Source organism: Anser cygnoides, chromosome 25 (assembly GCF_040182565.1).
Source record: "Anser cygnoides isolate HZ-2024a breed goose chromosome 25, Taihu_goose_T2T_genome, whole genome shotgun sequence".
NCBI classification, from domain to species: domain Eukaryota; kingdom Metazoa; phylum Chordata; class Aves; order Anseriformes; family Anatidae; genus Anser; species Anser cygnoides.
Window position 1 is genome coordinate 2228762 of NC_089897.1, and position 226074 is coordinate 2454835.

The 226074-nt window shown below is 52.1% G+C and overlaps 3 protein-coding genes and 2 long non-coding RNA genes across 16 annotated transcripts; 3 read left to right on the forward strand and 2 right to left on the reverse strand.

Annotated features, from left to right (window-relative positions):
- Positions 1–7303: 7303 nt before the first annotated feature.
- LOC106046179 (receptor-type tyrosine-protein phosphatase V-like) lies at positions 7304–46959 on the forward strand. Of its 6 annotated transcripts, none has more exons than XM_066982871.1 (40): positions 7304–7435; positions 12774–12853; positions 13903–14026; positions 16277–16543; positions 17250–17519; positions 18045–18311; positions 19987–20259; positions 20886–21146; positions 21615–21887; positions 22449–22718; positions 23380–23649; positions 24093–24365; positions 24658–24930; positions 25361–25630; positions 25972–26244; positions 27044–27316; positions 27671–27943; positions 28633–28902; positions 29470–29748; positions 29975–30109; positions 30216–30426; positions 33096–33163; positions 33355–33478; positions 33778–33825; positions 34274–34367; positions 35249–35339; positions 35628–35704; positions 36516–36650; positions 37174–37296; positions 37716–37876; positions 38505–38640; positions 39200–39279; positions 39890–39977; positions 40458–40548; positions 41214–41290; positions 41615–41749; positions 42271–42393; positions 42899–43056; positions 43954–44089; positions 46456–46959. In XM_066982871.1, the coding sequence occupies exons 1-40, from the start codon at positions 7402–7404 to the stop codon at positions 46513–46515; spliced, it is 6924 nt and encodes a 2307-aa protein (XP_066838972.1). In that variant the 5' UTR covers positions 7304–7401; the 3' UTR covers positions 46516–46959. The 6 variants fall into 6 exon arrangements, with proteins under 6 accessions (XP_066838972.1, XP_066838975.1, XP_066838977.1 ...); XM_066982872.1 differs by having other exon boundaries at positions 7311–7435; positions 13963–14026; XM_066982874.1 differs by lacking the exon at positions 16277–16543.
- A 4241-nt stretch (positions 46960–51200) lies between these two features.
- Positions 51201–54969, reverse strand: LOC125183599 (uncharacterized). The gene is made up of 3 exons (XR_007165881.2): positions 54181–54969; positions 51467–51625; positions 51201–51340 (listed from the first exon to the last, which is right to left on the reverse strand). It is a non-coding gene; the product is annotated as an uncharacterized lncRNA (long non-coding RNA).
- On the forward strand, positions 53002–191006 carry LGR6 (leucine rich repeat containing G protein-coupled receptor 6). 2 transcript variants are annotated; one of them, XM_048071011.2, is made up of 18 exons: positions 53003–54182; positions 105422–105493; positions 116416–116487; positions 126268–126339; positions 143910–144125; positions 153364–153435; positions 167889–167957; positions 169470–169541; positions 170367–170438; positions 171554–171622; positions 172609–172680; positions 175525–175590; positions 177781–177852; positions 179376–179447; positions 180185–180310; positions 182427–182587; positions 187988–188068; positions 188462–191006. In XM_048071011.2, the coding sequence occupies exons 1-18, from the start codon at positions 53989–53991 to the stop codon at positions 189697–189699; spliced, it is 2868 nt and encodes a 955-aa protein (XP_047926968.1). In that variant the 5' UTR covers positions 53003–53988; the 3' UTR covers positions 189700–191006. The 2 variants fall into 2 exon arrangements, with proteins under 2 accessions (XP_066838978.1, XP_047926968.1); XM_066982877.1 differs by lacking the exon at positions 143910–144125 and having other exon boundaries at positions 53002–54182.
- On the reverse strand, positions 144132–146556 carry LOC106045894 (uncharacterized). Its single transcript, XR_001212979.3, has 3 exons — positions 146009–146556; positions 144835–145005; positions 144132–144398 (listed from the first exon to the last, which is right to left on the reverse strand). It is a non-coding gene; the product is annotated as an uncharacterized lncRNA (long non-coding RNA).
- Positions 191007–202150: 11144 nt separating the features above from the next.
- Positions 202151–225810, forward strand: KLHL12 (kelch like family member 12). 6 transcript variants are annotated; one of them, XM_066982892.1, is made up of 12 exons: positions 202151–202217; positions 202467–202664; positions 208293–208446; positions 209225–209442; positions 212316–212465; positions 214266–214380; positions 216675–216781; positions 217747–217942; positions 219139–219297; positions 220512–220610; positions 223717–223903; positions 224211–225810. In XM_066982892.1, exons 2-12 carry the CDS (start codon positions 202479–202481, stop codon positions 224335–224337), a joined length of 1698 nt encoding a protein of 565 aa, XP_066838993.1. In that variant the 5' UTR covers positions 202151–202217; positions 202467–202478; the 3' UTR covers positions 224338–225810. The 6 variants fall into 6 exon arrangements, with proteins under 6 accessions (XP_066838993.1, XP_066838992.1, XP_066838996.1 ...); XM_066982891.1 differs by having other exon boundaries at positions 202202–202262; XM_066982890.1 differs by lacking the exon at positions 202151–202217 and having other exon boundaries at positions 202374–202664.
- Positions 225811–226074: the final 264 nt, after the last annotated feature.

Consider the following 226074-nt stretch of genomic DNA (forward strand, 5'->3'; position numbering starts at 1 on the left):
CTCTTCCTGGAGGAAAAAAAAAAAAAAAACAAAACCTCCCTCTGCTCCAGCTCCCTCTGCGTGAGCGCATTCCCAAGGACAGCCCCGGGCACCCAGCACCGCGGCGTGCAAACCTCTCGCTGCCGGTGGGGCTGGGGGGCATGGAGCTGCCCCAAACCCTGCCCGGGACCCTCGGCATCCCCCCGCCAGGGAGCTGCTCCCGGGGACGGAGGGCTGGAGGCACGGATGCACGACCTTGCTCTGCTGCCAGCCGGTGCAGAGTTTGCTCCTGCCGCTGCCCGGCTCCTGCTGGAAGCACTTCGTCAGTCGCTGCTCAGTTTTTTCAAGGCATCTGCTGCCAAACTTGCCAGCCCCTGCCTGCTGCGTCTCCTCAAGGAGAAGGAAGAGGATGGTTTATCACCTGGATTTATTGCCTAGCCGGGTTTTTTCTTTGAATGACTGCTGAGCAGAGCCACTTTCTGTTTGCGGAGTTAGCTGCTGTCCTACATCTGCTGTGAACGAGCTGAGCTTGGCTCCAGCTTTGCATGCAGGCAGAGGCAAAGCAGGCGGACCACGAGCCCCAGCAGACCCAGAGCCGGTGCCACGGGGGGGCTGCGTGGGCACAGGAGCAGCCCCCAGGAAAGTGTCCTCCTGGTGTGAAGGTGCTTTACAGCAGCGTGCTTTATTCCCCTCCCCAAGCTCTCACCATTGCCTCCCAGTGCTTTTGGAGAGGCAGCCCAGCAGCCTTCCCGTGCCTCAGTTTCCCCCAGGGAGCGAGCTGCCTGCCCCTCACAGGAGGCTTGGCCCGGAGGCAACCAGCAGCAGCTTGCCCGAGGCCACGATGCCCACGCGTCTTCTCGGGAGGCTCTAGCCCACAGCAACAGCCTGCAAAACACCGCGAGGCGCGTGGGAAGGAAGAAAACTCCCAAAACAAGAAAAAAAACAACCCGCGACTCTCCATCCCCAGAGCACGTGGGACAAAGCGGTGCCCCTTGAAGGAAGGCACAGAGCAATCTAAAATTCCTGCAGTGCTCAGATCCGGGCACCTGCGCCCCTCGGGGACCTCGGCACGAGCCCGGCCGGGGGCTGCTCCCCACGCTGCCTCCTCCTGCTCTGGGCTGTGGGTTTCTGCTGCTGGGGGGGGGCACGGAGCGTGGTGACCTCTCGCCGGGTGCAGGGGCCGTTATCAATAACAGGAAACGAACTTGTCAGGAGGGGCAGGAGGGAGAGAGAGACCCAGAAAGAAAGGAAGCGGTTAGAAAGCAGTCACTTCCATTTTTTGCTGCGAGACGGCCCGCGCCCACGCGCCGCTGGGCTCGGGGGGGGCAGAGCCGGCTTTCCACGGCTTTATCTGGCCTGGGATCGGCAGCGAGCTCTTCACAAAGAGCTCACAGATCCTCTCCCAGCCTGTGATAACAGCTAGAGAGGAGAGAGTAAACCAGGGGCGGTTAAAAATATCCTCCTGGCAGCCAACGTGCAGAGCAGAAATCGGTGCAGCGAGTCAAGCAGAGTCTGCCTCTGTCGCGTTGTCCTGGCCGTGAGCTGGGCTTGTCCCAAAGGCCGGTGGCGTGGGGTGAGGCTGACCCAAGAGCAGGGATCCTCCAGCTCCCAGCTGCTCCTGCTGGGCAGGAGGCACCTCTCCTCCACGCAGATGCTTGCACAGCTCGCCCCAGTGGCCTCTTCCTCTTTTCTTGGTCGAACCTTAAAGCCAGGGTTTGTTGGATTTTTTTAATGAAGGCCGTGTTTTCCACATCTTTCCGTGCTGTTTTCTTGTTCTCTTTTAGGGTGTGGGGAGGTCAGCACTGGTGAGGCTGCACCTGGGGTGCTGGGTCCAGCTCTGGGCTCCCCAGTACAGCAGAGACATGGGCACAGGAGAGAGCCCACTGAAAGGCCGCGAAGGTGCTGGAGGAGCATCTTTGCTTGGATAAAAGACTCAGAGAGCTGGGGCTGCTCAGCCTGGAGGGGAGGAGGCTCAGGGGCAGCTCCCCAAGGGCTGCACGTTCCTGCAGGGAGGGGACGAGGGGACGGAGCCAGGCTCTTGTCAGCGGTGCCCAGGGCCAGGCCCAGAGGCGCTGGGCACAACCTGGAGCCCAGGAGGCTCCCCTCCTTGTCCCAAATCCCACCGAGACACTCCCGTCTTGTAGGGCACATCCTACGGGCAGGCCCTGCATCCAGACAGCCAGGACCAAGCGAGCTAAACGAGCACATGCAAACAAAACCAACCCCGTGAATTCCAGTCCTCGATCCCGCGCTTTGGCGCTGGGGTGCCAGCACCCGAGCCGGGCTGGTGGTGCCCTGAAACACATCGATCTGCTCCCAGATGAGGTCCCCGAGTCCCTGCAGGAGCCGAGCCCCGCGCTGGCAGCGGTGGATGCGCTCTCCCAGCTCGCCGAGGGTGTGCTGGTGCAGGCAGAGGGCAGCAATGCAGAGAAGGCACCGACCGCGGAGCACAGCTCCTCCGGCAGGGCCACGCACGCGTGCCGCTACGTGGGCCTGCCTGCTCCCCAAAGCTGCTCCGTGTGCTGTTTTCTGGCCTCAGGACGTGAGGGTGCCCTGCAGGCACCCCCCTCCCCCACAGTCCCCTCGGACTCGCTGCACCCACGCAGCCGCGGGAGCACCCGGCGCACGGCTGGCGGTGTCGGGGGTTCCTCCCTGCTCGCTGAGGCTGGAAGCCACAAATGCTTGGATCTGGAGGAAAAACATAAAAAAAATGCAAGCTTTTTAGGTTCTTTTCTTATGTTGTCAGGGCCAAGGTGGGTCCCCAGCTGCAGGAGGCACGGCACGGGCCGGTGACAGAGGATGGAGCCGTGGGGATTTCAGCCCTGGAGGAGAAATCGAGGCAGCTGCTGGTGGCACGAAAGCCCCTGGGGCAGCCCACGCATTTTGCCCCTGAAAACTTTTTGCCTTGATGGCACTGGATGAGCTGCAGCAGCAGGCGGCAGGCCTCTCAATCACCCAGAGCTACCAAAAAGCTGGGGCCCAGGGCTCAAGCCGGGGGCTGGCAGCGAGGCTCTGCGTGTGTTAACCCCAACTGGGGGCTGGCACCGCTGCAGGTCAAGGCCGTGGTCCCTGCACCGTGCCCCTCTTCTGGTCCCCCGGTGCATCCCTCTGCCCCCTCTGCCTTACGGGGGATGCTGGTGGGTGGGTGAGAGGGGGGGAACCCAGGGCTCACCAGGCGAGCACCCACAGGGCTGGCAGAGGGGTCGGGCATAACACCATGGAATGATTTGGGCACAAAGGGACCTTAAAAGATTTAATTCCAGCCTCGTGGCACCTCTCCATCCACCCCTCTCCTCAGCAGTGGTGGGAGAGGGACGCAGCCCCCGCAGGGATGAGGTTGCCGTCCTGCTCGGTGGGCACTGTGCCTTGCAGGGGGCTTCTCCTGCTCCTCCACAGCCCCACAGCAGCTCTGCCTGCCCCCCTGCAGGTCTCCTGAGCCCCTCCCGAGGTGGAGAGTCCCCAGCGAGGCTGCCTCAGCTGGGCCGCTCCGCTTTGGGGATTGGAGACCCGCAGGGACCCGCATCCCACCGTGCTGCCTGGGTCCGGACCCACGGGTGCTTGTGGGAGCCCTGCGGACAAATCCGGGGCAGAAAAATGCAGCAATGTCTGCATGTTTCTCCATTCCAGCAACGGCCTTGTTTATGTTTCCTTCGGGGTCAGGGATGGCGGAGCGTGCACAGGCCAGAGGAGGTCCAGATGTCTCCTGTCTCCCACGAGGAGCCGGGGCTGCTCTGAGCAGTGGCGGCCGCCCCGCGTGTCAGCGTCCCCTGCGCCTGCCTCCTCCCGGTGGGTCACAGTCCCCGGGCGCCCACACTCCCAGGCTGACTTTCAGGCCAGACTCTCTGCCAACAGCCTTTTTCTTTTCTTTTTTTTTTTTTTCCTTCCTTTTTTTTTTTTTTTAAATAATGCTCAGCAACGGAGGGGAAAGAGGATGTTTGTCAATGGAGCACATATCTGTGCCTTTCCCTTGGGGCCTGGTGGGCTGGTGCCGTGCCCAGGGCAGTGAACAGCTGAGGAAGAGGTGGGTGGGGATGAAGGAGCCGGGCAGGGGGCTCAGGGCTGGGGCTGAGGGGTGGCAGCATTCAGGCAGGGCACCCTTACCTGCAGCACAGCAGCCAGCAGGCACTGGGGGGTGAAGGGATGGACCCAAGGCAGGAAGGACACCAAAATTACACGGGGCTCTGCTCAGGACCCCATCACACATCCCTGCCTCTGCCGCTAACCTCGCAGCCCCAAGGGCAGCTGGAGCTGGCCCAGGAGGAGCAGGGGTGGTGGAGATGGAGGGGCTCAGAGCTCCTGGGGACCAGCAGCAGCATGATGATCCACGGGGGCAGCGCAGCACCGAGCCCCTCCTGCACCCTGCAGAGCAGCGCTAAACCCTCGCTCTCATCCCCTCGGCACATCCCCAGGGTCTCACAAACATCCCCCATGGTTGGGGTTCATAAGCAAGTGGTGCTCATAAACCGTGCTTTCATCCCAGAGGGGAGAGAACAACGCCGTGTGCTGCTGCAGGACTCCGGTAAGGGTCCCGCTGCTCCTGGAGCCGATCCTTCCCGACCTCTTTCCCTGCCAGACGTCCCCCAGCAGGGACTTGCCTCCCCGCTGAGGGTCTGCTGCGGGACGAGTCCTCTGCCCTAGTGGAGCTGGAAGAGCTGCTCAGAAAACAGGAAAACATTTGACCAGGAAAACGCAGTGAGACGTTCCCTTATTCTGCAATGTTTGTTGTTTTAGGCTCTCCCCACCAAGCGGCTCGAGGCGAGCAGCTGCCTGCCTGGTGCCCCCGAGACCTGGGTCAGTCCCAGACCCCCCCCAGCCAGCCCAGCTCGGCCTCACCAACCACGGCAGAAGCAGGACAGCGTGGCGTCGTGGCCCAGATGCCAAGCTCGCTGCTAATGAGAGGCCAGGGGTGACAAGGAGGCTCGGAACAGCACTCTGACACCCCGTGCCGGCATCCCGCCCGCTCTCCGCCCTCCCCTCCGGCAGCGGAGCCGCTCCGCTTCCCCACGCGCGGATGGTAAACTGAGGCAGGGCAGGGTGTCTCCGCTCAGAGGTGAAAATAGCTACTGCCAGAGCTTTGGATGTGGCCGGGCTCTCCACACCGTGCCCCCACCCAAGGCAGGTTGGTCACCTCCATGGGCACATTGCGGGGAGCCACTGGGCAGGCAGGGCTGGGCTCCGTGTGGCTCCGCGAGAGCCTGGGGGTGCTCCAGTCCTCCTGAGTCAAGCAGCAGGAGCTCGGGCTGAGGGGATAGAGACTTCTCGGGGCTCTGGAGGAAAATATCCAGCAGACAGTGGTGGAGGAACCGACTGGGCATCATCCCCCTGCGACCGCCTCACCCCTGCTCCAGAATTGCAGCACCCACCGGGTCAGGCAAAGCTGCCAGCAAACCCTTAACAACTGCCAGCTGCGAGCCCGGCACCGTGTCCAAGAAATATCCCACGAAACAGCTTCTGGGAGGGAGAAAGCAAAGTGCCTCTGCCCGCTGGGATGGGTAAAAGCAGCCTGGGGACCAGCCCGGCTGGAGCCGTGCCAGCCCCAAATGTGCGCCTGGCTGGGGAGGGGGTCTCAGGGATGGGGGTGCAGCAGGACATGGGGTGGGGATCCCCGTGAGGAAGCAGAGCTGCCAGCCTTTGGGGGCTGGAAGCGGAGAGCAGCAGGCGCTGCTGGCAGCCAGAGAGATGGCTCGTGTTGTGTTTGGCTCTGGGTGCTGCCAGGGAGAAGCCAAGGAGCTGCAGAGGGAACTGCTGCCAAAGCAGCAGCCGTGCAGCGGGGAGGGAGCACCCCTGGGTGCTGCACAGGGACACGGCACCGCCGCGGTGCAGGGTGAGCCGCGGACAGGCGGTGCTCCCCCATCGCATAAGGACCAGCTCAGCCCTTGCACAGCCCCATCCTGCACCCGTCTCCATGCTCTGGGAGCCTCCGAGGTGACCCTGCTACGGGGATGGGTGCGAAACGGAGCCCGCTGGGGTCCGGCACTTTGTGGGGTGGGCTGGTTGGGAGCTCGGTGCGGTGGCGGCGATGCTGGCAGGGGGACGAGCAGGAGGGAAAGCAGCCAGGAAACAAGACGGGACCTTGCCCTGCCTTCGCCGCGAGCTGCCAGGCAAGCCTCCTGCCTGCGGGCATGGAGGATGGGGAGGTCTTGTGTTTACTCCTCCAAAAAAAGAGACCTTTCTCCCCGAAAACAAACCCTTTTGTGTGCAAATGCAGCCGTCTGGCAGGTTTGTTCGTGTGCAGGAAACTTTGAACCAAAGGGCCGGGGCTGGTTTCATTTTGAGGTGAGTTTTTCAGTTCGCGGTGGTATTTGGAAACTGAGCTGCTTTCCAAATTTGGAGCCTGTGTTTTTGCAAGCTGCCGAGCATGGCCGCGGTGTCCAAGGCTTCCTCGTGTCCCTCCCGTGCGGGCAGGCTGGTTTGGACGGAGCCACTGTCGCCGTCCCTCTGCCTTTTCTCTGCAGAGCTTTGCCAAGCTTTGGGTGAGGGAGCTACCGACAGGAAAGGGTGCCTGTAGGGGGAGGGCTCAGCCCCCGTGCTCCAGCTGAAACAGCCCTGGGGGGACAGGGAAGGGGCAGAGGCAGACGAGGCAAAGCCCCCCTCGTGCACCGCACAGCGGATGCAGGAACTCGCTGCTCCCACGTGGGGCTCAGCCAGGCTGATCCTGCCAGCAGCCCAAGAGCCCAGAAACATGAGCAACATGAGCAACGTGAGCTCCAGGCCTCGTTTTCAGCTGGGGCCATAGGAGAAGGGTGTCCTCACGCTCATCTTCTCCTGCTGCATCCATCGAGATGGGCAATGCTCCCAGCTCCTGGTTTTCCTCTGCTCACCAGGGTGGGGACCCCACTGCCCTCCTGGATGTGCTCTCAGCATGCCCTGCACCTCCGGGGCCAACATACCGACCGCTCTCCCTCCACCTCCCCCTTCTAGGGGGGCTACGAGGCAGCAGGGGCTCTCCCCGCGGGCCGGTGCCCAGCCTGATGGCACTCAGGGCGGTGAAGACACGCTAACCACGGCCCGCAGATATCCTCAGGGCTGGAGTCTGGATGCCTGCACTGCTCCATCACGGCCTCGGGGCTCTGCCTGTCCCTCTGCAGTAACGGCATGAAGGGACACTTGCTTCCTCCAAAGGTCCCACGGTGCAGTGCCCCCAGCGCCCACACTGGTGCGACAGCCTGCAGCACGCACGCTGCCCCACCACCCCGGGGTGCGGACCCCTGAGTCATGGGGCCACCACCAGGGCCACCTCCATCCAGCTGATCCCTCCTCCGTGGCATCCTGCAGGCGCTGGCAGAGGCGCTGGGCGAGCCCAGGCGGGCCTTTCCCCGGACCAGCCCAGGCTTGAGCGTCAGGGCTGCGCACAAGCGGGAGTAAACAGCAAGCGTGAGCGCGCGGAGCCACCGCCGCGCGCGCCAGGCTCGCGGGGACGGGATGCGGACCGTGCCAGGGATGGCCACCAGCAAAGGTACCAGTCCCGCTCCGTTCCCCCTCTCCTTTGCCAGAAGTGAATGCGTCGGGATGCGTGCGGTGGGGAAAGGAGCATGGATGCTCCTGTGCTTTGGCACGGCGCGGGCAAACCCTGACCCGCAGAGCTGGGGTGGGCTGCAGGGGATGGGGCAGGATCCATGCGTGTGTACCATCCTGGGGAACTCCTGTTCCATCCTGGGGAATTCCTGTCCTGCCCTGGGGATCTCATGCCTTGGTTTCACCGCACGGCGAGGTGCGGGCGGGCACCAGGAGCTGCTTCCAGTGCTGCCAGCAGCGCCTTCCTGGTCCTGTGAGTGGGGGTCCTGGCAGCACCAGGCTCCTTCGTGCTCTGCGTCTGCCCTCAGATTTGCGTCCCAGGGTGGGAGCAGAGCCCTGTGGGGCTATTGGCGAAGGTTTGGGAGCTTTAGGGGGCTGACCAGGTGCTGCCCTAGTGCTGCTTGCAGCAGGAGTGTGGCACGCAGTCTCCAGGCTGCTCTGAGCCTTCCCCGCGTGGTGTCTCTCACCCCAGCCAGGGGAAGGGGACTTCTGAGCCTGCTCAGCCCCAGGGGAGTCACCCACACCCCGGGAGGGCAGAGCAGGTCTACCCGGCTCCTCCAGCTTGCTGGGCGTGCTCTGAGTCACCCGCAGCCCTGCTCTTCCCAGCTCTGCAGGCGCCTGGGTGACGCCCGCGGGCATCCCAGGTGCTGCCGCGGGGTCTCATCGGTCACTGGCAGCAAGCGGGGGGAACGCGGAGCATCGCCTTGCTCGGGGGGTCACTCCTCTCCTTGCCTTCCCACAGCCTGGCCAGCATCCGCGTGTGGCTCTGGGTACAGCTGTGCCCTGCACGTCCCTGCTGCCTGCCTGCTCTCCTCCCCTCTGCGGGATGGGAAGAGCTCCAGGGCTGGCAGTTGTGGGGCGGGAGACAAGCGGCAGCACTGGCAGGGCTCAGCGTGGAAATGATTAAACACCTGCGGGGGATAGGAGCAAGAGCATCCCAGTGCTCTGCAGCTCAGGGTCCAAGCCCTGCGGCGTGTGAACCTCGCAGAGAGAGGGGTCCCAGCGGCACCTGCACCCCCCAAGGGCTCCGTCCCTGGGAGCAGCCGGTTCCCCTCGTTCCTCCCTCGCATCCCCAGGCAGCGCTCGGTGTCTTGGAGGTGGCAGCCGGGGAGAAATCATGGCCTGGGGCAGCCCGCAGTGCTGGTAGGCACAAGGGGAGGCAGGAACCAGGGAGACAGGGATCAGAGGGATGCTGCAGCCAGGCTGAGGCAGGACAGGAGCCCCAAAGCTGCTCCCAGCTTGATCGTGGTGGCACCAGTGTCCCATATAACTGGGCCATTACATGACACGTCGTCACAGGGTGCCAGAATGGCTGCTAGGCATCCTGCCCAGGGCGTGATGGCAGAGCTCACAGGGAGCTCACAGAGGGTTCCTCCGTGCTGTGACAGCTTCGCTCGTGGCGTGATGCTGGGCAGTGATGTGCAGGGACCCTCCTTTGCCCATGCCCAGCCTCGGGGGTTTTCTCACCATGCACAGACCCTGTGGCACCAGTGCATCCTTACGCACGTGCTCTGCTGCACACCTCCACACTCATCCTCACTCCAGCTGCTGCTCCCACGTCTCCAGAGAGGCTGGGGGTGAGCTCCGCTCTGCTCTGAGTCTGGCACGGCACAGGGGGGCTGCCAGGAGCATCTTCAGACCAGGTCCTTGCCACTGCACTGCCGCTGCTGTCCCTCTGCACAAGCAAGCGAGCTTTCCAGTGCTGGGCGTCCCCCCCATCCCCCTGCTCCTTGCGGTAGCCCTTTGCTGCTTCACGGAAAATGTGATGACTCGGCAGCCCCTGAGTTTCCAGGCCTGCTTCCAGCTGCTGGGTGGAGAAACCTTCTGCAGTTGTTTTTGGGTCTGGAACAGTTGAAGGCTTCGCTGTCGGGGGGACCGGCCGGGGGCTCTGGCATCCCCAGCTGACAGCGGGCTCTCTCTGCGCCCTCGCCTGCGGTGGCACGATGGCACCGGGGTGGCCACGTGGAGGGCAGTGCTGGCATGTAATGAGCGGCTTTTTCCACCCAGCATGGGTGGCTGCTGAGCCCCACGGCGCCGGGGATGGGGCCTGGGTTTGGCTCCCGGCAGAGTTTCGGGCCAGTTTCCACCGCAGGCACAACCCAAAGCCCCCAAGCTCGGCCCTGGCTCGCTGCGTCCCTGGGTTTAAGTCGATGGGGCTGGCGAGGACGTGTCCCCAAGGCCAGCGGGCTGCCAGCTCCGCTCACCCTGTGCGGGGCCACCAGCACCACGCAGAGGCTGGGGAAGCCACGGGGCAGCCGCTAGGTCTGGAGGCTCGTCCCCACGGCGCGGGCAGCAAGGCACAGTGCTGCAGGCATCCCTGCTCTGCTCCCCAGCCTGGAGGCCAGGACAGGCCCGTTGGTTCCCAAACAAGCCAATACCCAGAGAAACCACCTTGGGGGTGGAGTTGTGTCCCCCCCCCAGGGGGCTGTGGCAGCAGTTGTTGTTTTCCAACAAGCACCTGAGATGCCACCTCCCCCATCTCCCTTACAGCTCCGTCCCACCGAGCTGGGGGCAGCTGGGTGTCCCCGCTCGCTGTCCCCACTGCTGGACCCTCTTTCCTGTCAGAAACCGAGGTCTGGGCCCCAGCTCTGTGGCAGGCAAATGGTATCACTTGCGCCAAGGAGTTCCTCAGCCCGCAGCCCTCCGGTGTGCCCAGCCTCACCAGTGAGATGTGGGCACCTGGCTGGGCTCTGGCACCGTGCTGCTGCACGGGACGCAGGTGCTGGTGGGCAGGGAAAGATTTTCAGCCCAGGGATGGATGCAGGGAGGACCAGCCCTCAAATCCGTGCCAAACTGCAAATGCTGACATATTCCCTCTGAACTCGCAGTCCCCAGCAACATCCAGCCCTGCAGCTCGCCCTCGTAGGGCGCAGGACAGAGAGGGCTGGGACACCAAACCTGGGGACCTAGGGAAGGCTCCCAGCCCCACAGGGAGCACTGGGCAGGGCAGACTCAGCCTGGCTGGCATTTCCCATGGCTCCACGTGAAGGGGTTCATCCTCCAGCTGGCCTGGAGCAACACGGTGTGCTTTGAAGCTCAATGAGCTCCACCTCCAGTCTGTAGCCTGGGAAAATCTCCTGTCCGTGCCACAGCAGGGGACGCTGCCTCCTGTCACCTGTCCCAGACATCGGGGGATGCGAAATCTCTTCCCAGGGTTTCCCTGAGCCCTTTGTCCCCAGCCATGAGGTGGGGTCATCCCTCCTCAAGCCCCCATGGCAGGGCAGGTGGGGAGCTCCACCAAAAGCTTCTTTGCAAATGCACCAGGGGCCCGGCCAGCCGTAACCTCCAGGCTCCCGCCCGGGGCCCCCTGGTAATCCTGGCAAACCCTCACTGCAGTGGGGAGCTCCAGCCTCCTCCCAGCTGGCTGCAGCCACTGGAAAGGGGCCTTGGGAAACAGTCCCCAGCCCACTGGAGACAGCAGCAGCCAGCCCCGAACCCCCTCTGCCCCAGTCCAGCCAAGCGTCTTGGAGATGCCAACTGCGGTACCCAGGAGCATCTGCCTTGTACTCAGCCGCTGCCAGGTTTCCTTCGCATAGCCCTGCCTGCAGGTTTTGGGATGGTCTCTGGGTGTTGCCATGCTGCAGGGAGCAGGATTTGCCCAGTGGGGACCCCAGGCCTGGGGATGACCGCTGTGAGCAGGCTTGGATGGCCCTGGAGGGACTGGGAGCTGCCCCTGGGGCTTCTCCTCCTCCCGAAGGGGGTCTGGGCCTCTGGCTGTGACCACGGAGCAGGACTCCTGGCACTCCTGGCACTGGTCCCATTCAGCCGGGACCTGGGGAGCACAGAGGGAAAGGGACCTGCATGCTTTGTCCCCGTTCCCAGCTGTCTGCATCAGCCTGGGGGCTTTCAGTAGGTTTGGGGATGGACCCGGGGCTGGAGATGGGTCCTAGTCCAGGGAATCGCCACCTGCTTTGTTCTCAGCTACTTGCAGGGGCTTTCCCACATCTTTGCCCAAGCTTTGGGGGTTGATCTGGCTCTCGCAGGTTCCACCTGACAAAACTCCGAGTCTCTAGGGGTGGGAATTCTCTGTCCTGGGGCCAGCTGGGGGACGTGTCCCCATGGGACCCCATCCTGAGGGCCCAGTGGCTGACAGCGACCGGCACAGCTTGAATAGCCCCCACTGGTGGCCACGCTGGCTACCGGGACAGACTCCCACGGCCACACAGACTGTGCCGGCCTCCGGGATGGATGCATCCCTGAACCTCTTCCAGCGCTGTCCCAGATCTCCAGCGCTGATGTGAAGCCAATGGCATCTCCGCTCTGAATCAGGGCCTGGCACCCAGCCACGCACCGCACAGCCCAGCACCACACAAAGCCCCGTGCACGGCTGGGGCACAGCGTGCTGCCCGTAACAGTGCTGCAAAGCATGGCTCCGACAGCCCACGAGCAGACAGGGCACAGCTCAGAGCCAGACAGTCCCTCAGGAGGGCAAAGCACGGACCGGGCATCTTCACATCCCTCTCACTGTGTGCACCCCCCAGATCCCACCCGCCTGCTCCTGCTCAGGGCATCGCACGGAGGCAAGCATCACCCAGCTCACCCAGCACAGCCAAAGTTCCCCTGCCCCATCAGCTCCCCGCACAGAAATCCATGCGTAAACAGCTACAGGATGCACAAACGTGCTTTGCACAGAGATGTCCAGCACCCGGACCCACGCGTGTGCCAAAGTCCCCTCCAGCATCCGAGCCCAGCCGCCAGAGGCTGCGGGTGCCCTCCATCCCTCCGTCCCTCCCCTTGCTGGGGGCTGGTTTGGGCACTCCCTTCCAGCGCAGAGCCGCCATCTGCCCTGTCCTGTCTCCTCCCCTCTCCTCCCCTCTCTGCACCAACTCCCACAACTCTGCACAACTCCTTCTGATGGCCAGGCACTGCTCCAGGCGTGCAGAGACCCAGGCACGGCGAGAGCCCCTGCTCCGAGCCCCCCGGCCAGCCGCTGCCTGGCCGCAGCACACACGCGCTCACACGAGGACGACAGCAGAGCCACCGCAGAGGGACACAGATCCACAGGAACAATAGCAAATGCTCACAGCGAGAGGCACACACACACACCCTGCGCTTCTCCCAGCCTGGAGGCTCTGCTCCTGCCCAGGGACGGCTGGCAGCGCTGATGTGCGACGTGCCGGCACGCATCGCCTGTCCCCACTGATGCCATCCTGTCCCCTGAGCCTGGGGGGCATGTGGGGATGCAGCCCCTCGCTGCCACGGGAGAAGGGGCTGACTGGGGACAGCCGCTGCTGAGAAGCCCCCCAACCCACCCAGCTTGACATCCCTTTAATTTGCAGCCACCCTGGTCCCGATGAGACCACCGCTTCTGCCACTGCTCGTCCTGTGGGTGCCATGGCTCCTGGGAACCCTGGCAGAGGTAAGCCCTTGTTTCTTGAACCCCCCCCCCGTTTGTCCATGCAGGCTCCTGGCTCCAGGCTTGCTGGCAGCAAGGGGCTTGCATAGTCCTACCCCGCTGAGGAATGACGACATGTTTCTGGGCTGCCTCTTCCAGCCGTGCAGCTGCACCAAATTAGCGACGTTTGCAATTACGAGCTGGTTCTTTCCTCTGCTCCCCCCCCCCCCCCTCGCCGTGCCCTCTCCCTGTGCCTGGGACCAGAGCGCGGTCCTGCTGCCATGGCTGCGTGGCTGCTGGCCCCAGGAGCTGGGGCTGCCTGCTCAAACCGGGGGTCCCCGGCCCCTTCGCCCCCCTCCGCGCACACCCAAAGCACCGCAGGCAGGGGGGGAGGACAGAAATGAGTCAGCCAGCAGAGCCAAGGGGGAAATAGCTAAAGAAAGATGATTGCTCCTCCGCGGCTTGTTGCGGGACAGGGAGTGGGCAGAGATATTTCCTTTAATGTGGAGGGAACTAGCCTCAACCTAAAGCAGGGCACACCCTGCTTGCTAGCAGCCTGTGGGGAGACGGGTGTCCTGCCAGCGTGCTCAGCACCCGCCGTGGTCAGAAGGGTGCTGGGTGCTCTGGTCCTCGCGGGCCAAGCCCTCGCCTTGCAGCCTGCAGGGGATGGCAGCTGGGCTGAGGTCTGGGGTCCCTCCGACCCCCCCATCATCACAGGGAGGGATGTGGGGGCAGTGAGATGGCCAGGGCCTGCCCAGAGCTCACTCGCTACCCAGACCTGCCCCTTGTACTCTGGCTGTTTTGGTGGGGTGTCCTCACCCTGTTTGCGTGGCACTGTGTAGGTCTGCAGTCCCAGGACCCATGCAAAAAGCCAGGGCAGCTCACGAGCTATGTCCCCTGAGTCTGTCTCCCTGCCTTGGCTGGGGGGGACGGTGCGATAAGTGTGCTCTCCTGGGAAGTGGGGGGGGTCACAAAATTCTGTGGGGTCATTGCCCCAAATGCTGTGGCTGGGTGGGACCCGAGCCTGGCCAGCCTGAGCCCTGCCCCGACACCACGCACTTCTACTCGTGCAGGGTCTCAGCTCTGGCCACCCCACCTTGGCCGTGTCTCACCGGTCTCCTTCTGTCCCCCAGGGGGAGGGATGCAATCGGACAGCGCAGGCTGGGGCGGAGGGACAGGATGCACCCAGCGACAGAGGTAAGCCGAAGCAAAGGGGTCCCCAGGCTGCGGAGGGTGGTCTTGGTGCCCAGGAGCAGGGAGATGAGTAGATGCCTTGGAGTTTGGAGTAGCTTTGTAAATTCGCTGCTTTAGACTTATTGTGGGCTGCAGATCATGACCAGGGAAGGGGAGGGAGCCAGCCCCATCCCCTTCCAGCAACCAGCCTCATGGCAGCCACAGTTCTTGCAGCAGAGATGAGCTTCAGGGGGGCAGCGAGAGAGATGGACGAGGCTCCGAGCTCCCTCCTCCCCACAGAGCATCAGCAGCAGGGGCACAGCCGTGGGTGCCCTGCACGGAGCCCCTGCAGCCGCCCAGGCAGGATGGTGCTCCCTGCTGTGTGCTCACAGCCAGCACGGTCCCTGCACAGCAAAAACTCTCCCAGGTGACCTGCAGGCACTGGTAGGGGCATGGGATGGACCGGGACGTGGCCCTCGGTGGTGTGGTTCTCGTCTACGGGGTGCGGGGTGTGAGTGGTGTTGTGATCACAGCCTCGGGGCTGGAGGATGTGCCCAGCGTGTGTTAGGTGTGGGGTGTTTGCACTGCAGAGGTGAAAAAGACAACTGCCGAGATGAAGGCAGGCAATTCAGGCTGTCAGAAACCTGAGCCAAGCAGACAAACATGGGTGGAGAACTCATACCTTCATGAGATGACAGGGATCCCGCAGTGAAAAGCCGGCCCTGCGCGACCCCTGTGCAGGGTGCGATCCCTGTGGCTGTCCCAGGGAGGAACCAGCCCTGCCCTCAGCTCCCCAGCCGCATCCCGCTGGCCCTTCCCAGCAGCCTGCTCCCAGGTCTGTGCTAAAACTGCTCAGGGCATGTGCTCGAGGGCCTTTCCCAAGGAGCTGGCCCTGGCTACGTGCTGCCCTTGTGGCCGTCTGGTTTTCCCATGTGCACCCATCCGCTGCGTGAAGCTCTCCTCGGTGTGGTGGCAGGCACCAAATGCATTTCCTGCATTTCATTGCATGAAGTGGAAATTGCTTGCAGTTCTGAGAGCTTCACACCTCCCTAGCTTTGTAGGAAGGGCACACACTGCACCTGAGCAGTCCCAAAGGTGCTCTTGCCCCCGGGGCTCACCCTACACCGCTCTTTGCTGAGTAAAGGCAGCCCCAAGCAGCTCTCTGTGACAATAGCTGCGCTTGTTTAGAGCTTTTGTGCCCTGCCAGATCACAAGTAAGCCTGTTACAACATGTTGCACATCATAAATTTTAAGTGCTAATTCTCACACAAATGCCTTATTAGCACTCAAGCTGCTCTGATGCTTCCCAAAGGCTGAAAGCCATAGAGAGCTCGTCACTTGAAGCAAAGCTGGGGACGGGGAGTGCGCGGCAATCTGCTAGCAGAGGCACGGAGAGGCAGAGACGGAGCGTGGCGGGGTCCTGCTGCCAGCTTGGCCCCGACAGACAGGTTCTGTCCAGCTCCTGTTTGTGCAGGTGGCTCCTGAGCAGCTCTGAGGGCGGGGATCCGATGGCAGTTTTGGCCACCGACCCAACAATTAGCCAAAGCCCCGTGTGCCACTTCCTTGTCCCCAGAAGCACTCATCTGGACGCCACAGCACCGGTCCTGCCGCCGCGGCGTGCTGATTGTGCTGCTGCGGCAGGACCGAGGTGGGGACACACCTGGGCAGGGCACCGAGAAAATCCACGTCCCCTCCCCGTACACAGCACCCTGCTCTGCCCAAACCCATGTCCCCTCCCCACCCGCAGCATCCTGCTCTGCCCCTGACATCTCGGTGCTGAGCAGGACAAAGAATAGAAGGGGCCGCTGAACGGCTAGCACTGCCAGCTTTCAGTGCCCAGCACTGGTGACTCCCACTGGGCACTGGTCCATGCGGGATTGGTTTGTCCCCAGCTTTGGGTCTGGTTCACCTGGGTGCTGCGGAGACCTGGGCTGGTTTCTTGGCTCTCTCAGCCCAGGTTCAGTTCAGCTCCACCTCAGCTGAGGTCTCAGGGCAGGAGCCTGCCCCTCTGCTCTATCCAGCCTGCTCACACTGGCCATGATTTTGCTTCTGCAAGCTGGGCCCAAAGCACTTCAACATCAACCAAGAAAATCCTGTAAGGTGAGGAGCAGTGCATTATGCCTACTCAGGGCAACTTTTCTGCTACAAATGTGGGGCTGTCTGATCAAAACAAGTGATGGCATGAAGCCTTTGGAGTCCTTTTGCAATGGAAGAGATGCTCAGGACCTCTTTCACGTGGTGCACGGGGTTTTCCATACCTTCTTGCTTCTGCAGGGATGTTCCTGAACCTCAGTGTGAGCGACCGCGGCCGGTCGGACTCCCTCCTTCTCTCCTGGGATGAGCCGGAGGGGGGTGCCGAGGGATATTTGCTCGCCCTCTCCTCCCTGGGTTCGGGCACACTGCTACAGAATGGATCTGCGGGACCCAACACCACCAGTTTCTGGTTCCACGGGCTGACCCCTGGCACATACTATGAGATCGAGGTGACAGCCACACTTGCCTGCATGGACACCGCCAGGGAGACGGTCACAGCGCAGACGAGTAAGGGGTTTGCTTGGGACTGCAGACTCAAAGGGTCTGCGTGCTCCCGCCGGTGATCGCCCTGCTGTTTTGGAGGGTGTGAAGCACAGGGCTGTCCTGTGAATCCATGGGGAGGTTGGGCACATCCTCACAGCTGCAAGGATTAGGATTCTTCCCTGATCCCCAGGGCCCAGGGGGTCGCTCCCGAATCCATGTGGAGAGTTGGTCCTACCCCCGCACTTTGAAGTTCAGGCCATGTCTCCTGGGATAACACAGCTAGTGATGGAGCGAGCTGTGATGAGGACTCTGCAGAGAGCTGAGGGCTTGCAAGAAGTCATGCCTGGAGGTTTAGGAAGAGCGATGAGGAAGCAGCATCTGCTCCAAGATTTGGGGACATCTCTGCCAGTCATTGTCAGTCAGTGAGCCTTGTCCTAGGCCCTCCCTGGCTCACACCAAGGAGCTTGGGGAGGACGGGGATAACGGCAGCATCTCTGGAAGGTCATTGAGTAAATCAAGTGCAGGTGAAGGGAGAAAAACTGTGAAAGGACAGCAGGGCTGAAGGGAAGGGCTCGGCCAGAAGGGATGGTTTCAGACAGCTCTGTTTGGTTTCAGACAGCATCTGTCTGATGGTTTCAGACAGCTCTGAGGGTAGGTCTGTCCCACCAGCTCCTGAGCAAGCTGGCAGTGAGACAACCAGCCAAATCCATCCATGCTACATCTGATGCAGGTCCCTCACCCGTCCGCAACCTGAGCCTGAGCAGCAGTGGGAGCTGGGCCGCGCTGCACGCCTCCTGGGAGCACGCCAGCGGGCAGCGGGACGGCTACCACCTTGCCCTCTACCACGGCGACTCCCAGACGCTCGTGAGAAATGTGTCTGTCCTGCCAAACGCCTCCACCTTCCTGTTCGACGGGTTGCTGGCCGGCAGCGAGTACGCCCTGAAGGTCAGCACGCTGGCTGGACCCAGCCAGGCCAGCACCAGTATCCACCAGTGGACAGGTAGGGAGGGACTGGTTTGGCAGGATGGGTGTAGCACATGTGCTGGTTGGGCTGGCCGAGAGGGGGAATTGGATTCCAGGCTCAGGATGGGCATCTTGTGTAGGGTGGGGAACAGCCGGGAGCTTTTTGCATCGCTGCTGTGTGCTGAGGGAGGCAGAAAGGGCCACCAGAGCCACCAGTGTGGCAGGACCTTACATATCCGTCCTGCCTCACAGGACCCCACAGCTTGGGTTTCTCTGCTCTGTGGCACCACGGGAGAAGGGCAGCCTTAGGAAAAGGCTTTGGCTGGTGGGAGCTGCAGGGACATTGCATTATCCGGGCTGCTGCAGGCTCAAAATGTCCAGAGGGAGCTCAGGAGCCCCACAGCCCACCTGGGAGGGGACACGGGAGAGACAACCCTCAGCAGACCCCTGCCAGACCCAGAGGGCAGCTGTGGTTGTAGAAGACCTTGGTGGGGGGGTGAGAAGGGTCGTGGGAGCCCCCAGCCCTCCTGTGCACTGCCGAATCTCACTGCTTTCCCCCCAGCACCCTCCATCCCCACCCAGCTGAGGCTCAGCCCTGGCTCCAGCACCAGCCTCTTGGCCTCCTGGGCAGACGCTGGGGGTGCCGCCTGGCTGCACCTCGTGCTCCGCAACCTCCTCACGCAGACGGTGACCAAGACCCTGTCGGCCAAGAGAGGTCTCACCAGCTACACCTTCCAGCACCTCCACCCCGGCACCCAGTACTGGCTGGGGCTGAGCGCTGTGGCCGGGCCCTACACCGTGGAGGGGCCCAACGCCACGGCCTGGACATGTGAGTAATGGCGGCCTTGCCTCCTTGCCTCCGGTCCAGCTGCTGAATGTGGAGGTCTCCTGCCACAGCACTTTGTGCAGAGGGCAGTTCTTCTGCTTGGATCCGGTCTAAAGCCACCCCAGGACCCAGCTCTGGGGCCCTGTGGTGGCAGATAATGGGACAGGGGGCCCATGGGGCTGGGAATGTTTGGCAACACGTGAAGCTGGAACAAGCCTTAGGAAGCCCCAGGGAAACACAAACACCCAGTGCAGGGGAACCACGGGCAGAAAGAGGCCTGCAGTCAGGCAGTGACAGAGGCCAGGGACCGCACTGGGATCATAGTGTCCCTGAGGAGGACCATGGAAGGGCCAGAGCCTCGGGAGATCCCACTGGTGGGCAGTGCAACTGGGGCCAGGCTCCTGTGTGCTGTGGGGCTGTCCGACGGCACCCGAGGAATCAGTGGGCAGGGGACAGCTCTTTAACTGATTCGAGCCAGAGATTTCTGGAGGGGAATGGATCTTTGGTCCCCTTTCATTGCCGTCACGAGCATGTTTTGGTAGCACCTGATAAACTTACCCTGATGGATGCTCCTAATGAGTCGGGTGCTGTACAAACAGAGCCACAGAAGCCAACTCTGGTAGATCAAGACTCTGAGGGTAGTGCTCCCAGACCCCAGCCAGTTCCCTCATCACCCCCCTGCCTGCACCTTCTGACCTCAGGTGACGGCCCCAAGAGAAATGGCTCCCCCCACAGCCCTCGTTTGCTGCCATCGCCATGTCCATAGCACTGGGAACAGGTCTGGCCCCATATTCGCTCTCCCAGACCTTCCCAGGAAACCACAGGGAAAATGGAGAGAGCGATCCAAGGCCTGGACAGTGCAATGACTCCTGAAAATGAGTTCACGCCGAACGCCAGGCAAGCGCTGGCCCTCTCTAGTGACGAGCAGATTAGGAAAATGCCAAACTGCAGGCTTGGGACTGTTGTGCCCAGCGGCTCGTCCTGGCCCCGTGTCGCTCACTGCCAGGCACACGTGTAAGGATGGGGTGTCACCAGACTGCAGGCCTCCAGCTCTGCCAGTCCGGGAAGCCAGAGCCTGCTCACTGCTGACTCTGCAGCTGGGATTTTGGAAGATCTCCACAACCCCAGCTGTTTTTTTTTCTGCTCTGGAGCGAGCCTGACTCAGTCCCTGCAGTCGCTGTCTGCAGCTCTGACCTACCCGGCTGCACGGACGTCCCAGTGCCAGACGAACAAGCCAGGGCGGCCGGCCAGTTCGATCCAGGCCAGTTCCTGGGAATATCAGCAAGCTCATACGAGTGGAGATGAAGGGGCCCTTTAGGAATTTCACAGTGGGGCTGCCAGCTTCATCTGAGCTCCGCTAGACCAGGAATGGTTGCACTGGGGAGTGGAAACAGCATGCTCTAAAACGATGTCTAAGGCTGGATGTAATCCTGCAGATAAGGAAGTAGGGAGAGAGGCTCCAGGGTACATGGGGAGATCTTAGGGTCTTGCATGGCACCTGCTCACACTATTGCTTTTCCCTTTTGACCGAGCAGTACAGGACTGTATGCCCTGTATGCTGGTGTGCCCAACACCTTGGTGCTGACAGTCCTGAGTTACAGCCAAGACAGCGAGCCCTGGGCATGGGGTTCAGAGCACGCCATAACCTTGACCAACACCACATTCCCCTCCCTTCCAGACCCCCTGAGCCCCACCAACGTGACCCTGAGCAATGCGGAGGAGCAGAGCTCCTTGCAGGCCCACTGGAGCACCCCAGCGGGAGAAAGGGACTTCTACCTGGTGACGCTGCGGGAGGCAGAGGACAGCACTCCAGCCAGGAACATCTCCGTCGGGGGAGACAGCAGTCACGTCACTTTCCACGGGCTGAGCCCTGGGAAGCAATACTCTGTCCAGGTGACAGCGGTGGCTGGCCCCTACCGGGCTTCTGCCCACAGCGCAGCAGCCTGGACACGTAAGCAGAAAGCCAAAGCGCGTTTTTTCTGGGTTATTTTTGGTGCCCTGCAGAGGGGCTGAGCTCTTGCATGCGGGAGGCTGGTGGGCCTGCAGTGGGGATTGAAGTGGGGGCAAAAATGGGGCTGTGAGTAAGGTGGCAGCTGGCCTCAGGAGCCCCAAAATCTGCTGCACCGTGGTTCCTCCTGAGGAGTGAGTCGAAAATCTATGGCCAGACCTGTGCTGGGTAGTGGCAGGCACTAACCCAACCTGATCCTTCTCGTAACCCATGGGGCTGGTGTTCAAGAGAGCTTCTGTCCTCTGCTCACAGCAGCTGGTTCGCTGGGGGTAAATCACCACCAGTCCATCCAGGGCAGCATCTCCCCTGTCCCAGTCCCTCCTGCGTGACTCACGGAGCCATGGTCAGCACTCAGACACCTGCCCCAGGACTGCCACCCCAGGGAAAATGACCGGAGCCTTAAACAGTGGTGGTGATGGAGCTCTCACTCAGCCCCTAGAGCTGAGAGCAGTAAAAGGCTCTCTCTGCAGCCCCAGCTGCCTGTATTTGGTGGGGAGACTGCTGCAGCTGGCTGCCTGATGCACTGCCCCACGCAGCGACGTGTGTGACGTTGTCCCTGTCCCTTGCAGAGCCACTGGCACCGTCGGGCGTGAGCCTGTCCAGCCAGGGCAGCCCCTACAGCCTGCTAGCCAGCTGGGAGGAGGCAATGGGAGAGGGCTACCTGCTGGCCCTTGGCCCTGTGGAGCACCCGGGGGAGAACAGCTCACTGCTCAGAGGTGTCACCAACTTCACCTATGAGGGCCTGCGCCCTGGGACCCTCTACACCTTTGAGGTCAGCACTGTGGCTGGCCCCTACACATCTGCACCCCGGCGCATCACCAACTGGACACGTGAGTCTCACCATGGCCGGCCCTGGGATTCCCACTAGGTCCTGTCCTTTCCCTTCTTGTTGTGCCTCAGGGGACGTCATAGCATGGGACTTTTGAAAATTCACCCAATAAAAAGCCCCTCCTCAGCCCCGCTTTGGTGGCACTGCTCAGGCTGGATCTGCCCTGAACCACCTCTCTGCTGCCCTGCTCCACACCACCTCGCCCACCCCTGCCCCCAGCACCAGGGCAGCCCTCTCCTACCATGCCACTTTGGATTCTGTGCTGGTTCAGTCTCTGGGCATGTTCCCCCCGCTGCCAAACTAGCCTGTGGGTGTCAGCGGGGCTGATGGTGGCCTGCTCAGACCCCACAGGTGGCCAGAGGACCCTGGTGTGGGTGCTCCTAGCAAAGGGAAAAGCATCCTGGGCTGCACCTCTGCCTGGTGACCCCAGTCCAGGCGCAGCTGTGACTTTAGCCCTTACCTGTCCTAGATCCTTTGCCCCCGGAGCAGCTGACCCTCAGCAATCGGGGCCACAGCACCTCTCTGCAAGCCTCCTGGAGAGCAGCTCCTGCTGGCAACACTGGCTACACAGGCACCCTCCGGGAAACCAAATCCCAGGAGCAGGTCGGGAACGTGTCTGTGGGGAACAACTGGACAAACGTCACCTTTGAGGACCTGGTCCCCGGGCGACAGTATACACTGGAGATGGCTGCTCTGGCTGGGCCTTACAGATCCAGCGTGCGATCAGCGACGGAATGGACTTGTGAGTGCACAACGCCCACCCCAGCCCTCCTGCAGGCTGCAACCAGGGCCTGGCCAGAGAGAGCAGAGAGCTTGTGGCATGGAAGCAAGGCAGAACGTGGACCGTGTATAGCAGGGACGCAGGGGCAGGGCTAGACAGACAAAGGACGAGTGGAAGAACAAGCAGAGCCATTTTCAGCCAGGTTGGCAGCGAAAGGGTCCTCAGCGCAGGAGAGACCCATCACAGAATGGGAAAACGTTACCAAATGCCACCCAGCAGGCAGGGTGGGGATGCGCTCCCACGTCTGTTGTAGGGCAGATTATTATTTATAAGTTCAGACTATTTGGGGTTTGATTTGCCAGGGCTGGTGACCAAAGCCCACTGGGCACAAGCATCTGAGGGTGCCCAGGATGAGTGCGTGCTGGCAGAGGGCCCTTTTTGTGGTCAGCTGTTGTATTCCCAACTCCTTTCTGATGTTGTCCCCCGAAACAAAAAGGCTGTAACTCATCCTGGGGCAGATCCTGTGCCAGCACATCGCCTGCACCACGACTGCCGCTCACTGCTTGCTGTCTCCTCTCTCAGATCCACTGGCTCCATCCGGCGTGACCCTGACCAACACCCGGCGCCCGCTGGGACTCTCAGCCTTCTGGGACAAGGCTGCCGGCGACGTGGACCAGTTCCACCTCCAGCTCTACAGCAAGAGCCATCCGATGCAGAGGAACATCTCCGTGGGGCCAAACACCCACAACTTCACCTTCCTGGGGCTGTCCCCCGGAGTTCAGTACTTCCTGAAGGTGACGGTCCTTGCTGGCCCGTACAGGTCCTCATCACACTTTGCCACCGAGTGGACATGTGAGTGAAGAGTGGTCCCGACCTCCTGCAGGGATAGGGCATCCTGGTGTTGCCCGCAGGGCTCGCAGTGACATGGACGTGCCCAGGCCACCTCTGGAAGGAGGCTCCAGTGAGATATCTATGATCCATGCTCCTGGGAATGGGAGCGTGTGTCATGACCTAGGTGCTGTGTGCTGGCTTCTGGGCCCCCAAAAATGCTTTTTCCCAGCTCAGGCTTTCCCCAGTCATGCCAAACCTTCTACTTGGAGCATGCATTATGTCAAGGCTGGCCTCAGACTGTCAGGAGAGGGATGCAAGAGGGGGCACAGAGACCACTCTGGGCTTGCTGCTGCCTTTCCACGGAACAGGGCACGGTCCTGGGCAACCTGCTTGGGCAGGGGGTTGGACCAGGTGTCCTTCAGAGGTCCCTTCCACCTGAACCATTCTGTGGTGCTGTGTGAGCAGCCCACGGGGGAGCAGAGTGCTCTCTTCTGTGCCTCCCGCTAGCAGCACCCTGGGGACGTGCATGGGCAGGTTGCACAGGGTGCCAGCAAGGGGAGAGCTGGCAGTCAGCTGTCCACACTTCTCCTTTAGCCCTGTGCGGAGGTGTGGGCTGGGTCTTGACCTCTCCATCTGCTTTCCTTCACCAGCTCACAGACTTCCACGCTGTTTTTCCTCCTAGATCCCCTGTCTCTGGCTAACGTGAGCGCACAGCCTGGCCGGAGTCCCCAGGAGCTGCACGTGAGCTGGGTGGAGTCAGGCGGTGGCAGAGACCACTTGGTACAGCTCTCGGTGGCTGAGTCCCTGTCCATCATCAGGAACGTGTCTGTCCCCCGTGGAGTCACCCATCTTGACCTGGAGGGGCTGGTGCCAGGGTCCCGATATCGGGTGGAGATCATTTCGCAGGCTGGGCCTCACCGCACCTCCTCTCAGACTGCCATCGGCTACACAGGTAGGGAGGCAGCCCCTCTGCGTGTCCCAGCCCCTCTGCATGTCCCAGCCCTGGCAGCCAGCCTGGCAAGGGGCTGGGGGCCAAAGGGAGCCCCAGGGCTGTCCTGCAGGAGGATCCTGTGCCCACGTCCCCGCAGCACCACTGGTGCCCGTCTTCTGCTCAGGATGCTGGGAGCCGCGCTCATTCTGGGCCCAGGGGTTCAATGGGGCACACGGGGAGCCTGCCCCACACGCTGGGACAGGGACTCTGGGGCCACGGTGGTGACGTGTTATCACCTGGGACAGAGGGAGCAGCTTGTACCTGGGAGCAACCTGCTGCTCTCAGCACTTTTTAGGCAGCATTTTCGGTGCTCGCAGTCCTGCAGCTCCCAGCTTCGTCCCCAAATGAGAGTCAGTCCTGTGCATCCCAGGTTTGTCCCCTGTAACGCCGTTTCTCTCCCGCAGTCCCACTACCTCCTCTCTCCCTGTCAGCAAGCCCTGTCAGCACTGCCTGGGCTCTGGCTGTGCACTGGGAGACCCCTCCTGGGCAGAGGGATGGATACCTGCTCAGCGTGCACGAGGAGGGCTCGTCCTCACCAGCAAGGAACCTGGAAGCAGGGAAAGACAGCACCAACATCACCCTGGGATGGCTGGCACCAGGGACTTGCTACCTTGTTGGGATCTGGGCAGTAGCCGGCCCCTACCGCTCCCTCCCCAGGAACACCTCTGGGTGCACAGGTGAGCATCCTCAGCACCCTCAGGTGACGCAGGTAGGGGAGCTGCAAGGAGCCTCAGGTGGGATGGGATCTGTGTTTGGAGGAGGACTGGAGGGCACCGTGGCCTTTTTCTTGATGTTGCTGGCCTGTGGTCATCGCCAGTCTCTTGCAGCCTTCTCGCACCAAGGGGCACAGGGCACTTGCTGGGCTGTTGTGCTGGCTGCCCGGGGAAAGTAAGGCCTCTCTGGGGATTTTGTTGCATGTTCAGGACTGCAACAACTCGTTCCAACTTGTATATTTGTCTTTCCTTGCAGTTCCTGCTGCTCCAACAAACCTGAGCCTTACCAACCCAGGCAGCTCCTCGGAGCTTCATGCATGGTGGAACAAGCCCCCCGGCAGGAGGGACCACTACCGTGCTGTTCTGTACAGCCTCACCACCCGGAGCAGGGAGCGGGTCCAGACCTTGAGTCAGGACGCCCAGAACGTCACCTGGACTCACCTGGAGGCAGGCAGCAAGTTTGCTGTGCAGGTCTTTGCTGTGAAAGGCTTCTTTGAAGCCTCCTCCACCAACGTCACCCAATGGACATGTGAGTCTGAGCGGCTGGGTTGAGCACAGGGCTCTCCACTGTGCCCCGCAGCCCCCCTCTGAGCCCTGCAGAGTGCCCACCACCACCTTCCCCATCCCAACCCCTCCCTGCTGTGCACGTTCGTCCTTCCTTTCTGCTAGCTGTCCTCACATCTCCCCTGCGTGGAGCCAGACCCCCATCCCCACCAGGGAATGGCTCTGGGCATCTCCCCTCCTTGTCCAGCTACAATCCCCAGGGATTTTGTGCTTGGAGCCCTGCGCACTGACTGCCCATTTGCCCCCATTCTTCTCTCTGGGAGGATCTCTGGTGGCCACCCTGCCCCCTGCTTGATGCATGAGCACCCCCCCGGCCAGGCAGCCAGCTCCCAGCACCGTGGCACACAGCAGGGGGTGACCCTCTCCCTTTTTTTTTTTTTTTTTTTTGTTTTCAGATCCCTTGGCCCCTGCCAACTTCACCCTGAGCAGCCCCTCTGCCTCGGCACTGCGGGCATCCTGGGCAGCCACAGGGCACGGAGCAGAGGGCTACGTGGTGGAGCTCCATGACACTGCCTCCAGCAGTCGTGCTGGGCACACAGTGCTGGCTGGGGATGCCAGGAGTCACACCTTCAAAAACCTGAACCCCGGCACCCGCTACAGCGTGGCGGTGAGAGCCACGGCTGGGCCCTACCACACCAGCACCCCAAACCTCACCCACTGCACACGTGAGTATGATGCTCTCCTTGCAGCCAGGTGTCCTCCACCAGATCTCCTTCCTTCCCAGTTCAAGTCAGAGGCCATACTGGTCCAGACAGATCCTGCCTTCCTCTCCCATCCACACAATCCCCATGGCCTGGCCACCCACACCCAAGTAGCCATCCACATGCAGCCCTAGGGAGGAGGAAATCCCTTGAGGCAGCTGCCAGAGAGCCAAGAGCAAAGCCACCCTTCGGGACCTTGCAGAGGTCCAACTCCTGTAGCACCTGGGGCTTGGCACGGAGATGGAGCATCTCCCTTCCTTCAGCCCAGACATGGCTCCTGCCAATAACCTGTATTTTCTCCCCAGGCCCGCTGCCCCCCGTTTCTGTGCACTTTCTGAGCATGGGGCACCCCGACAGGCTCAGCGCGTCCTGGGGAACCGCGGCCGGGGGACGAGACGGCTACATGTTGACCCTGTACCACACCAGGCTGGGCACCGTGGCAGCTACGGCCTCAGCTGGGAGAGACACCCACAACTTCACCTTCACGGGCCTGGCCCCAGGATGCCAGTACTCCCTGGAGGCCAGTGCCACGGCTGGACCATACCAGGCAGCAGCACCCAACATCAGTGGCTGGACACGTGAGTGCCCAGAGGAGCGTCTCCTGCAGAGGGGTGGGAGAGGCTGCACTGGGCAGCCCTGGAGAGGTCTGGGAGGTTTACGGGGGATCTGGTGCCTTTGGAGGTGTGTGTACCCACGTGCATGGGCACGCTGCTACCCTCCTAGGCACATGGATTTTGTGCCTATGAACTTTGCAGGCTTGCACAAGTACACGCTGGTGACATGCAGGGTTGCCCAGCTGTGCCCACATGGGGAAATCCCCCTGCCCAAGCAGCCCCATCTCCCTGTATACCCAAGCATTTGCACCCTTGTTGAGTCTCCTCCAGCAGGTAGAAAACACATTACCATAAAGGTCTGTGAATCAGAGCGGTAGAAGAGGGTCATCCAGCTCTTTCTCCCAGCAGAACAGGTCTCTGCTCTGGAGATGAACGAGCCCAACCCCTCTGCCCACCCAGAGGGATTTTAGGGCTGCATGAGGTTTAGACAAGCCCTCTGCCAGTTCTGTGTGCTGGAGGGTGTGTGCATACACCTGTGGCAAGGTCTGGCAGCTGGGCACGGGGAGGAGAGTGAGAGTAGGATGTGGATGAAGAAGGGCTGGTGAGTGAGTGACCACAAAGGGTGAGAAGTTAGGTGAGGTGGGAAGGTAAAGGTGAGGTGGGAAGGGGATGGAGAAGAAAAGTCAGGAGTGGGAGCATGCTGGAGTGGCCCTGCATATCCAGACCTTAGGGAGCACCGATCCTGCCCCACAGTGTCCCACCAAGCATCTCTTTCTTTCTGCCTGGCCTCCGGTCCCTAATACCAGGTCTGATGACTCCCCAGGCCCGCTGCCCCCGGCTGCCGTGCGCTTGCTGAGCACGGGGCACCCCGACAGGCTGAGCGCGTCCTGGGAAGCCGCGGCCGGGGAGCGAGACGGCTACACCCTGACCCTGCACCACGCCAGGCTGGGCGCCGTGGCAGCTACGGCCTCAGCTGGGAGAGACACCCACAACTTCACCTTCACGGGCCTGGCCCCAGGAAGCAAGTATGTGCTGGAGGTGGTCTCCGTAGCTGGGCCCTACCGGACACCTGCAGGGAATGTCAGCAACTGGACGTGTGAGTAGTGGGGTTTGAGGGTGATTTTGTGCCTTGCTGGGTGCAGGTGTAGCCTGTGTAGGATTGTAGCAAAGGGTACGGGTGTTCAGCTCCCACCTCCAGCTGGCTGGGTGCACCCTCCTCGCCCGTCTCGGTGGCTTGCTGCAGCTGGGACAAGGCTGTCTCTGTTCAGCCAGGCACCACTTGAAGCTTGCAGAAGCTGCTTTGAGCTGCCTCCAGGCTGGTGGGTGCAGCCGTCCAGCCGAGACAAAGAGCCCTGTCTTGCATGGTGCATCCCTTCCGATGACACTGCCAGTGACTGAGCAATGTCCTCGGACCCTTCACTGATACATGATGCTCATCCTGTCTCTCTAGATCCCCTGGCACCCCAAAACGTGTACATGACGAACCAAGGGTATCCCAACAGGCTGAGCGTGTCCTGGAGAGCTGAACCCCACGGACAAGACGGTTACAGGCTCCTCCTGTATCACTCTGGGTCGGGTATTTTGGCAGCCAACACATCTGTTGGGAAAGGCACCAGCAAATTCACCTTTTCTGGCCTAGCTCCGGGACACAAATACCTGCTGGAAGTGGTGTCCATGGCAGGGCCCTACGCAGCCTCCGCAGAGAACATCAGCGACTGGACGAGTAAGTGGTGGGAGCTGGGGGTCGTGCGTGATGCTCAGCCCTCCCCAGCTGGGCAGGCTCAGCTCCTGCAGAGGGAAGGGGCAGGGATGGGGCCAGGAATGTTGTCTGGAAGCTGGTATGGCTCTAGCAGTGGGATCTTGGTCTGGGTGAGCCAGTGGAGGGGAGAGCAGGCAATACGGCTGCCCTTTGGTACCTCACCATCCCCACTGCCTTTCTCCCAGGCACTCAGAAAATTCCTGGCATGGGAAATATGGGGAAGCCAGGCTTTTTTTTTTTTTTTTTTTTTTTCAGGAATGTGGAAATTGCAGATAAGCACAATAAGCCTTTTCATGTGCTTATCCCCACAGTCCCTGCACTTTGCTTGGGAAATCCAGAGGTCTCTGCTCCCATGCTCAGCCAGCCCCTTGCGGGGTATTGGGAGTCACATGCAGAGCCCTTCAGGCAGGTCTCTGATGCAACTTGCTAATTAGCGAGAGGAAGAAGCCGTCTCCTCATGCTCATCACTCTGCTTGTCCTCCCATTGCCATTTAAAAGCCGTTTCTGGTAGTGGCAGCCAGCAGCTGCAGGAGTGTTATCACTGAGCACATGAAGTTTCCCTGCATATTCCCCATCTTCTGCTTGTACCTCTACAAATGGAAGAGAGGGCCTGGCATCCCAGTAACTTTCCCCCGGTGTGGTTTTCCTTGCAGTCCCCTCTGTTCCCAAAAAACTCTCTGCGGTGGCAGAAGGGAACAGCACGATGCTCATCTCCTGGGACAGTGTCCCTGGCCAGCAGGACGACTGCCAGCTGTGGCTGCGGGACCCCAGGAACGGCTCTCTGCCCTCACGGCACACTCTCGCCAAAGGACAAGTCCAGCACCTCTTGCAGGGGCTGGTGCCAGGGAGGAACTACTCCATCTCCTTGAGCTGCGTGGCTGGGCCCTACTGGAGCAGCACCAAGCTCTTGGCAGTGCCAATGGGTGGGTATGCACTGCCTTGGGTCTAGGAGGGCTGAGAAATGGCTGGGGGGGCTTGAGGCTGAATCAGCCCTTGGGGTTCAGCAGCAGGGTGCAAGTTTTCCTGGTGCGAGATACAGGAGAGCAGCAAGGTGACCCCTCCAGAAGCCATCAGCTCCCTAAACCCCACCACTTCCCATGATCCGGTGGCCTGGCTACTGGTAGAGCAAAGCAGACTCTGCAGAGAGCTCCATTAAACTGCTTCTCTTAAAAGCCATCTCCTGCTCAGGTCCTGACCCACTCACCTTGTCCTGTGGCCCTTGGCACAGAAGTTTCCTGAGCCACAGATGTCATAGAATCATATCCCGAGTTGGACCCACAAGGATCATCCAGTACAACTCCTGGGTCCCCAAAGGACCACCCAAAAAATCAGACCATGTGTCTGAGAGCATTATCCAAACACTTTGAGCTCTCCTGTTGACCCTGGGACTGGCAGTACAAGACTGTGATGGTGACACATGGGCTGGGGCTGGGATTTCTCTGGCCCAGTACGTTAAGGGCCTGCCATAGCCAGGGCTGTCTCCTTCGCAGAGCCAAACCCAGTGGAGGATGTGCAATGCCTACCGGAGTCCAGGAGCCTTTTTCTGAACTGGACCAGCTCTCCAGGAGACGTGGAGGCTTATGAGGTGGTGACAGAGAGACTCTTTGACAGACCCCCCACCTCCAAGTACATCGTGAGCGTTCCTACGAGCATGGCCAGGCTGGAGGGGCTGGGCCCAGACTCTTCTTACCGAATCACGGTCAGCACAGTGGGCATGAATGCCGTGAGGAGCCGGGCTGTGCTTCTGCTCTGCAACACAACAGTGGAGGGTGAGTGCCCTTCTTTCCCACAGCCTTGCCACAGACCCCGGGAGAGGACAGTGAGTGTTGCTGATTAGACCTGGGGACTTCTTCAGACATCTCTGAGCTTTGCGTGCCCCACACTGGTCAGGGGCAGGGCTCTGGGTGGTGATGCTGAGAGCCATCACGTGCTGAGCAATGGGTCCGTGGGAGCTAGGGCACACTAACAGGCTGTGCTTGCTGGTTCCCCTTCCAGCCCTGCCACCACCCCTGCGAGCAGACGTCTTCCAGGTAGAGGCCAGCTCCACAGTCATCATTTCATCTGACCTGTTCAGCGAGGAGAATGGCCAAATCGAGTACTATGGTGTCGTCGCTACCACTAATGATTCACGTAAGTGCTCCTGTGCATTCGGAGCTGCAGTGGCTCCCCAGAGGGCAGCGGGTCCCCTGCACACCACGTCCATGCTACCTCTGTCCTCTTGCATGTTCCCCTTCAGTGCTGAGGCCCACCCAGAAAACTATGTCCAGCACGTGGTATGACCACTACTACGGGACGGAGGACTCCTACCTGGCTGTGCTAATCCCCAATCCCTTCCACCCGAGCTCCAGGAGGTCCCCTGAAACCTGGCGAGTGCCAGTGGGAACAGAGGAGTGTGGCCAGTCCAGGGCAACATGCAACGGGAAGCTGAAAGCCAACGAGCAGTACAGGTGAGAGATGCCAGCCTCCCTGCTGAGAGGCTGCAGGACAGAAGGGACCCCACGAGTCCCCTGCAAGGTGCCAGCAGCGCCCTCGCTCTCACCTCACCCTCGTACTCTGCAAACCCCCAAGAGCAGAGCCCGGGGTTTGCTCGGCCAAGCAGCATTTGAGGGATGCAAGGGCTGATGTATCAGAGGATGTTGGTGGAAGTGGGCAAGGAGAGGGAGAGCAGAAACCAAAGTCGAGGCTGACAAGGGCTGTGTAGGTTGTCTTGGGAGCTGGACGGTTGTCCACCTCTAGGCTAAGACTGGAAATGGGTGCTGTTACTTGGATATGACTCAGAGCCACACGCACACGGGGAGTGGGGACGTTAGTTCAAATGGTGCCTACGCAGCCGGGGTCCCAAAGGTTGAGGGTTGCAAGTGCACAGCCTTAGGTTCAAATTCCTCACAAGACATACACACACACAGATCACAAGGTCCATAAATTCACAATCTTATTCGACAGTAAATAAAATACAGCAACATGAATGTACTAGCATACATACTTTATTGTAGGGCTCCTTTAAAATATTTGCTGGTAAAACAAGATTTCTTCTATGAACAAAGAATCCTTTCTTTAGTCAGTCCATTGTTAATAGGGGCCATATTTCCAGGCAGTCCTGACAAAGGGTCCTCCAGAATCTAGAAGATTGTCCCTCTCCAATTTAAAGGAACATATAACAAGGATGGCTGAATAATAATAGAAGTCTCAGAGCTTTGGGAAAAGAGAGACGAATAACTTGAGAGAGTGTGTGCATGACAAGAGAGCCTCACATTCTCATATGGGTAAAATGCGGAGGCTTAGATCTGCCCTTAAGTTTGGGGTGAGTGGAGTCCAGGTCCCTGGTGCCAGGTTTGGACCTGCTGGCTCTCCTGCCTTTCTTGTTTTCTTCTGCTTCTCTTTCTAATTCTGTTATGTGCAGGCTCCACGCTTACACACACACAAAAAAAAAACAAATAAACAAAAAAAAAAACTTAAACTGGAGCCATTTGAGATGTACACGTGTTACCAAACAGGGACTCAAGCGCCCTGTTTGGGCCAGCTCTGGCAAAGAATAAAGGTCGCTGTCAGCACAGGGCTGAGTCAGGTGGGTGGCAGAGGAGAACAAAAGGGATTTTCAAGAGAGCCATTCCCTTGGAAATCCCACCCACAGCAGGATGTCAAGAGCTAACAGCTGTTCTCAGCTCTCCTGAGGCAACGTATTATCATGCCTGGCAGGATAATTGAATGATCCTGCATTCCCATCCCGTGCCCATGCAGGTGTTGAGGTATTGCATCCCAGAGCAGGCATGGGCTAGCATCCAATTGACTGAGAAGGTTTGAGATTGATTGCCCATCTATTTTTCCTTCTTGCTATTGTTCCTGCCCACTCACCCTCAGGCATGGCTCAGCAAACCTTGCTGCTTAACCCCTGCAGCCTCGGGTCTGGCTTTCTGCTCCAGCCAGCACTGCTGTGCGTCTGAGGGCTGCCAGGGCACTGGCTCAGACCAAGATCTGCCAGACTCCGTCTCCTAGCTGCCAGCAGCCTCGAGGGTAGTTTAACAACAGCACAAACACAGCAGGAGACCCCTCTGCCCCCCAAACACTGTCCCAGCCTGTGTGTATCTCCACCTTCACGCTGCCCAGTTGCCATTTTCCCTCCAGCATCCACTTTCGGTAAGGGAGCAGCTCTGTTACGGTGTCATTACACCACCTACTGTCACTGAGTAACATGTACTTATCACCACTTTCATTTTGGCTTCCCTAAATAACGTATATCCTCCCTATTGTTTTACCAGTTAATCATTAGCAGTGTGGTGAAAAGCAGGTACCCCTGACAGCCCGTTTCTGCTCTGTAATCCAACCCTTCTTTCCTATCTTTCAGTGAGTTATTTATCCACAAACCCCTATCTCATACCACAGCATCTGCGGGCCCAGTTTCCAGAGATCTTTGCTCCCAGAAGCCAGGTCTGGGATGCTGCCAGAGGGAGCTCACCCTGGACTCTGCAAACCCTAGGCTGCTAAAATCCAAAGCTATGTTTGGAAGCCCTACCTTGCATTTAGGGTACCAGAGGACCTGCTCTTCCATGTTACGCACTAGGAGGAGAAGGAATTCAGCTCTGCAGGGTGCTGTGAGGCTTGGTGTGTGCACTGCTCGGAGGAGGAGGATGTAGGGCAGATCTCCACAGGGAGCAGGAGGCCCCAGCCAGCTCCGTGCTCTGTATGGTCTGGGTCGGGGCTCAGCCCCACCAGCCGAGGTGCCCCTGTTTCAAAGTCACCAGGCTCATCTCTCCCAGGAATTAATGGGCTGGCGTGAGCTGAGACGGTGACTCAGCCCACCTCCATCCTCCCAGCCTGCTGCTGACTTTCCCTCTTTCTACCCAGTAAGCGAGCACAGCTCGCTGCCTGTCTGCAGGTAGTGCCTTGGAGGAGAGCTGTTCCCCATTTGCACTTTCTGACATTTTCTGACATTCTCCCAAGTGTAACAGACTTGTCCGCGAGGCAGAGAAGGGAGGAAAGACCACTTCAATACATCCCCTAAATCCCATTAAATCCCATCCCGGAAAACCAGCCTCTTCCAACACAGAGGCAGCTGGCCCTTACCCTTGGCTCTGCCTGCTGCTGGCTGCCCCTGATGCATGACTCCGCTTTGCCCTAGGTTCAGCATCGCTGCCTTCACCAAGTACGACCCAGTGGCCCCTGCAGTGTCGTTCACCACATTTTCAGGTAAGATGGGTACATTATCTCACAGCTGCTCTGTCCTCTTCCCTACCTGGCTATGCAGGTTGGAGAGAATTAACAACCAGCTAATGGCAAGCAAGAGGGAGCTCATGGGCTGTAGTAAATGTAATAAACAGAGTAAATGTAGTCATTCACTGGCTCCTACTTCTGTCAATTTTTCCTCTTTTTGATTCCAGCTGCTCAAGGTGTGGATGCAACTCCGCTCCCAATGCCAGTAATAGCTGGAATCGTCGTGGGATTTCTCTTGACACTCACAGTCATTTTTGCTCTGGTCTACTGGAGGCAGCTCAGGGCAAGGAGGTGAGGATGAGCCATCTCTTACCCAGCGGGCACAGGCTGGGAATCTCAGCAAAACCCAGCCTTAAATGCCAAGCCAGGAGGAAGAGCAGTGAGAGGGTGTAAAAGGAGCTTTGGGGAAACCAGGACACACAGCAGCTGGAGCTGTGCCTGAGAGATAGAAAGCAAAAGCAGCAGGCAGAGGGGAGCTGATGTGAGCCTCCTGCTCACAGGTGCTCTGAGAGCCAGCAGCACACAGTACGCGTGCAGCATCAGTCCCTGCACTGCAGGGAAGAGTAACAACTCCCATGTTTTGCTTCCAGAGCACAGAAGAACAGCCTGCCCCAGGAAATGGTGACCTACAGCTTGAGGTGAGTGCTGCTGGCTGGACTCTTCCCTCTCTGCTTGCAAGGCAGGTGCCAGAGCCCTTCACCTACCTCCTTTCTCATGCTTTGACTCAGGAAAAAACAAGCTATGTGTCCTCTCCTTCCCACTACTTTTTAAAGCCTAGGCTTTCCCATGTCCATCATTTATTGCCCACCTCCATTCCAAGCCAATGCAAGTGGAAACGTATTGTCACCTCCTCTGCATGGCTTCTGCAGTAGGAGAATATCCTCACCAACCTGAAATCCCTCCTAGTGTCTTAGCAATGCTCTTGGACTGGTTTCTCTGGGCAGTGCTGTGGGCTATAAACCACCCCTGTGTGTGCATCCAGGTACCGCAGGTCTCGAGGCTGGGCTGTCTCTCTGGCTGCGTGGCTGGCCTGCCAGACCTCCCAAAAGCTAAGGCAAGTTTTCCTCTGGACTTCATTTCATGCAGAAATGTCCACCGGCCAATTCCCATACAGAACTTCAAGCAGTACTATGAGATGAAGACAGCAAGTGGTAACCACGCTTTTTTCCAGGAGTTTGAGGTGAGCTGAGACTCCTGCTAGAGACGGGACTTAATTTCCCCCCTAGATAGCTCTTTCAAATCCAGCCTGGCTCAAAAGAAGATGTCGTGTCCCAGCTGTTGGGTGCAGATGCAGGGACAGTAAGCCGCCTCCCTGGCCGCTCAGCTGGGCAGTCCTGGAAGCCAGAGGCTGGATGGACCAAGCGATCAGGCAATTCCCTTGCTCAAAACGTGGTCTGTTCAAGTTGTGGTAGAAATACATGTTGTCTGTGACATGAGGTGAACGAGCACAGCCCATAGCTGCTGGTGTGCAAAGCTAAGGGCCCCCGACCTGGGCTGGAGGCAAGGAAGTGGAGCAGTATTGCAACGAGATCCACCTGGGCGGTTTGGGAAAAGAGCCTGCAGCCAGAAGGATTTTGAGGGGCACTGTCAGAGCCACAGGATCAGGCTGTGAAATTCATTTCAGGCTAGCTTCCCTAATGCCAATGCCTGCGGGCTCTGAGTTGCTCTGCAGGCAGCACCTTTGAAAATCCCATCAGCGATTTCAAGGCCTCTTCAGATCACCCTTCCCTGTCCTTCTGAGCAAGGGCTCGGGCAGAAACAGCAGACGATGTTTCATTTCCTCAGCACGAGATTCTCAGAGCTTCTCAGCAGATTTCTGACTTCTGGGTGGGCTTTTTACTCCATGCCTGTTCCTGGGCTTGTTTTCTGAACACCGTGCTGTTGGAAAAGGCACTGGGAAAAGCCACCAATGGCTTGAAATACACAGGCTATCCTGGGTAAATCGTAAAGCAGTTCCCTCATGAAACACCAGGCAGAGCCGTTGGCCAGGGCAGGCACCTGGGTTGGCCAGGAGCAACCTGGAGGCCACTGGTTGTGCTTAGCTTCTCCCTCATCCCACAGGAGCTGAAGGAAGTTGGGAAGGAGCAGCCGAAGGTGGAAGCCGAGCTGACAGCCAACGTCTCCAAGAACAGATACCCGCACGTGCTGCCCTGTAAGTGCTGCCTCCTGCCCCCAGCTCACAGGGGTGAGCTCTGCTCAGGGATGGGTCCCAGATGGACACCACGGGGAGACTGTGCATGTCCCAGGGCGTTGATGAGCGCCCTGATACCTGCTCCCTGGGGAGGAGGGAGACCGGCAGAGCACAGAGCCTTGCTGCTGGCTGCATACATGGGGCTGGAGGAGCTACGGGGACTTCTCGTGATGTGTAACCCGGATGAAATTGCAGCCGCGTCTTGGGGAAGGGCTGCCTGGGGTCCCACATGTGTGTGGTCTCTTTCAGATGATCATTCTCGGGTCAAGTTGAGCCAGCTGGGGGAGGATCCGCACTCGGACTACATCAATGCCAACTTCATACCTGTGAGTGCCCGCTTGCCTTCCCCACATAGAGACACGGCCTCAGGGCACCATCAGAGAACCCAGCCCGGACTGAGGCTGTGAGGGCCGGTGGACAGGAGCCACTGGAACCACAGTTGGCAGACTGGCAAGGTGCTGGGGTCGGGCAGAGATTCGTGGTTGCCCTCTAGCAGAGGTTGATGGCAATCATTTGATGGCAAAGCGCTGTGAACGCAGAGGAGTGAGTGTGGGGAGACTGGCAAGGCTTTCTTCTTTCTTCTCGAGCGCTGTCCTCTTTCCATCCTCTCCCAGCTTACTGCCCCGTCTGTCTGTCTGCTCTTTCTCCTTCTGCTCTGTGCAGCTGCATTTGAACAACCCCGGAGCTGTGCCAGCATCCCCCATCCGGGAGCTTTCCCCAGGTAACAGGCAGGGCACGCAGCATGCTGTGTGAATCCGCGGGGCATGCGTGTGCCAGCGGGACAAAGGCAAAGAAGTCTGGGACCTCGCATGCTCACCCTACCACTGGCTGAAGAGCTCACAGAAGGCCCAGATTTGTCTGTCCCTGGTTAGGCTGAACGAGGAACTGCTTGGAGGGAAGCGGGGGGTCACGTCCCTATTCCAAAGAAGTAGAGCACGTGCTGGGCAGCACGTTTCCTGTGCAGTCAGCTTCTTCCGAAGCTTCTGCTGAAGTCAGCTGCCCAGGAAGCTGTGCTCACACGGGCTGAGGGCATCTCTCCATCTACAACAAAGGCAGATTAAGGACTGACTCGGTCCCAGGGCAGGATCCACCGGCCTTGGGAAACTTGCTGACTCCTCCTCTCCGGCTCTTGTTCAGGGCTACACATCCCAGCAGGAGTTCATTGCCACCCAGGGGCCCCTGAAAAAAACAATAGATGACTTCTGGAGGCTGGTGTGGGAGCAGAACGTCTGCAACATCATCATGCTGACGGTGTGCATGGAGAACGGGCGGGTAGGTGTGTGCCTCCGCACTCGGCTGAGCCCGCATCCGTCTGCAGGAGCTGAGCCCAGGGCTGGGTCTGGGGGCTCTGAGGGTCCCTGCACACGTGGGGCCCTGGGGTGAGCACGGGCCTGCAGCTTCTCCAAAAGGCAGCTTGGGTGGAAGAGGAGGATGTATGCAGCTCTGCATTAGCTTGGTGGAGGAATGGGCAGAAGTAGAGCTTAGCTGGGACCCAGCCCACCTCACCCAGGTAGTTCAGCAGCATCTGAAGTTATTGCTTCAGGATGAGATGCCTCATACAGACCTGCTCCATTCCCCGTGGGTGATGAGACCTGCACAGGTCATTTCTTCAGCAGGAGCCAACGGGAGGTGGGGGAGAGCAGTGCAAAGCTCCCGGTGTGAAAAGGACCCCCCTGCTGGCTCCGACAGATCTGCCCCAGCTCCCCACACATCTCCAGATGCTCCCAGGGAGATGCGAGGTCACCCCCGCGGGCAGGCTAGGCCTCGCTGTGACCCTGTCCTACCTGTGCCCTAGGTCCTCTGTGATCATTACTGGCCATCCGAATCTGCCCCGATCTCCTACGGGCAGGTGCGGGTCCACCTGCTGGCACAGAGCAGCTCTGACGAGTGGACCATGCGCGAGTTCAAGCTGTGGCACGTGAGTAAGGACCCGGGGCCCCGTCGAGGGCTGTGGGTCTGCATGGGATGCAGCAGGATTTCTCCTCAGTGGTAGTGGCAGAATTTCCTTTCTGTGCCAGTAGCGGGGTTCAAAGAAGACCCAGCCCCCTGGGGAGCAATCTGCCACCTCAGGCGTGGTGACACGGACGTATCCAACACGCATCGCGCCTCCTGCCCACCCTTGCTCCCTCCTTCCTACTGCCCTGATGTCTCTGCTATGGGACTTGGCCTGCAGCTTCAAGGACGTGTTTCAGGGCAGGCAAAGGCAGCTCTGCCACCTCCACATGCCTCGCCACGTCAGGGAGCTCTGGGGACAGGACAGGGCAGCAGAAGCCACCTGGGATGCTCCTGGGGCTTCGGGGTGCATGCTGATGATCAATGTCATCGACCCTTTTTCAGGAGGGCCTCCGGGCAGAGCGGCACGTGTCCCACCTGCACTACACAGCCTGGCCTGACCACGGGATCCCGGAGTCCACGACGTCCATTATGGCCTTCAGGGAGCTGGTCCGGGAGCGCATCCAGAGCGCCAAGGACGCGGGGCCGACCCTCGTGCACTGCAGGCAAGGCGCAGCACTGCGGGGATAGCAGGGGGGGATGACTTGTGGGAGAGGGTGTGGGAGGCCAGGGACCTCCTGGTGCACGAGGTGGGAGGGAAGGCAGCATCCAGGGCACGCACAGGCTGCAGAGAGTCTCCTTGCTCGGGCATTGGGGATGGCAGGGCTGCAGGCAGCCTGTCATCCAGTCTGGTTTGGAGAGGGACCCTTTATCAGGGAGTGTAACAGTAGGACAAGGCGTAACTGTTTTAAATTAAAAGATTTAGGTAGATTTAGATTAGACGTTAGAAAGAAATTCTTTACTACGAGGGCGGTGAGGCCCTGGCACAGGCTGCCCAGAGGAGCTGTGGGTGCCTCATCCCCATGGCAGTGCCCAAGGCCAGGCTGGGTGGGATTTGGGCAGCCTGGGCTGGGGGCAGGTGTAATTAGATGAGCTTTAAGGTCCCTTCCAACCCAATCACTCCATGATTCTGTGATTCCCAGGGGATGCTCAGCACTCCCAGGGCAGTCTCAATGGCTCCCCAGGCCCTCAGTCATGCTGGTGCCCCCCAGGGCGAGACATGCCTAGCATTGGGGGGAAGCTCATCAGCCGCAGGATCAGGCAATGCTTAAGCCTTGCTGTCTGTGCTCCCAGTGCTGGGGTGGGCCGCAGTGGTACCTTCATCGCCTTGGACCGGCTGCTGCAGCAGATGAAGCAGGAGAAGTTGGTGGACACCTTTGGCGTAGTTTACACCTTGCGGATGAACCGCTACCAGATGATTCAGACGCTGGTAAAAGCTCTGCTCCCTCTTCCCCCAAACCCATTGCTTTGTGGCATAAAAGCCACCAGGGCTGGCAGACAGATGTGCTGGTGGGCTGGTCCCAGCACCCCAACTGGTCTCCAGCCTGTGGCTGTGCCATGGTGCTGCTCAAAGCAGTGATATCTCCCAGGGCCAGCTCAGCTGGAGTGAAAATTGCCCTTCCATGGGGCTCTCCAGCAGCTTCTTGGCTTGCCAGACCCACAGCAGCAGCACACAGTCTCAGTGTCAACACCCAAGGGCACGTAGCAACAGGATCAGGCCCTTTGCAGACATTTCTTGACCCACGCCAGGCCATTGACCTGTGCTGCCCCGCACCCCAGCTACTGTTTCAAGACCTCAGGGCTGGGATATGGTGTCAGTACCAATCTTCAAGACAGGGGAGGGGTACAGGCGCTCTGAGATTGAACTAACCGAGAGGTTTGGGGGCATGAACATAGGACATAACCTGCCCACTGGGTACCACACCCCCCTTCATGGTGTCTGCACGGTGCAGGATTGCTCTACATTGCTGTCTGCCTTTGCCTTCCAGTCCCAGTATATTTTCCTGCACAGCTGTATCCTGGACAAGATCTTGGAGGAACCACTCCTGGGTTTATCAGGGACAGAGACGTAAGGGCCTGCTGCATTTCGCCTGCTGCTTTCCCCCTGCCCCCCACCACCCCAACCCACAGCCCCTCCAGGCAGCAAGCTGGGATCCTGAGCTCAGTCTGGGCCTTGATCCCAGGACAGAAGGACAGCGAAGTCCCACCAGCCGTCACACCCGGTGTTTTGAGGGGGGTCAGCCTGGGGCTGGTTGCTCCCTGCAGCACAGGGAGCCCAGCCTAGACACAGGGCACACGGCGAGGGCTTGGGGGACCGCATCCTCCTTCCCTTCAGTGTCAGTCTCAGGGGCTGTGCCAAAGAGCCGCAGAGCTCCCAGGGGTGGGAGCAGGTCAGGGCTTCGCCCCTCTACCCTGTTTCTGAGCCTACTTCTGGAGGTGACCTATTTATCTGTATGGCCAATTTCTCTCCTACCTCATTCAAAAGAGGATGCCCTTGCCTATGCTGTGTCCTGGCAATGGGCTCTGGGCTGTGCTACAGCTGAGACCCGTCAGAAAGGGGCTGGAGAGCCACAAGAGGGGTGGAGGTCTGCCCACAGCCCTGCCCAGCTCCTGCGGACACAGCCTGGGTAATTCTGCGCTTGTTCAGCCTCCCCCTTACCACCAGTTTCTCTCCTCAGGTCCTGCCCCATCCCACTGAAAAGCTTTGCACAGCACTACGCCCAGAATGCAGCCAAGGCCAACACGGGCTTCCTGAGGGAGTATGAGGTGAGCGCTGTCCTGGGCAAGGTGCGGGGAGCCCTGCACAGCCACACACACTGTGGGGGCCTGGGGAGCATAAGCAGCTGCTCAGACTGGGGGACACCCTAGAAGTGCCTCCTCAGTGGGTCCCGTACCCCAGTTTCCCTATGCCTGGCTCTCCTGGCAGCGTTCCCCTCTCCATGGCACTGCATCCCCAGCCCCCTCACATGTCCTGCACCGAGCAGGATCCATCCATGACCCCTCCTTCGCAGACCCCATGCAGGGTAGGGACCTACGGGAACACCGCTCTCCTATAGAGAGATGCAGACAGTGTGGAGCAGACCTGGCAGCCCACCCCACTGAGCCTCGGCTGGGTGGTCCCGTGGCTTACCTGCCTCCGCATGGGCAGCTGTAAGCACCCTGCTGCTGAGGCTGGGTGTCCTCAGGAGTCGCCAGATCTTCCTGAACCTCCTCTGCTCACTGCTTCCACCACTCTCTTTCACTCAGACCCTCCTAGAGGTTGTCAAGGAGGAAGCCAGCTCTGCAACACCACCTTCAGGCAACCAGCAGACGCGGCCCTCTGCCAGCATCCTGCCATGTAAGTGCTCTGACACCTCGCACACTCTTGCCATGCCTCACAGTGCAAGAAAGCACTTTGACACGCCGGAGTGGGTCCACCAGAAGGCTACCAAGGTGGCTGGGGGCTGGAGCATGTGTTGTATGGGGCTGAGGTTGGGGGGAGGTTGTTGAGCCTCGAGGAGAGAAAGCAAAGGGGAGATCACATTGCTGCCTTCAACTGCCTGCTGGGAGGGCACAGAGAAGATGCAGTCCTCCCGGGTGCACCATGGAAGGACAAGAGGCAACAGGGATAATTTGGAAGACACAGGATATTCCAGCTCAGTACAAGGGGAAAAAAATCCCATGAAGACGGCCGAAAACTGGAACAGGGGCCCAGAGTGTCTGCAGCATCTCCATCCTTAGAGATATGCAGATCTCCACTGGACAAGACACCGAGCAAGCCGCATGCACTGCATGCACCTCCTTGGAGAAGGGCATTGGGATAGAAAAGGATCAGCATCTCCAGGAGAAGCTCTGAGGCTGTGTTTTGAGGACCAGCACCCGCAAGCTGGACAAGAGCACCGCAGAGGGGGGATCTTTTGCAGAGAGGTGGTGAATGGGGGGGCTGGAGTTGTGCGGCTGCTTGCAGGAGCTGTGCGAGCGTGAGGCCGCCCTGGCTCCCTCCATCGCCCACATCTCTTGCAGATGATCGCTCCAGGGTGAAGTTCTCCCTGCTGGAACAGGGCCCTTTCTCAGGCCTCCTGCAGGCGTGGCGCATCCCGGTGAGTCGTGTCCCCCCCGCAGCAGGCGGTGCTCCCCTCTCCGCAGCCAGCCCCTGCTCCCCACCGCCGTTGTGACCCTGTGTGCAGTGCTCTCTTGGACCAGAGGGGTCTGTGGGGATGAAGGATGAGTCTTGCCTCCCTCCTGGGGCTCTGCCCAGTTTGGGCTGTCCCCTTTTCCCTCCCTCGGGGCTTCTTCCTCTCCCCTTTCCTCCTGACATGCTGAACTTCCCTTCTTTTCCTGGCCTCTCCCTCAGTTGCCCAGGCTGCCCGGGTTTCTGTACCACCTTCTCCAGCTGGAGAGTGATGTTCTCATTCCCCACCCAGGGCTGCAGCTCCGGCAGAGACTATCTGGCTGTGCAGGGGCCTGACAAGCTGACCATGGAGGACTTCTGGACCCTGGTGTGGGAACAGGACGTTCACACCATCCTAACGCTTCTGCCGTGGCAGGAGAAGGGGGAGGTAAGACACTGTGCCCACCTGCTCCTTGGCAGAACAGGGATCTGTTTAACAGAGCTGGAAGCCAGAGGAGCTCCAAAATTTGGGCTGTCTTTTCTGAAGGGGCGCTTCTTTCATCCTGAAGCCTAGTGCAGAGCCAGCTTGGCTGATGCTGAACCTTTCCTCTTTCAAAATGCTCCCACAGCCTGTCACAGGAGGGAGGCTCTTTGCTGCCCACCATCAGATCCTTGGTCTCTTAAAACTGCATCCCCAGGGCACCCACGGACAGCAGCTCCTGCCTCTGTCCAGCCGAGCTGGAGAGCATTTGCTGAGCTGAGTCTCACTGCCAAACACCGCTGTGCTAACGGGGAACCTGGCTGCAGTCCGCTGGTTTTTCCAAAACTCCTCTGGGTTTTAGCTGGGGGATGAAGTGGCATGGAGGGGTTTTTGGGGAGGTCTCGGTCCAGCTCCATCACAGCCCCTTGAGATGGTGAATGGTCTGCAGTACGGCCACCAACAACACGAGCCAAACTTCTTGCACACAGGTCCCAGCTGACGCGTGCTGGCCCCTGGAAGGAGACTCTCTCTGCACAAAGATGCTGACCATCCAGTGCGGCACCGAGAAGCCTGTCTCGGGATGGAGGTGTACCCAGCTCAAAGTGAAACACGTATGTGTCCGTGGGGCTTCCCCACTGCCTGGGACATTTCTCACTGCTAGCCAACGGGTCTGGAGGGGCAGGGGTTGAGAGGTCTGCGGGGACTTGGCTGAGGTGCCGGAGCAGGGTGCCAGCAGCCCGTGAATGCGGGAGGGAGTCTTGATTGCAGCCTGCAGAAGGACATCTGCCAGGCAGACATAGGAGATGCACGGGAGAGGCCTTGGAGGCTTCCCCACCCCTTACCAAAAGGTCTTTCCGACCCTCTTGCAAACTCCCACAGCTCTCAGTTTCCCTCACAAGGTGCAGGTCAAGGTGCCAGGGGAAGGAGAGCAATTCCCCTGGGCACTGTACCCACGGTGCAGGCGATGGGCAGTGCCCCAACAGGGACTCCTAGGACAGCGTTACAGAAGCTCAGGAAAGCGTCTGACAGCCTAAGGACTGAACATCTGGGGCTCCTCTGCATCCAAACTCACCCATCCCTCCCCAACGGCCGTGTCAGCTCTTTGTGTCTCCCCAGGAGAAGAAAGGAAAGGAGAGGCAGGTGCAAAAGTTCCTGTACACGCTCTGGAGCAGCACGAAGCAGCCAGACATCCAGGACCTGGCGGAGCTCCTCGCTGCAGTCAGACGGTGTGCGCCCAGCCGCAAGAGAGCCGGTCCTCTCCTTCTGCACTGCAGGTACATGGAATTGTAGAACCAGGGAATGGTTGGGTTGGAAGGGACCTTACAGATCAGTCCAACCCCCTGCCATGGGCAGGGACCCCTCTCACCAGCACAGGCTCCCCCAAGCCCCATCCAGCCTGGCCTTGGGCACTGCCAGGGACAGGGCACCCACAGCTCCTCTGGGCAGCCTGGGACAGGGCCTCACCGCCCTCATAAGACAGAATTTCTTCCTAATTCCTTTTTGACTTTCTTCCTAATGCCTAATCTAAATCTACCCTCTTTTAGTTTAAAGCCATTACCCCTTGTCCTATTGCTACGCTCTCTGATAGAGTCTCTCCCCATCGTTCTTTCATCCCATTCTCTCTCCATCCATGAGCAGCTCCTAGGAGCAGGTACCCACAGCACCTTGGCACAGCCACCAGCAAGTCTCTGCCCCCCACCAACAGCCTCAACGTTCTGGGGCATTTTGAGAGTGTAGGTCCATAGGAGCCAGGGAAGCTCACGTGAAGCCGGGCACATGGGATAAGGAAGGCAAACAGGGCTGGGCCAGGGACAAGCATGGATGGAGCAGGCACTCCTGGGCTGAGGTGCCCAGACCACCACTGGGCTGGCTGCTGGGACCTTGGGAGCAGCCCTGACCTCCTCCGTTTGTGGCCAGGGACAGCAGTAGACGACACGTTAGCAGGGCTGGCCCAGGTGAGGGATGCACAGCTTGGCAGGGCAGGGTGGGCTGTGCCTCCAGGCTCCTTCGGTGGCACTGTTGGGACCGCTGGTCAGTGCAGAGCTCCCTGCCACCCACACCAGTGCTCACAGACCCCCCTGCCCCACCAGAGCCAGCTGCTGTGCATTTTCTCATGGGGCCTCTGACCTCTTGGCCTGGTGCCTGCAGTGACCCTCCCTTGTCCCTTGCAGCGGTGGCGTGAGCCAAATGGGGACGCTGATCTCCCTGGATTGCCTCTTGCACCAGATGAAAACGGAGAGGGTCGTGGATGTCTATGGGGTGACCCTCCAGCTGACGAGAAGCTGCTGCCTCATGACCCCCACGCTGGTAGGTGGGAAGGAGGGAGGGCAGCGGGCTGGGCAGAAGGCGACATTGGTGCCAAGGTGCCCCCAGGGTCCCACACCCCTGCCTGGGCTACGTGGGGTTTTACTCCCTGTTTTGCCCACCATGTGGCTCTGCCAGCCACCGAGGGCTAAGGGTGCTGCCTCTTCCCAGGGGAGGGCTTGCAATTTCCTTGGTTTTGGAGTTAGCATAGGTTAAATTGTATGTGAGCTCCTGATAAATGCAAGCTGCTCTTCCTGTCCCACCCTGGAAAACACGAAGCACTGGTTTGACCCTACGCGATGAACCTGCCCCCAGTCCCCGCACACAGCTGTCAGCACAGACACCTGCAATCTGCTTTTTTCTGCCACATTCCCACTTTCCTGCCTGGAGGAGCTCGGTGGGACACCCTGCTGCATTTCCAGCTGCCCTGCAGCCACGAGAGCCACAGGGCTGGGGCAGTGTCTGATGGTGCTGCAGCTGTGCCGTGCCATGCTGTGCCGTGCCATACCGTGCTTTGCCATGCCATGCCGTGCCATGCCAGCCCAGCCTCCCAGCCCCACGCGTGCCGTTCCTGATGGGTGCTGGTGGCACAGATGCCCTCTGGTAGCGCTTCCTTTTGCTGCAGCCGCTGTGTGTGCTGCTGCAGCATCGCTGGGAACCCTCCCCACGGGAGGCGGCAGAACTGGGGCAGATCTCTCCAGGGCTTCCCAGCTGCAGAGCCGCCTGTGACCAGCTAATCGCATTCTTAATTAATGTGAACCATGCGCATGGTGGGAGCCGGAGGAGGGCAAGGCCTCCGTTGCCCCAGCCTCAGAGCTCCTTTGTATTTCAGCCGTGCTCTTGCCAAGCGGAGACACAATGTGCCCATAAACGCACAGCAAGCGCCCATCAAACGCCACTGCCCCATGGCGTGGGGGCAGCAGAGGCAGCAGCTTCCCCACCTCGCTGCGGGCAGTGCTTGTTCCGATCCCAGCACACCCTGTTCTGGCCAGCAGAGGCTAGGCAGGGCTCTGGCCTCCAGCCCCGTGCCAGCCTCATCCGTCACCACAAGGTCTGCCAGGACGCTGCCTTTCTCTCCAGCAGGGGTACACCGCTGTCACACCGGGGCATCGGCTGATGTGGTAGGGTTTAGAAGCCAAACGAGGGGGAAAATGAACCTTTGAGTGATTGCCCCATGGGTGCTGGAGCACCCTCAGCCCCAGCATAGTGCAAGTCTCTGGGGACGGGCCCCTGCCTTTCGCCAGGCGGCGAGTGTGCCTGGTCTGAAGTCAGCGCGGGGTTGTCACTCCGGATTTCACAATCGGGCCGGGCTCATTGAAAACATGCTCTGGTGACCTGGAATCACAGCCATTGTGTGATCTGTGGCTTTCCTGGTCGTGCAGTGGGACTAAACCCACCGCCGGTGGGGAGGGAGGCTCCTCGTGACTTGTAGCTCAGCCAGCGCATTAGCGAGCTGCTCGGGGGCCCCTCTGTCAGGTCCCTAATCCCCCTTTCTGGCTACCATGTGATTGCAGCCCACATTTGCTGGCTGGCCCTGCCCTTCAGCGTGAGCACTGAGCACAACCTGACTTACCTTTCCCGGAGCCCTGCCAGGGGTCGGTCCCCAACCAGCCCTGCAGTGCCCAGCACCTTCGCCCCAGGGCGCTTTGGAGCTTGGCATTTTGTTGGAGCAGTCTGGTGTTTGTACAGAGCATTTACCAAATCTGTAATGGAATAGAGCTCTCTGGGCCTGCGTTACGTGCTGACGGATCATTTTGCTGATCTTAAAAACAGAACAATAATGTAACTAGACTAAAATGACCCAGACTGGGCGCTTGCAGAGATCTACCCTGGTCAGCCCTTCAGTCCATTTTGTTGGGACAACCACCGAGGGACGCTCCTGCCCATAGGTCTTCCCTCCTTGTCGCAGGTCACTGCCAGAGCTTGTGCACACCAAGGAGGCAGAGCTCTCCCCATGTGCTGCCCTGCAGCAGCACCGGAGTTGCCCTGCAGCCGTGGTTTGGGTGCAAACCCTGCGGCACATCCAAAAGCCACAGACGTGCAGATTGAGGAGGTCAGGCGCCATCGTCCCTCTCACACCTCAGTGCAATTTGCCTTCAGGTTTTATGAGTGGGGATGGTGAAGCAGAAGGAAACAAATATGGTGTAACTGCAGCTCCAGGCCCGATTCTTCCTTTCTGGGTAGCTCTGGTGACACAGGACAAACGCGGACCGCTTGGGACAGTGAATCCTGCTCTGCCATCAGACACTGCTGGCTAATGTCCATCACAAAATAATTGTAGGGCCTTTAGAGGCGAATTGCAGAGCTAGTTCTGCAAACAGGAGGCCTCCATCAGAGACCTGATTCTAGAACCCCTTTCTCTTTCTCAGGACCAGTACATGTTCCTGTACACCTGCATGCGGGACATCATCGCTCAGAAGCAGCCCTGACACCACTTGGCACAGCCCGGCACCGTCCTGCCCTCCACCCCTGCAGGGTCCAGACTGGAGCCAGGAGCTGGGGTGAGAGCACAGCGGGGGTCCTGCAGCGAGAGGGGACCCACCCTGGTGCCACCACCACCGCCGCGTCCCGCATGGTGTCCGCAGAGACATGGGGTCTCCTGAGCAGACTCGGGCAGCGTTGTCCTCCCCTGCTGCAGCCCCTCGGTGCAGACACGGCCAGGGGCTGGGTGGGATGCTCCCCGGTTTGGCCGCTTTGCTGGGATTCCTGGTGCCTGGAAGGTTTGTTAACCCAACTGCACTCGGCACAGGAGGGGCTGCCCATGGGCATGGGGCGTGCTGAGGTCTCCAACACTGCTGTGGGCGGTGGGAGCAGGCTCGTGGCGGCTGATGGATCAGCGTTAGGTACAAACAATAAAAAGCCCTAGGAAGGAGCGTGCTTGTAAGGGTGGGTTTGCTTTCCTGGGGTCCTGGTGAGGCCCAGACTTTCTCCTCCTGCAGCACAGCACCCATTCCCAAAAGGGCACCAGTGTCCCTGGCAAGGCGGGCCACAGGCAATGGACCAGGTGCCCTTGGCCGGTCCAGGCATTGCTGCCCATGGCTCACAGCGGCTTCTGCTTGCTCTTCTCTGCTCCTGGTACTGAGGCAACGCCTCTTAACAAGAAAACCCAGTTTCTGATGAAAGCTGGGCTTGAGGTTATGAACCTGCTGGCTCCCAGGAGCTGAGGATGAGCTCAAAGCTGCTGGCAAGCAGCTGGCAGCCCTGTGGCTCGCTGCACAGCTTTGGCTGCTGCTCCAGAAACTGACAAGCTGCTCCTGCGTGGGATCTGCCACATCCACCGGCTGCCACGCGGGGTCCTCCACAGGCTGCAGAGAGCCACAGTGTGGGCATCTGCTCCGACGTGATCTTCCATGGGCTGCGGAGGGACACCCTCCTTCACCAGTGTCCTCCCCATGGGGAGGAATCTGCTCCGGTGCCTGGGTCACATCCTCCTGCTCCTCCTTCACGGAGCTGGTGTCTGCAGGGCCGTTTCTCACTCCTCTCACCCAGCTGCTGTGCAGTGTTTTTTATCCTTTCTTAAATACGCTGTCGCAGAGGCACAGCCAGCACCACTCGATGGCTCGGCTTTGGTTAGTGCAGGGCCCTTTTGGAGTCAGCTTTTGGGGCCAGCTCTTACCGACCTGGGGCAGCTCCTGCAGCCTTCCCCGCCCTCCTACCAAAATCTCGCCATGTAAACCCAATACATCCTCATTCCATGAGGAATTCCATGGATCCAGCTGCTGTTTGGAAATGTTTCAGTGTCCTTCTTTGCTACCACCACGGTACGGCAGGTCACTGGCTGCTCAGCCACTTGCAGCATTTCTGCTTCTGGCTGGGTGACAACATACCGAGAGCTCTCCAGGAGGATGTGTGAACACTTTCAAACATAAAAAAGGACCACAAAGCTCAGAGGATACGCATATGTGCACAAGATGATTTATGATGTTATCTTGACAAGTGTCTGGTGCTTGCCCATACGCTCACAGAAAGCCTGGCGGCTTTACGACTTTCATGGCAAAACTAACCAAAAACTCCTAAACTATGCTCATGCTGCAGGATTCACATCTCACAGTGGTGTTTGATCCCCTAGCCAGTCAGCAGGATTGGTGAGGTCCAGCTATTTACCATTCACGAGGGTGTGCATGGTTCATAGCAGCAGCCACCTGCCGTGTTCTTCAGGAGAACGCACCAGTGCGTGCTGGAGGCCTGACATAAGGCAAACAAGCTGCAGTCTGGTCCAGAGAGTAAAGTCCCTGGCTTCTGTCGAGTCTTAGGTTGATGACGAGTTGCGATGAAACAAGCCTGGATCGATCCCCAGTATCTCCCTGCTGGTGACGTTGGGCACAACCGGTGGTTCTCCTTGGCTCAGTGTGGCCCTGGAGCTCCAGACGCTGAGGATGGTTAAGTCTCGAGGGTGCGTGCAGCTTTGAGCTTTAGCCTGGTATCCTATCTGAAGTCTGCAATCTCCATTTAATGACAAGAAGCATCCCCATCTGTGTGCCCCAGCGTGCTTTATTGTGCGTTAAACAACTAATGGTGTTAGTGCAGAAGACCTCAAGAACATCTGTGGAGCCCCCTGAGCAGAAAAGTGGGGCCAAATCCCAGTTGGAGTGCAGATGTGATACAGGAGCCCTTGCCATGGAACGGGTTATAAGAAAGACCCTTGAGAGGGGCACGGAAGCAGGATCCCTGGGGGGGAATAGCTCTCTGCAGCCTGGCAGCCAGTGTGTGGAGCTCGTGTGCCCAGCTGCCCACCCCGGGCTGGTGGTCATCGCCCCTTGGCTCTGCATCACCCCGTGGTAGCTCGCAGTTCCTGCAGAGACTAGACACCCTGGCTCTGCCAAGCACAGCACCCAGGGGTTCCCAGCATCCCGGCCAGCAGTGCGTGCTCAGAAAGGGGCAGCTGCCAAGGTTAAGGAGGGGCAGGAACTCCCCGTCCTCTCCTATTTTTCTGCAATCAGAGCTACCCTGCGGCTTGCGGAGTCATTCTGCCCGGGGCTTTGCTCAAAGCCATATTCCCCGTGGAGAGGGACTGGCTCTGGCTGTACCACTTGTGGCACCGGAGAGGCCAGAGGCCTCATTATGGTGCTGCGTTCCCAGGGCCTGCTTTGGGCGCTTGCCTTCTGCGGCGAGGAGCACAACGTCCCCGCAGGACAGCTCAGGAGCAAGGCAGGGTGAGCTCTGCTGGCACCTGCCCCACGCCACCTCCCACCCGGCAGGGCTCAGTGCAGCGCAGCACCATCCGTCTGCCCTGCCCGGTGGGCTGTGGCACCAGGACCTTTCTACAGCCCCTCGGGAAATGCTCGTGGGTCTCCTGTGTGCCCGTGCACAGAGGCGGCAGTCCCAGCCCCAGGGCACGGGGACACAGCGAGGCAGGGCTGATGCACCGACCCAGGGCCCGTCGCACGTGGTTACAGGTGTGCTGGCTCCAAGATGCAAAGAAGCGAGTGAAAGCCATGCTGGGGGAGAGGTTGCTGCTTGCAGAGCTTCCAGAAATCCAGGAGCAAGCGATCCCACAGCCCTCACATCTGGCTAGCACGACGCGCAGCTTGCACTGAGCCAAGGCGAACCTGCAGACGGCTGCAGCCAACGCACGGGCTGCGAAGGGACCTCGTCACCGACGGGACGGGCACGTAGCAGGGAACCGTCCCGCAAGTTTCACCCGGTGGGTTTGGTCTGGTTGCAAATGTGGCACAGTCCGCTGCCCTGTGCCTCACGTCCTGTCTAGCAGGAGGCCGACCCGGTGGCAGTGATGAATTTACAACCTCCCACCCACTGCTGCAGCGGAGGCTGGAGCCACAGATGCTTGCAGAGGGTGTCGTGGGAGCTGCGGTTTGGATGAATAATTTTCCAGCCCTGCAGCTCAGAGCCACGAAACCCAGAGGGGGAGAGAGAGACAACAAGACAGTAAAACAAAACAAGCCTCCAGCTCCGGCCGCCCAGCGCGTTCTGGACCGAGCCGTGTTGTTCTTCGTATCGAGCCTGCCCCAGCCTGGCAGCATCCAGCCACCACCCTGCTCCACCAACCCCTGTGCAGAGGCCGGGACTCTGCAGATGAGCAGGGCCGGGGCTGTTTGGGCCCCCTCCCTGCTCCCTGGACCAAGCGGGGAGAGCAGGGCCCCTCGCCTCATGCATCTCCTGGGGACCCGCAGCCATGGGAGCTGGGGTCCCGCAGATCCTTGGTCCCATTTCTCCATTCACTGGCGCTGCTGCTCTGCCCTGGGCTCTCCCCTGTTCCCCGCTCTCTCCACAGAGCACAGGGAGACCCGAGGCATCTTCCCTCAGCACACCAACAGCTCCCACCCCAGGGAGCCCAGGGAGCCCTTCCCAAGCTGAGCACCTCCATGAAATGAAGGACCTGGCACCAGGCTGTGGCTGCCCCATCTACCCGTGCCATGGGGATGCCCGCTGCTCGTTCCCTTTCTACCTGAGCCACACCAGCATCAGCGAGCCCCAGGGTTGCAGCTCGTCCCTCCCCAGGATCTCCAGCATCCTCTCCCATCAGCAGCTGCCATCACTCACAGCCAGGCGAGCAGAAGTGGAAAGCAGCCAGCACCCTTGTGCTCTGCAGCAGGGACAGTTTTCCCCAGAGATCAACAGCTAAACTGGGATTCTGCTAGGGTGAATCCCGAACCCCCTAAAATAACAGGGAATGAACTTCGTTAGCCTGGAAACTTCGACAACTCTAACAAGCCTTGGCAGCCACAGTGCACAGCCCAGAGCTTGTCTGGTGTGTCCACAGAGCGGATTCGGCCAGCAGTGCTGCCAGGACACCCAGCTCCCCTTGGGTCCAAGGCTTAGATCGGAGCCAGACCTCCTCAGGTTGGTGCAGGAGTGAATAACGTGGCCCTTGCAGACCTGCCGAGCACAGCAATAATTGTGCTTGCAGTAGCTCGCGCTGGCTGGACCCCATTACACGCTGAGGCTACGCTCTAAATTTTTCCAAGATTTATTTTTTTTTTCCCCTGCTCTTAAGCAAGCTGTAGGAAGACTTGTTAGCCATGCACAGCGGAGAAAACAGGAGAAATACCAGCCGGGATGTCACCTGCCACCCAGAGGTACCACACCTAAGGTGTCACGCTTGGCCACAAATGCTGGTGTTTGGCCCCGGAGTCTCAGGTCTGGAAGCAGGTGCCTGTGAGCAGGGGTGCAGCGAGCGTGTTGGGGAGCTGGGCTGGGCGAAGGGATGCTCAGAAGCAGCTCGGCGAGCAGGTAGTGCTGCCCTGCTTGCTGCGGAGCAGAGCTCGTCTCCGCTCCCCAAACCGCAGCCTGCCACTAGAGGACAACACACAAACACGTGTGAGCCTTGCAGGAAAACTTCCACTCACACGAACAGGGAGAAGCTGGGTCTGGAGCTCCCAGCGCCTTCAACCAGGGCACGGTACAGCCCGCATTACTCACAGCAAACTTCAGATTCAGTGAGAACTGGCTGAAAAGCGACACTTCCACCCCGGAGGGACTTATTGGGAATTCCAAGTTTGCCATGGAAACATGGAAGGTCTCCGGTCCAAACAACTCCACGTCCAGACTCTCTCATTTTGCCAGGAGCCAGGCGACACGCTGGAATAAATGAACACTTCAAATATTAATGTCTATTAGCGGGTCTCAAAGAAATGAGACAAGGAAATGAAGCACCACAACTGAGCTGGAATAAAAAGCAAACAGAGAAGTTGGAGCAAAGTGTGACATGCAGGGCAAAGCCCTCCAAATTCGGGCTGTGTTGCTCCAAAAACAATGTGAAAAATGTCATTGCAGTCAATGCCTTCCTGAGGAAATGGCTCTGTTTCAGCAGAATGGCACTTTTCAATAGGAATCTCTTTAATGTGATTTTTTAAGAGCTCTATTAATAGTGCGCTCAGCCAGAGCCCTGCATCCCCAAGGAGAATTCACTGACCGAGAAACTGTCAGGGGCTCGCGGTGCAGACCGGGTCTGGCTGCTTGGGCTGCCCAAGAAAGAAAGATGGGGAAACTGTAGATAAAAACTGCAATTGCAGCCAGGAGCAGAGTGATAGGCCTGATGCTTTCTCCAGATTTACACCAAATTCCTGGCTGCTGTCAGAGCAAATCTATCCATTTCAGGCCGTGCTAAAGCCCCGCATCAGGGCTGGAGGAAGGGTTGTCAGCGGACCCAGGGAGGAACCTCTCTCTTAGGGGCTTCCCATCCACCCACCGGGACCCCTCCATCCGGCTGGCAGTGTTTTAAATTTGGAGCTGTCAAAATACATCGCCGATGTTTAATTAATGACATCTCCAGAACTGCCTGCCATGGAAGTGGCTTAATTCTAATTAAATCAGTTCCTGCTCCTGTACGAAAATCCTCGCTTCTCTGCACTCCGTGACAAAGTTTCCACTGAGATCAGCACTGGTAGGTTTTCAGCCCGGAGACTGCAGGATCTGAATGGATTTCACAAATGAAATAGCTTCAGGTCCTGCAGCACCCAGGGCAGGAGCCCTCAGCCAGGGTCTGTGCATCAGCCCCAAACCCTGAGCTCGATTTGGAGCAGACCTTTTCAGAAGAAATATCCACTTTGGTCACAAGTCTCACACAGGAGGGAGCACACCCCCAGGCCTGGGCTAGCTGGAGCTTTTTAAGCCTCCCGTTTTGCAGACCTGAACCCATATAACTCTCACCTCATTTATCCTGAGAAAATCACTTTTGTCTTAATAAAAAGTGCACTCACAGCAAGCAGGGCTGTGAAAAACACCTCCCAGTACGTGCTTCAGCCATGTGGCATCTTATTGTGGCACGGCCACAGTGGGTGCACTTTGCAGCCACCCACACCTGGGTCCCCCTTTCTCTGCCTGTGCCCCATGCCCGTCTTCCAGGCATGGCTCGAGGAGAGGCAGAGGGAGGAATTCACCGGCACGGAGGGAGCCCAGGTGCACCACCGGAGGCCCTGCAGGCATTGCATGGCCCCGTGGGGAGCTGCAGGACACCCTGGGACCCTGGCTGCAAGCCCCCACTCCATGGACTATTGCTGTTTTCACCCCTGACCGCTTTACCTAAGGCTAGAAAGAGCTCTTGGGGTGAACATGTTGCTGCCGCTAACACAGCTCATACCCCAGCTGGATCCGGGCGATGCTGGACCCAGCCGTGCATCAGCATCAGCACCGCATCCCATTTACCTGGAGAGTGCCCTGGAGAGGCCCCTGTCGAGCTCAGCACCCTGACACCGCTGCTCCATCCCTTGCATCTCCCACCCATCCCCTGCCCAAGGATGGAGACAGTGAGAGGGGAGCGAGGTCGGACGGACGGACGGATGGACAGACAGCCCTGCAGCCCTGGGCTCGGCAGCTCCCAGCAAACAGCTCCCTGGCAGCTCCTGCACCCTTCTCCCAGCTGCACCCTGACTTTCCTGTTGCAGCTGGGTTTAGCAGCCAGCGCAGACACAGAGTCCTTTATCTGGGGTTATATTTCAGCGTCCCAAAGTCTGGAGCCCTTGAAGTGCTGGTTGGGTACTCCTATTTATGCTCCTCTGCCCTGCCGGAGCCAGCTTTGCCTTCCCCTGCCCTGCTATCTCACAAAAACATTGTTACAAAACAAGCACAGGTCCCGGAGCTATGAACAGGTCTTTATTTGTTGAGGTTTCTTTTTCTTTCTTTCTTTTTTTTTTTTTCTCCTTTCTTCCCTTTGAATGAAATTCCTGCCAGCTCTAAGAGAGAGAGAGAGGGAAAGAGTAGAAAGTTTAACTCCTCCCATTGGAGTGTCTCACGCCCCTGCCCAGCCCTTGAAACCCAATAACCAAGATCATTCAACAATGCCTTCCCTTCCCTGGCTGCATCCTTACTCCTCTCCGAACCGCGGGAGGCACGGTGCCCGCTGCCAGTGAGGGACCTGGGAGCTCCCCTGGGTGCAACCCAGCCCGGGGACGGGGCGAGCCCGCGGCTCCTCGCACGCTCCCCACCGCTGCAGCCCGGTGAGGATGGAGCAGCTCTTCTGGGGCGTCCTCCTGGCCTCCTCTGCCCGCTTCCAAGCGGTGGCTGCGGAGCCAGGTGCGGCGCCCTCGTGCCCAGCCCAGTGCCACTGCGAGGAGGATGGGGTCATGCTCTCGGTGGATTGCTCCGAGCTGGGGCTGCCGGAGGTGCCTGCCAGCCTCAGCCCCCTCACGGCGTACCTGTAAGTACAGCCCTTCGCTCTTCCTTTCGCCTCGGGTCTTTTCTCCGGACCCCTTCGTCAGCTGCGGTTTTCCTCCGGCTCGGAGCTTTGCGCCACTTTTTCCCGAAATTGAATTTCCCCTGGAAATTAGAAACAAAACCAAACAGAAAAAAAAAAAAAGCAAAAAAAAAAAGCAGCTATTGCTCCAGGACCTGCCAAGCTAAGGCAGCTCCCCCTCCTCCCCGCGCCCCTCTGCAAACGCTGTTTATATTGCGATGTTATGCATGCTTTGCTTCTTGATTACAGTGGATCAGAGGAGCTGATTTGCTGGGTAGATTCTGATTGTCTGAGAGCATAATGGAGTATTTATACTGAGCAATTACTGCAAACTGCTCTGGGATCCTTCTGTCAAACATTTCAATAGCCGTGATAACTCATGGCTTTTGGGGTTTGGGTTGGGCTGGCCACCAGCAGTGTCCAAGTTGCCTCTTTAAAATGAATATTAAAGTCCTATAAGAGATGTAGGATTTTTGGTGGTTTTTTTTTTCTTCCCCCCTCTCTGGTTTGAATTAAAAGTTCCTAATTTTCTGAATGCTTCCCATCCTCTCTGGTATTAATACCCCAAAGGGTTACACTACCACAGGGACTGGTGGGTCCCTTTCTAGCCCCAGCGATGGTCTCAGTGGTGCCATCAGACTCAGCGGTGGCTGAGGATATCCCCAGGGCGAGCAAGGGACTCCCCAGGACGATCCCAGGCTTTGACCAGGAGAAGAAATCCATCTGTCTCATGGAGACAGGTTGGCCCTGGCATGCCCTGGGGAGGATGCTTGGCTTTTTGCTGAGCAGAAAGGGCTGCAGGACTGCCCACAGCTGCGCAGCAGCAGGCTGCCGAGGTCCTTCCTTGCCTTTCCCAGCCAGGGATGCAGCGAAGCAGCTGTTTTTTATACCGGATCGTGCAGGACAACCTGTAGCCCCCAGGCAGCGCTGGGTTTGTGCTCGTTGTGCTGAGAAGGGGCAAGTGCCCAGGCGTGGCTTGCAGACCGTGTGGCTCTGATGTTCCTGGCTTGTCCTGGGATGCAGTTACTTGGCTGGTAAAGCCAAGCAGCCTAAGTGGTTCGAGAAGGGCTTTTCAAAGCCAGGTCAAAGCTGCCATGGCTGGATTAGAGCTCTGCCTGTCCTTCTTGCCTGAGGACATCGCTTTATGTACTGTGTTGGGCCAGCTGAGAAAGAAATAAGACAGGACAGGATGATTTTCACTGGAGAGCATGAAAAATGAGAGAGCTGTGTAATGCAAGCTGCATTTCCGTGGGAGCGCAAACCACGGAGCACTTGCCACACGAGGTGTGCACTGCATAGAGGTATTGCACTGCACACCCCCTGGGGCTAAATTTGGAGCCAGCTGCCTCTGAGTGAAAAGTCGCTGCAGCTCTTGAGCATGTCCTGGTGGAGGTGGCCGACAACACGAGGGCTGCAAGCAGGGGAGGCTGCAGAGCTTTGCAGCCCCCCCTGCTCCTGCGAGGACAAACCACAGCCACGGCAGGGACCTGTTCCCAGTTTGCAGACCCGACTCCCAGCGGCTGTGGTGCCCCCATCTCTGCAGAGAGATGAGCCCCAGCAGCCTGGGAGCCCCTGGAGCACAAACCAAGGGCCAGCTGGAGCTAAGCTGCTCTCATCGCCACATTTGCCCTGAGCACAATATCAGAACAGGGATGCACAAGGGTACAGACTCCTTGTGCAGGGTGGCAGCGGGCAGGTGCTTAAAGATGCTCTTGGCTTTCGGCAGAGGTCTGGGAGCTGGGCTTTGGGGCAGCCCAGCAGCAGGCACCAGCAGCAGCTCCTCCGCCAGCTTTACGCACAGGGTGGCGCCAACGACAGCAGTTTGCCGGAGGTGCACCAGCAGCGCAGCCTCCCCAGCCCGGCACCTTGCAGGGAAAGAGGGGCTGCAAGGACAAAATCCGTGGGACCCAGCCAGGGAGGTGGCGGAGGGTCCAGGGTTCTCCTCTTCCCTTTAGGGCTGGGGCTTTTGGGGGAGCCACAGCACATTCGCCGTGTGATTTAAGCAGCGCCTGTGAATTAAGAGTTGTGAAGATGTAGCAGAGGGAGGAAGGCAGGATGTTCTGGGAATTGTTGGGGGAACAGAACTGGGTTTTCTCCTTGCTTGTCACTGCCTTCTGGGGTTACCTTCAGCAAGTCACGTAAGGCTAGTTTCTCGGTTACAAGGTGTGCAGCCAGGGCTGGTTTTTCAAAGCAAATCAGCATAAGTTTTGTTGGAACTGTGGGTCTTCAAGAGAGATCTAAGCTCTTCATGTAAATTCAGGTTGTAAATCCACACTCAGATATGTAAAGGAATGCTTAGATTTTTTGGAGAGCTGCAAGTGCTGAAAAGCAAGCCCTGTAATGTCAAGGAGGAACCCGGAGCAGAAGGGCAGCTGCACCCACGGCTTTACAGCTCCTTTGCTGCGTGCCCTGTCTTCTAAGCAAACTGTGGGTACTCCTTTCTGTAAAGAGCAGGGCTCCCTCGGGTGCAAAATAAAGGGTAATAACCTCTGATTAGACACTGCCTCGCCACTAATGAGCTCGCGTTCATGCCCTGTCCTGACAGCGCTGTGTCTCCGCGGTGCCTGTCTCTCCCCAAAAACCCTGTCCTTGCTCATTCGGGCACCTCCCTGTGCCTGAGCCTGGGATCCTCCAGGTGGGATCAGCCACCCGAACCCAAACTTTTCCACGGGAGGGCTCAGTGGTGAGCTCGCAGCTGTGGTCAGGGCGATGGGAGAGAAGCAGGTCACCTCTTCCCAGGGGGACCTTTCCAGTAGGCACCTGGGTCTGCTGGTGACTTCTTGCAGAGAGCCCAGGCGGCCAGCCCAGCTGGGGCTTGGCTCTGCTAGGTGAGAGGAACCCACGATCTACATTGCTCAGGGCTTGCTCTAGCTCTAGCAGCCCATTTTGCTGTAGCAGCACAGACCATCCTCTCTGCCTCATCACCTGGGGGCTGCTGACGACATCCTCAGGACGTGAGGAGCTTGGGGGGTGAACTGGGTCTTTGCCTGGCCACGGAACGCTGAGGTTCAGCACTGTCCTATTCAGCTACAGCCAGAGACCCTACAGGCTGCATCGACCCAAAAGAGCTGAGCGATTCAGAGAGGAGAGCAGAGCTTTAGCTGGCGTGTCAGCACGTCCTGGCAGCAGCGTGCCAAATATCACAGCTCTGCCTGCCCTGGGCAGCACCGTGCGTAGGGGAGTCACTGCTGGGGCTGGTGGGGGATCTCAGGGAGGACAGCAGCAAGCTGAGAGCACAGGGGGCTGGAGCTGCGAGGGGAAGGCTCCCGTGCAGCACAAGGAGGCTGCACAAAGGGGCACTGAGGAGGCTGGTGTCAGCTAATTGGGGAAAACAGGAATAGCTGCTCAGCACTCGCAGAATTAGCTTGGCTTTGATGCCTGGCCCTGCTGCAGCCCCTGTGCGTGACCTGGGTGAGCAAACCCACCTCTGATTCCCTGGGGTGTGCAAGTGCCATGTCGCATGGGCTGGGGGAGGTCGGCCCCTGGGTACCTGGCTGTCCCTGTGCCTGTCACCTGCTGCTGGGGACGGGGCTTGGCTGGGGGAAGGTGCTCAGCACAGCGTGGCCCCATGGCCCTGGGATGGCATCTTGTCCCCTGGGATGGCATCGTGGTCCCCTGGGATGGCATGCTGGTCCCCTGGGATGGCACGCTGGTCCCCGCTGCCCCCTTGCAGCCCCTGGTGAGAGGGACTGGGGGGCAATGCTGAGGGGTGAAGGGATCCCCTCAGCTTGCTGAAGCCTCACCAAACCAAATGGTGCCATTGCTGGTTCCTGCCAGGTCCATCCTAGGGACACGCTGGAGTGTCCAGCCATGCCTGGCAGCAAACAGGGGAGCTCAGAGACACGGAGTGCCTGTAAGACCAATGCAGGACACCCTCAGCAGTGCCCACAGGTGGAAAGGCGATGGCAGAAGTGTCACAGCCACGCATTCGGGTTCAGATGGCCCAGCAGTAAGCACATGTCCAGGCCAAGCAGCAGGCGTGTGGCTGGGCCAGGACACGGCCTCAGCACCCTGTCTTCAGCCCAGACATAGGGGACGTGGGGAGGAGCTGGAAGGATTGCCCAGAACCAGAAAATGTCTTAGGTAGGACAACACCTCTGGGTGTCACGGATCCAAAGCCCTGCTCAAAGCAGACCCAGCTTGTGACCCTGGTCAGGGAACTCATCTGCTTTGAACATTAATACCTCTAATAATCTACCCTTTTTTCTGGTTTTGACCACAAACATCGGATTTTTTTCTTCGTAAAATCTAATGGCACAGTCCAGCTTGTGCCCATTAATTTCTATCCTTTCCCTGTGCACCTCCCAGAAGAGTTTGGCTCCGTCTTGCCCACACCCTCCTGTTCCCTACTTAAATATGGCAATAACATCCCTCCAGTTCCCTTGTGAGCCCAAAGCTGCTCTAGGAGCACCTGACGGGACACAGGTGGGACGGGGTGCACCATCAGGAGGGAGAGGGGAGCTTGCAGGGAAACAGGGAGGCTGCAGTGGGGGCGGCAAGGATGAAGGATGCAAACCTGGAGGACTCCAGACCTCAGCAGGACCATGGCTCGGCTGGAGGCAGCATAGGTGGCTTCTGGCCCTCGGGTGAGCTCTCCCAAGCCACCCCACGGCCCCAGGCCACACAGAGCAGAGTGGAGGGGTCAGGGCCCACCGCTGCTCTCTGCCCCATCCCCAGAACCACGGTGACGGCTGTGTCCTTCCTCAGCTTCCCCTTTGGCCAGAGCACACCCTGCAGTGAAGCCAGGCAGCTCACGGCACATGAGAGAGGATCTGGGGCACGGGACAGCCTGATGGGGTTGTCAGACCACGGCTGTCCCAGCAGGGTTTGGGGACAGCTGCTCCCTGCCATCCCCAGGCATCTGTGGAGACTGCCCAGACAGAAAACATCTCATTGCCCATGCTGTTTCCAAGGGGAACGGGGCCAGGAGCTCTCAGTGCTGTTCTCACCTTGCAGAGACATTTTAAGGCTTTGCCTGGAATTTAGCAGCCCCCTGGGAGCCCAGGGGCAGGGCCCCACTGCTCCCTGTGCTGCCCTCTGGCACCACGAGCTGCATGGAGCCAAGCCAGGGATGCTCCGACATGAAGCCGGGCAGCCTCTTCCCCGCTCCCACAGCACCAGTGCAGGGAAGGAGCGAGCAGAAGGTGCCTTTTTCCTGGTATTTCCATTTTCTAAGCACCCCAGAACTGTGAGCGGGTGAGGGAGCAGGGTTTTCAGAGCCACATGTGATGCTGGAGCAAGACAAGCAGCGATGCTGAAAGCATCTTCCCTGCCTAAACCCTCCTTGCTTGTCTGCTCGAGGCTCTGCAGCCCCTGTTTTGGCAAACAGCCCCCACCACAGCCCCCCTAAGATGGGCAGGAGCCATCCTGGCACCCCCTCAGCTGGGGCACCAACGGAGGGCTGGGGCTGGGGCTGCCCCCAGGAGCCTGGATGGGTGCTGGAGCTGAGGGAGGGGTGCAGGGGGTGAAGGGAAGGCTGGGCTTGCAGGGGGCTGGCAAGGAGATGTGGCATCCTGCAGGGATCACAGAGACTCCTCGGTGCCCTTGGAGATGAGGTGACGGGCACACACCCTAGGGAGAGAGAGCTGCCGAAAATGCCGAGAGCACCAAGCCCTGACACCCCCTTTCTGGCCATTTCCAAAGCCACCCCTGATCCTGGTGGCCACAGCGATGATCTAAAGGCTGTCTCTGCTCGATCTTCTTCCCTTCTGGGAGGCAAATGGGAAATGCCACTCCTGCCCCGAATGGCCACAAGTCCAGTCCTTCCCTCAGGAATTCCCTGCCTGGGAGAATGGCAGCCAAAGCAGGAGCAAGGAGAAATGTTTGTGGTCCTGGGACCCCAAACCCGAGAGATCAGGCTGGTGAGAGGCATTAGGAGGGCTGGGATCTAACACACGCTGCAATGTGTTCATGGCTTTATGTGCACCATTTGACAGCTTTAAGGCTCTGTTTATTTTTCTCTTTTCCTTAGAAAAATGGGGATAATGGGAGTTTCCCACCTTCAAGCATTTGCTTTCTGCCAAAGGGGCCCTACAAAGACCATACAGGCACCCCACAGGACACAGTTGTGCTCTGCATCCTTGCTGCATCCTTATTAGCAGATTTTAGGGGTTCCTGAAGGTCAGGCCGCCTGGGCTCAGCTCCTAATTCAGCACCCAATTCAGCACCCCAATTGCACCCAAAGGTGTTCTGTGCCTGAAGGTGGCTTTTTGCTGGTAAGTTGCAATGAGGAGCCCATGGGGCCATCTCCCAGCCCCAATGAACACCGACACCTTGGGGTGGCCAAGCAGGCTGCGCCAAACCAGGAGCTGCCTGAGCCCCAGGTACCAGGGAGAGCGGCCACCCCGTCTGATTCTGGCTGGTTTTCCCATCCTGGAGAAGGAAGATGAAAGCTGAACTGATCACCTTTGGGATCAGGCACAGCTTGGAAGTGTCTTGTAAGAGAAACTGGAAAAAACAACAGCTACTGGGCACGTGCTTCCAAAAAGCCCTTCTTATCCCCACTGCATCGTGTAACAGCCAGCTCACTGCCCAAATTTCCTGGTCCCTCAGCCCACGGCAGCACTGGGAACACAGCTGGTTGTTTGTCAGAGAGCAGAGGGCCTCATCCCTGCGGTACTGTCATGGTCCCGACGCTGCAGATGGTGCTCAGCATGGGCACGATTGTCCCGGGGAACCAACGGTGCTCAGAGCTAAGCCCGAAATGCAGGACCATTGGCACCGAGGTCAGGCACATCTGGTGGGATGGTTTTCCCAGGAATGCATCACTCCACTGAAAGGAAAAGGCTCAGTGAGGACGGATCAGTGTGGGTGGAATGGGAGAAATGCAGTAACAAGTTGAATCAAGAGAGATTATTTCAATGTTTTCACTTCTTGGTGACTTTTTTTTTCTAGTGTTTCCATTTACATATTTTCACCTGCTGATGTTATGTTTACCTGCAAGCCATTTAATATTCATATTGCAGGACTCTGAAATTATCAAAGCAAAACATCTTGGTGGTTCTAGAACACAATATATTGATTTTGTTCTATACTTAATGTGGACATGTTGGCTCTGTCCTGCGTTGGGAGGAAAGGAACTGTTGAAGTCTCTGAATTTCCAATGAGATGGAAACTTTCAGGTTTTTGGCAGATCTCCGTGTCCTCCCTCCTCCTCCCCGTCTCCCAGCCTCCTCTGTCATAGGCTCTGCTCCCTTGTACCCCCTGATACCATGAGATAGAAAAGTTTGGGTCCTGCAGTGGTCACCTGCACACCTGCAGCTACCCCAGACTGGTGCTGTTGGGACTCACTAGACGTTGTGCTCTCCGGAGAGCGGCTGGCCCGCAAACAAGGGCTGCAGCCCCAAAATGCTCCCAGCTAATAGAAGCAAGGCTGCGGGTGACAGGGTGGCGGGCTGTGGCTTCGGTACTGCAGGTCATGGCCGAGTCGTACCCAAGCTTTCAGTTCGAATGGAAAGAGGCACCCCATGAGGGGTTTTGGAGGAGGCAGCAGGGTGTCTGGGGCACTGGGTGTGAGCAGACATCCACTCGTTGGCGGGGCGCTCCCTGAGGAGGGCTGCGGGAGGTGGCAGGAAGGATCTGCCCCATCCCAAAGCCAGCAGCTGGTACCCAGGTCCCTGCAGGAGAGGCAGCAGCCAGACCATGCTGCACTTGCTCCGCAGCTGGCAGTGAGCTCTGCGCTCCCTGGCAAGCAGGGAGCAGGTGTACGGACGAGGAGCGCAGCGGGGAGGGCAGCACGGCGCTGTGATTAGAGCAAACCTGCACGGGGCCGTGGCTGTGCTCTGGGCTGGACAGCCACTCGTAAATCCCAGCTGCCTCCTCCCAACACTTCCACCCTGCAAACTGCAGCAGGGCAGGCTGGCCGGGACAGCAGGAGCCCAGTGCCTCCTGCGCGGGCTTTGGGGATGCTCCACCGCTGCTCCCATCGGTGGCATCCGGCGAGGACGGGATGTGGCGGGTCCCCGTGTCCCCACGCTCCCTTCCAGCTGGCAGCTCCACGTGGAGACCCTGGCTGGCAGGAGCTGCCACTTGCCCTCTGTGTGCTCTGGGCTTCAGCCTCAGCCGTTTGGTCCTCGCTCGCAGCCGAGCCCCTGGAGCCTCCCCACCGAGCCACGAGCACCGGGCACAGCAGAGCCGGGCTTTCTGCAGCATCGTTGTCGTGCACTTCCACTGCAACCGTCCTCCTCCATCCGCCCCCCCCTGCTCCTCCCTGCCCGCCCCCCAGGCTAAGCAATATGCCACAGCCTTCCTTCTCTCCCTCCCTTACTTGAAGAATAAGCTCATAAATCTGCCCAGGGCAATGAAAACACTGAGCTCATGGCCCTTAGATCTGTGCGGGAGGAGCTCTAGCTGGCGATTAAAGGAGTTTAGGGTTTTCTTTGAAAAGCTCTTTGATTCTGGCAGAGGCTCTGGTGCCAAAAGGCAGCGATGGAGCTGCAAATGCCTCTCCCCCCCCTGCACCTGCCTGGGTCAGGGAGCAGCAGGAGGGTGGAGGAGGGAGAGGGAAGCACAACAATTCCCAGGGGGCTGCGGCAGGGCTGCGGGACCCCCGGCACCCCCTCCAGGCAGGTGCATGTGGCCACCCTTCGGTGCAGACACCTCGGTCATGGGTGCCAAAGTGCATCCTCTGCCCCAAGGAGCTGCACCAGGTCCATCCGTGGAGATGCTGGGCTGGGTCTCAGCGAGCCAGCAGCCCAGGAATGGATGGACAGACGGACGGACAGATGGTCTTCCTCTCGGCTGCTCTCAGGCAGCTCAGAAGGCATCTGAGGTGGGCGAGGCTGCTCAGGGAGCTTGAAATGGGAACGCGAGCTGCCTTCGTGCACCACTGCAGGCAGCCCAGGAGGCCTTGGGGAGCTCCAAGAGCAGGGATCCCCACTGCGATGCTCTGAAACCTGTGGGAAGGAAGAGGGGAGGATTGTCAGGGCTGGGAGGAGCCTGAGGTCTTGGGGAAGGACCTGAGGTTGGCAGGAGCCGAAATGGATCAGGAGCAGCCTTCCCGAGGAAGAGCAGGACGGAGCGCAAGCACCTCGTGCTGCAGCCAAGTCAGAACAGAGCCCACCCGAGGGGAGGCAGGTGTTGTGCCCGTGGTGAGGGGCAAGGATAGGACACGGTGAAGCTCAGGCAGTGCCTCCAAGCTCGCAGGGATGTGCCAAGGAGCCAGGAAGGGGTAATGCACAGCCCTCTCCCGAGCCGCCAGCACAGGCTCTGATCCAGTGGTGAGGGAGGGCAGCCCTCCAGCCTCCCCCCTCCAAGGGACAAGGAGCCTCCCTAGGCACCAGCAGCTCTCCATCCCCGTTTGCCTTGTTTGCAGTCCTTCCTGGAGCTGTTTAAACCTCTTTGAAGGACTTGGAAATGAAAAGCAGCCCCCATGGGAGTGGAGCAAGCCAGACACACCTGTAAGGTAGGACCTGCTCGAGGGACCTGTTCTCTCTTATTGAGAGCAGCCACAGGTCCCACTACAAAGAGACCCTGGGGAGACAGAATAGTTTCCAGCACTCGATATCCCCGTGAGGCACCAATTAGTAACATTCCCCTTCATTCAAAGGGAAGGTGAGGCCCGAGCACCGCATCATCCGCCAGGGCTGTGCGCGCTGGCACTGCGGGGCAGGGCGTGGAGGGGAAATGTTGGCTCCTCCGCTGAGTGAGGGTGGGAGAGCAGGGGGTGCACACGCAGGGACAGGGAGGGTGCCCCCACCCTAGTGAGATGGTTTTGTAACGTGATTCTGAGCCCCCGGGACGTTCCCCCTGCCCGGTGCCACCTCCCAGCCCAGGCAGTGCCCTCTGAGCCAAGCCAAGGCGTGACGGTCCCGCGGGATGTGAAGGCACAAGCCACCTTCCCCAGGATGCTATCCCGTGTCAGGATGGCTCTGGCTGTAATTGCATCCCACACAGGACAGCTTCAAGAGATTTCCCAAACGTGGGCACTTTTCAACCTTATCAAAGCAAGTTTACATCACCGCATGTGTGAAGCCAGCAGGAAAGGCATTTGCGTTTTCAGACAGAAATTCGTCTCCTATTTCTCATAGGGAACAAGAGAAGAAATCCTCCTTGCAGGGTACAATCTCTGCCCTTCTGCTTTACCAGGTGTGGGGTGTTTGCTCCACCTGCAGCCGAAGGTGTCGCAGGACAGGAGCTGATTTATAGGAGCGGGTAAGAATTTGTTGCACTGTTTTCTTGCGGCAATGAGTCCCGGGGACTGATGAGCTTTATCGAGCCTAGAGGCAGCCTTGCTGTCCCTCACTTTTTGGCTACTCAGGGCCGACGCAGCAGGTTCGTGTGCTGCAGGTTGTGTCTGCAGCTGCAGCCCCGCACGGGGAAGCGGCTGTCAGTTACGGTGGTGTTGTTCTTTCATGTGGTGTAAGACAGCAGAGGATTTATTAGCGACAAAAGCATGAATGCTGGAAGCCTTGATTTATGGAAGAAGGGGGAAAGGGAATGTGTTGCAGCCCATGCTGGTGAGTGAGCTGTGTCTGAGACGAGCTAATTGTGAAAACTGCCCGGCTCCTCCGTGGGGTGCTCTGGGCACCTGGCAAAGCCACGAGCAGAGCTACTCCTCCTCCAGCAGATGACTTCCCACTGATCATCTTCGTGGAAAGGGCTTCTCCTAGACAAGGCACGCCACAACTGCATCCCCCGGGGACAGCCAGATGCCCCAGGAGCTTTGGCTCCCTTGTGGTGGGAGACGCAGGGGGCTGGAGGGTGGCATGAGACACCTGGGCTCTTTTCGAGCTCTGTCCCAGTCCCGTGGTTTACCCAAACAAGTCCTCTCATCTCCCTGCACCTCATGCTCCCTCCCATTAAAACACTAATAATGAACCCTCCTCTAACGTCCTTTGAGATCGACCGATTAAATAAGTGCTGCAGAAGAGCTAGAGACTCCCAGCACTTTTCAGCCACATGTCTAGACCTCTCGGGCTAAAACACCTTCTCAAAGTTTGTTAAAAACCTCTCGAGCTTCACGTTCGCTCCGACACAACACCAAGGAAGGCGATCCTGAACTCGGATTCGTTGCCTGCCTTTCATGCCCACCGACCTCGCCGCTCCTTGCTCACGGAGGCAGCCACAAGCCGGTGCAGCTCCCGGGCATTCCTCCGCCGCCGCATCCAGCGGCTCCTCCGCAGCTCGTGGGCAGAACTGGTGAGTTCTGCAGAGGAAGTGAGCTGATTCCCGAACCCAGCTGGTAAACGGCAGCTTGGCCAGCCTTCCTGCAAACCCCAGTTCTTTAATCTAATGTTTTCTATAGGAAGCTACCTCGCTTTCAGCGTACTCCTTCCTGAACGTATGGGGGTAAACAACAGCTATTTCGGCTCTTTGAGGAAACCAGAAAAGGAGGGGAAAGATTGGCTTGGATTAAATAGATTTTTTTTCAGGTTTCCCATGCAATTAAACCTAAACCAAAACAAAACAAAACATGTTTGCTTTGGGTATCCCTGAAACATTTTGCTTTCACCCAAAAAAAGAAATACCCTTCTTCATTTTCGGGCTACTTGAAAACCTTTAAGCCCTTTTAAAATAAAAGCTCACAATGCAAATTTCCACCATCTCCCCTCCTTTTTCTTTCCAGCGTAGCGCGATTTTTCTGTGAATTTCCCATTGATTGAAACATTGTGGGTTCCGCCTGGCCTGGGAAGTCACCCAGCTGAGCCTGTGCGTGACTTGTTTTTCCTTTCGGTCCCGTTTCCTCCTCTTCTCCCCCCGCCATGCAGACACGCGGCTTGTGGGAGCATCCTCCACATCGCAGGGCTGCGCTGCCTTCTCAGGGGGACCAGAAAGTGGCCGGGAGAGCGGAGGAAAGACTCCACGAAGGCTTCTTTCAGCTCCAGAGAGCTCCCCTGGCTCTTCTGACTCTCTCCAGCTACTGCCAAGGCACCTTCGAAACACCTTTGAAACGTCTCCAGCATGTTGGGCATTGTGACTGGGCTGGAGGGGAAATCCACATTCCCTTTGAAGTCTGGATACTTGAGCAGTCTTAGAATTATAGGGCTGTAATATACAGGAATGTGTGGGGCTGTAATTGTGACTTAGATCCTTGGATGAAAGGTGCTATGTACATGCAGAAGGTATTATTATTATTGCTATTATTATTGCTATTATTATTACTATTATTATTATTATAGGGCTGCAATATGTGGATTGGAGATGAAAGTCATACTAACAGATCCTGAAATATGAGATGTGTCTTAAGGAAATTTCAGCCTGGAATTCAGTTTTGTCTACATGGGGGAAGCAGAGCTTGCTGAGGCTCCTGCACTGACAGCTGTGGGATTTTTGTGGCAGGAGTCCTGTATGCAGACCTAATTCCTGAATGCGGGTTGCTCTGACTGTCAGAGGAGTGTCTGCAGGAGGAGCTATTCCAGAGCAGTTTTTGCAGGAAAAACTAATAATAATAAAAAAATAAAAATGACATCAGACATTTTCACCATTCTTTCTGAGCCACTCTGAATGCTGCCATCACAAAACGAGGCCCTGGGGCGTGAGCCCTCCGGTATGTGAAATGAAGGAGCTGGTGGTTCCAAGCAGGGCTTAGGGGTAGGGCTGGGAACTGGAGCCAAGCCCCAGCGTCGCTGAGCAGCAGGGAGCTGTGCGCTCTTTGGTCCTGCGCTCCATGGCCAGCATCCTCAGCTTGTCATCCTCTCCCCAGCCACCGTGCACACCTCTCCTTGAGCAGCCTGGGAGCAGAGCACAAAGGAAGACCGGGATCAGCTTTGATTTTTTGTAGGGTCCGTGGCTCTGCGCAGCCTTTGCCATCAGCCTGAAGTTGTTTCTCCTGCCCTGTTCTGCACTCACATCTCGTTAACATGGGGGGACTTAAGTGAAGCCAGGTGCTGAAGTGGGACTCTCCACGACAGCCCCGCAATGGTTTTCCCCCCTATGTCACAGGCTCTGCAAAGCATCAGGTTTCACCCTCGCATGCAGCTCCAGATGCCCCTCCTGGGGAAGGTGGGGGGAGGATTTAGTCTGCTCTGACTTCCATCAGCTTTGAAAGCCCAAGGAAAATCAGCTGTTTTTTTTTTCAAATGATCAAAGATTTTGGGAAAAGGTCTTGGCTCTCCTGCTTCAGGGGCTATCACCTAGGAGAGTGCGGAGGTAGGTCTGCACTCAGCTGTGCTGCAGAAGAGCTGAGCCGGAGGCATGGGAAGCAGGTGGAAGCAGGAAGGGCAGTTTGGCTAGAACCATTCTTTCCCTGCATGAGGCTTCTCCTTCCCTGGGCAGCGATGCTGGCTTTGGTTTGTCCATGCCAGCTCTGACATGGCACTGGTACCTAGCTGGTGAGCTCCAGGGGGAACCAAACCTCCCCAGCCCACCTGGTCCCTGGAAAAAGGCAGGGAACAGATTGAGCCGACTGCTCTGATACACCCAGAGATGGCCTTCAGGCATCCTGGCCTCCATTTTCCTGCCGTGTGGCATGACCCGGTAGGCATTTCCATGTTTTAGCCTGGAGCAGCTCTCATTTCAGTTGTGTCTCTAAGATCTGATGGTGAATAGTTCTGTCTGTGTATACGCAGGCTCTTTCAGCCTGCATCTCTTACTGATTGGGCACTGCAGTGCCCAGCACAACATGCAGCAGGGCAATCATCTGGACAGATTCTTCTCATAAGGGTGTGTAAGATGCCAGAGGTGGAGGTGCAGGAAACACATGTGCCAGCAGCTCTCTGGGATGCCACTTTGCAAAGGAGTTTCCTTCTCACCTGTAGCTGCTTCTGCCAGCTACAAAATGAGGAATTGAAACCCCCTGCAAGGAAGCATTCATATAGCCTCAGTGTTATAACGATGCTTGGTGATCTTTGAAGGAGCAGAGGTGGATCTGGAGTGCCAACCGGAGCCACTTTGTCTCCAGAATCAGCTCAGGAGCCTTAGAAGAAATATCTTCTTTGAGAGATGTCCAAAAGCCTATCCTAGATGCTACATTCAGATCAAACCAGAGCTCACCTGCAGAGCAGATGCTGTTTGGAGAGCACAGCCATGACACTGGGACTTGGGCACAGCCACGTAGCAGGGCACTGTCAAGCAAAACTCTCTGCTGAGTAGAGACAGGCAGATCATCGCCAGCCCTGAGCTCTCAGGGGTGCACCTGGAGCAGGGGATCATCCCGGGCACCTGAACATCCAGGCATAAAAGCGTTTCCCCAGTCAGATAAATGCCAAAAATCTTTGCAAGGACTGTAAGCAGCAGATGTGCCTCTGGTGGGACCGGAGACAGTTGCTGTGCCCCAGCCTGGCAAACAGGACACCTCTGTGCATTCCTGGCTCTGAGCATAAGGGGCTCTGGGATGCAAGGATCCCCATGCTGTACGCTGTTGAGCTCTTTCTTCATCCACTCCTCTCCCTGTCAGTTTGTCCTAAAGCTTTCTGACCGAGGCATCCCACATATGCTGGCTTCCTCAGAATTGTTGTATTCTTCTGATTTTGTTAATTCACGTGCTTTGTGAAATCCGACGCGCAGTAGCAGGGCATCTACCCGAACCGGAGGGGCCATGGCAAATCGGGTCCATCCACGGTGGTTTGACCTTTGCTAGGCTCCCACCGCCTGGGTCAGGCAGGCTCAGCCCCCCTGCCCTGCTCTTTCCCCATTGCTCTGATAAGTGGAGCTTTTCCCCTGGCAAACCAGCATCGGTGACTCAGCGCTGCCGCAGTGTGACCCACGCAGACAGGCGCTCCGGCGGCAATGTGTACTGGAGACAGGAAGACTCTCGTTACCCACTTGACAGCAGAAGAAAGGCTTTTCTTGGTGCGCAGCGACCACCCACTGGAGAATGAGGCAAGGCAAGAGCCGTCACGCTCTAATGTCTTGTGGCTTCCTGGTGACACCATAGAGTCTGCTGCAGCTAATGGAAACCTGCTCGTTACTGGGGGCAGCAGAGATCTCCCCGGGACAAGCCAGCTCTGGGCATCTCTGATGCACAGGCTGTCCCACCAGAGGAGCTCCTAGCCCCCTGCCGGGCCACTGCTGGGTTTGGCTGGAGAACACCTCGGCCCAAATGCCTGCAGGCCTCTTGTTGCCCTCAGAAGGCAGAAGCATGGTGAGGAATGCAGCTGGCGTTCGTCTCTTACCTTGGGTTGGGCGTTTCAGCCAAGAATCCAAGCTGCCACGAACAGCGAGCGGAAGGTCTCCTCCTCTGCTGTCATAAATGCTCTGAGTCTTCCCCTATAAATCATGCACAGTCTCGGGAGGCAGGGCCGGGATGCTTGCTAGCCACAGGGACCCAGGCTTTTCTGGTTCCTGGGAGGGAGAATACTGGCAGGATCCGTAGTCCTCTGGGAAAGGGGTCAGAAATGGCTGGGCTGTATCTCCAGCCCCGGCACCGGTGCCCCAAGGGAAGGCTGCCTGCATGGGCTTCGTCGGTAGGAGACCGGCAGGAGCCTGTCTGCCATGTGTCCCCAAAACCGAGACGGATCCCTTGGGTTGGATCCTCAGTTTCTGCTGGCTGGGATTTCACAGCCGCTGTCTTTGAAATTTCCTCATGAAAAGGCCAAAAGTCCAAGGAGCATTTTTCAAAAGCTTTCAGCCATGATGTTTCATTTTGGGAAGTCTTTAGTCTGAAAACAGATCATTTTCAGCCAAAAATGGCTGAAAACCACCAGCAAATTTCAATTCTGATAAAAATGCTGTTCTCTATTTGACAGTGTCAACAACTGTCATACTTTGCTCCTTGCTCATTACAGTTTCCTGCAAGAGGAACCAAATGTCTCCAGGCAGCGATCCCCTGGGCTCCCAACAATTTATCCATCTCTCTCACCCAGCACAGTGCCTTCTCCAGGGACCGCTTCAGTTACCTCCAAAGTACAAAGAAAAGCAGGAAGCTGCGTCTGGCCCAGGGGTCTGTGTTGTGTGTGGACAGGAACGTTATTTATTTAGCGTGTTGGCTGACGGATTGGTCCACAGTAAGATTCGGCTCAAAGAGGAAGGATAAACCACAACTCAGAGTGGTGCTGGCAAATGGAGCCTTGGCTCGGAGACCGTGATAAATTAGGCAGGAAACTCAAGTGTTTTGGGGCAGTAATAGAGCCCACAACTATCTGTGAGGCTGTAGGAGCAGCAGTTATTGCCTGATGAAGCAGATGGGAGCACAGACTCACCCTCTGACTATGTCCTGGGCCCCTTCTTCACTGGCAGCCCAGGATTAGGGATTTAGCAAGCCGACAAGGTTGTCTCAACAGGAAGGGCAGAGCAGGGTGGCTGAATGGCTCCTCAGGAGGCATCATGCTACAGGCCAAGGAAAAGGGTGAGATGGTCTGGTGTGGGACATCTCAGAGGTCAGAAAGCAGTACGGCTCGGTCCTCACCCTGGCTGCAGTGCTGCCATCCAGAGAAAAGCACAAGAGCCTGGATGAGTTGCAATGGATTTGAGGACTGACTTTGTGCCACCCCAGGGAGCTTCCCTTGCAGTGGGTTGACCCTCGATGGCAGCTAAGTGCCAACCCAGCAGGATGGGGGAGAGAGTCAAAGGGCAAAAGTGGGAAAACTCGTGGGTCTAGATAAATAATTTAACAGGTGAAGCAAAGCCACATGCAAAAACAAGGCAAAGTTAGGACGCCATTCACCACTTCCCATCAGCAGGCAGATGTCCAGCCATTTCCAGGCTTCATCATGTGTAATGATTCCTTGGGAAGACAAGTAGCATAACCACAAAAGCTCCCTCTTCCTCCTCGCCCTGATCTTTTATTGCTGAGTGTGATTTCATATGGTCAGTTCAGGTCTGATATCCCATTGGTGTTTCCTCCCAGCTTCTTGCACACCCCCAGCCTCCTTCCTGGGAGCACAGAGTGGGAAAAAAATACCGTGCAAGCACTGTTCCACAACAGCCAAACACCGGTGTGTTATCAACACTGGTTTAGCCAGAAATCCAAAACATAGCACCACACTGTCTGCTACAACGAGAATTAACTCCGTCCCAGCCAGAATCAGTTCATACCTCCATTGGTTTGCCAGTCTCTAATTTCTCTCTGGCAGCTTTTCGGGGGCTGGTGGGGAGGGCAAGGCTCTGCTCACAGCTCCTGCTGTCACTGCATGAACTCACAGCCACAGCCTCCCCCAGGGACGCCTGCTGTGCTGTCCCTAGAGGTCAGTTCCTAAAACCACCTCATAAAAGAAAGAAGCAGAATCAAAGACAGACAAAAAATGTATTAGAGTGCAGTTCTTCAAAACCAGGGTACCAGTTCTGCTTCAGAATTGGAGTGAAGTCCAGATTAAATCATCCTTTATTTCATCCCATTGTTGGACTGGTTCCTCCAGGTCAAGGCCTAGCTCATTGTTGCAGCTGCGGACAGAAGTCTGCCTCTGACTTGTTCAGTTCATTCACTTTACATCCAGCTCTTTCTTTGATGTTGTTCATCAGTTAAGTGACCTCCTCCCTGACCATGATCCTCACAACTCTTTAGGGCAGGAAGGGATTATTATATCTTGTAGCTCCAGCTCCTTTCCCACAGTTGGTTGCAGCACAGGCCTTCTAGGGCAGGGCCCACATGTACCATGCCTTTTCCCAAGTTCCAGACATTAATTAATGACTAATTATCACATTCTTCTGCCTGGCAGCTATGAGGGAATGCCTGGGAAGCTTTGTGTCTCGGGTCAGACTCGGTGTCATCAGAAAGTTTCACAGGTGCCTTGGGCTGTCCTGGCTGCTCCTGCTCTCTGCTACAGATTGAACTTTCACCAGACCCTGGAGGTCCATTATTTGACCTACTGAGGGCTTTTGGTGGCCCATGGCTTTGAGTTTTTTTGGCAGGGGCATGACAGAGACCTCCAGGGCTGGGAGTCCACAGCCTGAAGTAGAGCACCATTTTTTTTTTTTTTGCTGGGAGATCAGGACCTCCAGGAGACAGAGCACTAGCGGACACATTGCTATACACATGAGCCGTGCAGCAGACCTGAGAGGAGGCCTGTCTCTGCCCTGGAGTAGCTCTGACATTTCTGTGTTAGGCACTGGGGATGCCCCAAAGCTCAAGCAGATGGACAAGTGCTCTGTTGTCAGCCTTGGCACAGCTGGGCCCGATGGAGAGCCAGGCCACGGCAGCTGGACCTGCTGGGTGACCATCACCACCCATCAGGGCTGTCAGAAACCCTTCCCCAGGGCAGAGCCAGAGCTTGGCTCCTGCACTGTAGAGCTGTGAGAGGCACCAGGTACATTCAGGGAATAGAAACCAGAAAATTGAGTGTCCAACGTTCTCCCCAAACACAGATCCCAAGCTGTTGGGAAAGGAGCCTTCGTGAAGGCCAGGTCTGAGTAACGGGCACAGGATACTTTGCCCAGTGAGGCAGCCGTGGCCAGCACAGCAGGAGTCTGTGGGGTCAGAAGGTACGGGGAACAGCAGAGTGCCCTTTTCTCCTCACCTCAGCCACCCAAGGGTACCTGCAGCGACGGCCCCGCTGCGTGCCTGGTGTTTAAGCTTCCCTTGGCCGGATGCTGCCTGGGACTTCCCCAGTTCATATCCAGCAGGTATGAACAGAGCCTGTCTGCCCTGTGGCCTTCGTGGTGGTGGGACTGGAAATGGTGTAGCCCTCGGGAACCCGGAGCCTTCTGTGGTCTCGGTAGCTCTCCTTTGCTGGTCTTCTCCGTGCCAGGGAACACATTTCATCATATACACTGAATTCCTTACAGCACCCACCACCCTTTCCCCGAGAAAGGGCTGCTTCCTGCAGGTTTACCCTGGCAGCACTGGGCTCTCAAATATTGTCATCTTGGGATATTGCCGGCTTTCAGCTGTTGCTCACGCTGGTGCAACTTGTCTGGGCAGGACAGGTGAAGCTTTGGTGCATGAGCAGAGGGAGTGCCACTGAGTCACCTGCAGGGCATCTGATCTCCAGATGTGCTGCATGCACTTCACTGCTTTTCTCCCAGGAGATCGGGCCACAGGTGCTGGGGTCATCCCTTCATTGATCCGTATCTGAGAAGGGAGGGAGCAGACCTGGCACTCAGGGCTTTCAGCTGGAGCAACGTCACTGCCAGCAGGCAAAGCTTCCCACGTCCTGCAGCTCCCAGGGAGCTGGAGCAATTGTTGCTGGTGGGGGGGTCCTCTCTTCTTCACGTGGAGCAGCTCCAGGGACAGTCGCCTACCTGGCTCCATGGCGAGGAGATGCTGAACAGCAGGAGGGGGCTGAGCCTGCGGTAGGGAGGGTCCTCAGCATCTCTCTCCAGCTCAGAGCCCCTGCAGGTCCCCTCTTTGCTGGCTGTAGTTGGTGGCAGTGTCCCTCAGGCAGTGGGCAGGTGGTGGCCAGGATCATAGGGACCCAGACCAGGTGCACGTGGCACTGGGCATATGGGGACACGTTACTGCAGCTCCAGCAAGCAGACCCCAGTCCCTTTGGTGGATCTGGGCGTGGGTGAGGCACAGGCTCCCATGCTGGTGAAAATCTCCCTGGAGCAGAGCTTCATGTCCCTGCTGTGAGCACAGTGGAGGGAGAGCAGGACCAACGCTGCCCTTAGCATCTTCTTTCCAGCACAGTAATGTTTTGCTACTTCGTGTGTGGGTCCTGGCTCCTGCCCCTCTTGTGCCCCCCTCGCTGTCCTGCACAGCTTCCCCTCTAGAGGAGCGAGGAAGGGGCAGGGGGAGCCCAAGCTGCTGCTCAAACCACCAGCACCAAGAGCTGAGTGGAAACAGCACTGAGCACGCAGGCTTTGGTCCAGCATATGGCAGCCAGAGGTGGGAGGTTTGCACAAGCTCTGCGTACGATTTCCCAATCGGGGAGAGCATCAGGGAACATTGGGCCTGCCCATAGATCTTGGCCATTGCCAGGGTAAACCCCCACAGTTTAAAGACTCCTTGTAATTAATGAACCTTCCCATTAAGTGTCACAATGGAACAATTCATTATTACTGATGTGTGCAGACTCTGCATTCCTCTGGCTCTGCTGCCTCCTACAAAAATGTGGAGACAGATCTATTTAGAGATGAGCCTGTCTCATCTGCATTGTCTTTGGTAATTTACTAATTCCAGGTACTGTTCTCCAACTCTTTGGCATTTACCTGCTTCTTAATCCTCTACATCTTAGCTTCCAGCTACTGCAGCCAAGTGGATTTGCACTGGATCACATCTGTCAAAAAAGGGGAATTAGAAACACCCTGCTTGAGGGTCACTTCTCTGTTCATACCACAGCAACCAGCAGAGATGTCACAACATGAGCTTTAACTTCCACCAAGTACAGACACTCAGACGGATTTCTGCTGTCAAAAGCTTCTGATTTTCCCCCAGAATCTTAAATGCTGCCTGCAAGTTTCCTCATGGTAAATCAGGTGACCTTATACAGGCTTAGTGTCTCTCTTGTATCCATTTAGGAGTAAGTCCTCAGAGTGGCACTGCTTTGAATCCGGTGCAAGGGAGGCAAGCACCGTCCCAGCGCCAGCACTTGCAGACAGAGGTGGGCTGTCCTGGGTGAGCTGGAGGATGCCTCAGTGCCGTGGGGCTGGAGCAGGGTTTACTGGAGGGAAGGCAGAACAACAATCCGTGACCATAAAGGGGAGCCACGTCCCAGGAATAGCTTTCTTTCCTCTACCTGGAGGGCACTGTGCCTAGGACAGAGAAGGTCACCTGTTAACAGTGTGCACCCAGTGGAAAGGGAATCCTGTTCTCACGACATTCTGCACCAATCCTGCATGGAGCTGGGAGCTGAGTGCCTGGTTTGCAGTCTGCTGAGGGAGGTGCAAGCCCTGGAAACCACAGATGCAGTGGGCTAGCCCAGCATGGAGCCTAGAGACCTATCAACCACAGCCAGGGTACTTTGGCAGCCTCAAGATAGGGTGGATCTGCTCTAGCACTTTGTGTTCCTGTCTCATTCCCAATCTCATCCAGAATTATACTGGAGACAGATTGAGTCAGTGCTGTGATTTCCTCAGTGCACTGTAATTGTGTCAGGGCTATTCCCCGGATGAGATTTTATCTGGGGGACTTATCTTTTTTGCTTATGTTACCCTTATTCTGACTCTGGAGAGTGGCTCCCTCGTTCATGCACGTGCTCAGGGCAAAAGACAGCTTGTCTTCTTAACATTAAGTCAATGGTTTCAATAAGTCTGTCGACGTGCAGGTGTCCATGGCCTCCAAAAGTGGGCCTGACAGGCATGGCTAAGCAGAGGCTTTGCTAGCAGAGACTGCTCATGTAGGCAGCCGGCAGTTCACCTTCCTCATTCCCAACTATTTTGAATGTTTCTGGTCTGTTCATCTTTACAAGAAGGTGGAAAAGGAAAAGAAGAACCCAGTTCACTCAGTCAGCACATGCTTTATATCCTCAATGTCAGGGCTTACCAGGGTTTGAGCCTCCCTACTAAAGCAACAACTGAAACCAGAACAAAATGGACACAGAGTGTTTTTCCAGTAAGAAACAAAGTCTTTGACATGGGAAAGGCCGAATTAATGCTCAAGTCAAAAAGCATTAAGGGATGCACAAGCAGATTTTGAGGAGCTGCTGAGTGCTGGGTATAGGAAGGTATCCGGACGGCTATACCCGGATCTCATTATTTATCATCTAGGTTTAACACTATTGGAGATGGGTTCCCCAGGATAGGGAGACTCCATACAGAGACCATAGAGAAGCCATACCTATCTGCCCTCATGTGGCCTAGATTTCTCATCATCTGCTGGAGGGAGGATTTCCAGGAGATTCTCAGTGGGTCTCCAGGAGTTCTCCAATGTGAATTACTCTCAAACCAATGAAATACTGTCTGCGATTTCCTCAGAATCCAGTAATTGTTGGATTTCTCACTCCAGAGGATCACCAACTTAGACTAGAGGCTGGGGAGTGGTTTTTCAAATGTCTCTTCATGGGGATTCATGAAAGAGTGGAAGACGTCAAAGCAAGCAATTTATTCAGTTGATCTGAGCAGAAATTGTCAAAGGTCACCCCTCCCCCCAAAACAATGGTTCAATTTTTAGGAGTGAAGTTTGTAGGTGTCTTGTCTAGACTGTCTCTCCTTTGATGGAGTTGGAGACTCCTGACAATGAAAATCTGGCTGGGCTTTAAAGGCTCCCTTTGATTTTTCCAGATGGAACTGTAATCCCAGTGCACAGTCTGGCCTAGTCTGCTTCTTTGTAATTTAGGGGAATTGAGAGAGGAATCATTGATAGACTTCAACTTGTCACTGCAGAGAACTGTACAGATAAATGAATGGAATAATGCTACGGGAATTGTGCAAGCAGGATAAAATATACCCAGTCACTCAAATAATGCAACCCTAACCATCCCCCCAGAGTTTAGTTTATTTTCTTTATTTACCCATTACCTTAAAGTGAACACACAGCAACAAATAACTCTTTTGTTACCAATAGGATAAGAAGTTCTTTCCAAAATATGGGTCAAATCTGAGGCTTTCAGTCAGAAATCATAGTAGGCAGTAAATCTGTAAGTTAAGAAGAACTGAACTGCTCCCTTAGTAGCAGAAGGGTAGGTGCAGGGTAGCAGATGTGTTGTCTTGATTAAGCTCATTAATAAGGCAAAAATCTGTTCTGATTGTCTGGACATGGGAGATCAGAAAATGCAAGCAAAAGAAAGAGCCTGTGCAATTAAAAATTCAGGGCCATTGCCATTTCTATAGCCTTAGTATATTTGCAGGCTTCAGCATATACAACACACCCCTGGGTGTCCCCAGGCATGGCAGGACATTTGGAAAGAATATGGTGAGAAGTTTGTAACCCCTGAACATCCTCCTGTGTCAGAAATAGGGCTTGCTCACACCTCGATCCAAACAGCCCCTTCTGGGCTTGGAGCTGTTAGCCAGAGGAAGCAATCCCATGTTCGCAGGCTGTGCAGGTGCCTTGCTTTGGTTGAAAATCAAATTCTTGAGTAAGCAAAATCATCTCTGGGTTGGCTGAGGGACCTAAACAGGCTATATTGACAAACCCCACGTGATTTTAAAACTCATCTCCAGGTCCACACACTCCAGGTGATTTTAAAATGTATCTCCAGGACTGCACACTGTAGCTGGTTGACTTGAGTTTTTCACACAAAGCCTGCTTCCTCCGTCTTCCCAACAGGCCAAAATGCAAGACGGTGAAATGAAAGATGATATCAGGAAACCAAGAGGGGTAGCAGTGGCTGAGTCTGACGCTCACCCTGCGTTTCTGCCCTGGCTGGGCAGGAGTGGCTCTGCTGCAGGCTGCTCCTTCCCTGTACACTTGGATTCAAATAAGGTCAATCACTAAAAGTAGCTTGCGTAGGGAGGAAACCCTGGTTGAAAGGTCTTTAACTCAGCTAACGCTACTCCTCCAGTGCAATGAGAAACATCTGCTTTAACAATGAAGTGGTGGGAAGGGTCTAAGTGTATTCTGAATAGGACAATTATAAAAACCTGTTTAAAACTGTCATGTTTTAAAGCATGTCATTTCCTAAGAAACCAGGGTGTGATTTATCTCCACCTAAAAAGCATACCTAATATAGGCAGTATGAATCACAGAGTAAAAGGACTTGTTTCTCTTGATGGGACTATAAAGGGAATCCAAAGTCTAGCTCAGATGTAGGCTTGTGCTTTGTAGGCATCTAAATTGAGGTGGTGAGATTCAAATGTCCCCTTCTTTAGCAAGTCCAGGAATGGGAAGATCATTTGACGAAGTCTTTAATTAATTGGTGATAAAAGTTAATGAAGCTAATAAAGCACTGAAACCTAGTAACTGTCTTTGGCGTGGCCAAGCCCGTGATTTCTCAGGGTTCATTTCCATTGCCTCTGGGGAGGTGAGGGAGCCCAGGAATTCAGTGGAAGACCTTTCAGAACTTCACCTCTCTAATTTGGCATATCGTTTGTGACAACTCAAATCCTCTGGGACTGATTTTACAGTCTGCTCAGGTCGGTTCATGCCCTGTGAAAAAATAATGCTGTAATGCTGTTGTCCAAGAGTATTATTACAAAGGAATCTAATGAATCTCTAAAAAACATAATTAAAAATTTTGCAAGGTAACTGCAGCTTTAGATAGTCCAAAGGGCATGACCAAATACTCAAAGTGTCTGTCTTTGGACCAAAAGATCATTTTCTTTTTATCTTTGGGGGATACTCTTTCCAAATTACAAGATGTCTCTGAGTTGCAGGTTTGTAAAGACACTGACTGCAATCTAATTTTCAAGATCAAGGGTAATGGATGTGCTTTCTCACAAGCAACTCAGTTGATTTCCAAAACTTTGATGCACAATGGAAATAAGCCATCCCACTTGCTCACAAAAAGAATATGAGGACACCTGTGGCAAAGCTGAGGGACATATAAATCCTCTGTAATGCTTTCAGAGGTGTTCTCCAAGTGCTTTCATGCTGACTCTGAGGGTGGTTAAATGAGCCCAAATCTGGCTCCCAGGACCAAATGGTCATCTGCCCAAAGGCAGGGAGGAGGGAAGCAGCGTTGTGTCTCTGCAGCCAAATACTGTGCTGGTGTAACAAGCACTTGTTTTCTAACTCAGGCAAGGCTGGTGTAATGCCAATGACCTTTCCTCCGGAGATCATGACAGGGATGACACCACTTCTGATGACATATTGATGGAGACAAAAATCAGAAATGAATAATGTTATTTGCTTGTTCCAAAGGGCTAAAGATTGTGCAAGGAGAGACAGTCCACCCCCACGCACTATCCCCCTCTTCCCCCCCCCACAAAAAAAATAATAATTGGGAAATTGCATGAGTGAGCCAGACAAAATTTAATAGCCAATTTCTTTTGCAATATAACAGCAGCCACTAATAATAATATCAGCTTTTTCCAACACATAAGAAGCAGGCAAGCTGACAGACCAAGAGGTGGCAGAGATGTGGAAGAGCTGCTCAAACAGGGGGCCACCACCATTAAATGGTATAATTTCCTTTGTTGTTCCCTGGGAAGAGGCTGCTTCCCTCAAAGCTATTTTCAGTGGGGGAAAATCTGAAAATAAATGGATAAGATGAATAACGAAAATGGTCAGCCTCAGGTGATACTCACACAGCCTCTCAAGCTGTCCAAATCTGAAATTACTGACCATTCTGCTTAACCCATTGTTTAAACTAGTTCTGCTGTCTGAAAAACAGAAGGTGACCAATACAACACCAGCTATTGAAAAGCCTTCAGGGGCTATCCAGGGAATCACAGATCTTTAAACCCATCAGATGGAGTAAAGTCAGAATTAAGGAATAGAATTAGCAGATAAAATGATGAAGGGTATATAGAACAGTAGGTAAAAAGAGAATGATATGAGTAGAGGAGAAAGTTCAATCAAGGTGCCAATAGACATCTGGTCCAATATAAATGAGTGCCTGAGTTTCCAAAAGGTCTCTAGGATGGGACCCCATCAAAGTCTCTTAGAGAAATTCAGTTGATACAGACTGTCAACTGACTGGTTAGGAGAAAGAAAATGGAAGAAGAAGACTCGGTGAGCATTTTCAGAGAAATGGTGGGTGGAATAATATGGGACCAGGACAGTAACACAGGAACCTGTGCCTCTGCCAGGTTAACAGGTAGCCAGGAAAAGGGGCAAGCAGCCATGTTACAGAGCTGGACCAGGAGAACAAAAATGAAGTAAAGGTGAACATTGCCTGCAAAGAGTTTCAGACTGGTCCCAGAGGAAAAAAAAAAAAAACAGACAAAATTCAGGCCAAAGCACAGGGACAAGCTACTACATGTGCACTCACCAGGGGGCTGCTTGGGTTTTGTGACCGTATGAGAAAGAGCTGATGGAGGCAGCACAGGCAGACCAATGAAGGTGTCAGCTTAGTCCTTTGGGGGATCAAAAGGCAGTTGTGTGCAACATAGTGTTTGGGAATGGGAGGGAAGCTCCTCCAGGTCTAGTCTCTAAAACTGTGATAGGTCCATTGAAGTCAAAAGGGATGACCAGAAGTCTGGAGCACCTTCTTTCCAAACTGCAATGAAAGGCATAGTCTCAAAGGTTCAGGCTCCAGAGCTTGGAAAAGAGACAGCAAATGAAAGAGAAAGCAGATCTGTAAAATCAAGGAATCAGTTCTTCGCACTGCTTTGGAACTGCTTCGCACTTGCTTTTCTTGGTTAGTCCAGCGGGTCTTGCTTTACTGCCCCAGCCAGTTTCACATGCCTTTGACTTAGGAGCTTAGGAAAATGTTCATTTTACCATCTCTTCCCCTCGTTTTCCCCCTGCCAGTGTTCAGAGCAGTTCCCACGCTGAGAAGCACTTTTGTGGAAGCATTCGACTTCAAAAGGGGTTTTCAAATCCATTGTGAGCGCAATGTGCTCTCACTACGTGGAACCACTAGTGCAATCTCTGTAAAACCATGGTCAAAACATGGCACCATCATGAAAGTGATACGGAGCAGATTTATCAGCTTCCACTACCACTTTCTTTACCTTGCCAAAATAATAATAATTTCACATAAACTTTTTCCCACATCTCCTGCTTCCTGCCCAGTCCATCCTGGGCCAAAGACCCACATCCTTCTGAAAGATCTCTGCCTAGGTCAGGTTTAAGGGATAGCATATTTGGTGCTAGGGTGCTCAAAAAACGAGCTGTTGTGTTGACAGGTAGTGTTGGTGCTGCTTTCCTGTGAAATCCAGACTGCACTGAGGAGCCTGTGAGGAAGCTAAGCTCTCCTGAAAATCTGGCTCCGAAATATTCAGGTCTTGGCATCATGTTCCCAGGCACAGAACTTGTGCTCTGAGTGCTGCACACTGACGTCTGCGCAGGAGCTGCCCCATGGGAGAAGGAGGGAGGAGTTTCTGTTTCAGGGCTTTGTTAATGGAAAAATACATTTTCTCCCCAAATTGAATATTTCCTTTAAAGCACAGTAATGTTGTGCCAGAATGTCTCAAGTTTCCACTGGGAAAGTTGAATCATGATGAGTTGACTGGCGTCCTCCAATCCTCATCAAAGCACTTGGCTGGCTCAAACAAAACAGTATTTGACTTCACAGTGACACTGAACTCCACAAGGGGAGGTACCTGCTTGGACCTGTAGCTCAGATAATACTGCTAACAGGTTTCCTAATTGGACCCCAGGGTGACCGTGATGTGACAAAGGTGCTAATTCTGGAAATCTGTTTTCCATGTATAAATCAGTTACTTAAGGAAAACAAATATTGTATCTCAAGCTTTGCCTTTGTTCTGAGAAATAGATTGGGAAGATTTCATGCAGCCCTGATCAAAACAGCAGGCCTTTCACCAGTTCCTGTCTGATTCTTGTTAGAGGTCTTTTTAGGTGGAGATGATTAAACTGTAGAAAGCAAGAAAAATAATCCTAGAAGAAAATACTTCAACTGCCCTCACAAGTTGAAAAAAGGGGGAATTTTTTCTGGATTGTAGACAATGTTTTTACTGAACTTATTTCAAGCAGTTCAATACATTTAACTGTGTCAGTTTGGATGAAGAATAATGTAGTCCAAGGGATTTTGTGAACATAGAGTATTTTAGTATTTTCAGAGGCTTGCAGCCTCTGCCTCCACAAACAATTGGAAACACTGACACCAAATTGCCAAGCTTTGTGTTGTCACTCCATGAGAGTATTTGGAGTCAATCAAACCTTTTTCCCCATCTCTACAATAAGGTCATTGTTTTGTTCCATTTTCTACTGGTGCAATATTCCAGCACAGCCCAAAAGGAGCAGAGCAGGAGGCAACGATTGCCCAGCATAACGAACAGGACTGAACTAGTTCCTCTGTGGGAGCATGTGTTGGGACAGAGACTATCCAGGTAACCTGCCTCAAATTTGCCATTTCTTAAGATACAGAATCAGAGAATCATGGAGTCATTCAGGTTGGAAAAGACCTCTAAGATCATCTAATCCAACCTTTAACCTAGTACTGGAGTCCACCACTAAACCATGCTACTAAGTTCTTCATCTACAGGTTTCTTGAAGACCTTCAGGGATGGTGACCACCACTTCCCTGGGCAGCCTATTCCAATGCTGCACAACCCTATCAGTAAAGAAATTTCTCCTAGTATCTCACCTAAACCTTCCCTGGTGCAACGTGAGGCCATTTCCCCTCATCACTTGGTACTTGGGAGAAAAACCTGATCCCCACCTTGCTACAACCTCCTTTAAGGTAATAGTAAAGTACAGCAAGGTCTCGCCTGAGACAAACTAAATTTCTCCAGACTAAACATATCTATTACAGATCTGTTCAGCTCTTAGCATGGAGGACTCCCGGGCAGCAAAGCAAGGGCATTTTCATTTAATTTTGCTCCTTCTTAGGCTTTTTTTTTTTAATCTGTGCAACCCAACAGCAATAGAAGTTGCCTCTGTTGACACATGCAGGATGCCAAGAGGTGTTCAGGTCAGGGCAATGGTGTTTTTGCAGGGCCCTGCATGGGTGCGAATGGACAGAGCTTTGTGGTAAAGGCTGGAAGCTCAACAGCAAATGTGGGAAAAGCTGCGGCATTTTTGTCTAGTGAGTTTAAGTAGAAAAATAAAATGCTGGTTTTGTATGGGGGAATGTGGTCTGTAAGCTGCCCAGCAGATGCTCCTCTCCAGCCATGGAGAGAAGGGCAGCCAGCTGCGCAGAGCTGGGGAGCTGGGACACAGGGACGAGTTTTGAGGGGTAATACTGAGATGTGACACCCCACCAGCTGGCATTAGAGGAGAAATTGGAAACAGGACAGCGTGGGCTGAGGGCAGAAGAGGCCATGGGCACAGTGGAGGCTGCGCTGCCAGCTGCAGGCATGTGAGGCCATTCTGCAAGCAGCGGCAGGAAGATGAGCTCCTTGATGCCTCTGCCTGACGGAGCCTCTCTGCGCAGACCGGCCGCAGGGAGCATCGTTCTGTGATGCTTTCTTCTCCCTGCCGTCAAGAGATTTACAGCTTGTGGTAGGGAAGACAGCAGTATTAATAGTGCAGAGCGGGAGCGGGCTCCTTTGAAGACTCAAATTGAATATAAGGTTGGTCTGGCATGGACGGGACCTGCGCTGCTGCAGCCAAGCCCTTGCAGCCTTCCTCCAGCCCCAGCCCGGACACCAGCTGAAAACCCTGCAGCACCAAGGGCTGCTGCTTTCAGAAAAAAAAAAAAAAAAAAAAAAAAAAAAAGAAGAAGAAAAAAAAAGAAAAAAAAAAGAAAAAAAAAGAAAAAAAGCAGTTTCTGCTGAAACCGCTGCACTGGCAGCTCTGGCCAAGGGCCAGCAAACTTGTGGTTGGAGCTGGGAGGCTTCCCTGCTGATGTGCACGTGCTGGAGGTGGTTGGGTGGTGACGTGGTCTTACCGTGGCATTTTGCTGCTCGGAATTTTTGTGATTCAGCTCTAGGGTCCTCACAAGCCCTGCCTTGCTTGTTTCCCAAGGGCTGGAGTGGCTGAGGGGCTTCTGCTTAGTCTGGGGGTACCACAGCAGCAGCCCTGGGTGTTGACTTCCCATCTCCCACCCTCCCAAGGCACTGACATGGTGACAACATCAGTGTCGCAGGTCAGTCACTTTTTGAAAGATCACTTGGCAAGGAACCAGGCAGGTGTTGATCCCAGGAGCACAGAATCCCATACACTGGTGACTGGTGGCAACGGCAAACCTTCACACTTAGAGCTTGTAGCGAAACACCAGCTCCTGGGCTCACACAATGAAGTGAGGGTCTTTCGTTTGAAAAAGTGATTTCCCAGTCCTCTAAAGGCTCAAAATTCAAAAGGCAAATAAAACAAATCCAGTATTCTTCATTGTTAACCCTTTTCCCAAGCAACTAGGCAATATCCCGAGTCATGAAGGGTTGGTTTTGTTAAGATGAAAAGTAAATTATAGGAGTTGGGTGTATTCTTGATGTAATCTCATTTATTTACCAAGAACACACGCTGGGGCCTGTTCCTCTGTACACTGCAGAACAAACAGCCACCAGCCTTGCTCAGAAATCCCACACCTGCCCCCCCCCGTGCCTCCTGTCACTTCTCCCAGACCAAGACCCATCACTTGCAGCCTGACTCCAGGACTTAATATTGCAAATCCTGCACCCACATAGCTTTCAGTCTGAGGTTCCTCTGTGGGAGTGAGTAGTAAAAGACAGGATAATGCTTTGCAAAGCTGGTTGCTAAGATCAGGATGAAATTTGGAGATGGGATGGATCTGTTTGGAACCCACAGCCGTTGCTGGAAGGTAATTGGAGTGCATTGAGGTGGTTGCCTTGAAAAATCTGATGTCTCTTCAAGATAAATGAGTATTTGCATCATTCTGCAAGCATATATGACATTTGAAGGCCAGAGACGGGCATCTCTGGTGTCCAAAGGAATAACAGAATTACTTGCACTATCATGAGAGGAATGCACTGATGCTGGTGGATATAACAAGGAGGTAGGAACATGCTATCTGATGGAGCAGGGAAACAGATCACTGCCAGGTTTCCAAGTGCTGCTGGGATATTAAGTAAACAGAGCTATTCCACGTTTTTTAGATGCTGAACAGGCAGATCTGCACCAGAAATCTCAATACTCAGGGTGAAATCTCAGAAATCTCAGGGTGATTCAGGGCTCATTCCGCCCAGTGTCTTGTGGCTTTATTTACACCTTAAAAACAGTGCCCAGGCAGCAGGATCCTGTACAGCAGTGATGGCTGCAGGCTGGCTGCAGGTCAGTGTGTTGCTGTGCAAGCCCCCACAGCCCTCGGTCTGCGTCATAGCGTGGCATGCTGCAAGTGCTGCCACGCACCTTCTGTGCAGTGGGTGGGCACCATTCCCCGTGCTCTTGTTGGAATTATATGTAGCAGCCACTGCTAACCGTGTTCAGCATGTTCTTTCATCCTTCCCTGCCTTGCTGCTTCTGTTTGAGATGCGTAAACCTTCTGAAGTGACTAACTTTGTCGGAGCCTTGCAGCACTTGTACCACGGCTGGGGACTGACCTCGCACCAGCCGGTGCAGCACTTTGTGCCCTTTCCCTGACCTGCCACCACCCGGGATCTAGGACAGTTGTGAGGCATGTCCCTCCATGGCATGGTGCTCGGTTTCCAATAGCAAAGATATCTCCTGAAAGCAGGGACTGGGGCAGGCACAAGTCTCCAGTTCTCCAGCAGAGACAAGGTTTCAGTTTCCGATGACAGATGAGAGTCCGTGTCTCTGCTGTCCTCAGGGCTTGACAATGGTTTCTGCACAAGAAGCTCAGTCACTGCTCAGGGTCTAGATGCTTGGATTGCCTAATTCCGTGGCCAAATCCCCATCTCCAGCCCTGGCTGTGCTTTACATTTCAAGCACTGAGAAGCGGTGAGATGTTCCTGCTGCAATGAGCGGTGCCAGACGGGGACACAGGAAACCACCTCCGTGCCACTCTCCGCTGGGGCGTGGACAAATGGTGAGGTTGTGGTCACACTCCCAGCCCATTTCACACAAACCATCCTTCAAAGGCAGTTTGTCCCAGCCCAGCTTACTGCCAGAAGCAGGGTGGGGACCACTCAGAGGTCCTGCAGGACCATTGACCTTGGGTTTGTGGCAGTGAGGAGCAGCTCAAGACAGTGAATGGGTGCAGCTGGCTCTGAAGAGGACATCTGCACAGCACCTGTGGCATCTGCTAACGAGACTGAGGTCTCCCTTGCTCCATCAGCCACCAGCCATCATTCTCCACAATAGTCTGGGTTAGCACATCACTTTGTGGCTGTGACGGTGGTTTCAGATTCCCTTCACAATATTCAGCAGATCGGTGGGCCATGGGAGTTGTGCCAGCTCTAAGGCACTGCAGAGAAGCAGGCTTTGTCTCTCTGTGCCTCAGTCCATTGGGGCCATGAAATACTACTGCTCCCAAAGCTGAGTCCAAAATGCAGGGGGCAAATGACACAATCACTGATTTTCTCCAGAAACATTTTGCATGCTTGAACTGCACAAGATAAAAACAAGATCAAACTAGAACTGGATGGAACACCAGACCAGCTTGGGCCATGGGGGAGGCTGCTTGTCTCACGGCCATGCAGAGATGCCACCTCCCACCCTACAGGCAGAGAAAGAACCCAGAGCAATGTAGGCCACAGCTCAGAAGATGGTTTATGCAGGATCAGGCTGCTGGCAACCCTTCCAGTCATGGGAAGGTGTCTGCCCATACCCCAAGGAGTATGGCCACATCCTGAGTGGGAAGGTAGTCAAAACCCAAAGTATTCCCTGGATTACCCACAGAAATGCCTCAATCTCTCTGTCCAAGGTCAGCTCAACTCAAACAGGGCAGAAGAGTCATCTGAGGCTGAGCGTGAAGCCAGAGCCTTTCTGTGTGTCCTCATAGCAACTTCCAGCTCCTTTCTGCTGCTCCCCTCTCTCCACTGCCCTGCTGGGCTGCAGATGAAAACAATTCTAGCCTAGGCTGTACAAAAAGGGCCTGCTCATCATCACCCAGCAAGTTACATATCTGTACTGGAGGAAAAAGAAAACAAAAGGTATCATGATAATGCAGCAGGGCTGCCAAGGACAAAAGATGCACACGGCAGCCAACACGCTGCCAGATGCACAGAGCAGGGAGGAGAGTGCAGCAGAGCTGGGGGACAAATCAGGGAAGCAAACCTATGCTGCTGCCCCAGCACTGGCGTGTTGCTTTGCAACTGCTGCACGGTGCTGCCTCCAGCCTCCATCCCTTACGCACAGAGAGGCTTTTTCAGGGTGTGCTGCAGGGGACTTGGCATATCCCACCACCTGGTCAGAGCTCTGCAGCAGCTGCTTTCCTCCTCCCCTGCAGTCAGCCCTCAAAGCGCTTGTTAGGCACCTGGTGGTGATCAGAGCAGCAGTGGCAGGAAGAGGTGATGGTCAGACATCAGCCAGATGCGATGCCCTCCAGCCCCACCACTGTCAAAATGGCCCGGTGTCCCTTTGTCACTCGGTTATCCTCAGTCTTCTCACGATGCGCACAGTCCTGAGGTCTCTCCCATTTCGTCAGAGCTTGCAGTTTGCTTTAAGGAAACCCTTCTTTTTCATCAAGTTGTCTTTCTCCTACTTTCAGTAATTTTTCCTGGCAATTATTTTCAGGCCATAGCCTGGCCTGAGACAGAGATAGGTCTGCAGATGGAGGGACTGATGAGAGGCAGCTTCCTTCACACGTGCAGCTCCTGGTGCTTCCAGACAACCGAATAAGCCTTGTAAAGCAGACATTACTGCAGCTGCTTCTCTTTTCCTGCACAGATGTGCAGGATACAGCAAGCAAACAGTGCCCTGTTGATTAAGCATGGACTGGGTTCACATTTGATCCCCCAGGACCTTGTCTTTCCCCTTGCTGTCTAAAGAAAGGTTGAGGCTCTTCATATGTGGCTCCAGCTCATTAAAGGTGGGCTCCAAGCAGCAAGGCTGAAGTGGGCACCTCTTACGGACCTCTAATCAACTACAGAGCATGCAGGTCCCTTCTCAGGACCATCAGGGCTGATGGCTGTAACGTAGCTTCATTGCTCTCCAAGCTCCTGGAGCTTGGCACCACAAGATATTTTCTTTCTGATGTAAGCAGTGCCTGGCAGTGCAGAGGGGCAGCAGAAGGAATCAAGAGGTGCTCGCTGATACCCACCATGCTGATGCAGCAGCACCAGGGACTGGTTGTACTACAGTAGAAACTGCTGAGCTCCCAAGGGAGTAAGCAGCTTGACCACTGCCCCGCCAGGAGAAGAGGAGGCTCAGGGGCAGCTCCCCAAAGTCTGCACGTTCCTGCAGGGAGGGGACAAGGGGACGGAGCCAGGCTCTTGTCAGCGGTGCCCAGGGCCAGGCCCAGAGGCGCTGGGCACAACCTGGAGGCTCTCCCTGACCCCCAGCAGCACGGCTGTGCTGGGGGGGGCCGCAGCCCTGGCACAGGCTGCCCCGAGGCTGTGGGGTCTCCTCCTTGGGGAGCTTCAAAAGCTCTAAGTGCCATCCAATCTTAGCCGTTCTGTGATTCTGTGAGGTGCATGGACAAGGCTTGGACAAAGCTGCAGGCAGAGATCCTCTTCCAGTCCATCAGCACACCCATTTCTGAAATGCCTCCACACAGAGAGGTCCCCAGCCCTCCCCAGCATGGCTCTGACCAGGAACCAGCCTGAATAACACCTGCATGAGGCAGGCAAGGCTGGAAGCCTCTTGAAGCCAGACACCCACACTTCGGAGTGGCCTCTTAGAGATCTCCTCCCCACCCAGCTCTCCTTGGCCCTTTCCCTGCTTTATTCTTCCGTCTTTTAATACATCGGATGTTACTCAAGCCCACTGATTGTTCTCCCTTTTGTGCTGGGGCAGACAGACGGGCTCCCTAGACAATAGACAGGCTTCACCAGTGACTGGGAAAGAGAGGTGGAAGATTTACTGCCATGAGGTAATTGGCTGGAGGAATTTGAACTTTCTTTGCTTTAGGAACTGCCTCCATTGTCCTGCCTTGTCAGCAAAGCAGAGATAGGGAGGGTCCCGAGCGGTGTGCTTGCGACAGGGAAGATTTGCCTTCTGTGTGCCAACTCCATTCAGAGAGCTGGGCCAGAACCTGAATCCTGGGCTGTGACTGTTTTCTGCCTCTGGGTGCAGCTTGCCCCACCTGCTCCGACACTTCTTTTGCCAGGTTTCTCAACCCTGTCTGGTTGGTGACCCCCCTCTCCCTTATTCAGAGCATAAAAATGTTCCAACCCATTTTCATTTACCCCACCAGTAAGAATAAAAACGTCTCGCTGATGCCTTTGATAGTGCATTAGAACATGGACAGGCAGCATTGCACGCCAGATAATACAAGTGTGTGGGTGCATGATGAGGCCAGCGGAAAGTTGTTGGTGCAAAAGGTGAGGTCTTGTGGGCTGTGTGGGGGTGAGAAGGTATCCATCTGCAGCTGGAAGAAACACTTTCGCAACTTGTAACTGCCCGCATGGTGTTTCTGCAATCCCTCCTTGATGTGGGTGTAGCAGGCATGGGTCAGGAAATGCTGCACTAGCTATGCTGACACTTCTTCAACCCTTTTGCCACGGCAGGCCATTTTGTTGGGACCCACCAGACGACTTCAGGCTACCACATTGCTTAGTGCATTGACTTCTCCATGCAGGTGTTATGTCTTCAGGAAATGATTGGTTTAACCTAGTACGGGTCCTCTGGTTGCACCTGTACAACTCCATGCCGACCTCTCTGATGGCTGTAGGCTGCTGAGTTCTCTAGCTGTCTGAGGCTATGCCCTTGGACACAGTTAGGACATTGCATAAGTGAACTGATTAGAAAACTAAGAAGAACCTTCAAGATTACCTGGTTGGGGGGCGCTCCTCAGGTTACTGCTTACACAGACATCAGCAGCAGCTAGGGACAGCCTGGTAGACTACCCACGTGCATCCCAATCCCTGTGCTCCATGGACATCACTTCTCCTGCCCCAGCCTAGAGCCTGGGAAGGGGTGATCAGGGTGAAGGACATACTGGGGCCATGATCCGTGTGCCCCACACAGAGCCAGTCCGGTTCCTCCACATTTTTGAAGGCATCATAAGCGCATTCAGAGCAGTCTGAGCAGGCTCCAGACCGGGCACTGTTATCCTCCAGCTTGGGCAGGATCATGTCTCGCCTCCAGCCTGGTTTCTGCACACCTGGTCCTACAGGGTTGGCTGTCCTGGTCATAGATAATATCTGAGAATGAGCATTCATGGACCTGCCTGGGAGCTTCTCCAAAAATGTCTCCAGCCCAGCAGTCTACTGGGAAGGGTGCAGGATCTGAGTGCTGGAGGTGCCTGAGAGGTCAAGCACAAGCTGAGGGATCTCAGGGCCCCGCTAAGGCCTGGGTGGTCACTTCTTCCTCAGTTCAAACCAGCATGGAGTAAGAGCCTGATGTGGTCATCTGGAACCTGACCTGAACAGAGCAGGTAGCAGCTTGCTGTGGTGGGGTCCAGTGGAGGTAATGGCCAAACACTGCTCCCACAAAGGCAGAACTGACTGGGGGAGCTTGGCAAGGCCGTGGCACCTGCCTCATCCTTTGCCAAGGCTTGTCAGGACTTGATGTGGCTGAACAAACACCCATGGCCTAAGCAGCCTGGGAAGTCTGCGAGACCGTGGCTGCCTGTCAAGCGCCATAGGTGGCTTCCCCATTGCCACATTGCCAGGGCTGTCCCAGGCTGCTCTCTGAAGGCTGGTCTGCACCGTCTGCACTTTGCCAGTGGCCCGTGAGAATGAGGAGAGAAGATCAGGGTTTCTTCTGAAGATGAATCTTGTCTCCTAGTTTTCTACCCCGTGTGAGCTTCACATCTGTCCCTGGTAGATGCCCCAGTAGATATCGCTGACAGAAACCCTTGAAGTACATAATGTCAGCCTTAGTCTGTGCACCCCAAAAGCTCTGGTGGGTGGCAGGGGAAGGCCAACAGACAGCGTTCCTGTCCCAGGGCCATCCCATGGACTCTGCCAGTCCTTGCAGATAACTGTGGGTGTTGTCCAGCAATATCCTGCCTCTGCATGTAACGTTGGTCTTGTGGTTTTCTGCCCAGTTACCAGCAGGAACACCGGTGTTTCTCAATTTGTGTAAAGCCCTAGATACAGGTCTTAAATGATAGAAAAAGCTATTTTAAGTTTTAGTTATGTTTCTAAATTATATCATATTTTTTTTCTACTTTTCCTGACTCCCTCCCCATACACAAGGTCAGCCATTGGTACTCAGACATGGCAATAGCAAGGGTGGCCTGCGAATTGCACCCCAGAGCCTGTTCTGCTTGCTTGAGAGAGGTGATATTTCCCTCCTCACTCTGTCCAGATCTACTCTCCTACACAAAAATCAGCAACTTTTGCAGGAGCAATTTTTTGAAGATATCATTTAATCAAAATCTCTTGAGGAAAGCAAAGCACTTAACACTGGGACTGGGCACCAGCAAGAGCTAGTCCATCGCCATCAAGCCTGTGTCTAACAGGGCCCAAGGTATGGCTCCAATTTCCAGAGCCAAGTGGTCAAGCCAGCTGCCTCCAGGATGTCTGTGATCATGGGTCTGGGGGTGAGCCAGCCCCCTTTGTGCCCTTTCTGGCATCACAAGCTGGGTGGCTGGCACCAGGCTTCAGGACTGTAGGCCTTGGCCGTCGCCTTGCGTGAGCTGACGCCACAGGGCCCGTGCTGACAGGACACTGCAGCCCATCACTGCCAGCACCGCAAAACCCATCATGGACACCCACGCCAACATCACAGCTCATGGAGCTGGGGAGCAGGGAAAAGGGGAGGCAGGAGGGGAGTAAAATCCTCTGTCAGCCCCCAGGGTTTCTCTCAATCAACCCGGATATTTAGGCACAGGCCGTTACAGAGGCTGGCTGTCTCTGACCAACACCAATATCATGTCTCCAGCAGCACAAGGGCAATTTTGTGAGCATTTCCCAGCGGTGCTAGTTAATAGTTGGCCATGCCATAAAGCATGATGGTTTAAATTATTTTTGGGACAGGTTGAGTACAATAGAAAACCAAACTTCCATAAAAGCACCTGCCAAGCCCAACTCTAAATATAAATCATCTGCAGTGCCAGACCATCCCAAGCTAGTCCTGCTCCAGCGTGAATTATTGCCTTCCGTTCCTGGTTGAGAGCATAAAATGTATTCAGCCTTGTCATGACGTGATTGTTCCTTCTTTTACTTGCTTTGGCAGAGAGTACAATGTCTCCACGACGAGTGAGTTGAAAAGCAAAACGTGGACACTGTCTCATTTCTAAGCAGGTGTTAGATTATGATATGTTGTTGTCCTCTCGAGGCAGCTGCAGATTATGTATTATTGCTGTTTGCAGGTTTGATACACGTGCAGTGACCTGGAAATGCTTTCTGGGGCCAGTACCACTTGCCTTCTCCAGTGCAGGTGGCAACAATGCAGATAGCCCGGCCTGAGGCCTCTGGGCTGAGCCTGGCCTTTCATCTGCTAATGAGGAGAATAACCTCCACCTGTTTAATTTCCACTGTGATGACAGGCAGGGCCCAGAGAGACCAAGCTTCCCACATGGTTGCAATTTTCAGGCCATTACTTAATTATTTTATTTTTTTTTTGAAAATCCCTGCCTGCACAGGTAGTTCTCTAGCTTGGCGACAGCTTCTCACAGTTGTGACTGAAATTAGTGCCACAAACAAGATTAAAAAATAATCCTGCTTGGAGGAGGACCCTGTTTACCCATCTGCTGGGGTCCAAAGTGTTTGGAAGAGAAGAGACAGCTCAGAGATCTCTCTGCCAGCTGTGGGCCAAACGCAACCATCTCTTTGTTTGGCCAAAGATTTGCCATGGTGTTTCGGGGTTGGATGTAGTTCCCTGAGCTGTGGCTTTAAGTGCAATCTGTGAGACCTCAAGGCATCTCAGACATCCCATCAGTGGGCCTGTCCATATGCCTCAGGACCCATGGAGTTTCCTAGCGTGGTGTCTGGAAGCCAAGGGGAATGTGAGGGTGCCTCAGGGCCCCTGTTTAGACAACTGTGGGTCAGTGCAGACAAGGTGCAAGGTGTCTGGATGAAGCTGCTGCTGTTCAGAGCCCCCTGGCTGGGGGGCTGAGCCTGGATGGATGGATCCCACTTAATCCCTTATCGTACAGCAGTGCTGGTAGCTGGACCCTAGATTTGAAGGCGCAGGTGAAAATTTGGGGGTAACACTCTACTAAAGCAGTCCGTTTCTCTGGCAGTTGTTGAATGGTTGAATCATGGAATCATTTACTTTGGAAAAGACCCTTAAGGTCATCAGGTCCAACCACCACCTAACACTACCATTTCCACCACTAAACCATGTCCTTAAGCTTCTACACATCTTTTAAATACCTCCAGGGATGATGACTCCACTACATCCCTAGGAAGCCTGTTCCAGTCCCTGAGCACCCTTTCCATGAAGAAATTCCTCCTCATATCCAATCGAAATATCCCTGGGTGCAACAGGCAACTGGTCCCCATGGAAAAAGTACAGTGAAAGCTAGCCTGATGCCTTGCATCTGGATCTGTAGCTGGATCAAGGGGTTTCTAACCCATTTTAAAACCAAGCCAGGCCATAAGGGAGAAGTGTCCCTTCGTGAGGGAACGATGCTCACATAATATGAGTCGTGGGCCAAAGAAAAAGCTATAACTATTTGTTGTTCTGCTAGAAAATTAGCATAGACAGGAAAGGTAGAGTAGTGACACTAAATAAGCACTCTGACAACAGGGCTTGGTTTTCCAGCTGATTCCAGCTCCCCTGATGTTGCTGTCAGCGGGGGTGACCCAAGCTCAAGCTTACAGGGTGGCTCTGAAGCAGCACTTGTACAAGCAGGGCAGAGATGCTGCAGAAGGAAATTTGCCTCATGGTGCACCCCAAGCCGGAACAGGAACAGCCACAGCAGCCCACCTTCTCGTGTCTGCCGGCCAGCATTGCAACACAGCTGGCACCAGAGCTGACTAGAGCAGTGTCAGAGACACCACAATTGAGCCTTACACCCATTTCAGGCATGAGAACACATCCTTGGCTCTTTTGGTTGTTTATGAAACTGAATTGTCTTTGCTGGTTGGCCATGCTGGCTGGGAGTGTTTAGAAAGTGCCATTTAAACAGAGGCTTCGGCAGCACAAAGTCTTACCAAACCAAACGTTGCAAAGGTCAAAGTGTGAGTGTTTCTGGGGCCTGTTTCCCAAGACAGAGCACTGCCTCCCTTCAACCCTCCTGCCAGCTCCCAGCCCATACTGCTCCTGGCCTTTGAGCAGCAGTTGAGAGACCGCAGGCCATGCCCGTCACTGCTGTGTGTCCAGTGGTTCTCAGCACACGTGTGCTGCACAGACATCCTCCACAGCTTGTCGCAGGTTCATGCATACGTCTGCACGTGCACTGTGTGCTTACAGCCCTCTCAACCCCTTTGTAGTACTCCAGACCTTGCAAGGACCAGAACTGCAATTCTGACCTCCCCACACCAAACCTGTCATGAGGGCAGTGGAAATCTAAACAGGTTGAAGCAGGACTTAGAGCAAACCGAGGTGAGAGGGGTCTTTTGGGAGCACAGAGTCCATAACGCAGCTTGGCTGGATTCAGTAGATGACTGCAGCCACTGCGGTGAATATGATTGTGGGCACAGGGGACGTTCAGGGATGGCTGCAACACGGTGGTGAGAGGGCACTGGTGCAGGGTGAGGTGCTGCACGTAGCCAAGGCACAGGTGTGGCTTCTTCACAGCTCTTGGCCAGGCTGAATAAATCCCACCTGGGACCTTAACCCTTGGAGATCTGCATGCTTTTTCTTCAGAGAGCTTTCTGACAAGTATTAGAGAAGCACTCCCTCTTGTGAGGTCAAGGATTTGGGCATAAAGCCATCAGCTTGCGTCTGGTACATTAACTGCTCATTTTCCTCTGACCTAAGATCCTTCTTCACCTCCTGGGTAAGAGAAGTCAGCTATCACTGGAGCTACCAGTCTGCTCCAAGGAATCAGAGGCAGTAAGACACAGGCCTCACATCAAAACTTTTCCTATTATTTTTTGCCAGCGAGCCTCCTGTACTTTTCCAGGAACTTCAGAGGACCTGTCCAGAGGTGCAAAACCAGGTACCAGCCTCCATACCCTATTAACAGGATTCCTGTTCTTTGAAAGAATGATGTGTAGCTGCAGCACTGACATCAGCGTTTAGAAAATCTGGGAGGTCACATGCAAGGAGAGGAAGCCCATGTAAAAGGCTCTGAATGCCAACCCGTACGTCCTCTGCCAGCAATGTGCTTGTGCATGGTTGCTCCCTGATACTTGGTCACCTCTTGGTCCTAGGACGTGGGTTCTTAAATAGGGGTACGCACTGCCCTGGAGATAACACAGACAGCTTCAAAGCGGTGTGCCAGTCAAATACAGAAACTCGTCATCTTTCCATCAGGGGGAGATGGGGAACAGCTCTTCAGGCGATGTCTCCTCCTGTGCCTAAACACAGCCCAGCGCCAAAACCAGGGTTCTCATGGAGCCACAGACCCTTCCCACTGTGGTGGTGCTGGGCACACTGCACCCTGCAGGGCCCCTTGGTCGCAGCTTGCTTGTGTGCAGTAAAATGGTCTGCTTACGATGCACAGGAAAACCAAGTCTTTCTCTGAGAAACAGTTACCTAGAGCAAAAACTGCTCTTCGTCAAAAGCAAAAGTTTCTAGGCAACAGACAGATGTGGTTGAAATTTTTGAATGGAAACATATTGTAAAAGGCAGAATCTGAAATGAAAGATTTGTTTCAGTTTGGGTTTTGTTTTACTTCTGATTTTTCTACACTGTACCTTAGGTTAATATAAGCAGATAATGTATGTAAATTAAATATTGTGTTGTCATGACTTGGCATTTTGTGAATGAAATGTTTTCCTGTAAGCCTAAAGCATTTCAATCAGTTCGTCTGACATTTTCAACTAAAAATATGTATCAGAATTGGTCTTCCGTAAAATATTTCCAAATTTTGTCTGCTTTTTCCAGTTTGTGACAGACACAAACTCTGCAGAGGTTCAGCACTGCATCTCTTCCAACCCTCCAGTTCACGTGTACAACTTTACTTGCTAGTGTCAGACTTTGGGACCGTATTCTGCCCCACACGTGAGCTGGTGCAGCTCCCCCGAGATGTGGCTTGCAAGGGGAGAGGCAGCCTGGCCCAGTGCTCTTTTAGTGCCTTTCCCTGGTTCTTCCCCAGCTCAGCAGCAGGCTGCTTTTGTTCCCAGCTCAGAGCTCTGTCACCGGTAGGAGTAACATGCTGTGTGTGACCATATAGCCTGCCAGATCCTTTCTCTGATTTCTTGCTAGCCGGAGAAGTAACAGGGATTACTGTGTGCTGCCAGGTCCCCTCAAAGTGAAAGAAAACAGCATGTTTTTGCATATGCTTCTAGTCATTTATAGGCTATCAATTTCCTCCCTGCCAGCCCTGGGCTCTGCCATCTCCTTTCAGTGGGTCTGAAAGTAAATGGAGCGGGGCTGGAGACCATGGGCATCAGCTGTCTGGGATTCCTGAACAAAGCTGGGGGGCAGGAGTTGGCAGTGATGGGAGGATCTGTGCACAGAAGAGAAACAGGACAGAGGCAGCAACCCTGGGCCAGATGTGTGTGCAAGGGTTTCAAATGTACACAAATTAACTGTGGGTATGTTACAGAGTCCAGCAGGGCTTTAATTTCTCAGGCATCTCTCAAACCCATGGCAGGGGCAGTGGGCTAGATGATCTTCAAAGGTTCCTTCCAACCCAAACCATTCAATGACTCTATGATTCTATAAGCAGAGGTGGAATTTAGTATTCAGAGAGCTTTTTCCCTAATCCAATACTGCCTCTCCGTAGACTTCCAGCTGATGCTTTGCCAGGATATGCAGGGCCAAATGCACCTTGCACAACCTTTAGTGCAATGAAAGAAAGGAAGTGGGTGACAGTGGTTGCATGTGCCCCTGATATGCAGTTAAAAGCATGTCTGTGGTGGGTGGGTGTGTGTGCAGACCATGCTAGCTTCATCCCAGCCTGCTCCTAGAAGAGGACCAGGGATCTCAGCAAGTGCCTCGGATGAGGCATGGGTACTGAGCTGTGCCCAAAGGGCAAGCTCTGAAAAACATCTTAATGTACCATGGCTGACGCAGTCCTCTGAAGAACATCCTGGGCCAAACCAAAAACCCACTGAACCCAGATATGGGGCAGTCAGAGCAATGAAATGGGAGCACTTTAGTCTTCAGCAAAGCTTGTAGAAGCCTGTACAGGAACTCATGTTTTTGCTTAGGATTGCAGGAAAAAATTGGGGAAAGGCATTTCTCTAATCTGGCTGGACCCTCATGTCCCAGTCCTATGAATTGGTGATTTATTCATCCTTAAGCTAGATGTGGTTTTAGACAATCACTCTGAATAGTGACAGGTAGATCTATTCCTTATTAATTTGTCTTGACTGCTTGTCTCTTAATAACAGGAGGTTTTTTATTATGGTTCCTATAAAATTCTGTACCAGTAACTTGTAGTTTAAAAGTCATTCTCCTAGTGCATCAAACCAGCATCATCTTCTCTGTCACACCTCTCTTCACACCTCTGTTGGCCAAGCAGGGGAGTCTTGGTATCTTCATCTCTACACTGACCTGGTTCCTTAGATCCTGTTCCCTCTCCTATGCTCTGTCAGCTCTTTCATTGTCTGCTTTTCTGGTGCAATCCAAGAAGCCATACCTTCCAGGTGGATCATTTACTCTTCCAGGAACATTCCCATAGCGAGTCACTTCTGGTGCCATCATGCAGACTGGATCAGCAATTCAACCATTGTGCTCCCATTACTTCCTCCCACGTTAGCTGTGCAAGTGGCACAGGGGGGCTGTGAAGCCTTTCACTGGTCTGAAGAGAAAATCCGTCCTGCACATTGCAGGGTTAACTGCCTGCAGAGGTCTCCTCGGAGGTGCTGGGCAGGAGCTTGGAGCAGGCAGGGCAGGCTGTGATGCACAAGCTGCCTTCTCAGGCACTGCAGGTTGCAGAACAGCCCCAGTCTGCTGGCCGTGGAGCTTCTGGCTCTCCAGAGTGTGCCTTGCAGCCACCCTTGGCTTGCCTTGCCCAGCTTTCTCCCCTTCTGCACTGCTCTTCCTGGGACACAGCACCGTGCCCCCCAGCCAGCCCTCAGGCGAGCGTGGCTCGTGTCCCAGAGCAGAGCTGGGTAATAGTTTCTCAACACAGCATTTGTCTTTATAAATATCCTGCTCCAAGCAAGGCAAAAGATGCCAATTTGAAAGCAGAGCATTTCCTTGACGAAGTTGGTTCCAAGGACATTTGCGTGGGGAATGTGAGGGATGCTCCGATGGCATTTGTTTGCTGTTTGCTGCTCATTAGCTCTTTGAGAAGGCTTTGGCTGGGCAGCAGAGAGGAAAGTGTTTCTGCCTTGCCCTGGTAGCTGCACTGGGTGTAAGGAGGAGACCTGCTCTGGGGCAGAGCGAGCTTTCACCTTCCCCGGCAGTGACCTGCCCTGCTCCCAAAGAGGTCAGCAAGCAGGGAGCTGGAGCCTCCGCCTGGAGAAGGGCAAGGAATGAACTTGTACTTGGACACAGGGAATGTGAGGCTCTTCCCTGGGTTCTAGTGGGGGCCATTTAGTTCCTCAAACTCTGGAAGTTGCTGGGCTGTGAGAAAGCCTGAAGGAAAGTCGTTTCTCCTCTCCAAAGGACATTTGATGCAAGCCTCATTTTTCTTGCTTAAAAAAAGCTCTGCTCTCATTCATGACCCAATATTTCTTTTTAGATCAGAAGTCATTTTGGTGCTTTTGATGTGTTCACGCTAGGGAAGGTTTATGCTGATCCAGCTCCAAACACTGGCCAACTCTGAATCCCATTATGTTTAAAAAAAATCATTTAAAAACAGAATTTTAGTAAGGCTGAGGAGTCCTGTTTGGACACTTCCAAGACAGAAGATGTTTTTTCTTTTCAAATGATATATATTTTTTTTCTGTAATGATTTCTTTTTAATGTCAAAACTGGAAAAACTATCTTTTTCCTATTGCTTTAAGGAATTTTGATCAACAGAAAACAATTCTTTCTGGGCTTCTGTTTCATGGAAACCACCAAAAACACGAACTTGCAGAATCATATCGGAAATAAAAAATTCACTCTTTGCCCAACGCACAACCAACCCAAAGCAGCCTGGGGCAGTGCCTGCACTGTCGGGGAGGTGAGAGCAGAGGGGCTGGGTGGAGGCTCTGTCAGGCTCTCCCTTGGTGCGGTGTTTGAGGCTCTCAGACTCCATCCCAAGCAGCTCTACCCAAACAGTCACTGGAAGCACCAGGGCACTTGTATGCCTGCAGGCCAGAGGATGTCGATGCCCACCCTGCTCATAAGATATCTTCTTCCTGCCTTGTCACAGCACAAGTGCTTTCCCCTTCTATTGCCATGCAGATTTTGGTAACGTGGGAATTAGCAGCCAGGACACTGGGAGCCCACGTCCTAGAGCCTTGGAGAAAATTCTCTAGGAATACATTTAGCAAGATTCAAGTTTTGCCTTTTTGGAAAAAAAAATAAAAAAATAAAAAATCAGTGTTCACCTACAGCCCTGGTCTGGCAGACGGCTTCTGAAGTCTTCTATGGCTTCTAACGGTCATTTCTTCTTGTTCTCATATCGACCATTTCCAGGGACAGAACTGTGCTACCTCTGCTCAGCCCCTTTCTGCTTTCATGCATTGAGGGCACATAACACAGAGCAGAGCCAGGGCAGCTAGGGGAAGAGCTGGAATGGATCAGTGAGCGCTGCCAGAGAGTTATGCTTGCCGTAGGTCACTGCTACTCGTTGCGCAGACCAGACTTCTGAAGATCTGCTGGTGTAGGGATGGGCTTAATCTCACCCTGGCAAACTGGCCTTGGTGGAGTCTTTTATTACTGAAACGTTGTGGAGATCTCGGATAGGGCCTACACGTGGGGGATGATCTAAGATGACTGATCTATTTTCAAACGTGGAGAGGTGGGAGTAAAAACACGTCCTGCTCTTGCCTATTGCAGTGATATGGGATTGAAATAGGGCTGGTGCCTCCAGATATGGTGGAATGCAAATGAGCTCTTACTGCTTTGATCTCTTTATCTTCCCTTTCTCTTTTTCTTTATGGAGACTACCTTTAACATAGTTTTCAACCTGCAGGCTTTTAGGAAAAATTTCAGCTGGCTCTATGGCTCCAAGTACCATTCTGTCGGCAGCCCCAGCTTTACCCCAAGCAATCCAGGCATTTTGTGGTGACCTTGGAGATTTCGAGATACAGAGGAAAGGAGATAACAAGAACCTTTATGAATCACTCTCGTACAATCTGAAGAATTTCTAAAACCGTCATTTATTGCCTTTGGGCTTCTTTTTTAAGGGTGGTTTATTTGTGCTTTTTTTTACTGGATGTTAATGAGAGTGGCCAGAAGATAGATAGAGACATTGCTCATCTCCTAGTGATTTCTGCAAGACAAGAGTGCTTCATGCCTTGCAAGAACAGGTCCAGTGTTGGACCTTTCTGGGATAAATATGGGAATTTTGGTGTGGTTTATACCGCTCCCACAGAAATCATACTGTTGGACCAGAACTAGGATGCTTTAATGTGTTATTGTGCAATCAATTAATCAAGAGAACACCCGGTTGTTAACTTCTCCCCACAATCATCTTAAAAATTTCTGCTCAAGTGCCTGAGTGTAAGGAAGCTCTATTTTATGGTCCAGGAACTCATGTATTCAGCACCAACATTGAGAGGAGCTGGGCTTGAGACCAGGCTGGGAAGAGATCACATTAATATCCTGAACTTCTTGAAAAACGTGAAGATGTTGATATAGAAGATCAATTTAGGGCTTGAGAAGATAGTCACCATTTGGGGTTCTTAGTAGCTTCTTGAAGGCTCAGAACCTGAGGACAGCAGTCAGATACGTTCTCTGGAGTGACCTTGCCTCCTTACAAAAGAGGATCACAAGGTCTATTTCCCTGAATACTGAAAATCCTGTCCAGTGGCTTGGGCAATGTCTGTCTTCACTGCCAGATGTTGCTAGATGCCTGGGATTTCATTCAAATATGAAAGAACATGAGAGCCCACAGTGTACTCTGCCACTGAGTCCCTGAAGGTCTGCCCCTTGAACCTCACACCAGGCTTACAGAAACCTTGTAGAGCAAAGATCTGCTGCTACCGCTGTGCTCTCATGGCAGGAGGACACATGCTTCTCATCATGCTGAGTGAGAGGGACTCATGGAGAGCACTTTAGGCGACTGAAGCTAACAACCAGACTTTCTGCTCCTTCAGGGTAAAGAAATAAATGGCTGGGGAATGTCTTCGCCCAGCCCCGTGATTGCCTCCAAGAGAGCAGCGTCTCTCTGCGGTCATGTGCACTTCACAGATCTTGAACCAGATGCATGTCTGGCTCTGAAAGTTATGTGCTTGACCTCAGCCAAAACCATATCACTGCAGATTTCATCTTCAAACCCTCCTGGCGGAGCAGCCACAATCTCACTGTGCTACTCTAGAGTGGCCTCATCCTGTGTTGCTTTAGGTCTGTTGACATCTGCTGGTGCTAATTTATAGAGTGCATCTTTGGTGAAACTCTTTGCCTATAGCTTGGGAAGAGGTTTATGGGAAGGGTTCATCTCTCCCCAGTTTTGTGGCTAGCTTTTAGACACCTTGAGTCTGAGGGAAACATCTATCCTGCTGCCCCTAGAGGTGCATACTGGGGACAATGCTTAGACCTACCTCGGATGAGTATTGCAGGGTGACCTTTATGCAGGCCCCCATATTGTAACTTGAAAAACCTCCCTTTCGGCCTAAGAGCACACACTACAAGGTCCCACAAGTAGAAGTCCCACCTTCACCGTAGCAGGACAGAGCCTGGTGGGACCATGCTGCTCCCGGCAGGGACATCCCTGGCTCCCCATTTTGGAGCATCACCACCACGGGCTGGCATCCCACCTGCCTGAGCAATTATGCCAAAGATAAATTCCTTTGATCTTTAAATCTTGTATCATTCCTGAACTAAAACGCTTTAGCACCCATCTCATAGTGCTGGTAGAGGCAATTGCAGGCAGCCTTACTGGAGTACCCAAAGCATGCTGTGTGTCACATCACTTTTTGGTAAGGAAGATCAGCTAATCAGTGAATAATCAAAGGTTGTTCATGAAAGAAGGCGACATCAAAGCAAATAATTTAAGGAACCCCTCGAGGGCCAGAGTTGTAAGGTCTGAGGCTGAATCACATGGGCTCAGTTTCCATGAACTGTGTCTCAGTTTTCCTGCAGGTACAAGTTAGAAATGCTTACAATAAATGTTTAGAATTAGTTGGGGAAGGAGGGGGGGTAGGGGGGTGTTAAATCACACTAATTATAGCCCTGATGGCTTTGGTGCAGTGCCATTGGAAAGCATAGGTAACTTTAACACCTAATGCAAGAGGTGCTCAATGGATGAATGTAGGTGGTACCAGAACCACGTATCGGTTCTGGGAACTTGTGTTACTTCACTGTCGGCATTTCATACTACACACAGCCACACAAAATGACTTGAAGCAAAAGGTTTCCTGCTTTTATTTGGTAGCTTGCAGAGAGGACAGACTGGCCAGTTGCTGGCGAAAGAGGAGAAGGAAAGCTCTGGGGCAGGGAGTGATGGGTTGTCCCAGTGCAATGCAGTGTGGCCTCATGAACTCAAAGACAAGCAACTGGACAGTTCCTCTGCTGGCCCTCCTTTGCAAGCCTGGATGAAGCTGCAGCACCCTCTTTCCTCTTCTACCCTTCAGATTCTGAGTTTAAGGGACTTTGGGATCTGAATAATGTTTACTGTGGGTTCCTGCAATACCTGCTGTGGTATGGTTCCTAGCTGTTTGGTGGCTTCACCAGTGCATATGGCAATAGCCATGCTTAGATACCAGTAACCCAACACGTGTTTGACTTCAGTAGATGCTAGTGAAGAGAGAGCTGTTTTGTAAAGCCAAAGTCATTGGCAGACCTGAGAAAGGTCAGAAGAGTCTGTCATCCATGTAGCCCATGAATCCCTAACCCATCTGCCAGATGTTGCTGAAAAAGAAAATACCCAACAAGGTTCAAATACCATGGGTTCCTTTTAAAATGAACCAAATGTGGCTGCCTGAAGTAACCACCCCCAAACACTTGAAGAGATAAATAGCTTCCCTGATTACCCTGACAGGAAGCATTTCCACTCTTACATGCACTGGGGATGTACATAACACAAGAGACATTACTAAGAGGAAAAACATGAGCTTGGGAAAGCACAGCAATAAGTCAACAACATCTTTACGTGAGTAATAAGTCAAACATTTATTCCCACAACACTGCAGGCAGGAATCCTGTGCCTCTGCTTTCACACAAGCATGGACAGCCTGTGGAGAAACATCTCGTGCTTTTGTGGCTAGCAAAATCACCGAGTCCAGGACCATGCTCAGGAAGTTCATTTCCAGCCCTTGGAGGCACACTGTCTTCCTTCACATCAGCTGTCCTCGCACCATCCCCTCTGTGCTGTCCTCACACCAGGGCCCCTCCAACACACCAGCTCACACGGGATGTCCGCTGCTTCAGAGGTGCTCCATGGGGGCTCTGTGGGTACCACACTGAAGAATTCATGGTAAATGCAGCCCTGAAGCTGAGTCTTTTTTTGCTTCACTTTTCATTGTCAAGCAGCTCACATCCAAGGTTTGCACTATGGAACTCCTCTTTTTGGTATTGTAAATATAGATGCGTTGTGCTCGAGTCCTGCAGGAGAACCACGAACAACCACAGCATCCAAACACCCAAAACATCAGAGGTTATTAAATAAAATGACCCAAACTCTTCCCTGTGCTGTACCACAGGCTGTCCGTGATGGCTGCTGTCCCCAGCGGGACCAGGAAAGCGCTGGCACCTGGCTGAATTACACGATGCCAGGAAAGTGTCTTCTCCTGCGGGGAGCAAGGAGTATTCCCTACACTGCCAGCTGAAGGCAACTTGAGGAATAGGCCTCCGCATTTCAAGGAGATCTTGAACGGTTCAGATCTGTGTTTTGTTTCATAGCCTTTCATTTTATGCTATTTTTCATTATTTTTACATTGTTTCACAACATGTCAAAACATCAGACTGATTCATTACAACATAAACAAGAGACACTTTGATGTAGAAAAAAAAGATGTTTTAATGGGTGCTAAGTAGCAACTGCCCTTAGGGATTTAAAAATAAAAATAGAAGCAGAACAAAATAGTATTTTAACCCTTCTATTATATCACAGGATCATCCAAATACAGAATGTAGAGTTGCATAAGGAACAATACGGACAATAACTTTATTTTTGCATTCATTCTGACAAAAGATCTTTGAATTCTCTTTTTATTTTTAGGGATTTTTCCACCACTTCTTTGAAGAGGAGAAAAGTTATAAGGAAAAAATTTTAAAAAATATTTGCCTGGAGTATCTTCAAATAGCACTCAAGCAACTGCCTGGTTTTGTCACAAAACACATCTCCAGAGAAACTGTAAAGGGAGATTTTAGATCTTCCCCGTGTCTCACATGTTGGGTCTGCAGCATCTCAGTTAAAATGATGATGTGCAGATCACATCATGTTAAATTTGCACAGATAGCGGCCAGCTGAGAGAGGTCCCTCTGGTATTGCAGGGGTTTGCTAAGGGAAACTTTTCTCCTTCATGCTTCTAGCGTAGCATAAGTCCTTGTCCTTCGTACAAATCCTTCATGCATTTGTCCAAAGGCAAGGAAAATTCCTACAGGTCTGTGAGATTTACTGGAGGAAGAATAAAGTAAAATGTCTTTTTTTTTTTTTTTTTGTATGTGTGTGCCTCTTTATTCTTACGTCACAAGAGAGAGACCTTTCTGTCTCTGCCTCTTAGACTAGGACTGATGGAGCCAGGCGTTGTCCCATCTGTACACAATGATCAAAAATAGCCCCTTCCGCCTCACAGGAATCTACCCAGAGCCTTAGATGACATTTGACTTGGATTGCTTTGCTTGGTAGGGGATATGGCTCATTCAGTTCCCACTGGTTTTAACTCTGCCAGCTTTTAATTCAGCTTCATTTTTCCTCACAGCTTTAAAACCTGATGCTCACTTGCAGTTATCTGGACACAGCTTGCTCAGACTTGTTTAATAAGCATGGTTTTCTTCACTGTCAGCTGCCCACAAGGGCAGGGTTGCAGCAATTTAGTATCAGACCCCCTAAAGAGGCGCAGAACCCGAAAGCATCCTTGTTTTTTTTGTTTTTTTGTTCGTTTATCTCAACTACCAGCTAGCCTAATGCACTGTTTGCTGCGAACTTTTGCTACTCTTATATCCTAAAATGACAACCGCGCTGCAGTGAGCAGCATGCAGTGACTGCATATGTGCTAAGGGCTCAAGCAGGGCTCGTAGACCCCACAGGTCCTGGCACTGCCTCCTCCGTGAGGGTCTGTCCGACCCTAAGCAGCTGGGGGTGAGCCTCTAGCGGGAGATCACAGAGCCTGAAACAGGCACAACCACACAGATTCCCCCAGCCTCCTGAACTCAGGCTTTGCCACCCATGGGGCAGACCTAGGTCTCATTCCTGGCGTTTTTTGTTTGTTTATTTGTTTGTTTTCCAGTTTCCAGCAGGCCTTTCCAATAGGATATACCCAATTTCAATGGCTTGCTGTCTCCTCAAAAGCAGCTCTGTCTCCAGACACGATAGGGGGTGGCTGGCATGACCACTGGCCACAGAAATACACCTTTGGGCCCAAGGAAATGCTTTCTCACTCCGGCATCACCGGGCTTCCTGTCCACCATCCAAAACGTGTGAGACACTCACACACCTTGTGCTGTTAGGAAATGTCATAACTTGCTCCATAACCTGCAGAAGCCCAGGGAGGCACCCTGCAGGAGCAAGTGTCTCGCTGTTGTTACTCCTCTCCATCCCTTTGCAGGCAGAACCTGGGCTGCAATAATAATAATATATATATATATATATATATATATATATAAAAGCTATAATAATAAAAGCTAATGCTTTTCAGTTTGCAGGGGTTTCTCCACTGAAGTGCTTTCCCTCTTAACAGAGAGCAGACACAGAGCCTGGCACAGGGATTTGTTCTGTGCAAACCACAACGTGACTGATCCGAGACTTCTGTCTTTCTTCCCCCAGAGACCTGAGCATGAACAACATCAGCCAGCTGCAGCCCAGCACCTTCCGACACCTGCGCTTCCTGGAGGAGCTGTAAGTACGGAGCGGCCCCATGCAGAGCCTGGGGTTGGGTTGTGCTGGAGGGTGCCTGGGGCTCGGACAACAACCCCCAGAGCTTCCACTGGAGCCACAGTCTGAGATGGAAGGAGGCTGGGCACTGGAGGGGATTAATTGCTACTCCAGCTGTAGGGGTTTGAGTGGGGATATTACCTTTAGGCTATGCTGCACGTGCCAGATGCCAGAATAAAAGAACAAATCCTTTATGTGAAAACAATCACTGTACCACAGAGCAGGGCTAGAAAGCAGGAAGCTTCATTCACCCTTCTGCACACAGGGTCCCCTCACAGCCACCTGCAGACCAAAGCCATGATGGGTCCTGGGCGCTTTGCCTGGGTAATACAAGTCCAAAACAATCAGCTCTAGAGGCTGGGGTGTCCCGTCATGCACCGGTGAGCGCTGAGGTCTGAGCAGGCACACTCAGGCACAGCAGCAAGCACAATCCCCAGGGATCGGCATGTGGCTGTGTGTCAGTGAAGGAGTGGCCCCACTTCTGAAAGTGTGAAATTAACCACCAGCATTAGCAACCACTGGAATCCCTTGGGAGCCCCAAAAATGAGAGCCTGGGGGGCAAAAGTTTGAGGCTGGCCATTTCTTCATGGGTAAATTGCACCTGTATGGTCTTATTCCACTTGACCATGAGAAATACCTTCAGGTGTTGTTCTCATGCTGTTGCTCCTTTCAACACAATAGCTGGAAAATGCAGTTTCTTCAAAACATTATTATTACATAGCATGAAATACTAATATTAATGTTGCATTTGATGTATGTGTTGTAAACTTACTGTATATATAACACTTACAACAGTTTAACATCTGAACGAGACACTTTGACCTTACTGAATCATTCCTCAAAGCCAACACCACAGATGACACAGACTTTTCAAAAATGGTTGTTTCCAAACTGGCAGAATTTCTTACAGAAAATTTGTCTGCACTACCTGGAAAGGAGGCATTTTGCAGACAGGCAACAAACACTGTCCCGCGCACTCTGTTACCTGTGCTCCTGCTCTCGGCAGTAGTGGAGCGACTCTGAATAGCCAGCACCCTGTAATGCTGTGCAGTGGCACTGACGGGCACAGGCTGAGGTGCTGACCTGCTGCCACCTGGCTGCCCTGAGCCTCTGCACCGTGTGGATCTGTGCACTGCTCCGGCACCACTGGCAAGAGCAGAAAATCCTCTCCATGCACATCTGTGCATGCTCATGTGGACGCAAATCCCAAGGACTTGCTTCTCTGAACATTTGGTATTGACAAAAGAGACCAGACCAGATACCAACATTCATTGTTCTCATAACAGGTCAAATCTCCTACTTATCAGATCCTACTACAGGTTTTTAGCTTCAAATGCTCTTTCAAATCATCTTTGCGTGTCTATATCTGGTATTCATTAGACTTGTAAGGACCCCAGCTACCCGAATTCCCCATTCTATTAGCCCTTTACAGACTGAGCAGGCATCATTTTTTATCCTCCTTTAGCTCTGCAGCTCAGGCTACCCTGGGAGGTGGGTTTTCCAAGATCTTGCATCCATCTTGTAGCCTTCCTCTTTCATTTTGTCAACATCTGTGTTGAAGCGTGGACACCCAAGGCATTCACTGGGGATAGTACAGATTCTCACACACACAGACCGTGTTCTCTGTTGTATACAATTAACGGTTGTCTTGCTGCAAGCAATCATGTCCTGATTACATGTCATGTACAAACAGAACAGTCTCAACCAGCAATGAATAAATATTCATTGACTCCAATAGAGCCAGCTTCCCGCAGCCAAAAATAATTATGTATGAAACAGATGAAGAGGAAAAATTTAAACAGGAAAATCTGAAAAATAATTGGAAGTTGTTAAAGAACATTTTACTAGAGGTTCAAAATGCCACACAACTCCTCATTTGGAAAGCAAAGGTATTTTGAGTAGGAAAAAACACCACAGTTAGGAGAAGAAATGGAAACTGCAACAGTAAATATCTATTCATATCCAATTCATACTTAAATTTGATAGCAATAATATAGTTAATTATGGGAATCAACTGAATTATATGAAATCAATAAAGGAAAGAAGGATTTTTATGTAATATCAGGAAATAAATGTGATCCTTTCAACATCAACATCTAGATAGCAATTGTGTATGCATATATATTATTCATAGGGCTGTCATGGACCAGTGAGACAACTTACCTGGCATTTCCCCTGCTCTTTTCACTTATGTTTTTACCAAAACTTCATCCCAAAACATTACATCAGGACCTTCACATTCAGGATGGCATCACTCCCATGCCAAGATGTGCACAAGAATCAAGCAAACAAATCCTGTCTGTTTGCACATCCCCAACAGAAATTTGTTCAGCTTTCATAGCTCAGATCTCTGCAGATCTCACCTACTCTGAACATATCCCCTTGGGTCTGGCAGGGTGACCTGTAGCACAAGACCAAGTCTTCTGTGCACTCCCCCCATGGAAGAACTGTCCGTGCTGGAGCTTACTGGGTCGGTGAGGACCAGAAAACCCTGCTGAGCAGTGAGGGACAGGCCGGGGGTCTGTGTCAGTGCTCCCTGGGGAGGAGGAAGACCTGCCAGTGTGCCTGCCTGCCCGACCTCCAGGCAGGGAAAGGCTGACAACAAATACGGCTCTGCTGCACCCTGTCCTTGCTGCAATTGCCTGTCTTTAATCAGACGGAAACCTTTCAGTAGGTTTCTCATCTCTGGGGATTTGGGATGACCTTAGAGTCCCATCCTGTCTCATACTCTGTTATGTTCCCCTTTATATCCATGATAAACTAAGAAACAGGCTTGAGGACTCAGCAACTAAAGAGAAAAATTGCAAAATTCAACTCAGAGTGAACCAAAACTGATGCTCTAAGGCTTTAGTCAACCCAAAAGAGTTCCTTGGATCTGAAATAAAATATTCTGTTTCATTTTTGGATTGCTTCTTAACATTTACTCTTTTACTTGAAGTAAAGTAAAAAACTCTTTTTACTTGAGTCAAACTTGAAAAGAAAAAGTCATTTCAAAATGAAAACTGAAAAGCTTTATTGCAAAGGTGCCTTAAACAAGGTGCTTGAAAAAAAAATAATAAAAATCACAGGCTCTTCAGCCAAAAATAGTTGCCAAATTCCACACAGATTTTCAAACTCTTTTTCAGGTTCCCTGGAAACTCTTATATGTTAGAGGCACTTTTACCTTCTAATCCTGAGAGACATCTGAAAGACTCCTTGTCACCCCTGGCCCTTGAACCCATACAGATCTGTCACCTCCATCCTTTCTGATAGTCCTCTGACTATCCATGATAGTCCATGACATCCTCTGACAGTCCATGTTCCTCTGCCTTCTCCATGAGCTCTTCATAGCTCCTCTCCTGCTCTGCTGCTGCCAGTCTTTCTCATTAGTTCTCGCCCCCTTGCTGCAGGGTCCCAGTGCTTGGAGAAGAGCTAGTGTTTCAACGCGTCTCCTTTTACTGAGCCTCCTCTTTCTGTGCTTCAGGTTTAGCACCATCTCAGGCTCCCCATGAAGGCAGAATTTCATGGAAGTCAGAGATCAGCTGGACTCAAGGCTCAGCTTATGCACTGGGCTGGTCAGCTGTGGTTCAAGTGAGGAACAGGAATAGCGGGAGGGGGTAAGAAAGCTGCCAAAAGGGGTAGATGAAGCATGTGCATCCCATTGATGCTGAGGACGAATGTGCCAGGCTGCACAGCCTGCAGGCTGCCGTGGAGCACTGTGAATGAGAGCTGCTGGATCCAGGTGAGCCCCAGCTGGGGGGTTGCTAGCAGGGGGCTTCAGAGTGAAGGCCACACCACGATGACCAGCCAGCCTCTGGCCCCTGCATTGGCCCAGCTCCCCCCAGAGACCAAAAGGTCATGTCTCACAAGGGATCGGAGGCAGCACAGTGGTTATGGCACAGACGAGGGCACCAGGACTGCTCCAGCTCAAACCTCTCGCCCACTGTGTGGTCTTGGTGAAAAGATTTTCCCTGCCAGTGCCTCTATTTACCCATCCTTTCAGCGACGGGAAAGGGCCTCTCAGGTGTGCTGGGACCTGTTAGTCATTAATTCGTACTGCAAGCTGCTCGGGAAGGTGTTGCGGATGCAATTAGCGCTCAAGTTTGGAGGCTGCCAAGAAACCGGATTCTTCAGTCTCAGCTTGCTTTGAAAATGTGCCACCACTGAGGACCTCTCTCTGATGGCTGTGATGGGGCTGTGATGGCTGTCCATCAGTCTGCACTCCTCGCTGCGAGGCTTCCTCTGCTCCATGTCACCTCCTGCCTCCAGCAGGGGACACAGCGGAGGCCAGAGAGGCTGCGGGGACACCCACCGGTCCTTCCCCCTGGTACAGAGGTGTTCAGACGTGGGCCTCACACAGACAGGGAGCAGCCTGGAGTTTAGTGTTTCTCCTCTTTGTTTCTCTCCATTTTTTTTTCTTTTTTTTTTTTTTTTCTCTTTTCTTTCTTTCTGGCAGCAGGAAGAATGTTTAAAGTTGCTAATAAATTCCAGTTAATGAAGCCTGAAAAGCCAGAGCTGGGAGCCAAGAGAAACAAGAGCAATCAGTACAGAAGGAATAGAAAGAGGATCTTGAAAGCCAGCCTGGGAATAATAACATGTTGAAATGTGTTCGCCGGCAAGGGCTTTGTTACCGCGCTTTGAATCCAAACACGAGAGCCTGATGCCAAGAAGAGAAACTGCAGCCAAAGGCAGGTGTTCATTGCCATTCACCTCCTGCTCCAGGGCACAGCGGCAAGATCAGACCCCTTCCCAGCCACTGGCTCTTTCACCTGCCTCTTCGCAGGCCCTGAGGGCCGAGGGACTCACCGTCATGGGGAGTGCCGTGCCTCTGCAGTGCTTCGGTTACAGCAGGCGCGGGACCCGTGGCCTCCCCTTGCAGGCTGTTCCCTTTCCCAGGCAGCTCTCGCAGCTCAAGGGACTGGAGGCCAAGAAGTGGCATAAAAGCGCAACGGAATGAAATGCAAGCGTGTTTGCTGGCAACGTGAACAGAGCAGCACTCCCTTTCCCCCGGGGAAGACACCCCCATCCCATTCCTATTCCCTGGTGGAGATGCTGGTGGAGCTGTCATGGGTTACGGGGCACCAGCACGGCCTCAGTGCTCCCCTGCCTGGTGCTGGAGCTCCCACCACCACTCACATCACCTCCCAGGCACCTGAGACATCCAGCCTTGAGGGTATTGTCCAGCACAGGGTCTCACTCCGAGGCAAACTCACTCCTGCGAGAGGCAGCGCTGCGGTGACACTGGGTCTGACTCCCGGAGTGACAGCTCTGCTGTGTCAAAGGGTGCTGACATTGCTGGGCTGTGTTCAAGTGTGCTGGAACAATGGGGAAGTGCCTTTCCTGGGGCAGTGCAGTGACATGCCTGGAGTAGAGTACGCCTGGGAGAGCAGCTTTGGTGTTTTTCCATGACATAGCTGGCTGCAGAGGTCTCTGGAGGAGAGAAAAACGCTTGCAGGGCCATGAGCTTGTTGTGATCCCTCTCAGGGCAGCAGGACCTTGCTTTGCCATGCTGAGATTTGGTAGCAGCATCACTGCTTCCTTGGTGGCTGCATCACTTGACACAGCTCTCCATTTCCAGATGGCTGTGGGCGAGGGGCACTGATTTGTGAGGTGCAGGTCCTCTGAATGCTGGGGCACTGTGTTTTCCCCAAGATACAGCTCCTAAGGCACCAGCATGCTGCGACTGAACACAATGCTGTGGCTCTTCCTCAACCCTTTAGAGACAAGACAGCCAGTCCTGGTTCATCCAGGAATTTATGTTCTCCTGGTTGACGTTGCTCCTTGGCAGAGGACAGCACTGGTCATCAATGCAGTGGGTGGGCAACAGCACAGAGGTTTAAGGGATAATTCCTCGTATTAAGCCTTCCAAAGGTCACGCCTGTGCAATCTGGCATGGTGTGGAGGCAGATGTTGGCCAAGGGACCGGTGAGGACAGGAGAGTAGGGCTCCTACAGGGTTCTCCATTGTGCACTTGGACAAATGAATCCAAGTTCATGGATTTGCTGAAAAGGCCCAAGTCCACTTCAAAATGTTGTGAAATTTTAGAGATTTCAGTTCTCTTCTTTTCCATTAATGCTGGGGATAGAGTTCAGCATTTGAAAAATCCTTCTGACTGAGGATCTCTGGCCCTAATTTTCCTGAAAATAGTCTTCCAAACAACTAACTCTGTCCTGGGGTATCCCAAGTGAGGCACTCAGAGTGGACTCAGAAGTCAAAACTACTCAGAAGGCTTGAAGCGAACAAATCTGCCCTGAAAACCTTGACAGTTTATAACATAAGGGGATGGAGTGAAAGCATTTAGTGTCCTGCACTGGGCTGTTCAATAAGGAGTTCTGTCTTATTAAATCGTAGTTGGCAAACGAATCCGAACTAGCTTGCATATGAACATTCGTGTGGGTTGAAAACTGGCTTGAGGACCATAAACAAAAGAAACGAATGCCATCGATCTATCGAGTTGGAACAGGCATTTGGTGGGGGCACGAGGAGCAGGGTTAGAAACAGGCCTGCATAGTCTCCTCCTCAGGGATGGAGTAAGGCAGTAAAGACCACGTTAGAGACACCTCCAGGTGATACCACACTAGGACCAGCTGCAGATTCCTGGGTGGGAAGGGAGAGTCCAAGCCTGAGTCTTTTCTCAAATGTACCATGTTTTCACTTGCATGACTTAATTGGCTTCATTCCTGCTTTGCACCAGCACAAGAATAAACTCAAGCACAACATGGAGCCCTTGGTCCCCTGTGCACCTGGGGGATGGCACGATCTCGACGTGATGACACTGTTTAGACAGGAGCGCAGGGAGTTTATCTGGGCACAGGTTCTGCCTTGACAATATTAGTGCTTGAGAAATGAACCAGAGCAGGAGATCAAAGAGGAAGGCTGACATGCACTATAAGGATCTGGCAAGGGGAAAATTCCACTGGGATATGGACATACATGTTTGTCCTGTCCTGCCAATGGGCAATGTTCCTGCCTCCTAACGTGAACGATAAGGGCATCATCGTGCTGTCTGAGCGCATGACATGAGCGATCATGCCCAACAAACAGCCTTCGGGCGTGCCATGGAAGTTGTAGCATGACCAAGAAGCCCAAGATACAGGAGGGGGTGGGAGCCTGTGGTAACTGAACTACAGCAACCATGAAGTGGTAAACCATGAGTTTGTTCCAACTTGGAGTGTATTGGGAATGCAGATCAAAGCCTGGAGGAATGTTCCCAGAAATCACTGGAGGGGGAAGAAGGGGGGAACAGAATCTAAAATCCACCAAACATGCAAGCTTTCCAAAGCAAGCCAGCCAACTCTGGCTCCCACCCGCTTTCCACCTGCCCCTTCTCTCCCTCTTCCATTAGTCATTTTAAATCCAGAGCTTTCCCTTCCTGCCAGCCCACCTTACTATGTAAGCTCCAGGACAGCCGGGCATGCAGCTGAACCAAGTCTGCCTGTCCTAAAGAGAGACCTGAGCAGGCTTGGAGCAGAGCTGCTGTGCCATGGGCCAGGTGTAAGAGCAGCTCCCCATCCCCTGCGTGTTTGGGGCACAAGGGAGTGCTGCCCCTTGGTCCTTCCTTGCAGAGCTAGTTTTCTTCAGGCCACAAAAGGAGGCCACAAAAAGAGCTGTCTCGGGGGAAGTCACACTCGCAGCATCACTCCAAATGTTATTTTTCCCTTTTAAATGGGAAGGAAATGATCATTTCAGTGAATTTCCTACAGAATATGGCTTCTGGAGGTGTGTTTGGATTCCTACCTGCTAGGCTGGGAGATTTCTGGATAGTCAGAGTGAGAGGGACAGAGGGATCCAAGCGCTAGGGACATTGACAGGTGACAATGAACAGAGGAAGAGCCACACACATGGGGAGCCTGCTGTGTCTTGGAGCTCTTGCATGAACTGACCCAGGAGCTAACAACTGTAGACAGTTGGACAGGACACCAGAAAAGCCCTACCCATTCCTGGCCTACTCTCAGAGAGAGAGCACAGCCACAGCCCCTTACCTGGGACACCTGGCTGCCACCACAGCATCATGCTATACCTCCTGTCCTGGGAGGTGGAGCAAGCCTCCCAAGCCCAGATTCCCAGACCTGTGTGCACATCTTGTCCACGTACCCCTCTAGGAGAGCAAAACCTCAGCCTGTGTGCATAGGCGCAGACATCTCTCACCTCCTGGTCTGTGCACGCATACAAGTAAGCACAGCCCATCTTGGACTCCAGCAATGCCAGCAGCTGCCTTGGGAGGCACATCAAGTGGAGTGGATGTGGCTGGTGCTTCCCTTTGTGCCTGGCTCAGCACGGGGCTCCACACCTCGGGGAGAGGAGGTAAAGGGAGAGGAGAGAAGAGTCAGAGGCCAGAGGTGAGCCAGAGACGTGCCACAGTCTCTGTGTGGCAGAGCCAAGGACAGAAGCAGAGCAAGAGGGGCATGGCTGCCTTTCCTGAGGCTGGGAGATGCTCTGTGCCTCTAGATTCACCCATGGACAGTGCCCAGTGAAACCTGCAGGCCTGTTGTTCCCTCATGTTCTGTTTTGCTTGTGGTGCTGAGATGCCACAAACTGGCCCAACGTGTGTCCCACCAGCAAGCCCTATTCCAAGGTCAGGAGCCACAGGTAGGGCTCCATTCAAGCTCCACGCTCCCATTCTGCTAGCCCTGGAGGTCCCAGCTCCATTTTGGCTCCTGACAAGCAAGAGTGGGTCCTGCAGCCACTTGAACAAACCCAGGAGCCTGAACATAAAGGCTCACAGCAGCCAGGAAACAAGTCGAGAAGCACATGTAACCGTGAACACGTGTGGAGTCCTGCAGCGGAGGCATGGGGGCAGACAGGAGCTCAAGGAGGGGAGGACAGGCAGCCCCCCGCAGAGGAGCTGGTGCGGCCTGGCAGGACAGATGCTGGGAGCGGGCCGAGGATGCCGTGCAGGAACACCTCCCCTCCAGGCGAGCACTCCAGTCTCCTGGACAACACTCCCTCCCATGTGGAAATCAGCAATCAAAAGGAGCAATTACCCCAAATCACAGCCCCCAAGTGACAAATAGCCCAGCCTGCCAGGCAGCTTGCGTACTGCAAAGAGGCAGGTTACAACCTGCTCACACACATTAAAGAGACGACCCTGTGCTGTTTATGCTGTCGGAGGCCTAATTACGGGAGTAATTTTCTCTAGATTCCCGAGGGGAGAGACAGGGAGGGAGAGAGCTCGGGCACTCGCACAAGCCTGCTCTGCCATCGGTGAGTGTGACTCCTCAAAAAATTCAGATCCTCTCCATGACCTCTGCAGAGTCCTCACTATAACGTGCTCTGCTTCCAGCCTGGATTATGCTGCTCATTCTCAACACCTGTCTTCTTCGCAGCCAAAACATCTAAAAAGAAGCAGGCTTTGCCAATGCTAAATGAGTACAACATGCTTCCCAGCATCTGTGCCCAGCTTCTTGAATCTGCTTTGGAGTTTCAGAGAGACTGAAGATGTGCCTGGTCACAAATGATGTTCACTGGCTCCCTTGGGAGATGCAATATTCCAGTCTGAATTGCTGGAAACAGCAAGTTTCCTGCCCTTTGACTGTGGGGAAGTCCAACCTTGACATCTGTCTGACCACCTGGGAACAAGAAAGTAAAGCACAAATGCAGTAGTAATTTGGGGTAAAGAATCAGGTTGCTGAACCGGTTTTCATGGGTTTTGTCTGATGGGCCTTGGGACTTGGTACATGTTTGTCCTCACAGAAGAAATGGAAGGAGAAGACGAAGACCCTAATCAGGTCAACCCTAGGCTCAAGAGTCCTGGACTCTGCTCCTGGCACAACCACAGGGTCTCAGCATGGTCTCTCAGGGCCACAGTCACCTTCAGAGAAAGGGATGCTAACAATTTTTCAATAGCATTGAAAAATCCAGATCCTTGTTAATGCCCCAGCCTGCTCCTGACTTTGCGAAAATTTGAGTGCTCTGATCAGATGACGCTGTACATCAGTGAATCCCACAGGTTTCCTTGGAGAAATTCTTCCAGCCAGTTGTGTATGCTGTGCCCTGCTCTTTGTGCTCTGACTCTGGTGGTCCTGCTCTCCTTTGCGATGCTGCTCTGCACTTTGTCTTCCTCTCCTGTCCCTTCACATCCCCCTCTTCCCCAAGCCAATTGTCCCTATCCATGTCTTTCCTCCTATGGTTTTCTCCAGACACAGCTCAGCCAAGAACCACTTTTACTTTTTCTGTCCTGGTTTTGGAAGCCCTGCTCAGACGATCTGGCTCTATTTTGACATCCACCTGGTATTCCCCATCACCAGTACTCTTCCCAGTCTCCCCCCCACAGCAGTGATACCAAACTTCTGTGTTGAAGGAGCTGGGCCTCAGCTGCTACACAGGTCACAGGGCTGGGAACGAGGGAGTGGAAGCAAATCAGGTGGCATCAGGCTTTGATGGACAGGGCAAAAGGGGGCCTGCAGGATGCAGGAGCAGACCATTTGTGGACAAAAGGCGCAGATGAGGGTCCATGATTTAGGGATGATCATCCCAGGACCCATGCATGACCAGAAAACAGCTCTCCCCATGCTCCACTCTCAGTGCCAGGCACCTGGTGTAGAGCAGGGTCTGAGGGTCGGTCAGTGCCCCAAGCTGAGGTCCCTCACAGCCTGTGCTGTAATTTCTGTGGAGCGAGGTCCTCTGTGGGTATGCAGGGAATTACTTCAGCCAGGAGCAGTTGCTGGATGCTGAAAACACTGGATTCAGGTCTGGCAGCAGTAATAATCTATTATTTTCTTTGCCTGTTCCCCAAACTATAAGAAGGGGTCATATGCAAGGGTTGCCCGGGCACAAAACTGCGGCTCGGTTTGCAGGTGTTGCAGGATCCTCCCCAAGAGGCAAGACACGTGAATTGCTAAGCCTGCAGACAAGGGACTGCCATTACAAGGATGTTGACACATTACTGGCTCTTCTTTTCACTGCAGACGCCTGTCTGGAAACCAGATCTCCAGTATCCCAGGGGAAGCTTTCTCTGGCCTCTACAGCCTGAAGATTCTGTAAGTAACTCACCGCCCCGTGCACAGCCGCCACTGCCCCAGCACCCTCGTGCCAGGCACTGGCCTTGCGATGGGACTTGCAGCCCTCCAGAGCAGGATGCAAAGGCACGAGGTGCTGTGGTGCCAGTTAAACCCACACTGGCTAACATGCCCCTTGGTGAACGAGGAGCTGCATCCCCCCCAGGGACCACCACGCACGCCCTGCACAGCTTCCTTGCTTCTGCTATGAGCAGGCCACCTCCAGAGCAGAGCCCTCCACGCCATGTGAAAACATGGCATGGGACAATCTGCAGAGGGTCACATTTTGGATAAAACTCACCAAATCCCCTGATGTGTTATCCCTCAAATGTGGTGGCTCCAAAGTGACCTGCCCCCAGAAGAGTGGGATAGTCGGGCAACCCAAGCTCAGCCTGCCCAGAGGGGGACCTGTGCAGCTGGGTCCAGGAGCACTGCAGCCATCGAGGCCATGTCTCAGAACTGCCAGCCCCAGTAAATGAAGGCCTCAGAGAGGCCACCCACTTCTGTCCATCCCGTGGGGAAGGGCTGGGGCTTCTCACACCACTGGGAAGCTCTGAGTGACAAAGGCTACCAGCAAGTTCCTCCCCAGGGTGTTGTCCTATGGACCAGGGGTGTCTCACTGCTCCTGGAACTTTTTGCATTCATGAGACTGTCCCACAGGGTCTGTGCAGGGTATTCAGCTGGGAGTCCCTCTTCCTCCCTTTCAGGCACCATCTTAAAAAATCTCCTGCAATAAACATTTCATCCCCAAGGGGATGTTTTGAACTCAGCCGCAATGTGAAATTGTTGTAGCCGGTCCAGTTTATACAGAGCGAGCAGGTACAAACCTGCTCCCAGGATTAGAGAGTATAGGGCTGTTTACTACGTCTTCTGAAGATGTAAAGTATGAATCCTGCCCTAAATCTCAGGGCTTAGAGATTTATCCATCCCCTGCATTAGGCAACAAATCAAAGGAACTGAGGAAAAACCGCAGCTCTCCCACCCAATTTCAACAAGAGGAACTTTCTACTCCAGGAACTCGGGAGCTTTTAAAGCCGCTTTTGATCAATTTCTATTTGTGTCAGGCCCAGGTAACTAGCTATTGATGCAGAATATAAGAGTGATGCCTCCCATCCGGAGCCAGCAGGGCTCCCTGCAGGTTGCAGTAACGAGAGGAGAGTGCTGCCTCTGTCCGCCACTGCCTGAGATGGGCTCACGGACACCAGGAGGGGCAGGCCGGTGAGCGGCCCTATTGCAAGGAGAGGCCTGAAGCACTGGAGACAGAGGCAGAGCTGAAGCTGGAGACCTCGTGCCTCAGGACAAGACACCTTGCTCTCAGCCAGGCTGTGCACAGTGCACAGGGTGACCACCGGACTAGAAAGTTTGCCAGGACAGGCCTTAGAAGCATCCAGCTTATTCACATTAGGAGGGCTCTTGGCAAAGTTGAGGACTCTCACTGATTTCCTCTGCTGAGCAAAGAGGGAGGAAAGGCACGGTGTGCTGAAGAGGGCAGGTGAAGGCCACCTGCTCTGATCTCCTTGGGACAGGAGTGTGTGTGTAGGGTGCCTACAACGGCAGCACCACAAACTCGTTTGGTAGTGGAAAAAAAAATACCAACGCCTCCTGTAGGAAAAGGTGTCTGGCTGTTGGAGGGAATAGAGCAGAGCCTGGAGAGAGGCTGTGGTGCTGTCTCACCCTGATCCCATGCCCTGGGAGTGAGCAGAAAGCCTTGCTCCCCCTTCCCAAGCCATTTCTCAACCCTGTCTTCCCTTGCTGTGCTTCTCAGCTCCCATCCAAGCCCGATGTTTCCTGAGAGCAGGGTCCCCCTGGAGAGATGGCTTCCCTGAGATCTCCCTCTGACTCAGTACTTTGAAAATGAGAGCAGCTTCAATCCAGCAGGCTCTAGGAGAAATCTGGGGCTAATTGGGAACTGCAGTGATTTATAAGATACTGTCATCATGGACACTGCACAGATATTGGAGGGTAACCAGGTGTCAGAGATCTGTAAGTTGGTGTGCCTCGCGCAGCAGCCCAGAGGATACAGAAGTGTGCTCTGAACTGGTCATGTAAAGTAGCTGGCGAGCATAAGTCTGGCCCCAGCTGCATCCCTGTCCTGTGCAGAGCACAGCATTTTGTGGTGGCACGAGCTGCTTGTCACGCTGCTCCCCGTCCAGATCAGATCCTTGCTCCCTTAGGACCAGTATAACCACTCCTGCAGTCATGTGCTTTTCTCTGCACTTTAATCTCCAACAACAAACCACACATCTTGAAGGAGGTATCTGGGGAGGGAATCTGAAAAGCCCATGAGGCAGGAAAGATCAGAGAAATGCCAGGATGTGAAGTATTAAAAGAGAGGAACAGGGAAGAACGTCCTTGTCTCTTCACGTTTGATACAGCCAAGACATTGAATTTGTACCTAACCATCCTGGTTCTACGGAAAATGAAGAGAGAAGTGGACTTGGGGAGGCCGAGTCCCCTGTCAGGCTGTTCACCAGACGTCAGAGGCACACTGAGCTTGGGGGTGGCGAGGTGGGGTGGAGGAGCAGCACGCCAGAACTGATCCTCCTGCTCCTCTTTGTGCTGGGTTGGCCTTGCCCAGGCCACACTGTCCTGCTGACATGGGGCAGTGGGAGAGCAGACAGGGCAGAAGGCTCAGGAGGGTCACGATCAGCAGGCACAGTGGGAATGTCAAGCACTGAGACCTGCAGGGCGTTCACACAGCGCTGCTCCCCCATGGCACAGAGCAGGGCTGGAGGTGTTTGACGTGGCACCCTCTGCCCATGCCCTCCTCCTGCATCTCCTGCACAAGCTCTGGCCTGCCAGGTCCATGATCATCAGCCCTGGTTCTCCTTCCACACTTGTGACAGGGGTCTGTAAGCCCTGCGATGGATGCCACGGGTGCTCTGTGCAGCCCAGTGGGATGGGGATGCTCATCCGAGCTGACAGCTCTCACACAAGGACCAACACAACTTCTTGGGCTCCTGGTCCTGCATACAGGTTTGTTTGCACAGTTGAGTTGTGCTGGGGGAAATAGGACACTGGGTCCTGAAGTCCAGTAATGAAGAAGAAAAATTAATCACTTTTATTAAAATACAGTGAGAAGGATCAGGGGCCTGGTGACGAACTAAAGGAGAAAAAAAAAAAGTCAGCTGAGGTTATTTACCCTCAAGGAAAGGTGAATGAGGATAGATGTAATCCTTTTAGGACAAGCAGATGCTGCAACAAGGAAGGAAATACATATTCCCCATACCTGAATGACAGGACTAGCAGGCTTCGGAGCCGATGGCACCAGGGATATTCAGGACAGGTTGCCTCCATGGATGTGCATGCTCTGACACAGGTTGGCTGAGGTGTGACAGGTAACAGGCATGGCTGCAGGTGGGAATGGCCGCCCCAGCCATGCCCAGCTGAAGCCTGCAGGTGTTCAGGAGCTGACTCACACCACACTCAGAGCTCTGGCCTGTGGCGACAGGGGTGTCCCTCAAGGAGACAAGCTGGGAGCTGGGGATGGTAATTAATGTTAATGGGCTGGGGCCTTAGAGATCGTTGTAGTCATGTGCATGCCCACAAGTAAACTCTTGCATGCATCTTGAGCTGTTAAGGGGCCTGGTGCTTTCCCGGTCTTTCCAGAGACTTAATTTATGTTTAAAAAAGGATGGGAAACACCCTGGGAATTCCTCCACAAACCTGCCTGTGCAGATGGTCCTCTCCCTGCCCTCAGAGTGAATCCCAGAGCTACTGGAAGCAGGACCAGATTCTTGGCTTTGCCTCCTCCGGCTGCTTCACTGCACAGAAACCACCTGGAAAGTGGCCATAAAGATAGGCCTGTGCAGAAACCATACAGGGGTACAGCCAGGCAAGCAGGTGTGTGGAGACTTGGAAGAGAGCAAGTAAAGAGCCAGGCACTTCGCTACCAACAAAACACCGTGACACAGTGGAACGTGTCAAGATTTTCACGTGCTGATCTCTGGGCCCGAACCAAAGGCAAGGTGAGACGTGGCCTCCTTGGCTCCCCTCAGCTGAGTGCAGACTGACAGTGATGGGTGCTCAGCAGTGGTAGCTGGTGCTCTGCGGTCTTCCCTACTGAATGAATCGGTTTACAAAGAGACTTTATAAGTGCACCTCTCCCAGGGGCTCTGCTTGGCAGCACGGCCAACCCCCACCCTCCCCATGAAGGCCAGTGCTCCAGGATCCATGCTTCAGTGTCAGCATCAGTAGAAATCAGCTCCATTGGCTGTTTGTGTCCTTTGCCAAGGTCTTTCTGTCCAAAACTAGCTCCTTAGTCTGTGCTCTCCCAACCTTGGAGCTTTCCAGGGCAGCCGAATATGTTGCTTAATCGGAAGTTCTGGAAAAATGAAAATTGCCCTGTCTTTCTAGAACTCCTCGTGAGCCACCTGGTTGCCCCTCATCTCCATGTGCCTTGGCTGGAGCTCCATCCTAACCTGATGTGTGGCCCCATCTTGTGCTGCCATGGCTTTGCACCGGATCCCACCTTCGTACACGCATCCCTCATCAAATGCTCTGCCAGGATTGCCAGGCCTCTTATTTTCCTGGCTGAACATGCTGCAGCAACAGCAGTACTTACTAGCCAAGAAGGGATCCCACACCAAACTCGGCAGGGAAAGACTCCAAGCACAACCACAACCTGAGCCTGCCTCATCCCGAAATGCAGAGGGCAGAATGCCTGGATGCATCCTCTTGGCTGCAGACCTGGCAGCCCAGCAGGCAGCTGGGGATGTCCCACCCCATGCTCCATTCCTCGACAAGCTTCAACCAGCCTGAGTGAGTGTGCAGACCCAGCACTGCCCACAGCATGTCCGCACAGACACTGGTGTGAGCGCTGTCTTGTGCCTGCCCGCAGCCGCTCCCCGCCACACACCGCCCTGGTGCTGCCCATGGCTCGTCTCCATCAAGGCGTGCAGTTCTGGGCACCACAGTACAAAAAGGACATGAAACTGTTGGAGAGTGTCCAGAGGAGGGCTACAAAGATGGTGAAGGGCCTAGAGGGGAAGACGTACGAGGAGCGGCTGAGGTCACTGGCCTATTCAGGCTGGAAAAGAGGAGGCTGAGGGGAGACCTCATCGCTGCCTACAGCTTCCTCACGAGGGGGAGTGGAGGGGCAGGCGCTGATCTATTCTCTTTAGTCACCAGTGATAGGACCCGAGGGAATGGTGTCAAGCTGAGGCAGGGGAGGTTCAGGCTGGACATCAGGAAGAGGTTCTTCACTAAGAGGGTTGTCGCGCACTGGAACAGGCTCCCCAGGGACATAATCACAGCACCAAGCCTGTTGGAGTTTAAGAAGCATTTGGACTGTGCACTTAGTCACTTGGTCTGAATTTTTGGGTAGACCTGTGTGGTGCCAGGAGTTGGACTTGATGATCCTTGTGGGTCCCTTCCAACTCGGGATATTCTGTGATTCTAGGATTCTAAGGTGTAGGCCCGAGAGTGGCTTTGTTCTGCATGAGCCACCCAGTGGCCACTCACACTGGCCACATCCCACCCTGAGCTGCCATCGCGGCCTCTCAGGTGGTATAGGACAGGCACCAACCAACCTGGCTGGTGAACACACGTCAAAAACACCACCAAAAAGGCCATGTTGCTCCCAGGATGGCAGGTCTGCAGGTGGCCCGGCACACGTCAGGAATCCCCAGACGGGCCCTGCCTCTTTGACAACCCTGAGTCCGTGCAGAACAGAAATGTCTTTGAGACAAAGGGAATGGTGTGGCACATCCGAGAGAGACGCTCCCATGGGGAGGGAAGAGGAACGTGCAGAGGTTGGAATGTCTTTAATACGAGCTCCAGGCACAGTTGCCTCAAGCAATAACAGCCCTTTGTGCTGGCTGAGTCACTTCAGCCTCCCAAGATGGGGACATTTCATCATGCACAGGCCTGTACCTCTGGGGGCTGTAAGTCTGCTGAGACTCTCTTGTGCAAGGATCCTGGTGTGATGGGATCTGATCCTAGGATTTTTTTCTGGTTGTTCAGGTGTGGTCTCTGCCAACACATAAACCTTCTACTTCTGAAAATAAAACATGACACCCTGGAGCGTTGTGATTTAAGCTGACCCCAGGCAGACTGACCTGCTGTGGATGGCAGGTTGCGTGTCTGTGGCTGCCAGTGTCTGCAGGCTCCACTACGGTCACCTGAACAAAGCCAACCCCAGGCAACAGTGCGTCCCCAGTGGGTCCCCAGCACCATCTGCCATGCACACACCCTGGCACGCCTGAAGCATTTAGGGACATGAAGTCAGGAGTTGACTGGTTTGCAGAGCTCTTCTCTCTTCTCAGCATTGTTCACATACATCACGCAGTGATCCTTTACTGCAGAATGTATCAGCCATCCTTGGAGCTCACCTGGAGCACAGGACTCGTGCTGTGGGTGCTCTCCTCAGCAAGCCACAGCATTTTCCTCCTCCATGATTTGCAGGACCAGTAACCCAAAATTGGAAATTTAGCCAGAGAGGAACCCTGTGTCATCTCTCTGTGTGCCCTGGTGTCCTCTGAACCCTTTCGCCATCCTTCTTTTGTAGCAGTGCCTGGGCCCCGCTCTGCACACATGTACAGGAGGACACATCTCCCCTGGCCCTTGCCACAGCTCGGCCCTCATGGCAATGTCTCTAAATGCGTCTGCCTGAGCTGCACACTGGGTTTGTTGGTTGGTCACGCTGCACACCCCAGTGCCTGGGCCTCAGGAGGCCACAGCAGTGGGGAGTTGTTCACAGGTCCCACGTTCACAGCAAGCTCCCCTCAGCCAAAATGGTGTTGTCTCCAGCCATGGGCAGCGGCAGGACTGTAGATGTGCAAGAAAGAGGCTGGGCTGGCTCCCAGGTACAGCAGAAGGACAACAGCAAAAATATTCCTCGGGGGTCCCCTCCTTTGCTGTTGTCCCTCTGCTGTACCTGGGAGCCAGCCCAGCCTCTTTCTGGCTATGTTGAAAGGGCCTTTTATAAAAAGAAAGAAGAAGGAGAAGAAAAAAAAAAAAAAAAGAATGCAAAAATGACTTAATATGGCAATAGGAAGATTGACTGCAGTGACCCCAGGCCTGACAGGGGTTGTCCTTAAAGCCAGACTGTAAGGAAGGCCATCCTGGGCCATCCAGTGAAGTCAGAGGTAGATGCAGCATGGCTTTCCCTGCTCAAACCTGAGATCCCAGTGAGCAGAATTAAGGCTTTCCTGAGCTTGAGGCTGAATGAAGAACTAAACCAGAGTGGCCCTGTCCCCGAGGAACTTGTCTAATCCTGTCTGGAGCTATTTTCTGTTTTTGGCCTCTCTGAACCAAGTTTTGATGATGAGTTATTGGAGGTAATGATGTGCCCTGTGAGGCACTGCTGCTTGCTCCAGCCCAGGCATCCAAAAACTTCCGTAGCTGCCTTGCGGTTGTGGAAACAAGCACTGTCCAGCAGTCCAGTGGTTTCAGAGGTCTGTGATGCACTTGCTTGAACATTGCTTGTCTGCACCGAAATGGTGTGGTATGGGAACCAGCCCATGCTAATATCTGTCTGGAGAGCTTCTCAGTCTGGGTTTCTGGTTGGAGAAGGGCCTTGTAACAGAGGTGAGGCATAAAGGAAACAGCAATAGTATGACAATTGGTTTTGCTTTAATTTAGACAGCATACATTTCTGCTGATCATCTCTAAACGCTGAGCTCAGATTTCATAAAGATCCAATGTGTGCCCCACAAAAACTCCCACCGAGACTCCTAAAACCCCACTCTGTATCAAGAGTCTTCAGCTGTGCATTATTTTGATGTTTAACAGATCTGAATTGTTCTCCTTCATTACCAGACTTCAGGACCCGGTGTCCTATCCCCCCAGCACAACTCAATTGTGCAAACAAACCTGTATGCAAGATCAGGAGCCCAAGAAGTTGTGTTGGTCCTTGTGTGAGAGCTGTCAGCTCGGATGAGCATCCCCATCCCACTGGGCTGCACAGAGCACCCGTGGCATCCATCACAGGGCTTACAGACCCCTGTCACAAGCGTGGAAGGAGAACCAGAGCTGATGATCTATCCCCTCCCAGCTGTTTTTTGGGTCCTTTGCAATAACACTTCAATGCCAGCTCCAGGATAGATCCTGCAAGCCCTTAAATGTGTCTTTCATTTGAGAGGCAACCTCATTTTGAGTGTGGCCCCTCTGCTGCTTTTTTGTACTGCATTGAACTTGTCCCCTCTGCTCATAAAAACGTCACTGCATGCCAGCATTTAATGTCTTATTAAAATTAAGCTAACATCATGGTAAATGAGCTCTATACCTTCTTCTCCATTCCTATACCCTAGAATGTTTTGTCACAACAAATTTTTGATTAGCCAATACTGACTTTTGCTTGTTTCCCTGTTTTATCTCCTATGTGCATACTAATAACTTGATATTAAGTCCCTATTTTCCTCCAGAAATGGAAGAGGAACTGTGTGGCTTGTAGCTCTCTACAGCTTCCCTTTTTAAAAGATTGTCTCTATAACTGTCTTTTTCCTACTTGCCTTTCATGACAGATGTCTTAATCTTCTGCAGTAAAGCTACCACTCTCAACAATGAGAAAATTCCTTGCTTGCAACAAAACTCTTTGGGCTGCCCTTCACTATTAAGGCCATGCTCTGTCCCTTTGACACTGGTAGTAATTACAGGCCCCTAAGCACTAATTCTGTTTTCATGTCATCTTCAACCATTCCTTGAAGGTTTTGGAAATAGAAACCTCAGCTATGTAAAACATTCCTTTCTTTAGGCACTTTCCCCTGCCCAGCTACCATGCTGGGATGTGTCTCTCTCTCTTATCCGGAGGGGTATGTGCCCATGATGTCGCAGCTCTGGTGGGAGCGCGTAAGTTCAGGATGGAGGCTGGTCCAGAGTCAAAAACCTAGCCCTTTACAGAGATACAATGATGACAAAACCAGTAAATTCATGCGTGGTGCTCCAGGAGGCCCATGGCTGACCAAATCAGAAATACCCCAGGATCTGATTCTGACCTCACCTGCAGCTAGAGCCACTCGGACACCTGCCTCTGGGGCAGGAGGGCTGTCATCAAGTCTCTCCTGCTCCTCTATAAGCTGCGCAGTCATTCCAGCATCCATGGCCTTTCTCCACGTCCTATGCTCACTATCACTCCTGAAGCCCATCCTGGGTCCTCCTTGTTCAGCCCAACAGATCTCTTCAGAGATTACTCTCTGAAGTCCCTGGCTTGTTTTATTTTCCACTACAGCCCCAGTTCCTGCTGCAAGTTGTGCAAATGCTGCAAAGCCCCTTAGCAAACTGTTATGAAGTGGCTCCTCAACCATTGTGTTGCAGCTGCCTCAAAAGTTGAATAAGAAACCTACCCACAGGCTAGTTTCCATAGACTCTGCAGAGGTAATCACCACTTACACTGGGAGAAGGATGACTTACACAAGTATAAATATGAGACAGCTCAGCTGAAGGCACTGGTATTACTCTGGACTAACAGCACAGATCCTTCTTCGGTGCTGTTCCAGCAATCAAAGAGTGCACAGTTCCTGAAGCCCACCTGGCAGTGCACCTACATCCCTTCACCAGCAACACGTGTTCTGGAGGGGTCCCTTTACCTCACATCCACCCAGTGGATCCCCCAGCGGCACCAGATTCACCCCGGGATCCGTGGGATCCAGGGGCAGCCTGGACTGTGGCTTGCCACCCTGCAGCCTGCAAGCTTGCCTAAGAGCCCAGGGTGGCCAAGGGTCCAGGGCAGCTTCGCAGCTTCAGAAACAAGCAGCAACCTCTTCCATTTTGTGTCAGGCTACTTTTTTTTTTTTAACAAAGTTTTCTTTTTTCTAATTATAGGATGTTGCAGAACAATCAGCTGAGTCGCATCCCTGCAGAGGCACTGAGAGATCTTCCAAACCTCCAATCTCTGTAAGTCATTAAGAATCAATGCTGCAAGCTGCATAGTCCCTTGGGGGCCCGGACTTCCCAGCATTTGAGTCATTAGTTCCTTTGTCAGGGATGTTCTGTCCCTTCTTCCTTTTCTTTTCCAATTAAAGCAAAGATTACTGTCACTTAGCATAGAAGGGAGGGAAGGGCGGTTTTCATGGAAGGAACACTGTTTTGGTAAAGGATGTTGAAATTACAGCTCCCCATGTGTATGCAGCGACGAAAAGGCCACCAGAGCCAATGCACATTTCAAGGAACACTGGAAAATATCCACCCAGAAGGGGCTCCTCCTCACCGCTGTGGACCACAGTGGGAAGGGACCTGATGGGTAGCACAGAGGAGACTTAGGTCTGTCAACATGTGAGTTGTACCATTTTACCCAGACAAAGGGTATTTATGCCCGAGTAGAAAATGCTTTAAAACACTTTTAGTGATTCACCCATGGGAAGAAGCTGAAGCTGTGGTGATGCTTTTCATTTAAAGTAACTATATCTACAGCAGGTTTGTGCTAATGTATTCACTAAAAATCCCACGTCACTGAAATGCATGCAGTTTTCCTGGGTATAAACACAATTGCAATCAGATCCTGGTAGTGGCACTGAATTAGGGCAGGTCTGTTTGGTAATTGTCCAGTTGGAGTAAACAGTACTGCCAAAGCTGTAAGAGCTTTCTGAATTAGGTTTTCACACTGAACCACAGAAAAATTAACCTCAACCCTAATCCTTAACTTCAGCCCTATTCTTACTGTGTCCTTCTGTCATACAAATTTGGCTGGAAGGAGTTTCTGGAGGCCTCAAATCCAGCCTCCTGCTTGGAGAAGGGTAATCATAAATACTAGAATCATAGAACCATAGAATATCAACCCACTCCCAGCTGATTTACCCACCAAAATTTATCCCTCACCAGTGACCAGGGCTGAGGTTGCACCTCCTAGGGAAGAAGCTTTTCCTCAATTCCAGTGTAAAGCTCCATGAGTGCAATTTGTGGCCATTACTCTTTGTTTTCTCACTTGGAACTAGCTAGAAGAGCTTGGCTCCATCATCTTTAGTTGTAGGTCAGCAGATCTCCTCATAGCCTCCTCTTTGCTAGATGAAACTAACCCAGCTCCTTCCACCTTTCCTTGTGAAGCAAGTGCTCTGGGACCCTGACTCAGTTGCCTGCCCTCCAATGGACCTGTCTGGTTCCTCCTCATTATTCTTATACCAGGTGGTTCAAGACTGGGCACAGTTTGTGTGGACCCAGCATTGAGTAAGACATTTCTGTACATACTAATTTAAATACTAATTTGCAACAGGAGCGTTGACTGTTCAGGATCTGAACGTTCTTTCTGCCAGGAGAGATTCAGAACATTTGTTGCTGCAACGAGATGGACATATGTCTGTGGCTGTTATTAAAATGTATTGACATCACCACTGGTGTCACGGTCAAGAACACTCACTCAAGTGTTTTGGAGATTAGATAGTTTTCCAGGTGATTTCTCTTTCAAGCTAAGCGTGATATGGAAGTTGTCATGGCAGTGGGGCTGCCCCAGAATGGCCTTTTCACCCCTCAGCTTGTCTCTCCAATGCCTGTGAAGAGTGGATGACAACCAGTGCCACCAGAGCCCACGGCTTGATGTGCTCAACCTTTGCTTCCAAAGTTTCACCACTGTGTCTCACAGAGTTGAAAACATGACCTGCTGGGTCTCCATCCTGTGCTGCTCCCTGAAGGACAAAGCCAGTGATTTCAAAGGCCTTCAGTTTTCGTTCTAGCTAACACTTAGAGATGCTCTTCTGTTAACACCTTTTCCTTCTCACTCCATTAAAACAGAGAAATGCTTCATTAAGATAAATTATATCCAATCTGAAAAGCAAGAGTGTCTCAGTGTGCACAATCAACGTGTCTTAAGATAGAGCTAAGATGCTCTGCTTGAATATCAGTGGTGCTGCCATGATTTCTCCAAATACAGTAACTAGCCTCAGGCCAAGAACCTCCAGCACAGGTCTGTGTTAGAGAGATTTTTTTCTTCTTTTTCTAATATCTGAGTCATTTTCCACAAGTTTATGAGACTCTTGTGTATTCATTGCCAAAAAAATAGCCAGCCTGGAACACCCATAGGTCACCACAGCATGGTTTCCGAGCATTACTGGTCAGGTTATCTGAGACCCAGTGTATTCGTGTTGCCCAGAGACTATTTTTTTCCATTCAGAAGGGGAAGTGGCTTTATGCCACATCATGACAGTTCATGAGTTACTGGACTAGCATGGCACTTCACGGAATATTAACTATCTGTCTTGCAAGTTGGCAACACATTCTAAACAGGGCAGCAGAAAAGGGAGGTGAAAATGGGAGCCAACAGGAGCGAGGTGGAGCAGACAGCTGTACAAGACAGAAAGGGATTGTGTGCTGGTTATTTTCTTGCTCTTTCAGATATTTGCATTTGATGTCCATGTTCGCCATTCTGGAATTCAGGCAGGATTTGAAGGGAAAGTCTGTATCTCTTATGGACAAGCTGACATAGGAAAAGAAAGACAGACAGTCTTCTGAATATGAAAAGTCTTTTCTCAGGCCTACAGCAGAAGCAGCCAAACTAAGTGGAAGCGGAGAACAATTGTTTTGAGATTAGCTCTATCAGTGGGACTTACAAGGAAATTCAAGGGATGAGGTAGCTGAACAGGCGAGACAGAGAGCCATTTTAGCCACCACGGGACAGGGAGAGGTTGGTTCTGATGCAAAGCCATCTTGGGGCCCAAGTGGCTGTGTGCCTTCTGACTTAACACCCTTCTGACGTGGCTGAGAATCTCACACAAGGAGCCTTCTCAAAACCGCCAACTTGAGCTTTCCATGGCAGATGTGGTGTCACCCAGAAAACACACATCGGGATGCAGGAGCCAACAATGGGAGGGCCAGGAAGAACAGCACTCATTTTTACTAGCCTACATGCAACACCCTGGCTCTCAGAAAGCCTAAGTTACTTAAATTCCAGTCCTTCATAGGTCAGACAGTATGCCAAAAAATGACTTTAGATTTGGGCAAGCTTAGGTGAAATGGGAGGGTCATCGCCCCTTAGATCAGAGGGTCAGGAGGTTCCCTTGTTGGTTGCTCTCTAAGGGGATGTCCTGTTTCTTCCCCCCATATGTTTTCTAACCCAAGGAAGTTGCAGGCTTGAGTTTGGGCAAGTAATATTTCAAATATACTAACAGGGCTTCCACCCACAAACACAAACTGGCAAAGGCCAGTAAATCAGGTGAGGTTTCAGGCCATTGAACACAACTCTGTGACAACAGCATTTGTAGGTCTAAGGCACCCATTTCCCATCAGCTCCTGTGCTAACCAAGAGCTTTGTTCCAGCTTTGCTTACTGTGTATCACCATTCACCAGGGGCTGCTCGTGGTCTGGGCCACTCCTCCTCCAGAAGGAGGCACCCACTGCGGAGGCTCAGCATTGCCTGACCAGAGGTGTTCGTGATTCACTCTGCCACATGGATACCAGCCAGTCTGAGGAAGCAAGTGTCAAACCCACCCAAGTACTCCCACCCCCATCAGACACACCTGTCCTCACAAACACCCCTCGCCGCAGGCCCTCTGAAGCTGCAGCCATGCCTGTGGGGCCTGAATCAGGCCTGCCCTGCTCCCTGTCAGCTACAGGATGTGGAGGCATCACCGCCTGGAGCCTGAGCTGTCAGGAAGGAGACCTTGGCGGGGATGACTGGATGAATACAAAGAGGAATTTGGATTTCAAAATAAGACAATACAAAGTTTTGGAGACCGAGCCTCCTACTGAGTGTTAAGGAGGCTTGCTTTATCTGGGAAGCATGTTGGGAAGCCCAGTGGGGAGGATTAGAAAGAACACGCACACCTGATGGCAATGCTCTGAGCCCTGCAAGGGGTGCCAAGACCTTACGTCATGCTCTGATCCAATTGTGATCCCCTGGCAGGGTATCTGGTTACCGGTGGTTTATAGGTGCAGTAACAACATACCATGTGTATTCTGGAAGAGTCGTGTGTCAGTCTAATTAACGACTTTGTGGTTTGTGAGCACTTACCTAAAGCAGATGGGCACTGTGTCTGTTCCTCTGCCAGGCAAAAGGAGTCCAAGGTATTTCAAAGTGAGCAGGTGCTGTAAATTATAATTACCAGGCTTGCAGAGGTACAGAAAGCAAAGAGAAAAGAAACCTGGTGGATTAAGAGATCAAGATAAACTCTTGATTTTTCTTTTTCAAATACTCATGGAAAGTGATGAGAATAGCTGGCTCTTTCTGGAGCTTCTGGCAGATCAGCACTTAGGGAAGGTGCTTAGTGTGTGCCTGGTTCAGCTGAGGGGTGTTGACTTCGGGCATCCCTAGGACTGTAGCAGGTTTGCTGATGCAGGGAGAGAGCAGCATAGGCATAAAGCATCCAGTCACATTGCTCCCTGCTAAAAAAGGCACCTGTTCATTTATCTTCTGGCCTGTGGGAGCTTCTTTCTCCTCCCACAGAGACTTGGGGCTGCAAATCACCTCACAGAGACCCCAGGCAACCTGGACATAGCTGGCACAGAGACACTAACACATGTGAAGTCATCTAACTCCCAGGGGAATATCGGCAGTGTGGGGGGCTCCAGCTGAGCTCAACTCCTTGTATCTTAGCAGCATCCTTTGGTCAAGAGAGAGAAATAGATGCTTTAGGGGAGAAACTCACCTCCTGGATGCAGACATCTCGCTTTGGAATGGATCACTCACAGCAGTGTATTCTACTAATTATGTGTATCAAAATTAGTAACCTCATTAAGTCCTCACTACCTATTAGCTTTCCAACCTGATATCTTTAGCAGAAATGTTTTGGGTTTTTAAGGAAATGCAATAAAGTGCTTTTCATCCCCTGTCCCTCCCCTTATAGCACTTTGCGAACATGTGGACTTTGATGTAGACAAAGGAGGAAAACTCTTCCCACCTGATCAGGTTCTCACAAGCATATAAATTCTTATGACAGAGGGAATAAAAAAAAAAAAAAAGGCTTTGGAATAAGCATGGCCTGAAGAGCTCAGTCAATTCATTCCTCATTTCACATCTTTGATCTATTTGAGATTTAACAGTTCGCTGTTAACAGCAATATTCTTCTCTATAAATCATGTGTGATACAATAAGGTTTAAGAAAGGTGTTGTTTCCACTGGGTGTTTAGAGGATAAAAGCTATGGAAAAAGGAGAAATCTATAAAGTCAACATAACTTAGCAGTGACTTACAATCTGTTGGCGTAGAAATTATCTTGTGGTAAGACCACCTCAGTCCTGTGACATGATTTACTGGCTACAGGGTCTTTCCGGAGTACAGTGAAAAGAGGTCAGGGAAGAGCAATGAGGTAGTTCTTAACAGGGAATCTCAAGACAGACTGAAACAAAGCAACCACAAGTACTGTCTTGATGATAGCTTCTATTGAGAGCACAAGTCCTTGGATTTCACCTGTTGTTGACCACTTTGCAGCAGAAAGCATGCCTGTGCCAGAGAAAAGAGCTCAGAAAAAGCATCACAGTGCAGGCAGCACACTGAAGAAGTTCCTTCCACTACAGAGGTCACTGGCTAGTCAAAACCGTCTTGCCCCATCTCTGAAATCCCTCTTGGCCCTGAGGTACCTCTTCTCGGCACCTGGTTTTGGAGAGGAACACAGCTAAGTCAGTGGAGGTTTTGTCCCCAGACTTTTTTTTTCAGAAATCCAGTGTTCATTTTGGCATTTTAACTGTTTAATGGTATTTCTATAATGAATAAATTAATATATTTTCATATATTGAATAATGAATGTAAGAAGAAGCCAAAGAGCAGATATCTGCCACCTCCAAGTGAACACAGCACTCAAGCATATTACACATCTGGATGTACCACAAGTTATTCTCATGCACTGATGTGCTATGGTGTGCTGAGTCCTTGCTGAAATTTGGCTACTCTTAGTATTCTCACTGGCTTATGAAGGCTCTACATGCCATGAACTTTCTTCCCAGTGCAGCGTGCACAGTTCACCTGAAAAAGGCAAGGTGGCTTGTGTAGCTGAGCCAGCACCTAGATAGCAAGGAAGTGTTACAGGTCTGTGTCCTTTTTCTGGTTTCAGGTGGGCTGATGTCCATGGAGGAGACTGGGATTCTCCTCCTTTATAAACACATCTCATAATTTGGCTCAGGAATGATAAGCTAAATTCAGATGAGTCACTGTTTTTTAGCATGGGCTTTGAGCAGACATGATTTTTCTGGTTCCATGTACCTCAGGCTGTCATCTAACCTGCTGCTCACTCTCTCTTTTCTCCCCTTCACCCACTGCGTGATCTGTCTCAGCTGCCACTGCAGAACTATGAGTGTCACCAGGACTGCCATCAATAGCTTGGCAATATTATATCAGGTTTGAGGACAAAAAGCTGTGTTAAAATAGAAATCCAGCTCAAGATTCAGATTTTGGAGTTGTTCCTCTGCTTACACTGGCCTGATCCAAATCCCTGGCCTGGGTTCAGGAGTATCCCAGACTAGGAACAAAGTGCTTGTCTGGACCTTATTTCTTATTCCAGCAGTTTTCTCTGCTGCTCAGCTTGTCTCCCCAAGACAAGTTGTTCTTGGAGTGTCCCCCAGAACCTTTCATGAGTGCTAGCATTTTTACTGCAGAAATGAGCAATGCTACATTTTCAAAAGCCATTGGCAAACCCACTTGGCAGAAAGTGCATCACCTTCTTTTATAGGGACCAAAACTGTGGCTTGATCACTGTGTTCTTGGTAGGACCCAACAAGCAGCTTCACTGCCTCCCTTTTCCAGCCACCAAAGAACAGCAGTGTGATCAGCCGTGCTGGAATTTGGCATTCCAATAGAGCAGCCCGGGTCAGGTCTGCAGCTGGGAAGCCAGGTAGCTGGGAACAGGAGGTTGATGTCTTCATGCTGGTGCTATGACTAGAGTGCTGGATCCTTCCCTCATGGTGGGAGATCCTGAGCACTGCCAGGAAAGAAATCAAATTCTTCTGAGTCACCTTCTATAGCTTTGCTATGCAACCATCTTTCCCTTCAGGTAAGCCTCTGCTGTGCCCACATCTCCCTCAGGCTCATCAGGTGGATTTGTCTCCTCTGACTTTAGCCATCTTGATATTAGTCATCTCAGCTAGTCATCAGTGGAAAATGATCAGCATCTCCAGAGGGTGAATCATCCCTGTTATCTCAGAGCCCTGTCTGGTGGGTGAATCACTCTCTGGAGGAATCAAGTTTTCTCTATTGGCTACAGAGAGACCCTATAACTGGTTTCGGCTTTTACATGAGTAACATTGGGTGAGATGTGTTTTTCCTACTCCTGGAAAGAAAAAAAAAAAAAAAGCTCCTCTCCCCACCCCTGCACACACCTTTTCAGCTGGCTAAAACAAATTCCCAAGGTAACACACAATCAGAGCATGGGTACCAAACCAGAGCTGAGCATCTCTCATCCCCCATGACCCTGTGTACATGACCCAGAACACCTTTGTGGCGCCCCCAGAGAAAGCTGTCAGAGCATATCATCTTGCCCAGCAATACGAATGCAAGGAGCAGCTTACCCGTTAACCAGAGGGGAAATTTTCTTCACTCCAGGGCTGGAGGGATTTGAATTTGTAACCATAGTTTTGGAAGCAAATCAGAAATTAGAAAGGCTTCTGACACAGGTGTTGGGTACAACACAGATGTGCTTTCCTCTTGTTAGTGAGAGGAGCTCAGCTGGTCAGATTAGAGCCTTTTCCGCTTAGAAGTAAAAAGAGTATGAAACACAACATGGTTATCCTGCTACAATGACCTGAGTAACTTTTTTTGAGAGAAAGATTTAGAGACCACACACGAGCTGTTGAACCTATCATCCTCAAGGAACACCCCTCTTTAGCGGTAATGCAATAAATCCCCACCTCCACTTGTCCCTTTTCCTTTAAGCCCTGGTTTTGAGCAATGAGATGTTATGAAGTTCTTGTAAAGGAAATGTCCAAAATCCCTGTGTGTATGAGTGTCCATGTGAAGTGTCCCTGCACTCACCTCCCAGGAAGAAAAGAATGTAGAGTGTTGATCAGGCTAACAGCTAAAATTTTTTCAAACGTCAGTAACTCCTGTGTTTTTTATTGTGTGATAGAACTGGCAAATGATACAGAAAAATAAGGTGTCTGCATAAATTGCTACCCGGTCCCAAGAATAGCATCAGCAGATGTAGAAACTCTCCCCATGAGCTTGTTGGGTACCTGTGTATGTAGTGTGTAAAAAGCAGCAGTTTCATCTCTTTACAGCATTTGAGATTCTTTCCAGAAATATATTGAGAGCAAGCTATTCAGCTCCCAATGATCTTGAGTTGGGCCATCATGGTCATCTTTTAATTTTCCTCGCAATCCTCTGAGTCAGATCTTCTCTTGAGACTCCACTTTCTAATTTTCTCACTCATTGAGTTTGTGGTTGGCGTTTCTTGGAAGGGGGCAGCGATGAGTGACACCCCTGTCATGTGCCAGCACCCTGGGGATTCACCCGCTGTGCTCCCAAGCGAAGAGGTCACACTACAGCTTGGGTGGCTTGAGCTGTACTTCTCTCGTGGCTTGGCAGAGGTTATATCTTGCTATGTCTATCAATGGTAGTCATGTCCAAACATTTCTATATGCATGACTGCTAGCAATCTAGTGTGGCAACCAGGAGATCCATCTGGATAAATATGCAAGAGATCAGTTACACCAGGCTAAAAGTAGTAGTCCCTTCCTCGTCCGTATTGCTCCTGCCTTTCTCTGCTCACAGAGCAATGACAGCAGTACCCACCTTTCAACAAGCAAATATCCCTCAGAAGAGACTCTGACACACACAGAAAATTAGTTCTGTCTTTATATCCCTCTCATATGCCCTGTCAGTTCCTATCTCGGACTGTAACAGCTTTCAGAAAAAGGTGAATGCTACCTCAACTGCCCTCCCAGTGTCTAGAACATTGTGCACACACACAAAAAAATAATAATAATCACAGCTCACATCCACAATCTGCACACACACACGCTCTCGCATATGACTCATATAGTAAGTTCCAATGTGTTTTCCATTGACCTTTATTATGGAGACTCATGAACCTTAACTCACTCACTTATACACATAAGTATCCAGGGCATGCTGCATTTCCCCAGTGACGACTCAATAGAGAAGATGGACAATGGGTCCCAGATGTTCCATACGGTAGATACAGCCACACAGCAGGGAAGATGTGTCCCAGATGTTACACACAGTAGATGTGTCAGTGCAAGAGGAAGATGGGCCGCAGATGCTCCGTACACTGAATGTGTAAGCACTCCTGATGAACCACAAAGAAGCTTCAGGTAAACTGGAGACAGCAAGGCAAATAAGAAATGAACAAAGTATTTAAACTGGCACCCACCTATGCAGCGTATAGTCCTCTGTAGGACACAGCAATAGCCCGTAGTCTGCTGTCATCTTTAATGCTCTGCCTATTTCATAACCTGGTGGAATTCAAGGATTTCGTCTGATAGCAAGGTAGATGGGGGCATGGTCAGTGAGGCTCCGAGGTGACAAGTTGCTGTACAGACCTGTCTCACCTTTTAAAGTAAGGCTTAAGAACCGCTAGCTGTGCTGGTAGAATAAACACCAACTTAATTTTTAGCCAAGTGCTGTGATGCGCATAAACAACATTTTAGGAGCAGCTGGAGCCCACTCTGTGTGTGACAGGCTCTATCAGACGCGGTATCTTTGGCAGTGGGAGCTCAGTGTAGTGGTCTGGGAGGGCCCTTCTAGCCCAGGCTGTAGACAGTCCAAGCAATGTCTCCTAACAGCCATCTGTAGTGCTAACCGCTCTTGAAGAAAAGCAACCCCTCCGCAGCCCCTTGTGAGGCAGGGCAAAGCTTCTGTTCCCTTTGTACAGAGGAAGGAGAAGGGAAAGAAAAGCTAAATAACTTGTCCATGGTCACATTGGGTCCATGGCAGAGCAGGGGCACAGGTCAGCTAGGTCCAAATCCCAACCAGGCTAAACCCTTTTTTCATGACTCTGTTACACCTCCAGAGCAGGCCCAGCTTCCAAGCAGAGCAGAAGAGCTTTCCAGTGCCCTGCAGCTGTCATGTGGCTGGAAAACTTCTGTCTGGCCCTCGTAGGGGTCCCTCAACTGGAGAGGGTCTAGGGGACTCTCCCACAGAGCCATGTCTGCCATGCCTCTAAAACAGCCTGGTAACTTACAGAGGGGGCAAGCCCAGGAGGGCCTCAGCCTTGGTGAGATGAGAGCTGTTGTACATTCATTTCCAGGGCATCATCTGGCCAGCCGTGGGTCACACGTGTTCAGTGAGAAGCTGTGCACTGCACGCACGACCATCAAAGCTCAAGGCTGTCAGCAAAGGCCAGTGTTTTTTCCCAGTGTAGCCCAAGAGCTATACAGCTGAGGGTTATTTCACTTCTAAAACAAAGTTGGATGCATTGGAGGGTCATGGAGGATCCCTTGAGTGCTTACTCAGCACAAGGAATAAGCTTGCTTGGCCCAGGGGATCTCAGGGTACAGGGACCTGTTCAGAGCCCCTCATCCCCGAGAGCAGTGGGTCCCGCTCCTTCTGCCCCCAGCAACTGCTCCTAGCTCCTTTGCTTGACAAACACCGTGTTTCCCCCAAAAAAATGCAGGACCTGTGGGCCTTGAGCCACTCTTCTTAGTCTCTGGCTGCTTTCTGCACCTTGTTCTGCACTTTTTTTCTCTCCGGGCACAGGGGGCAATGCCAGGTTCCCGGGGAGAGGGCTGCTCAGGGAGTCAGCACGGCAGCTGCCCGCCTGTCAGCAGTTTCTGTAGTTGCACAGGGATTTTGGCAGTCCTTCCCGCACGGTTCTGACCTGAGGGGTTTTGGAGGTGTCTGCAACTGGAGATAACAAAGCCCTCTTGTCTGTACCAGAGGCACGTTGTGTGGAGTCTAGGTATTGCTCTGATTTCATTTCCTGAGCATCCCTCATGGAGGGCTTCCCAGAGGGATGTGTCCCATTAAGTCAGGAGTGAAGACTCATTGCAGTTCAAACAGAGCCCTGCAGACTTCTCCACCTGGTCCTGTTCCCCAGCCAACAGACTGCGGACGTGTTTGCATCCTGAACCTTCATTGCCTGCGATGGCTTTCACAAGACTTTTTGGTCTGGAAAGGGAGCTGGGAACTCTTGCAACTCTTGTTTGAGGGCTATGAGCTTTCCTGTGGCAGGGGCAGGGAGCCCACGTGTTGGAGCAGGCCTGCAAGGCAACGCTCTCCACGTTCAGCAACATGTCCTTCTCCCGCTGTATCTGCAGCACCATACGACCACAAGGACACGAGGGGCAGAGCAGACCGAACCCAGTTTGCCACCTTCCAGGCTTCAGTGCAGTCCCTGGCTGCCTTTCCCCTACCCATTTGGTACCAGCTGATGGAAGGAGCCCTTGCTCCCCACCTAGGTTATCTGGGACCCAGAGCCTCATGCCTCTGCGTGTCCAGGCTCCACTGGGCACTGTGCCTGGCAGGATGAGCCCCACACATGGAACTGGCTTCTGGGGGAGCCGCAAGGAGGGAGCCAGGCTGGCGTGGAGTGGCTCTGAGCAGGCTGGAGCCATCCTCCCTCTCTGTGCCCTCAATGCCTTGCGCCACAAGTTCCCCAGGAGCTCAGAAGCCAGGTACTGACTCAGTGTGTCTGGGAGTTTTGCCTGAGAAAGGAGCAGAGGTGTTGGCCCCAGTCATTACTAAGTTATCAGAGAAGTCTAGCTGCAGTGACATCATCTCCTTCTTATGTTACTACAAGGAACTTAGATCCTATTATTGGATAGGAGGTAACTCAATCGAGCCTTTCAAGATAAACTCAGACAGGAAGAGAGACATGATTGCCTGAAGGCACCAATTAGGCATTTCTGGTGAGATCAGCTCTGTTCAGCAGACACACATGCACGCTGGGGCCAGGGAAGACAGAAAGCACCTCGCTCCCCAAGGAAGGGGCTGTCTCTGGGAGCAGTGGGTAACCACGCTGCTAGGACTGTCCTCACTCCTTCGAAGGACGCAGCTCCCTCCAGACCCTCCTTTCTTTATGCCCTGTATTCGGCTGCTGACATATAATGAAGATGCACAGTTGTTCCCTGGTTTGGATGGAGAATGGCCCAGCCCCGTACCCCCCAGTACTGCCTCTGATCTTTGGTGGCAAATTCTCTCCAAATTTATCAAGGGAAATAATAGCCCAATATATGGCAAAAATACTGGGAGGATGGATGGGCATCTGAGGCCCCAGTGTCCCCTTGCAACCAGGCTGTGGGCTGTAGGGGAACATCACAGAGTCTATACTGCAGACTAGTTGCTGTGCATGGTCTGTGTAAGGCATCCAGACAGCCCGCTATTATAAGCTCTACCATGTGCAAGGAAGGAAGAACAGCATTAAAAGTCAGGATGTTCCCTGACAGCATGGCATTGTGCACGTTCATTGCCTTCCAGGCAGCAGCTCTCCCTGTAAGTGCTTCACAGTCAGAAGGAGCTGGAAAGACTTGGGCAAAATTGCTTCTGCCAGTCACAGTCTGAGATTTGCACCACATCTGCTAGGGAACAGTGTGTTTCTGGTTATCCACTGCTGCACACTTCTGCCAGCCATGTTACAAACAGCAGGATGCATGTGCTTACAGGGGTCTCGGAAACGCACTTGCACATCCTCTGAAGTGATCTGGAAGCAGTTCTTGAAACAAGGCAGTTCTTGGAAACTGCTGGGTCTGTGGCACAGGAAAACAAAGATCTCAGATTATAGCTCGACCTGTCAGAATTAATACAAACCTTATGACATGCTTGCTGCACTGGCAACTGCACATAGCCCCACCACCACCTGGACCTCCTGGAATGGCCGTGCTGATTGCTTTAGCTTCTCTTCTGCACACTGGGAAGGAGGAATATCCCACTATTGCCCTTTTGTGATTAGAAAAGAGCTTTCCTACCTGCTTGGTTCCTTCTATGAATGTTTTTGTTCCCAGCATCTTCTCTGGATTGTTCTTGGTAAGAAGACACACACATTTTATCCAATACAGACAATGTTCAAAGCAACAAAGTGGCTCTTCAAAGCCCACATGAACCAGAGTCAGCTATGATCCTGCACTTTGTCGGGCTCTATACCCTGCACCCAGACATCTGACGGTGTCCTGCACAAGGAAAGAGATCCCTTTTCCCACCCCAAACAGGTTTCTTTGGATCCCCACCACTGCCACTGGCTACAGCTGCAGCAAAGGCACCAGCTGATGGGGCTCAGATGTGCAGGTGGTTGGTGCTGAGCTGCTCCGCTCACAGATGGGAACAGCTGCTCAGGGAACAAAGATCACATAGGTAAAACCTTAGACCTAGAGTTAAGGGTTTTTTTTTCCCAAACAGATCCCTCTCCCCCTACCCCAGTAGTCCTTGTAACAGAAAACGGAGTAAAATCTGGGCACTCTTAAGACATTTTTGGTTTTGGCTAGGTGTCGTGTTGAAATCATATTAATGCCCCATGACTACCAGTAGTAGATGCAGATCTAACGCCAGAAGCCGAGCTTTCTAGCAGCTGTTGATGTGCCAGCATTCTTGAACGTCCCACTTAAAATCAGCTCTTTGCCTCCGATGATCAGGATAATGCTCTATAGTGCCTTGATTCTCGGTTCAGCCTGTGAAGTCAGTTGGAAATGCTGTCCATGCAGACATCTGGAGAGCACCGTGTGTCTCATCCACTCTCCAGACCTACAGCACTGCTTGACAGCAGGCATCACTTCAAGTCCCTCTTCCAAGCCATCCAGCAGCTCTGCAAAAGAGACATCTTCTTTTGTTAGCAACAAATGGGTTAATGCTTGTGAGGAAAACCAACTGAGTGATTTGGTGAAATAAAGATTAAAACATCTCCATGGAAGGTGAGGAGCCAGCCCCAGCCTGCGCTGTCCCATTTACCCACTAATCGGCCCAATTATCTTAGGTATAAATCATAACAGAAAACACTTACAGAGCCAGAGTCACACACTGAAGAAAGGAGAGAACTGTTGGGTTGGTTTTTGTTTAGTATAATTGATATAATTACTAACAACTCTGTGCCAAGAACTTCAGCTTTTCTCCTTCCAGAAGAGAGTGGAGAGCTGTCTGAAAGCCATAGCAATTAGCAATCCCCACATGCACAGCTTTTATTAGAAAGAATGCACCTCTATTCCAGAAACAGCCAGCAACTCCCTGAGGAGCAATTAAGCAATCCAGAGACCTTTTGGTACCAGGAACACAGCCATCACTTAGTCCCTGTTCCCTGTTCCCTTGTTGGTGCTGCAAAGGCAGATAAATCCTCTGCCCATCCAGCCGGAGGTGAAATGCCTTTAGCCGGACACTTCCCTGTTCCTAATTTTAACTTCAGTAGCTCCAGGTAGGAGCAGTTTGTTGTGCTATGGGCCAAACAAGCCGTTGTTTCTGAGGCCCTCGTCCAGCTCATTAAAGGCAGCAGAAAGTCTCCCTTTCACCCCACTGAGGAATCTGGCTGGGGGCTGATTTTCACACTCTGGAGCAGATTAAGGCAGCAATTACATGGCTGGAGCTCACCAGCACAGCTCCCCAGGCACGCGGCTCTCCAGCTAGAGTCTCGGATGGCCAGCAGCCACACTGCCCACAACACGCCATGCTGCCACCAGGGCGGAGGTGAAAAGGCAAAAGACCTGGGGCTCGTTTCAGTCTTCAGAAGTGACCTCTCATTGACAGGAGGGAACGAGACACAGAGCAGAGGCTGGCTGCAGCATGCTTGGAGCTGCAGCTTGTTCAAAGCCAGTCCCTGTGCAGGAGCATTTACAATCTCATTAGGTGAATCTCAGTTGTTGCCCTGTCCTAACCGTGGGGATTGACAAAGGTAGGGACCTGCATACCTTTGAGTGCCACTGAGTGCCTCAGAAAATCCACCAAGGACCCATCCTACCTCACTGGCACTCCTCTGATACCTACAGGACCATGCGTGTAAGAAAGTGCCCTTCCCGATCACGTGCTAAATAGCTGTGAGCAAATCTGGCTGCACTAATATTTCCTCTGACACCTGGGGCACCATCACGCTGAAGCCAAACTCTTGTGGCTTGTGCCTGTGGCTTCACCCAGGAGCTCACGACCGAAGTGCTGGGAGCACCCTGCTCCCTTGCCACGAACCATCCTCGTGGACAGCTCAGCCTGGTGTTGTAGCAGCCCTAAGCTCTGTTTTAGCATCTCCATTTCTGAGAGCTGAATTTGGTTTTGAGAAATGATAACTATTCACAGCGGATATTTTCATTGTCTGTTCTTTAATTAATTAAACTTGAAACAGAGCATTCACTTTAAAACAATTTTCAGTAAACATATAGGGATTTGGATGAAAGAATGTCTCTGTGAAAAGTAAGCAGTACTTTTCCTTTTTTTTTTTCCGAAAAACAAATTAGGATGCCAAAAAGTAACAGAATTCTTATGCTGAAGAAGGAATGGAAAAATTAAGCAAAGATTAACATTTCCCACACAAGTTTTAATTTTCGTCAAAAAGTTCTTGTTTGTCCCAAAATATTTTGATGAAAATTTTCAAATAGACTCTTTAATCTTATCCTGAGCTGCTGCAGGGTTTGTTTTTCGGCTCTTTATTCTTTAAATATGTCTTCACAGGAAGATGAATGATACTGTGCTCTGAGCTGACTGCAGCCCGGGTGACAGGAGGTAAATTGAGGCAGAATTTGCAACATGCCCGTCCTTTCAAGATAAAGATATACACTGTATTGTGTAAGCTTTCTGAGCAAAGATGTAAGCACTGTGGTAACTATACTGAGTTTTGGTTGTGACATGTTCTTGTCATCCTCAGCTCACCCTCCAAAATCAGTAGAGCTGAGTGAAAACCTTTCAGCTGAACAGCCTTGCACGGGAAAATAGAAAAGGTTGCTTTGCAGCAACACAAGCGTATTGCAATTTGGAGAAAATCATTCGTGCGGCAAAATGGGCGTGCTGAAATAGTTAATCCACCCTTCGGTTTTGAGGTGATTTTGAATCAAGTCCTGTATACTGCATTCAAAGGACAGTTGTCCAAGGGGGATCTCAGAAGGTGTGACCGCAATTCTTCTGCAGGTACAAGTCTCCCACTTTGTCCATCTGGGTCAGACAGCCAGTGCAGGAAATGCCTTTCCCTGTTTCCTAGGATAACCCAAGGCTTTCACCCACGAAACACCACCCTGCCGCAGAGACCACAGCTCACACACGGAATCCTCCCTGCTCCGTGCACGTGCCGGGGCTTTAAGTCTCCTGCTGCAGACTTGAAGTTTATGGCAGGGTGCTGGAAGTGGTTTGTGAACTCTGAAATGTTACACGTGCTCCTTGAACAAGTGTCTGGCGGAGATGGGGGCAACATGAGTCTGGGGCTCTGCTCCAGTGTTCGACTTTTGTCAAAAATATTACTTTTGATAGCCAAAATACTAATTTATATACTACTTTCTTCGTATGGATGGTCATTAATTTGAGGGCTGGGCCATGACAGTTCTGTAAACTGTCTTCTCTCATGCTGTGATAAGAGGCAAAAATCTTTGCAAATTTGAATTCAGAGATCTTTCTTTTAGATAGATTGAGTAAACAAAATAGGCTCTGTTAGCCATGGATGGAAATCAGAATTTTCTTTCTCCTTGGTATAATTGGTTCCTGGTACCTCATCCAAATTTGAAAGATTTTCCTCTTTTATTTTGATTTTAGAATCTACAGATAACACAATATATCCTGCTCACCATTGTTAAAATAAGAGATCTTTAAGAGAGATGATTCCTAAAACTATTTCTTTACTTTTTTTTTTTCATAATAAGCTTAATATATTTTTGGCTTCTCATTCTGTTTTGGAACAAAATACAGTTTTAAAAATTAAAGTTTCTAACCAAATTAAATCTCTGCTATTCAACTGCCTTAAGGATTCCACGATGATTAAAAAAAAAAAAAAAAAAGGCAATTGGCAAATCAAGGAGAAGGAAAGGCCTGAACATGTGCAACACAGAGAGCACAGGCTTAATTCCTGTGCCATGACATACGGTCTGACTTGCTCTCAGTGCTTCCCGCACCCACGGCTTTACAGGTAACGCTGGCTGTTCAGACCTAACGCAGGACCCCGAGCACGGCTGCCACGTATCTCACATTCTTCAGGCAAATCCTTTCCCTCTGGCATGGGATTTGGCCCGTGCTGCTTGGCTTTCCTGCAGAGCCTGTGGCTGTGGGGCTGAGCGGGCTGCGGGGCACTCCGAATGGGACCGTGCCAGGGCACTTGCACCGCGGGGTCAGGCAGACCCACAACAAGGCTGGCCCCGGGGGACAAGCTGGGATGCTCTTGCTTAGGTGTTGCAAGCCACAGCCAGCCAGTGCCCATCTGGTGGGGTCATACGAAAGGATTCAGCCCAGCTGTTTTGTATAAAATGGTCACTAAATGGCCATCAGGAAGGGACCATCCTCAGCGGTTGGTCAAATATCTCGGGGCGCCGGCAGGAGCCTTGCACTGAGACCTCCCCATGCTAATCACTACTTACAGACTAACCCAATCTCCCTGGCCATCAATCCATCCCGCCTCGGCACCAAACCTCCCTTTACATAACGCTGTGGGCACAGAAAGCAATGCTGGATCAGTCTCTCACTTATCCCCACCCTGTTTCTTTCCCACTCAGACGCCTGGATGCAAACCTTATCTCTGTGGTGCCCGAGAAGAGCTTTGAGGGGCTGCTCTCCTTGCGTCACCTGTGGCTGGACGATAATGCCCTGACGGAGATCCCTGTCCGAGCTCTGAACCACCTGCCAGCACTGCAGGCCATGACCCTGGCTCTCAACCAGATCTGGCACATTCCCGATTATGCCTTCCAGAACCTCAGCAGCCTCGTGGTGCTGTAAGCCTTCTCCGCTTCTATTCCCTCGCAGCCGCGGCATCCTCCGGCTGGGACAAGGTGCCGACCCTGCCTGACAAAGCGTCCTCGGCCCCCAGGGAGCTCCCGCTGCTTGCTCCCGAGGGGCAGCTTTTTGCTCCGGGGGTGGGCAGGCAGGGGGCTGGTTCACCAGAGTGGAGAAATGCCCACCATTTGATGGGAAATGCTAAAATCTCCACTCGCTTTTGAAGTTTTTCATGTTTTCCCCGCTTGAACAGCCAAAAAGGTCCTCGGCATCTTTCAAAAAAAAAAAATAAAAAATGATGTGCATAAAAAAAAAATCAGGATCTGGAAACAAAAAGCAGATTTTTTCCACTGAAAATTCAAACAACAAAAAGCTTACAATTTCTATTCCCTCCTCCAATCGCTGTGTTAAATCACAGTCATAGAGTGGTTTGGGTTGGAAGGGATCATCTAATTCCAACCACCTGCCATGGGCAGGGACGATTTCCACTAAAACTACAGGAATTTCTATTGAAATTTAAAAAAAAAAAAAAAAGTGAAAACTTGCAATCGGGTCAAAAAGCAATTTTTTTTTAAATTTTCTTTTCTTGGAAAACATGCAAAGAAAACTGCTTGAGCAAATATGATTTGGAACAAAAGGCCTGAGCTCAACACCTTGTCCAAGCTTGTGTGTGCTTATTTGCATGACTGTGTAACATGCACCACTCACCGGTTCTTTGCAGTGATCACAGCCCCATGGTGCATGCTGTTGTCCAGTTTGCATTATAAATATTTTACTGACTCGGAGCAATGCAGGGAACGGGGCTGCTGTTGGAGGACACCAGGTCCAGGTGGGACGCGTTCACTCCACGGGCAGTGAGACGCTAAAACACTCCGCAGCCTGTAATCAGAAAGCAAACTAATGCCATGGGAGTTACATCAGGAGGTGCATCCCTTCAGTCAACAGAGGCTTGGAGATTATCTGGCTTTTAAAAGGAAGTTTACATGTGCAAATTAGCTAGTCATTAACTTTTTGGTGTTGATTAATAAGTTCAGGTGTGATTGCCAATTACTTCAGAGCTCCTGTATCTACATGAAATGCTACCTTTTAGTTTGGTAATACGCCTGTTGATATCAGTGTATTAAGTAATCTCAGCATGTGGTGCCTAGTGAAAGCTTAGCAATTATTTCTCTTTCAAAATTTAAAGTGTTTACTAAAACCATCTAGCACAGAAAGTGCCTGGACAAAGCACAGTCCACTGTTTTATTAGCATCAAATTCAGCTGTTTAGACAAATCACAAAGGCTTGTTTAGGAGAAACGCTAAAAGCAACTTAAGAAATGTCAAATAAGTAGTTTTCACCCACAATAGTGCCCATTCTACCAAGACATCCTTTGACCCATAATACAAGCACTTCATTCAGCCTTAATAGCTAGCACGGAGGGTGAGCTGACATTTCGATTGTTATTCCAGTCTCAAAAGCATGCTGCGTTCATTCTTGCTTATCCCATACTTTGGGTGCGAAGCAACTCCTTAATTAAACAGGCAAGCTCAAGAAATAAAAGTCAATGACCATTAGGTCGCAAGGGAGCGGATAATGTCCCACCACAGACAATTGGATGGGAACACATGTGTGATCCTGCCAGGCGCTGTGGGACACGAAGCTAAATTTTTGTGGGATCACAAGTGTTTGGCAGAACTGTCCCCATAAATCTCTCCCATGCTTCCATGCATACCCCTGTCAGCACGCAGCCAGTGGAAAGTCACCCAGTGTTCTTCCTGCGCCCCTACCGGGGACGTTTCCCGGCCTCACACTCACCCACCAAGCCAAGAAGCTCCCAAAAGCCAGCAGGCAATAAAGCTCGCGAGGAGACTTTTCCACGCAGGATGCAAAGGATACGCACGTGCATCCCTCTGCCAGGGTGTGAACGCGCACCTAGATGGAGAAGAGCTAGCTGCTGCCCGAAACTTCAGGAAACTTCCAGCCCGAGAGGTAAAATGAGCACCTGGGGGAGGAGAGACGAGAACAGATGTGGAGGAGCAGGGGGAATCTCTCGTTTACAGCCTGATTAATGCTCGTGGGCACGGCTGACCGTGGCTGAGGGTGGAGGTGTGCTTCTCCTCCTCCCACACCTTGGGCCCTTGGGAGAAAGAAACACGGGTGATCCTCCAGTGCTGACACAACGAACCGCCATCAGGACATACGAGCCTCAATTTGGAACAAATTACGGGGTTCAGTCTCTGCTGATAAATTACACCTCTGTGGAGGAATTCCCTGATCTTATTCCCAACTATTGCTGCTGCAGGTTTCTCACCAGGGCTGCCGGGTGTTCGGTAAGCAGAGTCTCATGTAAATCACTCAGCATGAAATCCCTGAGGCTCGGGAATTGGCACCATCCTTTCCCAGCCTTGATAACGAGGGCTTCGTGAGCTGTGATGTTGGCACCATGCTGTGGATGGCAAAGGGGAGACGGCTTCTTTGATCAGGGTGTCTCATGGGAACAGGATACCGAGGATGTTACCTCCAAGCCTGATCTATTCAGGACAGAATGTGTCCTAGCATATACAGGCAGAACTAGTCCTAAACATTTTACAGCTAATGATTTGTATGAAACAGATTTTTTTACAAAAAGCATTTTCTTTCTTAGGCACAAAGGGTTTTTCATTTAGAAGCTGAGCATGTGAAACCCCCATGCTGCTGTGCTGACAGGCTGATAAAAAGCATGACAGCCGTTCATGTCGTTAGTGTCCCTTGTTCCCTCTGTCGGCTGAATTCAGCAGAAAGTTAACTTCCAGACCAGGAATCACAGCACCTCTTCCAGCCCCGGTCCCAAAACGGGTCCATGAGCCCTGCAGTGAAATCTCATGGGAGACAAATTTGGGAACCATAGCCAGGAATTCCCACAGCGCTGCAGAGTCTCTGAGCTGGGCTGCAGCTCCCTTTCCTGGTGTCACCCAAGGAGACGAGCTCTCTCAGCACAGATGTTAGGCAGGACACGGGATGCTGGGTGGGACACGGGGTCAGGGTGCCCTCTCCTCCACAGGCCAGGCAGAGGAGGGGTTGCTCTGCAGCCCTGTAATGGTGGGCCTGGCTAGCGAAAGTCTTTGGGAAGTTTTATGTTCATCACACAGCAGGAGATCCCTAAAGTTAGAGCAAATGAGGTTAAAACCTGGGTCCTTCTCTGTCTGGGTCCTCAGGGAGACTCAGCTCCTGGAAACCGCTTTAACTCCAGCATTCCTGCAACACTGTCAAGAGGAGTCAGCATTTGATACCTTACGTCAAGCAAGCTTGGAGCCAGTGAGTTACCTCGGCCCCATAATCAGACAGGATGCTCCTGTCCTCTTATCTGGCCCTTACCCTTGTCTGCCTGCACACAGGTCTTTCAAAAACAAAGACTACAGGAAAAGAAAAGAACATATGGACAATATATGAACACGTGAACAATATGGACAGCTGCACCAGGGGCAAACCGAAGGTGTCTGCGGCCATATGAGATGCCTTAGCTTGAGCCAGCATCAAATGGCTGAGAAAAAATTTAAGAAGAGGGTACGATGGCAGTTCTCCTTCTTCAGAATGCATTCACAGGTTCATTTATGTCTTAGGGATTTCCCAAACCAGAGATGAGCTTTTTATTTGTAAGACTCGTTGCTGGACTTCCTGCCCATGAATTTGTCCAATGGCTTTTGGCACAACAGAAAATTTTAGGCGTTCAAAATGTTCTGTGGCAAGGACCTCCATAGGTCAGTGATCCACGGGTACTTCCTTAGGTTGTTTTCATCCTGCTGCTGGTTAGTTTTGCTTAATGCCCCTTAATTCTTACACCCTGTCTCTACCTGATGTGTGCCATCTCTGTATTTGTTACTGTCTGTCCTGCCTTTCCTGCATCGCAGCTTTTCCAGTCTCCATCCGACTGGCTGCTCTTTAAGCAGATGTTAGCCTATAAATCACATTTGTTCCTCTGCACCTCTAAGTGGAGAGACCAGAACTGCACACTGTAACAAAGAGAAAGATGAACCGTGAGTTTACACAGTGCCCCAGTGCCCTTCTGTAGCCTTTCTCTTTTCTAGTCATCCCTATCACTTGGTTTGCTTATTTGAGAGCTACTGAACAGCAAGATCTCTTTCCTGTAGATATTTAAGAGGCTGTTAGTGTGTATGTTCATATAACACTATTTTCCCTCTTCTACATCATCTTACATTCACGAAGCCTGAATTTTAGCTGATGTTTTACTGTCAAGGACAAGGAACTCAGCCACGAGTGCTTCCCTCCTAGGCCACCCAGCAAGACCTTCCAGCTGCGTGTGCTGAGATCTGAGGTCACCAAATGAAGCAAACTCTAGCAGAACTTCTCTCTTACAGTTTTTATTATGTAAGGACACGATGCAGCTCTATCTCTAACAGCACTAAATAGCGACTAGAGGAGGAAACCAATTTCCAAGATGCCTGGGTTTGCAATCCTCTTTCAGTCCTTGATCTGGCGTTGTTCTGGGCAAAGCTTTCAAAAGGGCCCCCTCATTTTCAGTGCCCTCTGTGCCAGGGAGCAGATGTCAAACATCTCATCCCTGCTTTCCGGAGGTGCTGGGAACCGGTAACTTTGGGTGGCAGCTTAGGAACCGGCAGAACACAGAGCTCCCCGGCAGGACAAAGCCCAGTGCGTCAGCTCAGTGCAGGGCTGAGCCTCCGCCTTCACCTGTACAAGGGGGTTAACAAGTCCCTCTCTGAAAGAACCTCAGGGTTGGTGGGGAGTGCCAGGCATGTGCAATTCATTATTACTAAGAACAATATTGCCTGGAACATCTGGGTCCCATTCATGGGCCTTTTAATTTGCAAAAGTGCCTTTTCTCTCTGAGGACTGAGCACGCTGCCTTGGGAAAAGTGAGTTTCTTCCTCCAGCACTTGAGGAAGAAATGAATTGCACTCCAGTGCACGCCCGACAGTGTCACTTCTGATCGATCTCTGTTTTTTGCCAGACAGCTCTAATGCTGGCCCTTCACTGTCAGGAATAATCCACGGGAATTTGCACCATTTATGATTTAGATTTCTCTACTTATCCATGGCCAAATTGAGGAAAAAAGACAGCTTTGCCACAATAGATCTGGAAATTCGTCATGGCAATGGCTGGCACAGTGGGCAGATTCACATCAAGTCAGATTTGAACTTGGTTCAAAATCATCTAATGCAAATAACCAATGGAGAATGTTTGCATTTGTCTTTTTTTTAAGACGAAAAAATGAAGTCATTAGAAATGAAAGCAATGGAGAATCCACCACTTCTCTTTGTAGTTTGTTCCAGTGGTTAATCATCCTTAGTGTTAACAAAAAAAAAGAAAAAGCTCATATTTCCCATTTGAATTTTCTTTGGCTTTGACTTCAGACATTTGTTCTTATTATTCTATTCTCCACTAAATCACAGAACCATTTTAGTACCCATTTTCTAACCAGGAAGGATCCTATACATTATGCTACACTCATTCCCTTGATCTTACTTTTAATAAGCTAAACAGATTGAGTTCTCTAAATCTCCATCCTAGTTTTTCCCAGCCCTTGGATCATTTTTATTGCTCTTCTCTGCACCCATTCCAAATTATCAACATCCAGCTTACAGTGTGGATACTAGAAACACATTTAGCCTTCCAGAGCTGGTTTCACCACTGCACTACTCAGCTACAATATCCCTTTCCATATTCTCTCATTTATGCAGGCAAACGCTTTTATTGAAGCAGTACTTAGCATGTTAGCTCAAACTGTTTTTCCCTTGTGTGTAAGAAAAATGATGGAGTTGCCCTGTCCCCTTGGAGGTGGCATTTCCACACATGGAGCTTGTACTGCTGTTGCATGTGCTGGGCTGTCTCGCAGTTCAGCACGAAACTGTTCCTCAGATTTTCTTAACGCACTGAAAAAACATATTGAAAGGGAAATGAAATGAAAATGGAATAAAGTCTACTAGGAGTTTTGCAGGAATGATTTGGGATAATCTCATTTTAAGCTCATATTGTGAAAAAAAAAATGTTGGCAAGGGCAACAAACCTTCCTTCTAGAAACTGCTGTGCATTGGGGGGTGGGCACAAATAAGTCTTGTAGGTATTTCTTTCTGGAGTGTTTCTCGAGTCTTATCACCTAAGAGACCAACCAGGATGAAGTGTCTCCCTCTAGCCTGTCCTGGGGATTATGGCTATTTGTTATTCTGCTTTTACTGTAATTTGTGCTGGTTTTGAGCAAGGCAGAGCATGGCTTCACCTGGCACAGCAGAGGAGCTAACCCACCTCAGGGGCATGGTGGCATTCATGCTGCTGCAGGAGCACATGGGGCAATTTCTCTGCCATCCTGCCAGAGGCCACCAAGACGATGGCTTTTGCGACGAGACCACTGTTTTCCAATGGAGGTGCACAGCTGGAACGCGCAGCCAGTCTGTATGCCAGCCTACAAAAGAGCAGTGACTGTCCTGCTTCTTCCTGGGCAAAGCCACTTCCATGGATGATTGCCATGACTGATTATTAACCGATGATTGATTAACTCCCCTCTGTGGTACTGACCTGAAAAGGGAGATACAGAGACCTTAATGCTTGCTGATAGGAGCAAGGATAGGACAGTGCTGGATACTAGCTCCATGGGAACAGGAGGGCCTTAAAGACTTCTCATGTTTTTGCATCATGAGATGGTTGTTTATAGCCCAGAACCAAATATCTCAAGCTGCTATCATACCAGCTGTAATTTACAGGGCAGAATATAACGTTGTGTGGGCTGAGCTCAAATTGACAAACATTGGAGATGTTGCAATTCCACTTGTTAAAATGTGTTTACCACTGGAGAAAAAAAAAAAAAAAAGGCAGGATGGAAGAAAAGAATGTCTTTTCAAGTGTTTACCTTTCCAGTTTATATTGCATTCAAACTTGCTTGTTTCTATTATTGCCATGTGGTTGGGTAACAACTCTATTAAGCTTGGACAGCAATTTTTCTTATAACTCTCTTTTTTGGTTGCTCATAATTTTCTCACCAACAAAGAACACCCTTCTGATGATTTTCATTACTCTGCCTCCAAACAAAGCACATTAGAGCCAAATATAAACACAGCAGGTGGTTGCTTTTCTATTCTCTCTCCATGCCTGACTTGAGCAATAGGAGTCAGACTGAGCTGCTCAGCACGCCCAGCTTAGGCAGGACGGCCTGCTGTACCACCCCAACAAAGCTCCAGGGAGCTCACATCTTCCCCAGCACTCAGCATTTCCTTTCTCCTCACGCTGTTCCCTCACTGCAGGCAGAGGTATGGGGCCAGAGGTTCCTGTGGTACCTCTTGCTGTGATTAGAGAGAGCGACTCCAGATCCAAAGCCTGAATTTGCCAAATGCTGGATCCAGTGTGCAAAGGGACCCAAGTGACTGGCATCATCTTGCGCTGGAAGTGCCAAGTGAAGTAAGGGCAACATGATCTGAAGCTATCCCATAAAATTTGATAGAGGAAACAGTCTGGACTTGAACTTCTTTTCTTATGACAAAGAGAATTTCTCCTGTAAGTTTCAGCCTCTTTTCTCCCCTAAGAGTCACAGGCAATCCAAGTTTTCTTGCACATAACTTCCTTCTCTTTTTCCCTGTTTGCTCAAAGGAGCAAACGTATTTTATCACAGATCTTTCCCCTCCCTTCCCCTTCCTCCGAAATGTTTGCATGTTCTCAACCCAACGACAAACATCCGTCTTGGGCTGGTTTCTGAACTGCAGTGTTTTGCAAGCCCCTACCAAACTGCCCTAGAGCCTGGCTGTTCCTCCACTCCCAGCTCCCTCCTGTTTTACCCCAGAATATTTGGCAGTGGGAGTTGTGTGTGCTCAGCCAAACAGTTCACACTTGAATCCAGGTGGAGTGAGAGATTTTTCAAGCTGAGACAGATTTAGATCAAGCAGCAAATAACGAAAAAGTCATTGATCCACCTGCCAGTGTGGAGCCTCCCCCAGGCTCTTGGAAGGAGGTAGCAGTGTTGGATGAAGGCTGGTGCATCCCCGAGCGTGGGCAAAGGAGAAAAGGACCCCACAGGCAAGTGGTGTGGCAGAAAATTAACCACATATTGCTCTGTCTTAAAGGAGAACATGGACTGTAAAAAGAACTGATGGGGAAACATACCCTGATGGAGACCAAAGAGGAGGACCTTACCTCCTTGCTGGGCATTCCTCCACACAACACAGCCCTCGCTGGAAGTGCAGGCTGGGCAGCCGTGGCTTGTCGTGTCCTGTTTTTCATCAGACTTTCCCCAGGCTGCTCACAATACCTTCCTGCACAGATTTCAAGGTGCCCTAGAGTGAGATTTCAGAGGGAGATGCACAGGCAGCCATGCGGCGCCCACCAGCTGTAAAGGAACCCAGGTGGCTCAAGCACGCCGATGCGCGCACGCAGTCTCTGACAACCCAGAGGAAGAATCCAGGAATGAAGATCTTGGATTTGCCAAAAAACAGACATGGGAGTAGGAGGCCTGTGGAAACAGAGAACCTAGCAGATGAGAATCCAGGAGAACTCATCACCCGTGGAGCCTCCAAGGCAAAAATACCACAGGCAGCTTTTCGAGCCAGCAGGCCCCCAGCACCAGCAGTAAGACCGGGAGCTCCAGAGGCCCCTAAGCATGAGATGTTCATGGCATGTAGCACGAGGAAGAAGGGGCACAGGGAAAAAAAATCTGTCTTACTGTAGAGAATGTGCATTGGCCTGTTGCATGGCCCTGGCACTCTAGCCAGACACTTAGAAGCATTAAACTAAAGATAACTTTCATTGCAATCAAACTGGAGCTGATCCAGGAACAGGCAGCATATATATATATATAAGGAAAGATAATAAACTGTGACTAACAGGATGATTTTAAACTCAAGGCCTTCTTGCTGCTATTAAGGCTCCAAGGAGTCCAAATATGACTCTGTCCTTAGATAGCACCCAGTGCCCACAAACGACTGGTGAAGTCACACAGCACACAGCAGGGTTGGTAGCAATGTAAGGTGAGATTTAGTGTTTCTTGAAACTTCTTGTTTAAGCATGTTCATCCAAGGTCACCCAGTGGCTGTGAAAGTGGAGGTCTCTTATGTCAGCCTGGATTTCCTGGGAGAAATGGGAGCTTGGTAGCTGCTCCAGCACTATTACACCTGGCTTGTGTCTGATGAGGCAGGAGAGGAGACTTTATAAAACCCCTCATCATCCCAGCCCAGGCCATGCTCAGCTTGTCCCTGTACCTCAGGTTGGCAGCAAAAGGTCGTCTTACATCTCCACTGACCATCTCTGCTTTGTCCACAGGCACCTGCACAACAACCGGATCCAACGCCTGGGAGCCAACGGCTTCGACGGGCTGCACAACTTGGAAACCCTGTGAGTCACCTCTTGTCCTCTCTGCGCGCGTTCACCCCCGGTGTGCTCTGTCCCTGCCCAATAACGGGGTGCAGTGTGTGTTCGTGAGCCCCTTTCAGCTCCACCGTGCCCCAGCGAGGTCTCGGCTGCCTCCAGCACAGCCTGCAGGAAAGCCCCACCGCTCTGGGTCAGCTCCCACTGCACATTTGCTCTTCATCGTGCCCGGGGTGGTGGCAGAGCAGCCTTTCTGCCCGTGTCTGTGCTGCTGCTGCAGAGGGGTCAGCACGGGTGGGAGGCTGGGTGGGGGCTCTGAAGCTGTGGAAACAATTTTAGTGCTGGTGCGACCCAGAGAACTTGCACGCATGCCTTGCTCAGCGTGTCCCCCACCACCACCACTCACACACGGTCCCAAAGCCTCCAGAACACCTGAGGCCACCAAAATGCGGGGGGTGGCTTGAGTTCAAGGCTGGTAAAATTTGTGGGGATCTATGGAATGTCTCTCTGAGATGGCCTCATGGCACCACACGGAGCCAGCTGACTTCACCGTGCTCTTGGCATGGCTGGGTAGGAAATCTGTTGGGAATCACAGGGGGTGGGAAGCAGGAATGAACTCTCCTCCAGGACACATCTTCATTTGCAGCAGACTGGTGACCCTGAGCCCACGGACACTTAAATCTGACGTCCTTGCCTTGCACACACAGTGTCTTTGACGGCAGTATGAATTGCTTGGGTCTCATGTGCCGTGCGTTGGCCTAGGAGGAAACACAAACAAGAAAGTAAATAAATCAAAGCTCTGTAGGACTGGAGGAGGCGCCTGTTGCCTTCAATTGTGCAGAAACATGTCCCTTCATGCAGGCCTTGGGGTCAGCGAGGCCTGCTCTCCTTGCCAGGAAGAACTAGGGGGTCTGGGTCACGGCAAAAAGAGAGGTGACGCTTCCCAGCATTCAAGTGCCACTCAAGGAGGCCGGGCCCTTCTGTGCCGAGCACGGTGCCAGCAGCAGCGAGCGGGGGAGACGGGAAGCAGCAGGCAGGCTCTCGGTCCCCAGACGCACTCCTCGGGCAGGCCCATGACACGCATTGTCTCTCGCGCTCAGACTGGCACATCCTGGGGCCACCCAGAAGGGCTCGGCTGGGGAGAGGCTCAGCAGTGCCAGGGAGGAGGCTGGGGATGGAGAGGGCAGGGAGGCTGGATGGGCTCTCCTGGAGGCCAGCGGGGCTGCCCCGTCACTGTGCCAGCTCGGCTTGCTCCCTGAGAATTTCTGGTGGGTTCGGGCAAATGCATGAAGGCAGAGTCGTGTCATCCAGGTAGGACAAGGGTGGGCAGGTTGCAGGAGGGAGGAGAAGACTCACTGATGAATGGAAACCCTCTTTGGGCTGTAGCCCGTGCAGCAACATAGCAGTCTGCATCAGGGTAAATTTATTCTGCAGCCAAGGTGGTTGAAGCCACCCCGCTGCCCATCCCAAGCACAACAGAGCCACAGAGAAAAACCTGGCCCCTTATTTACTGCAGGAAAGACTAAAGGGCTTCCACTGACCTGGGAGATAATTCAGCTTACGTGGACACTTGCACTGAAAGCTCATTTTCCCTCTCTTCCCCTCTGTTCCTGCTGTAATGCTTTCTTTGCTTCTTGTCCATCTGACATGGTTCCCTCAGTGCTCAGGGGACCTCAGCATTCCCACCTTGCCCTCAGACCCCACAGGAACAGGACTGCAGACACTGTGAGGACGGGGCCCTCCACTGCTCCAGCTGGGCTGCAGCACTGCAAGTCCTGCCCTGCTGACCAGAGAGCCCTGGGAGTGCTGGACCTTCAGGGTTTGTCCCCTTAGGAGCAGGGCTTTGCTTGACTATTGCCCAGCACCTGCATTCAGGCTCTGATGGCCCTGACGTGTTCATGTAGTATCCCCCATGCCCCATCCTCCTTGAGGACGCAAGGGCAGTGCTGTGTCGAGATCTCCAGGCTCTCTTCCCCGTCTGATCACACTGAAGGAATGTCTTAAAGAGAGAGAGGTGGCTTTTACCCCTCATACCCTGAGCATCGAGTTCTCACCTCCAGGCCAGCAAGTAGCTCAAGTCCCTGGTCTTTGAGGAACACATTGTCCCCCCATGGAGCCAGCCCTGCATTAAGCCCCGGCACCCTGGGGATTTTGGCCCTGCTGTCTGAAGCTGGCCAAGATTTGCGGCAAAAAATATTTGGCTGCATCAACGCAGCCACGCTGCTAGAGCTGCATCTACCTACCACCTCCCAGCTCCTGTGCATGTGGAGACTATTACAGTCTCCTGCACATACCCTTTAATTCAGATTATGATTACATTCTGTTGACAGCACTTAGCACATTTTCTTGGCTTGTGCAGGCCAAACTGAGCTCCCAGTTACCCCGTGGGCGTTACCTCCTGGAAGGCAGCAGGATGGCAAGATTTGGTGAAGACAGAAACATCTCCAGGGTTCCTAAAATGAGTATTTGTGGCCAAATGCTGATTATAATCCAGGCACAATAGTTGAAGAACTGTAGGAGTTGAGAGGAAAGAATTGTTCTTGGGGGGTTCAGAAAAGCATACAAAGTTTTAGGTGCAGAAACCTCTGTTCCCCTAAGGGAAATGTTTCTCTTTGTATTCAGCTAGACAGAGAAACTTCTATTTTAACAAATGCAGACAAAACTTTAGGAGGAACAGCACCCACTGCTCCATGCAGGTTGCAGCAGTGTGCAAGCTGCCTGTGCACAACCACACCAGATGCCTACCTGGCTTGTGCAAAACCAGGTCCCAGCTGAGCATCTCTGTCCATGGAGATGGCTTGGCTGTTATATTTTAGGAGGACAGCAAGTCTCGAAAGATGTAAAGTAAAGGCAGATGAAGGACTTCATCTTTCCTGTGCAGATACCATGCACAACTGAACAGCAGACTCTGCCACATACAGAGCAAGAGCAGCTCTGTGTTTTCCATGCTAATGAGGGCAGGAGAAGAGAGATTGAGGGGCAGGGAGATGGTGCTGAATGTGCAGCGCTCGCCAGGTCTCAACTGATCAAACACCAGCACATCGCTGGAGAAAGCAGCTCCAGGAAAATCTTCTGTCAGGGTGAGATCTGGCTGTTCACCAGTCCCCCCAGCCTCATCTCCCTGGGAAGGAAACCTGGGCAGGCAGGCTGGAAGCAAGTCAGAGCAGCTCTGGCCAGCTTCCCAACAGGGTTTCGAAACAGCCTTGAAAACCAGTGAGATTCCCTCACCGGTTCCCATAAGCCTGAGAGATGACAGAGAACCACCCTGCAGGGCTGCAGGAAGAAACTCCAAGCGTGGCCAAGCCGTGCAGCCAGGTGTTAGGTGGCCAAACAGGGTGATACTTGGCATTTTTCAGCCTTCTCCAAAAGACACGGAGTAAATCAGAGTGCTAACATCCTTACATGACACGTTTCTCCTGTAGTCCCTTTGGGTAATGGACTCATCCTTTAAATATAGCGTGAGCTCTGGGGCGCCCACAGGAGATGCAGAGCAGAGCCAGCTGGGAACAGAGATTTAAATACCAAGAAAGTGACAACCGTAACCCATAGGCATGCCCAGAGGGGAATTTCCATCAGCTGGTTGCTCTCTGAGCATGGGGACCACAGTGGGACACCAAGTGGGCTTTGGGTGGTTTTGGGTGAGGAGTGGGGAGGTGACATAAAAGAGGAAAAAAAGCCAAAGGGAAAGATGAGCTTTTCTAAGCAGAAGCAAAGCATACCAAAAGCTGAGAGTCCAGTCCTGCTGCTCTTCACTTTGCTTCGTTGTTCCTGCTTTGCCTTGTAAAACCTGCCCTGTAATGTATTTCTCCTTACGCTGTTTAATGTGTGCTATAAAACATCAGGCAGCATAACTGGCTTCCAGCTGCTTGGCTGGGAGGATCTTGACTTTTATATTTCCTGATCATTTGGGCCTTAATTTCTCAACCTTTAACAATGCAGGGGTTAGGGGAGGGGGATTAGATTGTACCTGTTCTGTAGCATAAGCTTGGTAAGTGGGGATGTTCAAGAAGATGTTGCCTGCAAAGAGAAGTTGACTGCAGCCAGCAGTGTCACTGCAATGGCAGAGGTTGATTTTTGCAAACATTCAGTCTTTGCACTCTCGGATCTGAGGAAACAGGGCAGGGGGGAGAACAGGTTTGTTTTTAGAGCAGCAGCAAGGGAAAATGCCATCCAGAGGCCTGCATGGTGCTAATACACGAGCTGAGTTCCCCAACACTGCATCAAGACAGTATTTCTCATGGGGGGACTCCTGTGACATGAATTTCCACGGTGACAATGACTTTGTGCTCGGGTTTTTTCCTTAACAGCCTAGCCCGAAAGCTGACTACTTTTATAAGGTCCTTGAGCTTTGCAGCCAGTCTAAAGGCTGATGAATAATTGCATCAAATCCACCCTGGATTCTCCATGCCTTGCAGAACTGACTCAGACCTCATTAGATCAGTTATGATAATGTTGAACCTAATCAGCTAGCCGTCCGCTTCCCTGGAACATAATTTTTTCATGGAGCAGTCCTGGAAGGGAAGGTGGATGTACAAAGCACCTCCAGATGGCCGTGCCCCAAGTCACTGCTCTCCGCAGGGTGAAGGGATGGAAGGGGCAGGTGACCTGAGACACACCTGAATATATTCAGTACTTCGAGGAGAGCCATGGGGAGGGCATCGAAACGTGGAGGCTGGATTTCAGAGCTGGCCCCCAAGCCCTAGCTCCAACCACCAGCAAGGCAGCAAGGGAGAGATGCAAAATAAGAGCTATGGCCCTCCCAGCGGCGCTGCCTGGGGACACGGCCGGGTCCCCTACATGCATGGAGCATGGGCTGAACCGAAAACAGGGCCAGGGCTCCTCACTGCCCCGACACACGCAGCCAACAAGACCCTGACGCTGGCAGAGGGAGGGATGTGTCCTGGCTCTGTCCCCTCTCCCCACCCCACAGCAGGGCTTTGGTGGCTCCCGGGACAGAGGCAGGAATGGGAAACGAACAGCTGCTCCTCAGGACCAGCCCAAAATGCTGAGGGCCTCCAGGCTATGCCCTAAATAGCAGCAATTTGCCCCCAGAGTGCTGCTCCCCTGACTGCCGATGAATCTGTGGCCCACCTCGGATGGGGACTGGGGACGTGGTGGGGGAAGTGGCTGAGAGAGGCCCCGCATCCCTGGCTCCTCTCCTCCGCCCGAGCTGACCCCGCTGCTCCCACTGCTCCCAGTGCTCCCAGTCGTTCCCACTTCCCCCTCCCGTCCACACCCTGCCAGCTCCTCCGCCAGTCAGACAAAGGAGATAAATCACTTGGAAGGAGCAAATCTTCATTCATTTAAAAACCTTTTAATTTATTTTTAAAAAATAGGGCTAATAAATTAAAAACGTCTCCCAGAAGGGCTGAATCCAAAACCCTCTGGCTCCAGGCGTTTTATCTGCCTAACCTTGCCTCACAGGAAATGCCCTTACCACAGGCTTTCGCAGCGCGCTGCCCTATTATCCGGGTAATTAGTCGAGTCTGTAAATGCAGAGCAGAGCTGGAACCTACTGACTCCTCTGGAGAGCTGGATTTTCTATGGAAGAAAAAAAAAATTAATATAAAGTACACCTCGGGCGATGAAGGCAGGAGGAAGGAAATGGGAAATATCTCCACCGCAGCTCATACAGGGATCGTTTAACCCTTTAGGGCTGGGCAGGCCTTGCTGTTCTCCTGGAAAATAGTCTGCCAAGTGCTACCTTGCTCTTCAAGTGGGGTTTGGCTCCATCAGCATGTTTTAACCTTTTTTTGTGCAGTCTCCTGACGCTAATCCCAGTCTGCGCTGTCCCAGAGCAGCTGATTGCTTAGACTCCTCGAGGATGCCCTGAGTGCTGCCCTGAGCTCTGCTCCTGGTGCTCCATCCCCGCTGTGGGTCAGTGTGGGGCCCCGAGCAGCACCTCAGGGGCAGCCCGGCCCTATGGTCGCATCCTGCTCCGCCGGAGGAGGAAGGGGACTTTAGCAGAGCCTGCAGACCCCGCTGCAGGAGATGGAGGAAGGAAGGGTGCAGGGGGGAGGTTGCAGGGAGGGAGCACAGCTCAAGGACCCCATTGCGTGGGTCTGTGCCTGGTCCAAAAATGGCTACGAGGTACGTTGCCTGCTCTGATCACTGCACAAATGGAAGGTGACTTTTCCACACAGGCAAAATCTTCTGTAAAACTGAATTGGCAAATTCGCTAACCACTGCCTGGGAGCACGGGGATCAGCCCCTTCCCTTCTGTGGTCCCCTTGGACCAACCGATCGCAGTTTGCTGCATATCCTCTCCCAAAAGTAGGAGCCTGGACTGCCTCACTGAGCAGCTCAGGCTCTGAATCTGTACCTTCTGACCTGACTCTGAGCTTTGGCAGGACCTGGCCTCATGCAGACAGGACATTCTGGAAAACTAAAAAGAAAAATCAGGGAGTGCACCCCCCCAGGTCACTGCATTTTTCCATGGGTTATGGCTCTGCTCCAAGGCTCATCCCCTTCCCAGGACTCTGCTTACTCTCCCTTTCCCCCCAAGTCCTCACATTGCCCCTCTTGCACCCTGCAGGCTCCCCCATCCCTGAGGCCATCTTGCAATGGCATACAGCACCGGCTCTCCCCAAACCTCCAACCTTTGGGTGTCCAGACACGCGTGCTATGACCTGTCCCCAACTCCTGTGGCTCCTCACGCATTATTTTGCTTGAAGCCTTCCCCTCGGGTGCAGCCTGGGTGCTGCCTTTCGCAGAGCAGCTGAGGCAGAGCAGTGCCGGAGGAGGGATGCCTCTGCCCCTAGAAACATGAGAGCAAATTGCTTGCCCGTGGAAGGGAGGAGCAGGCACTGCAGGCAGCAAAGAGGGCAGCGGAGGCGAGCTGCGGGCATGCTTTCACCATGGATGTGCTGATGCACAAAAGCTCTGCCCACAGCCCTGCTGCCTTCTCCCAACACCAGCACGCTGCAGGGGGGCCGGGACCCACCGCTGGTGCACCTGGGGATAGGTGGGGGTCCTTCCCGCAGCGCAGTTCAGAAACACTGCTGTAGAGCAGGCATTCTCCCGCCTGCTTCTTCCCCTGCGTGGCCAAGTGCAGCAGCCTTCTCCGTGCCTCCCCTGCCTGAGTCATCAGCTCCATGGTTATTGTCTGTGCATCTGAGCGACCGAGGTCCCCGCTGCTCCGCTCTGCGGTCAGCTCCTTTTGTGTCTTGTAAATGATATGTTCATGGCAGCGCTTGTGCTCCCAGGACCCCCCACGAGATCCTGCTCTCAAAGGCTTATTTCAACCTTGTTAAATAAATCAAACAGAATTGAAAACATATTTAATTCGGTACCTTCATCAGTTAGAGAACAGACAGAAATACTGGTTGGAACAGACACATTCTGGGCACCGCCGCATTTTTAAATGGGGAACAGAGCTGTGCGAGGAAGGACTGGGAGCTGCAGACGTACAAGGCAGGACCTACAGACAGGTCCCCCACGCCCCAGCAGTAGAGCTTTCAGTGCCAGTAAAGCCTGTAAAATGGTGCAGCACCATGTAAGTGAGAGGCTGGGATGTTTCCAGGCCAGGGTATCAGCTGGAATCCTTGTACAGAGGTTGCTACTTGCTTCTGGCAGAAATCGGGTGCTGCTGGTACCTGCCAACCTTCCTGCAGTGTGGGGCCCATCTCTGCTCCTTTGGGACACCCACAAACTTTGCAGTTCACCAGCAAAGCCTGTGTACTCTTTAAAATTTGCTAAAACGGGCATTTCTAGAATATGACTGGTTTTCCCGGTGAAAGCACCGACCCTAGCAGCTGACTCCCACAATGGTCCATTTCTCTCCACTGTGCACCCTTGGCCAGGCCCCTCTTGGAAGTCTCCGTGAAGGGTACGGGGTTTACGGTGATGCTGCATAAGAGAAATATGGCCCTGAATGGCGTCGTTCCTGGCAGATCCATAGATATGGTGAGCAGCCCCAGGTCAGCACAGGCTCCAGTCAGAGGCACCAGAAGGAGATGCTGCACCCCATGAGTTCAGGGGAGTGTGCAGTGCAGCATGCAGACCCTACACTACATCCATCAGCCATGTCTGGACCTGGCCCAGGTTTCCAGAGATGTGCAGGCACCATGGGCAGGATGCACCTCCCCTGATCCTTGTGGGACCATCAATATATCGGACTCCAAGCACATAAAAAAAAATTGTCAGGGTTCAGCAAGCAGATAAATACCCCTCAATACTCCAAAATCCACCTTGTGTGTTTATAACATCGGAGCTGGGGAGGCACTGGGGGGCATAGCTGTGTTCTTAAACCTCCTCAGTCATGGGACAGCATCAGCTGAAGGTGCAGGAACCAGCCAAGGGTGTGCAGCTTCCCAGACACTCCATTTTCACTGCCTTTCCATAGTCCAGACTAAACAGGCAGCTCTTCTCAGCTCAAGCTCGACCACAAGCCATGACCTTGATATAATGCATCTGCGTAAGGCTGGCTGGCTGGTGGCGGGCAAGAGGTCAAACTAAATGGCCACGACAGCCCCCTTGGGCTTTAAGACTACCAATTAAATCATTTCCAGTGCTTGATTTGGCCACAGCAACCAGCACGACTAGCGGCAGTGGTAATTACATTTACTGGTAGCTTGGTGAGATGCCAGTGCAGGACAGGTGGAAACGCAAGTCCTTACCGGAGGCTGCACAAAGTGTCTCTCCAGGGCACCACGGTAACATCTCGAACTACTGGCAGCAACCTGCAGTAGGACTGAAATAGTCAGCAAATGTCCCATCTCCAGCTTCTAATCTTATTGCGTCTTCAGGTTTATTAGCTGCAAATTTGTGGTGTTTTGTGGCTTATGGAAGAATTTATAGTACTATATAATTTTTTTATTTTTTTGGGGGCTTCCTGTGTAGAACCACTAATAGTCCCTAACAGGCAGAAAATTGACCTGAGACTCTTTCCCCTCCTTCTCTCTTTTTGGCCCGATTGAAGATATTAATAGTTCCAGGCTGCGTGTTGTCAGCTTCAAATCACCCTGGCAGTTAAAGCCCAAAATAACTGTGCCTTTGATGTCAATTTACTTTTATTTCTAAATAAGCAACAGGGTTGGTTAAGATCGTCCAAATACGAAGCTATAGGCTCACTCTAGAAATAACAACAATGGAAAGCCAGCCAGTTCATTGTGTCTCGGGCAGACCGGGTGACCTTTAAGAGGTTTTCATTTTGACTAGAAGAACAGACAAGACTCCTTCTGACATCCCACTGCGATGCCTGGAGCTGGTAACTTGGAGCACAACTAAGGAAAGTGATTTTTTATAGTCCTTTCTCTTGCACATCATTTCTGAACTTCTTGGCTGGGCGACTTTGCTTCCAAAAGCCTTTGATAATGGGCAAAACTCCCTTCCTAATGCTCTGGCCATCACTTCTTTTTTTTTTTTTTCTATGTACAGTTTTATGAGGTTTCCCAATTGTTCCGGCATGAAGATGGCCGTGGCACATTGTCATCCTTCCACCATGCAATGCTGGCAGGGGATCCGCACTCCCAGATGTGCCAACAAGGGTAGCACCCCACAGCCAGGACACCCCATACGCAGTGTCCCACAGTCCTGGGGCAGACCCCAGAGCCGGGGCAGCTGAGACCTCTGCAGAGCCAGGTCCAGCTCCCTTGGGCCAGCTCCCAGGTGAGCCCAAGGCCACCCCAGCCCATCTGCCACAGCAGATAGGGGGGATAGTGTCACCTGGTGGCAGGTTTGGCTTTTTGCAGCTTTCCCCGTGCCAGGCACGAAAGTGCCCGAGCACGGAGCTGGGACCAGCAAAGCATTGCCAAAGCAGCTCAGATAAGGTAAGAGAGAGGCAGCGGACACTTGGAGGTGGTTTCTACACCCCCTCCATTTTCCATATCGACCCAGCCCCTGGAAAGGGTTTGGAGATGGCACTGGCTGGGGCGTGTTCCTCGTGGGAGAGCAGGTGGAGAGGAGCAGTGTCTGGGCTGGATGCAGCCCTGCTCGCCTCAGATGTCTGCAGAAAGACCCAAGGACTGAGTTTCACTAAACAAGCAGAAACCTCCTGAGCCCGTGGAGCTCCCCACTGCCACCACCATCTGCCACCTCCCTGTGGGGACAGGTAGGATCATTTCTAGGCCATTATCTGACCCACGGCCTGATTCAAGCTCTGGGTAGGAAGAGGGAGGGACAGGGAAGCCACCCTTGTTTGCTGCCTTCGGTTTGGGTTTTTGGGAAGAGCTGTCCCACCGCAGGGAAGAGCTGAAGCCTGGGGAGCACCACGGGTACCTGCTTCGTCCAGCCTCCCCCAGCCAGCTGAAATCCCCAAAATCTGCAGCACTGGAGGCAAGTCAGGGCAGTGTGAGCAGCACGCAGACCAGGAGCAGTCGGCTGCGAGCAACACTGCGGGGAGTTGTTAATGAGGACAGTCAGGTTTGTTTTCCAGGAGGGAGCTCATCGCCCCAAAAACCAGGAAGCACTGGCAGAAGCGAGCACGGGCACATTGTCTCTCCTAAACAGACTGGGGTTGCTGGCAGCCAGGCTGAAGTGGCATGACTACACCTGGTTGCATTTCCACTTTCCAACAAGCCCAGCATATGCCAGAAGTTAGCGACAGCTTTTTTACCCAGAGGGAGCTGCTTAACACAATGCTCTTTGTATCTGTCAAGCACGGGGGGAGGGAGGCCTGGGGATGCTGCCAGGGCTGGGAAAAGGTGTGTGTTCACTCAGGAAGAATTGGTCCTGTACGTACTTGCACACACACCGAGGTACAAACAAAATGTTCATCTGCTGATGAAAGAACGGCCTGCCTGGAAGAGACACGGGCTGGAAAGGAAATGCATTTCTAGAGAAAGACAGGAGCAAATATTACAGCATGCTGAATTATTCCTTGTAAATAATATTGGTTACAGATCTAACTCTTTTTCTGTTAGTGAATCACAGGTGAGCCAAGCCTCATCTTTGTTGGGCAATACTTTCCATCTGTCGGCTGCTCACAGACACGTCGGGTATTGCTGGGGAGAAACTCAACCCCAGGCCCTGGCATGGAGCTTCTCGCAGCATCAGCGATGCTGCAGAGGTGGGCTGAGGGTCACCTGGGGACAGGGCTCACGCTGCCTCCTCCCTGGGGTCGGTCCCTTGGCATCACCCAGGCCTGTCCCAGAGCCCCAGGTTGTGTTACAGAAAGTTGGGCAAGCGGTGCAGGCACACACCCAGCCTTAAGTGACCTCTGCAGCTTCCTGCGCTGCTGTGAAACCTCCCTGTAACCTTGGAAAGTCCCTCTAGGGTGAGACTTTTAAAGGTATTAAGCATCTTGTGCGCAGATAGAGATTTGAGACTGTCAGTCAGTTTAGGCTGCTAATGCCCTCTGATTTCATTCAGTGCAGTGATGTGAACATTAATGGGCTTTGACTGATGCTTTCAAAACGCCCAGCAGTGTCCTGTCTGCACTTCCAATCACTTGCTCTCTTTGTAAACCCATTCCTGTGCCTCTCTGCGCTTTGGCTGAGGCTTTTTGCAAAAGCCTTGTCCTGCCTGCCCTGGCACAAGAGCGTGTACACAAGGTGAGTGATGGACACCTGGCAGGTACAACAGAAAGTTACTGGCTCAGAGCAGCCAAGCAGCAGACAACGAGCTGTGTGCATCTTGCAAACAGTGAGGTCTATGAGCAGCCATGTGTTAGGCTATTTTAGGCAGATCGTTTTGGACTCAAGCAGAGGAAACTGGAAAAAAAAACACTGATCCATTGGGACCCAGATGAAAACTGAGTGTGCCAGAGCAAGCTCTTTAGGAGGTGTGGACCTCTCATATCTAATGGAGGGGATGAGGCTTGAGGAGGGGACACCTCGCTCCTGGTTTGCTCCTGGGCCCTGGGGACACAGCTCTGCGTGTGCTGGGGCTCTGCCATCACACTGCAGGTCGGACAGGGCTGGGAGGTCTTGTCTGTCACCCTCTCCTGCTGACTGCAATTATTAGACTATTTGAACCTTTTCCAGATCCTTCCATTTGAGGTCTAGGTCCTACAGAATCCTGGTTCATTTGCTCAAATCCACACGTGCAGTGCAGGCAGCCAGACTCCCTCTGGCTGGAGGAGAGAAAAGCTCCTGGGTGTGCAGAGACAAACCCTGCTGTAACAGGACCTGCCTCCTCCCCTGGGCTGCAGAGGGAATCCAGCAACAAGGTCTGATATGGACCTTTTCAGGGCTGCATAGAATAAAACCCAGCCAGGCCAATCTCACACCCTAGGGAATATTTGTCAGGGAATGACAAGACAGGAAATAAAACCAGAAAAAAAATATGGAGTAAGTGCTATCAGCCTGGAGTCCTGGAAGGCACAAAGGAAGACCAATTTGGAGAGACTAACTGGGATGATTTACTGTGTAAATACCTACCGGGCAAAGCGGAGACGGTGCTGTAGAGTAATTCGCATGCAAGGATGCGGGTAAAGGAGAAGACCATGTAAGAGAGAGGGGGGCCAAGAGAGATCATAATGTAATTACCATGCCTGGGCCCAGAGGTTGAGAATTACAAGGTAATTGGGCAGCAACTCATTGCTGTGTAAATGTATGGTTATTTCTGTTCTGTAAACCACAATCCAGGTTACATGGTAATTACTTTGAGGTCCATTAAGTGTAATTATACAGTAATCTCCAGGAGCCAGTAATTACCCTCATGTTCCAAAGTATCTACCACTTAAAACTCGGTGAGTTTCATGCAAGGAGGAAGCAGTCACGTGGCTTTCAGGCTTCAAAGTCCTGGTCTGTGGGATGACCAGCAGGGGGTCAAATGGTCCCATTTCAGCTGGACCTGCCTCTCCATCGGGCCTGCTAGGGGAGGAACACCGCACGTCTGAAGCTCTGCCGGCCGCCCCACGCTCCCTCTACTCAACAACAGGATCGGTGCCTCCAGAGGCCTGATCCTCCCCAGCTGCTAGTGGTGCCCTGAAGCTCAAATGAATAATTTCCTGCAGGTGCCAGCCCATTCCTGATGTTCCTCCGGGCTCAGGCCTGGGGCCAGTTTTGTTTCACATGTTATCAGTGAGGATGAGGGGATCGCTGCACCTCAGGAGGTTTTAATGACCCCCCAATTGGGCAGGACTGATGGCCTGCTGGAGGGCAGCAGGGTTCTGCGGGGGGACCTGACCAGGCCGGGCTGCTGGGCCACGTCCAGCTGTGTGGTGTTCAACAAGGGCAAGTATGGGGTCTGTGCTTGGGGCCCACCAACCCCACTGACGGGGCAGGCGTGGGGAAGGATGCCTGGAAAGCTGCCTGGCAGAAACAGCCCTGGGGGAGCTGAACGCAAGCTAGTGGACCCTGGGAGAGGGGAACAAGGCACTCTGGAGATGCGAAGCAGGAGCATTGTCCAGCTCTGGGCACTGAGAGACTTGGGGGAAAGGAATCCAGTTGGCAGCAAGAAGGCCACAGGTTTCCTGGCCATTGTCAGAACTGGGCAAGTGTCTGAACCTCACTTCCAATATTGCCCTCAGTTTGGGGCCCCTCACTACATGGTCATTGAGTGTGTGTAGAGAAAAGCAGCGAAGCTGTGAAGGGACTGGAAAACAAGTGATGGAATGCGAGGCAACAGCCTCAGGTGGCACCAGGGAGGATTAGCTTGGACATCGGGAAGAATTTCTTCATGCAGAGGGTGGTCAGGCATTGGAACGGGCTGCCCAGGGAGGTGGTGGAGTCCTGCAGGTATTTAAGATATGTGTGAACATGGCAGCGAGTGACATGGATTAGTGATGGGACTCGGTAGGTCAGGTTGGTGGTTGGACGTGGTGATCTTGAAGGACTTTTCCATTCTAAATGATTCCATGATTCTCTGATTCTGGTTGCCAAACTCTGCACTTGCCATTGTGAACAACTATATCAAAGATATATTTTATTTAATTTATTATATAGCGCCCAGAATTGTCAATATCTCTTCCGCATCACTTCCACCTTTGGCTCACGGTTTCCAATGTGGGGTTCACCTCAGCAATCAGAAGACCTGGACCTCAGCATGTCCCAGTGGCAGGGAGCTATGGGATCCCCAGGTCAAGTGCCAAGGGAATTGTCCCTTGCTCTGCAGGTCCCTGCTCCCCTCTACACCCAGAGAAAGCCCTTTTGCGGAGCTGAGCTGAAGCTGTTCTTGTGTTGCTTGTTCTTCCTAACACCCCATTTTGACCTGGAAAGGCAGGAAAAATTACTCATGGCCACAGTGTGTGGGGGTGAGACCCTGGGACAGGGGAACAGGGCACTCTGGAGATGTGAAGCAGCGGCATTGTCCAGCTCTGGGCACTGAGAGACTTGGGGGAAAGGAATCCATTTGGCAGCAGCCCGCCAGCAGCCACGGCTTGGGCTGGCTCTCGCCCGACAGTGCTCCTAGCAGAGAACAGTCCTGCAGCAGGAATGCGTGAGAGTTGGTTTCCAGGCAGTGGCTGGATCGGCGCAGTAGGAAAAACCTGTCTCCCATGCTTAACGACCAAGTTTCCGTGCCTTCAAAGCACAGATACACTCAGCTGAGTTCCTACAGCAACATTAATGAATGTTTTTCCCTTCTCTGTCTTTCAGGGATCTAAACTACAATGAGCTGTTGGAATTCCCTGGGGCTATTCGAACGCTGGGCCGACTGCAGGAGCTGTAAGATTTTCTATTTATTCCTTTTCAAAAGCATTCCCTGATGAAGAGTGACCAGTAAAGGGTTGCCTGTACTCTGACTTGGGGAGAGCACTCAGTCCAAGCGTTTCTTTTATCTTACCCAGCCATGCACATAAAAGCAGATTATCCCTTTGATTTTCATCAGCTCTAATCACCTCCCCATCACTCTCAGCACCATGGCTGGTGGAGCTGAGTGGGAGATCCCCCTGCCCAGCTTGGAGCAGGTTCCTCCAACAGCTCTTCGTTCCCCTGTGGTGTCTGATGGGCTCAAAGTCCCTCAGATCTCCAACCACTTCTAATGTCCATTCCCCAGACTGGGGACATAACCATGGAGTTAACTGCGTTATTGTGAGGCCGTGGCTTTTGCATGCCCTGTGCCACCTCCTCTGGCATGCCTAAATGGTTTGATGTCTCTTAGGGCAAGATTATAACAAGGAATGCCAAGAATTTATGACCACTTTAGTGGCTAGCTCTCTCTCCTCTAACTGGTCAGCCTGGGAGGCACTAAAAACGGGAAAACGCCCCAGTTAACACCCACAAAGGTAGAAGACCCAAAGTAGGGTCACAGCTAGCTGATGTGGATCTGCAGTTCCTGTGGAACCTAAGATATGTCAAACTGGTGACAGGCTGGGGTGGGACAAAAATAGCTGCTTTGGTGCTTCTTGAAGTGAAAATCTGACACTTCTTTTTTTAATTTACTGGAATAATTTCTTGTCAAGCAGATTTCTCAGACCACATATCATAATTACTCTGATATTCAAAATGAGAATAAGATCCTTAATCCACTTTGAGATGGCTTTTGAAATTCACATCACTAAATAAATAATCACTTCAAACAGATATCCAGCTAACAGCTAGAGCAGATTCTTCTGGGATGAAACAACCTGGGCATCACCCAGAGCCTGGTCCTGTTGCTGGACACAGCATCCCATGGCTGCCTTCTCTGGCTTTTGTTGTACAGGAGGTCAGGCTGTGGTCACAGAGCTCTCTTCTGATGCAGAAGTTTGCTGGTAGCCATTTTCTCAAGCTTAGCCAAAAATATCACATCTTGATCTACAAATTCCTTAAAATCATGAGGGCCAATAGTTCATAGTAGGCTGCACTCTGGCTAACAGCTGTTGAGCTGTAAGGAAGAGACCATCGATAAAAATTGGAATCCCTGGATGGTATAAAATAAGCACATTTTGTTTGTTCATTTCCTGTCCTGTTTCCTAGCCAGTAAAACCCTAAGTCCCTGTATTCCTACTGTGTTAAGTAGACTGACTTATGGATCACCAGACTACACAGAGTAAATACAGCAGAATGAGACCTTTGTCCTGCCAAATAACAGACCTTGTTCACTTGCTGGGCTGATGCTACAGCCGGGACAGAGCTTACACATCTTATTTTATATGTGGTTTTTAAAGACTCTTTGCTTTTAAAAGTGTTGAGGAAAAACGGCATCTCCAAGCCTTTCTAATGCATTCATATCAAGATGTTTGTTTCTCCCAACAGTGGTTTTCATAACAACAACATCAAAGCTATTCCAGAGAACGCGTTTGTTGGGAATCCCCTCCTCCAAACAATGTAAGAAAATTAAACAGTGTTTCCTAAATCCTTATGTTCCCTGGAAAGAAGCGCTTCCTGATGTCTTTGGTTGGTATTTCTGATGGTTTTCAACTGACCACAATTTGACATTTGTTGTATATAGGCTAATGTAAGCTGAATTCAGCTCTTTCTCAGCTCTGCTTCAGCTTTTCTGCCACAGGTTCTCCTTTACCCTCAGCTGAATTCTGCTGCAGTTAACAAGGCTGATAGCAGTGAAGGAAGAATAAACGGGAGGTCTGCACAGAAAGCCCTGGTTGACATCTGCCTGTACATTTTCCTCACGTTCAGAACTCATGTCCCCACTGGATCTGCCTATCTGAAGTCTCTCACAGTCAGTGGGGAGAAAGTGCTTCTTCTAGGAGGTGATACAACTCCTCCTAAAACTGGTTGGATCCTATGAGAGTTCACTTCTCTCCACTGACTGTGACAGGTAGGAAAGATGCTGGTGCTGTGGATATGTAAGATCAGAGGAGGTGTCATTAAGTGCAAGGTGTTTCCCAGCAGGATCACAGCACTATAGAAGGGTTGAAGGAGGGTTTTGCATCTTTCTAGCCTGCCTTGTTCAGCAGAACCCTGAGGGACCCTTCCAGAGCAGCAGGATTTGAGACCTCAGATTAACCAATGTTCAGCCAAAACAGGCTGGTGGGAGAGCCTGGGGTTGTCTGGAAAAGAAGGGTTCCTCACAGGATGGCTATAGCAATTTCTGCACAGCTTACTACTAGTTGCTCCAAGGCTCTTGATCTGTAATAGCATCTTCTCCTGCATACACAGCAGAATCTAACCAGTTACTCATTTCCTTTGCAGCCATTTCTATGACAACCCCATCCAGTTTGTTGGACAGTCTGCTTTCCAGTACTTGCCAAAGCTACACACTCTGTAAGTTCACCAAGCAGATCCTCAAGGAGGTAACGCAGCCAAGCCCCAAGCCTTGGGAGCTGGACACCTTAGCAGCCTTCTCCGCTTGCTCTTTCCTAAAGACCTTCTGCCAACAATAGATGCAACTCTTCTGGCCAGTCCCAAAAGGAGTGAGCCAATGAGTAGACGCTGCAGATTTTTTCTGCTGAGGGAGAATAATTTTGATAAGGGCATTTTGGAGGGGGCAATTTGTTCCTCCTGCCTATCTAGCTGACGAGCACCTGAAGAATCTTCCAGGGTCTCCATAGCTGCATCAGCACCAGCAAAGACCATACTCACAAGCACCTCTACACTTTCTGCATGCTGCTCAAGCAAGACCTGCACTGCTGTGTTTTTGCCCAACCACATGCCATAACACCATCACCATGGCACAAATAACCTTTCTTGACAGCCAGCGGTGACAGAGCTTCCTTCACGTGCACAGCCCCAAGCCTGCTCCAGGGCCGCCACCATGTGGTGGGCACCACCTGGACCAGAACAGTTGCTCCAAGTTGGCCTGGTCTGGCTGGCAGGCCTTTTGGCAAACCTGTTGCAGCACAGCCCTGGATATTGAGACAGAGGCAACCTCAAAATCTCTCCTTGTAAGCCTCCCCCAGCTTGCCACTGCAGGGACATAAACTCAGGCAAATAATAAATCCTCCAAATACCCATCCATTTTTTAGCATCAAATGCACGGACTCTGGGAGGCTTGGGTGGGATGCCCTTCTGCATTCCCAATGGTAACTGGGTTTTGTTTGTTTGTTTTGTTTTGTTTTTCTAAATTTAATTTGGGTAGAAATCATTCCAAGAATGTCAGTGATTGGAGGAGGGACTGAGCTTGCCAAGCCTCCCTGCACAGAAATACTGAACTCTGGCTCAGTGCATCTGTGCTGCGTGAGATGTCAGCTCTGCCCAGCCGGCGGTGGCACGCTGATGCGAGTGACACCTTTGGATCTGGGCCTCTGATCACCACATCTGGGTGCGAGGAAGCAGATTTGCCACCATGACATTCGGGAGCAGTTGGGTCATGGACCTCGGGCAGCTGCACTTGCTTCTGAGCCCTCTGCCCAACTCACTTCACCCTCATTTCTCTGCAGGTCGCTCAATGGTGCAACGGACATCAAAGAATTCCCAGACCTTAAAGGCACCACCAGCCTAGAAGTTTTGTGAGTGGCAAATCTCTCCCTTTTACCCTGCTATTTGTGCTCTTCCCTCTTCAAGGCGGTCCAGGCTGTTTCAGCGAGGACAACTTTTGCAGTGCTCTGCCTCTCCCTGGTCACTCACCTCTCTGCTTCGTTTCACCCCTGTGGCTCCTGAAAGCAGCTTTCTTCTCCGTGAGTTGCTCTCTCGGTACTGTTGAGCATGCTCTGATCTTTTTTTTTTTTTTGGATTATTTTCTTCCTTTCCTTCTGTGTCTGTGAAGGAATGAGCCTTTGGGTGCAGTGCTTCAGCATGGTCTGTTGAGATCCAGTGCCTCGCTGCCCGTCCTGGGACCAGCACTGGCAGTGCAGTGCAGTGCAGGGATGGAAATATCTGCTGTGTTTGCCACACATCTGCTGCCTGGGCTGAAGGCTTCCACAGCTGGTCTGGCCCCATCCTCACACCACCAGACCCAGGAGATCAGGCACCTGGAGGACAGGCTGTCTCCAGCCGCCCGTGGTTCTCCTCTGCGGGGCACTGGTCCATGAGCTGTGCCCAAACTGGGAGCACTGCTGAGCACCTGGGCCCAGGAGTGTGCCCTGCCTGGCCATGCCTTGCTGCAGGGACCCAGGGACATGCCATCCATCCCCTGTGCACAGGTTTCTGAGGCAGCTGTGGCTCCAGGCAGATCACCAGTCTGGACAATGAGGAACTGGGACAGCAGAGTGTGCCTCGGAGGGTACAGCCACCTGCCCTGGGCATGGCCAAGGACACCAGTGAATTCAGTACCCAGAAGTGTCCCAGAATTTCTTTCAGGCACATTCACCTTTACCAGGTCCAGCAGCAGTGCCCGTTTTCCAAGTCAGTTTTTGTTTCTCTCCGGGTATTTCATTATCTTATTGATGTTGTCTTTCCTGCCACCGTGTGGGGCTGGTAGCTGGGCGTGCGGGTAGCAGAGTCTGTGTGCTGGCCCTCACCAACACCATTTCTTCTCTTTCCTCCACTCCTCTAGGACCTTGACCCGTGCAGGCATCCATTTACTCCCCAGAGGGATGTGCCAGCAGCTGCCCAGCCTCCGAGTCTTGTGAGTAACATAAGTTTCTCTGTCCTGCCTTGTCTTCAGAAAAGCACCGTCAGGACCCAGGCTTTCTCCTTGCCCAACACAGGGGGACTAGCTATGGAAGACCATCCCATGGTTCTTGTTCCTGTTACCTTTCCCGTGGTGAAAACACCACCTTCTTGGATACTACCTGGACTTCTGCATGTTCTTGAACTTGCTCACCTCATCCTAGCATAGCCCCAGTGTGATTCTCTGGATGGCTATGAGCAGTAAGGCACAGCCACATTTGTCTCCTGCTTGCTCTGCAGCAGTAGGAACTGTCTGCCCCATGCAGGGAGGGTAGAGAGGGTGCAACGGGCACTGGGTAAGAAGAGCAGCAGCATTTCAGGTATACAAATCACAAAAAATGGGGTTAAATGACATTTCATACAATGTCTTCCTGCCATTGTGGCTCCAGCAAGTGCCATCATCTTCCCACCCCAGCAGAGGACACACCTGACCAGGTGGAGACCTGCAGGGCCTCCTGGCCCCAGCTGTGCTCCTTCACACGGTGCAGCAGTGGCAGATTGGGGTTTTGCTCTCAGTCTCTAAATTGCTTTGGCCCTATCTGCTCAGCAAGGCACTGAAGGATGCTGAGTGGGAGAATGTGCTTTTTCCTTAAGCTGGTACATGATGGAATCAGCTCCTCATTGACTCCTACATCTTCACAGGAAGCACACCCCTCATTCCTGAGGTCCCCAACCTTTTCTTCAGTCAAAGACATCCTCAGGAAGTGAGTCATGAGCCAGATTTATACAAGTTTGGAGCCTTAGGGCAAGAAGGAGGCTTGCCTCTCATCAGTCTTTATACAAGCAAGCTGAAAATGAAAACAAGTTTGTTCCAGGAAAGCAACAGGAGTGAATTCTTGATCACAGAAGTTGGAAACAAGAGAAAAGCATAAAAATAAAAGGCTACAATTTGTAACTTAGCAGATTACAGCATTTTGGCTCCAGCTGTCCCTGTAGGGAAGATCTCTCAGCTTTAGACATCTGGACCAAGTCAATGGACATCTTGCCACCAAAGTGTAGCCTTTGGAATGGCCCAGGCTGTAGGGTCCCATGTGCTCAGTTTATGTTTGCAAGTTATCAGCCTGTAAACCTTCACAGCAGAGCCTGTACTTCATGTCTGCCCCTCCTTGTGAGCGAGGGTTTTTTTGGGACACCCCACCTTGTTCCTTCTTCCTCTTTCCCAGTTAATTTTACTGACATTAATTGCAATGCTTTCAGAGTTTGGAGAGAGGGTGTATGGGCCAATGTTTGTGCGTGTTTACATCTCTCTTGCCTTTGAAATGTGTTGGCCTTCTGTCCCTTCAGAGCTAGCGGTTGTTCCTGCTGCTTTCCCCCATTTTAACAGCCCCTTGGCTGTTCGTCAGGTTAATATTACAACTGTGACACATCTGAACAGAGACGATATTTTTAATGCCACATTTCTGCCGCCCCCCTGCGGCTCACCTCATGCTGCAGATTGTCTGCGGAGATCTTGCACAGTGGCTGTGGGACCCATTGCATGAGAACCACTGAGAAGTGGCTGATGCTGCAGCTCTTTCTCTGCATTCGGGGACAGTCTCCAAAGCCAAACACAAAAATTTGGTTTCGTTTTTTTTTTTGGTTGGTTTTTCCTTCCTTTTCCTTCCACCACAGAACACTTGCAGGGAGGGGGCTGGCAAAATAATAATAACAATAACAACAATAATTTAAGTGTTTTAGTAGTAAAATATTGGCAGAAATGTGGAGAGTTGAAAGAAAGGTCATACAAATCTTTCCCCTGGGACACCTTTCCCTTGAGCAGCCATGAATCCAGCCCCTGGCACTTAGGAAAAGAGATGATTTTAAGTGTTACCCCTTACTCAGCCCATTTTGGTTTTAATAAATTCGCATCAAAGCTGTGCCAGGATAGGTTTTCCTCTGGCTACCAAGTCACTCTGCCTTGGACATCCCACAGGGACGTGCAGGAGCAGGAACAGGAGTTTGCTGGGAATCATTTTCAAGTGGCAGCACTTGAAAAGACAGGGGCCAGGGATGCTCAGAGTCGGTAATGTCCTGTACGGATCCCTTGCCTGTACTATGGTCCTTTCTGATGTAGGGAAAGGCCAAACGGAGTGATAGGCAGGCAGGTTTGCTGCGCCAGGAAGGAGGCAAGGCAGCTGGCTGGCTGCTCGGCTGGCCAAAACCTCCCCAGGCTCTGAAAGCACATCTGCAGCTTTTGTGCGCTCACCCATCCACAGCAGCAGGATGGGAGCTCTGGCACAGGAAAGCACGGCTGTGCACAGCAGAAGTTGGCAGGGATGTATTTCACGGTTGACTTGGAGCTGGGGAGGAGCATGGCCTTGAGGGAAAACCCACCCCCAGCTGTAGAAGCAGCTCCTACGGTCTGCAGCTTGTGCTGGAGGGAGCTGGGCTGGGGCTGGCTGCGTGGGTGAGCCACAGCACAATCCTTGCATAGCACAAAGATGCTCGGAGCAAGTGTCAGGTGTGTGCAGCGTGGAGATCCCCTCACCTGGGGGTCCTGCTCCCTAAGCTGTGCGCAGAGTAAGTCGTAGAATCATAAAAAAAAGAATTATAGAACCATCAGATCGTAGGATCATAGGATGGTTGGGTTGGAAGGGACCTTAAAGATCATCCAGTCCACTCCCCTGCCAGAAGCAGGGACATGTTTTACGAGATCAGGCTGCCCAAAGCCCCATCCAACCTGGCTTTGAACATTTCTAAGGATGGGAAGCCGTCATCCCTCCCACTCTGGCAATACCTGTTTCCCAAGAGAGGGCTCAAGGGCACTCGCTTTTGATTTATTTTTTTCCCTAACACTTCCGTGCTGGTTCCTTCCCTGCAGAGAGCTGTCGCACAACAAAATCGAAGATCTGCCCAGTTTCCACCGGTGTCAGCGGCTGGAGGAGCTGTGAGTAGAGACCTTGCTTGCGCCGTGCTCTGGGGCAAAGGGGTCACCTCTGGAGGGAGAGGCAGCCCCCGAACACAAAACTCAGCCATCACCCAGCACTGGGAGAGCTGAGCACTGTAACTCGCTGTTGGGACTGCAAATGGGACAGAGCTCCATGCTTTGCCCTTGTGCAAATAGAGAATAAAAATACATTCCCTGTGCATAGGAGCTTAATTCACTTGAGGTTTTTCAGAGGTCTCAGACACAGCAAGCAGAAGTAGGATGTAACAGCACTGAAATTTTGCTTTGGTAATTCAAGTTCCAGACATGAGCTAATCAAGAATGGGATTTATCCCATTCCATGCCATACCATAAACAGCTGCTTCAAGGAGTGCTCCCATGCTATGGGTGCAAAGTGGCTCTCACCCACACTGCTTAGGGCTTGCCACTTCGTGGAGGAGATTGATGCTTTGTTTATGAATAGCGCTTGATCTGGGTCTCCTCTGGGCCCTGGGACGCACCCCCATTACTCCAAGACACAGTTATTCATGCTCAGTTTAAAGTGTCCAGAGACCTGACCCCAGAAACCCTGCAAAGCTAACTAACAGAAGTTCTTGCCCTTTTTGAGAAAATTTTACATATATATATATTATATATATAAATAATAGACTCCATGCTTTTACAGAATTCTGCAATCTGAAATAATAGGTGTGTGGGAGCAGCATCCCCACAAAAATACCACGAGAGGCTGTCCCTGCTCCCTGCAGCACCTCAGCCTGCGCAGCCAGAGCAGTTCATCCAGCCTTTGCAAAGCCAGGCATTCGGGCACTGTGAAATCACAGGAGAACGGGAGTCACACAGCCCTTGCTGCCTCTTTGGGAGCTCTGAGGACAGAGCTAGATCTGGAAGTATTTTTATCTATAAAAATAGAAAATGTTTTAAAAAACAGAAGAAGTATCCAAATAATGACAAACTTCCAGAATTCCAAACCTGTAATTTTATGCATGGTACCTAAATTTCTTCTTACCGTACCTCATAATATGCCAAACTCAGACTTAACATTAATATAAAAGCACAGCAAATCCCTCTTTCAGTCTACTGAAGTCAGACAGAGTGTGTTTTAAATCACATTTTCTTACAGAATAAGAATTTGAACCCTTAAGCCCAAAGTTATCGTCTGTAAGACCCACTCCCACCTGATAGCAGCATTCCTGCTGGGAAATAAGTTGAAAATAAGTCTGGTGGTGCGTGGTGGTACAGCCTGGTATGCAAACACCTTGTGGGTGCCGGTCGCTCTGCTGTAGCTGCCAACGTGCAGGTTTTTACCTGCAACACGCAGGTGGTCCCTTGCAGCTAAACATCCTTGGATTATTTTTCACTGACTTGCCCCAATATTCCTGCTTCCCTCTCCCACACAGTGCCCCTCTAACTGAGACCCCCAAATTTGTGCAGAGCTCCCTAAGTGCTCTCGTTTGAAACCCTAACTAGAAGTATGAGCGGTGCCTTTTTGGCTACATGGGACGCTGAGAAACCACCAGTAGATTAGATGCAAGAGCCTCAAGCCCCTGCCTCTGAAACACGAATATGTGGCCAAACACCAGCTGAAACATCACAGCCATTGCTTGTAGGTCCTTGTGAGCAAGTCTGAGATGATTCGAGACCATTTCTGAGTCTGAAAGGCAGGCTAGCTACCCAACAAATGCCCTGGGTAGAGTACGAAGCAGTGGCTGCTGCCCCTTGCAGAAGGTCACACTTCTGCAGGTCAGGGAAATCGCAATTTTGAGGAATTTAGAAGAAAATATTCACCATTGTTACACACGGGGGAAAAGTAAACTGCAAAACTGTGAATGTTTCACATGAAGGGGATACTTGAATCAGCTCTGGATGTCTCGGGAGGGCTGTGTGCAGTCTGTAGGTCAGTCAGCAAACACCTCCCTGCCCTGCCTTGGGAGGGCAGGAGGCTGCTGGAGGGGACTTGCGCCACGATGGCATCAAAAGAAGAGGTTGTCTGGGCCCTGGAGCTGCCCGTGGGAGAGAATGGCTTTGAGCTGCTTTGTTCCTGCTCGTTTACCCCTTGAAATAAGAGCAGATTTTCCAGACACAAATGACTTCTACTGTGATAGTTTGCTTCTGCTGCAGAGGGACAAAGATCCCCATGAAGTATGAACGCTGCCTTCAGCTATTTTCTCAGACCAGTTTCTGTTTTTTCAGTGGCCTCCAGCACAACAGGATCCATGAAATCAGAGCAGACACCTTTGTGCAGCTGATGGCCCTGCGCTCCATGTAAGTGCCGCCAGGTGTGGCTGGCAGTGGGAATGACCAGGCTTTTTGCTTTGGGAAGGAGAACTGTGAGCGCTGAGCCAGGCTGATGTGGAGTTTCCCAGCCCCACTCCCTCTGTCTCTGTTCTGAGGCTTCACGTTCTCCCTGAAGCTGTCCAGTCCCTCCTCTACTTCCAGTCCCTTCCAGAATAGAGGCAGCCTTGCTTAGGGCTCAAGTCTTCTCCCTGGCTTCACTTCTGCATGCAGGCACCCCTGTGAATAAACTCCTTGCATGTCGGGCTTACTGCCCACACATGCAGAAACTCCACACCACATGTGCTATCACACGCTGCAACTCAAGTATTACATACTACACATGGACACCTGCCTCCTAAATGCCCTTAGAGACATTGATTCATGGCAGGGATTTACCACGGTGTGCATGAGCTCTAGCAGCCTTTTACCTACACAGCCTAGTCCTGGGTCATCCAGGAACACCCCTGGGCCTCACATCAATGCAGAGCATCTCATCTGAGCAGGGATTATCTCCATAAAACTCAAAGAACATGTTAGATGTACTAAGTGCACACAAGCATGTAGATACCATGCACGCATAGTGACCTTGCAGTAGACAGCTCACTTGAGTGCTTGGCACCTTTCAGAAGCTAGTAAGGCTTTGTAGGGTGTGATTCTCTCTGAGATGTATGGAAAGAGCCCTTCAAGTGCAGATGGTCTTTATTTACTGTTCTGCTAGGAAGTGAACTGAATCACATAGAAGCTTTTTCCCACAGTGCAGCAATTTGAGTGTCATTTAATGGGCCATCGTTCCCAGAGATCCGTGTGTGTCATGGGACCACAACTGCACAGGAACATTCACGTACTACATGTAACGCCACAGGCAGCACACAAATGCAAGCATGCTGCTGTCACAGTACAGTCACACAACTGAGCATGTAAGTTCTAGCATTTGTCTCTGGGTGCCTGTAGGAAAGGTTCATCTTACCCACCCTGGCTCCCTTCAGAATGGGAGAGATGTGGAGAGATGTGGCAGGTTGCTCATGTAGTCAGCCTTAGAAGGAGAAGAAATGGTTCTTGACATACTGATTCCTGTCTGCTTATGACAGAGGGAGGTGAAACCTCTAGGTCAGATGGAAACAGAGGGTAGGAGGTTATTGAGGTGCTTCATTGAATCCTTTCCATACCCATCCAACTGCACATGACAGGCAACACTCTCAGATGACCTTGGTTCACCTTCCACACAACTCCTGAACTTACTTGTCCTTGTCTGGGTGCCCAGCAGTGTGACCACTTCAGAGATGCTCTGGCACTAAGGGCAGACCAAGTAACCTGCTTACTCTGTTAGAAACTACCCAGATACAGACTCAAACATATTTGCCTCCAGGGAGCTGCAATAAGACAGAACTCGCTGCCAACCAAGGGACTACAGATTCCACACTTGTTCGCATCAAAGCCCTTGCCCAGGCCAGTGTCAGCAGCTTCACTCTCCTGTTCTGCACCCCTCTTACTGGCCTGTCCTTGCCTTGCAGAGACCTGAGCTGGAATTACATCCAGTTTATTCACCCTGAAGCCTTTGTGACGCTGCACTCGCTCACCAAGCTGTAAGTTGCGGTGATATTTCTTTGCCAGTGGGTCCCTGAAAGCAGGTATCTGAGCACCTCAGGCTGACTCCCGGAGCTACGGGGGCACCGGCGGTCATTTAGCTGTCAGAAGGGTGCGGTGCTGAGGCCTGAGGTGTGCACCTCAGCACTGATGTGAACAAACCCAATCCCAAAGTTTCCTATCAGTATTAAAGGGATGATGAGATTGCAGATGAGGTCATCTTCAAGCTGCTCTCACCCTGAACGCTTAAGTCAGTACTTCCACTTTCTGATGCTTTCACGCCTGCCTTGGATGCCTTTATTGAAGGTCAGCATGATAGTGCATTTCAGCAGGAGTCACGGCAGACCACCTTTACTGGCTCTGGAGGGGTTCCCAGTCCACAGTCCCCTCACTAAGAGTTTTGGGTATTTTATGAGCCGGAAGCTGCAGTCATACCTGACCTGCTGTGGGGGAGGTGGCAGGGAAAGAGATGCATGGGGCAGATGCGTGCACAGGGAAGTAAATATCACAGAGAGCTTTCAGCATGGGCCTTAACCCCTGCCCCTCATTTCCCCCAGGGATTGCAGCATCCCCATTAACTCCAGAGGACCCTGGGCCCATGCAGCACCCAGCCCCATTTCAGCCACACATTTCAGGAAGAAAGCAAGAGAGACAGCATGCCTCTCTGAGCCGCTGATGGCTAAGATACCACCAGCACAAGCTGACCGCGCTCTACCTCTCTGCTTTTCCTTCACAGGGACCTGACTGACAACCAGCTGGTCACGCTGCCCCTGGATGGGTTGGGTGGACTGACCCATCTGAAGCTCCAAGGCAACCCTGCACTTTCTGAGCCCTTCACCAAGGAGAGCTTCCCCAAAATGAGGTACTGGTTGTGCCCTGGGCCTTGTTCACTCTTTCCCTTCTGGCTCTTGCTGCAGTCTGTATTTGTTTATATCAATCAGCCTCCTGCTTTCCTTGTTTATCTCATGCTTTCCTCCATCCTTTCAGGCCAATAGGTTGAGGAAGCTTCATCTGCTGCTAACAAGCCTCATCTTTTAAAGTCTTCCATGGGAAAGCGATGATGCGCTTCTGGGCCTGCCACCCCCATCCCCAAACGCACACACACAAGTGGAAAGCGTGGAGCAGGCCCAGCTCAGGGCTTCTCTCAATGGAAAACATTCCCAGAAGCCAGTCCTAGCTAATGACATCCAGCTTTCCTTCAGTAAACTCTGTTTGTGTGGCCGTGTCTTGTCTGCTATGGATTAATGAGGAGCCCGAAGGGGTCAAACAGAGCAAGACAAGGCTGCAAAAAGCTTGGCGTACAGTGCTGCACCACAGGCTCTGGCTCTCCCTTCTCTATCTTAGCAGTGGGTCTTCAGCACAGTACCTAAGGGGCCTACAGTGCAGGTGACTCAAATTTTCCCCAGGTAAAGCCATCTTTTGCATGGGTCTTCCAGGCAGTTCTTTGGGAGCCAAGGATGCGTGAGCTGTTGCTTCCACCCATCCAGTACAAGCCGAGGGCTCCCAAGGCTGGAACTTCTCACCTTTAGGCACCTCCTCACAGGTCATTGTATTAGTGCTGGGCTTAACAGCTCAGGTCCCGTGAAAAGCATTGATCTGTCACTTGGGTCTGCCTTGGCAGTAGTGCCTGCAGGGCGTTCTCTTGTGACTTTTCTGACTCATCATGGCTGGTATCTGCTGCATGACTGCTTTCCAAACAGCAGGGGATCCCAGAAGCTTCTGGAGGGCTTTCCACACCCAGGATGGCAGTCCTCTGAGCAGAGTGGGTTGAATTCAGCACTTCCAGGAGCATTCCTCCTCTGAACTCATTCCACTAACATCTGTGGGGCTGGTTTGGATTTCTACCAGAGAGACCAAGACTGAGGGAGTGGTTCATTGAAGCAAGCCAGGCCATAGACCCGTTAACGTTCCCTAAATTTTGGGGTACTGCCACTAAGCATTTTTATTCTTAGGACATATGTGTGGAGGAATCATCTGAGAAAGATTCCTAGCCATCCTGGGAGGATCTGTACCTCCCTACCACCTTTCAATAATAGGATTTAATTTGGAGCTTATAACAGGAAGCAAGCTTGTATACAGAGTTTCCATAACCTCCCGGGGCTCAGCCAGAAATGTTTGGGAACTTAAAACAAAAGCATATTTTTAGAATATAGAGTTTCACCATATTTACTGATCTTGTCAGAAAACCTTAATTATCTAGAAAACCTGAGGTTCCTTTGACTTCATCAGCAGTCTTTCTGGCTTTCAGCAAAGAAGCAGGAGTTTTCTGTCTTTGAAGAAGATGCAACTTCTCACTGACAGCCTAGTATTTCATCCAGATGATGTTCAGCTGCTGTTTAATTAACCTTGTAATACAAACCGTAATTGACAACTAAGAATTCTACTTTCAGGGCAACCAGACAGTAAAATAACTTGCTACATTTAAGATACCTGAGACTCCCCTGCCCTGACTGGTAGGGGTGAGCCACGGTCATGGATCTAGAGCTTGGAGGTGCATCTCTGACCTTCAGCAACAAGCAAAGAGGGTCCTTGCACTTGCTTAAGCTCTTAGGAAGCTCCTTATCCTGAACAAAAGAAAGGATGTTCAGCAAAAAGATGGTCTTGGGGTAAAAACTGAAAACTCCACACGCAGAGGTTATGCTTATGGCATATAGCTAGCAGGCATGGGAAAGCAAGGCTATTTCAGTCTAGGGAGAACCACACAAAGGTTTTGAGGAATTATCCAGGAACTTTAGTGGTTTCCAAACCTGGTGTTTGATGACAGACAGCATCTTAAGCACCAAAAGTGAGGCAGCCTGGAAGCACTGTGGCATGATTAGGGTCCACACTCTATCCTGTCTGGAGTCCCTTTCAACAGAGAACAGTCCTGCTCCAGTATGACCATCAGCAAACAGGTTGGCCTTTGACACATGAAAATTAAGCACAAAATGCAAAGTAATAGTCAGGTCACCTAAAAGTTCTGCTTTCCCCCTTTGCAGAGTCCTCGAGGTACCTTACGCCTACCAGTGCTGTGCCTATGGAAGTTGCAGTGGCTTCTTCAAGGTGTCCAGCCAATGGGAGGCAGAAGACATGAGCCCTGAGGAGGAAGATCCCCACAAGAGGACCATGGAGTTCTTTCCAGGTCATGCTGATAACCACTGTAAGTAGGCAAGGCTGAATGGTGATCAATCTGTGGCAGGGCTATGCTGCATTGCACCCACCTCAGAGAAGGCAGACTGATCCTCCTCCAGTTCTGGTGGCCACTTGCTGTGAATGGGCATCAAGCAGTGTCACTGCACTGGAAGGAGAGCTGATCTTGCACTTCTAAACCTTAACATTCGGACAGAAAGATCTGGCAGTCCTCAACAGCACGGGTATGTGTGCTAATTTGACCTTACTGACTACAGAGGGAGGCTGCACAAGCCACCTGAGCAAGGTGGCTGAGGTTACATGGGACAGCTTCTGGGCTTGGTCATTAGGTTTCTGGGCAGTACAGAGCCTCTGGCAGGACATCTGTCTTCATTGCCACAACACGCAGAGGATGGACCCTAAAATTAATCTGAAGGGTAAGAGAATAAGCTCAAAAGACTGGAGCTTGCAGCTGGCTGGAAGTAACGAGACCCATGTCCTTACACCTGTGTACCCACCCTGAAGCTACAGCAAAGATCAGCGAGTTATGAAGAAAAGGAAAGGTTTGAGGAATACGATGAGCACAGTATGGATGCTAAACTATGCATGACAGAAGTGGCTCCAGTTAAAGCTGACCAGCAGTTTCTGTTCCAGTGTCAATTTATTCTGTGCTCCAAAATGTACTTCTGCATAAACCCCCATGAAATCTGTTGCACATGGCTATCCAAGGAGTGTGCAAAGCACACCTCCTGCACCCACAGATCCACAGCACATCGGCAGCTCCAAGGTGAAAGTTGGTCTGATCCCTTTACAAGGGAATCTCAGAATAATACAAAGAAAAGCATGAGCTCCTTTGGCCCCTCTGTAACTGCTGGAGAGTGGAAATACCATCTCAGGACACAGCTTGGATGCTGTATTTGTTTACATGCTTGTGTAAATATAGAGGCCGCATGCACTTCCAAGGTCTGAAACGCCCTGTAGGCAAAACCACATCATGCTTGGTGCCTGCAGGAGATGGGGAGAGGACCGAGTCCCTGAGGAGTGGTGCAGCTGCACTTTGCCCACATGCTCCTGGGAACACCTCACACCCAGCCACAGCCAGGGCATCTGTGCTTCCTGACCCAGCCAGCGAGTGAGCCACAAGCCCTGCGTCCCTCGCTCCTGCCATCTGCCCTGTCCTGATCCTTCATGGTCTAAGTATAAGCTTTAGCAATGTAAAAAGTCCAACCAGGGGCTAGCCAGTGTGATTCCTACTTGCATGATATGGCTTCAGGAAGCGTGGTAGACTGGTGGTTGCACTGGGCAGACAGTACAGAGGAGGCGTATGTTAAGGTCATTGCTGCAGGAATTTCTTCTCCTCCGGGTTAGTTTTTCCATCATTAATGCAGCCCATACTTTAATGATCCTCGTGCATATAGTTGGGGTGTTTGCCCAACAAATTACAGTATCTTCAATGAAACTGTGAAAAGACCTGGTTTGCAGCCAGGGACCATAGTACTGCTTACAGACCTGGTCTTGCTGGGCACCGAACACTGAAGCTATTTGCTGTCTCAAAGCATCCACTGTCCTGGCCCTGACAAGCAACCAACACCCTCCACAGGCCTCCAAACCAGTCTCAATCCCATGGATTATATGTGTGCTCAGGAGATATTAGGACCAGAGGGGAATGCTGAGTGCTTCTAAGATGTGCCAGATGAGACTCTTAACAGCTCGTAAAGGCCCACATTTTCAGATGTTAAAGCACTGGGTTTGTCTGAAATATCAAACCACAGCCGTACAAACGTGGAATGCACAAGAACGTCCTTTCTCGCTATGCACAGCTTTCACGGATCATTCTCCCTACCATTCAGCAACACATGGGCTATTCTCGGCGATTAGGGTTTTGTGATGTTGCTGTCTTACTTAATTAATTGTTGCTTTATTTATGTTCCCAATGCTTCCTTTCAGATGGCCACCAGTGGTATTTAACTCTGTTATATGAGTTGTGCAACAGTTCCTCCTTAAGGAGGAAAAAAAGCTCCCAAACATTCCTTCCCTGCAACAGAGAAAGCGGCCTCATTACAAGAAAATAACTCAGTTTTTTTTCCGTGCAGTGTACACCAGGCTTGTCAGGGCACTTGGGTGCTGTGGGAGAACTTGAGAGGCATGGGGCACGCTTCCAGATAGCCAGACCCTCTTGTCCTCGCGTAGGGCTTCCAGCAAGGGACGGAGGATCCCTTTACAAACAAGTCCGCAGAACCTCACAGCTGGATGGTGAGAGGTGACTGGTCCCAGACCAGCTGTGTAGGGATGAGAAACGGGTGCTGGTGGCAGAGCCCTGCTCCGGCAGCCAGGTAATGCAGCTGCCCCCAGCATAAGCCCTGCGCCCAAGCGACCATCTGAATTCCAACCGCAGAGTGCAAGTGGCTTCATGGACCCCAGGGCTGGCAGCTCTCTCCCACCCTCCCAGGGCCCTGGAGATATGGGAACCCCGCCTGCCACTTAGGGGACACCACCCACGTGTGTCCATTCACGTCCAGCTGACGGCCACCTGAGGCCCAAAGCAGCGTGCTTAGTGCGTGCCCCATCACTCAGTCACCTTGTCACAACAGATGTTTCCAAAACTTTTGCTGCTTGGGATATGCCTTTCTGGATTACGGCTGGTGGTGTTTAGCAGATGCCCCTGACCCGAGCCTGTCCCCTGTGGCTGGGCAGCAGCCCCGAAGGCTCGGGGGCTTGTCACACAGCACGGCCACCCCGCGCTCCCCAGCACCTCCCTCCTGCCACCCTCCCAAAACTGACTGCAGAGGGAGGACAGGGAAAGTGCGAATACTACATTGCCGCGGGGCACTTCCATCACTGTCCCAGCACCCCCTTGGGGACGACTGGTTTGAGGATAGAAAGGGATATATTTACTTAAAAGCATATGTTTGCAATAACGGAACAAAGCTACAGAAAGCGAGAAGAGAACACACTTGTACGGTTATCCTTGACAATAAGACACTGCTTTATTCAGTCTAGCATCTCCATTAGCTTGTAAAGCCATTTAACTTCTGCAACTGTCCAGCAAGCCCTGGAGGGCCCTTAGAGCTACTCATTTCCTATTTCTGTCATTCAAGAAGGTTACTCGAGTACCCCAAAAGCACCTGTCCAGGCCTCTTGCAACCACCCATGCCCTAACTCCGAGGGAGAGAGCAATTATCTGCAAAACCCAAGTGGTGCTGCCCTTGCTAAAGCAGACAATACAAAACGAGAAGAAGCATCCAGACCTATGTTTTCTTTTTTACCCTTTTTCCAGCAATTCTCCTCCTTTTCCTCCCACTTCACTGTTCCTACGGCCTGCTGGGAGCCATTAAAACTGAAAGGACAATACCAGCAAAGTTGTTTTTTCCACAAAGCCTCAGAAAGTGGAGGTGCTGTGGCAAAATTGTAATAAATAAGGGCTACTTCAAAAACAATGCAGTCTGCCTTGATAGAACAAAAAAAGCCATTTTCAACTATCAACAGTTCGCAGGCTGGGGGAAATACTGATTTCCAGCAGAGAGAGGTACATTTTCTGCTTTGAACCCTGCTGTGCTGGCCAAGGATTGCTCTGCAATTCACAGCTAGCTCAGTAGTCCAGGCAAAACAAAAGATCACTGCCTTCACCTCATGCAAATGTTTAACCTACGCTTAAAATCATCCTTTGTACATTCTGGTCCTTTGAAGAGAAAAGGGATGGGGGCAGATTTTGTTTGAACGTTACCACGGGCTGGGTGGCAGGGGGGGCACAGAAAGTGCAAGTCTCTGCATTGATTTGAGTATTGGGACTGCACATCACAGCCTCTGCACTGTGGATGGAAAAGACACTGGAGATTTATAAGACTATAAAATACAAGGAGGAAATATTTTTCCATCCCACTGTGAGGGTTTTCTTGCCAGACTCCAGAGCAGCAGTAATATTTCAACTCATACAGACAGATTTAAAAAATGGCATTTTTTTTCCAAAGCTCACTTGAAGTTGAGAAAGCCACAATGCTTGTCAGGAGGCACTAAAGATAGCGCGTTATTTGTCATCATTCTTTAATCAAATAATCCCAGTCATGTTTTCAAACACAGGCAGGGAGCAGATCTCATGAGAGGCACCATCTCAAAGCAAAGTAGGCATCTAACCCACTTTGGTTAGCCACATCTTCAACGCTGTGAAAACTCACCTTCCTGGTGAGCTGTCACAGACTGGCTGGGTACAGCATCCATCACAGCACCCGATGCAGATTTCATCCCACAGCCACAGATCTGGTCCAAGCTCCCTGGCTATCAGGCAAGCAGAAAACACCAAAAAAAGCCTTTCCCCTTCCTCCCGCCTGTAGAAAACCTTCCGGCCTTCCCCGCTGGGAGCAAAAGGCTGTGCTGGTGCCATGGGTGGGGATGGTGCAGCGGGACAGCAGCTGTCCTCACTGTGCCCTTCCCAGTGCTGTGAAACTGCAGTGGTTTCAGAGGGGGAACAGGGAACAAAGCAGAAAAGCATGTCTTGGAGTAGACTAGGAGGATGCTATTCTCCTTGGTGGTGACCTACACCATGATTTTGGCCCACAGGCACATGGAAAACACATCTGAGATCTTGGCCCCGTTCTCTTCCAGCAGCTTTTCCTTCAGCCAGGGAACCTCTGTCTGATCCTCGGAGCACCCAAGCCCTGCTCAGGGTGCAGCTGCCAGAGGGATGTGGGTGCTGGCCCAGCAGGCTGGGCTCTGAGCGCAGTGCGGTCTGGTTTCATAAATCCCATGGATCCAAAGGCTGCACACATGGAGCATCAGTCTGCCTTTAAGAAAACTCAGGACTGGGAACCTCCAGGGTCACAAGACACTACAGTCTCAAGAAATCATAGGATATGAAATAAAGCAATGATGCTCTGTCTTTTTTCTTCTGAGCCATTTGGTGGTAGTGGCAGTTGCAAACAATTTTGTGCTGCAAGTAGAGGCTGAGAGTTGTCTTTGAACAAAGCTCCAAAATCCTTGTTGATGAACTAACATCGAACAAGGCCTTCCCAGAGAGCTTCCATTTACGAGATGCATTTGAAGGCTTTGTTTTCTGTAACCACATAGGCTAGAGCATTTCTTTATTTTTCATGCAGCATGCTGGGAGGAGGGATCTGCAAGTCACACAACTCTGGGATCTGGGGTTCTTATGCTCTGGGGTTCTTATGCTTCAAATGTTGGGTGTAGCCTAAAAACAGAGGGGTTGGCCACACTGCAACCCGCCAACATTTGCAAGACATCTCCATGCCTTCTTCTTCCCCAACAGTGACTGCAGGGGACAAACTGGGCACCACCAGATACTTTGAACAAATGGGCTGGGAAATGGCTGGGAAGGTCTATGCTGAGGACAGGCAGTGAGAAAAGCTTCTGGCCCAGCTAGCCCTGATGGCCCTGCTCGTTCTTCTCCAAGCAGTGTTTCTCTCTTGTTTTCTCCCAGATGACCCAGATGCTGATGACCTCCAGCTGGACCTTGAGGAGTCAAAGCTGCACCCCACTATTCAGTGCACACCCAGCCCCGGTGAGCAGCCAGGGAAACCCTTTTCTTTGAACACAGCTGGGCTCCTTCGAGCAGCTCTAAATCCCCAGGCTCCCACGACCCTTCCTGAAGTGTCTCACAGACATGAAGACCACAAGCCTGAAATGCTGGGCTCTGGCCAGTCCGGGGGCAAGTGAGGAGGACAACTTCCTTCTCCCACTTGGATGTAGCTGCCCTCCTACAAGGAGAAAACAAGGGCATTGTACCCCTGACGTGGGGGGTTACTTTTGTATGCTCCTTTCCAGCCTTTGGCATTCATTAGGCATGGGGCTGGCGGGGCCAGGAGAGGGCTGGGACTTGGCCACTGCGCTGAGCAGCACCGCCAGAGCAGTGTGGCAACTTCTCAGTTTAACTTTGGGTTTTGTTTTCTTTCAGGTCCCTTCAAGCCTTGTGATCACCTGTTCGAGAGCTGGATCATCCGGCTGGGAGTCTGGGTCATCGTTCTGGTCTCGGTGCTCTGCAACGGGCTGGTCATTCTGGCTGTCTTTGCCTCTCCCAGCTACCTCTCTCCAGTTAAGTTCGTCATCGGCTCCATAGCTGGAGCCAACATGCTGACCGGCATTTACTGCAGTATGCTAGCCCTCGTTGACGCCCTGACCTACGGCCAGTTTGCGAAGTTCGGCGCCAGGTGGGAGACTGGCACGGGCTGCAGGGTGACAGGGTTCCTGTCGGTGTTTGCCTCCGAGGCTGCCATCTTTCTGCTGACGTTGGCTGCGGTGCAGTGCAGCATTTCAGTCTCCTGTGTGCGGGGCTACAGGAAGGCACCCTCCCTAGGCAAGGTCAAGGCCGCAGCCCTTTGCTGCCTGTTGCTGTCCTCTGTGGCTGCAGTTCTGCCTCTTTTCTCCATTGGGGAATACGGAGCATCCCCTCTGTGCCTCCCATATCCCATCCCAGATGGGAAACCCGCCACCCTGGGCTTCACTGTGGCCTTAGTGATGACAAACATGCTCTGTTTCCTGACTATTACGGGCACCTACATCCGACTCTACTGCAACCTGTTGAAGGGGGAGTTCAGCGCTGTCTGGGACTGTGCCATGGTCAAACATGTGGCCTGGCTGATCTTCACCAACTGCCTCCTTTACTGCCCAGTGGCCTTCCTCACCTTCTCTTCCACGCTCAACCTCTTCCTCATCACCCCAGAGGTCATCAAATCCGTCCTCCTTGTGGTCCTGCCCCTGCCCGCCTGCCTGAACCCCTTGCTCTACCTGCTCTTCAACCCCCACTTCAGAGATGATCTCCGCCTGCTGAGGCAGAAGAGCCAAGACAAGGGGAGCTACCCCCAGTCCTGCGGGGTCGACGACATGGAGAAAAGTTCCTATGACTCCACCCAGGCTCTGGTGAGCTTCTCTGACATCGACCACATATTCGAGACACCCGATTCCCTGGGAGTGCACCCCATCCTCGACAGCTACAGCTTCCCCTCCATGACGCTTGTCCCCTGCCAGCAAAGGGTGGGCACCAGGGGGAAGGAGAGGGGCTACTCTGAGCACTGCCCCTGCCTCAATGACAGTGAGGTGCTGATCGCTTCAGAGAGCCGAGATCCAGCCGGCAGCAGCCTCCGGATAGCCTTCTTCCCCTCCCCGCCCACGCCGCCCTACACATCTCACTTATAAACCTCAGAGTAGCCGTGCCCAACAGCCCCACACCACACACTGAGGGCCAGCCCCAGGGCTGGATGGCCAGCAAGGTGACAGCAGGCTGCTCCGTGTAAAGCACCAGTACAACCCGTCTACCCTCACCCCCCATCATATACGCCTTGGCAACAGGCACCGCACTGCCAGCTGCCACTCGCCTGGAAGGGCTCCGACTGAGCTCCAGACACTCAGGGCTGGCCAAGGGAGGAGGCAAACCCCCTGCGCGCGTGTTTCCCCTGCTAGGGACTGTGTGGGAGAGAGCCCCACCAGCTCAGGAAATGGCTCAGGGAGACCCTCCTCCTCGTCATCCTGAAGCACCACGAGCCGGGAGGAGCCTGCAGCAAAACCGAGCGTGTCTTCTCAAGGCAAAGACGTCTCAGCAAACAAAAGCCATTGCTCTGTGGCAGAAGTATGTGGAAGTGGCCGTCTGTAATGATATGGCCACCCACAGGGACCTCAGGCCTTGTCCTCCAGGGTCTTCTGCAGGCCCCACAGGCCCCTGGCAATGGGCTTGTGTCTCCCTCACACCATCAGCTGGAAAAGCAGAGGAAATGGGTTACAAGCAGCGCACTCATTTGTGCACCTGAGGTTTGGATGGCTTCCATGTTGGGAGGCTCTGCCTCACCCACCGAGAGCCTCGCCGTTAGGCAGGACCCACACTTTGAGTCACTCCCAGGAGCTGGGGATGCTCAGCCCTTCTGTCAGTCTGGCCCCTGGTGTCCAACAACGGGTCTCAGAACCCCAAAGCAGCCAAATCCCAACACCTCCCCAGAGAAACCTACGTGTTTTGCCTGAGGTCACCTGGCCAGGGTGCCCTGGGGGACACAGGGCTCCCTCCATCTCCATCGCACCCTCCACCTTCGCACGCCCAGGGCACTCCTGGCTCCTGGGGAGGTGCAGCAGGGATGGGGCCTGGCTCATTCACTGCCCCCAAACCTCAGTCCTGGAAGGGGCTGGCGGTTCTTGGGTACGTGTCCCCGACACAGAACAACCAGTCCCCTATTTTGAGGACAGCTTGCGTAGAAGGAGGGAACAGAAATCAGCCTTGTGGGATGATGGTGTCAGGAGGACACAGGCCACTACAAACAGTCTTGAATTCGCTCCCTGCAGCTCAGGGATCTCCCAAATCCATCCTCTCCATCACAATCCCTCCCACTGCTGCCCAGCGCAGCAGGGAGCCCCACGGTCAGAGCTCAGGCCCTGGGCAAAGCTTTGGTTCTGCTGACATTACTGCAGCTGTATAAGTCATTCATTCCTGTGAGATAATAAATGAGCCCCGTTGCTGACCAGTGGCTGGTTTCTGTCCTCTTGCATGTGAAAAGCACCTTGTTGGTTCATTCAGCGGCTGTCTGCCTGCCTCTCCCAGACAAACCAGGGCTGGTGGGGCTTGGATGTTGTCTGTATTGCCTGAGTGAAGGCCGTGGAATTGCGCTGAGTTCACAGGAGCTGGCATCATCCTCACCATCCCTCTTCTTGAGAGGGATGAGCCAAACCGCCTGCCGTTACGCAGCAGGATCACACCACCAGTGTCCCTCTCGAGACCCTGTAGCCCCCTGGCTGCACCCCCTGATGTGCATCTCGGCTGCATCTAGTGTCTGAGCTCACGAGCAGGATGGAGTCTGCTGCGTGGCAGTTTAGGGACATCATACAAAAGGGTCTCCTATGCAAAGACAGACTCCCCAGCCAGAGCCTAGCTCTGCTTCCCCTCTCTGCCCATTAGCCCTGTAGTCTTCTCTTGAGAAGAACGACTCAAGAGATCAGCAACAAATCAGAGGAATGAGATCCAAAGCTTAGAGAAGAGAATGGGAACCCCAAATTTAGGTACAAAATCCAAAGCTCTGCTATAGAGTCTGGTTGGGAGCTATGAAAAATAAGCCCTGTTGTAGTACTCGAATCCTGATCCAGATTCTGACATCCTATAGATGATCAAAATCAATTCTCATGCTCGGGACATTAAAAATACTGAGTAATTTTGTTCCATTTCCTCAGGGCTGCTTATGTGCACACTACTGGGAAAGACTCACACCTAGTTCGACTTGCAGAAAGAAAATGCTCTCTCAGAGGTGGGATTATCCATCCCCAGCATAAATCCAAACTCCCCAGCATGAATCCTAACTCTATAAGGAAATTCTTATCGACAAGACATTCCAAAATAAGACCTTGACATAACAAGCACCATTGGGCTCTGCTGGATCCCAGCCTTAGTCTGTGAGGCCACGAGGACCAAGCTTGCTCTCTGCTCACCTGGAAGGCAGCTGTGTTTGCTGGGGAGGCATGTCAGGGGACATGCAATCAGTCCCTGCCCTCTGCGACCAGTGCCAGCAGGGAAATGGCACGTGCCCTGCGAAAAGCTGTGTTGCACCAGAACAATGTACTTTTAGGGGAAGGGGATGTATGCAACTAAGAGAAAGAGAAGTTTAGGTCTGGGCTCCCTCCCTGTAGCAAGATGACTCCTGGGTGGCAGAGGTCTGGCTGCCAAGCACCCCTGGGGAACAGCCAGGGTGTCGCACCGTTCTTTGGGCAAGTGGAGCTGGGCTGCGAGGCCCAGCACGGTCGGCGTGATAGCCTGGGTGGGCGATCCCTGCTCGGCTGGTGGTCCTGGGCCCCTCTGGCACACCAAAGGGTGCCAGGAGCTGGTGGTGGCACGCTTTGCACATGTTGCCTGCAACATCCTGAGCGAGCGAGAGGGCAAAGAGGTGCCGGGACATGCTGAAAGGGAGGAGAACGTGGCCACGCTGCCGTGTGGGTGACATTTCGGCTGACGCAGCGTGTTCCTGGCAGAGGCCCTCTGGGTAGCTGGAGGACATGTGGAGCTGCTCTGGAAGCCATTGTCAGGGCTGGGCACCTTTGAGGTTTCCCCTGCACGTCAGCAAGGCACTGTCAGGACACCCTGAAGGGGAAAGACAACATATTTGAGTGAGGATTTTGGCCCTGAGGGACCCGGAAGCATTGTCTAACAGGACAATGTAGAGACAGTTGTAGGCACTCTCAGATGTCAATTTTTCACTTGTCCAGCCCTCATGGCTGTAGACGTGCAACTTCTCTGAAAGAAAACCAGTGAAGCAAGCACCCTACGGTATTATTTTTTCAATCTCATTGTTTTTTCCACCAGCATTGTGATTTCTGGAAGCCTGAGCCATGATTCAGAACTCATAGGATGGCAGCACTGCTGCAGCCACGGGAATGCAAATGATGAGAAGCAAGCTCATCAAGAGCATCATCAAGCTCATCAAGCAAGCTCAACAAGAATGTTCTGTGCTTCAGACAGTGCCCATCACCTCTTCTTCTGTCCCTGGGCACCACCGGGAAGAGTCTGGCTCCTTCTTCTTTATTCCCTCCCATCAGATGTTTATACACATTGACAAGATCTCCCCTGAGCCTTCTTTTCTCCAGGCTAAACAGTCCCAGCTCGCTCAGCCTCACCTCACAGGAAAGGTGCTCTAGGCCCTCACTCTTCACTGTGGCCCTTCACTGTTGTCTTTCCAGCATGTCCATGTTTTCTTGGACCGGGGAGCCCAGCTCTGAACCCAGCACCGCAGGTGCTGAGCACCTCACCAGTGCTGAGCAGAGGGGAAGGATCACCTCCCTCCACCTGCTGGCAAGGCTCTCCCTAACACAGCCCACGATGTAAGTGGGCTTCTTTGCCACAAAGGCACATTACTTTTGTCACACTGCTCACGGTCAGCTTGCTGTCCACCCAGACCCCCAGGTCCATCTCAGTAAAGGTGCTTCCCAGCCAGCCAGCCTCCAGCACGTAGTGATGCAGGGCATTATTTCTACATGTACTCCTACAGTCAAGACAAGATTCTATGTGGGTTGCTCTGCCTTTCTATACTCTGTAATTCCATTGTGTGTGTATTTGATTTCAGACGTGTGCGCACACACAAATATCCTGTAACCGTGAATGTGTGTAAGCTATTCACTTATTTCTATACAAAACCACATGAACTTACCCCAAAGTCCCACAGCTCCCATCCTTAACTGTGCCTTGTGCATTATCCCAAGAGAGCAAAGGAATTACTCTGCTGCAGGATGTAGAGCTAGGCTTACAGCCGTGGTGCAGAGCAGTAACCCAGCACACAAGCCTTCTCAGCACAAAAGGGAGCGGATTAGAGATATCTCTACAGTATCAGACACTGATTGTGAGACAGAGGACACAGAACTGCATCGGCATAGCATTCGTGTTCTTTCCAGAGCTATGGGTCTCACCGCCCAGGTCAGCCCCTGGCACGTGTCTTCCTTTGGTCAAAATGTTGGTCTTTTTCTGCCATCCACGGCAGTTCAGCAAGCACAGTCCCACTTGCCGTAACTGGAACCACAGCACTGTGAAGCATCAAAATCCAGAGACAGCAATCATCTCCTTTGCAGGTATGCGTTGATATGTATGGGGAGCTAAACTGGCGGAACTTCCATGTTAGGAATCCGTAAGGAACAGGCGATAGAATGGCTTAATTTAAATTCCAGCGTCCTGTCTGGATGCACCTGATAGCATTCCTTCCATAGCCCTCAGCCCCTTTTTTTCTGAGACACAAGAGAGCCGTAGATACTCTTGCATTCAGTGTCCAAAGTCCGATCTGGTGTTTATGGAGGAGCACACGACAAGATGAGGAACGTGTAAAGCTACAGTTACGGCTCAAAGGTGCCCGTTCTGCCACAAGAACATGAACAGGATTCGAGTATATGTCAAGAAATCTCCTTCGAGGCTCTTTTGGGACTTAAGAGCAAGAAATTAAGACATTTTTTTCAAATGCTGAAATAATCTCCTTTTGATTTATAACTTAGCTATTGATTCCGCGGTGTGGCAATGGCTGGGCGAAGGCTGGGATGCGGCAGTGCTCTTCACTGTATATTACACAATGACTGTTACCTACTTTGAACTACTGCTAATGTCATATAATGTCACAACTCCAAGAAGGGAAACAGATCATGGTCTAGACAGGCCTGTTGGTGTCTAAAACACAGAGAATAATGGGGCATCTTTCCTCATAAAAAATATCCAACATGCTCTTTCATAAACATCGCAGTTTCCATCACCCAGGAATAAAAGGGCAGAAATGCCAGGCTGCCAAAGTACTTCCTTTGACAATATTAAGCAACTGCTCATTCACTTATGACTATCATCACAAATGGACTGCAACAATCAAAGGACAATCAGATTTCATTTTTTATTTATTCCTCTCCAAAGTGTTCTGAAATAAACAAAAAAACACCAGCACACCAAAAAAAAAAAGACTCACCGGGGACATGGGAGACACGTTCTTCACAAGGAATAAAGTTCTATGTTTAAAAGCAACATTAGCAGCACATCAAAGGCTAACTAAACTAAAACTAAAGGCTAAACTAAAAACAGAGGGCACCAGCCAACCAGTCAGCATTATAAGATCTAATCCTTCAAACTGATTAATGATATGGAGGGAAAGTGTAAACCAAGTTGACAGCAAAGCTGTCTACAAACTAAATAGGAATTTTCCCCTGTTCCTGATGACAGCATTGCTTTTACTTGAGGCGTGATTGAATTCTTTAAGGTCTTGTCTCCCTTATCCAGCAGCCCGGGATAGCCTTAGACAACTTCTAGCCTGCAGGACGTGTCCCACAGCCCTGATTCTCCCCCTGCCCAGCTCAGGGAGCTCCTCCTGCAGCACAGCACCCTCCCAGCCTGCGCGCCCAGGTTTTCTGGTCATGCTGCAGAGGGGCAGGGGGGAAGCAGGGGGAGACGAATAGTCGGTCTCATCCTAACATAATGCTTGTCAGAGCGAGGACGCGGTGAAGCTGGGAAAGCAGAAACACTGGAGGGCCTGTTGTTTGGACACAGCCAAACAGATTTTGAAAAAGTTATTTCCATAACCTTCCCGGCAAGGTGTAGGAGGAACAAAGGGCAGGCACCGTGTGAGTACAGGCAAAAACTAGCTGCTCCCCTCAACACACCATCCTACACCGGTGGCATGTGGAAAGACGTGACCCTAAACTGCTGCCACTTCAGGGATAAAAACCAGTGCCTGCTCCACAGCACCTAGGAACAGTTGCGGGTTAATTCTGAACCAAAGGGCTAATTTCACGATGGGTGACTTCCTGAACCAAGGGAAGAGAAGAGGAGGGAGCTGGATGAGTTACTTTGGTAGCAATGCTAACTTTTTCTTACATCCACCTTTTAGGAAAACACAGCCATCAGCACCGTACCTAAACTGGCCTAAACCTCAAGGAAAAAGCAGATGTGAAGTTGGGTCCAGACTTCCCACTGAGGTTAAAGGGGTGCCCAGAAGTAGCCCTTGCTCCCGCACAGTGCTTCACAGCAGGACTCTTCCTCTCCTTTCCCGCATGCTTTACTGCCCCGTAATAACAGAGCCGGTTAACAAACAGAAAATCAATTGCACCAAAAGTTCTGACGTTGTTTCAGTTCCAAGCCCTCGGGAAAAGAGCCTTTTATGCTCTTAATTTTTTCTCTCCTACATTTCTTTCCAATTGAATCAATCAATTAAAATAACTGGCTTATTTTCCTCTTCCACCTCACCCAATCCACCTCTTCTGTTCCTCCTTCTCCCACTCTCACATTTAGACCTTTATTTTTCCTCTCTTTACTTGTTTTAAAACTCCCAGTTTGGAAAAGTCGCACAGATGAAGTTTCATGTATCCTTCTGCCACCACACTGAAGACATTTGAGGAACACAGCAAAATGAATTTCACCCTGGACACACACACGCACTCAGTTACATTAGGGGCAAAGAGAAAAAAAGACAACAAGGCAAAGCAGTTTCCAGCCTGGTTCCTATGGCTTGGCTGCCCTTTCTCTGCCTCGCGGTGACCGGCTGATTTTTCAAACCCTACACTGACCCCTGTCTCACTCTCTCTGCTCTGCTGCACTTCTTCTCCTCTTCGTGTTTCATCTCAGTCTTGCTTCTGTTAGCTGATTCCTGCTATGTAAATCCCAACGTCGCTCCATGCAAAATAAAACAAATTGTAAGACAACAGAATTGAAACTGTGCCACAGATCTGAAGCTGGAAGCCACGTGAGCAAACTTTTGCTAGAGTCCAACACGCTCTTTTGACAAATGCTGGAGAATAAAGAATATAAAATCCCAGGATGTTTGGGTTGGGAGGGACCTTAAGGACCACCCAGTCCACCCCCCTGCCATGGGCACAACACCTACCACCCAAATCCCATCCAGCATGGCCTTGGGTACTGCCAGGGATGGGATGGGGCACCCTCAGCTCTGGACAGCTTGCACCAGGGCCTCTTCACCCACACCACGAACAATTTTATCCTTATACGCAATCTAAATCTGCCCTCTCTCGGTTTATAACCATTTCCCTTTGTCCTGTCACTACAAGCCCTGGTAAAAAGTCTCTCCCCATCTTTCTAATAAGCCTACTTTATATACGGAAAGGACACAATAAGGTCTCCCCTGAGCCTCCTCTGCTTCTTTTCTTCCCTCACAGCAGTGCTTAATGACTGCTGTTAGCAAAGCCTTGGGAGTTTATAGAGAAGTGAAATGTAACAAACAAGTGAAAAAGAGGAAAAAAATCATCATATAAAGTTCTTCATCCAAAACTGATGGTCTGTGTTCCAAACATCATGTCCAGGGAGCCAACCCTCACCTCGTAATGCCTCCCACATGCTTAAAAGGAAGGCAGAAATTACAGCTGTCTCACCATGTGCATACCATAGGGTGAGATGCAATTCACCTTCCAGAAACAAATAATTCCAAGCTGAAAATGCCCCTTTTCAAACGACATTTTTGCTCTGGTGAATGTTTCCTCAAGGGAAAGAAGTCGATCCTCGCAGAAGTTAGAGCTCAAGCAAGGAACAGGGAAAGAAGAAGTTAGTTAATGGCTGCTGAGCTGGGTAAGATTCATCTTATCAGGCTTAGTGAGCTTGGGCCATTTCTGTGTGGACTGGAGAGTTTCCAGACGATTTGAAAGGGACCAAAAGAAAGCAAACATTGGACCTCAGCTAACTCAAGGCATCCAGGTAGCTCCTGCTGGGCGCACATACTCTTCCCAGCAGCTTGGTACAACTACTCCTTGTCCTCCCCAGCACGGTTCTGCCTCTCCTCTGTATGCACATGTGCAGGTAACGGCTTGGTGATGGACCTTAAGAACTTTCAAATAAAGAAAACCGATTCCATTACGTTTCTGACAGCCCATAATATTGGTGAACTTTCACTTTCCGGTGAATTCATCTCTCCTGTGAGCTTAATAATGCTCATCATGATCTCTTATTTAACTTTATGGACACATATTATGGCTCATAGAAACATATCCCCATAAAATTTTAAAGCCCATTATGGCAGCAATCTTTCCTGCATAAAAGGCCTCCATCCATTTCGCACTCCAACAACCACGTCACTCAAAGCACGTCGATAGCCCCACTGCATTATTACAGTAAAAAGAGAAGGCCTTGTGTGGTTGTCATATTTAAACCTATACTAGAGATAGGTGGGTATTAAGGTTTTGTTTCTTCCCTTTTTTTTTTTTTTTTTTTTTTTACTAGAGGAAACAGCTGTGCAAAATGCAATATTAACAGAGAAGTCTTTATTAAAAAAATTTACAGATATCCAGGTCAGATTCTCAAAGGACCAGCTTTTTCACCAGAATATAGGCACAGAGACATCTACCTGTTTAATTTTCCTTCACTTTCGTCCAGGCCTTCATGCATCCCGCATGGCAGCTTCAGAAGAAACACTAGGGGTGTCTCCAGCCCCTGTCATGCCTACGCACAGGCACAGCGTTTACACAGTTCTTACAACCCTGTAGCTGGGACAGCCCTCTCTTTGCAGAGGTGCTACAGCAGACTTGGAGCCACTCCGCCCTCGCGTGGTGTGCGGCCACGCGTGCAGTAACGCATCTCTGCATCCTTCTAGCACCGGATCACAACCTTATGGCTCATTTCTGTATCATCCTTGCAAGGTCGGTAGAAGGTGCTGTACTCACGGACCTTTCTGAAAGTACCTGGCAGATCACACCCAACAAACGTCTAAACCACACCCCAGGGACCCATGCCATTGTGAAGATGAACAAGAGGTGGCATCAGGTGCTTTTTGAAGTGTTTCTCCGATCACACTTCTGAGACATTTCCTAAAACACTCCTGAAGACGCTCCCCAGCTCTGAAACCTTGATATCCAAGAGTCATTTTAAACTCTCTCAAAGTCCTCACCTAATGGACAGAGCCAAGAAGAATTTGAAAAATCGTCTAAAGTTCCTGCCCAGGAACTACTCCATGACTCCTCTGTAAGCTAGAACAAAATTCTGAACTACAGATGCAGCATACCAGAAACCACAGAACCACAGCCAAAGGCAATTTTGAAAAATATGGATCTAAGGCCCCACCATAAGCAATTTATCAAATGCCTCAGTGATCCCATCAAAGGAATATTTAGAAAATGCCTGCAGGGTACTACTGATGAAACAACAGCCTCAAGGCAGTTGTGAAGCTGCCCTGGAGTCCAACCATAGGGGTTTACAGTGAACAGCTTGGTGATTCTAAAATTGCCCCCAAATACCACCACATAGAAGCTATTTTGGAAGTCATCTGTAATGTCAAAGCATAGCCATAAACACCCCATTAAAGGGACATTAAAAAAAATAAAAATAAAATAAAAAAATCCCACAAAGCATCCAGTATTAAAAACCTTGTGTGATTTTTGGAAGCATTCTCATGGGGGCCTTCTGAAGGGATTTAGAAAACAATCCCTCAATTTTTACAGTCTTATTTACAATAGCTCCTTTGTGGGGATTAAGGCTTAGCCTCAATAGTTCCTTGGCAGTATTTTTGGTCTCTTCAGTGGGTTTTCACAATAGCTCCATGGTGGAGGTAGGGTATTTTTTCAAGAGGCATTTCATCAATTTTTTGAGACAGTTTACATAATGGTTATGTGATGGTGTCTTGGGGGAGGATCAGAGTTTTGATTTAAAGCTTCTGAATGATGTTAGATTTGCAAGTATTTTCCCTGTTAAGCCTACATTCATGGACCACAGCCCCCATTTTATGCCATGAGGAGCAAAGAGAAGACAGTCATAATCAGAGGATTTCCCTGCCATCTCAGGGAAGGGCTGGGTTGTCCGTATTGCAGATGGAGTAAGAGAACACCACCCCACAATTCAGGCAGAAATTGAATCTGCTGTGAATCTTTCCATGACTGCAGACTGCAACAATCCCAAACTGATTACACCTCATCTGTGATGGTCTGTCAATGAGTCTGCCAGCCAGCTATCAGTTCCCCTACAGAAAAAAATGTCAGCAAAGGAAGATGCGTGGGTAGCCCTCGAAGGTAGACAGCCCTGATGGGACAGGTGCAGCTTCTCTTGGAGATGCACCTCACCATGCACCAGTAAAGCAGCCAAGGCCCAGTGTGATGCATCTTGTTGCTAAACTGAAACTCCAATCAGTCTTGCGTGGTTGCTCCTTCTGAAAGGAGAAGTGTCTCCAACACGTGCTCTTCCCAGAATTTTTGTTTCTCTGACAAGAAAAGGCAAAGCTCTGAGACGACAGTGAAGGTATCTCTGCTCAGTTAGGGGATGTGCATCCTTCTGACAGCTTCTCTGGGCTGCAGACAGCACTCTGACAGCACTCCTGCCCTAGACTGAGTCATGTATCCTTACCCTCTGCCCACCCTGTTCATGCTGTTAGTGTGCACACAAACACAACTACTCCCTGGCTGCCCTGGCTCATTGGCAGTCTCCCTTCCACGTATTTCACAGCACTCACAAAAAGGCATGCTGCCCCAGAAGGACAGTTGCAGTCTTGCTACCGACCTTCCTGAGTTGTTGGGTTTTTAATTTGCAGTTACATTGCCCTCAGGTGTAATCAGCCTGGCCCCTATCCAGGGAAGTGACCTTGTGCTGCTGTGCCGATATGTTACCAGCTGGACAGCTTCCAGCTCTCTTCATGGCTCCAGCAAGCCTCTTCCAGGCATGAGAAACAGCAACGGAACTGCTTCTCTGCCAAGCAGAGGGGGGTTGTCCTGCATTCCTCACAGACTTTTGTAGAAGGATATTGAATAAAAGGAAGAGTGGAAGGCACTATGGGATGTTTTGGGAGAGCTGTGGTTGCCAATGGGCCACAACAGTGGTGACATCCCAGCTACCTTTTGAGGATGGAGCCCAGCCTGGTTCCCTTTCCCACCACTCCCTTGACAGCAAGCATGAGTTTCTCCCCTGGGGATCCAGTTGGCCTGCTCCAGAGTAAAGCCAGAATGTAAATCAACATGTAAGAAGTGGAGGATCAAAGAGTCTGGGTTCTTCCGTGACTGTAGCCACAATAATCTTGCCCATCCCAAACTGGTAAACCACTGCTGAGGAAGAATCTGGAGTGGCCTGCTTCTGCTCCGAGCTTGAAGGAGAGCGTGAGTGCCCAAACACTGGCCTGTTTTTCCAGGAATGTCAAGAAATCACCTCTTCCCCAAAACCTTGCCATGTTTTCAACTGATGAACACTCATCAGGCAGTTGGCCTGAGAAGGATTAAAGGTAATTCTTAAACCAGGGCTCGTAGCATGATCCGAAAGTCAGTAACTGACTTTTTCTCCTAGAAACTGCAGCACAAGAATTGAAAATAGACTTGCATGCTCCTCAGAGGAGCAGCCCAATGCAGCATCCAGCTGAACTCCAGGATCACCTGGTCCAACCACCCCCTGCCACCGCTGTCACCCCCTGAGCCCTGTCCCCAAGCACCACGTCCAACCTCTCCTTGAACAACCCCAGGGACGGTGACTCCCCACCTCCCTGGGCAACCCGTCCCAGTGCCTGACCGCTCTTTCTGAGCAGAAATGTCTCCTCATTTCCCACCTGAACCTCCCCTGGCACAGCTTGAGGCTGTTCCCTCTGGTCCTATCCCTGGTTATGTGTGAGAAGAGGCCGACCCCCAGCTCCCCACACCTTCCTTTCAGGCAGTTGCAGAGAGCAGTGAGCTCTGCCCTGAGCCTCCTCTTCCCCAGCCCAAACCCCCCCAGCTCCCTCAGCTGCTCCTCACAGGACTTGTGCCCCAGGCCCTGCACCACCTCCATAGCCCTTCTCTGGACATGTTCCAGGGCCTCCATGTCCTTCTTGTGCTGAGGGGCCCCTCATGACTACAGGGCCTGTGATTTTTTGGTTTTATTGATTCCGCAGTTTTTCTTGATTTTACTGTTTTTCTTGGTTTTGCTCTTTTTCTTGTTTTTACTGTTTTCACTGTTTTTCTTGTTTTTACTGTTTCACCCTGTTTCTCTTTGCTATCTTCCTCATTTTGGGGCAGCGGGACCTCACCCTTATCAGCTTAACATCCCCCCCACTGCTCTGCCAGTGTCACGCCTGCACGACCCCTTTTGGACAGGCAACGCGAGTGGAATTTTCCCTTGAAAACCCACATTTTCCTGAAAACAAACAAAAAAAAAACAACTTTGCTCCTCACGCTGGGGGGGGGGGGGGGGCAGGAGCCCGTTACCAGGCAACCGCGCGGAGCCCCCCCGAGGGGCGGGGCGTCGCGGCGCGGTGACGCCATCAGCGCGCGGCGGGGGCGGGGGAGAGGTGCGGGAGGGGAGGGGGGCGGCGCGGCGCGGGGCGCCGGGGCCGGTGAGGGCGGCGGAGGGGGAAGGGGGGGGGGGGGGGCGGCGCTGCCGGGCGGCGGGGCCCGGGGCGGCGGGGCCCGGGGCGGCGGCGGCGGCGGGGCGGGAGGGGCAGGGCCCGGGGGAGGAGGGAGGGGCGGTGGCGGTTGGGCGTCGGGGCGCCCCCTGGCGGGGCGGCGGGGCCATGTGGCCGTGCTGGCTGTGCCCGCAGGTGCCGGGCGCCATGGCCCCCCCCAAGGACATCATGACCAACTCGCACGCCAAGTCCATCCTGAACGCCATGAACGCCCTGCGGAAGAGCGGCACGCTGTGCGACGTCACCCTCCGCGTGGAGCACAAGGACTTCCCGGCGCACCGCATCGTGCTGGCCGCCTGCAGCGACTACTTCTGCGCCATGTTCACCAGCGAGGTCGGCGGCCGAGGCGTGCCCGCCCCGCTGGGCGCGGATCCCTGCGGATCCCTTGGCGTGGTGGGCCCGGATCCGGTCGGGTGGTGGGGCTTGGATCCCACTGGATCCCTTCGCGTGGTGGGCCCGGATCCAGTTGGGTGGGGGTCTTGGATCCCTGCCGATCCCTTGGCGTGGTGGCCTGGATCCAGTTGGGTGGTGGGCTTGGGTCCCACTGGATCTCTTCGCGTGGTGGGCCTGGATCCCTTTGGATGGGTGGTGGGCTTGGATCCCACTGGATCCCTTCACGTGGTGGGCCTGGGTCCCTCCAGATCCCATTGCGTGGTGGGCCCGGATCCAGTTGGGTGGGGGTCTTGGATCCCTGTCGATCCCTTGGCGTGGTGGCCTGGATCCGGTTGGGTGGTGGGCTTGGGTCCCCCTGGATCCCTTGCGTGATGGGCCTGCATCCCTTTGGATGGTGGGCCTGGATCCTTCTGGATCCCATTGCGTGGTGGGCCTGGATCCAGTTGGGTGGTCGTCTTGGATCCCTCTGGATCCCATGTGTGGTGGGCCTGGATCCCTCTGGATCCCATTGCATGGTGGGTCCAAATCCAGTTGGGTGGTGGTCTTAGGCTGCTCTGGATCCCTTGGCCTGGTGGGCCTGGATCCAGTTGGGTGGTGGGCTTGGATCCCTCTGGATTCTGTTGTGTGGTGGGTTGGGTTCCTCTGGATCCCGTTGCATGGGGGGCCCAGATCCAGTTGGGTGGGGGTCTTGGATCCGTCCGGATCCTGTTGGGTCAGGGTCTTGGATCCTTCCAGATCCTGTTGCATGGTGGGCCAGCATCCAGTTGAGTGGGGGTCTTGGGTCTTTCCATATCCCTTTGCATGGTGGGCCCAGATCCTGTTGCATGGTGGTCTTGGATCCCTCTGGATCCCTTTGTGTGGTGGGCCCGGATCCCTCTGGATCTGTTGGCGTAGTGTGCCCGGATCCAGTTGGGTGGGCGTCTTGGATCCCTCAGGATCCATTTGCATGGTGGGTCCAGATCCCATGGGGTGGTGGCTCCTGGTTCTTCTGGATCCCTTTGCATGGTGGACCAGGGTCCCTCTGGACCCCTCCCAGATGTTGGCATCAGATTCTTCCAGGTGGTGGCTCTGGATCCTTCTGGATTTCCCTGCGTAGAGGCCCTAGAGTCCCCTGGATCCCCTCACAGTGGCCCCGAATCCCCCTGGATCCTCTCCCAGCGGCCCAGGATCTCCTGGTGCATCTGGGTGCCCTCACAGCAGCCCCAGAGCCCTCTGTCACGGCACGGGGGGAGCAGAGGCAGCGGCTGGGACTGTGCCCCACGTCACTGTCTGCTGCGTGGCCAACCCGCACAACAGGGAGCTGGCAAGCCAGGAGGCTCTGAGATTTGTCCTGATTTTTCCAGGGCTGGTTTGTGTCTTCCTGCATCTGGGCATCTGCCTTCCGAGGTTACCAGCCCTAGGGCAGAGCTGTGCAGGCCGTGGCGTGCGCCTAGGGCAGCCACTGTAAAACTGAAATGGAGGTGTTTCGCTCACGGCCTGGCCGATAGCTGGTACGTGCTGGGCTGTGGTGCTGCTCCTGCAAAGAGGATGCAGCCGTTGGGGCTGGGACCTGGGGCCCCTGTTACTTTACTCACGAAATCTCACTTGCGAGGACCTTTGCTCTCACTATTTTTTATATTGACTCGCGTTACCTACATGCTGTTTTTCGGAATCGCTGAAAGGTAACGTTTGAGTCGAAGCTAGCACTCCTTCATATTGTTATCTGAGAGGAGTGCCAGGCCTTGTCTTTTGCAAGTTTGAGTCAATCTTTGTGGCTTTTTCATACAGAATATGCTTTCCTCATCCTAGCAACTTCTCCATCAGCAGAGAGAAACATGACTAAGCAGCCCAAAGGTCCTAAAGACCTTCCTGCTAACCCAGTGCTGCCTGCAGGAGAGAATCATTTCCTTCGTTGTTTTATCCACCAGTGACCACTGTTGGTGGAGCAGTCGGTTTGCTGACCCTTCCTTTGTTTGGTGCTGGGTGGGGTGAGCAGCTAACTTCATTTTTTTAGTCCTGAGGGAAGCAACCAAAATAAGATATGTGTGGACCAACCGCATAACAGTATGTTTTCTATCTGTTGACTTCAATATTCTGTATTTCTGTCTATCGTCTTCAAGAAATTTGTAAATTTGACAGCTTTATGCTCGTTATCTGTGTAAAGGAAGTATATTTTTTTATAAAAGAAAGTGCACAAAGCAAATTCAGTCCCTGGAGGCCGAAGTTCTGTTTATTGACAGCTTCAGCATACGCAGCGTAATAGCACTGTCCTCTCTCTTTGTGTTTTCCCCTATGTTCTTGTCAGTGCCTTTGACTTCATCTACACAGTCTATGAAGATCCGGGTGCTCTGCGTGCTGCAGAACGTTCTTGTGGCTGCTAAGGAAGGCTGAGGATCGGTGCACTTTGGATCTGAGCTGAGATTGTCTCTCCTTGCTCTTTTATACTCTCATTTTAACTCTAACATTGTGGTGACCTTAATTCATAGATACGATTCTTCCTAGAAAGATAAGTACATCCAGTGCCCAACGGGCATGATTGCTCTCTCTCTCTCATGCCCTCACATTGCTGCTGCTTTAAGGGTTTTACTTCCTTTGCTTAGTCTCTATCCAAATTTGCTTTTTCGTATGGAAACCCCAAAATGACAAACCTGCCAAGTGACACAGGCAATTACTGTGTGTTTGTGGGAGAACGTTCTCTCCAGGAAATGACAGCTTGGTAAGCCTCAAAGTGGCCCTGCTTCCTATGTGTGTTAATGACAAGTATGTTGGTGAGTGTAATAGGACAGCACTTGGTTGCCATCCAAACACTTGTGGGTACAGAGTGTTTTGGCCTTGGCTGTAACTTCAGGGAACTCAAAATGCCGGATTGCAAAATGTGCCAACAGCCCCTGCAAGGGCTTCCGTTGCGTTTGATCACTCATCTCCAGCAAACGTGGGGACTACTTGGCGAGCTGCAACGCGTGGCTTTTGTCAGGGTTGGGTTACGACAGGCTCTGCTCAGAACTGGTCCCTGGGTTATGCCCCGTGCCAGTCATGGTATTGTGTCCGCATGGCCAGCGGAGCACTGAGGTTGTCGTCAGAGGTGATCTTCATAGAAAACTGTTTAACAGTCCATGGGCCTCTAGTTTCTTCCTTCTCTCATTTCTGACTTTAATGTTTTCTTTCAAAAGTTCTCAATATAAATTTCTTCCTGTTTTCCAGAAGGAGGGGAAGCCACCAATCGCCCGTCGAACCCCTGGCCTTTGACAACACCTTTCCCCATCTCTGTGTTGAGTAGTGTGGACAAACTGAAAGGCCCACCGGTTTTACCTACGAGGCTTTTCCTTGTAGCGAAAACTGAAGAGCAGTTTCAGGAAATGCTCCCTTGCACCCTAGTTTTGCACTGGGATTTCTGCCTTTGTTTGGACAAGTTAACATCTTGCAGGGCGTGTTAACAGCTGATTGTTGGCTCCACCTCAGAAAGAAACTAGTCCGTCTTCTCTTAGAGTATGCTCTAGAAATTTGAAGGCTTGGGCTTTTCTGTTTTGTTTTCCCTAGAACATAGAGAAATTCTCTTCTTATTCTGAAAATAACTTCTGTTTCTGCTCTGGGATCCTTTTTTTAAGGTATGATTCAATGATCCCATCGCGTACATTGTGTGAAGTCATTTTCAGTGTTTTCTTCCATCCAAATAACCTTAGCACATGAATCAACTGTGAGCCAAATGACAAGGTGGTAGTACAGTGAAGCAGAAGTTGCATATAAGCAGAGCCAGAGCTCATCATCTCTGTAATGTTGGTGTTGTCCCCGTGGTTAGTGTTGTGGTCAACAGTATGCAGAGAGGATGTGCACGGTTGATTATTGAATATTGGTTGTGGGGACAGAAGGATCTTTACCAGCTTCAGGCCAGTCTGTGAAGAACAGCTGTCTACAGCATCTACCTCACTCGGTGCAATCCCTTACCAGTAGGTCTGGTGCCATTCTAGTCTTTAACTTCTTATCCTCTTTCTTCTAAGTACACAGCATGTATGGCCACGGGCAGGTGCAGTTTACCTCTCCATTTGCTTGTTGGAATCATAGGAATATCCTGCCCGATCAGCTCTGATCTCTGTGACACCTGTGTCCTTTATCTGTTGCACAAAACATCTTGGTCTCGTTTGGGGGAATGGTTTGTCTAACGCATGTCATGAACTCATTTTGACTTCTAAATGCAACGCCTGTCGCACAGCAGGTCAAACAAGGTAATTTCCTCTTCCTGTCTGATTCTGGATGCCACGAAGTATTTTCAATGTGTCAGCAGACTTGAAAGTCCTCTCCTTCAAATTACTTTGAGTATCACCATTACCCCCCGTGTTTCTCTTCTATTCCATGGTCCCTGCATTGCAGAAGTGGCTCAGTCTCAGCAGAGACTTCTCTACTGTCGCTGTGTCATCAGCTGCCTCTGTAGGAGTATGTCTGACTGCTCTTATTTTCTCTAATCGTGTGTCATGGCATTTTTCCCCAGCTGTGGCCAATTCCAAGCCAAGTGATGATGCTTTGATCATGCTTTCTCTTCACTGAGTCTCCACTCACTCTGTCCATAACCAGCCTCAGTCTCATTCTTAGCAAGAAAAGTCAAGGGCTTTTCATCTGAATTGTGCTTGCACTGACACTGACTACTTCTTCAGAATTCTCAGGGAAGAAAAAATGAGTTTTGCAGTGTGCTGCATGGAGACCTCCTTCTGTTGAGGTCCATTCATGCTGACAAGAGCACACAGCTATGTGCGGATGTGATTAGTAATTCCACCTGCCAGCCCATTGTTCGTGAATCATCAGATGCTGCGCCAGCAGCTTCCTAATGGCTGCATTAAACCACTAACAGCTGATGCTCTGTGAAAATATAATCTCAGTTCTGCACCCATAGAGGTGCAAATTGGGTGGATTCTCAGAATTTGCTGTTCCCAACAGTAACATTCCTTAGAAAAAGTAATTATTCCAAAATGATGCATCTTAGAGATGATAAAACAGCAAGGAGACAAAGTCAGGATTGTTTAAGTACCATCATTTTACGTACTTTAAATGTAAGTTTAACTTCAGTATTTCAGCCTTTAACTGATTTTTTTGAGCTGGTCATTCTTTATAGAGACTCTCACCATAAGCTAACAGGATGGATCAGGAATTGAAGAAAGCTTTTTATTTGGATCGATTTTAGAGCAGAGAAGTAAGGTAGGGACGCCATGTAAGCTGCAGCGTGTCATACACATCCAGCCCAGAAAGGAACCCCCTGAACCGTTCCTTCTAGTAAAGCTTGGAGTTTCTCATGAAGGATAGAGTTTCCACGTGCCATTTGTGTATGTTAACTAATTTCTGCTCAGTCTCAATTTGCTCATTTTAAAATGCAGTTTGACTGTCCTCCATATGTGTAATAAACTTTGCTTTTTCTTACTTACCCTGTATGTGCATCCTCTAGGGAAATTTCCTCCTTCCCCTTATTCCTTCAGTGAGCACAAGAAAAGACAAATTTCTGTTGAAACCTCTTTGACGAATCGCATCTTTAAAAACTGCTGAGCACTGTTGCCTTTTTGACCAAATTACTGAAAAGTAATCCGTTGTCTCCTTTCTAATTTACAGCTCTCGGAGAAGGATAAACCCTATGTAGATATCCAGGGACTGACAGCTTCCACCATGGAAATCCTGCTAGATTTTGTGTATACAGAAACTGTTCACGTGACAGTAGAAAATGTCCAGGAATTGCTCCCAGCAGCATGCCTGCTTCAGCTAAAAGGTAATTGCCAAGTATCAGCACAAACTGCACAATTGCTGCTGCTCAGAGATCTGGTTTGTCTGACCTTCTGTAAATGGAAGACAGATTGTGGGAGGCATGAAATCTATAAGCAGTGTGTTCATTCCAGGCCTGAGCGCTTCTGCCTTGAAACCATACAGTTTGTGTCAAACTTCTTCTATTATCTTTTGCACACTGGTCTCATTGGTAGAGGAACTGACTTGACTGGAAAAAAAGATCATAAAACATTATTTTTCCATGGTTTGGGCTACTTTATATCTGCATGAGAATACCCAGGAAGAATTCAGTATAATAATAAGCAAATCCTTGATATTACTTGGCCTTGCCATCGCGATGTGTCTGGATCATAACAACCTGGTTGATGTGCGCCTATGGAGCTATCCAAGGCAACTATCAAAAAGACATTGGAGAAAGCCTTAAAAAACAATCTGGTGGCCATATCCACTAGCATATACCTTCTTGGCTTATAGTCCATGAAGCTGGGTACAACTCACATTTGAGTCAGTTCCTAGTGTTGGATTTTTTTAATGTGCAAATAGAATAGACAGAGATTGAAACAGCCCAAACAATTGCTCTCCTGCTTAGTGTTACCATTCTCCTCCTCGGAAGTGTTTGCATGCGTGTGTTTCTGTAGTATTTCAAGCTTGTTTTTGAGTCGTTTTTTCATTATTGTTTAGAACTTTCTTTTCTGAAGCCCTTTCCAAAGCCGAGGATTGATAGTAAGCATGCAGTGCTCATTCACCCCTCCAATTTTCCGTAGGTGTGAAACAAGCTTGCTGTGAGTTTCTAGAAAGCCAGCTGGATCCATCAAATTGTTTGGGCATTCGGGATTTTGCTGAGACACACAATTGTGTTGATCTAATGCAAGCTGCAGAGGTCTTCAGCCAGAAACATTTTCCAGAGGTGGTTCAGCATGAAGAGTTTATCCTCTTAAATCAAGAAGAGGTTGAAAAGCTCATCAAGTGTGATGAAATTCAGGTAAAACCTGAAAAGTACTGTTACCCTGCAAAGCGTTAAAGTAAAGCATTGAAACCAGTTGGAGTTAAGTCCACGCTTCTAGGGTGGATTTTGCACACAGTTCCTGAGTTTCGGAATTTCATTTCCAAAAAGGTTCTTCTAACTTTTCAGCCTTGTAACCTCAAACTGATGAGTAACATGCAACTTCTGTGTAAGAATTTGTTGTCAGGCAAACATTTCCTGCAAGTAAGACAATCACAGTTGGTTACCTCTGCAGAGTTCTTCATCCCTTTTCTCCTCATTTCCCTGGAGGAGCATTCGGAGGTTACAAAGACGAGTTGTCTCAATGCCTACATTTCAGAAATACCCGCAAGACAGTAACTTCTATTTGTAGACCTTTGTGTGCTACTCAGCAGCACAAGGAATGCATGTATCATGCCAGGCATTTGGGTGTCCTCTGCTTTACAAGGAGCAGAATGCATGATGGTGCAGGGTAGTCAGATTCTTTAGGGAGTTACATGAAGATTTTATTGCCTGTGATTTCTGGTACAGATTCTGTTCCCTCGGGGTTGGTTTCTGGAGGATTTACTACTTGGCTGGAACCTGTCAAATACTTTTTTTTTCCAAGTTTTCTATGAATGTGTATTTCTTGAGAATGGAAATAAGGTGAAAATTCTTTGATAATAGCGAGGGCACTGGTTTATTTAATTCAGATGGTTTTCAGTGAGAGTTGATGTTTGCTTCAGTTCTAAAAGAAGTGATTAAATCATTATCCAGAGTTTGCAGTAACACAAGCTCTTAGAAACAAACCCGTGTAAGTGATACCTCTGGTAGGGTTCCTGAAAAGCAAGTGCAGGGCTAGCCAGAGGAGAAATCTTAATGTATGCTTTGAAAGTCTGCTGTGAAAGTGGCTTTCTGCCAAGCTGATAGCCTCTTGTTGGTAAACCTGCTTGGGAAAGAACATGCAAGACAGCAGTGAAAAACCCCAGTGTAGGCAGTAATCAGCAGTGGAAAAAGGCTGAGTGTGTTTGGTATTTAACAAGCAGCAGCTTCAATGCTGTGAAGGTTTGAGCTTATGCAGGTTGTGGTGAGTATTGACATAACACTTCTGGATCGTCAAGAGGAAGTAGTCATAGAATGGCTTGGGTTGGAAGGGACCTTTAAAGATCATCCAGTCCAACCCCCTGCCATTTTTCACTAGACCAGGGCAACCTGTTCCAGTTCCCCACCACCCTCGTTGTGAAGAATTGCTTCCTTGTATCTAATCTCAATCTACCCTCTTTTAGTTTAAAACCTTTACCTCTTAACCTGTCACTGCAGGCCCTAGTAAAAAGTCTCTACCGATCTTTCTTACAAGTTATGGTTCAGGCTTTGCACACACACCGTGAAGCGTGAATTTATTGTAATACCTTGAGAAAGTGAACAGAGCAAATCTCTTTGCTGCTCTGGACAGGGGTAATGCGTTCAGGAGCAAGAATGTTGTATCAGAGGGTACTGAGAAGGCACCAGCTCAAAGTCCCCTGGCTTTTGGAGAAGCAGGTCTTCTTTTAGAGTAGGAGGTTTTCACTGTGATGTTCTGTTTAGTGTAACCCATCATATATCAAACAACCAGGCATGATTTAACATACAACAAAACTGTTAAATGTATCAGAGGACAGTCACTTAAGGAAGGAATAAAACTATGTGTTGATTACTGCATTTTTGGAGGAGGTGGGGAAAATTGGAACCAGTGAAGTACCCTGCTTTCCTTTTGTGAGCTCTGATTGTTCTTTCCCTGTAATTCAAAAGTAAAGAGGCCATTTCTAATTGCAGCGTTACAAATATAAATCAATGACACGGAAGAATTGCCTTACATAATTAACCTCTATGGCTCCCTGTTTCAGAACATACTTCAACAAATAGCTGCAAAATGAACTTCAAAGTGTACTAGTCCTGTATTGGTGGGAAGACTCGGTCTTGTTGTTACAGGTCGCCTTTTATCTTCATATTAGTTGATCATAATAATGATGATCATAATAAATTCATGCCTCACTTGCTTTTAAATTGGACAATCTGAAGACCTGCAAAAAGAAAATCAAGTCCAAATAATATATAATAGGTCTCTTTACAGTTATTTATCTTTTCATTATCAGATTAATCTTGCAGCGGCGTGCTCAGCGTGCACTGGAGCTGCTGTATTTGTAAAGCTGTCCGAAGCACCTGAGGTCCTCTAAAAGTGCCAAATTTAGTTGGCTTAGACAGTGTAAGCTCTGGAAGTGGTGTAAGCATGTGGAGGTCCTAAGTGGAAAGAGAAATAAGTTAGAGTCAGAACAGCAGAGTTCACACCTTCTCCACTCTGAAATCGAGTCATTTGTAGTTTCTTAAATGTAAATTGAAGTAGAAGACCTCAGATATACCCAGTATTATGACTAGGGTGTTAGCAGGGCGGTGTGTGGGCACAGGGCTGCAGGGGTTAAGGTGAGGCACTTTTCTCTAACAAAGAGACGTGATTCTGATCACCTTTATGATGGTGCTTTGCAGCCTGCAGGACAGTGACCCCTGCTCAGAGTGGGAATCCCTGGCAGTTGCAGTCTTTGTCTGGGCTCTCTCAGCGCTTGTGGGCCAGGTCCCACCCGGCTCTGCTGCGTACCACAGTGCATTTCTGGTACTTGTACTGACAGTTGCTGATCTCAGCTATAAGGAAAAAACAAATGCAGTTTTAAGGAAGAGAAAATAAGGGCTTGTAATCAGTGCTTGTAAATACTGCTCACAGGAATTTCCATAACAGACTCTAACGTGAGGTGTCCTGCTCTCTTGCTGGCTCTGAGCAGCATCAACAGTCTAAAAGTTGTCTGTTCCACGGGCAGTTGCTGAATTGCCCTGCGGTCTGATCGGCGTGTGTCTCCTCTTTGCAGGTGGACTCTGAAGAGCCTGTTTTTGAGGCAGTTATAAACTGGGTGAAGCACTCGAAAAAAGAACGGGAAGCATCGCTGCCGGAGCTGCTGCAGTATGTGCGCATGCCGCTTCTCACCCCCCGCTACATCACCGATGTCATCGACACCGAGGTATCGGCAGCCCGGGTCCGGGGCACAGAACAGCTGGGAGCCAGTATCTGTGTGTGGCTGCGTGCTCCCTGGTTAGACTCCTGCTGTGCTAACAGCGTGTTAGAAGCTGCTCTCTCTACCGGTGCTTTTTGGTGCTGAACCTATGGAGGTGTCCCCGTTCAGCTGCAGTGCCCACTGTTTTCCTCGGAAGTAGTTTGCTGTGCCAACAGTTACAGCATCTTGCTTTCGGCTGGGAGGGAGTCCCATCCAGAGGAATTACTCGGTTGTCTCCTAATAGGCAGCACCTTTCTGTTCTCATCTGTTACCTTCTACAATGAGCTTTCTGTCTTCCCTTCCTAAGCCCTAGTGGGTCTCCTGTAGGTGGAGACGGGCTGCTGGCATGGGATGCTAGGGAGGAAATGGCTGGAGAGGGCCTCATCAGGAGTTGTTCCAGGTGCAGGTGCCCTTGACTGAGGAGAGCAGCAGCATGGTAGGTCCAGGGTCAACACACGGCTGAGAGCCAGATGTAATCCTTTGTGTGGCTGGAGCGTTGCAGAGGCAAACCAAAATGTGGATGATCACAGGAGATCATTAAGCTTTTGCAGTGGAAGTTCAATTCCAAATGAGTGATGCTGACCCAGTGCAAGGTTTGACAGGAAGGTGCAGAGAAGGTTCAAACCAGTGTCCTTGTCTGATGGTGATGTGAGCTGATCAGTGGCTACTAGTGTTTGTCACCCATCAGGTGCTGAATGCAGAGTGAAGACATGGTTACATATGAAAGTGGCTCATCTAGCAACATTCATTTCTGGTGTGACAATGGCTGCCTTCTGCAGGTGTTCTTAAATAGGGTCAGCAAGTATGCAGTTAAGTTGTGCCAGGGCTAAAATGTGCTTAGTCAGATTGTTATGGTCCACCTTAAACTGAAATTGAAGCTAACACAAGAGGGACTGGTACCAGAACAATTAAGTCTGTTCCAAAAGCAGGCTAACATATTGTGTGTAAAGGGCCCCAACCTTCTTACTGCCCAGGATGGCACCTCTAGACTGGAGGTGAGACGTGATGATGGTGGGACATCATCATCTTGGTACAGTGTGGAGGGGAGAGGGTTGGCTTGGTGCGGCATCATCTGCCCTGAACGCCCTGGTCTTCTTGCACAAGCACGAAGGAATTGTAAAAATAAATCTTGGCTTATTGCAGCGCAAAACACCCAAAGGGAGCTGAACACTGAACATTCAGGGGAGGGGAACGACACTCCGTGTTACTCACGGAGGGTATGACTGTCCTTGGGTGCAGCGCCCCCAGCTTCTTTTGAAGGAGACCTTATCTGCTTCTGTAGTCTCTTTGTAGCTCAGTGTCCCATGTGTATAGGGATCGAGCTAACAGACCCAGCAAAACTGCTTAGTTTGTGCTTTGCTCCTTGTTTCGTCTTCAATGGCAGGTGCATGTTGAGTTGATGATGTGGGGCAGATCCAGCCAAACTGATTTCAGTCCCTGCCAGTCCCCCTTCACAAATGTATTTCTGCTGGCTTACATGTAGCAGAAGTGGATTTCCCTTAGTTTTCCAATGTAAGTATTTTTGTCACGGAACCTGCAGTGCCAGGCTTTGCATGAGAAATGAGCCATACCTTTCCAGCTGCAGTCTAGTTTTGCGTTGTCTTTGCCTTTCCTTGCATGCAGCATTTGCACCATGACACTACTAGCAGCAGCCTGCACACAGGTCATTTTAATGCTGTCTGAATTGACCAGAGCTGGCTTCAGGACAGTTCTCAGTAGGGATCTTAAAATACCTCACGTGTACCAGTGACTCATGTTTTTCCTCAGCCTTTTATACGATGCAGTCTGCAGTGCAGAGACCTCGTCGATGAAGCTAAGAAATTTCATCTTCGGCCTGAGCTCCGGAGTCAGATGCAGGGACCCAGGACAAGAGCACGTCTAGGTGAGCAGCAAGGGGAAGGTCACCGAGGAGGTCTGGGGAATTGGCAGGTATTGTGCTACAGGTGCTGTACGGTGCCTTGTAATTGTGCAAAGAGCTTTGCAGCAGTAACTTCATGATACACAGTCCCCAGTGGTAAAGAAAGGCGAGCACGGGACAAAAGTATGTTTTCATAGCACAGTTACTTAGCGGCAGTGCAGGGACTAGTTGGTTTCCTTTAATCCAAGGCCTCTGCTGTAACCACAAAAACGGTTTCCTGAATTGTTGGTGCTTCTAGATACCTTTGTCTCAGCATGCAGCTGTCCAAGAAGTATGGGAAGAGTTTCTTCCTATCTAAAAACGCAGATATCAGTGTCGGAGATAAAAAGAAACAACTGTATTAGAGTGAAGGTTAGCTTTCAACAGGGAATCTGAGAGGGGAAGGCACAAGGAGGAGGACAGAGAGGTGCCTCGTTGCTTTCAGAGGTACATTTTTCTTAACCTTATTTTCAACTTAACCTCTTAGGACAAAAAAAAAAAAAAAAGTTGATTTCATCTGCTATTTCAGTGCCTCCTACCAAGCGCTGTTGCTGAGTCGTTTGGGAGAAGTGCTTGGCTTAAGGCTGGAAGCACTTGGGAGTAACACAAACAGTAGGAATTACCCCCAGGAGAAGAAAAAGTATTTTCTGGCTTCTTCCTAACAATGGCCCTTCCTCACCTGCCTCCCTTCCTCATGTCTCTAGGCTCACTCTGGACTGCCTTTACCCCAGCTGCACTCGCAGAGCACTGCCCTTGGTGCCAGCGCTGACGCCTCTTCCCTCACGCAGCCCTCCCTGGGTGCTCTCCAGTGCTGCTGCTTGTGGAGAGGGACCCTGAGAAAAAGCTTTGTGGCCGTTTCTTGGTATTAACATTGTTTTAGGGGATGGAAACCAGCTTAAATACTAAAGGAGGAGGGCAAATTAGGTTTTTCAGAGAGAGATTGATTAGGTTTTTGGCCGGAAGGCGTTATTGTTATGATGTGGTTTCACCTCCAGCATAGTCCAGGCCACAGCATGTCTTCTTTTTTTTCTGGGAACATCCTCCATCAATTTCAGTGACATTCATTTCAGCTTTGCCTGCTGTTTTAGAAAGGGGCATTGCATTTTGTTCTTGGTTGGAACACTTGAGCTGATAAAGGAAATGTCACAGAATTTTTTCATTATTTATATTGGCAAAGAGTTTGCACCTTGTTTCAAAGGTTCATCTCCTTCAGATTCAGTCCAACTTTTTTTTTTTTTTTAACTGATTCAATACCATCTGCTATCAGGAGTGCTCTCATTATCTGTCATTTATAAACGGTCGTCAGGTTGCCTATTAACTTTCGGTTGGATAAACTGAACTGATCGTGCTATTAACTGTCATAATGCACAGGAAACTTTCTAAGTTCCAATTCGTCTTTGGAGCTTTCTTCTGAATCCTTCCCAGTTGCATTTTGTTATTCTCCTTCATCTGAAGTGGCAATTGTTTTGCTTTGGGATGGACAAGGCCTTGCTAAATCTTTGTTGCTCGATGTTCAGCCTTTCTGCAGCGAAAAGCTGGATAGCTCTGAACTCTAATAAAATTCCCTATTACAGAAATGGTCCAACAGGTGCAGGGATGATCATCGATCACAAGTCTTTATTTTTCTGTCAAGGAGAAAATAAGAAAAAATCAGGGACCCTTTGAGAGAACAGGAAGTAAAGGGAAGGCAACTTTGAAATAAAATACATTAAAACGTAAGAGAGAATTCTTGGGAAAATACTGCATTATTTTTTCAGGCTTCAGTGAGCCTAACTTCTACTTCTTGTAGAAATGGTGAAAAAAAAGCTGCTATCTGGTCTGGATGTCGCTTGTAAATGAGGAGAGAATGCCACTCTTTGTGAGGAGGGTGGAGGCAAGCAGCCATCCTCCTTCAGCTTTCTTGGGAGTAAGAAGTTTACAAAATAAACGTGGCAGAGAATACAAAAGAAGACATAAACAAGCCAACTTGTGTTCTCAGAGTCCATCTAACATGGGGAGGAACTGCCCACCAGTGGACAGCTTCTAGCACCCAGGTTAGTCTTATGGCCACGCACCCTGGAAGGGTTTCTCTCTTCCTACCCACTGACACGAGAGGGGACCCAGGTGACCGTTACCTGCATTAGGTGCCTGCTTCAGAACAGTGATAAAAAAAAACCACGGTGATTTAGAGGCTGCTTCTTGCACCAAGGAAGGCTCAGCGTTTACTCGGATGATTGCATTGAGGTGATCCTTTGGTTGTGAAGGGACTGACCTGACTTTGCTCTCCCTCTTTGCTCTAGGAGCTAATGAAGTCCTGCTTGTGATCGGCGGCTTTGGCAGCCAGCAGTCACCTATTGATGTTGTGGAGAAATATGACCCGAAGACTCAGGAGTGGAGTTTCTTGCCCGTAAGGGACCAGTTTTGACTATCATTGGGCTCTACAGATTGCTGTCATCACTCACTCACCATAGGACCGTATACCACCCTCTAAATAAAATTCCTCTTTGGGTTCCTCTGCATTCTGCTTAGAATTTATGACAGAAATTCATTAGGGTTGCTGAGGTTTACACAGTGAATGCTAAAACTGCTTCACATTTGAAGATTTACTAAGTAAGCTTTTTATGAGAGCTTGCTGTCATATTTCTAATGAGATGAGCCTTCAGAGACCCACATCTTTGTTGTGGGAGTGAGAACTTATGAGAGGCATTTTTGATCTTAGGGGGGTGTTAAGCTCTGAAGTTTAGTGAAGATAATTGAAATGTCAATAGGAGTAGTATAATCAGTCCTGCTTTCAGGCAGGCTGCATGATCTTGCTTGCATTGTTTCTGAGCAAAGCAGGATATATTTAGGAAGAGAGAGCTTCTGCATTGGGGACTATTTCTACCGAAATTTAAAATTGGCTTTATCGGTGTGAAATGGTGGAGAACTGCCTCTACTTTAGTATCTGTAATCACGGAAGAACTTACATCACCTTCTCTAAAATTCTGTTCGTTTTTGGAGGCCAAAAGCTGTGGATATTTCCATCAGATCACAGTCTCCACATTTTCCCCTTGACAGTCTCTGCAGGGAGCCAGTGGGAGGAACGCAAACCTCCAAGATGCATCAAAGATTCAGTAGAGACAAAGGATAAGTTGACATTTTAATGCAAAATATTTTAGCACAAAGAGACCTGGGCAGCAAGAGCAGAAGCGGAGGAAGTCAGATGCAATTTATGCATTTTAACCAGGGCTGTATCCTTGAAATCCATAGTGCCATTTGTCTCTTTGGCCATTTTCCAAAAGAGCAGTGAAACAGGATGAAAGAACCGCAGTTGTTCTACATACGTCGGTGTTATTTCCTCTCCTTGACCCTTTATTGTCTTTGCCCTTTTAGAGCATTACCCGTAAGAGGCGCTACGTTGCTACGGTGTCCCTGCACGATCGGATCTATGTGATTGGGGGGTATGACGGCCGCTCGCGCCTCAGCTCTGTGGAGTGCTTGGATTACACATCAGATGAGGATGGTATCTGGTACTCTGTAGCTCCGATGAACGTGCGGCGAGGCCTAGCAGGAGCCACGACCCTGGGAGGTACGTCCAGGTCGCTGCACTGGCAGGGCAGTTCTCTGTCATTCCTGTCCTCCGGTCGTCCTGAAATGCCCTGAGCTGGCACACGCAGAGCCGGTGGCTCTGAGAGTCTGAAAGTCTGGCATCTCATTTGGATGGAGAAATGGAAAACTTCTTGTGCACGTATCCCGAGAGGAGTTCTGTCTCCATTCTTCGGGCATGTGTCTGTGCGTTGAGGGATGGCAGCTCAAGGAAGGGTTATGGAGTGGGAAGCTCTCGGGGTGGTGACGGTGTCGTGTAGTGCTGAGCACAGCACACAGAGTACAGCAATAACAATCCATCACTGGAGAGAGGCTGAAAGTGGAGCACGTGCAGAGAGGGATTCTTAGGACATACCTGGAAGAAAGAAACTACCTTATGGAGCAAACCAGAACACTTCAGCCTGTTTACACAGGACATACTCGTATATTATTTCTCTATAATATACATATATTCTCTCTATGTATTACTTGGCATAAGTAGAAAATGTGCTATATAAGAATTGAAAAGAGTGAGTGGTTATAAACAGGCCATAAAGAATTTGTGTGGAAATGAGAGGAAGTTTTATAACTATTAAAGTAGTGGTTATCTTCTTAATAATATTGGTTAAATAACATGCATTACATTTCAAATTCTTACTGTATCTATTCTGATGAAACTTCTGTAAAAAATGTGGCTGGTTTGAAGATGACACTTGACAGATTTGTGAAGCATCGTGTGCATTATGTTCTCCAGCATAAGGAGCTGGTCTTGATGTCTTTTGGATCCTCTCTGTTTGCTGCTCATGTGTTTGCTACCCTATAATCACGTACTCTGGGGCGGTGCTGAGGTGGTGTTAATGGTGGCAGGGTTTGGGCATGGCACTTTTTCTGTATGTTCTGCAGGATGAAAAAAAAAATAGCCAGGGCATGTATGTTTTCTTTAATCCATCACCAAGAAGCAGATTTAAGGGCCAGATGGGTTTTGTGTTTGTTTGGTTTGTTGGGTCTGTGAGCAGGCTAATGCAGCGAGCCGGGGTGAGGAGGCTGCGTTTGTCTTGGCTCTGAATGTGCCAAGCTCTGTAGTTGTTCCTGCATTTTGCAGTCCGCGTTGTAGGTTTGCGCCATCTGTGAGGGCCTTCTTGCTCCGTGTGCGTGTTTGATCCTTGATGCGGTGAGTCCAACCTCTCCCTAACGTTGCAGACATGATCTACGTTTCCGGTGGGTTCGACGGAAGCCGACGTCACACCAGCATGGAACGATACGACCCCAACATCGATCAGTGGAGTATGCTGGGAGACATGCAGACAGCACGGGAAGGAGCGGGGCTTGTCGTAGCTAACGGAGTTATCTATTGCCTCGGTAGGTACCTGAGGACCTCAAGGCATTCAGCAAATACGTGCTTTTAGCAAAAATGGCAGTGCGGATCCTTTCTGCACCAGTTATGTCACGTCCAGGTTAGAAGAGACACCCAGAAGATTTAATTTCACCGAACTGAGCACTGCACGGTGCTGTCAGCAGGGGCAGCCTGTTCTCAGCACTACCATCACCAGGGCTAAGGCTGGATCTGCCACACAGCGACAGTAAATGCTGTTAGAAGCAAATTGGGCACAGTCAGCCTGCATTTGAGGGACCGCTGAAGCGTGGGGGTGAGCAGTGGCAGCTGAGGTTTGCAGGGCCAGGGCAGTGGCTGAAATGCCCTAGAGATGAAGCAGGTAGCTACAGGTCGTCTGCTCCACGTGAAGCAATGCTGGCTGTAGCACTCTGGAAATGTATCTTAGGCTGTATGTGTTCGAGCTCCTTTCTGCAGCACTTGTTTCATTTTCAGAGACCCCTGAGTTTCAGATACCCAAATCATTCTAAAGACGTTAATAAGCTTGTTCCAGAGATACTCTTTCAAGGCACCAAAAAAGGCAGGCCCAGCACTGTTTTCTGCCCTCACCAGTTGCAGTCCTGTTGTTCTTGGGGAGTCTTGATTATCAGACACTGGTTTATGGATTTCACTTCTCTATCCCAAATTCCTCGTCCCCATGCTGTCCCCCAAGGCAGATGCCAACACAGTGCTCCTTTGCTGAAGGAGCACAACACAATTTTTTGGTATTGTCTCGTGAAACTGCTCTTCCAGCCCTTCATGCTTTCATCTTCAAGGCATCCCAGCGTATGCTCTGCGCGGCCTCCTAGTGTCAGCTGGAGGCTGCAGGCAGCAGCACACAGACCCTGAGCCAGCGCCAGGTCTGGAAGCCGTACATCTGCTTCAGTGGGACAGCGGGAATGTTGGCATCAGGCTTGGAGGTGGCTCTGCAGTGCGGCGCTAACCTGGCTGTAGTGGTTTGGAGGGGCAGTACTCCACCAGCACTGCCCCGTGCGGTGCAGGGCAGAGCTTGCTCCAAGCTGGCTCAGGTCTGGCACTGCAAGCTGCAGAGATCCTCTGTGTTCTGCCTGCCCCAGCGTGTTGGGAGTTGTGCTGGTCGCAGGGCAGTGCCACGCCAAGGGTGAACCAGGCATGTTACTGCTCCCTACACAGAAAACATTTTCCAGAACTCAGACCCATGGTTTGCTCCTCTCTTCTGTTTCAGGTGGCTATGATGGGCTGAACATTCTGAATTCCGTAGAGAGGTACGATCCCCACACTGGACACTGGACAAACGTCACACCAATGGCCACTAAGCGCTCAGGTAAGAGCCCACAGAGCCTTGAGGTTACAATGTGTTGTGCTGCACTGAGGAAGCCGTCACTGCTGACTTGTTCTGCTGTTCTTGGGGATGTTGGCTGGTGTCAGTGAGTGGATTGGCTTTGAGCAGGGACTGTTTTAGGATGTGCTGGCTTAGCTCCCCAAGAGAAGGATTAGTTCTCACATGCCTGATGTCTGCATCCCATGCTAAGATGTGAATAAAGGAATGTGCCTGCGGTTTTATAGGTTGCAGGGAGAGGAAGTCTTGTGTGACTGCCCTAACTAGGAACGGTGCACGGCTTGGAGAAAAGCTGGCAAGGAACAAGCGATGTAACAATTCTGTGTAAGATAATGGGACAGTTTGCTAAGTCAGTGCTCGTCAACCGCACAGGGCACTGTAAAAGCAGGGGTGCTCAGCAAGCCCTCTTTCACCTGCCCTGCACTTTGTGAAGTGCTGGGCCTCAGCTCCTGGAGCAGCGGGAGGGCAGAGGCCAGTGCTGCTCGGGCAGTGTTAAACTGCTCAGCTAATGATGACTCGAAACATCGTGCAGCCACACTTCAGTTATCCCCACCAACCTGCAGTTTCTCCATCCCGCTTGGAGTCCTCTCTGAGCTTTAAGTTTGGCAGCTAGGAGAAAAATAAAGTTTAAAGCCTCAATTTGGAGTGATTTACTGTCTCAGCTGTTACTCATTTCTCAGAGAAGTGCAGCTCTCTTCTCCCTGTGTGCTCCAGTGCTGGCCCCAGGCCACTGCACTGCGCCTCAGGCCTGCCCCAAACCTCATGGCAGTGCTCGAGAGCAGCCGTGGCCTTGCTGAGCTGCACGTGGCAGGGCAGGAAGCTCAGTGCTCCACAGCTTTGTGGTTCTTGATGGAGTAGTTCTGCTTACAGGCAGTCTTTCAAAACCCTTTTGAAGTTGCTTTTTCTCTAATAATTCCAATAAATGTCCTTTACAATTAGCCTAGGCAGCCTTGTTTCTCTTTGTTCTCTGCTGTAGTATTCTTGTTTAGAGACAAGAGCTGGTTACTCAATTAAAACTGTTCTCTGTTCTAAAAACATTCAGGCTTTCTTGTGCCTGCAGTGCATTCACCAAAACCCCAGGCTTTAAATATTTACTCCTGTGACAGAGCCATTCCTGTTAAGTTTGGGTTGGAAAGTATTTCCCATATGCCAAGAATGGATTTGATTTAGAAGTCGGTTGCTTTCCACACCCAGGAAGATCCCACATACCAATGTGTGATAAATCTATGGCTTTTCCTACATCAGAGGAAACATGCAAGACCTATTCACGGGTCTCCAGAAAGCGTAAGAATGGGATGCCTTTTTCCAAGCGGTCTGTTGTGTGCACCACAGAAGATGTCTTCTGGCAAAACCAAAAGCAAAGAGTTCAAAGGGAAGGCCATTTATAAGAAGTCTTTTCCCAGGTCCATGCCAGTTTTCCACAAGACTTGGAGGCTTTTGATAGCAGTGCCTCAGCCCACAGAGCAGACTACTGCAGTGCCACAAGCAAGCAGGAACATTGTGAGGCTCTCCATACCAGCCACATTCCTTCCTCAGTGCCGAGACTGGGAGCACAGAGATCTGAAGCAGGGATGTGCCCCAAAACGCTGTTGGGCACAGGTTTTTTTTTCTGTCACTCTGTGGTATTAACGCCTCTACTAGTAGCTTAGATACCGGTTGCACTTACAACTTCCACCCTGGTACCAGTTCCAGTCCATCCGTCCTGGCGACCTTGGACCCTGTAGGACCTCCTTTGCTTCAGGGCTTTGACACTTTCCTAGATCTGCCTGAGTGCAGGTCTTTGAGTTCCAAGGGAGACCAGGACTAAAAGTAGTCTTGCCTTTATTTACAGAGAATTGTCTCCCCTTGTTTCTCCTCATCTCTTAGGACCTATTCTGGAGATGAATAGGTCCTAAGAGATGGATACCCCTCAGAAACCTTGGCTGTGTTGCACTGCTAGACCTGACTTCCCTGGCTAAACCTTGGTCTGGTCCCTTCTCAGCTGAAGTTTCCCCCAGCGAAGCTCTCAGAGAACCCATGGGGGCAGTCTGCCCCTTCCCAGCTGAATTGGTGCTCTCAGCAAGGACAGATGGTGAGAGGGAGGTTGCATGTAGTGGAACAGAAAGTCTCTTACACCTTGTTTGTAGAAGAAACAGACCAGTTCCCAGGAGCTGTAGGGTAGCTGGCTTGTTCCCTTAGGGATACTTGTCAGTGCAATGGCTACATGTTGCTGGTAACATCCTGACAGGGTTTACTCAGCTCTGGAGATGCAGCTCAGAACAGCAGCAGCTGTTGGCGAGAGCACACAAGGCCGTGGAGCACACGGTTATCTGACTTATCTTGTGTTCTTTGGTGCTTCTATCTGAGAGGGGCTGCAGTCCACGAGCTGAGGCTGGCAGGGCAAATCTGCTGCTGTTGTCACAAATCCCAAGTCAGGTCAGCGGTATCACTGTTCGCTTTTCCTGGGGCAGGTGAGAACAGCAGCTCTGACACGCTTCACCCACTCGAGCCTCTGTGACTGTGCAGCAGACAGCAGTTTTCATTTCCCTGCCTCCCAGAGAAGCAGTGTGAAAGAAATCCCTCCCCCAGCGTCACATGGAGCGGTGGCATTGTCCTGGCTGCAGCCAGGGGCTGGGTGACACCAGGGAGCCAGGAACAGCAGGGAAACCCAGCTTTGTGGTGACCCCCCCAGCAGAGTTCCAGTCAGCTGCCCACGTGGCTCGTGCCAGCCTGCGCAGGGCTCGGGGTGTCCTTCAGCCAGGGTGAACGTCTCACCTTGCCCCTGCTGCGCTGGCTGCAGCGCTGCTCAGTCCCCCTTACGCTGGAGATTCAGCAGCAGTTGGTAGGTAGAGGTTTCCGTGTATCATTTTGGAGACAACAAAAAATACTGGGCGATGGCAGCTCTTCAGCGATACATTAGATATTTATTCTCTTTTGTATTTATACATAAATAAATACATATATATTTATTGATAGATATACGCATAAGAAGTGTTCTTCCTCTGAAGAGGAAGAACTGACCTAGTTCAGCCTTGTTGACAGCAAGCCCTGGGCACAGTGCCGACAGTGTCAGTCGTGACTGTAACTGTTCCATCCTCCTCTCTCTCCCCAGGGGCTGGAGTGGCTCTGCTGAATGACCATATTTATGTAGTTGGTGGGTTCGATGGGACAGCACATCTCTCTTCCGTGGAAGCCTATAATATTCGCACTGATTCCTGGACAACTGTAACAAGCATGACAACTCCCCGCTGCTATGTCGGGGCCACCGTGCTGCGGGGAAGGCTGTATGCAATCGCTGGGTAAGAGACAGCCCTGGGCTGGAGAGGAAGATGCTCTGCTTGCTGGAAGAGGTGCGAGTGACTTGAGGTGACGCGACCTGCTGCCGCAATTTCAGGTGGCCTCTCCCAGCCCACATAGGCAGTGTGATGGTTCAGGGCCAAGACAGGCAGGAGAGTGGCAGCAGATAGCGAAAGAGAACCTAATATACTGGTTTTGTTTCAGGCTGTCCCTGCTGTATGTAACTGTCCAGCCTCCCAGAAAGGACTGCGAACGCCTCAGCCTCTTCCTGCAGCAGCATCCCTCACCTGTAACTTTCTGTCCTTGCAGGTACGATGGCAACTCCCTGCTGAGCAGCATTGAGTGCTATGATCCCATCATCGACAACTGGGAAGTGGTGACCTCCCTGGGGATGCAGCGGTGTGATGCTGGAGTCTGTGTCCTTCGGGAGAAGTGATGTGGAGGGAACTTACAAAGAAGATCATCCTAAAAAGTCTCTGCTGGAAGAAGAGTCCCAAGTGATTTGCAGTGACTGTTTTTGAGACGTGTGGATGCTGTGGAAGTAGGCACCAGAACAGCAGCTTTCTGTGCTGCTTTGACTAGAGCATGTGCATAAACGTGTTATCTCAGCAGTCATTTGAAATCGGGGGCTCTGCGTGAAGCTGGAGAAAGGTGGTGAAGTGGGTCAGGAGAAGCTGCATTCTCTGCTGTTCCTGTGGCTAATTCTATCAGCAGAGCCGGGGTGCCCCCAGCATTGGCATCAGCCGGCGTGGTGAATGCATCCAAGGACATCTGCATACAACTGGGGGTCTCTTCAGCCACTGCAGGACCGTGCGGGTCCTCTGGTTGCTCTCAGCCACATGGATGCGTGCGGGTGGAATGCAGCTGCTCTTATGTTCCAGCTTCAAATCATCTTGTACATACTGAATGTTTTTGATTTGCTCCTCAAGCACGTATCTGTGCAGAGCCAAATTGAGTGAGCATGTGTAAGGGGGTCCTGCACTGGAGCTGCATCCGCAGGTTCCTCCCAGGTCTGCACACAAGGAGTCGCAGATTAAAGCTGTCAACTACTGAGACCCAAAAGCCTGAGGCTGCTGGGGGCAAAGGGCGGGGGGAGAAACTCACTGCCTAGCGTAGAGGCAGATCTGCAGCATTTGTGCTCCAAGCAAGGGGCTCACTGAGGTTCACCACATCACATTTCCCTTGAAAAGCTTGACAGATCCAGCTGCAAAAAGCTGCGTTTTCTGGCAGCAGGAGCCTGGCTGTGAAAGGCAGTGCCTTTGCTCCTACCCCTGCAGGGAGGTCACCTTGCGGAGGCTGAGGCCCTGAGTGTAGGGACGCAATTGCTACTGTCTAAGTCGACCTTGCTGGCGAGCGACTGGGGTTCTTCCCTGGACAGGTGTCTGTCCAGCGCACCCACGTCAGCCTTGTAGTTGAATTCGTTGTGTTCATTTTCCTTTTATCCAGGATTTTTGTGCTTCCAGGCACGGTTCGGAGTGACATCCTGGATTCCGTTTTGCCCCTGTGTTCTCAGTTCTCCCCTGCCTCTTAACTCCACATCCTCTTACACCAGCTGTCCTTTGCCTGCCCCACGAGCCCCAGGTGAGCGTTTCACCACTGGCTCCCTGGAGCACTCTCCCCAGCATGTCTCCTGCCTTGCTGTGTTTCTGGCAGCACGGGCTCTCCTCTGCCGTCAGCTTGGCCCCTGCAGTGCCTGGGCTCTGTGTAGTGCTGCTCGTTGAGCTTACTGCTGACTCCTTGCTTAGGGGACAGGGTGGGATCAGGGATGTGGTAGCATGACTTAATTATGCACTTTCAGCCAACGCTCTGACCTTCTGCGTTTGTTTCTATTACACAAGTGTTCTGTGGTTTTGTTTCCTATGTTTATTTTTTAATGAAAACGTTAAGAATAAAATATTTCCTGAGCCAATGGGAGCTTAGCTTCTGTTCTCTACCCTCAAGACATTTGCCTGATCCCCACGTTGAGGATTTGTATAAAACTCTGGTTAGACCAGGCAGCCACCTTCAGCCGTGCTTCTGCCCTGCTGCTTAGGTCTCTGAGTGGCATTAAAGAGCAAGGGCTCCATCCCCTTGGGATCCGCAGTGCAGAAGCCCGTGGGGCCTGGGAGGATTTGCTAACTGAGAATTAATTTGTTGCAAGAGGTGCTTGCGAAGAGTGGCAGCAGAGATGAGG

Coding starts and splice junctions, on each gene's coding strand:
- LOC106046179 (XM_066982871.1), top strand. CDS start 7,402: ATGCGGACCGTGCCAGGGATGGCCACCAGCAAAG. Junction 12,854..13,902: donor TCCTGGGAACCCTGGCAGAG/GTAAGCCCTTGT, acceptor CTACTCGTGCAG/GGTCTCAGCTCTGGCCACCC. Junction 26,245..27,043: donor CAACATCAGTGGCTGGACAC/GTGAGTGCCCAG, acceptor ATGACTCCCCAG/GCCCGCTGCCCCCGGCTGCC.
- LGR6 (XM_048071011.2), top strand. CDS start 53,989: ATGGAGCAGCTCTTCTGGGGCGTCCTCCTGGCCTCCTCTGCCCGCTTC. Junction 175,591..177,780: donor TGTCAGCGGCTGGAGGAGCT/GTGAGTAGAGAC, acceptor CTGTTTTTTCAG/TGGCCTCCAGCACAACAGGA. Junction 180,311..182,426: donor GAGAGCTTCCCCAAAATGAG/GTACTGGTTGTG, acceptor CCCCCTTTGCAG/AGTCCTCGAGGTACCTTACG.
- KLHL12 (XM_066982890.1), top strand. CDS start 202,440: ATGTGGCCGTGCTGGCTGTGCCCGCAGGTGCCGGGCGCCATGGCCCCC. Junction 208,447..209,224: donor ATGCCTGCTTCAGCTAAAAG/GTAATTGCCAAG, acceptor AATTTTCCGTAG/GTGTGAAACAAGCTTGCTGT. Junction 217,943..219,138: donor AGGAGCCACGACCCTGGGAG/GTACGTCCAGGT, acceptor CTAACGTTGCAG/ACATGATCTACGTTTCCGGT.